Here is a 251307-nt window from a genome sequence, read left to right as displayed (position 1 = left end):
ACCGATGGTGAATGTATGATTTGCTCTTAGAAGATCAGATTTATCTGAATATTTTCAATGTGATGTTTTCTCTCTTTTAGCTCGTTTACGCGCCAATGCGATTACTCCAAAATGAATCTTCTTCTGTGAATGGAATTTAATAATGAGGAAACTGAATGAAATCTCATGCAGTACTTGAATAAGGCTGAATATACAAGCAGGAAACGCTGGGATGAATTTCTTTGCATAGAGATTCGTAGTAGCCTTTTTGAGTTTAAAAGATTTGACTTAAGTGCCCAAAGGGTTTACTTTGTCTTTTCTTTCTCTTTCTTTTAATACAGCTATTTTACTCGACATGAAAACGAATGCTCAAACATCTCACTGCAGTATATTTGAGCTATTCAGTATTAAGTCCGTATATTCTGTTGCTTATTTCTATGTATGTCTTCATCATTACTACACTGTAAAAAAATTATATGATCAACAACAAAGTAAAGTTCAGGGTGATTGGGACACTTTTTGCCATTGAGATGACTTGGAAAAAGTGTCCCAGTCAACCTGAATTCACCCTGTTTTTACATTGCTTTAACTCGTCAAAATAAGTTAAAGGAGAACTCCGGTCAATTTTAACATTGAGCTCATTTTTTTGTACATTTGGAGTGCTGTCAATACAGAGAACAACGACAAAAATCGGTGTTGCCTACACCGAGTTATTCTATTTTTAAAATTTGCACCCTGTTGACTTCAATGGGGCAAGTTTTAAACCTGCTTTTACCCTCAACATCCTTGATGTGTCATTACAAGTGCACAGAAAATGTGAGTGATTCCTTCAGAGTGAACACGAGTGAATCTGACTGCTGTAGATGTGAAAGATATGTATAAAAATGATGTTATTTAAGCCAGCGCCGAGTTCACGTGCATAGGTTTAGTTACCTATGATCACGCGCGTGAACTCGGCAATCGACTACTTTGGACTTCAACCGAAAACAGGATGTAAACACAGGTATTTGCCCTGGCTTAAAACTTGTCCCATTGAAGTCAACAGGGTGCAAATTTTAAAAATAGAATAACTCGGTGTAGGCAACACCGATTTTTGTCGTTGTTCTCTGTATTGACAGCACTCCAAATGTACAAAAAAATTAGCTCAATGTTAAAATTGACCGGAGTTCTCCTTTAAGCAATTTTCAACTTTTTTTTACAAGTTATACAAGATTCAACTCACTTTTTTATGTAATTTAAGTTGAAATGACTTAAAAATCTAAGTTGATTGTACTTAAAAATTTAAGGCAGCAACTTTTTTTCTTTTTTACAGTGTAGCTTTTCCATGTGGTGCAATTCACAAGGCTGCTTTAATCGTGTAGTCTCTGAGAGGAGAGGGCAGTGTTCATTTTTTAGATATTCTTGAATACCTGCCTTTAGCTGTCGGAAGAAAAGTGTTAAAGTTAGACTTAACTGTTTTTTCGCTACGTGTTTTGTCAAGTTCAGTCAAGAACTCGTTGCTAATAAGTCCTACAACAACCACATAATGTTTACATGATCTAGAAATATAACGTGCAAGGGTGTAGGCACATTGTACACATTATGACTTGGTGCTATGTCTTTTTGAACTCGTGGTGCTGTGGTTCAGAGGTTAACACACAAACTCACGCACAGTCCTCTGTCTTTAACTAAACTAGCTCCGTCGTGATTTCCGTTGTCAAGTTCTTCTGGTGAGTAGGGCCGCAAGCAATAAAACCTCTCTCACAGGGCAGGTCCTGTGCGCTCACTATCTTTCAGTATGGAAACCGTTAAAGGTGTTCACTAAGGATCGGCTTTGACATTTAGTATGTGCTTACGTTATCGCGCGAACGTTCGCTGTCACCATGAATAAAAACCTGCGTATTTAGAAGGGTTTATAAAGACGAACTTGCCAGTCTCGTGGAGGCAGCATATCAAATGTATAAACCATGAAATGTACCCACGGTATGATAGTAAATTTTTTCATTTAGCATGGAAATACCTGGCAACTCAAGCAGGTGGAGGTCATTTCTGTTTTATAGTGTTTTTCATGGACACGGTGGAGCGATGCATCCTCGAATAAAGCTGCCACGCTGATTTAAGATGCAGGTGCAGTGTCGCTGTATATCTGTGGATGGTGATTGACGGCATTTTATTCAGCTCCTCAGTGGTCTTTGTAGGGAGAACCCGACTGAAACGTTTCTCTTGTTGAATATGATAGCCTACTGTACAGGTAGACACGCCCCCTTTTTGCTTCTGTAAGAGGGCTCATTTGCAGGAAGTGTCACATCAACTCTTTGATTGCCTGTATTCAGTTTTGTGCTTACTTCTTATGGTGCTTCGTGAAACTTTATTTCCCTTTTTTTGTTTTTGATTGAACAGAACTAACCTTACATAATCAAGATATCTCACTCGTTCAGACCTGTCTGTCTCGTTTCAGATAATGTACATCTTTTTGTTCTTGATTCTTTTGCTGTTCATATTAACCAGCACTGAAAACTTAGAATGTAATACTGCATTATGCACTAATTTATGACTGTTTTAACATTAAACCTCATACTTAGAGCTTATTGGAAGCATATTTCAAATTGCATTTTTGTGCTTTTTAACTGCTTTTGAATTTGTGTTGTACATTGTTTAGAGATTATATTATCTGAATGATGTGTTCTGGGCAAACATGTTTTCCACCCCGATTACCCTACATGCAAATGTATAAGAGACTGTTCTTATGTTAAGAAAAAGATGATAAATTGACAGATTTATTTGATTGACTGATTCTTTTGTTAAGTAATCTCATTTATTTCAGGTATTATTCTTAAAACAGTATGGTGCTGTACCAAAGCCTTATGTACAATATTATTATGATGTATTGTTTGATTCTTCTGCCACTGCTAAGGAATTCTCCAACAAATTGCTACAACTCTGATTATAAAACAAGGTGCGGTGTGCCTCTATCTTCTCGTCTTTGATTAGTAGGCCTACTTCATGGTATTTTTCATGGGCATTCGGTGTCTCCACATACTCAGATGTTAAGATATGGTGCCTGGTGTGTCTTCATGCTGCTAGGAGTAAATGTTAAAGATGTTTCGTATCTGTACTACCAACTTCTGTAGTATGACATTGACCTCCACAATAACTCAGCTGGACACTTTGATTCAGAATCTTGATATTAAAAGGGAACAACCCTGCAGTAAGCAATGGCATTTTTAGAGAATAAAGGAAATCCCATTGTTATTTTTATTCTATTGTTTTAATTTTCTTTTCTTTTTTTTCTTCTTACATTTATTAATAAGTCTTGCTCTAGAATAAGACCCCAATCAAAAAGAATATGCTATCCTGACAAATGAATTGTCCTTCGAGAGTTACGTCAATAACAGATCTGGGAATGAAACGTATGGAGTGTTAAATATGTGTGTGTGTGAGTGTGCGCTTGTGCTGTCTTTAACAGCCCAACTGAAGTTATGTATTAGTGGAGCCGTTCAATTTGCATTGTTTACATCACCAGATGCCCAGATATGCACATTTTGGCCAGCTCTATTAGGTTGACATTTTTCAACGCTTTGGTCCATGTAATAACCCCGTAAAACTTTTTTGTATTTTGATATAATAAAAAAAAAATATAAGAGTGTGTTTTTATTTCTGCAAGAGTGATCTTTTGACTGTTAGTACCTGAAGTGACCACTAGAGGCCACTAATGCATAATGTTAAATCCGAATGGCTGATTTTAAAACTTATTCTACGTTAAGCAAAATCCCTTACAGGGAAGGTGTTTTTCTAAAGTCTGCCACAATGACTGATATTGCTGTCATATATAAAAATCATCCAGGTGTAAAGTCCTAAACCAGCTCAACTCCCTCTCACACACCTATTCATCTGAAGTGAGTGACTAACACATACACTGTGCCATGGCATAGGTCTCGTGGCCAACGCCTTGCCATTGGCCAGATGACTTAACAATTATCATGATGATGATGATGATTATGATTTCTCAAGAAGTTGTGACAGACTCTGCTCAGTTCTATTGTCTTGTGGCCATTTTTGCCTTAATGAACCAGTTCTGACCACATCTGACCATTCAGCATGTTATGTAGCTGGATAAAGTGTTTTTTAAATCTAAGAATCAAATTTGACCTGACATACAATATCTTTGTTTATATGATATTCCATGAAAAAAAGAAAATATTAAAGTGATAGTTCACCCAAAAATGAAAATCCAGTCATCATTTACTAATTTTCATTTTTGGGTGAACTATCCCTTTTAAGATTTAAAAAGACATGATGGCGAATAGATGTATGTAATTGTCTCTTAAAACACATGTCTAAAGTTGTATCCCAAAATTCTTTATTATTTATTTGAACTCAAATCACTATTTCATCAGTATTCAATGGGGGAGAAAATGATCATAATACACTTTAGGGCCAGAAAACAAAACATTTTTCCTAAGGGAAGACTTACTGTACCATATATTCATGAATTGCAGGTTTTACATGTTGTTCAAATCTCAGGTGGATGTTCTCAATACCGTGACAAACGGTTAAGTTTAGGTGAGTCCTAACTGATATCCACCTTGCTCATGGCCACGCCCCCAAACACGCGCACTCATTTTATCAGGTGGTGCGTGAGAAAGAACTTTTCATGTGTCCTTCCGAGCCCGAGCACATTCACTCACTCTCCCACAGATTCCACATTGATTCACACACGATGAAGGATGCTTTTGTTTGACCCCTTTTCACACGATTCACACTAAAGGATAGAGGGATTCAACTCTTGGATCTCATTTGGGGGAGTAACGCTGAAACAATCACAGACAGGTGAGTGACTCGAGTTGGTCTTTCCTCTTTGCTGGCGATTTAGGAAGCATCATCTGCACTTGTAAATATTATAAGACTAAGTATGTGTGTGTGTGTGTGTATATATATATATATATATATATATATATATATATATATATATATATATATATATATACACATACACATACATATACATTTTTGTGATATTGTATCCGTGCGTAAACATTGTGTCTAATATGCGCCGTGTTATATTCCTTAAAAACCTCCATTTTATTCACTTCCCCTGGTTGAGTACAAGCACCCTAAAACTGTTTAGTCCAGTGTTACGAAACATAGACACACACAACGAGCAAAGTCACATGATGTTGCCCATGACAACAGTGCGCAATTTATTACCAGCCAAAGCAATGTTTTAACCACTATACGGTCCATTTCCTCCTCAGCTCCTTAGTCACGTTAGAATAACACATACAGTACGTGCGCATATTATTTCCTGTCTGTAAACATTCCCCATCAGATATTCAGGATCCAAGACTGACCGATGCCTGAAGGATTTCAAGACAATCTGTCGCTTAGCAACCACATCAATGTACATCAGCTTTCACACAATCCCATGCTCAAGTTGTATTAAATCATGTTCAACTGCTCACTGAATTCTTGCTTCAAGCTAGTATTCAGTGAACAGTTGAATATGATTTGCTTCAGTTATATAATTTACACATGTTGCAATTTCACTTATATATAGCGTACATATTAGTGCTGTCAAATATAAAAGTTTGTGTTTATATAATATGTGTGTGTGTGGAAAAAAAATAAAAAATACATCAATAAATATAATAATATACACGTGAGGTTACACAAACGTTTATGTTTATATATTAGTGCTGTCAAATTGATTTAATCTACATGTATATATGTATATAGGCTATATGAAGAGTTCAGATGCAAAAGCCTCTAAGTGCCATCTGAAATTTTCTTATAGATGATCATTTTTATCAAGCTCGTTTAAGTTCAGTAATTTCACTTAAATGGCAATTAATAGGTAATTTTCATTGCCATTAAAGTGAAATGACTGAACTTAAATATATGAGCTTCATAAAAATGATCATTCTAGAAGAAAATTTCAGATGGCACTTAGAGGCTTTTGCATCTGAACTCTTCATATATATATATATATATATATATATATATATATATATATATATATATATATATATATATATATATATATATATATATATATATATATATATATATATATATATATATACTATAATTTAAAAATATTTTAGTATTTGGAATGTCACTCCTTTGCTTTTTAATATCCTAATATATTTATATAACCTAAAAATCGAATCTCTAGGCTAATAGATTTTAAATCTCAGATTTTTTAACGTAGTCTCGGACATTTGGACCCCTTTGTATTCTGTTGCATATCAAAGCAGATAGACCATAAAACACATACTCTAATAACCTAAGCTTACTGTTCAAAATAATGAAATAATCATTATTTGAGTGTCCATACAGGCAGTGTGAATGGGTTTGGATTAATCACCGTGTGCTACTGTGTGCTTATGAAGGTGAAGTTAACCCTCTCAGGTGCCTGCATACACATATGGAGCTGTCTTTCCTGTCAGGGAAGGTTCATTCTGCTGAGTTAACATATAGGCTCTCCCTGTCAGCACTTTTGACAGTAGGGCCTGAGTGTGAGAGGAATATTTTGTCGTTTTCTTATCTTGGTACTCTATCAGATCATAAATTATGTGCATGTCAGGAGGTTTCTCTCTTTGAAGTGGTTCAACTGTCACCGTGGGTGTGGCTCAATATCCCAGCATTCCTTTTGTTTACTTCACACTTGAATTATTGATGGAGTAGCGTATTGCAACCTTGCTTATATAAGTCTTGTGTGAATCCTATTCATCACGGTCATGCATCACTAAACATGGCACAAACAGTCCTTGTTATTGATTTTCTTTAGGTTCATTTAGATTCAAGGTCCACAGTCACCAACTGATTTTTGCTTGAACTCAAATTCAATTTAGTGCATTCATTATCTGTTTGACTATATAGACTATATATATATATATATATATATATATATATATATATATATATTTTAAAACCAGTTTACCTGGGAAATTTTTTAGAATGTCTATCAAAAATTAAACAGCAAAATACTATTGTTGTTATTGTAATGTTGTAAGAAGCCATCCATCCATCCATCCATCCAATAAATATATCCTTTCATGCATCCAATTAATATATCCATCCATCCATCCATCCATCCATCCATCCATCCATCCAATAAATATATCCTTTCATGCATCCATCCATCCATCCATCCATCCATCCATCCATCCATCCATCCATCCATCCATCCATCCAATAAATATATCCTTTCATGCATCCAATTAATATATCCATCCATCCATCCATCCATCCATCCATCCAATAAATATATCCTTTCATGCATCCATCGATCCATCCATCCATCCATCCATCCATCCATCCATCCAATAAATATATCCTTTCATGCATCCATCCATCCATCCATCCATCCATCCATCCATCCATCCATCCATCCATCCATCCATCCAATAAATATATCCTTTCATGCATCCAATTAATATATCCATCCATCGATCCATCCATCCACCCATCCAATAAATATATCCTTTCATGCATCCAATTAATATATCCATCCATCCATCCATCCATCCATCCATCCATCCATCCATCCATCCATCCATCCATCCATCCATCCATCCATCCATCCATCCATCCATCCATCCATCCATCCATCCATCCATCCATCCATCCATCCATCCATCCATCCATCCATCCATCCATCCATCCATCCATCCATCCATCCAATTAATATATCCATCCATCCATCCATCCATCCATCCAATTAATATATCCATCCATCCATCCATCCAATAAATATATCCATCCATCCATCCATCCATCCATCCATCCATCCATCCATCCATCCATCCATCCATCCATCCATCCATCCATCCATCCATCCATCCATCCATCCATCCATCCATCCATCCATCCATCCATCCATCCATCCATCCATCCATCCATCCATCCATCCATCCATCCATCCATCCATCCATCCATCCATCCATCCATCCATCCATCCATATATATCCTTTAATGCATCCATCCATCCATCCATCCATCTATGTATTTATTTATTTGTTTATTGCAATGAATATAGCCTTTGATGCTTGTATGGCATTACAAATTAAGTCAATAAATCCACAATGTACTTGCATGCAAAACACACGTGCATGCCACAGGCCTTCATCCATCCATCCATCCATCCATCTATGTATTTATTTATTTGTTTATTGCAATGAATATAGCCTTTGATGCTTGTATGGCAATACAAATTAAGTCAATAAATCCACAATGTACTTGCATGCAAAACACATGTGCATGCCACAGGCCTTCATCCTTTGCCAAGGTTGGAGGTTTGTCTTAAAGCGAAGTCCGGTCTGGTCCCTCCCCTCACAGACGGGCAGCTGTTGCAGTGACTCAGTATCATGGAGGCGTGCAGCGGGACTGCAGCAGTGACACACGGCAGAGCTCCAACACCTCTGAGAGACGCATGCAGTCATGATCCCTGTGAAGGGTGAGTAACAGCCTGCATACTTCTCCTCTCAGTCTACTTTGGCAGCTGCGGTGCTCGATTATGGTTAGTTATACCTCATAGCGTGCGTGTCTGTGTGTCTCTCTTGCAAGGTTAGATGAGGCATTTTCTTCACAACTGGCTGATTCTCTGCATAATCAGGTGCAGTGCATGTACTGGTTTTTGCACACACAGGCATTTTATGTGTCATGTGACTGGTCACCTTATTCTATTTCTGAGACAGCATATTTCAGCAGCACTGCATGCAGTAGATGTGAATTTGGCCCCTGAGGAGTAAATTACAGTGGTGATTTGTGTGCAACTGGTGCCCTACAGAGATGATAACAAGGACAGTCTTCAATGAACGTTTGTACTGTACCTCCCCAAGCAAGCAGGCATGGCTTAATGTTATAGTCAATGACGTGACGCTGCATTTACAGTATACTAACTATTCATTTAATTATCAGGGTGTTAACTGTTCTAATATCATGTAATAAAGTAAAAGTCTGATAAAATATAATTATTGAAAGGAATAACACATTAAGTACTACATTAAGTACTGTAGTTAATCTTTTTTTTTTTAAATAACAAACCTTATTATTTTAATTTATTTCTCCAAATACAACCAACATGTACAAAAAAAACTTAAAACAGGAAACTAAATAATAAACACTCTGCAGACCCTCATCAAATTTAAAAAGTCTTAAATGAAAAAAATACAAATAAGACGTGTACGCTTACATATATTAAAGTTTTTTTTTTTTTTTTTTTTTTTTTTTTTTTTACTTAATGGTATTACCACACGAGTCATGATTTTTTTTCCTTCAAAACCATAATAAATTATGAATACAAAGAACATGTCACAGGTGGTTTAAACTAGTTTTTAAAAAAGGGCTTTTCTTTATGAGTGTTAATTTTTGGCGAAAAATTATCAACATGCAATATTGTTGATGAAAAATATGTGACAATATGTATAAATATGATAATAACTAACAAAGGAACTTGACACAGGAACTAAGACTAAAAAAAACCTATAAAAAACATTCACTTCATTTTCTTTCTTGATTTCCATTAAAAATATCTAAAGATTCTTTAAATCAAGTTGAATTCACTTGAAGCAAAATTACATAAGATATTAATTCTTGTTTTCTGAATAAAATAAAATAAATCTAAATTGAGTTTGTACTTAAAACAAGAAAAAAAAAAAAAAAAAAAATCTGCCCGTATGGTAAGAAAAATAAACTTAATTCAAAGGGAAAACAAGATCATACTTTCATACTATTTTTCTTTAAACAAGACAGTATCTTGAGTCATTTTGCTTCTCAATCAAATGTATCTTGATTTAAGAATGTTTAGATATTTGTAGTGGAAAACAAGACAAAAATACTGAGTAATAAAATCACTGTTTGCAGTTTTGACCCATAATTTGTTATTTGAAACTCACTATCCTGCCATAATGTTGGACCTGTGACTTTAAAATGGCAGTAAACTTTTGCCTCTTTCTTCCATGAACGGGATCAGGCATTTATCATTCAATCTCACGATGGTCTAATCTGCAGGGGGAGTGTAGGATGTTCTGGAACAAAATCACTGACTCTGTCTTTTGTCTACTGAATGAATCGCCTAAACTCCAGGCTTTTATTCCCATTCTAAAGGCTTCCCAATCCTTAAAGCTGTTCCAGCTCACCTTTCCTTACCCCTGGAGTGCATCATATTTCAAGCCCTGTTCTTTGTTACTTAGGGTGGATTCATTTGTGACTGACTGATTGAAGCGATATCTTTGTGTGTTGTAAAACGTACAATAGTGTGCTTTTTTACCACCACTGATCTGATCTTCTATGCAGTCTCCTTGTTTCGACCCTCTTGGCCATGTTCTCAGCTGCAGGGTGAACTGGGTAATGCTCTGGAGATTATCCGAAATGGGTGGATCATTTCATGAAGAGTAGATGTGAAATGAAGAGTGAGATTTTATTTTTAGAAACAAGAAATGAATGAAACTTTGAGTATAATTCATCATGTTTGGCTTATAAACTGTTATTCTGTCACATAATAGGTTTGTACATAATCTGATTGATCACAAGAGTGGTTTAACTACTACACATCCCAAACAGCTTTACTAACGGTCTAAAGACATTATATAAGGTCCACGGTAATGGAACGTTGAAAACGCATTAGGACTGGCATGTTCTTGTTTAGCACCTTTACTCTTGTGTTATTGACACAGCTTGGCCTTGGTCAAATTGTAGCTGGTTGTTTGCTTATTTCCTCACTCAGAGGTCATGAGTTCAGTGTAATGAGCGGTGCCTCTCAACTTGGTTAGTTGATTGCCTGCATGTCCTGCTTGATTAGGCAGCCAAAACTGTGAGGAAAGGAACTGGGTCAGAGGGTATATATCCAACGGAGCTGTGGCTCAACTCTGCGCATGTTCGGGACATATAGGAGCTGCTGGCTTGTGGGGACCTGGGTTTAAGTCTACAAAAAGTTAAACTGCCCCTGTTATGCTTTTTCAAATATTTTACCTTTCATGCAGTGTGTAATATAGCTGTTTGTAAATGTAAAAGGTCTGCAAAGTGCACGATAAATGGAGTTTTTGTCTCCCAAAAGAAAGAAGCGATTCTGAACTACCTGAATTGAGTCACCAGTAATTCCAGTCTCACTTCCTCTTACAAATCTATGTAGGTTTGTAACAAATTTGCATAACTCCAGCCTTTACTCTTTATTGGCTGTCGGTGAACAGCGTCTACTTTTCCCCGCCCTCAAACACTGTAGTTGTAGCTGAGGCCTGGAAGAGTTTGGTTTGTGTTACTGACATGTTGAGAAGATGAAGATGCTGTTTTCTCTGATTGATACGGTACAACCGACGCCATTGTTATTGTTCTTCTCGCTGTGTATCAGGTGCTGAGGAAGCCTCCGGAGCTGAAATTCAGATATGGTAATGTTTAGTTTCTGACACACACTGTTAGTGGTAGACCAATGGAGGAGGGGTTTAGAGAGCCCAAATCTTTGAAGGAACCATTTTCAGACTCTGAGAAATGAGGTGATGTGCAATCAATGTATTATAAGAAAATTAAATGTTATTTGATCTTGGATACCTTGACATACTACATTATTGAATGTCACCTGACATAAGTTTGTCTTTTCATTGGAAGATTGGGTTGCATTTTCATTTAATGCTGAATTTAAAATCCTGTCATTTACTCACCCTCATGTTGTTGTCTTCTATCGAACACAAAAGATGTTGCCTACTTTTGCATTATAAGAAAAGTCAATATGATTTGTGAGTTATATTCCAATTCTTCTGAAGTCATACGATAGCTTTTTTTTGCTCTGACATATTGTGGTGCCAAGTTTAAATGAATGAGATTTGAATGAATGAGATTTGAAAATTATGGCAGGATTATAATTTTTCAACAAATAACGACTTAAGGCTGGAATATGCTACACAACTTTTAAAATCTAAACAGATTTTGTCTGAAGCAAAAAACTAGTTTGTTCCCATAATACACTAATTTTCTGTGAAATCGGTTAAGTCCGACTGCCCAAAATCTGCAGAATGCTACTTTCTGCAACTAGCGTTAAAACCCTCCAGGCTGCAAATCAGTGCAAAGGTTGTGTAGAGTATTCCAGCATGTAAGTTTTGGTCTGAAACTCATTCAAAGCTGTTGTGTGGATTCAGAAGACCTGGAATATAGTGTACCAGACATATCGATGGCTTTTAAGAAGATTTTTGGAGTTGACAACCTCTGATCACTGAATGATTTCATGGATTGGAAAAGAGCAGCATGAACATTTTACAAAACATCTTCTTTTGTTTTCTACAGAAGAGTAATAGAAATTTGAGTCGTTTTTGGGTGAACTATTCCTTTAAGACAATCCTAGTTCAGGAATTTCATTGGTGTTATTGCTTTGTGCCGAGTGATGCTATGCAGTGGTATGTATATGTATGTCGTAGCATAAGCTTATTTCAACATAGCCCTCTCTGATTCTCTTTTCTTTAAGGCCCCACCCAGAGGAGGATGAGGGGGAGGAAGATAGGAGCTTGCAGCCAGCAGAGACTGCAGGCTGGGAGGACGCCATTGCTGTTATGGTGCGTCTGTGTACTGGATTTCTGTATGTCATGCTTCCAGCATTTAGAGTGCTGTGTAATCGTCTGTTTGTGTGTTCGTATATGCAGGCACGAGGAGCGCCGATTGTCCATGAACTGCCTGCAGAGTCTTCTCTGCGCTCATGTGTCAGTACGGCCAGCATGAAGGTCAAGAACGTCAAAAAGTAGGTGTTTATATGTTAAAAGGAAGGTTTCTATAGAATCCATTTTCTGTTTCGTCTCCTTCAGACCTACGGAGAAGAATACTGATGAGATCTTTTTGTTTTGCAGACTGTCCCTCACCAAAGGCCATTTTCCCAGGCTGGCAGAATGTGCCCACTTCCACTATGAGATTGTTGACTTTGGCTCCGTGCAGGTGAGGGTTTTTATGGTAAATGCAGTCCTGTTGAAGGCCATGATCGCTCATGGTTGACGGGAATGTGTTAATTAGGCTCTGTGGTCTTGGTTTCACTGGTAGCTGATTATCCATCATGTTGAAATCAGGGCTGAGGTTTAAGTTACAAGCAGTCCACATTGGTCTCTGTCTGGTTATTTGCTATCCTACGCTGACTGGAAAACATCTTGGCTAGCTGTTTCAATTTCAACGTTATTGTTCCTGCCCAAATTGTTAAATATATACAAGTGTCCATTTCCTCAGATAATAGCAATATCTGTAAACAGATGACTCTCCTCAAGTGTGTGTGTGTGTGTGTGTGTGTGTGTGTGTGTGTGTGTGTGTGTGTGTGTGTGTGTGTGTGTGTGTGTGTGTGGAAATGCATCCTTGCTGAATAAAATGATTAATTTCTAAAAAAAAAAAAAAAAAGCCATTCTGATCCCAAACTTTTAAATGGAAAATGGAAATAAAATTTTTGTTTAAGCTTTAATTGGCCATATTGTACAATTTTATATATATCTCCATGTCAGGTGGAGCAGCCAATGTAAAACTAGGAAAATGCTATTTTATCATAAACTTCTTAATTGTATTCAACAATTATTTGTACAGATATATTTTGAACAGTCAAAAAATTCATTTAAACAAGTTTCAATTTTTAAATATCATTTCATTGTTCCTGACTTAAAAATATGCATTACATCAATTTTGAAAAGATTTTTATAAAATTCCTTTTTTTAAAGGGGTCATATAATGCCATTTTTGTACAAGTTATTATGATTCTTTAGGGACTAAATGAAAAGTTTGTAATATACTTTAATTAAAAATTCTCATTAGTATTGTAAGAAAACACTCATTTTACCTGGTCAAAAACAGCTCTGTTTTCAGCACACTATTTAAGTGCATGTGTCTTTAAATGATAATGAGCTTTGCTCACCCCGCCCCTCTGTTCTGTGGGGCGTTTTAGGAACATAAAAATGACTGCTGTGTTCGTTATTACACCCAAGAACAGAACATTACAATCACTTAGACACCATTCTGCTCCAGCGTATCAACAATGGCGGACTTTGATGACAGCTCGCTCAGGGCGGGTCTGTGTTGAAACGCTGCTGTCAATTAACAATCGTGGGAGGGGCGTCCGACCGTGTGACGTCACACAGTCAGACGGCTCGATTTGAGAGAGGGGAAAACATAAGGAGATAAAAAAAAAAAAAAAAACACTGGATGGATTTTTATCATTATATGATTGTTGTGTACAGGCACTGCCAACACACATTTCAGTACAATCAACTTGTAAAAGTGCATGTACCATTATATGACCCCTTTAAGCTTTATTTTATGTTCTTATGCAAATGTTCTGGTATCAGCACTTTATCAGGGCAGGCCAGGATGCTGCATATGCTGCGTATGTTAATGTGTTGATATGTAAATGTGGGCGGTCTAATGTTTTATATCTTCATATTCATTATAACTATGATGATTAATGACATTAATAGCTGTGGTGATCTTAAAATGGAGATTTCCATTAGTTATATTCACTTGGAAGCCATTTTGGTTACACCCTCAAGCCACTAAATCTTTTCAAATCACACTAAAAAAAATTTTTTTTAGCCTAGTCCAGTTATGTGCATTCTCGAGTAAACAAACTTTATCAGAAAAGGCACTTTTAACTAAAATATGTGATTTTCATTCCATATTTGCCACTGTATTCAATTTGTGGTCAGTCTGCTCCCCCTCTTCCCCCCATACTGTCTCTGCTAGAACATCAAACTAGGCTTCTCCATTTTTATTTCAACATTTCAGGCCCAAAACATGTTTTTGTCCAGCCAGATTTTGCTATGCTGATGGGTTCCAGTAGAGAGCAGCAGATATCATTTCCAGGAAATACCACAGAGTCCCTCCTCAGTCTTTTTACTGTATGTACAGTATACTGTTCTGAGAACTGAGGGTGTTGGTTTCGATGCATCATGAACAGCTTACGGTGCCATAGATGACGGACAGGAAGTTTGCCTTCATGTCTCACAGCTCTTTGCTCTTCGCCTCCATCATCTTGTGTGTTTCAGCTCTCAAGGTCACAGATTCACAGACTATGCTTTTAGATCGCATTCAATCTTTTGACTGCGTCACACTGACACACAGTGGCCGGTGGCTGGAGGAGTCCAGACTCATGCATGGACCAGAAAACAGACACTCTACTGTACTGAAAACAGTTAAATAAGAAATTTGATGTCTTTTTTGTTGCTTTCAAAGCTCATGGGCACATTTCAGCAGTTTAATAATGCTATATCAGTGAACACATATCAGATAGCAGCAATTTTAATGCCATGGCGCCTTTTGTATGGACTCTAGATAGAAACCTTTTTTGTGCTGATGACAACTGAACAAAACTAAAAGATCATAATAAATTAGCTGAAGGAGATGAATTTTGCACTTTTTAATATAGTTTTTCAATATTAATATCAATATTGTTTTTTTTTTGCCTTTTCTTTTCAGGGCAAAATCAATATTTCTTAAGATATCCTCATATCCACATGATGATTTGTATTTATTTATAAAGGTTTATGTTTAAAACCATAAAAAAATCCAAATTGGCACACATTTTTGTATATGCAAAACAATTTTTTTATTTTTTTTTAAGCTGCCTTATTTTATGTAAACAGAAACCCTGACCGCGTGCATTTTGCTCACGTATGTGAGAGATGAAATATGAGAGAGATGCACGTTTTGCCTTCAGGTCATTTGATCAGATATCACTACACAGAAACTATTATAGGTTTCACTATATGTATTTCAGTAAAAGCTTTTTTCTATTTTGTTGTGTAGTGAAACCTAAATCACTATCCTAAACAAAATACAGTGGCCCCAAAACTATTTCGCCACACTTAGTCATCATTTGTTTGCAGCTTACTCTGGTTTCATATTATATTGTCTAATACATTGACATTCATACATTTTTAAATGTAGTTTAAGCTTCCATAAACTTTTTTAGATCACTAGAGTAACCATGTCTGTGTTTAGTCCTAGAATAGGGTATTGAGTTAACATCCGTTCTGTGGCGTCTTCATGTTTATTGAGGAGCTTTCAGGATCCCTGCCTCTTCCTCACTAGTGCAGAGAGAGCTAGAGGAAGAACTGGGCAAAATTCAGTGATGCTGCAATGAGCTTTTACTGATCTCAGAACAGTCACCTTCATCTCCATATGAGCAGCTAGTTGGGACATTGATTAAGTCTCTGTGTTTTCGGCTATAAATCACCTCAGACGGAGGGAAGGGCCTCATGTGGCGCTGCAGCCCTCACTCACCACCATTTCATTAGAATGGACCCAAACCTGCAGGTTTCAGCAGGTTCCACAAACGGTGCTGCTGGCCTGTGGGAGAGGGTTTCCAGTAAGTGGATCTATCTTGAAATATTGATACTTCTGCTATCTGAGCTTAATCTGCTTGGCTGATAATACTACTGGGTGGGCAACATCAAGATTTTATAATGAAACAGCAATGCATCAAGTCAGTTTTACTGAAAACCCATGATCAAGAAGTCTCGTAGAATATGATATAGATGGATCCAGATCCAGGATGTACATTATAAAGTGGGTCAGTGCTGGATTATATGATTTATCATATTTTTGGAGTCTGATTAATTTCTGATCTTTATGACTCCCGGCACTCCTCTTTAGTGGAAGATGCATTACGTGATTGCATTGCTGACGATCCTTGTGTAAATGATGGCACTGTACTGTAGATGGGCTGTGGCTCCAGATGGAGAAAGGTCAACTCATGATCACTGGGTTACTTTTTCTAGCTTTTATGTAACTTAAGGAATTTTCTTTTGGATTATTGCTACCTCTGTTTGAAAAAGCTTTTGCTGCAATTTATTACTTGAGTGGAATTTTAATCCACGGATTGTGTGACGTAAACAATCAGTTCAGTCCCGGTGTGGCTGTTGACCTTTGGCGTCTGCTTTTTACCCTTTTTCTTCACAGTTTCTGCAAACTTAAATGCGTTAATGTCTTTTATTCAATGTTGCAAGTTTTGAGTTGATGCACATGATCTCAGGTTTTCATAGATCCAGCCAAATATTAAAAAAAAAAAATTGGCATGTTTTTATAAGAGGAATTTTCCAAACTAGTGGTTTAACAAGGGCCTGTCATGGAGAGATTGCAAAGACTCGACTGGAGATTTACACCACAGCATTCAGGTTTTTTAAAGAATTTTTTTAGGCCATTTCTATGTGAGTTTGACAACTCCTTCAATTTGTCAAAATAACATACACATTTAAAATGTTTAATCTTTCTCTTCTGGGAAAATGACCCAAAAATATCGATGACACACGGGAAGTTCCTACTTGCGAAATCATAATTACAATGTGCATTCAAGTGATTTTGGTCAGAACAACATTGACTCAATGGCAGTGGTGTAAAGTATTTGAGTAAATATAGTTACAGTAGTTACTGTACTGTACATTTTACATGGCACCTAACTTTTTCTGCAGCACTTTATTTCTGCCATAAAGAAGCGATATCGCCATCTACAGGGCATTACAGGTACTACATCTTGTGCGTTTTGCCCTTACTCACCCAAACTTGTCAACATGGCTATACTTTACACAAATGTGTGTGCATTAGTGTAGTTGCTGAATCACAGGTGTTTCATATGAGATGGGGCCGAAACCAGCACGTCCAGTGCAAGTAGGCTTTGACTATTTCATTTTACTCAACGTTATTTTATTTATCCATTGTATTAAATCGATCTTTTTGAAGGATATTGGTTTACTATGGCCTTTTTGAGCACTTGAGCTCAACTGAGACTTGAGTGTTTGTAGACGTTTTAGAGGCTGTTGTGTCGACCTTGATTTATTGCAATATTGAGGTGTTCAGTTTTATTTTAGAAAACAAACGTGATTTGCTCTCCTTACAAATCAACTGTTTCTTGTTTTTCACTGGCATCTCTCTTGCCAGTGCTGAGGACTAGTGCATCTTTGAGCCTACATTCACTATAAGTAAAATACTTAAGTATTGTTAAAATCAGATTCTCTAAGACTTTTACTCAAGTCGTATTGAAATTGGTGACTTGTACTTTTATTCAAGTATGGTTTTCAGATACTCTTTAAACCTCTGCTCAGTGGTCAGATTTCAGTTTATCATATCCAGACAAAGATTTTTATGTGTGTGTGTGTGTGTGTATGTATATGTATATATATGTGTGTATGTATATGTATATATATATATATATATATATATATATATATAGATATAGATATAGATATAGATAGATAGATACACTCCCAACACAAAAAGCAATTATGACTGTTGACTTTTAAAAAGGACAATTCCTCTCTTCATATGTCCCACCCCAATTTACTCTTTCAATATAGGAAACATGTCAATACAGAAAAGTGAAAATGGTGTCAATTAAACCATTTCATGTCATTGAAATATATTTTTGTTCTTGATAGGATTATCTTGCAGAATGTAGGCAGAAATTGGCAAAGACATTTCTCCTAAACAACAAAATCATCAAAAAGGGAGCCTATATAAAATTCTATGATCATTCTATGATACTTTTGAATAAAAATTTTTTTAAAAAATGTATAATTTATATTATATTATTTTATATTTAGATTTTTTTTAAAGTATAATTTTTTGTTAAATAAAATGTCACCACTGGATGTCTGATGTAAAATATTCATCCCAAAACATTGATGCATCTGTCCTGTTCTGAGCTCTGTATCTGAGAGCATAGCTCCTTTCTGCATGGATCCAGTGGGAGGGCCAACATTCAGCGCAGGGAGGGGCTAAGAAGGTGAAGGTGGTGGGGAAGGGGGGTGGTGCTCCATTTCTATATTTGTCCTTTTCCTCAGTTGTAATTAGACACAGCATCATGCACATCCCTCTACTGCAGGAGATGAAGATGGGAAAAGGTCCGTGTTTTCAGACAGGACGTGTTTTCACTGCAGCACACTGCTGATTTTCATTCCGCTCTGAATCCGGCCATTTGTTTTTGATGAGCTGGGCTGACTGAGCACAGGCGGCTGGTCTGTGGGGGTGTGTGTGACGGGTTACTGCGTCTGCGTGCAGCAGCCATGCAGAACATCAGCAGAGAGGCTGAATAAGGAAAGGCTCAGGTGTGAGACGGTAGGGAAATCTTGGGTTGGATCTGTCAGAATGGGCCTGAGCGTGCCGAATAAGGCAAGACAGTCGGCTTATCAGTGAGTATCCATCCGTTTCATTCAGAATAATTAGAACCACTATGAGGAAATTAAAATCCTTGCCGCCTTTGTCATGTGGTTTTACTATTGTTTATATATACAGTGTATATATATTACACTACACTGTTTATCATTTTTTGTGATGTTCTCTAGTTGCAGTATTTTTGCCTCTTCCCCTCATAGTACCACAGAAATTGTGAAAGAAAATATTAATATTTTTGTGTTGTTATTTTTTTTTACACCATTGGCAAATTTTGATTTACAAAAGTATGTAAGATTTAGATTTAAAACAATTATACATTTAATTAATTATTTAAAATAAGTCTTAAAATCTTGCATTTCAAGTAAATTTACTTTGGTAAAGCTTTATTTATTGATTGGATGGATGGACAGATAGATACTTTTATTGGTAGGACAAAAATCTGATTAGGATTTCTAGTGCTTTTGCGGGTTTTTTTTAACCAGTTTTGTTGATCCAAAACCTTCTAATTCAATTAGATGCATTAGGATGCAAAAATTCTACATTAATGTGCATTATTTTAATGAACTTATTTGTGCTTAGAGGGAAGATGGTGACGGATCTACTGTAAATCAAGTGCTTATCCTGCAGTTTGTATTACTTTACTGAACTGCAATTGCTAAGTAGGTCATTAAAGCTTGTGCAAGTTTCTGTTAGTTTTATATATAAATAATCAATGCTTTAATTTGTTTAATGCACCTTTGAAGTGGCTCAGTGTTGGATCGACATTTTCTATCAATTAAAGGGACGCAGTTCTTGTCTTTGGTGTGTGTGTGTGTATGTTGAATGATGCATGGGGAGTCTGCATTACTGAGATGATGCAGAGAAGTAAATTACAGCAGACACTACAAAGACAGCACTGCCTCTGTGTGGAGTTTACCAGACTAGATGCTTCATTTGCATATTGAAACCCCTGAATCACAGCAGCTTATGGAGTCAAGGGTCGAATCACATTTGCAGGGACAAGAAGATGTTGTGATGTTTTATAGAGGACTATAATACACATTGTACACATCTATAAAACATCACAACATCTTGGCTCAGCCAGCAGCTGTGGAAACTTCTGAGCAAAAGGCTTGATGAAGTTCCACTGGAACTGCCACGCTATTGTTTTGGGAATATTCCTTGATGTGTTGGCTTTCTGAAACCAGAAAGAATCAGGCACTATTAACGGGTGGTATACCTGCAGTCCCTTTTCTTTTTCTTTTTCCCTTTTATGTATTCGTAGATCTCTTGTTGTCTCTGTGTCACCGACTAATAAAAACTGTCTCCACAGCTGTCTTTACCTGAGGATCGGAACGACCTCTCACACAATGGCCTGGACTCAAAGGAGTTAGTGTATCTGGTCCAGATATGTTGCCAGGTAAGGAAAAAATCTGAAAAACGAAAACCTCTGTATCCATTACTGAAAAAATATCTTCCCAGGATCACTGATTTGTTATGGCAACAGAGCAAAAGCTAAGCCCGCTGCCATGCTAAGAAAAATGGTGAAGTTATAAAAAGACCTTTTAAGAGCTTCAGATCAAACAGGCAGGCCAACCGCATGCAGTTTGCTCAGCAATTTATCCATTTCATGGAATGCGTCCGGATTTAGGAAAAGACTGGATTTTCGAAGAGGATTTTGAGGCCAAGATGAAGACAAAGCTGTAAATGTAAATACTCTTGGTCCTGCATTTCTTTCCATTCCGAAACAATGGGGGAGTTTTTTGCTCTGGGAGGGTTTTTGTACTCATCCACAGAATTTCTAGAAATATGAATTCAGAGCCCATTTTTTTGTGCTGGTGAGTGTGAGAGCTGGAAGGATTTAGCAGAGTCCCGCTCTGCTGTTTCTAAACCACTGGAGCAAATCTCTATTGTTTTTACAGCTGTTTGAAGTCCATAAGCCACAGACACGGATCCTTCGGAAAACATTATATTATGCTGATTTGGTGCTACAAAACATTCCTTAATGTTATCAATGTTGACAACAGTTGTGCTGCTTTATATTTTTGTGGAAACCGTGAAACATTTTTTCTGAATTCTTTGATTCAATAGAAAGTTCAAAAGAACAACATTTATTTGAAATGTTTTGTAACATAAATGTCCTTACTGACCCTTTTGACCAATTTTATGCACCCTTGCTGAAAAAATTCGAATGATTCCCAAATTTTGAAAACTATGCTGTATGCCATAATTATGACTTTATTATTACTTTGGAAAATATTTTTTAAAAACACTTTTGTTTGATCATCATCCATTTTGAATGGTTTCTCAAGGAGATTTGAAGATCAGTCTAACTCTTTCTTTGTTCATAATTATTGTTCTTTCTTTATTCCCTCTCATTTCTGTTGATATGTCTTAGGGTCGTAAGTGGACAGTGAGGCGTACATATGAAGAGTTTCGTGTTCTTGACAAGCACCTCCACCTCTGCATCTATGATAGAAGATTCTCTCAGCTTCCTGAACTGCCCCGAATAGACACCCTGAAGGAAAAAGTCGAGGTAGCTTCACCTCACATTTATAGTTGCAGCTTATAAATTGAGTACAATGTCTGCTTGTATCCTTGGTGAAGACAATGCATTGCATTAAGTGTAGTGAAAATTCAAAATGTTGGACGAAAAATGGTAATGTTAATGTAATCCATTTAATATTGAAGTATTGATTAAAAATTGTTGTCTAATTAAAAACGACCATTTACTCAATAGAATGGTTAGAATAATCATTAATCAAATTAACTTCCCCTACCTCAATTCATCAATTCTATTCTCTGATGATGATTTACTGGTGTTGAGGGCGGGACAACTATTCAGCGATCCAAGAAATTTCCAGTGGACAAAATGAACTGTCAAAAAGATTTCTTTTTTCTTTTTTGAATAGCAGTTTCACTTGTATATTCGTCACAATAGGGAAAAAATGTGCAAATCTTGTTTCATGCCAACTTTAAAGCAAAAAAGTACTTGTTTTCGTTTTGCATATATATTTCGAATGTACATATCTTCAGGTATTTAAGTAGTTTAAATGAATAGTTCACTTTAAAATGAAAATTCTGTCATCATATACTCACCCTCATGTTGTTTCAAACCTGTATGATTTTCTTTCTTCTGCTGAACAGAAAGGAAGATATTTAGAAGAATGTCAGTAACCAGACAGTTTCTGGGTCCCACTGACTTCCATAGTATATTTTTTTTCCTACTATGGAAGTCAATGGGATCCAGAAACTGTCTGGTTACTGACATTCTTCTAAATATCTTCCTTTCTGTTCAGCAGAAGAAAGAAATTCATACAGGTTTGAAACAACATGAGGGTGAGTATATGATGACAGAATTTTCATTTTAAAGTGAACTATTCCTTTAAGAGTGATTCGATTACATTATTCACAGAGCTTCATAGCAGTGGACGGATGCTAAAGAGTTCTTTTGGCAGGATTTGCTTGTTTCAATTCTCTGATTGGTGGAGATTTCTCTGCAGAATCATTGGTAATGTAGTTTTTCACCAGGAATTCTGCTGTTGAACACAATTATTTAAAAAATAAGTTGAAATAATGCAGGATACAGGCTTCAACAAAGCATATACTATCAACTAACAACCTCATATCTCACAGCAGGCATGTCTTGGATGAAATGAATGGGATTTTTACTTCCAGAGCTTGCCTGCTGGACTCTATTGTGTAGTTAGCTTAGCGACATGCTAATGTTAAGCTCACTATGCTTCTTGTGCAGTGCTCTATTTATGTGTCACATAGTGTTGCTGCCTTTGTAGCACGTGTCAAATCATTCTTGTGAGGTTCATTTCAGTTAGAATGCTCCATTAGAAGGTACAATGTTTGCCTATATAGATAGCAGTCAACAAGGCCACTCACTAGGCTTTGGAACAGAGATATTGTGTTGGATCAGTGGATTATATCTCAAAGGGACCACAATGAGAGTGTTGAAACTTGTCTCTTTGTTTATGATCCCTTCTCTGTGTCTGTTTTTTCTTTTTCTCTGTAGACACTTTCCCAGATGATTACTGCGTACATTTCCCGTCTCTCAGCCATCGCTGATAACAAGATCAACTGCGGGCCAGCACTCACATGGATGGAGGTATAAATGTCACTCCTGTTTGTTTACCTACACTACATTACCTGTGGCTGCCTGCCCAAATCCTGTCTCTTAAATACAGACGCAATTGCCAGCAAATTGACTATAGTGTATTTAACAAAAGAGGTTCACACCTTTATTTTAACAACGGTAAATTCCTCACAATGTCTCATAAAACACAAACCCATTTTAGTACAGACTTCAGACCTTTGTGTATAATACAACAGTTCACACCCACTTTCTTATATCTAGTTAGTCATTAACAAGGATAGTAGACACCTGACTCAACTTGTCTCAATCCATAAGCTGTTTGCTTGCTCTTTCCCAGCGTCTTGTGTATTTTCCACACTGAAGTTGCACCTTTCAGGTCATCGTAAAAGGGAATATGAGATCACTACATAAGGTGATGTTTTATTGGTTAGTGATTATATGCATGTTCATATGTTTTGATGCATCTTTCTTCACTCTCTTAGATTGATAACAAAGGGAACCACCTGCTGGTTCATGATGAATCATCTATTAATGTTCCCGCTGTAGCTGCGGCCCATGTCATAAAGCGTTACATCGCCCAAGCAGCAGATGAGCTCTCTTTTGAGGTATGGTTATGGTATCATTATACAGTATATGGATTTGGTTTATAGTAAGTTTTTGGAGTAAAGTAACTGAAGTGTAATTTCTCTTCAAAAGGTTGGAGACATTGTATCAGTAATTGATATGCCTCCTAAAGAAGACACTGGCTGGTGGAGGGGCAAACATGGTTTTCAAGTGGGTATTTTTTTTTTATGTCTTTAAGTTGTAATAAAAAAAAATAAAAAAAAAAAATCTAACAAAATAATTGATGTGTTTTATATTGTAATATAAAAAAAAAAACACCATATATTCCTCCTACAGTGTGTAATGGCACTGCAGTTTATTCCACTGCATGTGTAATTTCATTAAAAAGCCCATAGGCCTATGTGTTGGAAAACTGTCATCACTTTAGAATTAGGTTTACTATACATTTGAGATGTTTTTGCAGCTTTTTTGTCACATCTGAGTCAAAACATTGACTAATTACAGTCAGCGTTTCTCTTAGCGGTGATAAACATGTTGTAAAGTAATTGCTACTGATACACAGGGCTATAAATAATGTATTCTTATTGTTCTGCAGCAAGATTGTAAATGTCATATACAGAGGGATTCACAGACTTATTCACAGCTGTGTCTTTAAGAGATTTCAGACTGTTTAAAGAGAGTAATTATGCCAATTTTGCCCTTGTTGAAATGAAGTGAGATATGAAGGATTTAGACTTATTTTGGATTCACATTGTTTTATCTTTCCATTCACAGGTGGGATTCTTTCCGTCTGAATGTGTGGAACTGATTAGTGAGAAAATCCCTTCAAACGTGACCAGCTCATTGGCCAAACCAGGTACTAACTTTTTGCCCAGAATATTGTAAAACAGAGATAGTTTGTTCTATTAGAGAGATGACGCTCATCAGCTGATCAGTATAATTAAATAAAAAGAATGTAACACATTACAAAATAATTATTGCTTTTATAATAAGGACCAACTAAGACCATTCATTTTGAAGGATTAAAAAAAATCTCCTCTATTAGTATTCTATTATTGGTGCATTACTTTTTATTCCATTTTGAATGAAATTTTATATCAGCCTTAGGATATGTAGAAGTGTTACAAGCTGGCAACATAGATTTGAAAGCTTTTTAAAATTTGTAATTTTCTGTAGTGTCTAAGAAGCATGGCAAGCTGATCACATTTCTGCGCACGTTCATGAAGTCGCGTCCCACCAAGCAGAAGCTGAAACAGCGAGGTATCCTGAAAGAGAGAGTGTTCGGCTGTGACCTTGGAGAACATTTGCTTAACTCGGGCCATGATGGTGAGAGGAGAGAGACATTTGAGGACGTGTATTGCATCTATATCTTTCATTGGAAGGTAATACTGTGTAAATCATATTAAAAGTGCAGATTTAATGTGTGTTGAACAGTTCCACAGGTCATCAGAAGCTGCACTGAGTTCATCGAGAGAAATGGAGTTGTGGACGGAATTTACCGCTTGTCTGGAATTTCCTCTAACATTCAGAAACTGAGGTGAGGTTTACAGTATGCTTTTAAAAATTCAATATACGTTCTAAAGTAGTTTTTCTGAAGTATATAAAAATGTGTACAGAATATACTAAAAGTTTGTTGTTGGGAAGGTTTTAAGTATTTTATGCTCACCAAGCCTTTATTTATTTGAACAAAAATACAGTGAAAACAGTAATATTATAAACAGTTTTATTTATTCCCATGATGGAAAAGTTGAATTTTCAGCATCATTACTCCAGTCTTCAGTGTCACATGATCCTTCAGAAATCATTCTAATATGCTGATTTGCTGCTCATTATTATTATCAATGTTGAAAACTGTTGTGCTGCCTAATATTTTTGTGTAGACCATGATCCTTCTACTTATTTTTAGGATTCTTGGATGATCAAAGTTTAAAAAATGATATAAAAGCAAAAGCATCAACTTCCTGTGTCTGCAGGCACGAGTTTGACTCGGAGCATGTTCCAGATCTCACAAGGGAAACCTACGTCCAGGACATTCATTCGGTGGGATCGCTGTGCAAACTTTACTTTCGGGAGCTTCCCAACCCACTGCTGACCTACCAGCTATATGAGAAATTTTCAGTAAGCTTCAAACTACCGCAGCTCTGATACATTGAGGTTTTGTGTGTAGTACCAATATTGGAACACAGAGGTGATGTTTTGGCATATTTTCCCAGGATGCTGTATCCGCAGCCACGGATGAGGAGAGGCTGGTCAAAGTCCATGACGTCATACAGCAGCTCCCTCCCCCACACTACAGGTTAGATGAGTGCACAGCATCCTCTGCTGATGAGAAGGAGAAGTGCAGTTTTCTCTTTATCAGATGATTACCTCTTTTTTTTGTGTGTGCTCATTAAGTGTTAGGTAAATATGTGATGCATAATAATAATAAAGAAATAAATGCATCTGTGTTTAAATATAAAGCAATATTTCACCCTAATATCTACTCATCCTTATGTTATTCCACACCTGTATGACTTTATTTTTTCTGTGTAACACAAAAGAACATCTTGTGCTTTTTTTTTTTCAGGACACTCGAGTTTCTCATGAGACATTTATCCCGTATGGGAACATACAGTGCCGTCACCAACATGCACTGCAAAAACCTTGCAATTGTCTGGGCTCCAAATCTTCTCAGGTGACTTCAATAGTGCTTTTGGGTAAAATTGCCTGTAAAGATGTTATTTGAGTCAAAAAAAAAAAAAAAAAAAATTGTTTAATTCATTCACTGTCCCTCAAATGTTGCAGGTCTAAACAGATTGAGTCAGCGTGTTTCAGCGGTACCTCTGCTTTCATGGAGGTGCGCGTTCAGTCGGTTGTTGTGGAGTTCATCCTTAATCACGTCGATGTTCTGTTCAGTTCCAAACTCAGCACCCTGATCCGCCACAGCACAGGTGGGAAATGAGCCTCGGCAATTCTCCTCCCACCAGTATTGATTTTTAGATTAAACTCTACTAATGAGGATCTTAAATGAGCTCATAACTCTAACCTGAATCCACAGGCCACAGTACTTTAGCTCGACCCAAGTCACTAATGGTGAGCTCTCCATCCACCAAGCTGCTTTCTCTGGAGGAAGCCCAGGCTCGGACTCAAGCCCAGCTCAACTCTCCCGTGTCTCCTGACAGCAAGTATATCGATGTGGGAGAGGGGCCTGCCGCCCTGCAGGGCAAGTTCCACACCGTCATTGACTTCCCTTCTGAGAGGTCTGTCAGTTTGTTCTGGTTTTAGTCTTATGGTATTTTCATTATTTAGCAAAAATGCAGATGTGGAGTAATAACTGGAAATTGTTGCTGGTAAATGTAGGAAGAAGGGCTCAACCAAGGCAAAGAAGTCTCCTGTGGGAAACTGGCTTTCCTTCTTTAATATGGGAAAGTCGTCTGCTACTGCCAAGCCCAAACTGCACCGCCATCCCAGTGAGCCTAATGAGATGAAAACCACACCCCTTCCAGGTGCAGCTTTGACTCTTTTTAATACAAACCTTTATCCGTTCCCAAGCCTAGTGAGCTGCCTAACCTACAGGGCATTTTTAGTCATCACTGTCACACTATATTCAGTACTCAAAAGCATTAAATGAAAATTGAAAGATATGTACACTACTGTTCAAAAGTTTGAGGTTGGTCATTTTTTTATGTTTTTGAAAGAAATCTCTTATCCTCACCAAGGCTTCATATATAAAAAAAAAATACAGTGAAATGGTAATATATTGCAAATATTATTACAAACTAAATTAACTGTTTTTACAGAAATTACAAAAAAATTACACATTTTTTTAATTTATTCCTGTGATGGCAAAACAGAATTTTCCTCAGTCTTCAGTGTCACATGATCCTTCAGAAATCATTTTAATATGCTAATTTGCTGCTCAAGAAACATTTCTTATAATTATCCATGTTGAAAACGGTTGTGATGCTTAATATTTTTTCCCGGAAATTCTTTGATGAATAGAAAGTTCAAAAGAACAGCATTTATTTGAAATGGATTTTTTTTTTTAACATTGTAAATGTCTTTACTGTCAATTTTAGCAATTTAATGCACCCTGAAAACATTTTTTTTAACTGACCCCATACTTTTGAATGGTAGTGTAGCAGGATAAAAAAACAATGAACTCTGGTTCATTTTTACAGGTGGAAGAGGAGACACTGGAACACTAAGATCTGCTAAAAGTGAAGAATCTCTGTCCTCTTCACATAACTTTGAGGGTAAAAATCACATATCACTTTTTCCATTTTAATACTTAAAGGTGCTTTAAGCTTTTTTTTATACCACTTATAAAATACTGAAACACATAAAACTGAAATATTCTTCTTGAGATATCACATCTGTCTCTGTCTTCGGTGTTTGCTGACATATCTTTGTATGGTGGTGTGGAGAAAGTCCCCTTTACAGAACCTTTAATACAGTTTTTTTCCAGTGACTTTTCACCTGTTTTACAGTTGTAACTGTATATTCATCCATAGGCTGATCTCTGTTGTTCTGTCTCAGGTGGATCAAAAATCTATCGCCCACGTAGACCGCTCTCCACCAGTGATGCTTTGTCAATCTCCTTTAATGAGGAACTGCTGGACAGCAGATTGACTGGAGACTCCCGGTCCAGTCTCAAAGACCACATAAAGGACACGGTTTCCTCTTCCTCTTGTGTGCCAGCTCTTATATCTCCACCCCACCCTGCAGCAGAAGCGGAGTTTATAAGCATGGCCTCCTTAGACATAGACCCGTTGGCCTTTCAGTCCACGCAGCTGGTTGATCCCACAGTGTCTGAAAGGGAGAAAAGAGGCAGTCGCAAGAAGGCGGGAGGCAGCCTCATTGAGTCAGAGCCTTTAGACAAAGTCACAAGTCCCTCTCAGCCACCTGATCTCATCCCACTGGACTCAGAAGATGCAAATCACAAGCTCTATGAAGTGCCGGCCACCTCCACTAACCTGGGGGTGGGCACCTCTAAGACCGGCAAAGAGGGCACAGCGAAGAGCTCAGCAGCAAAGAGTAGTACTGTGTCCTGTCCTTCTGACATTATGTCTCTTGTGAAAAAGCCCAGTGTGTCCACGAGAGGTGGGGAAGGCCATCAGCGCTCTGCGAGTTTTTGCAAAGCAGAAAATAAATCTGTAGATGTCAAGGAGCACAGAAGAGCAGACTCGGGTCAGTGGCAACCTTCCATTCCATATATATTCATAAAAAATGACAAATGTTCTGCTACAAGTGTCATCTCAGAAATTGCCGAACCCAACACTTACACTCATTATTTTGTTTACTTTCCCTAAAACAGTAACTGAATGTGTTAAGCTGTTAATTATGAAAATTAAAATTATTTATTTGATTAAAAACATTTCCAAGTACTTGGGAATGTTAGCAAGAAAACATAACAATATTAGCAAGACTAGCATTAAACTTGAAGGAATAGATAATAATAATGATGAGAAAGCTAACAATGTTAGCAAAACTAGCATTTGACCTAATGGAACATGTGGAATAGGATTTTTAGGACAGGATATTTGCAAGAGAAAGCCAGAAAGTTAACAAATCTGACATTTAACCTTCCTTTCAAATTGTATTTTGGCCCTGTGTTCCTCCATTTAAAAGTATTGGTTTGTTTTTTTCCTTCTAGGTGCAGTGACATTTGAATGTACGCCTGGTTTGGTGAGGTCTGTGTCTCTCATAACTCCCCAGCCTGCAGTAAAAAGTGCTGCCCGTATGCTAGCTCTAGAGCTAGCAGAATCCGCTCAGCTGGCCACTCGACTCAGCAAACGTGGAAGCTCTGAACCTCCCACACCTATTTCTCCAGTTAATCATCAGAACCCACTCTTCACACTCCAGTTTCCTCCTCCTCATCTACAGACATCCTCTGATAGAGAGGAACGGTATGTGTCTAGCAGGACTTTCCCAGATCCATCAAGCACCATGTCTACTGAAAGCCACACCGATGGAGGCAGCCTACGCAGCACCTGCGCCTGCCATGGAAGTGAGAGCGGACTCAGCTTCTCTGATGGTTGCGATGCACCAGCTGGTGGCCAGTGCACCCATGTGCCCTCTCAGGGTTACTCTCCTCACAGAGATGCAGAGATTCAGCTGGCTTCAGAGAGCCAGAAAACTATGAGAGATAACATCCGCCATGTTGGAGTTGGTACAGATAGAGGTGGATCAAGCCTTGCTGAGATGGAGGTTGGAAGTTTACAGCCAACGCTTTCAGAGAGGTTTTCTTCCTTGGATAGTCATTCAGCCATTGATGCTCTGCACAACAAGCAGGCTGCTAATGCCGCCAACTTCAGAGCCATATTGGCGGAAACAGCCATGCCTGCTTCAGTGCATGAAGTTCTTCCACAAGCTTCAAGCACTCCACCTAGTGTAGCGTTTCAGTACAAACCCAGAGACCAAAGGTCTGCTTACTCACAACGCTGGTCAAGTCCAGTTGGGCAAAGCACCCCTTATTATCAGCCTGACGATGGGCGTCCCCATCCCAGAGTTCTCTCAAGAAACTACTGCAATACCCTTGCACCACGATCCCTACACCAGTCCATTAAATATAAAGGTCAACGGGAAGACTACTCCTCGGTTGGTCTCTATAGACATGGAGGGCCAAGGTATCCGCCATTGGATGGAGCATCCGTCTACCCCACAATCCGCAGGGTACGTTCAGTGCATACTCCACCAGAGGACAAGTTTTTTTTCCTCCAGCATCAAGGGAGCCAGAGGAAACCTTACCAAAAACCACCGGCATCGGACATCCAGCAAGTGCGGCCTTACTTTGAAGATGGGAAGGTTCGGTATAGGTACAGCCCCTACTCAGAGGCTCGATACAGTCAATGCCGAGAGAACAGTCATGGATACACTCTCTCTTACACGCTCAACAAACTGCCTTCTCGTTCATCAAAGTTTATGGGCAGTACAGAGTACCAGAAGCCTCTACGCAACCTCCCGGTGAACAACAAGTCAGATTTCATGACCAGAGATGTCGGCCTCCAGCCAAGAATGAAGAACCCTTCTCTCTACGGGGCTCTTAATTCAGGCTTATCTGATCGACATTTTAGTCAGTCCATTAGGCATGAAAACGCAGCCAAGGAGAGGTTGTCGGGTCCAGTTTTGTCCCAGACCCGTCTTGTAAGAGGTGACCGTCAGTGCCAAGAAACAATGCACACTAGGAGCAGGTCAAACTCTGGGAAGGAGATGCTGATTTCAACTGAAGGGGCTGATGGGAAGTACAGGGTGACCATGGTGTCCCATTACTCCCCAGAGCACCCACTTTCTGAGCCTGATATGCCTGTGCCCTCGAAGTCAGACAGGCATGGCAATGGGCAGGGATCTAAATCGGCTCATTTAATGAAGCCGAGTCGATCAATGCACAACTATCCACAGCACAGGCTCGAGTCCACAGCACTGCCACGTAACCTGACCCTACATAAGGAGTACAGCTGCCCTGACTTCAAACACACTGGGTCCAGCAATAGCTACGGTGTAACACACTGCAACCACGACAGTCTGATGTATAACACTCTCAGCAACTCCAAAGAGGACTACCAGTACATTCGAGCAATGAGCAGGGACCCTCAGAGGTCTAAGAGATCGCATAGTGTAAAAACTCGCCATCCACCTAGTCAAGCGAAAATGACTCTGGAGCGGGACCACAGACTTTCGTTCTCATCCCAAAGTAAGACAAGAACTCGTAGCATGTTTGTGCCATCTGACTATTCTGCAAGTTATGTATCCGTACATCCGAAAGTCCCTAAGAACAGCCGGGCAAGCTCTGGTGTTTTCCCGAACTACGGCTGCATGCCGCTTCATAATAACAGACTGTATTCCACAGCTGTGGGCCATCCAGGTTTGCACCAGACTGAGCTCAGGCCTGAGATGCAGATTTATGCTGAATGATTGAGGAAAATAAAAATAAAAAACTATAATAAATGATCCAGAAATATACAACCTCTGCAGGGCAGTGGTTTTCTATTGTTAATAAGATTAAAATAATATTTAAAAAAGTTTAAAAATGCTTTAATTGTTCACTGAAGTGTGTCTTTCACTGTATACTCTATATATTACAGTTCAAATGGCTTAAGCAAACACTGCGTAAATTTGGGATATCACTCGTACATTATGGTAATGGGTTATAGTGGCTTTATTGCTACTTAAATTTGTTGAAGTGTGTTGTTAATTTGGTCCTTTTGTTACTAAAGGTCAGAGGTTGCAAAAAAGAATCAAAATGTGGTCTTTAATAAATAGAACAATTAACAAAGTTTGCCACAGGAGCAATATATAGGAGCCACTGCCTTGTGTTTTTGGGTGAAGAGTAGGTTTTTTTTTTTATGTGCCATCACTGTGGAATCAAACACAGTTATACTGTATGTCATCAACATATATGATCTGACTTTTAAAGATAATTATGAAAGGTCATAGTCCCCCACCCCCCAGATGTTGTTCCCTATATGAATTTTTATAACCATGCACTTTATAGTTGGTCTGTGTGTTATGTAACAACAGGCACTTTAGACATGAACCTTTTTCACTTTTTGGATTGTCTTCATTGAGTAAAAGATGTGAGTTTACATCTAAACCGTTAGCTCAGTTGAACGGTAGTAATCATTACATGGTTACATATGGAAATATATATGCTGTTCTGATCAACTGCTGTTTTAGTTTTTAACAAGTCTGTACTGTTCTCTTTTCTCGTGTTGATTTTATGATTTATTTTATGTGTTCACTTTGCTTTACTCTCATTAAAGTTATTTATTCAAAATCATGACATGTACCCTTGTTGCACCTAATGTAATCAGTGCTTAGATCATCAGGTTTTGTTTCTTTTGAATTATTACAGTTTGCCTTCTTAAATTGGAGAGACTTCTGTTGCTCTAAGCAGGTTTATTGGGCCGAGTTTTTAATACCAAGCACTGTCACCCTAAAGCATTTTAATCTGACTCTTCCAAGTCTTGAAGTTAAATTACTAACATACAGTCCTGTTATTGTTCAGTTTTAATGAATTTTTCATTATTCATTAATATTAATGACACTGGTTACTATATTTGATAGTCCCTGCAGGTGTTGAGCAGTGAACAGCAGAGGGCACTGCAGCACTAGAGGACATATCTAATGATGAAGCTTCCTCCATGTGCGCTAACGTGAGGGCACATCAAAGGTTCAGAGGCACTAGGTTTCTGATGCAATACAATTATTATTTCTGCAAGACGACGTTTATTGTACATTATCCCAGGCATTTTGATTTTAAGGTTTTGAAATGTCAGGATTTTGACATAAATGAAACAAAAGGTGGTGACTTGCAGAGTTGTGTGGCGGATGCTCTATTGGATGCTAAATGTTTTCACTTTTTTTGTCAGTCAGACAGAGTGAATTGAACAGAAACTGAGTTGCCTTGCCTTTTTGAGCTGTAAAATGCTCTAAAATAGCCATTTGCGTTTAATTCATATTTTGCTGCTTCATAGTTTCTAAAGTAATAGCTTTATATCAAACAAAAGCAATGGTCTACAGTGGAGTAAAACATTACATCCTGAGTGAAATGCTGCATGAGAAGCTCAAGATCTATTCTAAATTCAACATAGACTTCCATCCAGAAAATAGCTACCTGCAATTTTTGATGCTTCTGAAGGCTGAAGCCAAATAATTTATAGGTGTTCGGAATTGAAGAAAGCAGATCACTAGCAGTATGGTGAGGAACACATAGTGGACCATGTTGTGTAATGCAGAACTCATGTTGTGTTGGCAGAGTAAAACGTATATCATCTTGTTTTCATTCTGTCTGAAGAGTTTGAATTGGAACTCAAGTAAACCACAAAAAACTCTTACACTGTCTGTGATTTTCTGCCCCTGTTATTTTCAGCCTAAAGTAATGGTGTGGCATGGGCTAAAACACCATCAACATACTTCATTAAAATCATGTTACGTTGTTTGTGCGTCAAAGTGGTTAAGTTGTGTTAAAAAGACACTATTTAGGAGCAGGAATGTACTGTATAAAACTAAAGCATCACTATACTATACGAGTGCCACTAACAGCTGCAGAAATATGCTATGGGGATATTTAGAGCCAACAGCAGATGCCTAGACTAGAGAACCTGCTGACATACTCTCATACTCAGTGTGCAAGAGAGCTGTGTGCAGGCATACGCCTGGACAAACTGGGGCCACAACTAACACAAACGCAGTCTGGAAAGAAAATTATGCTAAACCGCAGATTAAAGGATGCGCTTAGGTTGAATAAAGAGTATTGTTGTTAAGTGGCATGCTTATGTTGGCTTATACAATAAATCGTTACAGTAGTCTATAGTCCAGAACAATGAAAGAGTCTCCACAAAAAATGCAGCACAATTTTCACCCAATTACATTTACTATTAAAACAACTACCTTAATGGAATTAAATATTTCAGGTTTATATGTTGCTTGCAAAAATGTATTTGATAGCTACTTTTCAATGACTGTCAATGATGACGATGCTCTTTGCCAGCATAAGCTGCGTTTCCACCGCAGGAACTTTCCCCTGTAACGGGACTTTGGGGTGGTATTCGGTGTGATTCGACCGCAGGGACAGAGTCTGCATCCGAAAACCGAGACAGCTGACTTGTTGCCTTGCTGCCCTGTCAGGCAATGACTTAGCAGGCAGCGTTTATGCATGAAGTTACCTCACCAAACTCATTTCAGACCGACTTCTGAGGCAGCGTAACAAAACAGAGAGCTTTGGTGACAACCAGTTGAATATTTACTGCTAACTTCTCACTAGAAATGTCATCAAAAGTGGGAAAAGTTGGTCAAAATGTACACTTTACACACAAACTGAACACCAACCTCAAATTTCAGACACCATCTTTATTTTTTAGCTCAACAGTCAGGGAATGGAACTCACAGGATTGTGGGATATCAAAGGCAGCGAAGGATCCATCTATGCTGCCTTCAAAAATCGATCAGATGAAGGTATCTCAGGAGACATGTTTCATGTTGTGGTCACATTACCACCTCAGGTGTGCATTATTTCTCTAGTAATTCAACGGCCCATCGTCAATTTTTTCTTACATATACAGTAAAAATAGGCCTATACAGTTGACCATTAGATGGTCAACAAGAGAATGGAAGGTAATGATGATCATGAAGAAAAGTCATCATGTAGCCTATCCCATGCTGATCACATGAGTCATGTGATCAGCATGGGATAGGCTACATGATGACTTTTCTTCGTGATCATCATTACCTTCCATTCTCTTGTTGACTCGGAATGACAAATTGTCCACCCTTACCGAAAGTCCTTTGAATAATAATGGTGATGAGATGCAAATTGGTCTTGGGAAAAGATGGCTAAAAAGTGCCCTGGTGTGGTTTATGTTGTAAGATGACAGCTGATGACTATAAATTGGCATAATTGAGCTGCAGAATCCCTGTAATGTTTTTATATCAACTTACAGTGCACAAAGACACAACACATCAGTCTATCCCGTAGATATCGTCTCCTTTTCAGGTTTTGGATTAAGTAAAATCATTAAATTCATTACATTATTATAATCCAAATAGTGAACTGGTGCATTAAATTCATCAAATTTAGTTGCTTGACAGACATTAAAGGTACACTGTGTAGTTTTTTAAGTATACTATTAGCTTTATTCATAAATATGTCCTCATTGGTGTAAAATTACCTCTGCTAATGATCTGACTTATCCTTGTAAGCGAAGAGTTTCTTATCTTTATTTACAATGGACAGGTAAGTCCAAGGAGGCTTCCATGTCGTTCCGCCATTTTGAAAAACTATAATAACAGAGAGGGACAAAAAACAGCTGAAACCAGCTGAAGCGGACAAGGAGATCAGTGAGAGGTGCTTGTCACTGCCCCAGCAAATTTGAAAGGCTGCACTGCACGGTACTTAATAATGCAGGATCATACTTATGCCGAGCCACAGGAGAAGGAATCCTCGTCGCCAAAAAAGCGAAATAACAAACCATCACTTCAAAGAAAACTCGATGAAGTGCTATTGGAAGACATGTTGTCATAGCTTTTTGGTACATAACGGCTACCGTAGTTGCAAAACGCATTGGAAAAAGCGAGGCGCTAGAGATCACTATTCATTTGAATGCAAAATACAATTACACCGCTAGATGGGAGAAATTCCTACACAGTGTACCTTTAAATAAAACATAAAACATGTACATAATATTATTTTAAAACCAGGCTACGCATACTATTTTTTTCTGTAATTCAGCGTGTGGGCAAATTTAATCTCATTACTTGATAAACCTGCATAGACACCACCAGAAACTGAATTTTAATTGTGTTTATATGTGATGAATGTCTTGACTGACCAAATTTACATGCATCTGATCGGAACCTTGTTTACTTTAATGTCAACTCGCCCTTCATTTTATATCATAAATTATCTCATTATGTATTCCTAATGATCAAAACATAAGAAAACTTGAAGATTTAGAAGTTGTTTTTCCTCTGCCAGCATCAGTTAGAGTAAATTAAGCACAGAGAAGTTTAAATGGGGGAAAATTGTCATATCAAGGACATGGGGAGAAAGTAGATCTTATGGGGAGAATGTATATCTTTGGTTTCCCATGTGTTGATGATTCTGTAATGCTTTAGGTCATGGTTAGCACAAATATGCTCTACTGGGAGATGGAGGTTGAGATGGCAGCAGGATTTGTGTATTCTGTGCTGGTTTCACGATGCTTGCTGAAGTTTACTTGGTAAATCTCCAAAAACTTGTATTTCATCTTCTTATCTGGCTAATTCTGTAGGCAAACAAAGGATCTTGTCTGCGCGACAAGACCAAATCTACCAAATCAACCTTTTTTTTTTTTGCACATATAAGAGAATCAAAGAAAGATAGGGAATCTCATAAAACTATTTCATTATATTTGAATTAAAATATGAATATATTAATAATTTAATTTCTTTAAAGAAAATAACGTTTTCTTTTGATTTTGGGCTGAACTGAGTCTTGAACAGTTCTTGCTTTGTAAGATTCACCCAGATGTATTTGACCGCAACGAGCCAGGTCAAGTTAGGACAGTGTGTGTTTTGAACTTTTAGAAGAAATCATGTAAATCATTTCAGTTTTATTCCTCACACTGATAAAAGAGCACTCAGAATGATTATCCATTTACCTGAAATAACAGTTATCAAAAAACTCACACCAAAGTTCAAATAGCCCTTTTATTAATGTGCCCTCAAGCGACCAAACCAATGCGGACAGACAGTTAAAAAGACAGAGTCCCACCTTTGCCCTTTGCTGCTGTGTTCTGTCATTAGTGTTAAACGCTGCTATTAGAGAATAGAGTCCGTCTGAAGGGAGCAGGGCTATTTGACCAACATCACTGATGCTCAAGAAAGGCACTAAAAACATGGCATGTAAAAAGCAAGTTCTAGCAGGGAAGTTCAGATATGCAGTACGGCAGTCTGCACTGCTCGGTTGCTGCTTGAGCGCACACACACACACGTTTCATCCTGATTATACATTTGAGATTGTACCTCTGGCTTTGGCATCTGCATGCTGATGGCTTGATTATCTATGACGAGCTGAGCTCTGATTCGCATTTTTACCCTTGGTGGAATAACTCAGCTGCAAATGCAGGGCTCTGATTTGCCTTGACACAGGAGTGAAAATCTATCAAGATCTATCAAAATGGATTTAAGTTAACAAACCTTTGAAAACCATCCATCTGCATTGTTTATGTAGTTTGTGATAATACAATAGGGTAAGAAAGAGTAGACCTGCATATTTATAACTCTGTGCTGCAGTCCATTTCGGCCATTTAGCCAGATGTCCACTGATGTCTCTGTATGCCAGGGTTGAGCGCTGCCTGCCAAAAGGTTGAGGGATAATGGATAAATTATGGCCGTTTTTACCAGAAATTGTATCTATGGCTAACATTTAGCCAGCACTTTCCATGAATCTGGTGCACTTTGGTGTTCCATTATTATTTCTCATAATAAATGTTAGATAAACTATATCTATTTATGACATGCAACTTTTTTTGATAAAAATGTACAAAGTTTAAATAATGATAGATAGTGATGGAGTTTGGTGAAAATCAACCAAAATTAAATGCATTTTTTAATGAAATTCTTGACCTTGGCTGTTGGTCTTCTGTGCACGGCTGCATACTTATAAGACTCTATTAGCGCTGCAGTTTACTCCATCTCATACAGAAAAAGCGCACAAGTAGTGAGAAATCAATATTAACAAAAACGCGACATGAAATTCACCCTATGTACCTTCTTCTTTTAGGAGAATATATCCGTTGTGTTCGGCACAACAAGAAGGTTTCTCATTTGCATCTGTCATTCTGACTGTTCAGTTTGTATAAATATTGTAGCGTTGATTGTTTTGTTTTTTCAACCCTGTTACTCAAGTTATTGTAAGAAAATTGCACAAATTGTATTTAAAGGGATAGTTCACTTTGAAATACAATTTTGGTATGTTTTAGCTTACCTCAAGGGCATCCAAGATATAGGTGTCTTTTTTTTTTCGCAGTAGTTTCAATTTTGATATTTTTAGGTCAAACCGTTCTTGTCTGTCAGTCTTATAATGCAGGTCTATGGTCACTGTCTCAAAGAGCATGCACAGAGTCCAAATTAAAACAATTCCCCATCGTAAGTACACATTGATGGCCTAAGACACGAAACGAGCGGTTTGTGTGAGAAAACGAACAGTATTTATATCGTTTTTAGCTCTTATACACAGCCACGTCCAAGTGATCTGAGGGCGCGCGCGCATCCTGGTGTGTGACGTGTACGCAGACTGGTGCATAGAAATAATAAACTAGATGTCGCCTTGTCTACGGTAGTTCATTGGAACGAATGTCTTTAAGGGGACATCTAGTGTATTATATCTATGCACCAGTCTGCGTACACGTCACACACCAGGATGCGCGAGCGCCCTCAGATCACTTGGACGTGGCTGTGTATAAGAGCTAAAAACGATATAAATACTGTTCGTTTTCTCACACAAACCGCTCGTTTCGTGTCTTAGGCCATCAATGTGTACTTACGATGGGGAATTGTTTAATTTGGACGATGGGGAATTGTTTTAGAGACCTCTTTGAGACAGTGACCATAGACCTGCATTATACGACTGACAGAAAAGAGCGGTTTGACCTAAAAATATCAAAATTGAAACTACTGCGTAAAAAAATACACCTACATCTTGGATGCCCTTGAGGTAAGCTAAAACATACCAAAATTTAATTTCAAAGTGAACTATCCCTTTAATCCATTTGGAATAACTATGCAAACCAAAATTTTCCCCACAAATACCAATCCTCTATTGAGTGATAGTTTCATTTAGACTTAATTCGCAACTTTGTTACCTATCTGGCATAGTTTTATGTAAATAAATAAATAAATAAATAGTTTTATGTACATTTATTTCAATAAACTTTATATTAATTTGAAATAACATTAGAAATCTTGTGTAATTTTTATTTCTAGAAAAAAAAATCAAACGTTGGAAACAGGGTTGCAAAATTAAAAAAAATAAGTGCTTCCTCTCTCCCTTATGGTGTCCATTGTTGCTGTTATAAATGACTCTAACCTTCAGAGTCTCAGAGGTCACAGTGCAATGAATCCAGTGATATTCTATGAGCACTACAAACCTCATGTGGTTGACATTTCAAAAAACAATCATCATACTGAAGTGGACACTCAATTTATGAGTCCCCAATCAGATATAAAAATAACTTGTCTGTTTGTCCAGACCCACTGTGGCTAACAGATCAAAAAAGATGTTGGATAGCATCTATCTAGGCAGACCTCTTGGGGATAAAGCGTTCTATATTTCTGTCCCGAGATCACCCTCAGGAAGAGGTGATGTGCAGTGAGAAATAAGATGGCCAAAGCGGTAATCACTGTGCACTCAGCTATAGAGAAGCAATAGATGTTGCAGAAACATCTGCTGGAGGAAGTGTTCACTGTGTGGAGCTCAGTCTTTGGTGTCACATCAAGGACAGTCACGTTTTTCACAGAGAGCTGCTCTGTCAAGATGGGTTGAGATAAACCAAAAGCTCTTGGGGGTAAGACACCAGTGCACTTGCAAATGGGTTACAATGTACAAGACCTAAATCCCGATTCCCTCATGATCATTGAATATCCTAAAGCACTTATTGTTAATTGGCAGAATGTCAGACCAGTCTATTAAATGTCAATTGCTTCAAGTATTTTTAAATCATTGTTTGACTGGTAGCAGATTTTCACATCACTGTTGACGCTAAAGAGTACTAGATTTCTTTGTTATGTTTCTTCTAAGTAGCTAATAAGACTAGATCAGACAAATGCCCTTCACTGGACTGAAATAGCTCTATCAGACAGATTCAAAAAATGAACAAATTAGCCGATTTGAAACCCTGCAGCAGTTTTGGTCTCCTTTTATATGGTTTAATACTTAGTTAAAGGGACAGTTCACCCAAAAATTAAAATTCTGCCATTATTTACTAACCTTCGTGTCATTCCAAACCTGTATGGAACGCCATGAGTGTGAGCAAATGATGGTCTGGAACGACATGAGGGTGTTAATTGTACTGAATGTGCACTTGTAGCATATACTTTAAATCTTATATTTAAAAAAAATGTACTTGCAGATAATATAATATTAATGTAATAAAGGGCCACTTAAGTGTACTTACACGTTCATTTGCCCTAAGTGTTCAAGTAGGCATAAAGACTGTAGAACTTTGGATTACTCGATGGGACACAGTTATAGTCTTGCAAAAAAAGTGTTTACAGAGCTTTTATTTATTATATTTTCAATACTTTGCATTTTTAAAATAAACTTCTACATGTCTGTTCAGTAGTCGCTATGTAACTAAGAGAAGAAACAAATTTAAAATTGTGGTGCTTCTGTGATAAAAACAGTTGCAAATGTTGTACAAAATAGGCCTACACATAACATACTCATCTTTGCACCAATAAAATGTGCAACACTTTATGTTTTTACAACCAAATTATATTTATCTAATTAATTTAAATTAGAGTAGAATGTTTTCCTCGACATCTTGCGATTTCGGGGCACATGAGTTCCCGAACATAATGCATGATGGGATACGCTTAAGGTGAGATAGTGTGGGTTTAGTGTGCATTAAGGGCACTGCACTTTGTCTTTTTTAAGATATGGGACAGTCTTGCGCACTTACTTCATGTCGTGTGCAAGTGTGGGTATTTGGACAAGGCACTTGTTCTAAACACACTTAAGTACACTTTTAAAAAGTGGTCTTTTAAATAATGTCAAATTAAAAGTTTTACCTTAATATACATTTTAAATCATCATTTTTTAATATTCATTTGTCATGCTTTAAAGAAGTGTTTTGATGTGTTGATTAACATACTAAAGCACATATAACATGTGTAAAGTACTTGATTAGAATTTTAACTGCAGTGTTATTCAATATTACATTTAAAGTTTATATATATTTAAAATGTACTAAATTACAATATGACAATAATAATGGCATTTAAATATATTAAATATATAACACCATATCATAAGACAATAGAATTATGAAATTGCATATAAAGATGTACTTAAGTCTTACTTGAGGATAAGCACTTTAAAGTTCAGCTGGATGCATTTAATATAAATTTAAACTATAATACATTTTCATTTAGTTGCAATTAGCATGCATTTAAGATAAAAAATACAGTATATTGTTTTTAAAGTATATTATTTTTGTAATAAGTAAAATAAATTGCAAATAGCTTAAAATTAAAATAAAAAATCTTTTATCATATCTTGAAATACACTTAATATACTTGAAATTGTTTCAAAACAATACATTTAATATGTATTTAGTACGCAATTTAAATATATTTCCTTTTCACCTGGGTAGTTTGAAGCTTGACAATCTATTTCAAAATAGCTTCCACAACACTGTTATCAAGTAAAAGCCATTAGGTGAAAAAAACAAGAGAAGAAACTGCATCGACTGCACAATGAAAATGTTTGACTACAGACTCCAACAATGCTGTCTTTATAGGTGGTAAACCCCAATCTTTGCCTATGTAGACAAGTATACTTCCTTTAAAACCTTAATTAATTTGAAAACCAATTAGACTTTGACAATACCAAATAAGATGGCTAAAAGATACGAGGTTAATACAAGTGCTGTGAGATTTGATTCTGCCGGTTAAACTTTCAGACAACAGTGCTCTCAGGAATAGTGGATGTGTCAATCTCAGATAACAGTGTCTGTGACTCAGCTCTTTTAGCAGGAGCTGTTTGTGTGTAGCGAGCGAGACATTGTAATGCCGCTTTCCGCTAGACCGAGTCGCATGCGGGGAAAGCTGTAGGTAGAGATCAGTTACGAGCTTTTCAATAAAATCAATTCCACATCCTATCGAAACTAGCGCTTTCTGAAGGGAACAGATCGCTGATAAACTGCACAGTCAAACATGACATTTACAGCTGAGAAATATTGCCTTGTATCTGAAACATAAAACATGCCTGGGGGGACATTGTCCGAGAGTGATGTATGAGACTAATGCTTGCATTGGTTAATGTCATGTTGGCCATTTATCAAGGATTATTTCTGGAACCGCAGCAATCTTTTGATGTGCCATTTGACATGTAACCGGTGTGGAGAAGTTTCCTGCTGTTGCGCTCCAAATGCGTTTCCCGTGGTTAATCTAAAGGCCGATGTGGTGCCGGCCCATGTAGCCTACGGATCATAACCCCAAGTGTCAATTATTGCCTTACAGTTTTTTGAGAAGTTTGCTTTCTTCTCTCCCAGATATTTTGTGGCTCACCACATACTGAGATGACTCAACGGCAAACGTCGTATTCCCAGTGAGCCGAGGCAGGCTGCCTCTCCCACTGACAGCAGCCATGGGAAAGATCAAGCTCTCACACACACAGCCAGTGACAGCGATGAAGATATTTATTTGCTGCCTGCTCCGTCTGAGAATGTGGGTCAGGGGCAAGGCAGTAGCACACCCTCAGCTAAGCTGCCTGCTGCGCTCCTCATGCACCTAAAAGTGACGTTAACCCTCTGTTGCCAAATCTGGTGAGACTTTTGAATCAGTCTTAAGGTGTGGTCATACTTACCGTTGCTTTCGTGGGCAAAATACAGTTATTTCAATAGGAAACCACGTGTTCTGGAATTTTGCATGAGGACGAGAGATTTTCCCACGGTCTGAAAGTGAGTTCTGTTCTGTGTGAGTTGTAGTTTATGGGTGCTTCTCAAACGGAAGGCTGCATCCTAGTGAGTCTGTGTCCTTCCTAGACCAGTCCTTCTGAGGCTTGTAGGCTAGACTCCCCCTCGGCATTAAACGCTAGAATGAGACTATGTCTATGTCACACGCTTCTGCCCCCATGGTCATGACACGAAAATACTATTAAAATTTTATTTTGGAAATATACTGGCTTTCAGTGAATGAGACCAGTCTGAGTTAAGTGATTAATTTACACCAAAATAAAAAATAACATGCCTTAATCTCCGAAAACATTATTTTTGATCATACATTTCATAATAAACTCAACTAGCTCAGTTCCGGCTCATTTTCCATCTGTTATTTTTTGTGAATTGGAATGTATGCAAAGGATTGTGGGTAATTGAAGGATGCGAAGGATACATTTGATGCATCCTTCACAATGAACTGAATCAAGGACGCGAAACGAAGGCTGCTTTCCAAGGATCCTTCATATTGAGACGGCCCTCTGTGGCGCAGGATGACGTGGCAGCCAAGATATGCAGCCTTATAGGAAGCAGCAACTGCACATTTAAACTAACTAAATATTTATGAGTAACGTGTCTTAAAGGTATAGTTCACCTAGAAATTTAAATTCTGTTCCCTCACCCTCATGTTGTTCCAAACCTGTATGACTTTCTTGTTTCTGCTGAAAGTCAATTGAGTCGCTTTTTGTTAGGATATAAAAAAAATGTCATTCTCAAATCAGTTCAAAACATTGATCAACACTAAGAATGAAATGGTTAACAGTTTGACAAACCAGAATAAAAATTCCTGATGATTAGTACTACTATTTCTGATTTTAATTACTATTAAAACCGCATTTGATTTCTGTGATTTGAAAAAAATGGTGGTAAATACTGTTCAGCATTAAAGCAAAGTTAACAACAGTCGCACGCAGGTGCAGCATGGTTTCGTTTTGTGTGAAAACATGGCGGAAGGCAGAGTGCTGAGAGAAATTATATGAAAGAATGTATGAATTAATGAATTCTAGGAATGTATAAGGGGGAACCGACTGTATTCAGAAAAGTTTCGATTGCCATTTTTCTTCCTTCTGTGTAATGCCTAATAAAGTAGGGTGTTTCTCAAAACCAAGAATGCAAAGAACGGACTTGTGTTCTTGGGGAGAACGCTCTTGCTAGTTGTTCTTGGAAGAATGAACTCACAAGGTGACGAGCACACAGAACGCTGCTGACAGTTTGAGACGATGTGTTCTTGCTGGTATTGCGCAATAATACCCCCGTACAGACGCCGTCTGCAGCCTACCCAAACATAACGAGAATCATTGACGATAACAGCCAGGCTTTATCGCCCAAGCCTACCCTCAGCTCAAGGGATTACTCTACAACTGTACACTACAATGGAATGTATATTCATAACAATAAAGCAACGCTTATGGAGATTCTCACTTCCGAAAACGTTTGAGCACATTTTCGATTCGCATTAATTTTCGTAAAAATGCCAATATTTGAAATCTACACAGTTGATTTCTCGCATCAAATGTTCTCAGAAGTGAATTTAGTGATGAAATAGCGTACGAAATTGTAGAAAAATTTCTTACTGTATTGACCTGCCTCTCCTTCCTCGAATGCCGAAATGAATGCTGGGATATTTCTGCCGTCAAGTTCACACAAGTTACCAACCGATGCATCCTCTGTAAAATGGGCGTGTCAAGAACACTTCCAGGATTTTTAACCGTTCTTGCCAAAATGCAAACTTGTGTATTGGGACAGTACTTGGGCAGCGACTGATGATGTTTCTTCACAAGTCAACAAGAACACAAGTACAGACAAGAACGCATATTTAGAAACGGCCGTAGTGTTTATCAGCGCAGCACTGCTTTGTTTACGGAGGTTACCAGTGAAACAGCTCTATTTCTGCTGTTAAGTGCCACCTACTGTCAGGGAGTGGATTTACATTTTCATTCAGCTTGTCTGCCATAGACAGATAGGGATCCAAATTAACAGTATTGGATCAGGGGAGGGAGTGGTGAGGTCACCGTCTCCCGAAGAGCTCGTTCCTCCATCCCTGGGTGGCCCGTCTCAGGGACGCTTGTGCTTGCGCTTGCCACCTGACCTTGTAGCGCCTGAGATGGGCTGGGCAGCCTGCCTGAGGCCGGCTCCACGCTGACGCCCTCGGGGACGAGTGCTTTGGCCTGGTGGACCTGCAGCAACGCCATGATTAGGGCGAACAAGGACAAAAACCATAACAATAAAAATATAGTTCGTAATATAAAATAATAGCAGTACACACCACAACCATAAAGCTAAAAGCACAGAGAAACAATATCATTGTAATCACTTTCAGAATGATTTTTTTTCCCAGCTGATGAAAGTTAAAGGGGTGGTTGATTATGATTTCACTTTTCTAACTTTAGTTAGTGTGTAATGTTGCTGTTTGAGCATAAACAACATCTGCAAAGTTACAATGCTCAAAGTTCAAAGCAAAGGAAGATATTTGCTTTTAAAGAAATCGTTTTTTAAGGACTACAACAAATAGCTGGTAGGGACTACACAAGCTTCCTCCCGGGTTAGTGACCTCACTATTCCTAAAATTTACATAAACGAAGATGGTTAACTCCACATCAGCTACATAAATTTAAACATAAACAAAAGTTCGAAGTTTTTGAAATTTTCAGGACACAAGCTGTTGTTGCTCCGCCCCCTGTGCCGGGAGCAGCAGCTCATTTGCATGTAAAGGAACAGACACAAAAAGGGTGCATTTTTGCTCACCCTCAAAAAGTGACAATTTTAACATGCTATATATAAAAATATCTGTGGGGTATTTTGAGCTAAAACTTCACATACACACACTGGGGACATCAAAGACTTATTTTACATCTTGTGAAAAGAGCATTATACCACCCCTTTAAGAAAAACACTGACAGCCAATCAGAAACCATCCTGCTTTAAAGAGCTTGAGCATTTAAAGCAGGAGACGACAAAACTGCAGCGCACGTTTAGAATAAACAATATCGTCCACTGGTGTGGACGCTAATACAGTTATCGTTATAGTTATCTTAATAGTTGAACTGAATAGTGAACAGGCCTTCACCATACATTGTTAAGGTGTGGCCACATTAGTGAAATTTCGACAAAATTTCACAGGCAATGTTAAGGCATGATTTATGAAGCACTGCTCACACAGACGTTGATTCTAGAAATCACCTCTGAGGCTCTTACAAATAATAAACAAGTGGTAGTAGCTCAACTATGAGGAAACTGTGTGGTTCTTCTATTAAGACCACATTTATTTCACCCAGGAGGATATTTACCACAGCACTGAAAGCATTAAAGTTATAACACTTGTATTTTGCGCTGACCTACCCTTTCTAAGAATTTATGACCAATCAATGAGCCTCTCAAGAGGAACTTCATGCATGAACTTACAGACAGCAACTGAGAAAACGTGTATAAATAACTCCAGTGCTTTTTCTCATGGGTGTTTTTGCCTTTTCATTAGCTTGAGATGTTCACAGTTATGATAATGAAATGCACTGGTAATTAATAAAGAGGTGTATGTAAAAATAATGCCACCAACACAAATGTATGCTTAGCAAGGAGTTGATGCAGATGTTATTCACAGAATACGTCAGGTTCAGTCATCTCTGTAAAGGCATTAAAACAGATGTAACACTTCAGTGTCAGTGTTACACGTTACAGTAATTCATATAATCACACATTATATTTGTAACTAAATTTTGACATTCTGAAGAAATGAAAGTAGTGTGAATGCTAGGAGGTTGCTAGGGTTTTCTGATTGGATAGTACAATATTTAAGGTTAGCGTTTTGTTCAAATCTTTAATGCTAAGAACGAGCAACATTAATAGTACTGCTTCCCTTAGCAAGCACTACTAATTATAATTGGATTAGGTGGATTAATACTTTCTTATTAGTCCTAAAGGTTCTTAGGGTCCAAAAATGGAACAAAAGTGCAAGTCATCTACTGTAGCACTTCCCCTCATTCCAATGCAACACGAGCTCAATTATACACTAACACGCTGCTGTTTCTGCTCAGGCTTTTTCTCATGTTTCCCTTTTTGTAATTAGGTTTGGCACAGAATTTCACAACATATGTTTCAGCATTGCCAAACCACGAATCACGATAAAATGTGCTATCAGGTAATTCATCCTCAGCATGAAAAATTGGACTATTTTAGTGATTATGCGAGGCAGAAATCGAATGTTTCTATATAAAGTGGTGTCTATAGCACGCCCATGAACAGTGCTAATTGGACACTTCATAAAGCAAATCTGTTTCAGGGAACATATAAAACACAATTCAACTGCTGTTTGAACATTAATACCTCTTTTTTTTATTAAGACAGTACTGCTCCATTTCTGTAAAAATGTATTTTCATGGTCAAATACAAAGTGTAATCCAGAACATGTAAATAATTACACAAGAATACAAACTACAGAGATGAGACAACATATCTGACATAAAACCTGTGAAAACAATTAAAGACAGCTCTGAATAGTACAGGTTGTCTAAAAATGGAAAATGCATTGTAGATTCATATCTTAGATTTATTTTCTTTAAATAAACCTATCATCTGCTGTGACCCAACTATACAAAGTAATATGAACATTTACACAGTGCACAGCATCTTAATGCAAATAAAACATGTCGAACATGTTTTTTTTCTGCGTGATTTTTCAATAATAATAATTTAAAGTCTTTTCTTTCAGATATGGGGCATCACTTTTGCATTCGACCTGAGATGCAAAAAATGAATTCATAGACAGACCTGAGACGGCAGAATCAAACCTACATTGAAGGTGTGTTTATGTGTGCATGTGTTTTTTTTTTCTTATTCTTCTTTAGGTTTGGGCAGTTTTAGATCATTTACCATTTAACTTGTGAATAATAAAATTCAAGTAAACAGCAAAAAGAAAGGAAAGGAGGGATTTGGCCGTAGATGTTGGTGGATCCGCTGTGGAAACTCTCACCATGTTATGACTGTTTGTAGCCCTCACTCCTTATTTGACATGTAAAATAGCATCATGCCATTACAATTACAGTATAATAATTGAGCAAAATGATATAGTATACATTTATGAATGATTTTTTTTTTCTTCACATGCATGGTGGTGCACAAAGTTAGCATTCTGTCATTGAATGTAGCAACAATTCAGAAGTTTGGAGTCGGCAAGATTTTTGATAACACCTTTTTTTAAAGCTCCACTAGATATTCTACTAATTATAAGTAACTTTGGAACTACAAGTCAACTAACTCTCATTAAAGTATTAGTAGACTGTCTACTTAATATCTGCTAACACTTCATTTTTATTGTACCCCCCCCAACAGACATATAAGTAACTCTGCAACTCTGTCAACTTATTCTATAACCTGAACTCTAACCTAGACCATTACTAATAGTCCAATGAGAGTTAGTTGACATGTAGTTGCAAAGTTACTTATAGTTAGTAGAGTAAAGTGGACCATTGAAATAAAGTGTTTCTAAATTTTTGAATGGTTTTCAAAGTATCTTATGCTCAGCAAGGCTGCATTTATTTGATCAAAAATACTGTAAAAACGGTAAATATTATTAAAATTTAGGTAAAGCTGGATTTGCTGATTTGGTGCTTAAGAACTATTTGTTATTATTATTGATGTTGAAAACAGTTGTGTTACTTAATAAAAAAAAAATGTTTTGTGGAAACATGGTAGGCTACATACTTTTCATATTTGAACAAATTGTTCAAAAGACCAGCATTTATTTGAAATATTTTTTGTTGTTGTAATTTTTGATGAATTTAATGAATCCTTGCTGAATAAAAGTATTCATTTCTTTAAAAAAATATCGTATTGACCCCAAATTTTAACTGTAGTGTATGTCATTTTTTTAGGGGGCATCATTTAACTTTCATTTACTTGATTCTCAATCAGTTTAGTGTTGTAGGCATTCGAAACATGATATGTTTAAATAAATCTACTGTCTGTATAAAACCACAAAATTCTGTACAACATACAATGACAATCAAAAGGAAAGTTTCCGTATAACCAAGTATAAAGATTGGCATTAGCTACAAGAGCCTCGCACAAATATACCATCATTTAATAGCGTTTTCAAATCTAAATAATGCTCACCTGCCAAATAATCTCAGGAGTAACACTAAGAAAAAAGATAACAAGCAAACGAACAAAAAAATAGCACTTAATAATACACAAATTCATGTAAACGCTATGACCAAACAATTTTGTCACAAGGACTTTACAATGTTGAACGTACTCTCAAAAATGCCCCCATGTAGTCAATCACAAACAATACGCATCTGTCCCATTGTCTAAAACACTGAACGCAGGGCCAAAGATATGAACAATGCCTGATATGAGTGTGATAAATCACCAATATATACTAACTCTACAATAACGTAATAATTTCACTCTCTATACATCTATAATGAGAGTGAAGAAACATTAGTGTCCCTGTGAAACTTCCCCAACACATACATCAAGTGAAAATAAATCACGTTTGATGAGATGAACACAACATTCAGGACTCGCTTTTAGAAACTATTGCATTATTGTAGAGTTATTACATTCAGTCTGGCATCTACACATGAGCTGGATTGAAGGAATCCAGAATAAGAGCTGCTAACCGAAACAAGAGGGCACAACTGTGAGTATGGCTTACAACATACAGGCTCCATCTATTTCATTATTACGAATATTTTTTTTTAATGTCACTATGAGAAGCGCACAGAAGCACTAACAATAGTTGGAGAAACTCACTGACCTCGACCTCATACTGAGCCTACTGAATGAGAACAGGCTAAAAATGAAAGCTATTTTACACTCTGATAGATATGTTTTGTTTCGTAGAAGGGGACATCTTTGTGACGGCCTTCCTGTACAGCTGAGTCAGGAGCCGTTCTGCTCTTCTTTGCTTTGGCATTTTCATTTTTAATGCTTGGGCATAATTACAATAAATTAGTCTGTGAGTGGAGCTGGTTTATGGATAATGCGATACAAGCCGGAATGAATATCAACACAAGCCGATTATAATCACACGCAATATATCTATGAAACAATTAGGGCTGTCAATCGTTTAAAAGTTTTAATAAAACCGACTACAACACATGCTGATGAATGAATCAGATTAATTCAAATGATGCTTTTATTTCCATATCTCTAAATATAAGTCTTATCATCCTGCAGTGTAATTGAGGTTGTCAATCTGACTTCTGATATTCTGTCTGTGATATTTTGTTGAAATATAAAATATCTTTGGCACGTTACACCATGAGTACCACATTTTATTGCGTCCATGTCCAGTAGTTGAACTTTGAAAATCAAATCTCAACAAATTTTTTTTTATTTTTTTTATTTTAATTTCGTTATTTTATTTCCGTCACAAATCATGAATTGATAAATACCATGTTTCTGCATGTTGATTGCATTGCATGACTTTTATTAAAAGTAAAGCAGAACCTTTTTTCTTAAAATAGAACCTTTTTTCTTAAAACAGAAACCTTTTTCTTAAAAAGATAATGCCTAATAATAATTTTTTTTTTATAAATTACTAGATAAAACTATATTTAAATATTGGTCAGGGGGCATTAACAACTTTGATTGCATTTTTCTTTTTTTAATCATATTGAAGTAATGTGTTCAATTGACAGCCCTAATACTAACACAAGCGATTATAATCATATACAGTATCTGATAAATAATGCAACAGCACAATAGTGCTGCTGAATGTTGTTGGTCACGACAAAAATGGTTTGTATCATCTCTAACTCGTTCTCTGAGGAACTAAGGAGAGCAACAGGCAATTTGCCAAATAAATTACTTGGAACCAATCCATGAAAACAACCCAAGCGATCGTTCTGTGACTGAATCTTGAATCGAAACTTTGTGTGTGGCTTTCTTTCAGACCTGCAGACAGAACAGCATGAGAGAGAGCTTTAAGATGTGCTGGCAATTAAAACCAAAATGAAACGAACAAAAACAAAAAACAAATATGGGTTTGGACCGTTCGAGAGACAGTAGCTTGTGGGTGTCCTGATTAAAGTGGGAACTTCAGTAAGAACAGAACAAGGCACAAAATTCTTAGCAAATGTTTAAACTGAACAAAACCGGCCCCAGCAGGAGGTGTTGGATGGTGAAGCGGTCTAAAATTGAGCTCTCCTAGTGCTCTGCCATCCCACACCCCGTCCGTCTGGATGGCAGCACCTTCTCCTCACCGTCTCTTCAGCTGCACAGGTGTGAATCCAGCCTGATTGAATCCCACAACCCCTTCCTCCCAACCCAGCAGTCCACAGTTTGCTGTTCAGCACAGGAAGCTAGCAGGTCTAGTCAGAGTTAAATGTAGTATTCCTTCTTGTCATCCGAATTGTTGTGTCCACCCTCTGCGTTGATGATGGCAGTGTCGGCGTCCGCGGCGTCGTCCGCTCCTTTGGCTTCGTGGGTAAAGTAGGTACCTTACAAAAAAGGAATATTTCTCATTTTCAAAACAAGCCAAAATCAAGCTAAATCCAGAGTCGCGTCTTTGATTTACCTTTGTGTCTCGCGAAATATCGTCCGAGAACAATCAGAAGACAAAGCATGGCGAACACAACCACCGCGACAACGCCGCCGATGACGGCGTGATCAATTTTCTGTGGCGCTCCATCTGCTCTTGAATCTATGTCAGAGAGAAACACAAACACAAAAAATGAAGGCACCCTGAGTTGTTGTCGGATTCAGTGTAAGATTCCCTGGAATAGGTGCTAAGTGATGTTGTTCTGTTTTAAATAAATTCATTAATGAGAGTTCATTAACAGTCGTCCTAATTCAAACCTAAAATGTGATTTTTAGACACCTCTCGGTATATGTGACAGATGCTTTCACATCTAAATTTCCTGTAAATGTGTAAATTGCATAACAGAATTAACACATACTCAAACAGACTTTGTTTGGTTTGATCCTGAAACCACAGCTGTCAGAGGCAACACTGACCCTTGGGAGATAAAGTTGCCAGCCTATTTGCATAAACTATAGACAGCATATATACGTTAAAATGTGTGGAAAAGAGAGAATGCAAAAAGTTGTACCTATAATGGCCAAACAATACGGAAAAACATTTTAAGGACTGTCAGTTTGACACATTAATTGATAAAAAAAAAAAAAAAGTGCAAAAAAAAAAAAAATGTAATTGATTAACAAGTCTAGCATTTACACTAAAGTTCAAAGCTTTGGGATTAGTTGATTCTTTTAATGTTTTTGAATCTCTTATGCTCACCAAGTCTGCATTTATTTGATAAAAAATTACAGTAAAAACAGTAACATTGTGATCACAATTTAATTGTAACAATATAACTGTTCCATGAAATTTCAGCATCATTACTCCAATCTAGAGTGTCATCCTTCAGAAATCATTCTAATAGAAACATCTCTTGTTATTATCAATTTTGAAAACAGTTACGCCGCATCCTTGCTGAATAAAGGTATTAATTTCTTCAAAAAGAAAAAGAAAAAAAAAGAGAAACAATATATATACCTATACCTATTGTTTAAGCTCATTTCCCCTATTTTTATACCTTTGCCATCATCTAATCTTAATTTATTCATCTTAAATTATTTATCTTTAAAAAACACTGATAATTTAATAGCACTAATGAATCAAAATGAATATCCATTTTTCTTACTGTACATGATGTCCAAATTCACTTAAGGCCATGTATAGTGACGGATTTTAGCTTTTAGTGTTTTATTTTTTTATTTATAAAAAAAAATTGAACAGAATTTAAATACTTGTGCAGTCCTATTTTTGTATAGCAAATTACCTTCACTGTAGCTTATGATTAAAAACATGCATTTACATCTTCGTAAGAGAACAGACAGAAAATAAACCCTGCACATATTCTAATTACACATTGAGTTTCCTGATGAAGTGCCTAGCAACCAAACCACAAGAAAGAATGTAGACCTGAAAGCAAGGACTGAAAGTGCCTCAACAGAACCCAGACTATATATTCCTTCAATATTACTCATTCAGTCTTGAAATCAATAGCCTTTCATCAGGCATAAGAGCGATTAAGGATGCCCTTTTCCATTTTCAGAATCAACACCAGCTAAAGCTTTAGTGACCAATCCCCCGTTTTTCCATCAAGCCTCATCTAACCTCCACCAGCATTTCTTTCAATTTAATAAGAACCTGTATTGTGCTCTAAATCTAATTAGCCAATACCTAGCACATTACATGTCTATGCCGATGACCGTGGGCAAACAAGATCTTTTGATAAACCCGTTTCTGCCCGCAGCAAACCATCAGATCCAACCCAGCAGGAAGACACAGCCTACTAAGATGCCGCTTTGATATGAGCCACAGAGGTTTCTGCATTGATATAGGACAGGGAAGCCCTGCATTGCATCATGTTGCACCAGAGGCACCTCTCCTGGCTCTGGCAGCCTGTTCCCAGGGCTAATTAGCATGAGACTAGGAATGAACACAGCGGAGAGGAGCACTGTCACATTCATTCTCTCTGCAGTGCCGCCCCCTCCCGCTCTCCGCCCCTCCTCCCACTCCTGCTTGACACCAGCAGATAAATTAGCTGTCCAGGGGCACGGATATCTTAGCCTTCGAGAGGACATTTTGGGTTGAATACAATTTTCGTTGACTATAAATCACACGTGTAACGGAAAGCTCATGTATGTTAGACGCTAAAGATGTTGATAGCAGCGCTCCACCTTTTCCTGACCGCCGTTTCGTAATGTTTATTCTGGATTTGGGAACCATGGAGTCAAACGTGCCTGCCTTAAACGGCAAGCAGCTCGCTTTACAAACCATTCTCGTGTTAAGCAGACAGTGGGATGTGATTGAGATCATATATGTTAGAGTTTAAGACGACGACGACAGCATTCCATCTTTTCATGACCTCCCAACCACCAATCAGCTGCCGTTTCATAATGTGTATTCTGGACTAGGGAACCACGGGGCCAAATGTGCCTGTGTTAAATGGCACGCAGCAGGCTTTACAAACCACACTCGTGTTAAGCAGGCAGTGGGATGCGATTGGGATCATATATGTTTGCGTTTCAGACATCGACAACAGCATTCCATCTTTTCATGAGCTCCTGACCACCAATCAGCTGCCGTTTCATAATGTGTATTCTGGACTTGGAATCCACGGCCCAAACGTACATGTGTTAAACGGCACGTGGCGGCCTCTACAAACCGTGCTCATGTTAAGCAGGCAGTGGGATGTGAGTGGGATTTATTGGGAAATAAAGAGGACTTTTGCCTGATTTACAGCGGGGTGAGGCAGGGGGAAGACTTGTGCACTGCTGCAGGGCCAGAGAGCTCATGTTTTATGAGTCTCATTCTGCATCTGTGCTGAAGTGACTAATTAAACTGCAGGCAACTGTCATTGCAGCAGCTGCGGACCAAAGTGAAACGGCCAAGCTACGGAAGTAAAATAAGGACTAATGTCTTTGAAACAAAAACGCATGTTGATTTAAACTTATTGGAAAAAAATGCATTGCATTAACAGGACCTGCATTGTATTTTCAGGGCTTGCACTTTTGGGCGCTGAAATTCAACAGGGTTGTATATTTAAAGGGACACTCCACCCATTTGCAATAAGCTTTGCATTGTTAGAAACCAAGTTATACTATTGAATGGTCGTGCAACACTCTCTCATTTTCCCCTGAGATGGGAGAAATCCGTTATTTACCTCTTACACTTCCTCCCACAATGACGCAAAAATCGTCATTTTGCGTCATTGTCGGAGGAAGTGTAAGAGGGGGGGATTTCTGTTGAGACTACAAGCATTAGTTCCTCATCTTTCCCAGGGGGCGGGACCCGCTCACGCTACAGACCTATTACAGATCAGTGGGTGGGACTTTACTCTCTGAAACTGAAAGCAATATCCTCCATCTTGTTTGAAGCTAAGCTAACAGGCGCTGTGGAGACAGATGTAAAGTTATGACAATAGCGGAGGAGAGTACTCAATATGATATAGAAGAAGATGATTTCGGAAGTCTGATGCTTGAATCAGGTGTTTGTGGCTACCTTTACAAGCCGCATTATAGCGAAGAGCAGCCGAGGCAGAAGACCTGCCTGCCGCGGACGAGGAGCCCGGACTGGCTCGAGTTAGGGCGGACTGGTGGCGCCGGTGATCTCACTATGCAACTACGAACCGCTACGAACACAGAGATAGAGTCCGTCTGCGGCAAAGAATTTCAACGATGACAATTTCTCCTGGACGAAATCTCTGAATCAGACGAGGACACGGACGTTTGTGTTGTGAACTATCCTAGTTTCGCACCGCATATGTTCTGACTGAACATCCCGGTACCATGCAATAATTCACCTTTTCGAAAGAAATACAAACGAGGAGAGATGCACTAATGAGTTCGCCAACTAACTAGACATTTTGTGTGAAATGAATTTCAAGCTCTGGTGGTAGCTAGCCTTGTAGACGGAAGAGTGATTTCTCTTATAGGCAGATATGCGCTGTTCTGGATTAGTGGGAGTGGCTTGCGGAGCTGTGCAATGTGGTGCATTGTGGGAGTTGTCTTTCATACAAATGCGTCCTGAAGTTATTTTTTGTGTTTCCTCGGTCACGAAGGCACCAAATTCAAAATTTATTTTACATTTCGACTACATATATGACCCACTTTCAATAAAAAACAATGTTCCTATGGGTGGAATGCCCCTTTAAGCAGTGAATATTTTAAATGAAAACATTTCATACACACTTTCATTCGTATTCACCTTCCGGACTTCAGTCTGTTTAAAAATACTACCTATAATATGCGACAGGCAATTTTCAGTCCATTTTATTTTGCTTTAAAAATTCACTTTGACAAATTCATTGGTTCAAATTCAGCAGAATATTCAATACTGCACATTCAGGAACTGTAGGAATAGCGGTAGAGTACCGATGCATTATTCCCATCTGCCGTTAATCACATAACCAGTAGGTGGTGCAAGCGGGTGATGACGAAGACCAAAACAAAAGGTAGATTTATTCATTCACAAAAACTGATTTACAGAAATGTAGCAAGCAGTAAGTATATGTTATGATTATCAGGGTCAGTATGTAAGAGAGAACCATTTTTTTCTCTCTCTTAGAGGCGAATATTTTGAGAGAACCACCGGCTGGATGTACATTATCCCGCTTATTACACGGCTACTTGCCACATAAGTAAATAATTAGACACGAAATATTGATCTGAGTTGAAATATTTTATTATGTGTTTAAACGCAAAGCTTCCACGGAGAGAGCAGTTTCAGCGGCAAGTTCAAATTAAACGGACATTTAAGAGATACGGTATACCGTCATTCATACCACTTATTACACAGCATTTCACCACATAAATAATTATGGGGATAAGATATTGATTTCAGATTAAACTGTTTGAAAATTGTACCTGTGTGTACAAAACAATAGTCACAAAATGGCAGCAGCTGCGTTTGTATGAAACAAGAGAGAGCGAGTCCACGATACTGGATGGCATAATTAAATAACTGCACACAAAATATTGATTCGACTGAGTTTTAATATTTTATTAGCTCACCAAATGCAAAACTTCCATTAAGAAAAACCGTTCCTAGCAGGCGTATGGCATCTCTTAACCCCTGTGTACATGTAAGCAACATTCTCAGCTGCAAAGGAGATATAATGTTATTCCCCCCGACGCTGATGTGCAGAACAAATATTACACCTACATTACTTTGTTTCCTGAACTTTATATCATGGCTTGTGTGGCGCTGTGCTGCAGTAGTGAGTTTGCCCTGATACATCATACACTCCAGGATTCCCCCCAGTTGTGTGATTCTAAAATGCTTAACGTGAAAACGCTGGCTTACTGGACTAACTGGACTAAGACAGGCAAGCCCTGAAAATACAATGCATTGACATGCAAGCACTGTTAATGCAATGCATTTTTTTCCAGTCAGTGCAATTTAACATGCTTTTTTGTTTCAAAGACATTAGTCATTATTATGCATCCATACCAAGTTCTCGTGAGGGAAGACATGAGAATATGAGGCTTACGCATGACCGGCCGATATAGAGTGGTAGTCTTATAGCCCTTCTGTCTATTTCTGGCATCTCCTGCTAAAAGGTACTTTAAAAAGTAATCAGGGAAATCTTCAGGAACAGAGCTCGCAAATCTGTTCGCTGGTCCGCTTTTATTGGATTTTTAAATCTAGATTCAAGTTTCCACACAAGTCATTCCCTGGAGTTTCAACTCAGGGTTTCGAGAGAAAGGCACATTGATGAAATGAAAACGGAAATTTCTTTTTAAACAAATCACAACTCACCCAAGGACACCTAGGCGAAACAATGTGGCTAAGAAACGTAAATCACACAGCATTTGACTGAGGCATTGAAAGAAAGATTTTCCACAAGCGAGAAGATTTAAAAAGAAAAAAACATTAAGGAGAGGTTGAACGTGAACTCATTCGGATTCGGGCGAGAAAGGGCCACAGTCCCGGGGTACAAAGAGAGACCTTTCCAAACAAAGATTGGACCCTGAGCATGTGGAGCCTTTGAAGCATGTTTTCCTGATAGACTCTCTAAATTGAGCTAGCAGGCCACAAGGGTGACAAAGACATTTTCTACTATCTGCGACTCTGTGAGCAAAATCACATTCACATAGCGAATGCAAAGCGCTGCCAAAAATATGCTCTAAAATCAGCCTGCTACATGCCACAAAGCATATGACTGGTGACATTTTTCCCCCGAATTGTGTAGATGGAATGATAAATATGCCAAAAGTCCAGAGCAGACATCTACAGTGTGTTGATGAGAGGCCTTTTCATATCAAACTCGAAGCCATTCAGCTTTTCTGGGTGACTTGCTGCACACAACTGACTTGGTTTGTAATCACAAGGAAACATTAGTCAACTTCAAATAATAAATCATTTCCTTTGCACCGCAATCAAAGCGGAAAACTCTCGATCGGAGAGAAAGACGCTTCCGTGCGTTCCCTTCCCTAAACCACTCATTGGGTCCTTTACGTCAGAAAGGGAAAAAAAAAACATAGGCTTTGAACCAGGGACACTGTAGAGGTGTCTTTTACTCCAAATGAAAAGAAGTGGCATCTTTGATAAAATCAGCGAGACTTATTTTGGCACCTCGCCGCCTACTGAGCTATCTTTGGCAATAGGACTAAAGAAGTGTTGAAGTTATATAGCGTTTCAACAAGTATTGGAGAACTTCGCACCTTCATTGTATCCTTCTGTTTCTGACTTTCATTTTGCATTATGCTGATGCATTATTACTGGGTGAAAATATTCTCTTTAGCACTGTTGACAGGTGAAAAGTCTCAAGCAAATAATCATTAGACCAGTTATAGACCACTTATAGAAACAGTCTTCAGTCTTAACATAGTGGTTGTGTTTATGCAACTGGCCCCTGATATCTTTCCAGAATTTGAAGACATGGGCCTCACAAACACTGACAAACCAAGAGACTAGTTCATGTTGTAATTGTAGCAGCCTGCAAATGCTTAAACATGCCTTTCATAGTGCACTGACACCTAAGCTGCGACATGCAAGACAGCAGAGTGTGAAAAATCCAGTTCATCATCTACAAATATCAAACTGCAAACATAGCAATCATCAAATTCATCATATCATGCTTGTACAAAATTTTTTTTTCAGAATACATGGCATGGATTCATTCTAGGTTTCATCTTGTTGTTTTATTTGCATCCTTTTTTGTAAAAAAGAAATCTGTGCAGTAAACAGAATGTCTTGTTGCTATGGTAAGCAAGTGTCAAACAAGGAAATGTAAGTGTGAATATCTACACAAAATACAATGCAGAAACAGTACACTTATCTAATTAGATTTGACAAATACATGCACAAATTGTGAAATAAATCCCAAGTAATGAATTCAGTGCTACTGGCATCACGATATGTGAAAACAGCTTCAAAAAGGAGAGTGGCATGATTGCCTTTGCGCGTACCCGAAAACAAAAACCACACAAGTTTTTGTACCGCATATAATATGCATAATTCATGATAGGGCTGTTAAGGAGGGCATGTGGGAGGTGTATTCCACATCTGGTTATGGCCTACATCATGACTGACACACAGCCTCAGATTACCCCACCTCAGATGAGTGTGTTATAACCAACATTCAATTCACTGCCTGACTGCTGAATGAGGGCAAGACGAGGATGGGAAAGTTCAGAGACTCAATGTAAAATGTCGACACGTTTTACTTTTTGAAACTCATTGTAATAAGTGCTAGAAATAAAGTTGAAGCCACAGGGATCATCTCAGTGAAGGAGAGTTTCGGCGCTCAGTATAACTAGAGGATCTTCATAGATAATGTAAGAGCTGCAGTGCTGTTAGATCGCTGATCAGTGTTGAAGAGGAACTAACTAAAAGTAGCAAGTTGAGTAAAGTTAACTTCATTTTTTTTTTTTTTTTTAAGAAGCGCCAAATACCCTCAAATCCTACACTGGCTTGGTCTTTGCTAGTTTAGGCTGAGTATAGCAAATTTACCAGTCTGTCCAGTTCAAAAGAGTCCAAAAACTACAACAAAATTAGAAAGTAGTTCATCTTGACAAAAAATCACACCCTCTATTATGTAGCATTAAGTTTGTTGTAGAAGTTCTTGCTGTCAGTTTATTTAAGTTCATCCTAATGAATCGATTCATCCTAAACTCTCTAATAGACCATTTGTGTTTTTGCCAACAGCGATGACGTGTTTTGCGGAGGCTCCCTGGTGGCACAAAATGACAGTTCTGCAGTAGCAGTCTATAGAAGCCAAGAAATAAAATGTCAAAAGAGGAAAAAGGCAATTTTCGAATTTATATCTCACACTTCTGAGAATATATCAGCATTACGAGATATAAACTCAATATTCTGCCTTTTTTCCTTTCAAATTTTCACAATTGTGATAAACTCGCAATTTTATGGAAGCTTGTTTCCGCCACAAAATAAAACATTTTAAAAGATAATTGAGACTTTTTATCTCAATAACTTTATTTATCAGAATTGCGAGATATAAAGTCAGAATTGCATGAAATAAAGTCGCAATTGCGTGTTATAAAGTCAGAATTGCGAGATATAAAGTCAGAATTGCGTGTTATAAAGTCAGAATTCTGACTTTTTTTCTCGCAATAGCGACTTTATATCACGCAATTCTGACTTAACACGCAATTGCGAGTTTATATCTCACAATTCTGACATGTTTTCTCAGAATTGTGAGATATAAAGTCAGAATTGTGAGATATAAAGTCCAATTCTAAGGAAAAAAAGACAGACTTGTTTTGTTTTTTTTACCTCAGAATAGTTTATATCTCACAATTCTGACTTTATAACACAATTGCGACTTTATATCGTGCAATTCTGACTTTATATCTCCCAATTGCGACTTTATTTCTCAGAATTGCGACTCTATATGTCACGGTTCATGAGTGCGCTGCTTCCTGCTTGTCTCGTGCATTTGTTATTGTTGTCTGTGTGCCATGTGCGTGTGTGTGTGGGTGTCACCGTATCAATTATCAGTCAATCATCTCATCTGTAATCAGCTCGGCGCCAGCTGCCACTCATCTCCAGTTCCTTTAAAGACTCACTGAATTCTTCTCTCATTGTCAGATCGTTGGTCGATGTTTGTGCTGTGTTTCCTGTTTCCCGTGAGTTGGTTTCTTCCTGGAGTCCTGTGCTGTGTGTTCTTCGTGTCTGGATCCTGTCTTCACCTTCACGCCGTTTCACCGCCGGATTCATCGCGACCATCTAGTCCCTGCGCCACCCTGCTTCAGCCGTCTGACCCTCACCATCTGCCTGCATCTGAACTTCTGTGTTTAAGTGTTTAATAAACATACATTCTTGAGATCGCCTGCATTTGCTTCCTTTTTCCAGTGCGTCTATATCTCGCAATTGCGACTTTATTTCTCAGAATTGCGACTTTATATCCCGCAAATGCGACTTTATATCTCGCAATTGCGACTTTATTTCTCAGAATTGCGACTTTATATCTCACAATTCTGACTTCATATCTCGCAATTCTGAGAAAAAAAGTCACAATTCTGACTTGATATATCACAATTGTGAGAAAAAGTCAGAACTGTGAGATGAAAAGTCGCAATTATTATTATTTATTTATTATTCAGTGGGGGAAACAAGCTTCCATACAATTGCGAGGTATGAAGAATTGTAAAATAATAACGTTATAGGTTTAAATTTTATTTATGGAAAATGTTATAGGTTTAAATATTATTTCATGCTGTTGCTGTCATATAAACTTCATATGTGAATATTATGTAGATCTATCAAATTCGTGCTTTAATTTGTAGGGTAATAATCACATCAGTACAGTCTGTCCATTTAATGGCTTGCAACCATAAACATCTGCGTTTAGCTTAAAATTGTGTCTTTGACCACAGAATTCAAAAAAAAAAAGAAAAAGAAAAAGACCACCATCTTTTTTTGCATTCCAATTCTGAAATTCAAAGGCACAACAAGACGACTTTTCTCTTATTCCGTTGTTTTTCGACCGCTTTCCTCCACTTGTTACCGCTGTTTTCCTGCCACCACAATGTGAGCTCAGCTGCAGTGACTTAACTGTGACGTCTGCTCCCAAATAATCATCCTAATGAATCAATTCATCCTAAACTCTGTCATATGTAGAACTAAACAGTCTGATTCATTTTAATGAACCAATTAACTTAATTCAATTAACTTAATTCAATATTTTTTGCACTCAGCTATATAAATTAGTTTCTGTATTTATTGTGATTTAATCTGTTTAAGTTGGATATGGTCACCATAATTAAAAGCATTCATGTATTCACTTGAATTTTTTGCTAGAAAGTAGTTTACATGTAAATTATTTAACTATAAAAATATATTATATATAACTATAAAAACTTTATACAATATATTACATAATGTAAAAATTCTTATTTCTATATACAGTATATAGATACTTTTTTGCTAACTTGTAGTGTGTAGTTACTACTGTTTCAAAAGAGTAGCTTGACTTTAGTTGAACCACTTTAAATTATAAATAGCTTGTAGTTTGACAAGCTGTAATTTCCAAGTTGCTTCTACAACACTGTTATTAATGTTATTATTGCAGGGAAACAAAACTGATCCACAGTAGTGCTCATGAACACAAGTGCATGTTATTTGGTTGTCATTATGCTGAAAAGATTAGTTTACAGTTTGCAATTGAGCTAAATTAAAAAGACAAAACTGAATGGGGGAATATTTTGGAATACAATGCAATTCTAATTATCTAAAACACTGAAGCACATGCAAAGACAGCAAACACCTGCTCAACTCAATTTGCTTTTGAAATCTCTCTCATGGGTTCATCTCATTAACACACAATTACCTCTCAAACAAAGCAAAACAATGGCACACAGCGAAGAGTTCAGCGCTCCTCTTCTTACATTCACAATGGAGGAAAATGCTTTGCATCGGCTCTGAATTCTGTCAGTTTTGCTATGATTTCAGATAACAGTTGATTCATCCCAGCTGCAGACTGCGGTGGTCTGTGCCGTAAAATAAAGTGTCATTTCTCATTGATGTGCCACGTGAGTAGTGTTTTATTATGGCAGAATTCTGACAGTAGAGTGATAGAAAGGGAACTAAACATTGACACTGACATTGTCACAGGAGAGCGATGAGTACATTCATCCTCCATTGATTCCTCTACAGTTGCGTTCCCTCTGGAGGCTATAGACACTTCTGCGGGAACCTCTTCAACAACAAGAAAAAACTTCACCAATAACTGATGAAATCCCTCTTCGCGCACACGGATGGTTCACAGCAACGTGCTATCTAAAACTGTAGAGTAAATGTCAAATAAAATATTGATGAAAACATTCAGATTCAATTAGCATGGCTTTTCATGTTGCATAGGCTGTTTTTTTTTCTTTTTCTGAAGCTGGTCGACCAAAGAACGTATTTCTAGTTAAATCCAACATAAAACCAAAATGTATCCAATTTACAGTATATTCCTGGTATTATTCTGAAAATCAGAGTGTCATATATTAGGATATCTTAGTATATCCTTGTGTGTGATGAACCAAGCAAAATTGAAAAATTGACAGCCATTGATCACAGTTAATTGAATAATGCTAATCAATAGACAAGTAGCGACAGGCATTTTTAGGATAGTACATTTGTGTGTGTGTATATGTATGTGCATGTGTATGCGTATGTGTATGTGTGTGTGTTGTTGAGGGTTGATTTGCGCACATATATATTAAAACGCGCATACCTATGGACTGAACACTTGATGTGTTGAGGGTTTTCTGTTAGAACGGTGTCGTGTTAGCGGCCCCTAAGTTAACAACTAACGATCTTCGCAACGGAAGTGAATCAATCAATCGAAACCAACTTTAGCTGGACAATAACTTGATTCTAGAGCTGCTGTAAAGCCAAAACACTCTGTAATTTCTTATTATCACTGTAAAGCTGTTTTGAAACAATTCATATTGTTAAAAGCGCTAAAAAACCAAGCAAAATTGCCAATGAACTTGACAGTCAGTGATACATTTTCATTATATGGAAAAACAAAAACAGATTTGGCATTTTCAGAATAACACTGTTTTTGTTCCATGTGAAAAAGTCATACTACCCATATCTACATAAAAATAATAAATATTATTTATCATAAAACTTCACTCACTTTGCAAAAGGCATTTTCACTAAAGTCTGACATTTAAATAGATATATAATGAATATATGATTAAAAAACAAAACTCCTTTTTGATCCTGCATTGGCAAATGAATCTTGTGTGTAAATAGCAAATATTTATTTATTTAGCTTTTCAGAAATGTCATTCTCTCAAATGTCAGTTTGAGTGGGCATCCCAACCTAGATTCTTCCAAATTGAATATCCTTTTGCGCTCTAAAATACGTCACATCACAGAAGTAAAACTGTGAAGGGGGTTTCATGTTGACTTTAAGAGCCTGCAGAGGACACCAGCATCCATCCAAACCACAACATTTACATGACTTTATCGTTCTGAGCAGATGCTTACTCACCAAGGTGACCTACGACAAACAATACGCCGCTAACGCGACAATATAATTCACACAGAAATTGGCGAGGTAAACACCAACCAAAATCTCCCTAGATCCATCTCCTCTTTTTTCTTGACAATTTAGAAGTCAATTCTTTGTGAAAGGCAACTCCATCAAACTATGTTTGCCATCTCAACTACTGCACTCCTAATACCTAAACCGCACAGACGGCAGAATTACTCTTGACGGAGAGCAAAGACCTAAATGAACACATAAACAAATAAGAAGTATACGAGGGGAATGCGAAGAGGGATCGGTGCGCTCTTGAGTCATGATGACATCTCATGGGAGATGATGGGAGCTGTAAGCTGTGCTGGCACTCAGGTGAACACTGCCAAACGGGACTAAATTACAATCCGGCCGCACTGACTTGACTCCGTGCCATGAATTACTCATCTTCCCTCCATTTGCACCCGGCACTCATTTTGCCCTCGTGCAGCATATGTGCTCCATGTCTGAGTGGCTCGCAGACGGTCGGCTTGCTGCTCCCCCTCGGCAGACAGGCGTAATTAAAACCGCACTGCTAAATGGGAGCTCAAATGGTTGCAACCTGTTTGTAACGGCGGAACAAGTTTTACTGAAAATTAATCACCTGAGAAAACGCCAAACTGTGCTATGATGAATCTGAAAGCGCTTCGGTTTAGCCGCAGTGACAGAAGGTAGTCGGCCATGTCTAATATCGTATGACTTTAAGGACAAAGAAGGCTATGAAATCAGCAATAGTTATGCTACTACCCAACCCTCTTGTGTTGATGGATAACTTGCAAATGGTCTCTTTGCTTTTTGTTTATTTTGGCATTTTATTTCAGACTCAAACCTGCATCTTCCACATGAGCACCATGGTTCAATGTCCACGACATCTTTTTGTTACTTTAAAGGGATAGTTCACCCAAAAATTAAAATGAGCCCTTGATTTACTCACCCTCAAGTCATCCTAGGTTTATATGACATTCTTCTTTCAGACGAATACAATCTGAGTTATTACAATCGTAGTAATTAAAAATAGGCATATGATTTACATGATTCATGTAATGTAATAATTAGGCCCAAAATTTGGATGATTCGTGTAATGGAATAATTAGTAACTGTCAACGTGAGGGGACAAAAAACATTAATGAACCCGTTTTCATTATATTAGGCATTAGATTAATAATGAATGTGTACATATTGTGAATTAACTGTCCTGGTAGCCTTCAGTAAATTAACAAGAAATATGAAAATGATCCATAAAAATATCAGTTGACCCTATGTTTACTTTCTTCACTGACACAGATGAAAATGAAAAGACTATTAGTCAGAGCTCATCTTTATGAGGGGAAGAGACAGGGCAAGATAAGAAAAGTGAGACTGAGAGAAAAAGAAAGAGTGATGGAGATGAGGAGAGAGCTGGAATTGACAAATAATCTACTGCCCACTGACATGGTTTTAAAGCTATTGTTATCCATTTTTGGGGGGAGGGGGACTTAGGGGAGCATGTCCCCGAACCCACCTAACTTGCATACGGTCCTGACATGATGCTGCGACTAAATTGCCCGTTCTGAGCTCTTTCTGTGACTGGACACTCTTCATGATTTCATTCTCTTTTTCAATCGGATGGGATGCCAGCAGTGCTTGAACCACCAACTGTTATTATTTTACCCAGAAAGCTGGCAAGAAGGTATAAATTCATAATGAAGGTGCATCAGGCAGCACAGGGAGAAATTTAGCTTTAGTTACAGTATTCAACGAAGGTCAAAATGAGTAATGAAAAACATTGTGAAAAAATACACACATTCACATCCGGATGGGATTAGATTTCTTGGTAACACTTTAGAATACCGTTCCGTCATTAATGAATAACTACAGGAACAAATGAGTAACATTCTAGTAACTACTATTAACTAACAAGAAACTCTTATTAACACATTAATGAATAATAGTGAATGAGGTTCACTATAAGCTAATAAATAACTACTATTTTATCATACCTCCCTGGGGACTACTAAGAACTAGTAGGTTCATAATTAATGTGAATAATGCATAATCAAAAATAAATTCTCTAAAGTGAAGACAATGGTAACCTACTAGCAATGACTCAACTGTTATTACATAATTCTAAAGGAATTAGTTAATTGTAGTTACTAGAATGTTAAAGGTAGGGTAGGCAATTTTCGAAGCGGCTAGCAATAGCAAGTTAGCTTTGAAAGCATAAGATCCCACCTCCCACTTCTTCAAAACACATTAACGCACACAGCAGAGTTTGCATAGCGTCGAGAGACGACGTTAAACTACCTCATGTCTCAAAGCAGATGACATTACAATAATAATGAACAAAAACAACTTAAAGTGCACTGACCTGTAACAATAATTTTGGCATTGATAGTGTTGCCATTGAAACGCATAAATTCGAGTCACGAACCGCTCTGAGTATAACATCACAGGTTTTCATCTCTTCCAAATTACAGTAGTTATGGTGTGATAGCAGCATAAGCTCGTTGTTTTGGTTCAGGACGAACTGTAAAAGGTGGCTGCTGTTTCGGTTGCTGTGTCTGCTGATGACATGTAGGGCTGTCACTTTACGTTCGAAAATCGATTGCACAATCGATTGGACCAACCAACGCAAGTTTCGAAAACGAAAATAGGGAATCGATTTTAACGGTCTTTTCTCGGAGCGCGTCCAGCTCGTCACGATACGCCCGCAGCGAACGCGTGTCACACAGCGACTGCAAGCTCTGACACACACACATAACAACAGATTATACTTCTGCATAATGCGTCTCTTTTTACTACAAAACTGTGAATTCTGCCGGTATGCAGACAGTTTAATGCATTCAGATACAGATTCGGGCTACGCGTCTACAATCGCCTACGTAGGCGAAATTGGTTTGACATTTCTAATTGTAAACACAGCCATGTTGAAGACTGAGGTAATGGTTTTCATTTATGCTATGGCAGTCCACTCTGCTTATTGTTTTTCGAGAATGTTGCACTCCTGTTTGTCATTGTGTACGAAACTTCACGCCAATAAATCATCAAAAATATTGCAGACTTGTGCGCGTCTCAAGCGCCGTCTTTACGTTCGTCCTAATGCCTGTTAGTTGTCCGTGGATTTGCCCATATTTAAAATGGAAACGTCTTTAGACATGGAAAATCGATTTTACAATCGATTCAATGAACACTTATGTCTCAAAAATCGAACAGGATTTATTCACAAAAGTGACAGCCCTAATGACATGTGATGTCTGTGTGAGCAGGGTGTGCGGAGGTATGAAATAAATACATATGTTGTCAGGCTGTTGACATTGCAATGATACAATGTCCTATGATACTATGCAAGGTGTGTCCAATCATTGCATTCCAGTGTTTCCCCAAGGATTTTTTTCAGGGGGGTGGTAGACCCCCCGAAACTACTAGTGTCGTAAAGCGGGCGTGTTACGGCTATGTGGTGTTGTCATAGCCTTCAGAAGTGGAGTAGTTAAGCTCTCTGCCAGACCTATTTTACACCATACAATTTTTAGTAATCAAAAAGCATGTCTATTTAATTTAAATCAATAGAATTATTAAACTTATACAACATTTAAAAAATTATTTCTATGAAATAGAAACTTTTTTACACACAAATTCGGTGTTTTGTTTTTCTGGTAATCAAATGAAGACATAAAACATAAATGTAATTTATTTTAATCATATGAAAGTAAACTTACTTTTTGTCAAACAACAAGCTGCATAATGAGCTTGACTGTTAAAATTAAAACATGAAAGAAAAATTGTGATTATTCCTTTAAATGATGATAATTTATTTGTATTAGTGTTAGTATTAGTATTACATTGATACGTATCTAAATTCTACAGTACAACAGCAGTACATTTCTGTCAAGTTAAACCGAACTTGTACTTACTTGTACATAAGCCTGCAGGAGGAGTGATCCAGCTCTCAGATTTCATCAAAAATATCTTAATTTGTGTTCCGAAGATGAACGAAAGTCTTACGGGGTTGGAACAACATGAGGGTGAGTAATTACTGACAGAGTTTTCATTTTTTGGGTGAACTAACCCTTTAACTAAAATTAAAATGAAAACTAATTCAAAATACTTTAAAAGTATACAAATGATACTAAAATAGGGTTAAAGATTAACAGGAAATATAATTTATCGTTGTCTTAAATTTAAATAATTACACTTCATTTACTAGACTGTAAATGAACCACTATATTTATGAATAGGCCTTACATATGCTTTGCAAATCCCTTTAACAATAATACATATGGATGATATCTTAATTTCTCCCAAGAGGACTCGCAAATCCCGTGACACATGTTAGCTTTCTGAGTGGAAACAAACCCTAGAGGCTTTTAAATCGTTACGAATGGATTAAAACAGTCTGCTGTTTAAAGACTGTATATATAATGCATTATTTAGATATACTTTGGAGATCCAGAACAATCTTCTGCTTTTTAATTGCCTGAAACACTTAATGAAATGCAAGACACCGAAACATCTGCTACCACAAACAGCTACCTGCATGCCAGCTAAACAACATTGAGAAGAAAAATAAACTGTGAATAAACTGAATTGGCATAGAAAATGCTGCTAATCAGATCCATGTGTCAGTATCAACTCACAATCTGGACTGAAATCAAAAGAAAATATAACTAAGAAAGGATCACATAGCAACTTCCTGAGTAAAATGAAAGATGTTTACCTCAGCCAAGGGTTCACCATTATCCATCATCAGTTTATCCAAAATTCACACCTTTCCTGTCTAGAAATTAGCTTCCGCCTCACCTGAGGGATCTAAATCCCTATCTGCAGGAAATCTGCTCGGACTAGATATAGTCATCCGAAGCAGAAGCTGTGAGTTGAGGTCCCAGAATTGGGTTTTATAAAAGCACTGGGGATTTGATCTATCTGTCTGGTTGAAGCTGGTGTCCTCAGAGCACAAGTGATTGGTCTCTCTGGGGAAAAAGAAGAAGAAGAAGAAGAAGAAGAAAAAAAACCTCCAAGTTTGTGTAAGTATTAAACACAGGACAAAAGCCTCAGAATCGAGTGCTCGTTGAGTCCTGGGGCTTTCCGGAAAATGAAATAAACAAATTGTAGAGGTAGGTATTGCAAAAGATGTTTGGTTCCTGAGATGTTTAAATTACTAAGTGTTCTTCACCGTGGCATTTGCTCCTCCTCCATAGAAAAACATATTTAGGCCTTGAACTGTTGCCTACTGCCTGTTGCTAGGCTACACAGTTAGGGATGGAAAATAAAACACTTATCAAAAAAAGAGAAAAGTGCACTTGGGGTGTGAAAGCATAAACTGTGAGAATGAAAGGCTAAATGTCTTGCATACCAGTGACAAAACTAAAAGGAAGATGTGCTGTTTGACACCGGTAAAAATAAACCTAAATTAAAACGGAGTATGCAGAGGCTTCATTGAATAGCATGTTTCACACACACAAAACATTACTGTGCTAGAATATCAGAGCAAAGAAATTGAAAATATTCATCTGTTTTATACATATCTCTGTGCTATATTGTTATATGAATAAATGTAATTGTCTTTTTTAAACAATTAAACATTCTTCTATAGATGAAAAATGGATATTATTATTATATTATTATTATATCTGGAAATGATATATACACTACACACATGTATAACATAACACATTTATCCTAGAACACGTTAAGTCTTTGAGCAAAACAGCATGCCAATTACAATTGTTACATTAATTATTACATCTGTCATGAAACTCTAGATGGCGCAGACTGATAGCTCAATCTGCTTGCAATCACATCATTCTCTATTGAGCTCAGCTGATTGGTTCCTGCTGTATCAGTAGCCAATGAGCTCTCTGCTCAACTTTATACTTGGTCAGCATATTCTGTTAGCAGTTGCAGCGCGCTTTCAGAAACCCTCCACCTTCCCCAGCTCCACCTGTATAGATCTGCTATGGGTAATTCATGTATGCTATATTGTACAGCAGCAGCATGTCTTACTTGCTCACAGCAGCGTTTCATGTATGTATTGGCAGTACTTGCTCTGCAGCAGCAACAGCATAGCTAAACTACTCCGCCAAGACCAAACATATCAACATTGTCATATCATGCCAAACCATGACAGAAACACATTTATGAACTCAAAAGTACTTAAATTCTGAATTTTCTCTACCACATTCAACATTGTTTCAATAATATTCAGATAATAATAAAATGCCTAAACTCACTGAAGCCTGTAAATTCTAAATGCAGCCTCCTACAGCTCGCCATAATGCATGAAGGGAAATTACAAGACACGTGATTATCACTTATCTTCCCCGTACACAACAAACTCAAAGTATTTCACGACACGATCATGCAAATGTATTCGAGGTGGCCTTTTTTCCCCCTAAGAACGCACTGAGCACTATCGTGAATAACGTCTTCTCATCAGCCCCCGATGGCAGTACGCTAACTCATTATTTCCCCCACTGAAAAAGTCAGCTTCCCGTAATGAATTGATTCGCGGGGCTTTCATCCCAGCATGTTTAAGCAAAGTGACATTCTCGCACATGTATGAGTGCAGCATGACAGTAGACTGTGATATTAATGTGGGCAATGAGAACGGACATGAAAGCGCAGGAGCAGCAGGAGCGCAGAGCCGGCTCAGATGTATGCGGGAGGGGTAGGGGTTCTGAGCGCGCTGGGCTGTCTGGACTCATGAGGAGGGCAGAGGAGGCAAGAGGCAGGTAGGAGGAAAAAGATGAGATGAAAATAAACAGGACAAACAAGAAGCACAGACTGGGCAAAGGCCACAGATGCAACGAAACAACAAACAACACGAGGCAGGCGCCTTCTCAAACAGCAGTGTATAAAGGTTTATGGTAGGGGGTTGGGGCGCGAAATGAGCTTGGTGGTCTGCTCGGCTGCGTGGACTTCTAGACCAATCTAGCAGCTCAATATGAACCTAGAAACACAGAAATGTTTGAAATCTAATTCTAACTTACTGCATGCTGTGCTATATAGTATGTGAAACAGTATGAATTATACAACAAAATATGTTTCAAGCAGTATAGTGCGGTACAGCATCACAACATCGACAACATAAAACACAAATGGAAACCTCCTTCCATAGTCTGAGTGAAAAAGGATGTGCAACCAAACAATTTTTTTTTCGAAGGACAATCTTTTATTCATCAGGAATTGATTGGATTTGTGTCAAACAACAAATCAAACAACAAATATTTGGATAGATAGATAGATAGATAGATAGATAGATAGATAGATAGATAGATAGATAGATAGATAGATAGATAGATTTTTTAAGTCTATTTTTAAGTCAGTGTAACATAATTTAAGTTGAAATGACTTAAACATCCAAGTTGATTATTATTAAAAATTTAAGGCAGCAACTTTTTTTTTTTTACAGTGTAAACTGATCAGCAAGGGGTGTCAAGATATCATCTCGTAAAATAAGTATGGTTATTTTGCATCTTTAAACGTACAGTATGGCATTTTTCGCCACTAGAGTCGCTAACCTATTTACAATAACAAAGGCGTAGGTTGATGACGCAACATTTGCTAAGAATTATGGATCTTGTCGTCAACGTCAAGCCGACCGATTTAATAATGTTTATGGATGACTGAATACATCGATGCTTTTATCATGACTGTGATATAAAGCAGTTCGGGATTGCTAAGAGACAGCTATCAGCTCCACACGCGACGCGAGTCCCGCGGATATAAAAGGAATATGGACATTTCATTCTACCGAACTACACACAGAATTACTACTCACAGGTCAGTTTATTAGACAAATTAAACTTGTGAGGTAACGCAGCGCTGTTTCACTTGGTCTAACATTACACTAGCACACTAAACTGCATTTGAATGTGTTGAAATGTAGGCTATGTGTTAGTTTGTCTGTATGAGACTAGCAGTAAACTAGATCAACATTAAAATAACATACAGATCATATTCTGACATTTTATCATTGTTGAACTATAAAACATTGATTCATTTTATATAAATGTGCTCACCTGTTTAATAAAGTACATGTAGGAGCGGTCGAAGTCTCGGACGTGGAGCTCTCGTTTATATACTGTCAATGGGAGCTCTCGGCATCTCGAAAACACCGCGCTGATATTGATTCTCGTTTTAGTTCTCCTTTTTTTATCCAAAGTCTGCTTGCTATGGTCCATAATGTTTGAACGAAACAACAACAGTGTGCAAATAGACATTGCGAACTACACAGTTGTCCGCGTCAGTCGCTTTGGTTACTATCTGACGGCTCTGGTTCATAGCTCTGGTTGCCATGGCAGCACGAGCGGAAACCAGGGACAACGCGGATATGACGCCATTGGTGGCGACAAAACGAAAATAAAGAAACGGGACGTTTCTTGAATTAAATTACAAATTTCTCCTGGTTTGAAAGTTGTTGGAAACAGTCGGGATAATGTAAGTACACAACTAAAAAAAATATATAACATAGATATAGTGATTTTTGCTATTTTTAAAGCAAAAAAGTTACATATTTTGCCTTTAACTAATTTATACAGTACATTTTGACAAACCGTAGATCATCTGGGTATGTATCATCTGGGTATGTATAAGATGTATATATTATGCTGCATATATATATATATAGGCCTACTGTAGAAACAGAAAGAGTAGTGTGTGGTAGTTTGCTATTTCATAGCCTACATTCTACATGTATAATCTACATGTATAATTTAATGAGAGCAGGAGGGTAAAATACAAACAAAGGGTTTTTAAACGTCACTCCACGTGCAGTAATCTCAGTGGATTCGGCACTGAAAGAGGCGGCACGGTTTGTGGCATTTTTCACATTTGATGCTGTTCTTTGTTCTCTAAAAATCAACAGAGGAAACTTCTCTGAGGAGCTCATATGGGGTGACCAAAGGCAACATCTGGCACACTGTTTTCACATCTGATTAGTACAACTGCATCTATGGGAATTCACAGTGATTTACTCTATGTGGGTACTGTGAAGCTTACTGTGTGACACCATGCTGTTACAATGAATGACGCCTGATAATGAGCCACCGCTGTGTATTTCTTTACAAAAAAAAAATATCCTTTAATAGACTCGGTCTTGTCTAAAGCCAAGTGCACACTGTGTGACTTTTTTCTATCCTTTGCGATTGTTGCTTGTCAGACTGTACGATATGAGCCTGGTGAGATCTTGGGTAGAAGCCAAAGCAGACCGTGCGACATCAACAGTCTTTTAAGTCAGACTTAGGACTTTGGTCACAATTGACAGGGTTGACTGGGCGTTTTACATCATCAACTGAGTCAAATTCTGACACTTCTCAAGCAAGCCATTGCGCTAATGTTGAAGTCTGTCAGTGCTTGATGAAATTCTTCAAAGAAACTCAAGGTACTTGTTATAATACAATCAGTGTTGAAGGGGTTGACAAATAAGACATTTAAATGAAATATCATATAGAGAAGCTACAAAAGCTCAACGTCTATTTCTCTCTCACACTCATTATCAATTGCTGTACTCCTATTGGTGCTTCATTACATGGCCAGGACTTCATAGTGTGCCAAGATTCATTGCAGGTAATCGCAATGCAATCCATTTATTAGTGCCTTTCCAGTGTAGTCCAGTTCATGTGCAAATGACTCTTTTAAGTGAATCAAAAACATATAGTGCAAGTGTAGTCGAATAAATAATTTATTGATTCCTTCAAAAAGACCCATGACCCTTCTGCATATAAGTTACTGTTTGAATAAGTCTAATAAATCTTTCAATGAGTTAACTCACTGAATCCATCAGAATGATAAGTAAATGAAAATCAAGTTATGGTTACTTTCAGTGCAGGAATATTTGAATAAAATGCATAATATTAATTTGAACTGTTGCAATTTAATGTTTACCTCCTAGAGTTCAACTGATTCTGAGTTCATTTGATTCTGCTTATTCTCATACCTGTTAAATTACAGCAATTAAACTGAATAGTTTGGGTTAGTTTTTAGAAAGTAATATTAATTAAAAGTTTAATTTCAATTAATTTAAAACATTAGCTGAAACCCTTTTTCATATGTAAGCAAAATAGATTAATTATATTTGATTATAACTGAAATATGCACATGATGAATCAGAATCTAATTGATCTCTGAATTGAGAGATTGTGAATCAGTTCAAAACATACAGCATGACCAGTGTAATCTCATTCACAAACAAACAAATACAATTTAATCAGAACAGAATCGAGAGCTTGTGAATCTAAAAATCTGGTGAAATGATTGATAGCCTGCCCTACAATGCATCAATTCAGGCATTCAGGCATTTATTTATCCATCGGTGAGGGTGTCACACTAAACTATTCAAGACGGTCTATTCTGCCATCTTTTTATGAAACCCGCAGTTTGTCTCAGACTCCAAAGTTGTGACCAAAACTGTAGTGTGCATTTGGGCGTAAAGGGATAGTCACCCAAAATAATTGGGTGACACAAAAGAAGATTTGAAAGAATGTTGGTAACCTTACAGTTGAGGTAGCCACTGACTTCCATAGTATTTTTTTTCTTTTTACTATGGAAGTCAATAGCTACCGTCAACTATCTGATTGCCAACATTCTTTAAAATATCTTCTTATGTGTTCAACAGAAGAAAGAAACTCATATTTGGAACAACTTGAGGGTGAGTAAGTGATGATACAATTTTCATTTTTAGGTGAACTATCCCTTTAAGTCAGCCAAGGAGCCAAAATCTTGCATTTTATAAATGTGCTGACAACAATGCTAGAAAACAAGACGTGTGCCTCAAGTCAACAAACAGTAAGAAAGGTCTAAAATTAGCCCACCCTGGCACTTTGTTGGTAAGGTGGGAAGGAACGCAGTACATTCCTGATGACAAATTAAATCACAGCCAAAGCTGTAGAGCTTGTTTTAAGACTAATGATACACAAAGTCTTCAGTGTGTTGTTTGGCCGGCAGCAACTCCATCATTCCCACGCAGAGCTGCATAAATGACGCTCAGCAGACAGATCCATGAGCCCAGCACCCTCCGCTTTACCTGCAGGCACACTGAGCTCAGCCAGGACATATTGGATAGGCCTTGAAAAATTTCTGAGGAGGAACTCATTATATAGGAAAACATTGCTGATGTCTACATACGGAGCAACGACACATCATCTTTTGTCTGTTCAAAGGGTTTTAAAGCAAATCTGGTAACCTTTAAATGTCTATGCAGTCCCACTGCAAAAAAAAAAAAACTAAAAAAACAAAGCTTCTAAAAGTGACTGAGTCAACAATCGGATGCGTCCGGCTGCCTGTCTCCACGTTGCAGTCTTAATTGGATTGTTTGGGAGATTCATGGAGGAGATTTCTAGGACAGGGGAAGTTTGAGGTGGCGATAATGGATAACGAGAGGAGAAAAACATCTACAGATGCTGATGTGTATGTGCATTCAGATCTAGCAGAAAAAAACATTCTCTACCTTGACACATCTTATAAAATATCGACCTGCCTTGCGGTGCACATGATCTAGAGCTCTGCTGTCCGCATTGTTTTATATTTCATCAATACCCAGCAGGGCATCCATATATCCAGTTGGATGGTACACTTTTTGCCCTTTCACGGAAACCAGCTTGGCACTCACTTGCACCTATCAATATTAATCACTGATCCATGGCAGATCCAATCCCCTCGAATCAAATAATGCTGAGCCGACCCCTCATACTCATAGACTAAACTTGCAGGCCTGGTCAGTGGTGCATTACAAATCTTGAGAGCCCCTCCCACAAAAAGTGATGTCATGAACAAGTGTAGGTGAAATAGAACCCCTCATGGTTATTTTGGGCAGTTTCAAACCTTTTATATTATATTTAAAAGCATAAAATGCTCATAATCAAAACTTTGGGGTCGATAACATAAAAAAAAAGATGATATTGATGGATATTGTGAAATATTATTACAATTTAAAATACCTGTTTTCTATTTGAATATATTTTAAAATGTAATTTATTCCTGTGATGACAAAGCTGAATTTTCAGCATCATTACTCCAGTCTTCAGTGTCACATGATCCTTCAGAAACCATATGCTGATTTGCTGCTCAAGAAACATTTCTTATTTTAATCAATGTTAAAAACAGCTGTGCTGCTTAATATTTTTGAGGAAAACAATAAATTTTTCTCTAGATATTTCAATGAATATAATTTAAAAAGAGCAAAACATTTTTTTAAACAAAAAACTTTTATAACATTAAAAATCTCTTTATTGTCACTTGATCAATTTAATGTCTCTTGCTGAATAAAATATGAATGTATTTTTATTAAACACACGTTTCAACTATACAAATATATTTAATAATATAAACACAAGATCTGTTATATTTCCAAATAATTATGTTTTATGAGATCAGGCTGCTCCATCACTTTCCAGCCTCTACTGTCCTATAAATAAAAGCTACAAAAGGCCCCAAAAATAAACCTGAGAAAACATATGCTGCATTTATGCAGTGTAAATGATATCATTACCTAATACATATAACACATGCAATGCTGATAACACAATGCTGTGAGGGTTTGTTCCATATGCATGCACTTTTTTGCCCTGCTTGGCACTTACATGCACCTATCAATATTAATCTCTGATCCACAGCAGCTCCAATCCCCCCGACCCGACCCCTCATGCCCACAGTCTAAACGCGCAGGACCCAGGGTCACGTTCCGTCATCCGTAGCCGTCCACGGGCCCTAAAGACCAGACCGAATATCAGATAAAACACTGTGACTGTTTCAGATGGCTAGCAGGTCCCTCGAGTTCTCCTGTTGTCAACGTGAGTGGATTACCCGTCGTGTCTGCTTGAAAGCAAGTTATGCTCGAACGGTAATCCGAGGTTAAGACGGTTACACCAATAAAATTCTTACATGCTTACTCTGCATGCGGAGAAGTTAGGCCTGGGAAGAAACACAAGAGAACGGCTCTTCCGAGAGAAAACCAGACAAGACTTAGTTCAGCCTGATGATCACAGAAAAGTCCTGAGCATAGATGATTCCTCTGAAAGGCAGTCGGCAGAAGTCTATCACGCTTCTACTCGCCGTGCATGATGATTTTACAAAAGAGGAGAAAGTGCAGCATCTGTTAAAGGTGCCACTATCGGTGCTTCCATTTAGCCATTTATTTTGTGTTATAAATGGCAATCATCTCTAAATGTCACCCCCTAAAGCTACTGAGCGTTTCAGCAAGACTTTATGGCTTAATTGATTTTTTTGATAGTAGTGCACCCTATCCTTTCTCACTCTTTGCTAGCTCATCAAAAATGTATTACATTTCGATATAGCACCAATTACCTGCCATTGATTTATTTGCTGGGATTTCTAGTCCAGAGCTTTCCTTTGCATGTTAATAAACATGGATTGGTTCATAAAGAATTTTAAAGCGCTCAAGAAAACCTCATTAAGATCAGAATAAAACAGCTATTGGAAAATTGATAATGACAACTGACAGCAACATTTATGAAAGAAAAAAAAAAAACATGATAAATCACTGTCAATATATGTGTCAAAATATATAATATTTTTGACACATATAATAATAACAACTATATAATAACTGTGGAATATTATTACAATTTTAAATAAATGTTTTCTATTTTAATATATACTGTATGTAATTTATTCCTGTGATGCAAAATTGAATTTTCAGCATCATTACTCCAGTCTTCAGTGTCACATGATCATTCAGAAATCATTCTAATATGCTGATTTTGCTGCTCAAGAAACATTTCTTATTATTATCAATGTTGAAAACAGTCGTGCTGTTTTACAAATCTTTCATAACAATATAAAAGTATTCACTGTCAAAATGATATTTCTATATACTGTAGCAATTATAATAAATGTTCTTTATTGGCATCTATGGTTCCATGAAGAACAGTTAAAATCCATGGAATCTTTCCATTCCACAAAAGATTCCTTAACAAACAGAAAATGGTTCTTTAAGAACGGTTCTTTGGAGAACCCAAAATGGTTCTTCTAGGCACTGCTGTGAAAACCTCCTATTGGAACCTTTACTTTTAAGAGTGTACCAGCTATTGATTTATTTGCTGGGATTTTCTGTGATTTCTTCTATAGTCCTGAGCTTCCCTTTGCATGTGAATGAACATGGATTGGTACATCAAGTATTTTAAGTGCTCAAAAAACCTCATCAAAACCGCTATTGGAAAATTGATAATGACAACTGACAACAACGTTTATGAAGTAAAAAAACATGATAAAACACTGTCGATATTTCCCATCAGAGCATTTCAAGGTTGTGTTGATTCTTATGGAAGGCCGAGTTTATTTGTAATCGTAATCTGAGGCACGGACACGGCAAGATCCTGATAAGATTTCCGCTCCAAAATGAATCTCTACGGTGAAAGATCAGGCGAGTGACAGAAAAGGATTTGACAAGCACAACCTGACAAGTGACAATGCCGGCGAGGCAGCGCAAGGCCACCGAGTCCACTATCTGCGTCGAAATCTTATTAGGGCGACCCACCCGCCTCCGCATGAGCCCCTGCACTTTACCCTCTTCCCGCTGTCTTTTTTAGCTCACGGATAGTAACATGCATCAGCAGCGTACTTAGACTCTCTCACACACACATACTGTACACGTGAATGCACACGCACAGCAGGACAGGGTGAGATGGAGTGAGAACCCTGCAGCTCAGATGGCATACTGTACCTTGGAAAGCGTTGATGGTGGTAGTGGTGGGTGGGGGGGTTGTGGTGAGAACATCTAGATGGAGAAAATGAAAACACACATAAGAGGTATTAAATGAAGGAGAGAAGTCACAAAAGCATTCATGGAAAGACTGCATGTTAGTATGATAGTGATATCTGAAAGAAAGAGAAACATCTCTTTACCAAGACCCCCTTTACACATGACAACGTTTTTGGTCATTCAATTTCAATCGGATACTACCAGAACACATTTAATAGACACAAATCTTTCCTTAAAGGCCCCCTGAAATCAAAATTTAAGTTTTTTTTAGCTTTTATATGAATATGTTAGCCTTTAGGTTATGAATAAGCTTGTGTGTTTCAAAACAATGACAACATTCACATTTAGGAGAAATGTACAGTCTCTAACAGGAGAAAATTTTTCGGAAAAATCTACGATTCCCTTTCAAGGGAACTCCCGTTGCGTCGAGAAATGACGCTATGGGGAACGCTTTGCGTGATGACGTCTTGAAGCACATGTAAAATCAGTCCAATGGTGTGGCGGAACGTCAGAGGCGGGTGACGTCACGTACCAGGAAGCTATAAAAGCCGGCCCGAAACAGAAAACGAAAGCTTTCTGAGTCTTCAGTTGCGCTCTGTGTTGAATCTGTCCGTTTATTTGGTGTTGTCTGTCTATATATATATATATTATTCAGTATGGCGAGCAAGCAGCAGTTTAGAGTGTGTGTCCATCCCTGCCCGCGTTATTTAACGGGAGGTGACACACACACTCTTTGTGTTGTTTGTTTGGGAGAGGAGCATGCCCAGTCAGCACTCGAGGGTGGTGACTGTGTGCATTGCTGTGCGCTTCCATTGCGGACGCTCCGATCCCGTTTGGCTCGGTTCAATCCCGACCACGTTCCCCAGGGCTCGGGTCCCGCCGCGGCTGAGGCTCGGCGGCGATCTCAGACCTGGGGTTCGCAAATGGATCTGTCAGTGGATGTTGAGACGGGCTCTGCCTTATCTCAGCCTCTTACTGACAGATCCAGTGCCTCTCATCAGGGTGTGGAAGCACGCGCTGCGGTTTCTTCCCCCCCGATGGAGGCACCAGTACTGCAACTATCCAGCTCTGAGGAGTTGGATGTTGTGAGTATTGATGCTGAGTCTGAGGATTCGCCACCTCAGTCTCATGCGTTTGAAGAATTGCTTGATGTTATTACTAGAGCTGTTGACAGACTTTCAATTGAGTGGCCAGAGGATAGGCAGGACGTTCGTTCGAAAAGTAAGCTCGACGAACGCTTCCTGCCATCTCGTGCGCAGCCCCAGCGCAGGAGTCTTCCGTTTTCCCCCGATCTCCACACCGAGGTGTCGAGATCGTGGGGGAAACCAGTTTCATATAGAGTTTTTACACCAAACACATCCCACTACTCTTCTATTCACAAATATAAAGAGCATGGTTATGGGGAGATGCCGAAGGTGGAAGAGACGCTTGCGAGCTATCTCTCTCCAGCAACGGCATCTTCCCTAAAGACTCCTACACTTCCTTCTAAACCAGTGAAAATGACATCTTCACTGGTTCATAAATCATATGCAGCCGCTGGTCAAGCAGCAGCGTGTCTGCATACGATGTCCATTATGCAGGCCTATCAGGCTGAATTGCTGGGTGATTTAGAGGAGGGCGGGGGAATTGGTCCAGATACGGTGGCTGAACTACGCAGAGCCACAGACCTGTCTCTCAGGGCCACCAAGGAGACCGCTAAATCAATCGGGCGGTCTATGGCAGCCCTGGTGGCCACTGAGAGGCATCTGTGGCTCAATCTGAGTGACATAAAGGATAAAGAAAAGCATGTTCTCTTAGATGCTCCGGTCTCCACTGTTGGTTTGTTTGGCGATGCTTTTAACAGTGCGGTTGCTAAATCTCAAGAAGCTTCTAAACAGGCAGTTGCGCTTCAAAAACTTCTCCCCCGCCGTTCATTCTTTGAGGCTGCTGAGCGGGAGCAGCCTCACTCCTCTAAAAAGAGCGCTGAACATCGTGCCACTCAAAAACAGAGCGTGTCCTCCCGTGCTCCCCCACAAAAATCACGGGGACACGGAGGGCGCGCTCAAACCCAGCAGTCTTCGAGGGGTAGGACGGATCTGCGGACCGTCATTACCGCCAAGAAGGCTGCTGGGAAAAAGTCCTGACGTCCGAGGGCTCAGGACAAATGAGGGTAGTCCCCCCCGAAGCAGAGCGGTTAACACCTCTTTTTACGGTGCCCGTCTCTCTTCGGTACCCTCAGGGGACCGTTCTGCCAACCCTGCCGCCTCCGGTGTTACAGGGCGCAGCGGTCTCCGGCGAGCATATATCTCAAGGACCACCCGGAAACGTAGTGGCCTCGGGATGCCCGCCCCCTCCGAGGAGGGTGTTAGAGCAGTCTGTTCGGTCGTTCCCTGCCGGTGCGCCGTTACAGGGCGACGAATTGACTACTCAACAACAACGAAATCCAGAAACCAGTCTCGAGAGGCTGGTACCTCTAGTAGAATCTTTGACAGCGTGGAAGCTACTGTCGAATGTTTCTCGTTGGGTCCTGCAGACCGTGGAAAAAGGGTATCAGATACAATTCAAAAAACGCCCACCTCAGTTTATGGGGGTCCTGCCCACAGTGGTGGGCCCCGAGCAGGTTCTGGTTATGGAACAGGAAGTAAACACTCTGTTAGAGAAAGGGGCCATAGAATATGTACCTCCCTCCAACAGGGAAACCGGATTTTACAGCCGGTATTTCATAGTTCCGAAAAAGGACGGGGGATTGCGTCCCATTTTAGATCTTCGAGTTCTGAACGAGTCATTCATGCAGCTCAAGTTCAAAATGTTAACATTGAGACAGATCGTGCCACAGATCAGGTCCGAGGACTGGTTTGTCACGATAGACCTCAAGGACGCATATTTCCATATTTCCATCCGTCCGTGTCATTGGAAGTTCCTGAGGTTTGCTTTCGGGGGCAAAGCATACCAATATCGTGTTCTTCCATTCGGCCTAGCTTTATCACCCCGCACTTTCACCAAATGCATGGATGCAGCTCTGGCGCCGCTGCGCCTCCAAGGTATTCGCATCATGAACTACATCGACGATTGGTTGATTTTAGCTCAGTCGCATCAGTTGGCGGTTCAACATCGAGATGTTGTTCTCGCCCACATGAAAGAGTTGGGGTTACGGCTGAACGCCAAGAAGAGTGTGCTTTCTCCACTCCAGAGGACCACTTTTTTAGGCGTAGTTTGGGATTCAGTGTCGATGCAGGCGCGCCTGTCACCGCCACGTATAGAGTCCATCCTTGCAGCTGTGAAAAGTGTAAAGCTAGGCCAGCTACTCACTGTCAAACAGTTCCAGAGACTGTTGGGTCTCATGGCAGCAGCGTCCAACGTGATACCTTTTGGACTGCTACACATGAGGCCCCTGCAGTGGTGGCTCAGGACCAGGGGGTTTTCCCCGAGGGGCAACCCATTTCGCACAATCAGGGTCACGCGGCGATGCTTACGTGCCCTGGTTATGTGGAAGAAACCTTGGTTCCTGTCCCAGGGCCCAGTGTTGGGAGCTCCTTGTCGTCGCAAACTGCTAACGACGGATGCTTCCCTCACGGGTTGGGGAGCGATCCTGGAGGGTCGCTCAGCTCAAGGTCTGTGGGAAGACCATCATCGTTCCTGGCATATCAATCGCCTAGAGATGTTAGCTGTCTTCCGAGCTCTGAGGAGCTTTATCACAGATCTCAGGGGACACCATGTGCTAGTACATACGGACAACACGTCGGTAGTCGCCTATATCAACCACCAAGGGGGTTTGCGCTCGCGCCCGTTATCCAACTTGGCACGCCATATCCTCTTGTGGTCCCAGGGGAAGTTACTGTCACTCAGGGCAGCTTACATCCCCGGGGTCCAGAATTTAGGAGCAGACACTCTGTCGAGGCAGGGGCCGAGGCCCGGGGAATGGAGGCTCCACCCCGAGGTGGTGGAGCTGATATGGAGGAAGTTCGGCCAAGCACAAGTAGATTTGTTTGCGTCTCGAGAGACTTCTCACTGTCCACTTTGGTTCTCCCTCACGCATCCAGCTCCTCTGGGACTGGATGCTATGGTTCAGACGTGGCCGAGGCTACGTCTGTACGCCTTTCCCCCAGTGGCTCTGCTCCCGGGAGTTCTGGAGAGAGTTCGCAGGGACCGGGTTTGCCTGCTTCTTATAGCCCCGCGCTGGCCGGGCAGAGTATGGTTTCCCGATCTGGTCTCCCTCCTCGACGGGCATCCTCTGGAGTTACCCGTCAGGAGAGACCTTCTGTCCCAGGCAGGGGGCTCAATATATCACCCCCGCCCAGAACTGTGGAACCTGTGGGCTTGGCCTCTGAGGGGGCCCAGCTCATAGAGTCAGGTCTCTCAACTGAGGTTGTTGAGACCATTCTACAGTCCAGAGCTCCCTCCACGAGGAAACTTTATGCCCTGAAGTGGAGAGTCTTCACTTCTTGGTGTAGTGACCGTCGGTTGGACCCAGTTAACTGCCCAATTGGTACAGTGCTGGAGTTCCTGCAAGACCGGTTCACGGCAGGTCTGACTCCGTCCACTTTAAAGGTTTATGTGGCGGCCATAGGTGCTTACCACATTCCTTTGGGTGGAATGTCTGTGGGGAAAGACCCTTTGATATCTCGTTTCCTTCGTGGCACTTGGAGGCTGAGGCCTGCAGTTCGCTCTAGGGTTCCGCCATGGGACCTGTCCATTGCATTACAAGGCTTGTCCCTGGCCCCCTTTGAGCCCATTGAGGAGGTTCCTGAGAAGTTTTTAACTCTGAAAGCTCTTTTTCTCCTTGCTATTTCTTCTCTCAAGAGAATAGGGGATCTTCAAGCATTGTCAGTTGCTCCGTCATGCTTAGAGTTTGCTCCGGGTATGGTTAAAGCGTTTCTTCATCCAAGACCGGGTTATATTCCCAAGGTCCCCACTAATGTGGTCAGACCTGTTGTTCTGCAGGCCTTCTGTCCTCCTCCCTTTCAAAATGCTGACCAGGAGGCTAATAATTTGCTTTGCCCTGTGCGGGCGTTAGACGCATATGTCCACAGAGCTGCCCTGTGGCGTAAAAGTGATCAATTATTTGTGTGCTTTGGGTCCCCTAACAAAGGAGGTCCAGTGTCTAAGCAAAGGATGAGCAAGTGGGTGGTCGAGGCTATCTCACTTGCTTATGAGGCGGCTGGGCAGCCTTCTCCTTTGGCTGTCCGGTCGCACTCGACGAGGAGTATGGCGGCCTCTAAGGCCCTTATTTCAGGAGTTTCTTTACAGGACGTCTGTGATGCGGCAGGCTGGTCCTCACCGCACACTTTCGTCAGGTTTTACTCTCTGGATCTAGACTCTGTTCCAGGGTCTCATGTTTTGTCTTCCTAGTGCTGCTCTCTAGATTTCACACAGGACAGACATTCGTAGCTATGGAGGCGTTGGTATAGACGTTCCCCATAGCGTCATTTCTCGACGCAACGGGAGTTCCCTTGAAAGGGAACGCCTCGGTTACGACTGTAACCTCGGTTCCCTGAAGAGGGAACGAGCGTTGCGTCGCCTTGCCATATCTCCTTCATGCCTGTCAGCTCGACTTCAGACTTTTACGAAGCTTTCGTTTTCTGTTTCGGGCCGGCTTTTATAGCTTCCTGGTACGTGACGTCACCCGCCTCTGACGTTCCGCCACACCATTGGACTGATTTTACATGTGCTTCAAGACGTCATCACGCAAAGCGTTCCCCATAGCGTCATTTCTCGACGCAACGCCCGTTCCCTCTTCAGGGAACCGAGGTTACAGTCGTAACCGAGGCGTTTTTATGACATCACCACGGACTTCAGCTTCTGTTCAATCAAATGCTCTCTAGAATCTAACGGATCATCAGCGCTCGGATTCGCTTCCATGGTGCTGTCAATTACGACTTGCAGTCTGTTAAGTAAATAAACGCTATTGGTTATTTGAAAAGGGGGAGGAGCCATTCAATATGTCCCGCCTTAGCTTCCTGCTTCAGTGGAAATTATGTCAATGCATCAAACAAAGCTGCACGTTTCAAGGCACTTCAGTGGGCCTTTAATCTGTATTTTTGTCTTGTTTTCCATCTATGTAAACTGTAGTCTACATAAAACAGATCAATATCTGTCATTTTGATTGAATGATTTGTACTTAACTTATCAGGTCTTGCGATCAGCTCAATTTAATAACAACAATATCCTGTTTCTCTTTCTAAATCCTAGCAGGGGCAATTAAAAAATGTATTGTCTCCCATTTTCCTCACTTCTAAGCCTTATTAGCATCCTTTGGCTGTGGGAATGTTTCTAAAGTAGAGAAATGCAATAGAGAGCAACAGTGCCTGCCCACTTATTAAGCCATCTTAGTTACGGAATACATTTTTTCCATTCATCCCCCCCCCCCCCATGGGGATTTCTTTTTTAAATCTTCATCACAGAGTTCAAAGATGTGAACCAAACCAACCAGCTTCAAGATGAATCACAACATTATAAACTTGAAGCTAATTTTGAAACAAAAATGTATTTGAAAATGGAAAGGCATAAGATTGTGTACTTAATGGCTTTAATTAGGGAATGAATTACAATCCAATTAAGCATTATGAATGATGTAATTTAATTAAAAATGAATTATATATATATATATATATATATATATATATATATATATATATATATATATATAATGTACAGTATATATGTTACCGGCAAAGTGTGTAATCCGGCATTATAGAATGCCTAGGTAATGTATAGAATTAGGTAATGTATTTTTGCCAAAAACCATCAGGCATTCTATACATTGCCTAGGCATTCTATACAATACCGGGATTTCACCCTTTGCCGGTAACATATACACTACCATTCAAATGTTTGGGGGCAGTAAGTGCTTTTAATGTTTTTGAAGTATCTTATGCTAAACAAGGCTGCATTTATTTGATCAAAAATACACTAAAAGCAGTATTACTGTGACATATTATTACAATTTAAAATATCACTTTCTATTTAAACATTTTTCTTTTTTAAATGTAATATATTCCTGTGATGGCAAAGCTGAATTTTTAGCATCATTACTCCAGTCTTCAGTGTCACATGTGATCAATCTATAGCATCATTGCAGAATCATTAATTCCTTAAAAAAATCTTACTGACACAACAATTTTTGAAAAGCAGTGTATATGTTTATATGTTATAAAAAGAAATTCCCCAATCGAGAAAATGGACAGGATTTTTACTTTTTGAACCCTGTCAAAATAACTAAATGTTTTAAACTATCCATTAGTGTCTTTAAAATTTGGTAAATGATGGAACATGTTTAGGTTGTGCAACTACTGATGTTTATGCGTTTTCCGTTTTGCACACTTGAAATTTATTGAAATAACGGCGATACTATATTCAAAGAGTATAACATCACATGGCTGAAGGTGTAAATGCAGACCACTAAAGAATATCCAAATACTATCCGGATGTAAAGGGGATGAGAGAGACAATAGCTCATAAATGTCCTTGATTGAAATGGAAATGGCCTGTCATTCTGATTTGATATGAAATTGTATGTCTTGACGGGGGAGCATTGTCCTACAAAACACTGTTATTGAAATAGCTGAAGGCAATTTGGCTAGCTATAGCTAGCTAATGTAAAAAAAATGACTTGAATTGAAATGATGGGCTTACTTCTTGTAACAATATAATAGGATTGCTTAAGTAATATAGAATTAGACGTTCAAGCAATGATACTGTATAAAATGGGCATGACACTGGCCAACACAAGCCGTGTGATTAAACAAAACACACTTTGCCAAAGGCTTTGTTCAGACAGGCAGCAAAAATCCGATGTTTTGGCATATATGACTCCAATCCGTTTAGTTGTTTTGTTTGTAGACAGAGCAGTGAAAAAAAAAAAAAAAAAAAAAAAAAACTCATGAAATCCGATGTTTACAAAGTGATCCCAACCACATCAAATCCGATTAAAATCAGACTTTTTTTTTTTTTTTTTTTTTGGAATGTGTTTGATCGTCATTTTCCGCCATTCAAGACACAGCGTGTATGTAACATCACACAAAATGCGCAGTATTGTTTCCAGCTGTGTCCGAATACACTGCACTATGAATGAGCGAATAAATCAGCAGTTTTGGATGCAGTATTTGCATGAATGTGCCTCGTGATTTGAGCACTGCGGTGAGATAACGTGATGAACGTGAGCAGAGGCAAAATTTCCAGTTTTTCATCCTCTCTTTCCGCGCTGACAGCTGCTCTCAGATGTTGTATGAGAAAGTCTCATGGCATCTTGCTGACGCTTACATCATTGCTGCAGCAACTGATGTAGACATACCAGATATTTCCTTACACGGCCCAAACAAACAGATCAGATTTCATTCCTTGCAAACCGACAGCCTAGAATGGTCAGTTCTAAAGTTTGCATCTGAAAGCAGGATTTACGTGCAGTGTGAACCAAAGCGGCCCAGCGGTTCAACACCCTGCTAAAAGCACTCAACATGATTCAAATCTTTCAGACAGATTTCCTATCATGCGGCGAGTATGGAAACGGGAGAAAGAGAAAATTACATTACGAGAATCATTTATTAATAAACACACAGTCATATTGGATACAGCCTTCGCACAATCAGCGGAATAATGGGCCGCTGGCAAATGTGTCCGAGCTATTGTACTGTGGCTGTGCAATGTGACTATCATTCCACTTTTTAACACAGATACTCAGGCGCCTTGCTGGGGAACAGTCGCAGCAGGCAAAATTGGCTGGCTGTCTCCATCACTTTATTGTCTGTGCTCCATCAAAAGATCTCAGTAGGAGCCCAAACACTTCCCAACTAATGATAAAACATCAAGGACAGGATAATGTCTCTGAATGTAGATGCTGGGAGACGCTTCGCCTGATGAAAATATTTCAGGGATTGTGCGCGCCGTGACCGATCGCAGACGGGTTTTGGAAATGTCATAGTCCCGTGGCTGAAATTGTGCATGCAGGGGATACCGCCAACACAAAGGTCTGAATAGGATGTGGCATGCATAATAGTCAAGCAAACAAGAATTTTCCATGGGCAATTTGCAGGCTGGGTGACTCCTGGCTCGCCGTTATGAGCGGCGAGATGCGAATGTGTTTGGACGTGCAATATTTCCATTTGTATGTGAAGGACAGAAATATGAAATTCCAATCACGCGGTGAGAAAATGGACGATACGAGTACTTATCGCGAACGGGATTGCCCTGACAACACTTTGCGAGATGTGTCCTCGTAAAACCCACTGGCTCTGTTCCATAGTCTCTTAGCAATGCTGAATGTGTTGAATCTCTGGGTAATGGTCCAGATTTGAGCTGAACCGGCATGAGTCAGAGAGACCTGCCTTTCTTTTTTGTTATTTATGGTGAAAAGATCACACCAAGATACCACTGCAATTATTGTGATACTTTTGATGACAATAACCTTTATTAATTGCATAAACAAGAACTGACACATCCCCAATAAATTACACGTGTGACTTTCAGCACCTACCTGATCTGGGACAGTATATACACACAACAGTTAGTTCTGGATCTCGAATCTAATTGGCTGAGAGACTTTTTCCAGCCATGCGATATTTTACTAATATCACACGGAAACCGTTTCACAATTTGTATCACTCCGCTTGTTTCTACCACACTTCACACAACCACATTTCACACAGCGAGCATCAATGGCGGAGGAGCAAACTTACAATAATTTTACAAATACTACTGTTATTGTCTTACGGAATGTAGTTTTAAGATTTTTTTATTTATTTTGTGGGCGAGAGTGTAGTTTTTTAGACCTCAAATATATGGTCTAATATATATAAATATAGCACCTATATAAATATTTGTTTGGAGGTTTTCGGAGATGAAAGCTCCAGGCCGTCAGATATTATTTTAAATATTTGATATTAAAGGGTTAGTTCACCCAAAAATGAAAATTATGTCATTAATGACTCACCCTCATGTCGTTCCAAGCCCGTAAGACCTTCGTTCATCTTCGGAACACAGTTTAAGATATTTTAGATTTTGTTCGAGAGCTTTCTGTTCCTCCATTGAAAGTCAATGGACGGCATACTGTTCACGTCCAGAAAGGCAATACAGACATCATCAAAGTAGTCCATGTGACATCAGTGGCTCAATCTTAAGTTTATCAAGCGACGAGAATACTTTTTGTGCGCAAAAAGTAAACAAAAATAACGACTTTATGCCACTATTCATTTCCTTCTCTCTGTGCCTCGAGTGAGTTTGCGTAGTGTTTCAGCGTAGCGCGTCTGTGTTGTACGTCACACGCATCACACATGACCAGCGTCGGCCAATAGTGAGCCTACGTGTGACGTACAACACAGATGCGCTACGCTGAAACACTACGCGAACTCACTTGAGGCACAGAGAGAAGGAAATGAATAGTGGTGTGAATGAATAATTGTGGTGGATTTTTAATAGATAAAATAGTAGACTGTATATTAAACTAACCATGTTTCTAACATCTAAACTTATTTCTCTTTTTAGGCCTAGCATGATAACACTTTAAAACACAATCAACTAAACGTTCTGTCCTGTGTTTTTGAATGTTGTGTGTTGTGTTGCCATTCCCCTTTTACTTTGGTTGTGTGATTGTAAAAATAACAAATATGGGAAATGAAACTAGACAGATGACTAGGTTAGAACCTTGTGATTAACAATGATGTAATCATTAAAACAAAGTGTGCTTTACTACAGAAGGGCTTGTCTAAAAAGAACCAATCAAATTCATATAATTTTGCCATACCTCCCTATTCTATAAAAAAAATTGTATTCGTGTTAGCTGGAGGGATTCTCAATGGAATTTGTCTGAGATCCTCCGGCCTTGCTTCTTCTTGGGGGAGATTCTCTGAGAACTGCTCGAGAGATCCTCCGGCCGTGATTAAAGCATTTAGAGGACATTTGCTGAAGTCTGTTTGTCGATTATTCCTGCGCAGGAAGTAAGCGAGTTAGGGGAACAGGTATTAGCACCCAGCCGACGTCGATGTGTAGACGCGCTGGGGTATAGGGTTAGACTCGGTCGACGCCGATGAGTAGACGCGCTAAATATTATAGGACAAAGTTAGGTTTAAGGAAAAATCTACCACACTGGACTCCACTGATTTTCATAATATGGAAAAAACAAACAAACAAAAACAACCTGGTTTGTGCTCTTCAGAAGTCATATAGGTTTGGGATGGCATGAGAATGAGTAAATGATGGCAGAATTTAGAAAGAGAGAAAAATACACTGATCATCGTTAAAAATCACTTTACAATTAATTTAAAAATCAAAACTATTACTATTATATGAAACGTTAAACAACTCTCCTTGTGGTCCCTGACCCAGGAAAATGAAAAACCTTAGAGTACATGATAAATTATCTATGCTAAAGTATGAAAAACCTTAAACATATACAAAATGGCTCCCTTTATGTGGTGTATCAGTGTTAATTGGCAATGTCAAATTTATTATACTGTCACTACAGAAATTAAAGAGGTTGAAATGCTGTCTAATATTGCCAAATATACAGTACACAGTTTTTATACTGCATATTAGCAGTCTTGACAGAAACTTTGGCTTTGTATCAAACATTACAGAGTATCTCTAGTCATTCAGAGTGAGAGACAGTCAAGGAAAAACAGATATGATTGTATGTGGCAAGCTGTGACTATGAGTCTATATTTGTGTTTTAACAAGAGTGGATGGTACATGGGTTTGGCAGAGCGAACATCTCCCAAAGGAGCCTGAATATGGAGGTTAATGCTGGACATGGTCTGTGTCGATACGTATTCTCTCTCAACAGGCCTTCGCACAGAACATCAAGTGACTAATTGAAACACACACAATTCCCACTGGGAGAGATGTTGGTTAAAAAGAGTGGTAAAAAACAGCACTGCCAACATAGATGTAGGTGGAAACACATAGGTTGCAGGTTTAAAGGTTTAAACACACATATTAGAGTCTGCCAGGTGTGTATTGAAAATGTTACAAAAATATACCATATACCAATAGCCTGAATTGTTATGTTATTATGAACATGAATAATGTAAACGATAAACGGTCATAAATGAGATTAAATGAATGCAATTAACAATGAATAAAACTAATAATATTAACACTAGAACTGCCAGGGGTCGTGGTATACCTAAAACTGCCAGAAGGTAAAATGTACCCATGCACATATCTACTGTTTTGATATGGCTAAAAAATGTATTGTGTCACTGTATTATGCCACAGTCTTCACAAAGTAATGTCTAGAGTTATGAAATGATTGTCCTGTTGTTTTATGTTATATTTTATGTTATATATTATGTTTATGTTAATAATATAATATAATATAATATAATATAATATAATATAATATAATATAATATAATATAATATAATATAATATAATATAATATAATATAATATAATATAATATAATACAATATAATATAATAATCAATGAATCACAGCCCCATGTCTTAAATAATAGGGCAGCGATTGGTTAATATTGATAAAGATGTTGATCGAGGAACATACCCTTCTGGTTTGAATCACATAAAGCATTTCTTATCATAATCCACTGACTGGCAATTCACAACAGGTGAACAGCACCATTTAAATCTAGAGACAGACTAAAAAGCAAACATGCAATTAGCTGGACTAGATTGATTAGCTTCAGCAACAAATTAAATGCACTGCCTGAACTACACCTGCAAGCAATATTCCACTGTGAATGCTATACTTAAAAAATGCAGACAGGGTGTTAATAGATACACGCTAATTAATCTGGATGCCATGATTAATGGGGGAAATCATTTCTCTTGTGAGCACCAACATACATGTATACTGAACAGTGTATATTTAGCTATTTTTTGTTGTATTTTAGCATGCTTTAGGTCAACATAAGATACATCAAATGTAATTAAAAGCTCATATTAACACATTCAAACCTCTATAGCTTTATAAATACTTTCACTTTGCATATTGTTTTCTGTTAATAAAGAGTAATGAGTCACTGTTGGATTTGCAAGATACAAACTACATTTATATCAAAGGCGAAATGCAACTCAGGGGACTCAAATATGGACAATGAAGCCAAACGTACAGTATACAGAATGATACAAAAGGATGGAGCATGAATTCAAAAGCAAGGCTGGAGACCTTGAGCATCCAATATGACGTGCCGATTCTTTCAGTGTCGTATATTCCCAACTGCCAAATCTCCAGATAATTTACACAACTTCATTATAATGATAAATGATAAACGCTGATAAACGTGCATGAATTGCATTAAAGAAGTACCTGATCAGCAGGTTTTGCTGAGTGGACCAATCCTGCGGGCAAAATCACCTACCTGGAAAATCATTACAACTAGCCTATCTTTCTGAAGGAAAAGGACCATGAAGTGAACCGAACATTTACTGGAGAAAGTACTTGCCATAGCTAGACAGAATAAGACTACTCAATGTCCTCTTCCAGTTAAAAGCTCATCCGAAAAAAAGAAGAAAAAAAACTTATGTGACCCAGTTTAAAGAAATGGGACAATTGACTTCTAGTGATAGTGTTTTAGGACTGGCAGAAGGTATTGCTAGGTCTCCGTAGAGGAATATTCAGCAATGTCCATAAAAGCTAATGTGCAGGGAATATTGCTTTAAGTTTCTTTCAACTTTCTTATTGTTTACTGTACGTAATATGCACACTTCTTTTCACTGTATATCTGTGCTCTTGTATCACAAAGAGAGATGCGGGGCAGTCAAAGGGTGAACCTGTAGAAAGGAGGTTAAGTGTCTTGCTCAAGGGCATAATAGCTAACAAAAATGGCTCTGGAAGGACTTAAGCCTTGGTCTTCCAATTCACAGTGCAGATGTTTCCGGACTGAGCCACCCACCACCATTTTATGAAGTGGAGTAGCGGAAAATAGAGAAATGTGATAATCAAGGTCATTTTTTCGAACATACAAAGATAATATCGTTAAATCAAACAAATCCTATACTGTGCATATGTTAGATTTTAGATATTAGATTAGTAATAGTAGATTTGTCAGAACATCTAAATTAACTGGTTTAACATGTTAAAAAATACTATTAAATATGACTTAATCAACCTGACTACATTAGGTTATACCAATGAAACTCATTTTTAAAAGGTCAGATCAGGTAGAAATAAAAGTGTGGAGATTCATTTTGTACAGTTTACATAGACTACCATTCAAAATTGTTTTGCATTTAAGAAAGTGTTTTCTAAAGTATTCAGTAAATCAATAAAATATATTTTTATTTCTTATCAGCCAAAAATAATACCCTGACTATTTTTATTATTATAATGCCTTTTGTTGTTTCCATCCAATTCCAATTTCATGTCTGAAAACAAATAAAGTGAATGTCTCAGTCTTTTTTTTCTAGCAAATTAACTGAGTCCTATACGTGCCAGAGGCTTTGGTAACACAGGGATGGGTTTTCACTCTCTGCATATATGCTACAAGCTTATCAAGTTGTGACATGTATCTATCTCTTTGTAAATTCATATTAGCCTTTAAAAACATTTGATACTACATCAAAACAGCCCCTTTTGTGAAGTGAAATGCAGTAATCGTGTAAATGGAGAAAACGTTACAATGCTGCCATTGTCTTGGCATGCACAGTGTTTCTCTAGTATTAGACTACACACTATCTGTGATTTTAGGAAATGAGCATATGCTACAACCTGTTCGGTGTTTCATGGGAAAAAAAAAAACCTGAATGACTAAAGGAAGCGAAAGACTTATGAGCTGTAAGCATTTGCTCAACACAAGTCATTGCTTTACTGTGGCAGTAAAATGAAATGCTCTGTAGCAAAAGCAAAGCTGCCATCCCCTCAGGAGAAGCATTAAAAGTAACTCTGACAGGCTGTAGAAGTATAGTGTGCCCAGGATTATCAAGCAACAAGAGGTCTTTCCACTTGTTGAAGTCCTCTGAGGTAGGGCATACTCGACAATTGCAGCGTAAATTGATTTAGAAATGCACTGCAAGACAATGATTTTATTTACTGCAAAGCATAAGCGATTTGGGCCGTACTAAAGAGAGAAAGCAACTCTCAGGGTAACACTACAAATGCATATAATTTCCATTATAATGTTGTTTTTTTTATGGCTGAACATAATTTGCAAAGTCCTTGCACACATATTACACAATACTTGGGAGATTATAACTTAAAACTGCCACTTATATGAAGCCAGACAGCAATAAATCTCTTATCAGAGACGCCTACGCGGCGCAAATAGAACCAAAATGCTGAAGCCTGTGAAGAGAGAGGAAGTGGTGTAATCAGCAGGTGGTGCTCGCTCAGCTAGAGGTGACAGACATCGAGCTGAGCTGGAAGTGGAACCGCTTCCAGGCATGAGATGCACGTAAACTCTCCTATCTGCAGATGGGACGCTGATGACATCATTCCCAAACACCTGCCTCTGATATCAGCATTATCAGAGACCAATAACTGCGGTGACAAACGCCTCAATGACGAGAAGCCCTCTTCCATCTCTTCAGGCTAATATCTTTAGCTCAACAGGACAGCCCGTAATAGCTGCAGCTGGCAGACTGTTAGCGCTCCTGAACACAACCTGCTTTAAACAATAACAACACTTCAATTCGTCTATAGCAAAGCAAAGCTTTGTTAAATCCCAGGCTTCAAGTGCCACTGTCATTGCAATTATTGCCTGGGCTTTGAAAAATCCAGCTGTCAGCCCTTGTTAAGGATTAAACAAGCGCTAAACACAATGCACTTCCTGTTTTAATAAGACTAGTAGCCTACTATGAAAAACTCTCAAGCGTATTAACCCTCTATTGCATGCGTTACGAAAACAATGTTGAAAAAGACATGTTTGATTCACTTGTCTAGCATAAAATGGACCTAATTAGTCAAATCAAACAAAAATTTTGAAAAATAATTTGGGATGGGACGGCTTCTTTTTAGGTATGCTTTGCAACACTTCAATGAAATTATTCAAAAGACAGGTTTTTACTCATTTAAATATTTTTGAATATTTCTGAGTGACTTTTTTTTTTTATGATGTCGCAGTCCTATTTTTTTTTTTTTAACTGTGAAGAACAAAACTATTAAATCATATTATTAAAATAATTTTTGGTCAGACTTTAGATTAGGGTCCAATTCTCACTATTAACTAACTATTAATTTGCCTCAATAACTACCAATTACTTCTTATTAATAGTTAGTAAGGTCGTTGTTAAGTTTAGGTTATTGGGTAGGATTAAGGGATGTAGAATATGGTCATATCCTAGTAATATGAGTGCTAATAAGCAACTAGTTAATAGTGAGAATTGGGCTCAAAAATTTTTGTGTGGAAAATTTCATTTAAATGCTAAAAAGGTTGATACTTCCATAAAACAAAAACACCCTAAAATAATAACTACAATACAGTGGATCCATAACCTCTACATTCATATCCATTCCACTGTCGCACAGTGTTGCTTCAGGGCAACAAACATATTCAAGCAATTCCTCAAAACATACAAATTATTTATATAGCTCTAAATGTTTTAAAATAAAGCCTACTCACTAAGAAATATTAATCATATTTTTGAAAAAATAATCAATAAAATGAAGGCAGTTTTCCAGAGCAAAAATGTGTCCTCTACATGGGTGCATTATGCCAGAAAAATATGTTGTGTGACCAAAAAAAATATATATATATATTTTTACTGGTTTATCCTAAATTGTCCATTCATTATTACCCATTTTATTGGCAACAAGTGAAGAAAACCCAGAGGCAACATTGTGCAATAAAGGGTTAAACGGTTCTGTCTTACAAAAACATCAAGCAACTGAATTAAATACAGAGCAGTAGCTTTGAAACATGAAATACTGTGTATGTGGAACTTAACTTGAAACACTTCAGATAAAACATAACATTACATGCAGACATCAAGGGCTGCTTGTCCAGACACAGATTAAGCCAAGACCTAGACCGATATTAAAAACTAACCATTAACAGTGTCATTTTGTCTAAGACTACAAATTGAACTGTCTGGGAAAACTCTTCTCTTATGGATCGTTGTTTACAGACGCAGATTAAGTTCAAGTACATACCATATACATAAAGAATGTAATCATCATAGGCTTCTCCCACTAAGTTAGACGCCACACAGCGATACGTTCCGTTGTAGGACTTGTTAAGGTTTTCGATGAAGAGATCAGAGCCAGTAATCACGGCGTGGGAGGGGAAATCATCATCCACTCTGAGCCAGTTAATTTGATGAGGCCTGTAAAACATCAGAGTAATCATTTAATGCTCAGTGTGAAAATGCTCAGACAGAGGCAGAGAGGATAATGCGTTTTATTCAGGACAACTTTAACACTGCTGTAAAATCACCACCTGTGCAAACAAATGCACATGATGCTGTCCATCCGTCCGTCCATCCATCCATCCATCCATCCTGGAAAAACATCCACCTAACCCTGGATATAAGCCAAAACTTGACACAAACATCTTTGTTGATCCCGGAACAACATACCAATCAACCAATCAGATTTGAGGGACAAGTTTACAGTTGTGTAAAGTTTAGGCTTATATCCAGGGTTGGCTGATTTTAGGGATAACTTATGGGTAAGGTTAGGTTTAGAGGTCGGGATAGTGTTAGGACTACATTTTCAGACAGGGATGTTTTTCCAGGATGGATGGATGGATGGATGGATGGATGGATGGATAGATGGATAGATAGACAGACAGACACACAGAAACTGATTTCCCCAAGTGCAACATGTACCTAGATAAACATCTTTGTTGATCCCGGAACAACATACCAATCAACCAATCAGATTTGAGGGACAAGTTTACAGTTTATCTAGGTACATGATGCACTTGGGAAAATCAGGTTCTGTGAGTCTGTCTGTTTGTCTGTCTGTCTGTCTGTCTATCTATCTATCTATCTATCCATCCATCCATCCATCCATCCATCCATCCATCCATCCATCTGTTTGTCTGTCAGAAAGACAGAAACAGGCTATTTTATAAATACAAAATAAGTATGACATATCACTACCAAACCACATACCTATTTACATACCTGCCTATATATCCAAGTTATTCTTGTTATCATCAATTCTTATCTGCATGATAAAGCAACCAAACAAATACATACGAAATGAGTAAAGTGGCCTGAGGGCCCTGTGTTGGACTCACTGCGGTTTTCCTTTAGCATTGCACGTCAGCTCAAGATTTTCTCCTTCTCTGGTCAAACCCTCTGGGAATTCCACTACAATCTTCACTTCTGGTTTATCTGTGCAATGAACATAAAGACACAAACACACTTATTTCCAGTTGCACTGCAGTACATTGATTCTGCTCGGTACCCTTGAAACTATTGTATCTATCTAATTATCATTCTATGGCCACATACCTGCCTCTCAGTCTGATTAGAAAACATCCCCGGCAGGTTTGGACATCATTTGCACACTCACATTTATACATTCATGTGTATTATGTATTCATGCTTAATACAAAGACCTGTATAATGAAGGCAGCAGATCTTAGCTGCTCTTCTAGGCTTCATTGTTCACGTTACACTATATTAAGTCAACTCATTGAGCCTAAAAGAGTGCGAACATGACAGTATGAAATTTTTAAAGCCTGGGTAAAGCGTGTGAGAAAAGATGACACTCCTATGAATTTAAACAGTCAATTTAACAGTACTGTAAAATGTTTTTTTTTTCCTTTTTCTCTTTTATCTATGTTAGTCAAAATGTCAAGCTGTTACAGTTGAGCTGATCCCTCCTGCCTTTTCTTCTCAAAGGTCACCCTGAGCAGTCAGCTATCTGAATAAATTAATATTCTGCCAAGATTACAAAAGGGTAGGTTAACCTTTCCAGGACTTCCCGTGCCACACACACACACACACACACACACACACACACACACACACACACACAAATTGTGCAGCAAACGCTCTTAATCAATGCATTATTTGGTGAACAGCATTTCATGTTTACGCATAACAAGACAGGGTCTGTTTTAATTAAAGCAAATGCCTAGACCTCGACCGGGTTAAAAGACACAGTTCACCCCAAAATCAAATTTCCATTATTATTGACTCAACTGATTTCTTTTTTTCCAAACCAATGTTACTTCATTTCTTCAGTGGAATATATAAAAAATGATCTTTTCCTTACAATTCATAGTGACCACAGCTAAAATTGACACATCAAATTTAAAAAAAGCACCATTAGAATAATCCATATGGTTCATGCACTATATTCAACTTCTGAATTCACATAATATCTTTAGGAGACATTTAATCTGTTATTCAAATAATCTTCCCCTCCAGTGAGCTGTAAACACAAACCAGATCACAGAGTCACTGAGATTCATGAACATATTGTTCAGTCTGCAAAAAAAAAAGAAAAAAGAAAACCTTTATAGAACAGAATCGACTCACTGAAAAATGATTTGTTCCTGATCTGAACTCAGTGATCAGGTTAAAGCTCACTAAAGACGAGGATTATCAGTTAATAATTACAAATTTCATCATCATTTTTGGAGCTGAGCGGATGTGAGGGCACTACGAATTGTGGAATTTATGGAAAAGAGCTGCTTGAAGATTTAAAAAAATATATTACTTTTTTGTTGCACAATTGCATGGCGGTGGAAAAATCATTGAACTATTCCTGTAAAACAAATAGGCTTCACTGTTAGTTTCCTTATAAATGGTCTAATTGTGTGACAAACGCTTCTTTTGTTCATTACAATGTCAGTCAAATTACTGCATGAAAATGCTTAAAAAGAAATTCCAAATGTGACATGAGGATGAATATTTAAATTGTCTGCCGTTCATTTCTTTATAAATGGTCTAATTATGTAACAAAAGTTCTTTAGTTCATTACAATGTCAGTTTAATTGACCACCGCATGCAGGTGAGAAGATTAAACCGAGGCTTTTTTACAGCTGAAAGTTTTCTCCTCATCTAGAGATGACTCACACTGCACTTCCAGGTATTTCTGGGCCTGGAAGTCCTTCACGGCTGGGTGGTCAATGATGCAGATGACGGCCACTCCATCGTCCTCCTTAGAGACGGTGAGCCTGAGCCGGCTGGTGACAGTGAACATCCTGTCGTATAACTCCTCGACAGTCGCCTCACCTGGGAACGGCCGCAAGAGTGACATGTCAGCCATAACAAGCGAGCTCTCTCCATCCCGGCCTGCTCATAATAACACTGTGTCACCGGGAGGAGGGTCATGAGGATTGATACCATCACCTCCAGACAAATTTCACATTCATATATTTATTCATGCTTAATACAGCGTGCATAGGGCACATTCTGAGCCACATGTGACGGCCAAACATCATGACAGGACATAAAACACAGGGTTGCATGACAGCTTTAGTTCACCATGTGAAAATGAAATGCTTTTTTATTCTGGGTTTGCCACTTTGATTGATTTATTGATGACATGAGCTATTCCACTGGTCTCCAAACTGGTGTTTAGCTTTAGAGAGGTTTAGCTTGCCGTCAAGCTGTTTTTTTAGGTGTTGTTTACACGGCACCGTTTTCAGCTAAAAACGTAAAACTTTTTATGCGTTTTGGCCATTCATTTACACGACAACGCCATTTTGGGTGCCTTAAAATGAAAACTTTGGAAAACGGGTTTTAAAGTGCACGTTTTTGAAAACGGTCTCCGTGTAAACAACAAATACGGGAATCTCTGAAGACGATGACGTCACGCAATCGAGTATTACGTGTTCAGTCTATAGTGTTTCATCGCCATCTATTGGCCTGGAAGCAGAATACAGCGCTTTCAGCCGTTTTCGTGGATCCGTGTGAATTGGGAAACTCAAAGGAAAAACTTCTTTGTTTTAAAAGTGTGCTAAATCAGCCAACACACCAGCCTGACTAGACTGGGAGACCAATTAAGACTATCAGCTTAGGCTGGCTTGAGATGTTTTTTCAAAAGGTGTTTGAATCCATGTCATCCACACTATCTGCACATATGCTAACTGCTAATTATGCCAAAAACATCAGTTAAGGTGCAGTCTCATGGCAATTTGTAACTATTTCACATTTTGCCGTATTGGTGGCTAATTTGTATCAATTCTCATTTGTACGTTTTCGTACTATCTGCTTATGCCTCAGTGTTAATTAAATGTTACACTAATTTCGCGAGTTTTATTTGCACGTTTAAAAAGTTAGATGACATATTTCAACTAGCTAGCTTGTATGTTGGCAAACTATTGTGATGTAAAGCGTTCTTTCGAGCTATGAACCGCGTACATGTGATGTCACATGGGGCGGGGCAATGCGAACCTCCAAACTCCATCTGAGTCCGTTTCACGCGATGCCTTTATGGCTGTTGCCTTTTAGTCCGAGTCCATTTCATCCGAAGCCTTTATGTCTGATGCCGTTTCGTCCAATGCCTTTTAGTCTGAGTCCGTTTCGTCCGATGCCTTTATGTCTGATGCCTTTTTGTCTGAGGCTGTTTCGGCTGATGCCTAATTGTACGAGACCTGACACCTGACATTGTTTTTCCTGAGACCTGAAGCTTTTCAGTCTAAGGCGCGATGCTGTTTTGTCCAATGACTGAAGCCTTTTAGTCTGAGGCATGATGCCTTGTCTTCATATGTCTGAGGTCTGAGGATGTCCTAAAATGTACACCGTACTATAGAGTATTAGTAGACTGTCTGCCTAATATATCTGTTAACACTTTATTTTGATGGTCCCTCAACAGACATTTTACTGATAAGTAACTTTGCAACTACATCAACTTATTCTACTTACCCGAACCCTAACCTAACAGTCTACTACAGTTTAATACTCTAATACTCTAGTTACCTATAGCTAGTAGAATGTGTAAAGTGGATCATCGAAATAAAGTGTAACCATAATGGGTAATCTGATACTTTAGAAAAAGTTATTTCGGTAGAACTTTATTTAACAGTCCTTTTTCACATGATCATCCAATGTACTTATTGTAGTAATTACACTAACTGGGTAATAACTAGGTACTAACCCTGAACCTACCCCTACCTTAACTTAACCAATGAAATTACCTGTAAAATAAAGTGCAACCGTTATTTACAGTCGAGTCTGTCTTATTTACATGACACAGTGCTAATTTCAATTCTCAAAATGTCCTTTTAAAAATGTCAGGGTAACTTCTGATACTATATGTGTTTTTGTCTACCTGTTTCAGTACTCTTTAGTTTGTTAAATGTCTTTATCTGCAGTATTGAGTCATTCACAAGCTCCACATGCAGCTGTTGAACTTAATAAAGAGCTTGTTCATCGCTGGCAAACAATAGGATGCATTTGCAGGTTTGGCTTCAACTGATTGTAAGTAAATATTCTGCTTCATCCAGCACTCTTTTTGTTCTCTGTGTTTTAAAAAAAATCCCTTTTACTGTTTTAATAAATGAGAAGTTTCTTCAAACAATTCAGTGTGTGAGAAAACTATCTGAAACATAACTTGATTGTTTGAAACATAACTTGATTGTTCAAATATTGATAGAGAAAATATAACAGTGCTACAGTACCTTGCAACTTCAAAATATAGCTTTGATACTGATAAGGAGAGATGATACCACCTTGCTACTGAGAAACGTATAGGTGAATCTGGTTCACAGAACCAGTCAAGTAGCACGGGTATATTTGTGGCAATAGCCAACAATATTGTATGGGTCAAAATTATCGATTTTTCTTTTATGCCAAAAATCATTAGGATATTAAATAAAGATCATGTTCCATGAAGATGTTTTGTAAATTTCCTACCGTAAATATATTTAAAAATTATTTTTGTGAGTGAATGCAGCAAAATCACGAACATAAATCGACAACTTTAAAGGCGATTTTCTCAATGTTTAGATTTTTTTGCACCCTCAGATTTCAGATTTTCATTTAATTTATCTCGGCTATTTTTAGAGCAGTGTTGTTACTGTATTGTTAAAATAACACTGTTAAAAATCCTTTTCAGTAACTGAAATAAAGCTAAAATAAAATAAAATATTAATATTAGATGAAAAACAAACTTGGCAAGTTATTCTAACTGAAATAAGTTTAAGTACTAAAATGACTAAAACTGAAATGAAAATTAATTATAACAATGGCAAAAGCACATAATTACGATGGATGATCAGGACATGTGACCATGATGAATTCATATGAAGGAGCCCAGAGGTCAGTAGCTGTCTGCGGGGTTACTGCACATCATGTTAGCCCTCATCCTAAGACAATTTCTAAACTCAAGGGCATTGAGCTAATTGCAGCCCAGAGTATGATGGTTTACTTGGACCTAATGAAGTGGGAAATAATTACAGCTCAGCACTGACCTATAGCTCATCTCCTTTCTCTTCTGTCAGCGCATACTAAGACACCGTTACAAAAAATACATGAGTTACTGTATGCCAAAGATGCTTTAAGGCCTATGACAATAAGTTTCTTTCAGTCGCTGAGTCCATGAAGACTCTTCGTTGAGGATCATGCTAATTTTGTAATTTATTAAATCTTTTTTTTTTCTTCATAGGAACCATAATTTCCCCATCATAGGAAATGATGTTCCCCTCATTATAGAGCTTGGTACAATGTTCCCTGTTGCAGTTTAATTGTACTGTACTGCAGTTACTGTGGTTACCATGGTAAATTCAGCACTGAAAGTGTGGAAGCTATGAGACATGATCCATGAATGTCCACTTACACTAATCAGTGGACCAATCAATAATTTATTATCATTTATAATAGTGTATAGCTATATATATATATATATATATATATATATATATATATATATATAGCTAAAATAGTATGATATATACCTCATACTATTTTAATAATTTGATTATTTAATTATTAATAAGGATTATCATCATTACATTGTTTGCATCAATATTTTTATTGTTAAATAAATCTAAAAACATTAAAGGAATAGTTCACCCAAAAATTTAAGTTCTGTCATTATTTTCCCATGAATTTCTTTCTTCTGCTGAACATATATATAAGTCAGTGGGGCCCATCAACTGTTTGGTTACCGACATTTTTTAAAATATCTTCCTTTGTTTTCAGCAGAAGAAAGAAATTCATACAGGTTTGGAACAACTTGAGGGTGAGTAAATGATGACAGAATTAAAATTTTCGTTGAACTATCGCTTTAAAAATAAAATGTTTTTCAATGCCCGTATTCTGATTAAGATTCTGATTCTGATTTTTTTTTTTTTTTTTTTTTTTTTTTTTTATAGTTATTATTTTTTGTATGCTTGTTTTCTTTTTTGTGGGGATGCCACCTGGATGGGGGTGGAGGGTGGGGGGTGGAGTTCACACAACTTTTGTAATAAATGCTGAACTTATGTCAATGTTTTGTTGAAAATCATAAATAAAGTTGCAAAAAAAAAAAAAAAAAATGTTTTTTGGCAATTGAAATATAGTTGAAAAAAAATAAAACTTAGAAATTAGAAATGTTGCATTGGCAACTAACTGAAATAAACATTTAAGTTAAAAATGGATAAAAAATTTAAATAAATTAAAGCTAAATATAAATATAAAACAAATGGTCCATATTGCTGCAGCTAGATATGATTTAAATTAGCATATGGGTAGGTAGGTAGTGGATGTAACGGCAAGCTGTTATTTAAATATTAAATATAACATTTATGGCAAACCATTCACATACTACATTATATGATAATTGGTATATGATAAATAAAATAATTTTAGTCTAAGATTAGTTCCAATTCTGCTCTATACTTAATAATAATATCCTCCAAAGCATTATAATCTATGGTGTTTCAAGCAATATGTATTGACACCAGAGTTTGTGTGGTTCAGATTAACAATTTTTAATTAGAAAATGATTAACCTTGTTTTTTTCTATGATCCTTACTACGTACTAGCTAGTATTTGACTCATTTAGCACATGAAATCTCTCGCCTTAGGCCACTGTCTGACTGCTTTTACTGCAGTTAATGAAGCTGTGATGTTTGTAATCCATAAACAGTTGACACATTAAACTTAGATTCTGTTCAAATGCGCCATATCATCTGCCATGTTTGCCTCTGTTTCCCCAGGTAGTCTATCTGAATGTTATTCAACAGTCCCACCCTGCTGTCTAATGGAGAAAAGCTGTTTATAAGCACATTAACCAGCCTGCACATTCACTCCTTTGTGTCAGCCTGCAATGCCTAAACCAGTGAGAACTAATATGTGGGCAGCATTTGCTGAGTGGGAGGTAGACAGTTGGAGTTCATTCAAAGCTACTTATTTAAGCTTGACTGAAAAGCACCATAAATCCCGCATGTTGAGCTCTTCTTGTCAATTCACTGGATACACCTTCTGAAGCCTTAATTGAGAGTCATTATGAAGTCAGAATCCTAAACCATGGTGTGTTGTGTGCAGATCAGAGACATCAGTAATCACAGCAAACTTATCAGCACAATCTTCCTTGGATTTAAGACAGACCTTGCAGTGGTTGGTCCCCTTTCATCCATTTGATGGTGGAAGCAGGTTTGCTGCCCATGGCGGTGCAGGTTATCTCGGTCTCATTCCCCTCACTCACGATTTCCTCGCGGGACTCTAAGATTGGGTTGCCTGGTGGAACTGGCAGAAGATCAACAGCAAGATTAGAGATGGTGCGACAGCTCTTCTGCGTTGGATCAATGTTTTTTTTTTTATCTGCGTTCTCGCTAAAGGACAAACTGTTATTTTACTAAGATCTGCTGATGACTATCGAGAACTTGAATCAGTAATAAAAAAGCAAAACAGTGCAAATATGGTGGAAAAGGTGTTGTTTTTGAGCCAATCTTGTTTTTTTCCGAATCATTCTATCTGAAAACTCCCTATAGTCTATGTTTTGGTTTGGATACTGGTCTCCAGCATGGATTGCTGGTGTGCTGGTGTCCCCACCAGGCTTTTTAACAAGCTCTATCAGCAAGACTTCCTTGGTTCCTCGCAAGGTTTCTACCTCATCCCACCTAACCATGTTAGGGGGTTGACACTGTCACCTGTGGCTTCCTCAGTGGGGTTTTGTATGACACTATTCTTTGCAAAGTTTCTTTGGAACAATATGTGTTGTAAAAAGTGCTACGCAGATATATAAAAATTATACATATATAATTAAATATACAAATACATATACCTGTAAATACATTATACATTACCTGTTTGGAATAATTAAGATTTGAAAACTTAATATATTTTTTTTTGCTGCTTAATATTTTTTGATAAACGTGACTAAAACATTATTTATACTTCATTCAAATGTTTTTTTCTGAAACATTTTAGTTGGCTGGTTTAAGCAGATTTTCAGCAGGGCAAAGAGCATATGATCAGCTTTATCTGCTAAGTTATGGCCGCATATACTCACAGCGAAGTTCTTTTTCATTCTTCGTTTAGAGATAAAAAGCATTCAAAATGCATTTGCAGTGATACACTGTTAGTGAACATCCTGTTTAGATGAATAAGTAAATATGGGCTTTATATAAGTAAATATAAGTAAATATGGTCTTTCCTCTCAATAACAAAATAAACACAACAAAAATGACAGTGGTGAGAAAACAGCCGTTAAGAAAGCATCTGGTAATAGCGATGTGATGTTTGCACGAGCTCTGCCATTCTCCACTCCAGTCAAGTAAAGTCACTTCATCATCATCACTTTATACAACAGAATGCTTTAAACCAAACAACTTTAGAGTGTTCAACATAAAACAACAGGGTTAGTGTTGCTTTCGATTAGAATTACAATTCAATTTCTACTATAAAGCAGCTCTCCAGTGTCTATGTTTTCTTTCCCAGACGTCTGACCTCGACCGACTCAACAGAGCAAATAAACCAGAGAAGATTTCCACGTCAAAGAGGGCGGAGCCCCAGAGCTCACCTCCCTATTACGTAATCGCCACGGACCAATGGTAGTTCGAAGGTGTTTACCAGCCGGAGGGAACATTTCTGGAAAATTAGCTTTGACAAGCTGTTTCAAACTCCCGAAACAAACTCCAAACAAATTCTGTTTTGGCTGGATTTTGTTCGAAATGACGGCACACCAGTTTGTTCTTCAATTTCGCTTGAAGTTTATCGGGGTCTTTAAGATGTAAACCAGCCATAAATCAGATTTTTTAAGCTATCCCTGCTTGAAAAAAGAGGTCTCCCAGCCTGGTCAAGCAGTTCTGTTGGCTGGTTTAAGACGTTGTTTGTGTACTTTGGGTTTTTGACTAGCTTCATTAGCTAATTTAAGATGATGAACAGCATGGCTAGATTAGCAACAACTCAACTTGTTTAAGCTATCTCTGAAACATTTAGAGCTACATACAGAAGCAATTCTATATGTTGATGGTCTCATTGTGTATTTAAACAGTGCCAGACCCACTCAACCAATTGACAAGCTGTTTTACTCATGTTTTAATTTTTCATAGCACATTAGCTCATATGGTGCTTTGCTGATGGCACTAAAGCGTCTGTCACTACAAGAGCTGCCATTTGAGGGCTCTTTTTCTAATATCTTGCCTCATGCTTTCATGTCCTGTGGTTAAGAGTCCATGCTGTGATGGAACGCATATCCTCATAAAACTCATGCTACTTTAGAGAGCACTCAATTCCATTCAGCTCTCCAGGATGTCCAAATATGCTGCATAATAAACCTCTAATGTTAGTGTCATTCAACGCAAAGCTAACTCCAGAATCGCTCGATGTAGCCTTTTCAACATCTAAGAGGAATTCAGTCAATACGCCTGCCAAAAGCGATCTACCAACGTCAATAGCGCAACATCTGTTCCTTTTTGTTTGGTTTGTGTTATTGGAAACGGCATGAGAGTAATTGGCTGATATTGTGTCATGGTGAGATTCAATTAGACAAGTTCAATTGAGTGAACGAATCAATGAAGTAAATCGATAATCAGGATTTTAGCATTCTATAGTAGATGTAAGGTAGATGTCATACCCAGCACTGTGATGTCTGCATAGGCTTCTTGTGGAGGATCCGTGTAGAGCTGGCACACGTACCGGCCCTCGTCCGAGAGTGACACGTTGGACAACGATACCAACAACTCGTTGTCCGAGAAGTTAACCAGCTGAAACCGACTGTCCTTCAAGGCTGAGACACAAACAACATAAAGAGTGAGGATTACAGATTCGGATGAGTAGGAAGTAGACAAATCAATTGTGAGTATGATATTGCAGTTTTCCAAAATTTCAAAAAGTAAGAAGTTAATATCGAGTAATGTTTCAGATGAAATTTGGCCAGTTTTATACACCACTAAAATAGTCCCTAATGAAATCAAAACGTCAAGCTTTTTCCACTCTTTTGAAGTTGTAAATAAAACAGATTATAAGGGGAAGTTGTACAAGAAAATACTATTTCTGTCTTTCCCCCTCAATATTTCACATTTAATTCCATGTGTTACTTGCTGTTATTTGTGAAATTTACAAGCAATTTATAGAGTGAAAATTGTTTCAACACTGTAAAAAAAACTGAATTTAAAAAACTTAATTTTTTAAGTGCACCTTATAAAAAACTTATTAGAAAAAATAACTTTGCTGTAAAAAGTTGTAAATTGCAATGTAAAAACACGTTTTCATTACTTATTGATCATATACAGTGAAAGTAAATCCTGCATAATTATTTTTTTCAGTGTAGCGAAAGGGCCAAGATCTAGAGACACACTTCAACTATTTTTAAAATATATATATATATATATATTTTTAAGAATTTTTAGAGCAGCTCGTCTTGACAGAAACATGAAAAATGGAAAACTGTGTTCTGTGTGAACTTCCTCAAAGACTGTACTGTATATAAGAACTCTTGGAATGCCGCTCAGCCAATCAGATTCGAGGACCATAAATAATGCTATATCATGAACTTATGGGGAGTTTCATTAAATGAGCGAACTCAAAAATCATGCTTGAAGTTCAAGAAGTCAAAGCTCTAATTGAGCAACTCCATAAGAAGTTTAAGACCTTTGATGGTGCATTTTAAGAACCCCCTCTTAATCCAAACCCTGAACCTGGGTAGCATTTGGAAGTCCTCTCTAAGAATAATGATGAGGTCAGCTTGTTTTGAGCAAAAAGATGGTGGGTGGGAAATGAAAGGGCTGATTTTCTTAGTGCTCGGACTGAATTGCAATTGAAATGGGGAGCTAATGCACTATGCATCAAACAGATCTATGATTTCAGACTTAAGGTAATGCCGGAGGACTGTAATTTCTCCACATCAGTACAGTGAAATGGTAGAAGTGCAGCAGAAGTCTCGCAGAATATGAAGGATATAAATCTCTGAAAGGCAAACCTGCACATGAACTGGGCTCATTAGAGGGCATTTTAAATTCTAAAGCATCAGAGTCCGTAAGAGGTTGACAGTGAGTGAATCTGATTGTTCTGTGTCCCAGCTGGCTTGAGATGCTCTTCAGCTGTCCTAGCCAACTATCTCAAATTGACACACAGATTGGAGAATGAAACGAGAAGGGGCACAGGAAATTACATGTAGCATGTCAGATGAATCAAATACAAATTGGATTGTCTTACAAAACAGCATATATCTTCTTATGTTGAAAGAAATATAATGAGCAGAACACATTTTCTGTAGTAAGGATACAGTATATGGCCACATTTTAACCCTTCCATTATTTTTGAGCCGTTCTTGACCTATTTTTGGCAACGAATGCACTTTAAATTGTTTCCACTTTTTTGACTGTGACATTGTCAAAAATATCGGATTTTTTTTGTCATGACAACTCTTGAGTGTTTGGCATGGTGATGAATATCCTATTCAATTTAATTCACATTTATTTGTATAGAGCTTTTCACAATACACATAGCTTCAAAGCAGCTTTACAGAAAATGCACGTGTCTACATTACAATTTTATAGTGATCTGTTGTCAGAGGTGACTTTGTCCAAGTTATGTATTTCAGAAATGTACATATACAAATCGCGTAGTTAGCTAACAATGTATTCATTTAAACAATGTATTCATTTAAGGCAGAAAACAGTGATCTCATTGAAGTAATGAATACATGTTATTAACAAATGATTAGGGTATATAGAAAATTTAGCATTGGTGCATGTTGATTCAGAGTTTGCTTCAACGGAGGTCCTCACAGAAGTTGTCTTTTCAGAGTCGTTGGGAGTCCTCTCGAGTCATCTCTTCACAGGTCGATGACGATGTTTGGTATTGGCAGAATAGATCTTATATGCTGCTGCTGTTTCTGTTATTGTCACTGCTGTTGATTATTGCTGCTGCACACGACACGCTGCTAGGAGTATGTAAAACATGCTGCTGCACAATATAGCATCCATGAATTACCCGTAGCAGATCTGTACAGGTGGAGCTGGGGGAGGTGGAGAGCTTCTCATTGCAAACTGCTAAAGCAAACACCAACCAAGTAGTTGAAAGTTGAGCAGCGAGCTCATTGGCTGCTGATGCAATCAGCTGTGCCCTGTAGAGAACTATGTTTGAGTTGAGGACCTATTAGCTATCTAGAGTTTCATGGCAGAACTTTGTATTAACGCAATTAAATCTACAAAAACCTCTAAAGGGACATGGTGATGGGAAAATGAGATGCGAGAAAAAAAGAATTTCAATGCTTTTGTTTTGCAAAACTTTTGTATTACCCTGCAGAGAAACTTTGCGTTTGCAGTTAAATGCCATTTTTTAAGCACCAAACAAAAACTAATACTACAGCACTTTTCCCAAACACCTGTAGGACTGCAACAAAAAGCTTGGCATAAGTGGGGGTGACTAAATGTTTATGTGACCTACTTGCAAAATGGACCTATATTAGCTGTCATATATTGTCACAATAGAGCTTTACAGTATTTTGGAAGTTTAAATGAACTAGAATGGTAGATGTAAGATCAATATATTCCATTTACTAACAGCAGAATAATACAGAAATTGTTATAAAATATATGAAATATTATAACGTCCCAAAAGTGTTAGAATGAAGTAAATTAGAAAGGGGAAAAAGTTATTTTTTTCGTATTTACATAGTTTCCTGTAGGTGAGACCTGTTGTACCCTAATGATGAAGTCATGAATTTTTAATGATTCGCAATGTAGGTCAAATTTTACCCAAAGATCCCAAGTCAATGAAGTTTGTACTGTACAGTAGATGCTATAAAATGACACTGAAACAGTCATCATCCTCTTGGCATTAATAGTATTATAATTTAGCTAACTTCAGTGTACTAAAAGGGAAGTTCACTAAAAAAGTGCCAAAAATCTCTTTGAGCTGTAAAATGTAATTTTTTGTGAATATCATTATCGTCTTGAGAAAATGAAAATGACAGTTTCTCCAACCGTCACTGTTAAATTCTAAGTTGCTCTTAAAAGGCTTATAGAGCAGCTCTAGCATAAGTGACAGGAAATGAGAATAGCAGTCTGAATGTAATGTGATAAAACTTTAGCCAATGCTTCACAGCGGAAACAATAAACCACCGCTGAATCATATTGCTAATATATAACGAAGCACACCGTGCAATATATCATCGGCCGGCATCCACAGGTGCATGCTATATACGCTAAGACACATTCACATTCTTGTGTCATTTTGAATGCACAGTGCCAGCCATCTGTGCTGAAGGGATAAAACTATGAATTGTTCAAGTGGTCATACTTTTCACAAACAGAGCTGGCAGCCCAGTAAACATTAGACAGAATAATACATTACAGCATTAAAGAGATTGAAGGCTGAGCATCCCTCCAGTCACATCCATAGAAATAATGTCAGAGCTTGCGGCAAGAGTGCTCTCTCGCTCGCTCTCTCTCTTTCTGTCTATCTTCCTTCTCCTAAACCCCAACCCATATCCTGCCTTTCCCTCTCTCATAGTATTCACAGATCGGAAAGCTTATGTCGGGTGTAATTGGCACTACAATATGCCCACTAGGAGAATTTGGTACCACCAACACTTTAATTAAATTAGATAAAGTCATGACAAAATTCCAACCTGACCTTTCATCAATGTGCTCTTTTTTTGAGTGAGCAAGCAGAATTATAACATTACGTAAATGTGTTTCTAACTCCAATATTCAATCACTGTTTCTTTGAAGAAAGGGGCTGTAAAAATGACCTAATTTTCCCTAAAGCTATGAAATATTGTCCGAAAGGTCGGATAGAAGAACTTTTAAAAAAAGTGTAACAGACACATGGCCATGCATAAATAAAGAACATACATTAATCCCAATAACAAAATGTCTTTAAAATGTCTGTTGCCACAATGTATGTTATCAGAGTATTACTTCAACATTTACTTGTCAAGAGGAACAAGATGTCTACAAATACTTCAAACGCCCTTGAATATTTACTCAAACCGCAGGATACGGGATCCCGCGGAGAGATAGGCCAGCTGCACATGTAAATTGCATTTGAAATGTCGTGAAACACCTCTCAAAACCGTCAATGTGTTATCATCTGCTCATCTTAAATTACCATAGGAGCGATTCGTATGGAGAACGCTTCATAGGAGGGAATGAGGAGGTTATTCCCACACATTAGCTAAACTAGGTTCGGATCACGGGTCAGACCGTCACTTAGCAGCTCATCAAGGTCCTTATTTAGCAGAGAAGGCAAGATTATACACTTTGCATGCAGAGCGCCTTTGAGCATCCAAACAATCTCAAGGCTGGAATCTAAACGGTCCGCTCAGAGGACTCTAATCAGCCTGACACAATTACACTCTGTCACTCAATTATTGAAAAGGACCTTGTCAACAATGCAATGCCTTGCTGCTCTTTTAAACGATAGGAGGTTGTGACGAGCAGCCAAATTATGAATTTGTATGGGGTTGCAGGGCCATTTTGGTGCGTAAAATTGGAATTTTCTGCGAAAAACAATGCAGGCTTTGGGTGGATTATGACATTTTCTGCCTTGAACTGAAGTGAGCATGAAAAAGAAGTCAGTACTGCTTACGTCTAACGTCTCTGAAGTAGATGGTCTGTCGGTTGGGGTTGAGCAGTTGGATGACGGAGTCGTCGTTGTTTTTCACCCGGCAGCTGATGATAGCCATCTCGCCCTCGACCACTGAGACATTATTCGTCACCAGGTTCTGACCCTGCACTGTAACCCAGAGAGAACAGATACAAGCCTTACAATAGAGCGCAGCAGAAATACAAATTCAAAACTCAAAACTACTGCTATATTTGCTTGAACTATTTGACTATTAATCAATTGAATTGTTTGACTATTAATACAGTAATCAGCAAATATATTGTATTATATAGTATTGTAATTTCACTTAAATGACAATACATAGGTAATATGCATTGCCATTTAAGTGAAATTATTGAACTTAAATATACAAGCTTCATAAAAATGATCATTCTAGAAGAAAATTTCAGATGGCACTTAGAGGCTTTTCTGAACTCTTCATATATAATATTAATTGAATCTATGTAATAGTATAATTAATTATATGTAATATTCGAATAATCTTCTAAAAATGGACTTGATTACATAATTTGCAATGGCAATGGTTTATGGGATGAATAGTTTGTTCCCTCATCAAAAACTTTTACCTTCAAATCTAAGTTTGCCATGTGATTCATCTCAGAAGTGACTGCTTTGGTTCATTGCTTTCTATTGCAGAAATCTTTGAATCCTTTTGGAGAAAGTGAATAGAAAAAAACACTTTGGAAGCCAAGTCCGCTAAAAAAAACTGAGCATCACTGCAATACCTGAATAAGGTTATTACATTTGCCATGTCTTATCACAATCTGGATTGTAATTACAATGCATCCACTGAACAGTTTTTCTCATTTGGCTGTTGCCTTGCTATTCAGTCAGAGAGGCAATCATGACACTCTTTCTTTAAGCAAAAAAACCCCAAAAATACTATTACAATTCAGATCCTGTTTCATTCTGCTCTTGTATCATGAAATTGTAAAAGTTGAGGCTGAAACTGAATAGATGACAGCAATGATAATGCAAATCCTCACGAGGAGTCCTTTGAATACTGATGTTTTTGCATAACACGTGCATACATTTTAGAGCGGCGTAAAAGAAACTGAGAGTGACACACAGATAAATGTAACAAGCAACAATGTTTCGCTCCGCGTAGATGTCAGAGCATGCATGCAAGGTTAAGATGTACCGGCTGGGTTCTCGGTTTGGACGTATTGATTTTACAGCATTGTGTGTTTCTAGTGTGTGTGGAACACCCTGGCTACAAGACTGCAGCACTCAGCAGCCGAGAGGGGAAGGCTGGTAATTGCTGCTCACGGCAGAACTTTATCAAACCTCTCCATCTAAACACAAGCTGATGGAAGCTGGCAATCAACAGCGGCTCTCAACAGCATAATACCCGGACCTGAACAGCAAGCTCTGCAAACACAGAGGAAAGTATCTGATACACTTCACTGCGAGCCAGTAACAGCTGATAATTAGAGGCTGCATCACTCCCTTATGGTTTACATTCAAAATGGGGATCCATTTATTCCTTGCAAGTGAAGACAACAGAAAAGCAAATGTCACCTTGCTCTATATTTATACCCACAGAGCTGAGAGGCATGAAAAATGACCAAAGAATGCTTTTAAACACTTTATCCTCGCACGCAGAGTAAAACACTACTTTTAGCACAACCGTAAGACAAACATTTGTGTGGCTGAGCAATCAGATGCCTTCAGGCACTTATGACATTTACAGTGACTAAAAACAAAATATCTTAATATCTCTACTATACGACTGTGCCCAGCTCAGCCCTGCATGTCCAAGTCAAAGAACAACAAATCGGTGTGGAAGAACAACACATTTAGCCTGTCCTCCAGGGTTGTGAACGTTAGGGATGATAAAGCATCGTCCACTCCATGAAGGAGTATTAGCAGACAGGCATGCTGGGAGTGTTTGTGAGACCACAGAGGTGCTATGCCACTACAATCTGCGACCATGCCCAACGTTAAACATCCGTGAAGCCAGGTTTCACGCTGTCGCAATCATGCCAAACAAAAAGAAGGAAGAAGGGAAAAAAACTCTAGCTGGAAGGGTTGTAAAAACTGAAAAAGCTCATAAGAAAGAGTTTCAGCGCATACTTCTAGAAACTATGTTTAGACATCATGAAGTCATAAGTGATATTAGGATAAAAATTCAGTTTTTTTTTAAAGAAATTTTACAGAAACTGTCCTCTTTACCTTCAAAAGAGGACAGTTTGCCCAAAAATGAACATTCCGTCATCACTCTCAGAAAAAAAGGTACGAAAGCTGTCACTGGGGCTGTACCTTTTTAAAAGGTACATTTTTGTACCTAAAGGGTGCATATTGGTACCTTAATGGTACATATTAGTACCTAAAAATGACAAATACCTAAAAGAAACAAATTAGTACCTAAAAGGAACAAAAGTATACCTTTTGAAAAGGTACAGCCCCAGTGACAGCTTTCGTACTTTTTCTTCTGAGAGTGATCGCTTACTCGTATTTATATAATTTTAAACGTTCATCCTAAAGCTCACTAGGTTTTGCCATACAGCCTCATCTACAATTTCACCTCAAGCAAGCCAAAATGTGATTGGCCGAAAGACTGATTGTGATTTAACTCATTCATTTAGCATTCAAGGCCATGACAGTCTTGTTCAGTTCTGCTCCATAACCTCACCAAGGTGTCCATCCCTCACATTTACAACAAGCTCCATCTCTAACCTCTCCAAATAACAATCACTGATAGTTACAATACAATTCACCTCAACACCACTCATCATTATTCCTAAAAACCTAGTGCGCTGTCATTTTTACCATCTAGGTAGGCAGCTTACTAGGTTTTGCAACATAAATTGAAAGTAAATGTATTTTACTGTGAATGCGGGGTGTTCTACTGGTTGAGTCACATGACTCTGAAATGTAATTAATGCATGTGAAGTTTCATGATAATAGCATATCTTTCACTCTCAAAGCCTTTTTAAGAACAGATCCCACGGGTAATATACACATTTCCTGAAGCGAGAACTTTTCAAGGTTGATACACATTAAAAGGTACTCTGGGAATGTGTTTTATTAACTTTATATTATATTAGTATTATTAATTATTATACATGCCTTTTAACGCAAGAGTTGGCTTAATAATTGATTTAAAGAAGTCATTTTTTTGAGGGTTATTAAAGGCTTCTTCACTTCAAAAAATTTTCCCAATCCCAAGTCATGGCTGCACGCCAACAGGTTGACTAAGAAACATAACATAATGTAACATAACATAGGTAAACATAAACCTGTCCAACAGCTGTTTGGACAGCATCCTTTCCAGTGTCAGTGAGTGGAAATGAAAAGCAACTGGGAATAGAGTCTATTCTTTTGAATGTACAACTTTAACATCTTAATGTACCTAATCACACACATGCAGCAAGTTTGAACAATGCCAATTAAAGAAAGGCAGAATGGCATAGGCACTTAAGAATTACTGATTCATTGACTGCAGAGTGTGAAGGTGTGCACGCGCGGTAATGCACGCCAATGCATTGTGAAGTCATTTGAAATAGATTACAAGTGTGAATTTAAACCCATTTGCATGATTCAAATTCTGTATGCCTTTTTTCTTTACACACACAAAAAATATATATTTTCCTCAAAGTAAATGGCTTTTGTTTTTCCAGGTTTTTCTTCATTGGGTGAACTTCACAAAAGCCTGTCAAGAAAAAAAAAAAAAAAACCTTTTGAAAAGAAAATAAAGGCTTCATTTAAGACTATTCAGATTTAATTTTTCTTCTAAATTGTGGTATTATTTTCAGGACAAGTAAGAACATTTTACCACCACAATCCTCATTACCATAATCTGGACTGATTTTTACAGGTACACCATGTAACTATCTTTTGTTCAAAATTAACAAAATAAATAATGAGAATAATGAATAATACATCATCAAACCTTCTTTAAAAATGTGTTTTGTCTCTTACCCTGATTCACTAAGGTAAGCCTATTATAAAAGTTTATATTTTAAACCTGTCAGGATGGTTTTTGTGGGAAATTGCATACATACGTCACTCGCCCGTTGGGTCTCATCATATCCGTAAATAGAGAAAAGTTGCTCCGAATAATTTGGCGCGTGTATGGTGTGGGAGTGGCATAGGTCAGTTGTTATAACAAGCGAGAAAGGTTGACATGGAACAACTAAATCTCAAACCTACGGGGAATCACCCATTTAAAACAAACAGAGGAGAGCCAAAATAGGAGAGTCTTGTGGCAACAAGAGAATGCGACAGAGCTCCTACTAAAACGAGAATAAATATTGACTTGGCTTTTCAGAGATGGTGAGAACTGAGAGATTAAAAGAGCATTTTATTACTGAACAGGTGAGTAAGGTATTATATTGAACAGATAAATTGCCATATGCAGCTCTCTAACAGAATTCATTGTAAAGTATTATCTATTGTTAAGGCTCATTTCATTTAGGTTGTTGTAGCGCTGTGCTGGAATTTATTTTCAAGGAAGTTCCGTGTCTGTTACTGGGTAAAGCTACAGTAACGTCTTCAGCTAGTCAGCTTGAGATTCTGTCCATCTAAACTGGTTATAAGTCTAGTAGTGAATGTTTTATGAGCAGTAGGACAACCAGATTCATATGCACAGTCACACAGAGCCGAAGCACAACTGTTCTTCCGCAAAATGCATGCAGTTATGTTTTTTTAACTGCTAGAGGGCCAAAAGTTACATACCTATAGATTTTATTATTCCTATTATTTTCAATGATAATTTTCTTTATAAAATACAGTAATTTTTAACAGTCAATAGTCAGTATTACCAGTCAAAACAATACTGTTATAAAATTATTTAAAAAAAGCAGCAGAACAAATATAATGTATTTTGGGTAACACTTTAGAATACTCTTCCTTCATTAATGAGCTACACAGGAACAAATGAGTTACACACTATTAACATTCTAGTCACTACTATTAACCAACAAGAAACTCTGATTAATGAATTGGTAAGTAGTTGCGCTCATTTGAATGTGGTAGTTCACTATAGCTAATCAGTAATACCATTTTTCATATCTCACTGATGACTACTAAGAACTATACAGGTTCATAATACATTTTAATAATGTATAATGCATGGGTAATGGTAACCCATTTGTAATGAATCAAGTGTTACTACATCTTTCTAAGTGTTACTACATCTTTCTAATTAGTACGCCTACTAATTATTTGGATCAGTATTCTAAAGTGAAGATCATGGGAACACACTAGTAATGACTAAAGTGTTAACAAAGTGTTAAAACTTTTCAAAATCTTACAAAATTCTCAAAAGCTTACAATGACTTAAGGCAATATTAGGTGGTTTCACTTTAGAATACTGATACAAATAATTAGTAGTTCCTTTATAAGGATGTAGTAACAATTGAGTCATTACTAGCGGGTTACCATTATCTTTTATTATGAATTATGCATTTGTCACGTACTGCTCAGAGACACAAAGTAGGAGATCCAAATGCAGCTTTATTGGCTGGGGCAATCCAGAGGCGTAATCCAACATACAGGCTAGGGTCATACACAGGCAGGTAGTCAAAACAAAGAAACAAACAAAACAAACAAAACAGGCAGGGAAGAGAGTAATCCAGGGACCAGAGGCAAGAGAGTAATCCAGGGACCAGAGGCAAGAGAGTAATCCAGGGAACAGGGCAAGATATCAAAAAACCAAGAAACAAGAAAACCAGGGAAACGCTCAGAAATGCAGTGTAACACTTAACAAGACTTCGCGGTGAGTGAATGAATAAACAAGGTATATATAGACAGACTAACAGGATGATGAGACAGGTGAATGCAATCAGTGAATGAGGTACAGGTGAATGTGATCAGTGATAAGTGATGATGAGTCCGGGCAGTGAGTTATGGGAAATGTAGTTAGTGAGTGAATATGATAGTCTGATGTGGACTGCCCTCAGGTGGCTCACAAGGGCAGCTCTAGCTGGTGATCGTTACATAGCCCCTCCCCAAAGAGCGGCTTCCAGACGCTCCAAAACTGTCCAGGTGGGAGGTGGCCCGGAGGCGGATCCGGGGGCGGGATGGAGGGCCAGGTCCGTGGAGCGGAAGAGGACCTTGAGACTGTGGTAATACGGGAGGCCAGGACGGAGCAGGCAGTCCATCGGGCGGCCAGGGCGGAGACGACCCTCCATCGGGCGGCCAGGGCGGAGACGACCGTCCATCGGGCGGCCAGGGCGGAGACGACCCCTCGGCGACCAGGGCGGAGACGACCCCTCGGGCGGCCAGGGCGGAGACGACCCCTCGGGCGACCAGGGCGGAGACGACCCCTCGGGCGGCCAGGGCGGAGACGACCCCTCGGGCGGCCAGGGCGGAGACGACCCCTCGGGCGGCTAGGGCACTGGAACAGACACTGGCTCAGGAACAGGAACAGACGCAGGCACCGGCTCAGGAACAGACGCTGGCTCCGGCTCAGGAACAGACGCTGGCTCCGGCTCAGGAACAGACGCTGGCTCCGGCTCAGGAACAGACGCTGGCTCCGGCTCAGGAACAGACGCTGGCTCCGGCTCAGGAACAGACGCTGGCTCCGGCTCAGGAACAGACGCTTCAGCGGCCATCTTGTCCATAGAAACTGGCTCGGTGGAGACCATCTCGTCCTGAGACACTGGTTCGGTGGCGGAGGTCATCGTGTCCGGAGACACAGGCGTGGAGTCGGCCATCTTGTCCGAAGACACAGGCGTGGAGTCGGCCATCTTGTCCGAAGACACAGGCGTGGAGTCGGCCATCTTGTCCGAAGACACAGGCGTGGAGTCGGCCATCTTGTCCGAAGACACAGGCGTGGAGTCGGCCATCTTGTCCGAAGACACAGGCGTGGAGTCGGCCATCTTGTCCGAAGACACAGGCGTGGAGTCGGCCATCTTGTCCGAAGACACAGGCGTGGAGTCGGCCATCTTGTCCGAAGACACAGGCGTGGAGTCGGCCATCTTGTCCGAAGACACAGGCGTAGAAAGAGGAAGAGAAACAGATTCAAGCTCAGTATCCAGATCAGTTTCAGGCTCAGGAAGAGATTCAGTCTCGGCGGGACGAGACACTGGACGGGCGGACGTGACGTGAAGCTCAGTCTCTGGATCGGCAGAAGTGACGTGAACAGTCTCTGGATCAGCAGAAGTGACGTGAAGCTCACTCTCTGGATCGGCAGAAGTGACGTGAACAGTCTCTGGATCAGCTGAAGCGACGTGAACAGTCTCTGGATCAGCAGAAGCGCACTCTGAGCTTGACGGGACCAGCGGCGGCGAGGGCTTTGAGCTGGGTAGGACCAGCGGCGAAGAGGACTCTGAGCTGGTTAGGACTAGCGATGAAGAAGGCTTTGAGCTGGACAGAGCCAGCGGCGAAGAGGGCTCTGAGCTGGACGGGACCAGCGGCGAAGAGGGCTCTGAGCTGGGCGGGACCAGCGGCGAAGAGGGCTCTGAGCTGGGCGGGACCAGCAGTGAAGGCTCTGTGCTGGACGGGACCAGCAGTGAAGGCTCTGTGCTGGACGGAACCAGCGGTGAAGAGGGCTCTGTGCTGGACGGGACCAGCGGTGAAGAGGGCTCTGTGCTGGACGGGACCAGCGGTGAAGAGGGCTCTGTGCTGAACGGGACCAGCGGTGAAGAGGGCTCTGGGCTGGCGTGAAGTGCAGGCTTAGCTGGACTGGCGTGAAGTTCCGGCTCGGCTGGACTGGGGTGCCACGGAAGGAAGCTCTCCAGACATCTGGAGAGTGCCTCTCTCCAATCCAGACCAGAGAGATCGGGGAGCTCCCTCGGGTCGACCTCCTTAGCCCCCAGCCGGTAACATAACTTAATAGCCTCATCACCCAGAGAGCAAGAGGCAGCGAGAGGAAAAAAACCCCAGGTGTACTGGAACAGATCGAGGCTATCCAGGGCTAAGGCCGCGATCTGTCCAGCGAACTCCCGGCTCATACTGGGAAGATCAGGTGAGATCCCTACTGTTGTATTACAGGAGGTCATAGCTGTTGGATCTGAAGTGTGGCGAAGTCTTCTGTCACGTACTGCTCAGAGACACAAAGTAGGAGATCCAAATGCAGCTTTATTGGCTGGGGCAATCCAGAGGCGTAATCCAACATACAGGCTAGGGTCATACACAGGCAGGTAGTCAAAACAAAGAAACAAACAAAACAAACAAAACAGGCAGGGAAGAGAGTAATCCAGGGAACAGGGCAAGATATCAAAAAACCAAGAAATAAGAAAACCAGGGAAACGCTCAGAAATGCAGTGTAACACTTAACAAGACTTCGCGGTGAGTGAATGAATAAACAAGGTATATATAGACAGACTAACAGGATGATGAGACAGGTGAATGCAATCAGTGAATGAGGTACAGGTGAATGTGATCAGTGATAAGTGATGATGAGTCCGGGCAGTGAGTTATGGGAAATGTAGTTAGTGAGTGAATATGATAGTCTGATGTGGACTGCCCTCAGGTGGCTCACAAGGGCAGCTCTAGCTGGTGATCGTTACAGCATTATTCATGTTAATTATGAAACTGTATATAGGGAGGTATGAAAAATAGTAGTTACTGATTAGCTAATAGTGAACTACCACATTCAACTGAGCACTATAACTTACTAATTCATTAATCAGAGACTCTTGTTACAGTACTTAATAGTAGTTACTAGAATGTTAATAGTGCGTTACTCATTTGTTCCTGTGTAGTTATTCATTAATGAAGGAACAGTATTCTACAGTGTTACCGTATTTTGAAATTTAAGTAAACATTATTTTTCACACTATGGTAAAGTGAATATCATAAAGAGGATCTTTTATTGCATTATGGTAAAGAGAATTGAGAAAGAAATGTCATGAAAATAATGTCACAGTGCAAAAAAGGAAAAGAGCATTCATTTGTCTATTTAGAAAAATTTGTCTAAAAGCTCGTTTTGGACTGGATTGTTAAACTGTGGATCGTGGATGGATGGTTAAAACAAAAGTCTCTTTTGATATCACAGACCCTTTGTCACATAATCTTTGTATTTATTATAACATATTTGTATGTTAAATATAGCTAAATCCGTTACCTTAAAATGCATTGATATCTAACTTCAAAGTCAGCATGAAAAAGAAATTGCGATAGTCTTTTCTTCCCTATTGTGACATATACTATAAGGACAAATGTATTGGGACACACCTCTAACTTTGTGGGAAGAGATTGAGGAAGGCCATATTCTAGTCCAGCATGACTGTGCCCCAGTGCACAAAGCAAGGTGTGAAATAACTTGACTTCATCGAGCACCTTTGGGATGAATTGGAACAGAGATCGTGAGCCAGGCCTTCTCATCCAACATCAGTGCCTGACCTCACAAATGTTCTACTGGTTCAATGGGCAAAAAGTTTCCCACAGAAACCCTCCACAATCTTGTGGAAAGCCTTCCCAGAAGTGTGGAAACTGTTATATAGCTGCAAAGGGGGGATCAACTCCATATTAATTTCCATGGATCTGTTATGCAATGTCATCACAGTCCCTGTTGTTGTAATGGCGAGGTGTCCCAATACTTTGGTCCAGTTAGTGTATATCCAAGAGAAAGTCTTCTGGAATAAAAAAAAAAAAAAAAAAAAAAACGGAACGTCCTTCGGGAATTGATTGGATTCTATGAAGTTGGGCGTTGCTTAATAAATTATTGCAGATCTGAATTCCAGTTTGCAATCAACTACAGAGGATATTTAGTCCCACCCAATGTTTTTGATTAAAGATTATGAGTCCACATGAATCTTTTAAAAACTAGTGATTTGAATGGTTAAATCATTTGTAATAAACACAGCAACATTCTGTAAAAATAGAATTGCCAATTTAGATTTCATGGTGACTTTAAGGTTCATACAAAAAGCATTTGCCAAATTTTGTAAATAAAGAATGCATAGATGTGCACTTCCAGAATCATACCATCCTGATCTAGCCTTTGAAATAAATTAAACTGTGGTGAGTAGAAAAGTTGTAATTGAGTACAAGTTAAAATACTCAGTCTCAAAAGTACTTAGGTAAAGTAAAAATAGCACAGTACAATTACTCTTTACACACCTGGCTTAGAGTAACAGTTCCCAAAATCTGTGAAGACCTTGCACAGGAACTCATGTACAGTAGGAAGAGAGTTTAAAGGTTCAGAAAGATCTTGTGTGTATCAACCACAAGATCAATCCAAACTTATCTTAATCTGAAATGAACCTGATCGTGGCTGTTGCAGCATAAACTGTAGCAGTTTGATAAGACACTTCTAAAATGTCAATAACGGAAAGATTGGGGGGGGGGAAGCAGACAAGGTAAGGTAGATTCTTAAGATCAGAACAAAGAAAAAACATGCAGGCTGCCTCAAAGGCCAGATATCAAACCATGCAAACTGGAAAACAACGTGCAAAGAAAGAAAAAGGAGTTGGAAGACACTGAGAGGTGATCCAGATGGAAGAGGAAGAGCAGTACCTGATATGGTCTGAGCGGCTCCTGAGCAAGCGTGAAGAGAAACAGGACAGATATAATAGTGTTAAAGCAGAAAACTTTCACTTTTCACGTCATCAGATACTTCGCATGCATCAAATTTAATTCAGGTCTGGATTTTAATCTTTCCGTAGCATATGTTAGATGACATGACACTACGATCTCACAGTTCTTTCTTTCCTGCATTAGCATTTCCTTCAAGTGGTGAGTTACACTGTCCTTTTTTTTTATGGCAAACTGCCATCCCTGTCAAAGTCAAGGAGACTGTTGTAGAAGAAAGAGAGCTATAAAGTTTCTATTGATGGACATCACAGGCAGAGCAGAAAGACAAGAGAGGTATTGGCTGAAAAGGCAAGGTGATCTCATTTATATTCACAGGGATCTGTATGTAAAGTGTGCACGTACGGTTTTTGTACAGTTGGATAGGCATGGAAACATTCAGCATCATATGGACACTTTCTAATGTAAATGTACAACTTTTGAGAACCTTAATGTGGTACTGCTGCTGGTGATCGAGTTCAATAATTCAACACAATTCAACAGGGAGGTCAAGCAGGTTTGCCAAGGCTAATTTCATTGCTAGCATTTTTATGTATCCTAAATACAATTAAACATACACTTTCTATTGCTTGTTTAATTTGATCAAATGTGACGGATATGACACACAATAAAATATTTTCGTTTACCTGTTTTGTTTTCCTAGCCTGGTTCTACCAGACTCTCGTACATTTCATTTGTACAGAGAGTCTGGCCTCTCTCCATTGACAAGCGTTAACTTCCTTGTAGGCGGGTACTCTGTTGAAGTTTAAAACTATTGGATCTGCCCAGAGTCACTCTGGATCTGCCATAACCAATCGCTAACCTTTGGTCGTGACGTAACCCTACAACTCAAACTAGCGCACAACCTCAACGTCATCGTTCTCAGCCACTCCCTCTGTTCGCTGATTGGACCGCAAAAAAAATAATCGGAGAAAACCAAAGAATACACCACAATCCCAGACGTAGTACTGAAGGGAAATAAAATTGAGCGGAAGTACGCAGGAGGGCGGAGCCAGGCTAGTGTTTTCCTTGATTTCTTCACAGACATGATGCCATATATAATATCATAATTAAAGATATCTAAAATATGGGGAAAGTTGTCCAAGATCTCCAAATCCAGGTTACAAGTTCACAGACGTTTGAAGATTTTAAGCAGATCATTTAATATGGATACAGTGTATGATAAACAGCATGAGGCTAATGAGGCCTGTAAAAAGTCTTCTAGATTTATCCAGGCACTCACAGCAGACATACAACACTATAAATAGAGGATCCTCATGTCAATAAGCTCCTCAGCCTGACGTGTATCAGACGGGAGTTATGGCATGTCAGTAGGGCAGTGATTAGATGTCACTGCTGTCAGTCTTCTTACAAGATATTGATGGTCAGATTTCAGCAGAAGCCCATTTGATGCCATCTGAGTGTAGACAGCTGTGCAAGCAAGGCATCCTTCAAAAAGGACGATTTTGAAAGCTGATTCTTCTCAAACGGCAGTTGTGCAATATGTTACCACTACAAAACCAATAAATATTACGATTTAAGGAAAGGGCAAGATCCCTTTGCTCTTTGTTGGTAACCCATGAAAAATTATATTTTGTCATCGATTATTCACCCTCGTGCCATTGCAAAACTGTACGAACTTCTTTAGTGGAACACAAAAGATTTTTTTCACACTGGAACTTCTAAATTCGCCCCCGATTCAATTTCAATATACTGAAAAGAGTGGTCAAAATATTCTTCAAAAATGATTTCAATCTCACATTTGGAATGACATGGGAGTGTGTGTGAATACACTAATGTTCAAAAGTCTGGGGTCAGTAGGATAAAAAAAAAAACAAAAAAACAAGAAATTAAAAAAGAATGATTTAAATGTATCAAAAGGGAACGTAAAGACATTTATAACGGTACAAAATATTTCCATTCCAAATAAATGCTGTTCTTTTGAACTTCCGATTCATCAAAGAATGCTAAAAACATGGATAATAGTAAGAAATGTTTTTTGAGCACCAAATTAGAATATTAGAATGATTTTGGAAGGATCATGTGACTCTGAATACTGGAGTAATGCTGTTGAAAATTTAGCTTTGCCATTACAGAAATAAATTGCATTTTTAACTTTACAGATTCATGCAAAGTATTGATGTCCTACGTAAGGATTTTCAACTCAACGACTCGCAACAATACAGCTGAAGAGGAAGACCATTAGTAAGTAACTGTAAGCTATTGTATGGTTTCAAACGAGTTGAGTCATACAGGCCACTTTTATGATACTTCTTATAGTTCCAAACACCATTTATTGTAATTGCCTGGAAAACAGAAAGCAGAACATTCTTTAAAATGTCTCTGAAAATAAGACATACGGTTGTGAAACAACATGAGCATGAGTAAATGAAAACATTTCACGATTCCTTTAAGTAGCCAAAATCAAGCAAATGTTTTTGACTATTTATATAGGCTATTATTTCTGCATTAGTAAAGCACATTAGCAGCTAAAGTTGACCTCTGAATTGTGCCCTGCAGATATTCAGCCCCATTTCCCCTTTAATTTCACAGTTATATTTGTAGTTACCCCGCTGAGCAGCCATATTTGTGTATTCCGACCATGAGCACAATTCTATGTGCTTCTGTCCGTTACTGTGGTGTGACTTTGAGCTTTTATGTGACCCGCTGTGCTTTCATTTAATTAAAAGGGTAGGGGTGGAGATTCAAAGCGTACCTTAACGGGGATCTGATGGAAAAATCTGTGCATGCCATGTGCGCCCAAGGACACACTATTAGGTCCTGCGACCACCACAAAGCTCTCGGTTTGGAAAACTATGTCATTCTTTCCTTGACCATTTGTGAAAGTGATTCTGTGCTTTGATGGTGTCTTATAAAACTTTATTTGATGCTAAAAATTTTATTTCAAACCAAACCTTTATTACAAGGTGATAATAATAATAATAATAATAACAATAAAATGCTACAGCTAAAGCATTAAAGGAATAGTTCATCACCATTTACTCATCCTTATGTGAGAACAACGTGTATGCTGTTACTTTATCTGTGAAGTATGAAGGAAAAGAACTGAATCGTCACAATATATCGATTTTTTTACCCCTTTTGGTGAAACCTGATTTCACCAAGTGCCACATTTTCCTGGATCAACATCTTTGTTGATCCTGGAACAACATTCCAATCAACCAATCAGATTTGAGGGTCAAGTTTGCAGTTTATGTCAAGTTTAATCTTACAACCAGGGTTAGGTGCTTCTATATCATTGTTATTCACCTTTATTTCCCTTATGATTTTAGGGGTAAGCTATGGGTAGGGTTAGGTTTAGGGTTAGGGTTAAGACAAATTTTTGGACCGAAATGTTGATTCAGGGACATGTCTTACTTAGGAAAATTCACTGTGATTGTTATGGAATAGCACCATGATCTTTCGTGTATTGTCTCATGTTTCACAGTCCTGTTCGCCATAAGTGTCAAGTGTGTTTTTAAAGCCCAGTGAGCATAAAATATAATTAAACTGTGAGAAACCAATGAAAGCACCATTCAGGCTGCCAGTAAGTCACTACGCAAAAGAAACATTTGTATTGACTTTCCATGAGATCAAGCAGAAAGAGCTTTTCTCACCAGACTGCATATGTACTGATACCAGCCTCTTGGATATGTGTGAATAGTTAACAGAGTGTGAAAAGAACCTATTCTTGCTCTGTTGCTGGCCATTTCCCAGTGGATACAAGATAATATTTATTCCAACTTAAGTCTTAAAGCTTAACCCGCACTGATGAAATGCTTATTTTACGCAACGTCATCAATTAGATTATATTCCTCATTTTTTCCCATAATGCACTATTTCTTTATATAATCATCTCTGGTGGAGGGTTGTGTGCTCCTGTCCCTGAGTCTGTCATTTGGAGCATGTGGACAGGAGGTGGATAATGAGAACATAAGGGGTGAGAGGAGCTGACAGGGACATCATCCTCCCACTACGACCGACAGAACACAGGTCACAGAACAGTCACTAAACCTGCTCTCACCCACCTGGACTTCACATTAAAAAAGGTTGTCTTTCTCGAAAATCTAAGAAAAAGCAATCGGTGGCACTGACCATCTCCAAAATCACAAGATACATTTTTTTTATGTAATGATTTAGGTAGAAGATTCTCACTCAAAATGCAAATATTTAATTGCAACAACCCTATTTGTAACCAACCCTTTCGTTGTTGTATCTAGGTTCTGTTACCAGTTTACGCAAGCACATTTTTACAGACTGAACAACATCACTACTGAATCTACATGGTAAAACAGACAACGCAGTAGTTTCAGAAATAATGACTCTTATCAGTCAGTTCTGTGAATCAAGCACATAAAGTGCAACAAGTTTATTCCCAAACGAATGACACCACTGATTCGGTTCTTTTTAGTGAATCAAACCCATACAACATAAACCCATGAAACACTGTTTAAAGAAGTTGCTGCCTTAAATTTTTAATTACAATAAACTTGGATGTTTAAGTTATTTCAACTTAAAATGACATTAAACTGACTTAAAAAAATTTTGTTGAATCTTATGTAACATAAAAAAGTTGAAAATCCCTTAAATCATTTTGGAAAGTTTAAGCACTGTAAAAACATGTTGTAATAACTTATAAATCATAAAAACAAATTTACAGTGTAGTGCAACATTCTCGAATATATGACTCTTATGAGCTAGTTCATTTTAGTGAATCAAACACACACAACGCAACTGGTGTAGTGTGATTCCCGAACAAATGACTTTTACAGTATGAGTCGGTTCTGCTTAGTGAATCATACACAGCATACAAAAATGTTATATACTGTAAACTGCCTTATGTTCAATTCCAATATTTGTATATAACTCATATACAATGTTGGTTATATATATATATATATATATATATATATATATATATATATATATATATATATATATATATATATATATATATATATATATATATATATATATAATAAATAGCAATTGAATCTAATGTTTTGGACTACTGGTGTTAATTTCAACCTTTAATATTCTAGTAATATGCAACAGAGTATAGTACAGCATTAGTTGAGAGATTGTATTCCTCAAGAAAAACCGGCACGTACTGTATTTTTATCATAAACAATTTTGGTACGGTTGTGTTTATTCGATGTCAAATCTGTGTCCTGAAAGGAAACCAGTTGAGGGCCACTGATTTAGGTTCCTCCAATTTGCAAGGGAGGCTGCGCATATGTTCCATTCATTATGGATATTATGATTCGATCCTAAGTGTCGTACTAAGGGAAATCATCTATCCATTTAAAAGGTTAAACCAATTACACTGCCATAGTGAACCGCTCTAGATACACTTCAGAAGACCACGATTTAAGCAAGGACGCTCAGCGCAACAGATACACAAACTGTTCTCCCCAAAACACCTGTGCTATTCAGTCCCTGTGTCCCGCCAATCAGATCCCTGGGTAATAGCATCCATCAGACCCAACTCCATTTACCATGAGAGGCACAAAAATGCATCAATTTGTTTGCTTTTTTAATGTATTTTGTAGCACGCAATCAGACACCTGTCAAAAACACCTGCTGCCTATTTGTTGGGCAACAAAATGGAAAGGTGGCCCCTTTGTCTCGCCTAAGAGTTTATAATCAACGCTGTGTTTCCACACTGCAAAAAGCATTTTTCAATTTTCCCTTCTCCTTTTCTTAATAAAATCACAGCAATCAATCAGCTGTGGGTGGGGGGAATGAATGATGAAGCAAACATCTCGGCTAACCAAGCCTTCATTTGTCTAGTATCAGAGGAAATGTGCACCGCGAGGAGTGCTAATAATTACTTTTATTCCACTTTTAGCAGGTCAAGGTCCCTCTCTGGCTGACTTTCCTTTTGAGACCCAATATTTACAGCATATCAGATGATTCCGCACATGATTGTCCTGGTTTCTTCTTATTATTGATCTTTTTTTGCAATTTTAATAAATATTTAAGCATGAGTGCTGAAATGTAATACGAGTGTTATATTGCTTTTAAATGATATTTTATTACATTTCAGATGAAATTTGGCCAAGACATGTTTATAATATTTGTAAAATGTTCAGGTATTAGCTATACTAAATATTACAACACTAACTGCTAATATATAATGACATCACCTTCACATTATTCTAGACTATTGCTTTGTAGCCTGATGTTTGGACTCTATTTGATTCAAAGGACCAAAACTATTTATCGTCTCAGGGATTAGGAAGCGCTCACAGTACGATAAAACAAGCAAACAGAATTTTTGCAGATCACAAACAAAACGAAAGCAGCAGGAAAATAATTTTCCAGTGTGTTGGTTTGACAGTGAATAATATCATTTTACTGGATAATATCCTTCATGAAAGCGGCTGAGCTAAGCATTTCTGCAGTATATGGGGTTGTCATAACCCAATGAAGCTAATATAACATTTATTGTTAGTATTTGTTATAGTTAAGTAAACATGAATCCTAGTAGAAAAAAAACCCTTACCTTTCCACCTACAATTTATACAGTATTTGCTTTGACACTTTTCTTCTTTTAATTTCCTTATCTTTCTATTTTTCAAAATGAAGTCTCACCCCTGAGGAGATTCAAAATAAAGTGTTTGATTACTTGATGTTATTCACAGGCGACTTGAGATTTCTCCCTGTGTGTCTGCACCGGTACTGGCCAGGATAAAAAAAAATAAAACATAAAAATTACTTATTACAAGAAAAAAAAAATTCTGATTGTACTAACTCTATATATTATTCAATCGTTGCCTAAATCATCCGTGTAGAATAAAAAAGAAGAATAAAACTGTAGAATATACATATAATTGTATGTGTGTGTGTGTATGTGAGAGAGAGAGAGAGAGAGAGTAAATCATTTATTATATTATATTAAAGATTGCTTTTTTATTCTTTATCAAAGGTGACCTATCTATCTATCCCTCCATCCAATCATCCATCTATCCATATATATATATATATATATATATATATATATATATATATATATATATATATATATATATATAAACCAGCCAATTACAGGCCTTCTGCTGTCATGCTCCTGAAAGAAACTGGTAAAATGACAAGAAAATGATGGGGCACTAGACTTTTAATTATAATGTGTTGTGACCAATGTGTCTCATAAAGATGCTTTAGCGTGTTTCAGATGACCTGAGAATAATGTGGGCTCTTATGGACTCACATCTGACATCACACATGAAACTGTGCAGTCAGCATACAATAGGATCCATTAAGCAATAAACAGTTTTCATATTTCCAAAACATTTCATGTTTCCTCATCAAGGGCATTAATTGACTAAGTTGCATTCTCCTCCCACAAGCAGACCATAACTGTTATTTTACACCTGAGCCCATGTCTCAAAGGCTTATGGTTTGGACGCATATGAATATTAAACAGCGGCACGCTGCATTGTGTCCGAATTATAATCACTCTGAATTATGACTAAATGATGTGTGTACACTCAGTATTCCGGTGCTCCCCCACTTGTAACGAATGGAAGGAAATGTTATGCTATATTAAAAGAAAAAAATGACACTCAGTCACTTAACGTTTCCAGAGTGCAAGCGAGCTCCATTCTCCATGCATCATAGAGGACCTGATGACGCCAACAAGTTGCCTGACAAACTGCATGTCAGCTTAATGATTCACCTTGTGCTGTGGAGACCTCATGCTGAGGATATATCATTCATATTTTAGGGACTATAATCAATATCATTACCTTAAAATAGGGATGCACCGATCCGATACTCAGTATCGGCTCCGATAGTGCCATTTTTGGCGAATCGGGTATCGGTCAGACGAGGCCGATCCAAATCCGATATTGTGCATATACTATTCAGTGTTATTGTTAAGCCCCACAAAAGGCACACAAACATTATAAAGCACCATAAGTTTTCGTGCACAATATTATAAGTGTTCTGAAGCCATTATATAGTATAATGTGAGATATAAATTAATATTTAAGTCGTTAAATTCAAGATCACGTAAACGTTTCCCTCAGCTGCGCCTGTCAATCATTCTTCATTCAGCATTCAAACAGCGCGTCGCGTTCGGTTACGACAGTTAACACGATGAAACTCTCTCCAAGATGATTCAATGTTACTATTATTATACTTGATCTGTAGATAAAGGTCTATGGTTTCGCATAAAACAACTTTATCTTGCTGGACTTTATTGCTGTATACCTTAATCATGTTACTTTCTACCCCGGATATCTGTTAGATCTCAACACTGGAGTAAAGTCAGAGCACTATTTGTTCTTCACGCGCACAGTAACTGAAATTTAAAACTGTTAAAAGAAAATGCTGAATAGACTATTGCATAGATAGATACTGTATAATACACTACGCATCAATATGTATTTTCTTTGCGCGCTGTGACTCATGTTGCTTCAAGCGCATCATTCTGTGCTCGGGATGCGCATAAGCGCTCTGTGCCGCACTGTATTGGAGCCTTTCATATCATAATACAGTGACGCAATGAAAGATTATCAATAGCCGTTCTTGTTCTGTCCTATCTATTATGTTGCTACCTCATTAAACAGCTGTGCTATACATTTAAAGAATGTCTAAATTTTATAGTAGGATATAAAATAATTGCTATTTTTGATTTTTATCTTGTTTTTCATGAATGTATTTTACAACAAAACAAAGAGCAATGTGTAAAGTTTTACAAGATTTAGTGTTACACTTATTGTCTCTAATTTGTTCCCCACTAAACATTTTTTTTTTCACAAAATGTTCAGATTTTATACAATTATTGTGCACTCGTGATTTTTCTAGACTAAATTTTACTGCTGAATTATCCACTAATCTATTTTATAATAGCATTTATGTCAGATTATGATCATATATTTTTTGTTGTTGTTTTTCTTTTTTCAGTTCTTATTATCAGTTCAACACAGTGTTATAGAAATTCTACTTGATTAAAAAAAAAACTGCGCTGGTATCGGTACGGATCGGTATCGGCCGATACTCAGAATTTTTGGTATCGGATCAGATCGGTTCTGAAAAAATGGTATCGTTGCATCCCTACCTTAAAATAGTTATGGTTTTAAAACTAGTTTGCAAATACTAAATTGAATAATCACATACAACATTTGACATTTTCACTGTAATCATTTCCTCACCCAAATGTCGTTGCAAACCCGTATGAGTAGCTTTCTTTTGTGGAACACAAAATTAGAAATAAAAAAAAGTACCATAAAAGTGTCATTATGACTTCTTAAGAGATTTTTTGAGAGATAATGTCACAATGACTCATTCATGAACAAATTATCATCTTTTCAATGATTTGTTCATAATTTAGACTGGTCAAGACTTATTGATGCAGCCACAGTGGTTAACAGCTCATTGGAGGAGACTAAAATTTCTTACATTTATACACTGGATGTATGTTTGTATGCACGTTCAAACGTTTATGGTCAGTAAGATGTTTTAGGGCCCTATCATACACCTGGCGCAATGCAGTGCCAGACGCGACCAAGTGTTTTTTGCTAGTTTCAGCCCGACGCAGTTATCATTTTCACGTCCTGCGCCTCATTGTTCAAATAGCAAATACATTTGCGCCCATGGGTGTGCTGGTCTGAAAACGAGGTGTGTTCAGGCGCATTGTTGGTGTGTTGCTATTTTGAGGCAACTGAAATAGATTGAAACCTGGTCTCAAGTCAATGGCGCAATATTTTTTTGTTATTTAAAGAGCGTGTTAGTAATGTGCGCCTATAGGCGGGTCCACAAAGCGTGCACAATTTGTCCCGTAGATGGTCCGCTCGCGTAGCCTGGTTCTACCAGACTCTCGTACATTTCATTTGTACAGAGAGTCTGGCCTCGCTCCATTGAGAAACGTTTACTTACTTGAAGGCGGGTTCTCTGTTAAAGTTCAAAACTATTGGATCTGCCCAGAGTCACTCAGGATCTGCCATAGCCAATCGCTAACGTGTGGTCGTCCGAATGATCAGAGGATTATGTTTAGAATAAGATGTCTGTCTTTTATAAAGTTTATAAAGCGACGAGAATACTTTTTGTGCGCAAAAAACAAAACAAAAAAACAAACGACTTTATTCCACTATTCATTTCCTTCTCTCTGTTCCTCGAGTCTTGATAAAGCAGCGCGTCTGTGTGTTGTACGTCACACGTAGGCTCACTATTGGCCGACGCTAGTCATGTGTGTAATCACATCAACGTCATCGTTCTCAGCCACTCCCTCTATTCGCTGATTGGTCCTACAAAAAATTTGTTTCTGGAAACCTAAGAATATACAGCAGTCCCAGACGTAGTACTGAAGGAAAATGAAATTGAGCGGAAGTACGTAGGAGGGCGGAGCCAGGCTACCGCTCGCGTGCTTTAATCTCGCACACAAGCAGATCCGTTTCCTCGCTAGAGAAGCGTTCCATTTTTCCGCTTGCAATTTCCACCATGTAAATAGCAAATCTGCCATGGCGCGAACGCAACTGGCTTTTAAAGGGAATGGGAGATGAGACTCTGATTGGTTTATTGCATGTTATGCCCAAAACACACCCATTACTCATTAAGAGAATAGGGTCAACCCTTTTAGACCATGCGCCGGGTGCGCAGACAATTTTCCCATCGTTAAACTAGCAAAAGTGGATTCTGGAACTGTGGAACTGTTTTTTATTAATGTAGGTTAATATGTAATTTATTTATGTGATGGCAAAGCTGAATTTTCTGCATCAATAATCCAGTCTTTAGTGTCACATGATCCTTCACAAATCATTTCTAATATGCTGATTTGGTGATCGAGAAACATTTAAACAACATAGACCCGCATATGCGGACAAAAAAATAAAAAAAAATAAAATCTTGGCCACAAATTAAAATTTAGAATTCGTTCACTCATTTTAGTAAATCATGGCCATGTTGAACTAATTTGTTCCCTTGTTTTGATTTAACAAAAGAAAAAGGGAACTTTCACATTTGGCTGTGGTGCTGAGCGCACGACGAAGGAATATCCAAAATAAAACACGCTTTATTAACAAACAGACTAGGAACACGCAAGAGATTGCAGGAATAATACCAATTGTAGATAAACAACCAGATGACAAGGAACAATGCCCAGACAGAACTAAGGGTTTAAATACACAGGGAGAGTAATCATGGTAAAACAGAACAGGTGCAGGAACTAATTAACAACCAGGGAAACTAACGATGACAGAGAACTCAGGCAAAACGGAACACAGCACTGATTAAAAAAGAAACCAAAACACAATATACACATTACATAAATTAATTAGTACAACATGGCCATGATTTAGGTGTCACGGTGTGGTGCAGGCAGAAGAAGACGAGGGAGAATCAAAAGTTCCAATGCAAACTTTTACTAACAATATAATTCAAACAGGTACAGACAGGCAGAAGGTTCACACACACTTAGTAGGACGGAGATCGGACAAAGACTGACTGAACAGAATGAAACATTAACACTGATTAACAGGACACAGGCGACACAGATGAACTGATAATGACTGAAGACTACACGTGATGTGATGACAGGCAAACAAGTCCAATGAAAACAAACTTAAACCAAACACAACTGTGACATTAATAAATAGAGGGAAGGAAGTATATTGTGTGCACCATTTACTTAAAACAAGGGAATGAATTAGTAAAATGTGCTGACGTATAAGTCTAGGGTGCTAAAAAAAAAATTTTTAAGATTATTTGATGAATAGCAAGTTCAAAAGACCAGCAATTATTTGAAATATAACACTTTTGTAACATTATAAATGCCTTTACCATACGTTTTGATCAATTTAATTCATCCTTGCTGAATAAAATGATTAATTTAATTTCTTTAAAAAAAACGTACTGACCACAAACATTTGAGCAGTAATGTAAACACACACACACACACACACACACACACACACACACACACACACACACACACACACACACACACACACACACACATATATATATATAGAGAGAGAGAGAGAGAGAGAGAGAGAAATTAATTAAATGAATTTCTTCTTTTGTGTTCTACAGTGTTCCTTTAGGTCTGTCATATGTTAAAAATCAACAATTTTAGAAGTATTTCAAATTGTGCAGCCATAACAGTCATTCTGCCTTATGGAGAAAACTTAAATCAATATGAATTAATTCCAGTTTGCTATTTATTCACCATTTTACCTGCTGCCAGTGTAAAGTATGTCTTATTGATTGACTGTGTAATTACCCAACTCGCTTGCTTAATTTGTTGTTAATTTGCCACTGATGGCAATCACATTTGACTGGCGAAAAGCCTGGTGCTCAGCAGCTAGTGTTTATCCTCCATCTGGCTTCTACGTCGCCGTGTGTGTGTGTGTGAGAGTGTGTATGACTGAGAAATATGTCTAAGCAAAAGCCATGGCACTAAAATAAGGTTTTAAAGCGTGGTCCATAAAGTCAGTAGCGTCTGCCAGAATTCATTGCCTCGGTTGGACGATCACTGAAGTGCTGCAGAACGCTGGGTGACGGCATCGCAAATGGGGCACGTTTAAGATAAAAAACTGTGTTATCCGTGGTTTGTCATTTAAGTTCTGACATGCAGGAAGTGTGATATACATCTGTGCTGCTTCAGAGCACACGGCAATTTACACACACGCACTTTCTTTTATTGGCTTTCAGCATCAGAGGTAGCACCGTTACCTTAATACACATCGATTTAGTCCATATGTATGTGTACTTGTATTCTATTATGGTTGCATTTCATTCCCATGTAAATATATGTCTATGGTATGTATTATAACCATTTTTCATGGTTTTTTTTTTCCTGCTTGGCGATTATCCAGTCATGTTTTTCACATGCTAATCAAACATTTTAGAAAAGAAATGAGTCTCATTTAGGTATATAACCACCTTCTGTGTGTAAGAGTTTTGTCACGACAAAAGAGAGAAATTTCTCAGCAGAGGCGTAAAACATTTATTCCACAGATTAAACTCCCTCTTAAAGGGATGTGCTGGCTATTTAAAAAAAAATATATGTTTCACATACTGTGATTTATCTTTCGTTTTTTCCTTGAAAATTGTCATTTTGTATGATATCCGATATGTTTGTAGAGATGTAAGAATCAACGAAAGAGAGTAAGAATCAAAGGATGAATAAATTACAGGAAAGGATATTGAAATTACAATTTTACAGATATTAATTAACATACAAATATTACACACACACACACACACACACACACACACACACACACACACACACACACACACACACACACACACACACACACACACACACACACACACACACACACACACACACACATTATATCTATCTATCTATCTATCTATCTGAAAAAAAAAAAAAACCTAAAACAAAACAAAATCCTCACATCCTTTTACCCCTTTCCTAAATGTACATCTATGCACTGAAGACCTTGGGCAATCAGTGAGAGAAAAGTGCAAGCGATGATAGTGCTTATGCCTGCTCCCCGGTACGGTGGCATCGCTATTCAGCACTTAAACCTCAGAAAAAGGTCTAAAGTGAGGAAGCCATATGAGCTCTCAGTGAAAGGCATGAAACCAGGTCTTTGATCGTCACCTGGCACAACAGTGCCTTCTGCCCAGGGGGCCACCCATCGCCTGTATACACACATCTGACAGGTGGGGAGAGGCTCCATACCCTCACTGTGCGAGGCTCTGTTCAGGCAACAACAAACCCGGCAGCACACAGTGCACTTTTATTAGGGGTGTTCAGCTTTGAGTAATGTATTCCACACTCGGTATGTGGTATGAGGTTACAGGTGAAATATGAAATGAAGCTGCATCACTGATGCATGTGTGTAACATGACTGCCAACTCATTATCAGAGCATTAAAGTTGCATCTGATGTGGCGATTTGCATGGAAACAACTAACTGCGCTCGTCATGCATCATGCTGTCTGTTCCAGAAAGGCAAGAAAGAATGAAAAACAGAGCCAGTTCTATCACGGCTCTCTCAATATTGACTTATTAATTTTAGCATATTCAGGACTGAATTTCATTTCAAATAAGAATAGGTCCCTGTGTTCACGATGGTGCTGATGAAAACAAGGTTGAGGGATTTCCTCTGGGGGTGTTTGCCTTTCATATCTCTCACTGCTTTCTGAGTGGATCAGATTGCTAAGCCAAAGACATAAGCACTATTCTGAGGGGAATGGTTTTTCAAGGTGACGTCTATAAAATAATATTTGCATGGTCAAGAGCTCAACAATGGATTATTTCCTACTGTTGGGCCAAAAGATCACATTTTTGGTCTGCCCATATTTTTAACCTGGCCCCACCACAAACAAAAATTGTATATTACATTTTCTTGGCTGATTCCAATTTCCGATTTTTTTTGTAAGCGTGACATGCCATGATGCAAGTACCGATTTTTGTAATCAGTAATCAGATGTAAATTAACACTGGATAGTCTTCATTGTAAAAATTAAATGCAGATTATTGTTTACAAAAGTTATTCAGTCAAGAGCAGAGAGTGATTTTCTTTGTCTTTAAAAAAAAAAATATATATTAACATGACAGACAGCAGCATAAATATTGGACCACTGTCACCTTAAGAGTTTATGCACGGATCCAATATACAGTTACACAACTTGCGTTATCTTTCTCTAATTAGGTTCCAAAACTGACTGTGTAACTGAATACTCACCAAGAAGGGCATTTTGACATAATTTTGTGTGCATTTGACCCAATTTAGCATTTTGTGTGCATTTTTTTTTCTGTCACCAGAAGAAGTTTGGGTTCCTTGCCACTTTCGCCTTTGGCTTGCTTAGTTGGGGTTAGATATTTGGTAATATCATCGATATGACAGCACTGACATTATCGAATATGATTCACAATTGGTGAATTTCGCAACATTGGAAATCTGTATTGTATAAATCGTTATATAAATAATACAAAGAATTAAATGCTAATTCTGAAGCATTCCAGTAGCTCAGACAGTACAGAACGGTGCTAGGCTAGCAATGGTAAAACCATGGGTTAAAGCATCTGCCAAAAATCATACATGTAAATAAATGCACCTGCAGAAGTGCACTGAAAAAAATGATTTGTTGAATTTAATAAAAAAATGTACAGTATGGTAAGTGGTTGTGCAACACACAATTGATTTTAGCTACATTTAAACAAATGCATTAATTTGAACTAAAATTGATTAAGTTCAACTTAATTGATTTTAGCTACATTTAAACAAATGCATTGTGTGCAACCACTTACCATAACATTTTTTATTAAATTCAATGAATCAATTTTTTCAGTGTGTCAAATAGCAGCCCAAAAGTGCTTAAAACTGGTAAAAAAAGAGATTTTAAAATGATAACTGTCATTTATAGGCATCATTTACAGTGGGGACGGTACTTTTGTGTCGTTTCTGAAGCTTTAAGGCTCCTGTCCGCAACAAGCACAGCGAGTACATTCTTCAAGAATCTTTTCCTGTTCCGTGAAAGAAAGTCATACGCTCTTAGAAGAAAGGGTTCTATATAGAACCTTAAAGGGTTCTGTCAGGTGCTCATTCATTTTGTTTTAATATGTTAATTAAATTTTATGAATTAAACAGCTCGTAAATATACTTTAACAATAGAAAATGAAATAACCCATTAAACAGACATTTCTACTTAGAACCCTATTGAACCATTTTTTTTCTAAGAGTTTAGGTTTAAAACAATTAAGGTAAGAAAATGAATTCTAATTTCTAGGTGTGTTTATTTGTGTAAAACAAAGCTGACACCCATGGAGAGAGAGCAGTGTTACTCTGCCAGAAAAGCCAGCGTTCAGTTTGAACATTGATGTTAGTTAAGTGAGGGCAGCCGTGGCATGACTAACAGCTCAATCTCTCTGACTCAAGGTGCAGAGCATTTCCGTACCAGAGATCTTTCACAGACGTGATGGAAGTGCAGACAGCTCTGAGATACTATCAAGCCTCCATCATCTGAGGGAGATGAGCTGCTCAAACGGCCTTTGAAATGACAAACATTCAGCCGTTCTCCTCAAACACCTCATCTGAGCATGTGTTACCTTACCAAAATATAAGCTGTTAACAGCCAGCAGTTGTTTTGTTACCACATCAAGATTAGTGGTCCTCATCACCCACAGCGTTTCCAACAATATGACCAGTCTACCAGTTAAAAATGGAAATCAAATCATTCTGGCAGCCATTACGGTGCAACCTATGAGGTTCACAGATGCTAATGTGAAGCGAAGTGGAGTTAGTAAGTGGTGTTTATCACTTTAAAATATTGCCCTGTCCCTTCACTGCATGAGCGGTGCAATTACCGGCTCAGTGGGGTGTTGTGCGGAAGAAGGAGCGCCCGGGCGCTGTAATATACAGTGACACTGATGCAGACTCGGATTCTTGGCTAAAAGGGATTTCAGTGACAAGATAGCTTCTGCAAATCATAAGAAAAGGCCAAGTAGACCATCAAGTAAAAGAAAGATAGGTGATTTGATTTATTGCCTTAAGAGAGGAGACATTACTGCTGTCTGTGAGCATTGTAGTCGAAGCTCTCCATATTCCCAAAAAGGCTTTAAACAACCAGTTCATTTTCACTAACAAAACATGCCATGGTAATATCACGTTTTGGATATTTATTATGTTAATGCAATTAGTGGTCGAACCAATATTGATTTTTTTTTATGGTCGATGCAGATGCCAATATCTTAGAGAATAGGATGGCAAATGGCCGATATAAAAGCGATAGGCCTATATTTTCTTTATTTAATTTTTCTTTATTTTACTTAAACGCACAGTATGTAATTTTTTTCGCCGCTAGGGGTCGCTAACCTCTTACAATAACAAAGGCGTAGTTTGATGACGCAACATTTGCTAAGAATTATGGATCTTGTCGTCAACGTCAAGCCGAGCGATCTAATAATGTTTATGGATGAGTGAATACATCGATGTTTTTATCATGACTGTGATATGAAGCAGGTCGTGATTGCTAAGAGACAGCTATCAGCTCCACACGCGACGCGAGTCCCGCGAATATAAAGGAATATGGACATTTCATTCTACCGAACTACACACAGAATTACTACTCACAGGTCAGTTTATTAGACAAATTAAACTTGTGAGGTAACGCAGCGCTGTTTCACTTGGTCTAACATTACACTATCACACTCTGGTTCTGAGGGGGCTCTGGTTACTATCGCAGTATGAGCGGAAACCAGGGACAACGCGGATATGACGCCACTGACGGCGACAAAACGGAAATAAAGAAACGGTACGTGTCTTCGAATTAAATTACAAATTTCTCCTGGTTTGAAAGTTGTTGGAAACAGTCGGGATAATGTAAGTACACAACAAAAAAAAAATATAACATAGATATAGTGATTTTTGCTATTTTTAAAGCAAAAAAGTTACATATTGTACCTTTAATATTGAATACATTTAAAAAATTAAAAAAATTATCTGACTTGACTTGAAAGAATAAAAAGTATGTAACACTAATTTTACATACAGTGCAGTGAAAATGACATAATATGACATAGTGGGCTTGAAGTTTGTCGACCTGCATTCAATTCACAAGGACCGACCGTCAGAGCAGCATTGAGAGTAGCTTTTGAAAGTGAACACGTTTTTATGCAGTCTACAAATGCACACTTCAGGAGGTCTCAAAACTGTATTTCACCAAGGGCCAGCTTTACTAAACAGGGCAAATAGCGATATCCCATAAAAGCGCAGATGGGAGTGGAAAGTTCTGCACGTGATCTACTGACGACGCGCAAAATTAAAGAACAGAGACGCAGCCGGATCATTTCCATAATGGCCAGCACAGTCTACCAAGAGCAGTTCAAATCAGCGTCTGGTTTAAGACCTTGCGTGATTCATTTAAATACTCTCCACCCATAATTTTGCGTTTGAAAGGGAAACTCCTACAAATGCATATGCAATAAGGTCAGCTGCAAAAATATCATTGTCCACACCTTTTCAGCACTAATTTTTCACTGCGTGTCTTAAGTAAATCCTGACAGCAGTTTTTTTAACGCCAAAAGAGGGTTTGCGCTGGCCTAAATCTGCAAAGTTAGTGAAATGAAAATGTTTATTAAATATTCAAAGATTTGTTTAAATGATTTAAAGTGGGTTTGCTGAATGCTGACGATAAATGAAAAAGTATTATATCGTTTGCCTTTTTATTACTAATAATATAAAAACTGTTAAACAGAGACCGTAAACTTATGAAGAGAATGGCCACAGCCACTGGCTGAACATCAAAATAAAAGTGCATTCAAAATAAAAGTCCAGATTCCGACACATCACCAAACAGAAAAACATATCGGAACAGAAAAACACATATATTAACATTTTAATTTATACTTATATATATTTAATATGGACCATAGCATGAATAATTAAAATCTTATCGGTACTGTCCAGAATTCTAAGCCAGAGTTTGACTGGTAATAAATAGTAAAAATAAACCACCAAGTAATGTTTCAATTAAGCAGCAAAATATTGCAGCACTGATGCTAATTAAAACATTTTTCTTTTCTCAGTTGTCATTAGAAAGGCATGCTTAGGTAATGAAGATGAGAAGTTGCCAGCCTATATCTCCAAAGTCTGTGGCCAATTAATGAGCAAATAATTATGAGCAAAGCTGTGGGAAAGACAGTCATTCTCCACAGACGCCACACCGAGATCAGCAGAATCACAGAGTATTTAAAGACTCACCGCCTTCAGTTCAACAGGTCCACCGACAGAGCCCATTCCTACTGCTAACCCAAGGAGTTGCCTTGGCAACAAAACAATTCCATTTACTTCATGGAAATTTGCATTTGTGTTGTGCTAATATTACGTGTTGGGTTACACGTGTGCTTAAAAAGTGCAAAAAGAGAGAAGTCATTTAAATCTGATGGACTTTTAAACAAAGCCTCATAATAGTATTTTCTCTCTCCCGCTCTATCTTTTAAAGAAATTACTATTTCATTTTGGAAGGATGCATTAAATTGTCCAAAATTGGTGCTAAAGGCATTTATATTTATAATGTTACAAAAGATTTCCATTTCAAATAAACGTTGTTATCCAAATAACCTTGTGTAATATTAATAATGAAAAACACATTTAATACAAAGCTCAACTGTCATTGCTGATGTAACGTGATGAAGTGTCTAGCAGTGAGATTGGACAGTGACGCTTCCGTTGGCGTAGGTGTGGAAGTTTTCACGCGTTGGCTTGCTCACACCTGACACTTTGAAGCAGAAGCGTCACCATCCCATCTCAGTGTCTAGCACCACGAAAGCACAGGACAAAGAGATCAGTAAAAAACAGAAGAGACACAGGACACTTTCCATGACCTCTGGTCACTGCTGCCACGGTAAAATCCCATGCTTAACAATAAGATCCAAACCACCCAGGTCACAGTCTGTTCACCCCACAAGGTCTGGCAGAAGATCCCACAGAGAAGGACTGCAAGCCACAGTGATGATTTATACATGTCCTGCAGCAAACCAACCACTGAAATACACAACTGCCTATTTTCTGACCGTCAGATCTGGCAAACCGTCCATCCCTCTGTTACAGTTTAACAGAATGTTATAGTGTGTTGTTTAGAATGTACATACTGTATTTCACATTTTACTGTAATATGTTGTTTTAGGTCACATTAGCTGTTTTACATCACATTTTGAACATTTGCATTCAGCGCTATTTTAGTTTTATTTATATATTTATAATACACTCTTAAAAATAAAGGCTTTTTATTGGCATCGATGGTTCCATGAATAATCTTTAATCATGGATTATTCTTTAGGTTCTTTACAGTGAAAAGGGCTCTTTAGATTATTAAAATATTCTTAGAAAAAAAAGAGGTTATTTTAAGAACTGTTCACTGAAAGGTTCTTTGGGGAATCAAAAAATTGTTCTTCTATGGCATCACTGCAAAAATATATTTCTAAGAGTGTATATACTATTATTTACTAATATTCTGAATTAGCTTATAGTTTTAATTTTAGTTAAAATTTTAGTTTAGTTTAGTTAAATTTTTAGTCATTTTATTAGTCTTTGTTTTTTATATTTCTATTTAGCTTTAATTTATTTTATTTCAGTTTTAGTTTGTGATTTTACTTACATTTATTTCAGTTACAGTAGTTTTCATCTACTGTTTATATTTTTATTTCAGTTTATTTCAGTTACCTAAAATTATTTTATAATAGTTTTAATAAGAGCACTGTTGTAATCAAGTAAAGTACGTGTGAAGAACTAGGAGTCCCACTTAAAAATAAAATAAAGAATTAAATTATGAACATATTAATAATTACAATTTTTTTTAATGATTTAAAAATGTAGTAAGAATAAATATTGAATGAATAAATAAATTAATTGCAAGTATTCACAAATTGCTTTTATTTTGCCAATCAAGGTAAAAATGTCATTGGATAGTTCAGCCAACGAACGTAACCCATTTTATAAATAAAGGCAGCTGAAATAAGAAAAGCGATTGGCCAGTGCTTTCAAAAGATGCTATGCAATTTTTTTTTTACGGCGCAAGGCAACAGCATAAAACACTGCTGCTAAAAATATCAAATATCAAATATCTAATGTAATGGAATAGTTTGTTGTTAGATGACTATCTAAATGCTGGTACTTCACGATAAGCCTAACAACACTTTTCAGTGGGTTAATTGAAAAGCTGCCTTTATTGAATCTTGCGAATCTTTATTTACAGGTATAAGAAAGAACATCACAAATGAGGTGACAAGGATGAAGAAAGTCGTATTTGCAGTGTTTTGTTCGACAATAAAACAAAACAAGAGCCATTAAAACAGCGAGTGCACGGTTTTACAATCACAGTCTATTGTGGAGGGCAATAATCATTCAGACAGGAACCTGATGGTGCTTGTGTACCACAACAATACTAGATGAAAGCTTGATTCATTTGGCTTATTAAGTAAGCAATTCAATTAGGCGGTTTCATCCTAGGCCATCAGACGGTCAGATCCTTTGGATTGCTGGCTAGAGAATTTGGCGGTGTGGCGTCACAGGAACTATTGTCCACTTCAAAAAAAAAATTTTTTTGAAAAAAGACGTTCTCAGTCTCTTTTTAGGACAGCTGTTCTTTCATTTCCAAATTACTAGCAGATTGCACAGACAGATGACACAAGTGCAAATGCAGAGTGGCTAAAGAAGAATGACAAATTAGCTGTAACACTGTTGCCTCTCAGCGCAACTTCTTTTGAAACTAAAGGCGAAAGGGGAGGAAATTACCCCGCTAATTGCTGAAAATTACAGCTGCTCCATTTATGCAGTTTCATGAGCTTTCTCGCGCCAAATCGCATGACTCTTTAAAAACTGACATTTTAAAACGCGCAACAGGCTGCATGTTATTATTCAGCTTGAAACTGGCAACAGGCTACAGAAATAACATCAGTGATTTATAGTCTTTAAATAGTTCAACGATAAACTAGACTGTCTATCAAACCGTCACAATGAGCGTTAGATTAATGTGGCAGATCATATGTAAGATTGGCTAAACAAAAGCTAAGCAGCAGCACATAGATGCAGATCTGGAGTTCAGTCCTTTGTCTTTCGATTCAGCTGGCATCTTTTAAAGCACTTCCACACGATCAATTATTAAAATCAGCCTTAAATGGCTCCCTTTGTCAACAATTTTCGAAAATCTGATTTATTCTGTGGTTTAAGACTTTTGAGAGGTAATTTGTCATTTAAATGGCCTTTAGCATTTCTTATTAAAATACATTATTGCTCTTGTAGATTTATTTATTCAATGTGATAGATCATTAGTCAGATTAATGTAATGTGCGTTCTTTCCATTAGAACTGGTGGCTTTGCGGTGCGCGCTTCCACAAATTTCCTCCTGCACTGCTGAACGAGGCAAGAAGGATCCAGCTCGACTGAATTTAAATACATATGCGATCCTATATTCTATTTAATATGACTAACATTGCTTTTATACCATTTGCAACACAAGATATTGGTAACGCTTTGGAATAAGGTCCCAATACATTTGTTACATTATTTAATAATCTTTGTTAATGTTAGTAAACTGTTCGTTGTTCAGTGCAAAGGTTCATTAAATAATATTTACAGATACAACTTTTGAACTTTGGGTTGTGAATTGAGAAATCAAATTTTCCTTGATCTTCAACGACAAATTAAGGTCGTTGTACTATAAAAAAAAAAATCATGTAAGTTTCAGAGCTCAAAACTTCCACATTAGTCCAAAAACAGCTTTTATTGAAACCAAGCTCAGAAAACGACTTGATTCGGAATGTGTAACATTATGACGTCATAGTGCGACAAAAGACGGCCTCTGCAGAAGATCAACGCCTACTTCTACATCATTGCTTCTTTAGCCCCGCCCACTGATTTGCACGTCATGTAGTAGTAAATAGGAGACAGACGCAAACAGCAACAAAACAAAGTCTTTGCATTGCCATCCTTGTGATCCTAACATTAAAGGGGTAGTTCACCCAAAAATTTAAATATGTCGTTCCAAACCCGTAAGACCTTCGTTCATCTTCGAAACACAAATGAAGATATTTCTGATGAAATCCGAGAGCTTTCTGAACCAGCCATTGACTGCAACGTTATTACCACTTTCAAGGCCCAGAAAGGTAGTAAAGACATCGTTAAAATAGTACATGTAAATGTTATGAAGCAATGAGAATACTTTTTGTGTGCAAAAAAATTGTTCTTTGTTGAACAATTTCTTCTCTTCAGTGTCAGTCTGCTACGCTGTTCACGTGAGTACCACGACATGTGCGTGATGCTGACGCAAGAGCCGGCCAATACTGAGCCGGCGTTCTGATTCGGGTTTGGAACGGCATTAGGGTGAGTAATTAATGACAGAAATTTTATTTTTGGGTGAACTAACCCTTTAAGAAAGAGTGGATGAACTTTATTTCTAATGAAGCTCCAGTCAGATCGAGTCAGTAAGACACTGTTAGTTTGTTCGATTCATTTTACTGATTCGTTTTTAAACAAGACACAGTCGACGCAGGCTTTTCAGAGAGACTGAAAATAAAAGATGAAGCCGTGCCAACTACATTGGATCCGGCAGTAATGTCGCAACACAAAAGGGTGACTTTACCATGGTCCATGTGTCCCTATAGCTTTGTCTGATACAGATCATTTGAGTATTTATTCTGTAACGCCACAGTCAAACTAAATAATAGTAATTTGCTGTTCTTTCCTTTGCTTCGGCATTTAAGGGGTAAATGCGTTGGATTACCGTATACTGAAGAAAGCAGGTATGGGAACACTGCTTTTGTTATTGTTTTGATTACAGCCATTCACTGTAATCCTGAATAAAAGTTTCAGTGAGCATACATCTTCTGTTTTGTCATCCATTAGACATTTTATTTTATTTAAAGCACGACACTGCAAATTATAATTTATACTTTTTCATTTTATTGAAAGGGATGAATTATGAATAGCCTAAAGAACAACAAACGATTGTACATTTATTCATAATTCCGTTCACAAGAAACACAGTAAATCATCCTACGTCAACTATAACTGAGTAACTCCAACTTACTTATTTTAACTGTTTTAAACTTATTTTGACTAACAAAACTGTTACCCAATCATAGCAGTGGGCGTTTACTTATTGATAACATTACAAGTGGACCTCTCAGAATATATATATATAAAAAAAGATGCAGTTCATGACCCTTAGGGTTACCAGATTTCTCATGGTGGAATATGGGACGGGATGGACAGGCACCCCCCACCTCCACTTCACATATTTCATGATATGAGAAATTTTATTTCATGATAACGATACATATCATATAGTTATTTATTTTTGTTATATATGAAAATAACAAAGCCACAATTTTTTAGGTACAATATGTTTACTTAACATGAATACATTTATTTAACATCTTTAGTTGTTTGATTAACATTACTGACACAGAAAGGTACTTTAGGCTGCTGTCACTTTAAGACAGAATGCTAGGATCTAATATACTGACACGCATCTGGTTTTCACCGGGCTGTTTACGTTCATTTAAGCCACAACCAACCGTTTTTACGTAATGGACATTTTGACAACTGTGTCTATATTTGACCATTCAGGCACAAAGATAACTAAATTCGGGGTCTGAGAGAGTGCTTCTGGTGTGTGTCATTCAGCCTAATACAACATTTAGTTCTCTTTTTCACAATTTACTGCGCATTAATAACTAAATAGTTCATTAATAGTTCATGTTAACTAATGTTGTTAACCAATGAAACCTTATTGTTAAGTGTTACCAATATATTTGTATTTCATCACACTAGGCTACACTATAAAACGTGATTTTTCTAAGTAGTAAATAAAACAAAGATTATTAGAGTTCATTGTACTATACTATTTCAGTCTTTCAATTTCTAAGTGAAAATGGTTTCAAAAAAGTCTTCTTTTTTTTTCTTCAGTGTAGATAACCTTGATGTAAGTACTGCTAACTCTTTATTTCACCTCATCTTCCAAACAAAAGGGCAAGCTAAATTCCACAGGTACATCAAGCGTATTACTCATGAAAACTCAGTCGGATAAATACTCCCTTCTGAGACCCTCACTGACATTGTGCATTACCTCGCTCCTGCTAACCCAGACCACTTTCCTGATATCTAAAGAAACGGTGGGTTTAGTCCCCACTCGCCTTTCTTTCTGCTTCAGTATGCCGTGCTCTTCAAACAGCCAGACTGTCAAGGATCCAGCAGCCTCCACTAGAGAGAATTAATCACTCTTCATTTCCATTCAATTCCGAGCCCTCCGTGAACATAGACTGCTGAAAACCAGCGCTGCCTCCTCGAAATGAGCTCCTCAATCCACTGATTATCCAAGCTGAACTTTCAACCTCCAGAGAGCCTCCATCCCTGCACTCCAGCACCGAGACCAGGGCAGAAGGGCATCTCTCTCTTGTTAAAAAAACCCGGTGGTAGTTAACACACCGACCCGCCTCTGACATTACGTGCGAGCGATCGAGAACACAGAGTGACAAATGCGTTTCATTTCGTTTCATTCCTGTAAATGTCGGGAAAACGGCAATAGAATGCCGTCAAATGACCATCAGCAGGAGGTGTTTCAGTACTACAAACAAGGTGGTTGCAAATGGTTGGGCGGAACATTTTTTTCCGCTTATATCGGCAAAGGGCCAGCTAACATGGCTCATTTCTCACTGTCTCGTATCCTTACATGTCGTGGCCCCCAGCGCAACCTCCTGTCACCTCGTTGTTTGTGTTGTCCAAACCGTCCTCCCGTGCACCGCCTGCGGCCCATTCATTTTTCCGTCCAAATCGATGCCGTGCTCGGACAGCATGTTCAATCAGAGGCCCGAGAGCGGCACTTTTCTGCTGCAAGAACAGGTGGCCTTTAGGGCCGAGTTTAGAAAATCTTCTCCCTGTGATTATGCCTGCAGCACTGACAGCTCCGTTTTTACCCTGGCCCTGATATGCCACCCTCGCAAATTAACACAGGCACGACGTAGCAGGCAGCACCCAGCCAAGGTGGCCCCTCGAGGGCCTTATACCTTGTCCTGACACTTTTAAACTGTTTAATTTAGATTCCATTCCCTGGAGAGCTGCCATTGAGAGAGCAGGTGTCTCCAACCACGGCGAGCTAGATTTCCTATCATAACGCCCTTTCTGACAGGAAAATCAATTTCCCCCTCCCCAGGTGTCAGCCCACCCTTTCGTGGCAGTTATGAAATGAGCCCTCGGACGACTGAGTTTCAGATGTGAAAGTAATTAGAGGTCTCGGACGTAACAGGACAGAAGCTAGCAAAAGTTCACGCGGATCTGCGCTAATTGCTCACATCCTGGTTGGCATTGGATTCTGAAAATAAAATAAAAAGACGATGACTTTGGTACAGGGAAGTACTTACAAGGTAAGATGGATTCATTGCTTTGAGACACTTATATTCAGACAAAGAAAATGTGGAGAAAAATAGCCAGATTCACTTTGAATACAGTTTGAAATCAGGGTATTTAGAAAAGATTGTTTTAAAAATAGATTTCGGTAATAGAGTCATTTTATTCATTATGGATGCATTAAATTGATCAAAAGTGACAGTGAAAACATTTATAATGTTCCAAAAGATTTCTGTTTGAAATAAATGCTGAATGTTTTCAATTCATCAGAGTCCTGAAAAAAAAAATTGTTTCCACAAAAATATTAAGTTGCACAACTGTTTTAAACATTTATAATAATAAGAAATGTTTCTTGAATATCAAATCAGCATATTAGAATGATTTCTGAAGGATCATGTGACACTGAAGACTGGAGTAATGATGCTGAAAATTCAGCTTTGCCATTACAGGAATAAATTACATTTTAAAATCTATAAAAATAGAGGAGTTATTTTAAATTATAATAATATTTCACAATATTACTGTTGTTACTGTATTTTTGATCAAATAAATGCAGCCTTGCATTCTTTTAGAAACATTTAAAAAAAATGTACCAACCCCAAACTTTACGCTATTCTATTTATTATTTTATATTTTATTTTATATTATTTCAATTTATGTGAAGGTGACCCCCTAACTTTTAATAGTATTTTACAGTAAAACACTGTATATGGTCATTTACAATTTACTAGTAAACAGGTTTTTTATTTAAATGAAAAAATACATATATATATATATATATAGTTTATATATATATATATTAAATATTATACAAATATAAATATTTATATAAACGTTTAGCATAATTGTGTAAACAGAGATTTAAAATTGCCAGCTATAAGGTTAGGAAAGGATAGTGAAAAAAAAAAAAAGAGTCTACTCAAGCCAACTAATTCCCATCCCAACCTCCAACTATTTAACAGTAAGAGAGTGAAATAAATGAGGACCAGCACACATCGGGGAGCAAAGAGAAGCTGGATATGCAACATTACAAATGCAGCCGCATGCTCCATCCTGTCAGGCAGGGACATCCAGATGGGATTACTCAAGATGTGAAGCACCATATCCAGCCCTCAGACTGGAAGGCACAATTAAGAGAGAACTTCTGAACTGCATGGCAAATTGCAATGAGACTCAAAACATTTTATTTTCTGTATAATATTAACGATTTCTGATTAATAATTCATTAGGAGCATGCCTTTCTAGATGGAGACTTCGTTTTCACTGGCAGGTTGCAGTTGAAGCTAGGAGAGGATGCTTGAGATGTACGAGAGATCACTTTCAGAGGTTCATGAAGTAATCTACAATTTCAACCTGTTAGCAAGATATGATGGCACTTGAGGCTGTCAGAGATTTTTCTTGTTAACGCAAAGCTGCACTCCACGGTTTCTCAGAGAGTTGGGAGGAGAAAAAAGCAGAAATGGACAGAGCAGGCTTGAAGTATTGATACTTTTGATAATAGCGTTGCACAAAGAAGTTGACTCTCAGATAAAAATATGTGGTTCAGCCATTTACAGAATGCGAGAAAAATAAATAAATAAGAGTGATGACTATTAGAACATGTGAGTTCACAAAACTGCCACATTTGAAATCATTTGAATTGTTTCACAGCTTTGAGTTTTATGAACTTGTTTCTTTTAATTTAGACAAACTTAAATTTAACTGAAAATGTGCTGGGATTTCGATTTCCCAGCATGTTTTGCCATGGCACTCTAAAGGGAGAATAAATGCTAAAATTAAGTGTTATATAATTTTTTTTTTTTTTTTCTCAAGATGAATGTTAAGTGGGAGATTTGGTAGTGTTTGATGTTTTGCTATGCTAATTTAGTGGATCGTGGTGATGAGTGGAGCATGAGCTTGATTTGAGAACAGATATATTTAATATTCTATATTTCCGTATTCAGCAATTACTATGCTAAGTGTTACCAATTAACAAGTTAGCATTTACTGAAATAGCTAGTTAAAGCTGGCTAAGTTTTCTACTTAAAACAATTAAGTTGAGATTATATGATCATTTTATGTTAAATGAATGAATTCCCTTGCTCAAATATTTCAAGTTAAGAACAATTAAACTGTAGGAGTACCGAATAAAGTTCTGCCAGTTCTGCTTTCTTAAAGGAGAACTCCGGTCAATTTTAACATTGAGCTCATTTTTTTGTACATTTGGAGTGCTGTCAATACAGAGAACAACGACAAAAATCGGTGTTGCCTACACCGAGTTATTCTATTTTTAAAATTTGCACCCTGTTGTCTTCAATGGGGCAAGTACTAAACCTGCTTTTAGCCTCTTAACATCCTTGATGTGTCATTACAAGTGCACAGAAAATGTGAGTGATTCCTTCAGAGTGAACACGAGTGAATCTGACTGCAGTAGATGTGAAAGATATGTATAAAAATGATGTTATTGAAGCCAGCGCAAATACCTGTGTTTACATCCTGTTTTCGGTGGAAGTCCAAAGTAGTCGATTGCCGAGTTCACGCGCGTGATCATAGGTAACTAAACCTATGCGCGTGAACTCGACAATCGATTACTTAAAACATGTAACTTATTACCTTTTTTTTTTTTTGCCAACTTATTCGGGTTTACAATGTAGCTTAATGGAATAAAAATAAAATTAAAAAAAACTTTAACTAAACTAAATGACCATTTTTGACCACTGGTGCAGTAATTTGCTTGTATTGTTGGTCTCCTTCTCTTTAGCAGCAGCATATTTTCCTTAATTGTATGTTCTGAGCATTTAGCAGAAACAAGTTGTACTTGCTCTGCAGCAACAGCAGCATAGTAGATCTAGTCTGCCAAAACCAAACCTATGTATATTTTATTTACATTAATAAAATGTTTTAGAACTATCCCAAGAGTTGTCAAGACTGAAATGCACTACAAATGGACATGTTTTTTTGAGACTGAGAAGTGAGTGTTTTAGAGCACATTTGCCAATTTCCTTTTATACATATTTGCATTTCAAAAAAGCACAGAGACAGTCCCTCAGGCATGCCACCAGGAAGGCATTTTCATAACTGCGTCCAATGTATAAACCTGCATATTCTTCCCTTAAGCATCAAATTTTCATCCCTGACCTTTGGCCACACAGATTCAAATGTCTTCCAGCAACGATCCAGAGTCACAGCTTTGATAAGTTAAATGACATGCAATGAAGATTCCCCACAAACAAAGCTTCATGCCCAGGGCAAGATCTCGGCCTTGGATTGCTAACGTGTTGTAATATACACAGTGCAACCGAGAAAGTTCCTCACTGCATTTTTATTTCAAACCAAAATCTAGTTGAAATTCATCCTATGTGATGTTCAGTGAAAATAACTGCGAGTTCTGGGACGGTTGCTGAAAATTCCTGCTATTGCTCTTTGTAGAGAATGAAAATAATGTTTTTTTTTAAAGAATAAAAAAGAAGAAGAAGTAACTTAAAGGAATACTACGGGTTCAGTAGAAGTTAAGCTCAATTGACCGCATTTGTGGCGTAATGTTGATTACCACCAAAAGTAATGTCCCCCTGTACATCATTTTCTTAAAAAAAGGCAAAAATTGGTGTGAAAAAATGCTAGTGAATGGAGCCAGTTTGTTCAATGTAAAATACTCTACTGTTTTAATAGTAAAGACACAAGACGTAAACAACATGAGTGTAAAAATTGCTTTTAGGTGCACAAAAATATAAAATTTTACAATTTTGTTGCCATGACAATGCTAAAACTTTAAAATCACTGTTAAAATATTTGAACAATGTAAGTGCTTTTATAAAACATAAAATTTTTACATTTCTGAAAAAAATGGCCCATTCACTTCTATTTCAAGTGCCTCACCAAGTGTTATCATAGTATTAATTATATGCAATTATAATTGTTAATATTAAAATAAAATTAATTAGAATTTTCTTTGGTTCTTTTCCGAATCAATATTTCATATTTTGTTGTGGTAAAGTAATTAACATTTTGCCACAAAATGCAGTGAAATCAGTGTAACCTGTACTGAATCTGGAATATTCCTTTTATGGTCCATGTGGGAAACTTTACTTGTGCACCCCCCCCCCCCCCAACCCCCCACAACCCCCGTCTGCCTTAAAATCTCACCTTCTTATCAAACCTGTCACAGGTTTTTGACGACCATGTGCATCTGACCAACGAAGAGTCGGATCAGCAGATTGTGGCGTGAAAGATTTTGATAAGGCAGCCCATTCATGTAGAAAACTGAGACTTACTGGCAGATTTCTGAGGAGACCATCTATGCATCAAGGTCAAATGGAAGCCGCAAGAGAAGCATCTGTGAACGGCTAGTTGGCATAGTGCATCTTGCTAAACAGTGTGTTTTGGACATTCATTGATGTGTTACGGCTGGTGCCGTTTTGTGTTGTTTGTTTGTTCCCCTCCCCTTTCTGTTTGCTTTTACTTTCACTTTCTTCACTTTCTTAGTTCTGCGCCATTGGTGCTGCTCCCTGCCAATCACATTTGGAGCCAATGACGTTGCCTCCGCTTTCTTCCAATTAGCGGACACCAGGATCCATAAAATGAAGAAGCCGACACGGATTGGGAGAAAAATGCTTTGTTCATTGTTTGTTGCTATTCTATGGGGGATTGTGATTAATACTGTGTGATGTGGGTTACCATTTTGAGTTGTATGTTCACGTGTCTTGTGTGCTACCTAAACGACTCTTTTCCACCTCCCTTCATGTTGAAACCATTTGTTTGGATGGCTTTGTGAATACAATGGGGAGGGAAGGAGAGGAAAGGTAAAGATATCATGTGATCTACATTGAGCATCCCTCAGTGAGTTATTGTGTTAGACACATTAGGTCAGAGGCGTGCATCACCTGCTGTATTTTTGTTTGGATTTAGTGTAGATCATATATGGGTATCTTCGGATACTAAAGATTTTCTTTTCTTCTTTTTCTTTTTAGTTAGTTTAGTACTGGTTTATGAGTTAGAGGGTTATGTTTTGATAATTTCTTTTATTTGATTGCTGCCCAATTCCCTTCTCTTTTTCCCTGCCTGGGTATCTTTTTGTTCTTTTCTTTTGTGTAAATATTATTGCAAGTTGTTGTGGTTTATGAATTTTCCCACAGTATATTGTAAATAAACACTTACTGATTGCCTTTATTGCTTTGATCTCATTTGCTTGCATTGACATTGGTCCGAAGTCAAACTCCGACAGTTGTCGAATGTTATTCCATATACCCCTTATATCGTAACATCAAGTGGGGGCTCGTCCGGGATATTTCTATAACTTTCCCGAGATGTCGAGGTTTGACTCCGTATTGATGCCTGATATGTAAGCTGGTGTAGTATTGGTCTAGTTTATCAATCTAACGAAAGAGTTGATCCAGCGTGCTGGGGTGTGTGTAGTGTTATTGATATTTTTAGTGGGCATGGCTTCTTTTGATCTGCAAGCATTCCTTTGTCATCCTAGTAGTGCTCAGTTGGAAAAATGTAGGAAGGATGACTTATCACTTCTGTATCCCTATTAGGAAGCAGTGAATTATTTGGTGGGAATGAAAGTGTTTTTAGAAACCGGTGTTGAAAGTGATTCTCTAGGTGCTGGTATGCAAACGCCTCATGTGCGAGAGGAGCGAGCGCAGAATGGGATTGCGGCTGGTGCTATTGCCGAGGTCGAGGCGGGGGCCGGAGCCAAGGCTGGCTTGTCGACCGTTTGATCCCTGCTCACCCATCTCTCCCGAGATTTCGGGAGGGGCACGGCTTAAGGTTCGATTGGCCCGTTTACAATTAGAGGCGCAGGATAAAACGCAAGCACACCAGGCAGAGTTGGATCTGCGGTTGAAAATCCGCAGGTTAGAGATTGAGGCGGAGAAACAGGTTAAGCTGCAACAGCTTGAGCTGGAGACCATGAAGGTGACCGCCAGCTCAGCAGCGCAGCCAAACCCTGGTAAACTCCGGAATGCCTCTTCCCCACCCGAAACACCTGTTGTCAGTTTTGACATTAGTAAATATATCGCTTTAGTGCCTCATTATAGGGAGACAGAACATGCCACTGTGTTGGCTGATGAATTTGTGTTGACGCACAAGGAACACGTTGACGCGTTTTCACCATGCACAGAGTCAGTTTTATTCACTTCGGCGCCTCCATCCCAACCTTCGCTATCACGAGGTAAGAACAACCCGACACCAACGAAAGTTGATTGCGAGTGCTTTTATTGTCATAAAATTGGCCATGTGATCGCTGACTGTTTGGTATTAAAACGAAAGCAGCATCAGACACTAAAACACCTGCTGGGTGTGTGTGTGCAAGCGTTGACAGTATCGGTTCGTTGCAGACCAAAGAGATGATTGATTGTAGTTTTAAGCCCTTCTTAATGAAAGGCTTAATTTCGCTTACTGGTAAACCCGAAGATCATGACTATGTGAAGAGACCGTTTGTATTTTGATCCATTGTTGGAGTCGACACACGTTCCCCCCTGATGCCCATAACTCGTTCGTTATCCACCGAGCTGCCGCCATAAAGAATGTAGAGCGAGCGATTGTGAACAGACTCTTCCTAGATTGACCTGTCAATCCAGTCAGTTCCCTGACATATCAGCACCCCGGCTAAAAAAGCACGAAGTTAACCGCTCGATGCATCCCGTCCCAACTGAAAAGTTATCAAGCGCACCTTGGAAAAGTGGCACTATGTCCTTCAAACGCCAGGCATGATCAATGGGCCCAATGACCTGTGCGGCCAAACATACCGTGTCGTTTCAAATACGGTAATGTCACGGAAGACCAATCGCTACCCGCGGATGCTTTCTCATCTGCCTGAAGTATCACCCTTTCAGCCAAGAGTTTGTGTGAGATGTTTTATACACAATCCCCGTCCATCTGACAAGCCATCAAGAATGCCACACACACATATTCGCCTATATCCCACAGTACATTAGTGGAGTTTAATATGAATAAGGGCATAATGTGCATTCATTAATTATTTACCTACTGCCACCCTAGACTGATATGGAACATTCTGGAGTCTGTCATTACTGCGCTGTCATACATCTGCTGACAGGAAACCAGAGATTTTGGAATCCATCTGTGCCAACAAATCAAGCCTTTCCCAATAATCACAATTGCCTGCAATCCTGCGCAAATTTGCTGGCCAACAAAGAGATTTATCAGTTTTGTCAAATAATCCTGATGGCAAGCTGCTGAACTTGTGAGTGTGTCACTCACTACCAGCGGTGGCTGGAGCTTTTCACTTATCAAAGGCAAATTTTGTAGGCACTTTGATCTGTAATTTTATTATTATTAATTGGGTGTTGGCAATGCTGCTCCTAAAAGCTGCTTCTCAAAAATTAATAAACAATTAAATTAATCAATAAAATAATTAAGCTCAGAACTATTTTTACAATATTTAAAATAGCCTTGGTCTGGACATAACAAACCTCCTACTCCAGCGGGCAATAGAGTTAACTTCAAAGGACCAGTGGTGGTATATGTGCCTCAGTTTGAGAACGACTAAACTAAACAAAGAGAGATGAACATAATGTTCATAATGTGAAATTGATCTATATTCATTTTGTCAGAGTTGATTTATGTTCATTTTGGCATCTCTCTCTCTCTCTCTGCTTAAATCATCTCTCGCTCTCATACACAAATAAGTTTTTTCTATTTCATTTTAGAGGATAGTTGTTCTTTCCTGTACAGTCTTCAAGCAATCGCCACTGCTTACTACAGTGATTCTCAATTCCTTTGCAGAATTAAAATGTTTATTCTGATTACACCTCCTTTGGAGTGGAAAAACAAGACAGCACCATTCGAGGAGGAGGGATCCCACTAAGCGCAAAGGCATTCTCACAGGTTTTGTGTGACCAATGAAAGCCTCACTGTAGTCATCCCACAGCACTCCACGCACCCATGCGGGCCTGCGTGTCTGGCTCTCGGCAGCTCTTCATTAGCCACCTGCCTGTGATCAGACTTCCACTGTACCTGCAGTCTGCTCTGCCAGCCTTTCACATGCCAGGATACGGTGGCAAGAAAGACCTACTTACCTCTCATCATTATATCTAGCTACCTCCGAGATTTCTTTATGCCGTTTAAACGAAAGGAAGCCCGTTACATAATTGGCCAAGCGACTGAGTCTGAGGTCTGTGTATCCAGATGACATTGAAAAAGAAAGCGCTTTGCATAAAACAAGAAAACATCTCGCTTTGCATCTCAGAGAGATTCCTCCGAGTATTTATAGGTCATTATCCAAACAGATATGTACATATTTGTGTTGACATGGTACCCATTTAGCATACAATTATCGCATAACCAATGTTCCATAAATACATTAGTGCTAATGATTCCTGATGAAATTTGATTAAATACTTCAACACCATTGTGGCAGCCTTATGACTTTTTCACATTCTGACATACAGAGAGGATTTTAATATAAACATAATAACTCCCACACGATTACATAACCCAAACGTACTGCACAAGATGAATAGTCATGACACATGTTTATCTTAAACAAAAAAATAAGCGGAATTCTATGCTGATAATGCTAACTCACATTAAACATGACTTACATTACCTCTTAAATGCAGATGGATGGAAATCCCTACTGCAAACAGTGACATCCTGTCTGGGCCTGACAAACCTTGTCAACCCCTCTGAAAAGGGCTGTCAGAGAAAATAATGGTCTATGCTAGAGGAGACCTTAAAGCTGAAGTGTGTCAGACTGGCTTCTAAACACTCATCTTCCATTGGTCGGATGGCAGATTCACACCTTTTGTTGAACCAATGTTGCCTTGGCTGGTCGGTAAAGGTCAATGAAAAATTACTGTAAAGGCCTGTTTACACCGAGGACGATAACTAAAACGCTAAAAATATAGTTCTAAAAATTGTTCTAAATATAAAAGAACTGCATGTCCACGACACAATTATAATGATATTGGCACAGAGGAAAGATATTACTGGAAACACTTATAGAATGATTTTTTCCAGCTGATGAACTATAAAAACAGTGACAGCCAATCAGAATCCCGCCGACTTTGAAGAGCTCAAGCATTTAAAGCGGCAGACAACTAAACTACAGCGCGCTTATCATAAACAGAACGTTATTGTGTGTTGGTGTGGACACAAATATTGTTATCTTTATAATATAAATTTTGAAAAACATTTGTAACTTTTGAATTTTCAACAAACGTTTAACTTCATTATGTTTTGGGAAGTCCCATCACACAACATTGTAAACCCGAACTAGCCTTGCCTTGACATAAAAAGGAAATTTTTCATGGGATGTAGGTCGCACCACTCAATTTGATTTGTTATACAAAAATATTTTACAAATATATTTAATATAAATATAATATATAAGCTTCACTGCAGTTTACTAATACTAATGAGGACAGCTATCAACAGTGCTGGGGAAAGTTACTTTTGAAAGTAATGCTTTACAATATTGTGTTACTCCCAAAAAAGTAACTAATTGCATTACTTTTTATGGAAAGTTATGTTACATTACTTTTGCGTTACTTATTCTCACATGGGCTGGACTTGCTTGTTTGTTTATTAAAAAAACAAAACAAAACAACAACTCTATTTTGTAAATGTCCTTTCACACCAAAAGTAAAATGAATAAACCTCAGGCTGAAAGAAATGCATATTCACGCCTGTATAGTAAAGAAAATATAAAATATACATTAGAGAAAAAAATATAAAACATTTTAACATTTTCAACTTTAATGACTAAAATGCCATGTGGTAAAATCAAATAAAAGGTAACAATTTTTTTTTTAATGTTCTGGAAAATAATGATTAAACTGTGTATGCTGTATTCAAAATGTACATAACATTTAGGTAAAGTGTTTTTACAAATATTACTTAGAATTATTCATAATATTATTCATATTAAATTACATCACAGCATATGTCTACTGTAGGGGGTGCCTAATACAGTACGTTATGTTCAGCAAGAACAACGAGGGACATTGGAAGATGTGCAGATGAAAAAACAGGTAAATTTAGTGCAAGAAAAAAAAGGACCATCAGTCTCCTGAGCAAAGTCAGTGTAGGAAAAGACAGAGCACATGGCCGTCCATCATTCTGGGCCAGTTCACAGTTGTATAAAGTAAGCAGTGATGCATAATTCATCTCTCACGTTGACCTTTGCCTGCTGACCTGGCAACACACAAGAACCACGCCCATGATGGATGCTTGGTTAAGTCATCTATTGGCGCAATTTTGCCAGAGATAAACTCTGTAATTAATGTCTTAATTTTGTAATTTCTCATTCATTTCCACAGCATAGAGGTGACTCTTGCTGCGGATGGAGAACAATGGGCATCTGCGGAGACGGGCTTTTGGCAGAAAAGCATGCAGGAGAAATGCTGAATATCAATACCATCATCCATCATAACATGCTGAGAGTTACTAGACTACAATCAGCCAATGGTGGACCTCCTGGGATGAGAGCAGAACCCGAAATACGAAAACTTCTCACAGCCCTGCAAACTTTACTCTCCAAGAGCACAGAGGAACATTCATCGGTGTAAATCATATGTGCCTGCTGTTAGAATACGGCTGATGACCAGTTCCCAAGAAGAACATTCCCAGCAGAGAAGTCGAGTACTAGCCTTGCACAGACAACATATAAGAACATACAGTAAGAACGTGTAAAGTGACAAAATAGTCTGCTTTTTAGGATAATTTTTCTAATTTAGCTTTTTCTAATTATTTCAAATCTTTGTTTTTGTTTGACAAAATCTGTTTAACACTGTATTATGTTGTTTTGCACGTGTTTCCTTCAGTTGCAGCACATTGAGATTTGTGCTATTTGCAGCGCGTTTCTATATTTGGTTGCGCTGTGAACTTTTGCAGCTTGTTTCTGTATTTGGTTGCGTTGTGAGTATTTGCAGCACATGTGTTGTCAAACTGATTTCTGTCATGACAACTCTCGGAGTGTTTGGCATGGTAATGGATATGACAATGTGGATATGTTTGGTCTTGGCAGAATAGATCTGCTTCGCTGCTGCTGCTGTAGAGCAAGTACAGTACTTGCTACTGCCAATACATAGATAACACACTGCTGTGAGCAAGACAAGCTGCTGCTGTGCAATATAGCACACATGAATTACCCGTAGCAGATCTATACAGGTGGAGCTGGGGAAGGTGGAGGGTTTCTGAAAGCACGCTGCACTGCTAAGGCAAATGCTACCCAAGTATATGAAGGTTGAGCAGCAAGCTCATTGGCTACTGATACAGCAGGAACCAATCAGCTGCGCCCTACAGAGAATGATGTGGTTACAAGCAGATTGAGTTAAGGACCTATATCAGCCTGAACCATCTAGAGTTTCATGACAGAACTTTGTATGAAGAAGGTTTCTCAATTTGCTGGTGTTTTTTTCTATTTGCATGCATTTCCTTCAGTTGCAGCGTGTCTCTGCCACCGTACAGTATAGTTCGTTTATTTATTCATCTTGAAGTTTGCGAATAAAACAACAAAATGTCACAAGTTTGGAGTCTGAATTGAATGTGATGAGATAAAAAGATGTTTAATTGAATGAACTCATTGAATTTTGTAGAAAACACATCAATGTACAATATGCATCAGGAGGGATTAAATTATGTTCTTTAAAAAAATACATACACTGAGATTGTTTTTTTTAATGAATCTTTAAGTGTTACTGGAGCTTAAACTTACAAGGCCTCCAAACTTACAATCTCCAAAACATCTAAATATTGATTTAATAAAAATGACTCCTTCAACCAACAAAACCGACCCAGAATGCCCACCTCTAATTAATATGCACCTCCTTCGGTTCTCACAAAACAAGGACGTGTTCACAGTGTGTCCTGTGAATTTGTTTCTGCACTTAATCTTTTTTCAATTTACAGGTAAGTTAACAGAGCCATCAAGCAGAAGCTACGCGGGTTAAGAAAGTGATAGCCATGCTCGGGAATGGCCAAATGCAATCACTGACTGCAGCGCAATACAACAATGAATCTGACAGAGGGCAGGAACCTTGACAGTGGATGGAGATGGAGATCAATGAGAATTCTAAATGGGCAATGTGCAACACTGAGCACCAACAACTGCATGCACCAAAACACCTAGAGTTCAGACAGAGGCAAGAGGGCCACGGGAGCCAATCCATCTAATCAGAGAGATCAGCTGCTTGGAGATGTTGGGCGCAGTTCAAAAAGGTTCCATTAAAGCTAAATGGCTATACATTCTGATTGAAGCATTGTACAGCAATCACACACAACGTCTTAAAGAATGTTTAATGAGGGTTGGTATTAAACCGAAACATAATATTCTGTGATGGAGATGATATTGTTCATGTTTGACATGGTGTACTGAAAAGTACAGGGTGAAAAAAATGTATGTAGATGTTGTGTCCATTTAATTGTAGCAATACACTGTAGCACTCACATTTACCACCATTTTTTTAGAAGCCAATTTCATACAGGATTTTTTTTAAACCAATAAATATGCCATTAATAAAAAACAACCAGCTCTGAAATTAAACATAAAAAAACATTGATTTAAAGCTATATATATATATATATATATATATATATATATATATATATATATATATATATATATAAAAATGAAAATAAATAAATATATATATATATATATATATATATAAATGAAAATAAATAAATAAAAAGACAAAGGTTAAATATTGTGTAACTATTAACTACTCACATCATGATTATTTTTACCTTGTACAAATTTAAATGTAAATATACACTAACATTCAAAAGCTTGCGATTTCATAATATTTTTTTCAGTGTTTTTTAAAATAAGTCTCTCACACCAAGGCTGAATTTATTTGATTAAAAACCTTAACATTTTTTATTTAAAATAATTGTTTTTATTTTAATATATTTTAAAATGTAATTTATTCCTGTCATGGCAAAACTGAATTCTCAGAAACCACTGCTCTAGTCTTCATTGTCAAATAATCCTTCAGACTATTTTTTTCAGGAACCTTCTATTTTAGGGCCTGTAATGGCCCGTTCACACCAAGCACGATAACTATAAAGATAACGATAAAGATAACTATATATGCGTCCACACCAGCGACCGATAACGGTCTTTTTATTCTAAGCACGCGCGCACCTGGATGATCCTGATCCATATTAAATGTGCGAGACCTTTAAATTAGAATGGATTCTGATTGGCTGTCAGTGTTTTATCATTCGACAGCTGGAAAAAAATCGTTCTGAAAGTGATCCCAACGATATCGTTCCTCATATCTTTATCGTTATAGTTGTGGTGTGAACTCTGTTATTCTTTAATATGGAGAACGATTTTTAGAATTATATCTTTATCGTTATGTTTATAGTTATCGTCCTTGGTGTGAACGGGCCTTAAGACTTTTATTTAAATAACTTAATACTTTTATTCAGCAAAGAATAAGAAATAAATACTTCAATATATTTTTGTTGCCTTATAGCTTATATCTTTCTTAAAAGATTTACATCACCAAAAATAACAGAGAAAATAAATGAGATTTTACTTCTAGAACCTGACCATTGCACCTCATTTCATTAAATTGTATGTTATCACATATGTACTGTATATTGGCATTATGTCAGATATTAGTCACCCTACTACATCAGTCACTGAAAAGTCTTAATTGACTGCTACTGGAGACAGTTGTACCTGGTCAATTTAAGTCTAACATTTAGTAGATTGGAGACTTCAATGCCTGTCCAGTGAAATTAAATTTATTCAAGGCATGACTCAAGCAAGGTCACTGATCACACCAATTATTGCATATCAGAAAGCGAGGAATATCAAAATTCCTATATTCACAAGTTCTAGTCCTATTAACGCAGCCCTTGTACTTATAAAGCAAAGCAAATTCAGGCTGTGTAATAATGCTTGTCCCTAGGCTCTTTTGACTTTTTCCACCACCTAAGCAAACACTGGCCCCTGTTCATTAAAAGACTGAGAACTATCATAACGCCCTTGGTTTGCACTGCTACATTTGTGAAGGTTTCATTGTGGGCTTGTCTCCTCCTGTTGATCTAACCTTTACTGAGCCTTTATTAATTCAGAGTCCAATTCTGCTGTATTAGATTGTTATGAGAAGGTGAAATTAAAAGGTGAACATAGCAGAGACTAATGCCTTGAGCCCGGCTCACGCTGGGATCACACCGGCCTGTGAGTAATTACTTCAGATTGGAAAGCTTTAAAGCAGAGGTTCTGCTCTGGAAATCTCATTTTGACGTCAGCTTCATTGGTCTGTAGTTTGTATTTGATATCCTGAGGTCATTATAGAAAATTAAAACAAGTAATAACTGACTATTGCAAAGCGTAATACTAAAAGGGTTAGTTCACCCAAAAATGAAATATTTTACTCACCCTCAAGCCATCCTAGATGTATATGACTTTCTTCTTTCAGCCAAACACAATGAGAGTTACAGTATATTAAAAAATATCCTGGCTCTTGAATATAATGAATGACTTTATGAACTATTAAGACATAATATATTTAATGTTGGGGATACTTAATTTGATTAATCGATTCAACAGTGCTATTGATCTGCATTACCAAACGTGGATGTTTTACACCAGAAACATACACTGATGTACTATTTTATTTAATACTGTGAAGCTGCTTTGATACAATCTGTATTGTGAAAAGCGCTATATAAATAAAGTTGACTTGACTTGACTTGACTTAATACATTTTTAACGTGAACAAAATATTGTAACAATATTAATAGATTTATTCAGCAAGGAATAAGAAGAAATGTTTCAAATCAGCATATTAGAATGATTTCTGAAGGATCATGTGACACAGAAGACTGGAGTAATGATGCAGAAAATTCAGGTTTGCAGTCACAGGTATAAATTACATTTTATTATATATTTTATCAATATATTAAAATAGAAAACAGTAATTGTGTCATCTATCGATCCACACATACATTGCGGAATACCGTTTCCATTAGTTTCACCTCTGGTTGTGTCGTATGCTAAATTGACCAAAAATTACCCACATTTTCCCTACGCAAAAGGATAGCCTACCTTGTACATGTAAAAATTAAATTGTTCTCTATTCCAAAAAAAAAAACACAAATGGATTTGGAAAATACTGCATGAGCTTGAAAAACTTCTTCGGAAAAGAGGTTAACGGCAAGAATTCCAAAGGATTGATATGTTCTGAGCTGAACAGAAAATATGACGGATAGTAACCAGGAGGGAATCAATGGGTAAGTTTGGAAAGCAGAACAGAAGTCTCATTAAATTTCTAAATAACACTATGGAATCTCGGCTCAAACTGACCTACTCAAAACTTCTCTCGCCTCTCAAGCTCTCAAACGTAGAGATAGTCCACAAGACACCGAAGGCTTGATCAAAGCCATGAGCAGACGAGACATGTGCTAGCATGTTGGGTGTGGAGTGTGAATGGAAGATGCACCCTTGTGCAGGAGGCCAGATCAATGTTCTCGCCTTAATGAAATCTCATTAGAGGATAGAGCAATGTGTGGTTAACTGTAATCACTGCCTGCCTACAATCACAAACCTGAGTGTTGGACAGGGCCTGAGATAAAATTATAACTGCGGGCCCTGTATTCATACAGACAAACAAGAAAAAGACAGAAATGTTCTGACAAAAAAATGAAGCCAATAAATACATGATGTCTATGTTTTCACGCAGACTTGGTTGATTGTATAACAGTGAAGTACTATATTGATGAGGAGAATAGGTTTAGCCTTTTGCATTGTAAAGTTACAAACAATAATTTTTTGGATCAGAATCCATGTAAGATCAGAAAAAGAAGTTGATTCATACAAACGCTGGTATTTAGAAGACAAATACATTGTTTCATGCAATAAATTGCCATGTGTACATTTAGTGTTCTATGCTAAGCTAACGCTACAAATACCTTACATGTTCCTGCTAGCTCACGTTTAAATCGTTTAAACTGGGTATTTTCAAACTTGCAAGGGGTTGCTAGAGAGTCCATGGTTTCAGAGAAAAATAACCAAAATGTATTGTTAAAAGTCCAAACAAGATGATTTTTCCTCAAGATGATTTAAAATAATTTAAAATAAGACAAAACAAGCTTTAAAATAAAGTAAAACTTTAAAAATGAAATCCCTCAACATCTGTTTTTTTTTTTTTCGTTTCTTTGAAGAACCAGGATTCCAACATTCTTGGAAAACCCGGATACGCGGGGTAGCGTATAATGCCCCATCTTGGAAGTTAACACACACAAAAAAAAATGTCCTGGACAACAATTAATCGCGATTAATCGCATCCAAAATAAAAGTTTGTGTTTACATAATATATGTGTGTGTATATGTATAATTATTTTGTATATATAAATACACACACACATGTATGTATATTTAAGAAAAACATGTTATTTATATATAAAATATTTATTTTTATACATAATATAAAATATGTATAAATATATATACAGTATATACATGCAAACATTTATTTAATATATACATGCATGTATTTATATATACTAAATAATTACAAAAAAAACAGTACACACACATATCATGTAAACGAACTTTTATGTTGGACGCAAAGCACTAAAAAAATACACAGTTTGGCGGGCGATTTCAGGTTTTGACAACCAGATTGGCACACATGACAGCTGGCCCACCGGGAAAAGTCCCAGTCGCTCTCTAGGGCCTGTCCATCCTTGACTGGATGTTGTAGGTTGGTTTTGACTCTTTCAGGATTCAAATGCCAAGCAATACCAATTCACAATAAAGATTCCCTGTGAAGAAATGTCTTCCCGAGTCTGTACAAATCCTCACAGACAGCCAAGTCTGATAAGCCAAGTTTGAGCGTTTGGTATGCCAGGATGTCTCCAGATCAATCCAAGTCCATAAATTTACTGTGTGAAACAGTATATATGCCAACTGTGTATTTAACGGCGTAATTGCCAACACGCGATCCTGGTTATATCAAGAACAAGCAAAGGCAGGCATTCAAGTTTCAGCCAGATCACAATGTTGCATCTTTTTCCCTTTGTAAAACAGTGATACTATAGTGAATCTCAGTCGCCGCCATCTGTTCCAAAAGCAGATGGTGTGTAATGTCAGGTTTACTCACTCATTTCACACCCAGCCTATTACTCCTTCAATTGTTTATCTTACCCCCATCTAAAGGTCACGGTTGCCATTTGGAAATCACCACGGGTCTGGAACATTCATGTGCCCTTTCTCTGACATGATCTACAAGGGGCACGATCTCTGCTCGCCTCCTCTGACTGGACAGCTAATATGGCGAGTACAGACAGGCTTCTGGAAATGCTCTGATGCTTGACTGTACCATTGAGCTTTTAAAATATTCCCTGTCAAGCGTAGAGTTTATCAGTAACATGATTAAACGGCGCCTCTCCTGAAACCTCTTAAGATTGACAAATTAGAACCACTGCTGGTTACAAAACATCCTTAGGTCTTCATATTAATAAGTACAGAAATAACTTTTTATAACACTGTGCGCTTCCTCTCTATTCTAAGCCTATTTAATATTTCAAAGAGTTGAGAAAGTAGAGTGCGGAGTTAAGCATACTATCCAGTGGCTCCAGCAAAACTGAGTGAAAAAGTTATTACATCACTACACTCGATGCCTACTTCCCAGCTCTTAAGGCCTGGAAGTTATGTTATGTACATAACTTTTCCCCACATAAAGCAATCTTGTGGAATAATGCTTATATTACTGTTAACCAGAAATCTCTTTATTTACAGAGATAAAGGAATTTACTTTTTAATCTGACCTTTTAGACCAGTCAGCTCAGTTTCTTTTTTATGAAAATTTCATGAATAAGTGGGCATTTCCTATTAAATATAGGCTAGAGAGTATTATTCTGTGATAAAAGCCATTCCCACAGGTCTAATGATGTTAATGAGAAGCCATATGTTGTCCCTTAACATTTGTAGAACTTAACACGTACTTTATTTAAATAGGGTGGACATTAACAGTAAAAAGTGCACCAATAAATTTATTAGATATCTATTTTATAAAAATAGATCTTTTCAGCCTAGAGGGAAATATTTGCTTCCCAGAGATTATCTGGAAAAAAAGCTTGGTTGCTTCCTTTTCGGTTTTGTATATCTAATAAACATTGGGAAATACATTTGAAAGTACTTCATAATATTTATGTTAGTAACTATACTTTATCAAAATGTATGGATATTGATGAAAATTGTTCATTTTGTTCTGATCAACCTTCTACATCTTTTCTTTGAATGTTATCATTCCAAAGAATTCTGTGAAGATCTATTTACTGTATACGTTTAACAGAAATCTGGTTATAACAGTGAATTAACATCCAAAGATGTTATCATATATTTAGATTCAAAAACTGCATCTGTCAATTTTATGATGAATCTTATGATTTTATTTGGTAATTTCATTCTAAACCTTGTTTCAGGGCCGGCCCGAGGCATAAGCGAACTAAGCGGCTGCTTGGGGCCCCGTCGCCACCAGGGGGCCCCCAAGCGATTATTATTATTTTATTTTTTTTTACATATTAATTAAATTAAACAAGTGACATAAATGAATGAATGGATTAATAATTCAAGACAAGAAAATTCTGATTTCATGATCAATATACCTGCCTACAACTGCTGCGGTGTCTGCCAGTGTTTGAGTGATGCGCATAACCTCGCGTGCATAGACCATTCGTGCGCAAAGTCACGGTAATGTTAAGCCATGTCACAAAAATTTGATTTGATCAATGATTTATCCTTTAAATTTAATGATATTCAGAACAGAACAAGAATAAAAAATAACTAAAAACAAGCCAAAACGAAATAATTTAAAGCGAAAGTGAAAGCGGCGTTGGGCTCACGTATCTCTCTCATTAGAATCAAAATGTTTTAACATTCGCGATGGATTTGGATGGTAAACTATTCTTTATTATAGGCTTCTTTGTACTTCACCCACGTTCCAATATCGAGGGGGGAAAAATCATTCTCTTCACATGCACAAAAATGTGCTTGAAATCCAATATCGAGGGGAAAAAAAATCATTCTCTTCACATGCGCAAAAATGTGCTTGGAAACATCACAGTGGAGCGGTGCTTAGGCTACGCAGCGCTGAAAACGAATTGTAGGCTTATTTAAACAGAGCAGTGCAATTTTTATATGTTAGGTTGACTATTTTATTACTATATTTTATTACGGCTATAACGAACATGCTGCGATGATTGCAATGCTTGAATATGTTGTGTGTGTGTGTGTGTGTGTGTGTGTGTGTGTGTGTGTGTGTGTGTGTGTGTGTGTGTGTTTGTGTGTGTGTGTGTGAGGCGCGGGCACGATCGAACAGTGGAAACATAAAAACATACTCCGTCATGTTCATACAAGACATCATTCAAACTGCAAAGTGTTGCAAAACGTTGGAGGATATTTTTCAAATAAGTTTTTTTAATATGTTTTGTGACAATTTGTTTTCAGAAGTTTCAAAGAGTTAGTAAAAGAGTAAAGAAAAAGTTAAAACATTTTTAAGTATCTATTTTTTATTAAGTATTTATTTTGTATTAATAAATAACCTCATTGTATTAATTTATAATGTAACATTATAGAGTGACATTGTGTCAATAATCGTCAAGCACAGGTGACTCCGCGTGGTGGGAGGGGGCCCCCAAACCAAATTCTGCTTAGGGCCCCCAAAAGGCTCGGGCCGGCACTGCCTTGTTTGAAGGTATTTTTGGCTGATTTTCAGTTGTATATTGAGTCTCTCCAATGTATCGATAACAAAAAATGTAGTGATACAATTTTATATGCTAAAGGGTTGAAGTTAATTGAAAATTGAACTAGTATATGATGTTTTATTTAACTACCAATATTTGGTTTTCTAATTTTCTCTTAAACCACTATTATTATACATAACAGATAGCCCTTAAAAATCCTCTCCTTTTATTGTAAGAACAATTCCTTTTGATTGTTATCTTTTTGGATGTCGTGTTATAGTTGTAAATGTTGTATGTTGTGTCTAATGTCTTATACATTTTTTTTTTTACAAATATGCTTACTTCCCAACTATAGCTGGATTCAGCTGATACAATGTGACGTGATGTTTCACTCATAATAACCGCAGACATAAAACAAAAGAATGACAGGCATCATTAGCAATACTTGAAATGGCTCCGCGATTTCCAGCAGAAGAAGTACTGTATGCAGTGTCAGCAATCTAAATATCGATTTTAAACACGTTGAAAATTATAGATTTGTGAATATGGTTGAGATGACGAATTTGAGGCAGATGCTGAAAGTACTGGAGAAATGAGCTCTGATGATGACAGTTTATGATGGTAAAAAGCATCTGCTCAAGTTGAACACATCCAAGTTCCAAAAGGTAGCGAAATATGCTTTATTTTATTCTTGAAATTTTTTTTTTTTATATATATATCAGGAGAGTTTTATACTATTGCAGCAGTTAGAGGTCCACCGTGTTATACATAGATCCGGGTAATAATAACTGGCACACTAAATACATGGATGAAAACAGGCATTCATTTAGTAGAAGTGCAGTTGACTCTTTTTTGCCCTGTCCAACTCAATATATCACAACTGAAACAGTTGGCAAAAATCCAATATTTTAACTGACCTGACCCATGTTTCAAGTTAATTCGACTATTGAAATCGTGGTTAGCATGCGTCATACAGCGCAACTGTCAGAGTTCGATTCCCAGCTCAAGGTCCTTTGCCGATCCTGTTCCCCTCTCTCTCTACCCCACGCTTTCCTGGCAAAATCTCTACTGGCCAATCCAGTAAAGGCCAAAAACATAACTTAAAAAAATTTAAAAAAAAAGGAGGATTAAATCAGTGAATTAATAAAATGATATATGGTGCAATATAGATAAAAGATCTTTGAAGTGGCTTTTCATTCTGCCTTCTTTCAGCTGTCAACGAGCCGGTTTAAGACCTCTAAGAAAAGTCAGTGAAAGCAACAGTACCACACCTTCCATTTTAGACGTTGGAATGTTGAAAGCTTGACATAAACTGTTGTGACAAGTGCAGATACGGTGAAAATAACTCAAAATTCTTTCAAAGATGCCACACTATCTCTTTTTTTGTGTATCACTTCAAATGCATGCTTGACCTAGTTCTGTAAACAAAGAGAGTTGAAGGTTTTTATGCACTGGAGGTTCTGAATGAGAGAAAATTTGTTGCATAACCAATTAGTTGAATAAAAGCTATGCGGAGGAACTATTAAGAGGAAACAAATTAAACCCTTTAGCCACACAGTTTCATCTCTGGCATGCTGGAATTGACGAGAACATTTCAAGAGGGTTAAACTCTTAAATTACACTGATTCAAAAATAAAATCTAATAAAAGAAGAAGAAAAAAACACGTTTTAGGTATAATCCAAGCGGAATTCATAGACACTGTATTACGCTGATAAAACAGCCTTAGATAGGCTTTTACTGTCTAATATAATAAATGAATCTGTACTCCCCTACCATTATATTCCAATTTATCGTACAGAAAGGCCATAACGGCCCAATAACTTCACTGCAACGAGAATGAAATACACTCAGCGTCCAAATGAATGGATGTCTTGCTCATTTGTTCATTTGTACTGTCAGAGATATAACTGCTATTAAGAGAAGGTGCTTTATAAAACCATTTACATGTTTTACAATTGGTTTTTGATGCATTCTAATATCAATAAAAGTAGACTTTTGATGTTCTCTCATTGAAATTTCATTATGATCCTGATCCATCACACCATGAGGTTTCATTCCTCCTTATTCCTCAACTAGCGCTAGTGAAAACAAAACCCAACCATATTAAAATGGGAAAAATCATTTGTCTGGTGAATCAAAAGAACTTTATGGCACAGATTTACTTATGGCACAGATACCTAATTAGTTTCCATAAGTGGGCAATAACAAGAACATGGCATGTGGACAAATGCACCTCCTGCATTCACAGCCATCTGTTTCAGCCACAACTTTTGGACTAGTTGCAGAATGGATAATGATGTGGATACTATTTGACAGTGTTCGTCATAGGAAGCATATTCTAGATCTTTAAGATTCAGAGACAGATGGAGAATTTTGTCTGGTGCACTCAGATAAATACAGATTCATAGAAATGAAAACAAATGGAACACCTGTGTATTGTTCAGAAAAAACAACAGAAGCTCAATATGTTCACCAAATTAGCTCATTATGATGGCAGATAAAGTTGTAGGACATTACTGTCACAATACCAACATTTCAGATACCAATACCAGTGATTTTTTCAGATTCTCGATACAAAAATTATAATAACGATACAAAAACTATAATAACTTTTATTCTCCTGTATAAAAGTTATTATATAAAAGCAACACATTACACATTTTATTTGCTTAAGTAAATTACATATATATATATATATATATATATATATATATACACACACACATATATATACATATACATGTATACATATATATACATATTTATATATATACATATACATATATACACACACACACACACACACACACACACACACACACACACACACACACATATATATATAAATAAAATTCTAATTTTATATATTGAAGATTTTTTTGAAACAAGTCCTTATGTTCACCAAGCCTGCATTTATGTGACCAAATACTGTTTATACAATTACAGTTAAAACAGTAATATTGTGAAATATATTTTTATACTGTTTTCTATTTTAATATACTTTAAAATGTAATTTTTTCATGTGCTGAAAATTAATATGCTGAATTGATGCTCAAGAAATATTTATTATCAGTGCTGTCGTGCTACTTATTATTTGTAATATAAGAATCTGGTCCCACTTTATATTAAGGTGGCGTTAAGTACTATGTACTTACATCAAAAAATAAGTACAATGTACTTGTGTTCATGTTGTATTGTAAAACACTTTTGCTGCTATTGAGGTGTGATACGGGTAAGGTTGGGGACAGGTGTGGTGGATTGGGTAGGTTTAATGTGTAAGGGAAGGGTCAACTGTGTAATTACAAATGTAATTACATAAATTAATTACAGCTGTAATTACATGCAGGAATTTTTAAAATGTAAGTACAATGTAAAAACATGTAGTTACACAATAAGTACATTGTATCAAATATTTAATTTCAATGTAAGTACATAGTACTTAAAGCCACTTAATATAAAGTGGGACCAAGAATCTTTTGTAATATTAATCAAACTGAATCAAAAGCCACTTTTCCACCGTCGGGTCAAACCGTTCCCATTGCTTAACCACTCCATTCCATGCCGATCCGGGCTGGCCGTTACGGATACAGTTTTATTTTCCACTGCTGGGCTGATAAAAGTGCTCGTTGGAATGCAATACAAATGTATCAAATGTGCAAGAGGTAAATAGTGACCGCATTATGGAGGATGATCAGATATTTATTTTAATTTTATTATTATTTGTGTTTACTTCGCTCCAATGGCGTGCTTAGCCAGCTACAGAGAAACAGGTAGCCAGGCTACAGACTAGTGACCAATTGTGAGTGGCGACATCACTACACACATTCTACCATCATCATTTATAAACTCACACTGGGTGATGAAAGAAATGCCTATTGAGGTCGTATGTGCCTTAATGCTAAAACAAACCAAGTATATTCCCAAAGGAAGCAGTAGCCATTTTCATAATGAAAGACCGTTCATCTTAAAGCTAACCAGCTTTAAGTTTCATAAGGGCTCTGAATGAGTCAGTGGTCAGCTCTTGATGGGTGGCGATACCTCATACATGCTGGCCTGCAGAGTCAGCACCTGCTAGCATGTGTACACATCTATCCAGAGTGCATTAGGTCTTCAGTGCTGCAATACGTCGCCTTAATCAGTCTTGCTTCCCTTCATTGGCACCAATCAACTGTAACCACTGTTAACAAAATGAGAAGTGCTTGCCAAGTGGAAAAGAGAAGGAAAAGAGCATTAAATCATCTCTGAATCTACACGTTGTAGGCATTCGTAGAGTTGAGCATTCCGGTTCTGGTATTGATACAGAGTCATTGAAAATCTGGTTACGCTGTATGTGCTTGATTCACTCAAAAGAACTGATTCATAAGATTAATTTGTTCTTAATTGAACTACAGTGGTCTTGTTCTCTTCAAATTATATAGATTGTTTTATGTTTTTTAAAAGATGTCTCTTATGCTCACCAAGGCTGCTGAATTTCAGATCAAAGTGTTTATATCTTGCAATTCTGACATATTTTCTCAGAATTGTGAGATATAAAGTCCAATTCTAAGAAAAAAAAAAGACTTATAATACGCAATAATACTTTATAATACGCAATTGGGAGATATAAAGTCAGAATTGCGTGAAATAAAGTCGCAATTGCGAGAAAAAAAGTCAGAATTCTGACTTTATAACACGCAATTGCGACTTTATTTCACACAATTCTGACTTTATATCTCGCAATTCTGACTTTATAAGACGCAATTTCGACTTTATTTCACGAAATTCTGACTTTATATCTCGCAATTCTGACTTTATAACACGCAATTGCGACTTTATTTCACGCAATTCTGACTTTATATCTCGAAATTCTGAGATATTAAGTCAGAATTGCGTGAAATAAAGTTGCAATTGCGTGTTATAAAGTCAGAATTGCTAGCTATAAAGTCGCAATTGCGTGTTATAAAGTCAGAATTCTGACTTTTTTTCTCACAATTGCGACTTTATATCACGCAATTCTGACTTTATAACACGCAATTGCAACTTTATTTCACGCAATTCTGACTTTATATATGCAATTCTACTCTTTACATAGAGTAGATATAAACTCACAATTGTCCAATTCTAAGGGGGAAAAAAAAGATGGACTTTTTTATTTTTTTACCTCAGAATAGTTTATCTCACCCTTCTGACTTTATAACACGCAATAGCGACTTTATATCATGCAATTCTGACTTTATATCTCCCAATTGCGCATTATAAAGTCAGAATTGCGTGATATAAAGTCGCAATTGTGAGAAAAAAAGTCAGAATTCTGACTTTATAAGACGCAATTGTGACTTTATTTCACGCAATTCTGACTTTATATCTCGAAATTCTGAGAAATAAAGTCAGAATTGCGAGATGTTAACTCACAATTGTGAGATAAAAAGTCGCAATTATCTGTTAAAATATTTTATTCTGTGGCGGAAACCAGTACTGATTACCAGGGCCTATATATATTTCCATAAATATAGAAATATATTCTATTTTACCTATATATTTTAATTTTCTAATTAAATGTCATAACGAATGTCAGATGAAATGTAAAGTTAGTGCATTGGCTGAATAACTTGGTTGATTGACTACATTTTGTAAACAAAAAAGTGAAGACTACCTAAGGTCTCACGGTCCCACCCCTTGCTAATGCGCCAAATGGTTTAGTCCATCTGCACGCATTTTGTTTATGTTAGTTAGCTGAGCATCTGGTGGAGCGCAAACTTCTGCTGTAGAAATGTCTTTCTCAAAGAAAGCCAAATCAGGTCACCAAAAAAGAAAGACAGGAGAAGCAAAGAAAACAAAATGAGGGGAAACAATTGGTAATTGACTTCTTTTCAAAGAAAGGTGAGCACAAACTAGAACACGAAATCTATAGTGCTAAACTGTTTGAATATCTTCGCGATCATTAGCGCTAAAAATTAACTGAGACAACCCATTGAAAGAGTAAAACATACACTTTCAGATGATAATCTGGTTATACAGTGTACATGCAATCTGAGGTAAAGGCTAAATAAATCAACTGTACACTAACGATGCTGTTTGCATACAACACACCATTATAATAGCCTAATTTAAAACATGTTTAATTTTAAATTAATAGGCTATAACATCTAACTATATCTATATCTGTTGAGGAACATGGGTCCTATGCATAGGGTCCGGGATCTTGTGCCTATGCATTGACCCTGTTTAAACGTAACCTAAACTGAACGTGGCGCAACTCACCTCAAAGTTGGCAAATACATGTCCATTTTTGTCACCTGCTATGGAGAGATGGGGTTCAAAAGTAACCTGCGCACTTGGAAAAGGCACAAAAAAACAGTCGCTTTCATAGCATGTTACAACCTTAAGGGTTGCCACTAAAGGTTTTAAGTGAGCACCCATTTGCTGTACCCTGCAATCAAGAGACAACACAATGGAAAACACAGACCGTTCTCCTCAACATACCTATGGATAATAGACTTCATACTGTTTTAGTAGCCAGAAAAAAATTGCTCCTTGGAAAAGACACCTCTCATTTAGCTGAAAGATAAAAAAAAGTACAGGCAAGTGCTCCATTTGAGCTAAACTAACTGTGAGAGACATTCTGACTGGCTAACAGAGTATCGAGAAAAGAAAATAGTCATTCTAAAAGAGTCAGCTAAGTGGATGCCTGAAGAGGACTTCGCATCCGAACCGCCAAGCTCTTACATCCTTTCCTGCCATTTTATTAGGGAAAACTTTACAAACAAAAAAACACAACTACAAATACTGTATGTGAGACAAATATGTTTTGATGGATCTGTCTGGTTTTTTTTTTTTCAGAGCTTTTTGTCCAAGAAGGCAAAAGGAATATTTCTCAAAATTTGGATGAGAAAATAAATAATGAAAACAATAATGAAATATGAGAAGTTTTAAACTATACAAATAGTGGTTAAAGTGACTAATGCTTGATTAGTGATCCAAACAAATTTTATGAAATATGCTCTAAATAATAAAAAATGTGCTGGTTTATTTATTTATTTAGCTTGTAGTAACAAAATAATCAAACAAACAAAAATGTTAGTGATCCAAAAAGATTATTTAATATACATTCCAGGTATAATACTAATAGTAATAATAATAATAACTTTACACAGTGTATGTTTATTTACTAATTAATTAAGTAATTTATTTATTTATTTATATGGATTAATATAAAATTACAATAACAGACAATTGTATAGATTTATATTTGTCACAACTAGCTGTTGTTTGCAATAAATGAATGAACATTAAACAGTATGGTATATACATATACATATACATATATAAATATATAATATATGAAGGGTTCAGATGCAAAAGCCTCTAAGTGCCATCTGAAATTTTCTTCTAGAATGATAATTTTTATCAAGCTTGTATTTAAGTTCGATAATTTCACTTAAATAACAATTCATAGGTAATTTTCATTGCCATTTAAGTGAAATTACTGAACTTAAATATACGAGCTTGACAAAAATTATCAAGTCAAATCAAGTCAAGTCAAGTGTATTTGTATAGCGCTTTTCCCAATACAGATTGTATCAAAGCAGCTTCACAGTATTAAATTAAAATAATACAACAAGGTTTGTTTCTAATGGAATTTATTGATTGATAAAATTAAAATTAAAAATCCCCAAAATATCCCCAAAATATCCCCAACTGAGCAAGCCAAAGGCAATCATTCTAGAAGAAAATTTCAGATGGCACTTAGAGGCTTTTGCATCTGAACTCTTCATATATATATATATATATATATATATATATATATATATATATATATATATATATATATATATATATATATATATATATATAATAAACAAAAACAAATAAACACCATGCACTGAATGAGTGACACTGGTCTATCTGGGGATTTGAATGAATAAATAATGTGTTAACAAACATACAAAAATATTGTTTTCTTGTTGATACAGTGAGATAATAGTTTCAAATGCCTTTAACCCATAAACCATTGCATGAATTTACAATGGACAACAAAAACCCAAATCCAGAGAGGCGACTTAGCCTCCTCATTTCAGAAGAGCCACTGCTTCACACACAACAATCACACACGCATCGAATGACTTGAGTACTGGAATCAGATGGTAAATTGCTATTGTTTTCCCGCATCCATTATTGGCAAGCCGACCATTTTAAGACAGCTTAATTAAGTGCCCCAACTCCACATGGACACCAAGTTCATTATGTATATTGATGTATCTATCTCAGCTCTCCGGTGAATATTTCGGAGTAGGCCACGGCTTCCAGCTGCAAAGGACTCTCTCTGGAGCCATTCAGAGCACACATGCTCCGTGGATCTGCCTCTCAATGGCCAACAGCAACGGCCAAAGCACATCTGAGGCAGTACTTATGTTAATAAAATCTCGTATGAAGGATTTCTATGTACGCTCTCACGCCAACTAAATCAACAGCACGGTAATGATCACTGCTTAGCTAGAAACTCAGTCCTGAGGCTGCAATAAAGAAGGTCGAGTAAACCCGCAAGATGCGAAACAACTTGGTGATGCCAAAGACATCTAACAAGGGTAAATTAAGGTGAAAATGACTTTATGTGAATGTTACATAAAAGTCTCATCAGATGTGTGGATTTAATTGATTCATTCTTTAATTTGTCCATTCATCTATTGCAAACAACACCAAGTAGAGCCAAATAAAAAAATCCACAAAATTATATTTTTACTGTGTTTTCGCAATCGTTATTCTCAAAGCCATGTAAACAACATACATCCATATACATAAATACTATTTGATGGCATGTGAGATTTAAACAGTACTTACAATTTTAAGAGATATGAATAGAGGTGAATAAAATCATAGTTAAGGTGACCAAAGCTTGATTGGTGATCAAAAATGCAATAATAATAATAATTTTACAAAATGTTACATAAAGGTCTCTTCAACTGTCAATCAAGTATGTGAATTTATTTATTTAACATTTAATTACAATAATATATTTGTCATTTCTAGCTGCTGTTTGATAGATAAATAATTATGAAATAAGTAAACAAACAAACTGGATGATTGACATGTTTTTATGGATTACATTAAATAAATAAAGTGTTGCCAGGAATACAAAGCGTATGTACTAATGTACAGTGCTTCTGTTAAGAAAGCCTTTCTATGTACACTCTCACGCCAACAAAGTCAACAGCGCGGTAATGATCCCTGCTCGGCTGGAACGGTCCTGAGGCTGCTATAAGGAAGGTCAGGTAAACCCGTAAGCCGTGAGACATTGAGAACAGCCACGCCGAAGATGTCTTCCAAAAGCAGCTGGGTAAATATTAAGGTGAGAGGAAAAAAATGGAAATAAGACCCTTAAGACTGAACAGCAGCGCTCAGGGGGCAGTGTCGGTGGTAAATGAGGAAAGGTCAAGCGATGGGAAGGGGGCCGTGAGAAGTGACGCAGACTCCGTCCGTTCGCATTCACACTCAGTCACGACTGCAAGCCGTTTAATTAAAAGCAGCTGAGCTGTGACAAGAAAGAGAGGGGACCTCAGTTCTGCAGCGCCCACAGCCTCAAACACAATCCACTCGTTACAATCGATACGCAGCCTTTCCAAAAGCTGCTCCTTAGCCACGCGCGCACGCCGCCGCTCTGTAGCGTATTCTTAGCATGTTGACGTAGGCTGGCTTTTCATGTCAGGGTTTACTTGCTGGAAAAACATTCCCCCTGCGTCTCCGCAGGGACAGGTCTCGACTGAACGCAGATGGCTTTAAGTGTGCTCAAAGAGAACCCACTAATTTAGGGACTGCTATATGATGCATGTCTTGTCTACAACACTAGTTATTATAAAGAAATGGAAAAGCAGAAAGGGAAAGCGTTTGCCATCGAGCGATGCAGACGGTTCAGGCAGGAAGTGATCGCAAGACGACTTGTTTGCACTTTCCTTTTCCCCCCAGCATTATGCAAATAGCTGTCACCCCATTGCCTCTCAATCTTCTGTCTGCGTTGAGCTGAGAGCTCTCTCTCATCAGGGGACGGCTCACTTGGGCACAATCGGGATACGAGAGACACAGCATCACTGAAAAATACTAAACAGAGTCTGATCACACAAGATGGTGGATGAGGAATTTGGCACAATTCGCTTGGCACTGTTCGTCCAGTGCTATTCTAAACAACTATCAAGTGTATTCTCTAAAAACAACATTGTCTTTTCAGATTTTATTGCTCTCAGGATCTGAGCCTCACAGAGATAAAAAGCCACCAAAAAAAAGACAGCTTGTTTACCCAAATCTGTCTCATTTGCGTCATGTCTATGACACTATGACACTAACAATGTCATATGACACTTCTATGACACTATGACACTAACAATCCATATTGTTAAAAGCGCTATATAAATGAAGGTGACTTGACTTGACTTGACACTATCTCGTAATCAAACATATGCACCAAGTTTGAATATGCAGACTATGAATGAGATCTGGGAGATGACAGAAAGGAAGATTTTACGCAAAATAACAAAATTTGCTCTTATCATAGATATTTATACATTTTCAAACATCACACAAGACTTTTTGGGACTTTAGAGCCCACGGTCAATATTTTATGGAAAAGAGCAGTGCAAACATTTTTCAAAAATTCTCCGTTTGTGTTTCAATATATATTGTATCCACATACACTATTGTTCAAAAGTTTGGGGTTGGGAAAGTCTCTTATGCTCACCAAAGCTGCATGTATTTAATCAAAAAACAGTAAACAGTAATATTGTGAAATATTATTACAATGTAATATAAAGCTGAATTTTCGGCATCATTACTCCAGTGTTCGGTGTCAAATGATCCTTCAGAAATCACTAATATGCTGATTTGCTGCTCATGAAACATTTCTTATTATTATCAATGTTGAAAACCGCTGTGCTGCATTACCCTGGTAATCCAGAGTTCTCGCGAGAGCACAAGTTGAATTTGCTCAGCGAGTTACTCTGGTGTCGAGTAATGATGCTCATTAAATATGCCCCTCGATCTGAGCTGCTCCAATCACATCCGGTTATCTGATATAGGCGGGCCAGAGGCGAGCTAAACAGATGAGGACAGCGCTGTGACGTCAAAGTCATTAGTAAACATTGCAAGATGGCTATGGATGAACACCATTGGTTTGAAACGGCTTTGTCCGCTACAATGAAAGATTTAGACTTGCCTTTTTCTCTAAAAGAGGAACAGAAGACGGCGTTCGAATCGTTCCTTTGCAAGAAGGGCGTTTTTGCTGTTACGGTAAGAGTCTAATCTACCAGTTAGCTCCGCTGGTAGCTAAGCGTATGGGGTTTATTGTTGTGATTGGTCGTAGTGTTATCCAATCGCGTGCAATGAGATTTTCAAATGCATGCTTGGTGCCGCCCCTCGAGCTGGCCGATTTTCATTACTCGACGCCAGACCATTAATCTTTTAGATTTAGGTCTGGATTTCCAGGCTAGTGCTGCATAATACTGTTGTGGGAACCACAACACATTTCTTTATTATTTGCTGAATAAAAGTATTCATTTCTTTCAAAATAATACAGCAAATCTTACTGACACCAAACTTTTGAACAGTAGTGTACACACATCTCTGATCATTTATTGCGAAGCTGTGCACATGCAGTTTGTGACACTGTTGAAATGTTTTCTGAAACTCTAGATGATCTGAGAATGCAATCTGAGAATCAGAAGACTTAAACTGTTTGCTCTCCATTTAATATTGTAGCTGTCTAGGAGAAACAATTAAAGAGATAGATTAGAGAATTAAAGAAATTAGTGACATTAAAGCCAAGATGTTTACGTGTTGTAAAGAGCTATGCTTCGATATCATGCTTTGCATGAATATTATTCAGAGCCTAACTTGCTCAAATTTTAGCACATTTATTTATTTGTTCAGTATGTGTGTGTTTAGTTAGCTAATACCCAAAGCGGGTGATGTTTTATTAGTTTCACTATGTCTGTCAGCCAAGAAGCCCGGGCACATGCTCTTCCTGAAATCTCTCTCTAATCATGCAAAATGTGCATTTGTTGCATAACGATGATGGGCATTTTTAAAGGGGCAGTTCACCCAAAATCACAATTTTGACATCCTTTACTCACCCTCATGTCGGATGAACCATGACTTAAAAAGAGAAGTGAAGTGGAATGTCCTTGCCGCTCTTTTTATACACAAAATTGGATAATGACTTACAACGTCAAGCTCTGAAAAGGTGAAAAAAAATCATAAAAGTCTATTCCTTAACAAGATTTATATTCTCACTTAAATGTCCTTTGTCATATTTTTTAACAACAATGGAGAATCCTGCTAATCATCTTTAGCAGTTACAGACAGAAAGGGAGTTTGAAACTAAAAAGATAAGATGTTTATGTACAAGGTATTGCCATCAGGGCACTCAAGAACAGTATCTTATCAATTCATCATGAGCATAAAGCTAATAGAGCTTCAGAACTCCATTAATGATCACCGACAGGCTCTGTAGAGTAGATGAAAGGTGTAACATAACAGGCTGGGCTCATAAAGGAGGACGCCATGCAGCTAATGAGGATTTAGACTGTCTTACAGAAGGGCAGGCAGAGAGCCAGAAGGCCATGGCTTTCAAGGGTTTCGATATGGGCTTGCCACTAATTACACATGTACTAATGGCATAGATTTTCATTAGAGATAATTTAAGTCCGCTCATCCGAAATACTATCTGGACAAGGCTGTGCTGCATGTACAGTGCCAAATGACTGGCTTGCTGTTTCAAATTCCCACAAACTCATTCTGAAGGTTTGCTGGCTGGTAATGATCTTCACCCGGCCGACAGGATATATTATTTATCAAACAGGATTGTTAATCCAATTATCATATATTATTGATCAAAAGTGTAGCTGCTACTTTGTTAATTGCTAGATACTCATATTAGAGATATAGTAACTATAGTTTAAAAGTGTCTTCTCATTTCAGTGGTTAAATCAATGTTGTTACAATTTATATTTAACAAATGATGACCATAAAATTTTTTAAATAAAAATAAATAAGAAACTATAACCGCAAATGGCATAGGTCCAATCATGTAAGCCATAGAATTGTTTTGTAAGAGGCAAAAATTTTATAATAATAATACAAATTAATAAATAAATAAACTTAATTTAAAAACTGTATTAAATTTATAATAACTATTGTAAGAATTTAATAATCTGCTTGCAATCATATTATTCTCCATAGGGGACATCTGACTGGTTCCCTCTGTATCAGTAGCCAATGTGCTCAACCTTCAAAGGCTGGTCAGCCTCCACCTTCCCCAGCTCCACCTGTATAGATCAGCTACGGGCAATTCATGTATGCTATATTGTACAGCAGCAGCTTGTCTTGCTCACAGCAGCATGTCGTGTGTGTATTGGCAGCAACAAGTTCTGTACTTGCTGTGCAGCAGCAGCTGATGAAATAGACCCCTTTTGCACCGACGTCACAGTTACGTCACGGCGCTAGCTGGAGGCAAAACAGAGTGAAAACTGGAGGCGGCCAATACAAACCAGCACAGATTCGACTACATAATAAGGAGCTTAAATTACTATTATTATTGTTAAATGTCATCTTGTTGTGTTGTTGGGTTCTAGAATCGACGGAGTACAGGCTCCAATTTTACATTTTATCGCATAATGTCTTCTAAATGATTGTGATTATTTGTGACTCATCTATGATTGTTGTTTTGATTGATTGGGACTAGACTTTTTGAAGAACCTGGTAAGAAAGGGTAATCAAATACATAGTAAAAAAATGAATATGCTGTATCTGAAATTTTTATGTCAAGAAAATATTCACATAATAACAAATGCACCGTAATGTCACTCTTTACATTGTCGTCTTCTGTCTGGCCTTGGTGCTGGCTAGGCATAACTGCGGATCGTACCACACGTCTTGTACGTGACCATTCAGCACATAGTTATAGGCATCTAAAGATGTATATGCCATCAGTTTCTCTTTACACTCCGTTTCTCTATCGGGTAGATGTAGAGCAGGCTTCTCAACTGGAGGTAGCGTTGACGTTAATCCTGTCAGATCGTCCATCCATTAACTGAGTGTACGGGTCGGCCAATCTGGTTCCGTCCGTTAAAATTAACTTTTGCAAATAACAATCGCGGCCCTGGACAGCGAGTGACCTTGCGCATTAAGATAAAATTGGATTTTCTCCAGTCATTGTTAAAAAACAAGCTAACAAAACTGGCAAACTAACGTTAGTGAAACGGCCAGAGGGATCTTTCTGCCTCCAGCTAAGCCCCGCCCACACAAATACGTCACCATGTTTACCAACTGTAAAAGGGTCTATAGCAGATCTATTCCACCAATGACAAACATATCAACATTGTCATGTCTATTACCATGCCAAACATTCTGAAAGCTGTCATGACAGAGATATATATTCTTTTGTGTTACACAGAAAAAAGAATTAAGGGTGAGTAAAAGATAACAAAACTTTTATTTTTTGGGTAAACTATCCCTTTAAGAGCATGAATAACATTGGAGACCAAGACAAAAAACAAACAGATTGCCATTAATCTTTTCCAAATGGCAATTACTTTAGCAAGTTTGATTAGTAGGATGTTACGTAAAGACCATATCTAATATTCTCTAGACCTCTGAGCCTGCACAGCCAGACGAGCACCTTCTGTGCAAAGCGTATAGCTTAGTAATTAGCTTTTGTTCATATTGATTTCAGTGGCAAAGGAAATGTATGCTAATACAAGGTGGACTTAGCTTAGCTTAGGAGTGCTGCCAGCTGCCAGACTGGATTACAGACATCCCAGAAACATGTCAAAAACTGAGCTGTCTCCCCAAGGGCTCTGCGCGCTCCGTGCCAGCTCTGTTAGTGCATTTTGTTTCATTGTCATAGCAGCAGAATAGTGAAGCCTTGAAGGATTATCCAGGAACACACGACTGGTAAGACTTACTTCCATGAGACTTGTAATTTCACATATAGAGGTGGATATAGACCTGTCAGCTACAGACAGAAACAGGACATACACCTGTTCAGTGCAAAAGTAAAGACATGTTTTATGGTTAGAGGCTTGAAATCAGCTGATGGAACCTGTGTTTCTGTAATGCTGCTTATGAACAGCAGGGCGTACTGTCAAAATCGTTAAGCCATGTGATCTAACGATTACATCTGAGAAAGCCCAATGGTGCAACAATAAATGTAATGTGACTTTCCACCTAAAATTAAAACTGTCATCGTTTATTCGCCCCTTGTGAAAAAGAAATACACTTTAGCATACAGTACTTTTAAAAAGAGTACTTATTACAGAAATAATTTATTTATATTTTCGAACACTTAACTGCATATCAACTGCAATTAAATCAAAATGTATTATAGTTTAAAAATTTTATTAAATGCATTTACTGCAGATGCACTTAAGACTGACCCACTTAAAGTAGGACTTAAGTACATTTTATTTGCAATTTCACAATTACTTCTATTGAAATATGTACTACCAAATGCACAAGAAGCAAACAATCATTTATGGTAAACTTAAATATAGTTTAAAGTAATTGAATGTAATTTCTATTGGAACTTGTATGTCATGTTTAAATATATTTGTAATTTCACATTTACAATGATGAAGTTGCAATTTAGTAGCCTACATTTAAAATATTGTAACGTCTGAAGAACGACATGGGGAGGCTCCGTTTCTGAATTTTTAATCGGAACTCAAGAACAACTGTACACAAACACACCAGCCTAACTCGCTCGCTCGTTTCTTCTACCCAGCCTTTTCCGAACCGCGTTAACCCTTTAACTGCCGGTGCAAAATAAAACAGCAATTTCACAACAATTATAAAGAGTCTGTATACTAACTTTAAATGTAATAATGAATAACACACTACAGATAAAATAATATAATAAAAATTAGCATGTGCTTTAGTGTGTTAGTCAACACATCAAATTTTTTCCTCCCCCTCAAACCATCCTAGGTGTGTATGACTTTCTTCTTTCAGACAAACACAATCAGGGTTAATAATAAAAATATCCTGCCTCTTCCAAGCTTTATAATGGAAGTGAATAGTAACTGAGAATTTGAAGCCCCAAAAAGTGCATCCATCCATCATAAAAGTAACCCATACTCGTATGGCTCCAGGGGGTTAATAAAGGCCTTCTGAAGAGAAGCTATGCATTTTTGTAAGAAAAGATATCCATATTTACAACTTTATAAACTATAATCACTGGCTTCCATAACGGCCGTACGCAAGTCTAGTTCTGGCCGAAGAGTGAACTCTGACCTGACACATGACATACTGAGGAACATGTAAGCGCAAAGGATAGAGCAAAACAAAACACTGGTCAAGAATTAGAAGTCTAAAATGAGAATTTTTAAAGAGAAATGTCAAAGGAGCTTGAGTTTGTTGCCTAGCCCTATTAGTTTGAACCATGAGAGGCGTCTAAGCTCACGCTACTCCTACATTCTACGTCATGCATCGGGTCAGAGGTCACTCTTCCGCTTGAACTCGACTCGCTTATGGCCGTTACCAGAAGCCAGTGATTCTAGTTTATAAAGCTATAAATATGGATATTTTTCTAACAAGAATGCATTGCTTCACTTCAGAAGGCCTTTATTCACACCCTGGAGCTGTATGAATTACTTTTATCATGGGTGGATGCACTTGGGTGAGTAAATTATGGGATAATTTAAAATTTTTGGTGAACTAACCCTTTAAGTACACTTAAGTGGCCTTTTACTTCATTAATATTATATAATCTGCAAGTACAGTTTTTTTTAAATATAATTTTCAGATTTAAAGCGCAATACAAGTGCACATTCAGTACTATTACGTAGATTTCTTTTTCACAACGGCCCTCATATTGTTACATATTCGTATGACTTTTTTGCCTATGAGAAACAATGTTCACTGCCCTTTTCCGTAAAATGAACGGTGAGTGTTTTAACTTCACAAAAACACAGCACCTTTCATTTGAATGGATTGTAATTAAAAATGAGAGAGTGACTGATTGTCCTGCGTGAAACCATGTTAACGGAACCAAAAATAACAGCAGCACACAACAGGGTCAATTATCTCTGAAATTGTGTAATGAAAATTAGGTTTGCTAAAGGGAAAATCATTAGAATTGTTAAAAAACGACCCCCTGAACAAAGTGTTTTATGAGCAACCCTCCTGCCAAACACACATGCAAAGCCGCCCCAGTTTCCCTGGCACATATCAATTGAGTTAATACAAGCTAATGGTAATAATTTGTCAAGCTTACAATCTTGTCTGTGCAGTTTTAATAATGAGTGAAGCTGGTCTGGTCTGGCCCTACTGCAGTTATTACTTGGTGTAATTTGGGCCACCCTAGAGAATTTTTAGATTTAATTTAAGCTTTTGGGGATGATGCTTAGCTGTGACAATAGCGATCCATCTTTTTTAACACTCCTAATCTTCACGGAGGATCCAAACCTTAGTTGGAGCCTTTGATGGATAACCCCTCCTCCTTTTCATATCTCTCGGTCTCTCTATCTATCTATCTCTCCTCCTCTGCCTCCTGCAGAAATACTATTATCAAGGATAGAGAACCGAGACTGGAGTGTGGCTACATTGTCCAATGCAGTTAGTGGGTGGATGTCATACTGTATCAGCAGCCTGTGTTAAGAGGCATGAGTTTCTGAACAAAAGTCCACTCTCGTTAACGACTCTCAAACTGTATATACGATTCATCTAAAAGTTCAAATCCCTACTCAGAGCTTCAAGAGTTCAAGCCAGGATGAGTGCTAAATCACACGTATAGCAGAAAACCTGTAGATTCATCCACACTGTTATGAAAAACAGATCAAAATGGGAGGCAATTCGAAGTATAAACCCAAAATTCACCGTATTTATTTTCTCAATAGCATTCTTAGTCTTAGAACAATTCATCAGTACACGTTGACAAAGAAAGCAATCTGGTGCGATTGCTCTGTTAGTGCGGTTTATTTGAATAAGTGTGAAAGCTATGATCTAAACCTTTGTGCGCTGCAAGCAAACCAAGAGCAAACCCTGCACGAACCCTGGGCTAATACAGGTTAAAATTTGTTTATTTCTTGAACTATTGAATTGTTTAATAGTTTACATGACATAGTTCAGAATTATTCAAGATTCATTATTACTGGAGCTGCCAGTTTCAATTTAGTTTCAAATGATTATTAAACAGCAAGCAAAAGCGGCAGCACTCAGTGTCCGAATTCACTCACATGTTTTCATTCACTCCTTCAAGTGAACTATATTAGAGGACAAGTGTAGGAAATAGTGAATGAGGGTATAGGGGGCATTTCGAAAACAGCCCTAGAGTATAAACAAACCAAAAACAGGACGTGATGTCACAAGATGCAACCCTAAACAGGACAGAATGCTCAAGCATACCTGTTTTTTCTCGTCATAGTCGCGAAACAGTTCGGTACAGGCGGTGGAAATGGACAGCATTGCTTGAGCATTCTGTACTTGCAGTAGATCTTTGTTTGTGTGTGACGGAGGGATTTTTTTCCTGCTTTTTTGACTCTTTTAACACATTTTATAAGCTCATCATGAGTTCTCGGCTTGTAAAAATACAATCAATATGTGGGCTACGCATATACATCGAGTGCATTTAGTCCAGGACACAGCATGTTCGGGATTGGTTTGGAATGTTGGGAAGGTCTGTAACAAAACAGAACTTTTGTTTTTTTTTATCTTTAGGTTGAGTCTTAAAAATGACAGCGCAAATGCTTAGCGAACCAGGAATAAATGTATCATTTTCTTTTTTAAACCGGACGAGCAGAACCAAGAGGACCAAACTACAAGTGTGAACACACCCTTTGTAATAATATCATAATGTAGTGACTTGCTTGCTTGACTTCTAAAATAGCTATCCTTTTTGAATGACATCACCACATCCTTTTGTGTTTCAACCAATGAGTGCTTTTGGGAGGGTAGTAATTCTCCACAATCAATAACCAACACTTTCGTTTCATAACCAAATACATTTCTACAATTAAAGGGATGGTCAAACCTGTATGAGTTTCTTTCTTCTGCTGAGCACAAAATAAGACATTTTCAAGAATGTCAGTAACCAGCAATGTCAATAAATTATTTACAGTATGTCTATTTTCTACTTTTCTTTTAAAGCTGTTAATATTAAGCCAGCTAAATGCTTACTTTCACCTATTGTTGACAAGCAGCAAAAGGAGGCAGAGGCCAAAAATATTGTGTTACTCAGTAAATTGAGTGGTCTGTCCGTTTTATCTTTGTGAAAGTAATTAATATAAGATTACCATCTTTAAAGACTCGCTAGAAAATGACTGGATCCAGTATTCATTAGAGATCATTATGAAAAACATAATTAAACATTGTGGGGCTTAACTATGCTTGCAAAGGTGTATATCACTATTATTATAGCTCATTTTTATTATTAATCTTCAATGTGCAACTTGTCCCACATTTGTTTGTGTCCCACACAAGTTTTGTTAAGGAAAGTTTCTCTAGTGATTTTCTTAATCTGGTTTAATGATGAATGATAAATTGGTCGAAAACTCCCAGAAACTTTTTTTATTGTATGAAATTTTATGAAAAGAAAAATAAAGATTGTAAATATGTACTGTAGCTGCATATTTGTGGTGGTTCTTTCTTGCTATATTGAGACATGCAAACTAATGGATACAGGAACTATCCAATCATACTGATGGATGATTGACAGGAGTCAATCCCTGATCACTCTCCATTAGTGACTTCCATATACAAATACTGTGACATTATATGAAAATATGCCTCTGTAAAAAGCATTTTGTCTTTGCATTATGGAAGGTGAATATAAAAGTATAAAATTATGAGTGCATGAAATTCATAATTGTGCTACTGCTTTTAAATACCTATAAAGTGATGTCATTATTTAGTATGTATGTTAATATGATGTTTTATTCAATATAAACAGAAAGAGTTCCCGAGATAGATAACATATTCTGTAAATTACCATTTATCATTTACGCTGCTTACCAATTATGGAATTACAGCGAGCTTCTGATGGCATAAATAAATAAATGACGGAGTGCAGTTATCCATCACAAATCATCTAAGACCTCCTGTCATCTCACCCAGCATGTTCCCTTTCCTCAGCTTTAATTAACTTATTTTGGAAGTGCTGACAAAAAAAATAAATATATAAGAGTTTAAAGGGAGAGGAGCAGTGTGGGGAGTTGTCATGGAGACCTGAAGCATCTGGCAGAGTCCCAAGAGTTTAGCAGTCTCTCTCTCTCTCTCTCTCTCTCTCTCTCTCTCTCTCTCTCTCTCTCTCTCTCTCTCTCTCTCTCTCTCTCTCTCTCTCTCTCTCTCTCTCTCTCTCTCTCTCTCTCTCTCTCTCTCTCTCTCTCTCTCTCTCTCTCTCTCTCTCTCTCTCTCTCTCTTCACTCACTTTCATTCTCATTGGAGCATGAACATCTGTCATGCCCAACACAACATTACCTATAACCGCACACCACAATCAATCTACTCACTGCACAGGCCCCTGCAATAACACTACAATACTAGCAAAATACACTGATAAAACTGCTCATCATCACTGTAGATCCCTTATCATATTTAATTCAATAGATCACATTAAGACCAGAGATCCTACACAGAAATTTAATGGGGACGTATAGAAATTATTGTTTCCTTGCTCCTTTGAATTACAGTATATTCCTTTAAAATTCCCATTGGAAAGATCCATCCTCAGTCTGCTCAGATCAACCATGTAAACTAAGCAGCAAAAACAGAACTTTGTAAAAAAAAAAAATGGATGAACGATAACGTGAGCTACATAATTTGTTCACCCAAAGTAGTTAGCTAGTTATAACAAAGATCATTTACAGAGAAGTCTTAAAGGTACAGTACCATTTAATGAAACTCAACATGATATCAAATTCACATTATACTGCTCACCAATCACCGATACCTTTTATCGACTGATATGATACAGATTATTTTTGGGGTTTATGTGGGGTTTAAATAAAAAAAGAAAAAAAAATTATCAATTTACTTCTGTATATAACTCAAGGATAGGTGTACAACAAAAATATAAACATAATATTTATTATGAATATAATCTATTATTATTATTATTATTAATATTACTGTCATGGTATTTTTCGGAATATTAGTAAAAAAATGTATCATCTGAAATGTGTTTTCAGATTATTTGACTTTTAAAGCGACAAATAATTAATGCAATAAATAACTTTAAATTTATGTTTGTTTTATACTTTTTCATCCCTGTTCTGTTCTAGATACCATTACATTTGAAAGATTTGTTGTGGAGTGAAGGGAACTAAAATAAGTTTATAGTGTTATATTTGTAAACTATTAATTTTATTTAAAGTGAAGTGAAGTGAAAGTGGCTTGTAGCCAAGTATGGTGTTCCATACTTGGAATTTGTGCTCTGCATTTCACCCATCACACACAGCAGTGAGTATTGAAACCACACACACACTGTGAACACACACGTTTTTTTTTTTGCTACGGCGCCCGGGGAGCGATTGTGGGTTAGGTGTCTTGCTCAGGGACACCTCCGTTATGAGTAATGAGAGTGGAAGAGAGCGCTGTTCATTCACTCCACCCACCTACATTTTCTGCCGGTACAGAGACTCGAACCCGTGACCTTCGGGTTACAACAAGTCTGACTCTCTAACCATTAGGCCTTATTTCTTATAATAATAAAATATGACTGATACTAGAGCTGCACGATTAATCGCAATTAACATGAAATCATGCTTAAACTGATTTGGCTTATTGCGATTACGAAATCTCAAAGGCTGCGATTATTTTTTATGCGCAGCTCGTCAATGAAGCACTGTTCTGTGATCAGTAGTAAATGCTGCTCCATCTGAAAGCACTGCGAGTTTGAGTCACTTATAATGTGCATTTGAAAAAGCAACACATCTTTCCAAACATGAGAAGCATTTATGAACCTCTTGTCCAATAAAAGACAAAATTTAATAACATGGTTTTACTCCAAACTCACTTCATAATGACAACTGAGCATTCTTCTGTGAGATGATGTGGATTCTTACACAGAGTAAGGCACACAACATATTATTTCATAGTATTCTACAGTGATAAAGGCTATGTCGATTAGCATTGAAGTATAAATATACTTTATTGTCATGAAAATACCGAAAAAGGCTTGAAGAACTCAGATAAACCATATATTATCGTACTCATGTTTATTAATCATGTTTAAGTATACAGTGCATTAGTTAATTACCCTGTGAATACCATTTTTTGGATGTTATTTAAAATATGCTGAAAAATATTTGTCAGGCCAATTATCTTTATATTTTACATCAGATTATTGGATTAAAATGGGTTGCAAACAACATTTCACATTTATCTGCTTACAAATATTAGACTTTAGGAGCAAAAAAAGCTCCAAAAGAACACATGACCAATTTCCAATGTTTTCATTTTTCATGTTCAAGGTGTTATGCCATTGTATGTAAAACCACAGTCATAAATATATATCAGAGAAACAATCTCCAGGATATGGGAACCATTGTTGCACATTGTTTCCATGCAGTGTTTTTCTGTGAAAAAAAAAAAAACACAATTTATCTATTTAACTCCAGCTGTCAATGTCAGGGCATATGTTGAGTTCTCCCTTGATACCAATTAACTGGCTCTTTTCTATATTACAAAAGCTAAAGAACGCATTCACATTAGCTCTGTTTAACACAATAGCGTGATTTGCTAAAGAGATGCTAGCGAGGCTCTCTGTCTGAGGTAAATACATTAATGAAGACAGCAATTACCGCAAAAGCTATAAGAAATATAAACGAGCACTCTCATGAACGGGAGGCAGATAAAGAACCACACAGACCGGTTCCGCCAGGTGCAAAAGAAACCGGCTTAGAGCGGCATCTCTTTATCTGAGCATTTAAGCAGAAAGAAAACCTTTAGGTGCGAGATTGTCATTGTTGGGCGCTGTCTCGTCCCCATTTTTTATTTATTTATTTATTTCATGAGGGAAGAGAAAACAATGTGAGCTTCCATTACAGTGGCATCATTTTCAAGAGGATGTGTTATTATGGCCCTTATTCACACAATGCTTCCATTCATTTCACATTCAAGATTCTACTTGAGAAGTGAGGCAGATGTTGCAGCGAACCGCAAGCTGGACGATGGAGTACAGGGAAGGAAAAGTCGGATGCGAATCAAAGCCACCTTTTGTCTTCAGCGCTCTCATTTAAGAAATTAACAAGGGACTGTGAGCGAGGTGTACAATACGGAGACAAAGGAGCCTAGTTGGCAGCGGCAATTTAGCTTTTCTCGCTGACTTTCAGAAAGTAGCAAAAAATGGACCATCTGTTTGAATTACTAAGGTAACACTGTAAGGAAGTAAGGAAGAATGCATACTTTCAAATGCCCAAAATTCAGGGTGCTGCACAGCAGGAGCGATTCTAGGATTTCAGGTCCCTTATCTAAGCATGAGCTGATTTGGCTCAGATTAATATTTCTTGTCTTAAACAGATAGTTCACATACAAATGAACATTCTGTCATCATTTACTCACCCTCATGTCATTCCAAACCTTTATGAATTTTTTTATAATTTAATGTTTTATCAATGTCGTGACACTTTCCAAATTTAGGGAGGGAGGGAGGGAGGGAGGGAGAGAGAGAGAGAGAGAGAGAGAGACTTTCCAAATTTATATATTTATTTATGAATTAGTAATTCATGATATATGTCAAAACAAATGATGTTTTATTAACAAAGTTTGGGAGGAGCATGTTCAGATCATCTACCCAGTCAGCACGAGAGGAGGCTTATATATAGAGCCGACTTCCCAGACTGTTCCATGACAGTTTTTCCAGCATCCTTCCTCCACCCCAACTCCTCACTCTCGATTATTACTATCCCAGCAAGGGATGGGGGGAGTGCTCTGGGTTCTGTCCAAATCCCTCTCCTTGGACTACATGCCAAATACACATATCTTATACTATATCTGATTATATGTAAGAAATATTTTTTGCTTCGAAAAATGCATTTAATTTTGTTTAATTAATGATTAAGATGTGCATACTCACATGTACTCAAGGTGTAAGAATGTTAGAGAGTCATTCCATTTAAATTTTTGTTGAAAAAATTAAAAAAAAACATAAGAAACCAACATGCAATGAGCCAAAACACTATGACCACATGCCTAATATGCTGGTGGTCCTCCGTGTGCATGCTGCCAAAACAGTGCTAACCCGCCGAGACATGGACACTTCAAGAACCCTGGTGCCCTGTATTATCTGGTATGTTAGACATTAGCAGCAGATCCTTCAAATCCTGTAGGTTGCGAGGTGGTGCCGCCATGGATCGAATTTGTTGGCCCAGCACATCTCATAGATGCTCAATTGGATTGAGATCTGGGGAATTTGGAGGCCAGGGCAAGACCTTGAACTCTTCATCATGTTCCATACTATTCCTGAACAATGTGTGCAGTGTGGCCAGGTGTGTTATCTTGCTGAAAGAGGCCACTTCCACCAGGGAACACCGTTGTCATGAAGGGGTGTACCTGGTCTGCAACAATAGCCGGTTTCCGACCAAGTAGTTCAAGGAACTTAGTTCTAGGAACTGTCCACTTCTAAACAGTTCTAAGAACTACTCTCCCCCAAACTCGGTTTTGCTGTTTGCGTTCGCACTGGCCAAGTGGCCATAGGAACTGGTAGGAGGGGTAAGGGAGTGACGCAAGCACGGTGACTTTTATTTTGACGGCGCGACGGACCTTTATTTTGGCGGCGCTGAGAACGCCAGAGCAAACAATGCTCACATTCTCTGTGTTTATTAGTTAGCGATCTGTCTAACAGTACTGTTTAATATCTTATTAGATAGAACTGTTATAGAAAGTAGACAGTATATGAAAAAGGTTATTAGCCTACATAATCATGTTTGGCTTGGTCCCCTCAAAGTTGCGTTGGATTTTCTCTTCAGCATTTAAGGTTTAGAGACCCATCTATCACTGTTTTCCATGTTTGTATAGTTAGTTTATGGAGTAAATATATAGGCTATAATCTGTGTGTTTACATTCTAGCTGTTTTAAAAATGGCGGGTGCTGGTGTTCCGCGTGCGTTCGGTCAATCAGCGTACACTAACAACACGGATAGTTCCTATAGTGCTGGTTTAGACCCTACTCTGAAGTAGGACCTAAATTAGTTCCTACAAATGGAGTTCCTAGAACTAAAATCGTTCCTAGTTCCTGCGGTGCGAACACGCCGACATCCGGGTACTATAGCCAATAGTTCTAGGAACTGTGAAAAGGTTCCTCCGGTCGGAAAGCGGCAATTGTTTAGGTAGGTCGGTGGCACATATCAAATTTACATTCACATGAATGAATGGATCCAGGGTTTCCAGCAGAATATGTCCACAGCATCACAGTATCACCCCCGGCTTGTCGTCGTCCCACATACTGGTGCCATCACTTTACTAGGTAAATGGCGCACATGTACAAGGCCATCCACGTAAAAGAAAATGGGACTCAGCGGACCAGGCGACATTCTTCCACTGTTCCAAGGTCCAGTTTCGACCCTCATGTGCCTACTACAGGCTCTTTTGACGGAGGACAACCTTCTGTTGCTCGGACCAGACTGGATAGCCTTCGTTGCCCTCGTGCACCTATGAGCCTTGGCCGCCCAACACCCAGCCGGTGGTTTGTGGTTAATCCCTCCTCGGACCACTATTGGTAAATTCTCAACACTGTTGACAAGCCTTATTCTTATTCTACCAACGATATTCGCTTCACCTGTCACTGGTCATAATGTTTTAGCTCATCTGGATGGATGTATGGATGGATGGATGGATGGACATTTAACAGTGGGCGTGTTAAATCAAATAAGCTTGTCAAAGAGGCAAGACATGTTGAAATACTCTTTGAAGATTCACTGTTCAGCTAAGGTAAATGAACAGTGGCACGAGAAACATCAAGGTCATGGGTGAATGTCAGGTGATTTGGATAAAAGCGTTTACCAAATGCATAAATGTAAAATTGTTTCTGCTTGAGGCTACATAATAGTATTTTCATACATAAAATGCATTCATTTCAAGAGCTTTTATTAAGCCAGCTAGAAATTTAAGATAAAACCAGTCACTGAACAAGGACCGCAGTTTTTTCCCACTTTTTTTCCAAATGCAGCGGAGCTTGTTAGTGTGAATTTAATATCTAATAGAGTGGAGAGGTTTGTTTTGATGTTTGCATGGGTGACTAATTTGCCCACTTCTCATTAATAACCCAAGAGCAAAGGAGTCCATGGAAATAATGTGAGCTTTGAATGCAGTTGATGTGGTATCAGCATCACAACTTACAACACGCAGACACAATTTGTCGGATATGATACTGAATCAGCATGTCTTGAACGCTATGTTGTTGGTGTCAGTGAGACTGTCTAATGGCTCGTAATATATTCAGTGTGACTGTTGTGTCCTACAGGAGCTGTTGCGAGACCGAATGTGCTCCCTTCAAAAACAGCATGATGTCTACCATTAAAATCAGATTCATCAGAACATTGCCTGAAAAATGTACCACATTAGCACTCACTGCCCACTCCAACTGCTTAGGAACAGAATGCTATCAGCACAGCACAATGTCTCTCCCACATACATTACGGCTCTTTCACCTATGCAATTCTATCCAAAGACTCAAATAGAATGTCGAACTAGCAACATATGACAAAATGGATATGGGTACTTTCCATTTAAAACCAATCCCACATATTGTATGCTCCAGGCTATGCAGTGCCGGCCCGAGCCTTTTGGGGGCCCTAAGCAGAATTTGATTTGGGGGCCCCCTCCCACCACGCAGAGTCACCTGTGCTTGACGATTATTGACACAAATGTCATGCTATAATGTTACATTATAAATTAATACAATGAGGTTATGTATTAATACAAAATAGATACTTAAATAAAAAAGTTTTAACTTTTTCTTTACTCTTTTACTAACTCTTTGAAACTTCTGAAAACAAACTGTCACAAAACATATTAAATAAATTATTTGCAAAATATCCTCCAACGTTTTGCAACACTTTGCAGTTTGAATGATGTCTTGTATGAACATGACGGAGTATGTTTTTATGTTTCCACGGTTCGATCGCGCCCGCGCCTCACACACACACACACACACACACACAAAACATATCCCAGCATTGTAATCTTGACATTGCAGCCTGTTCATTATAGCCGTAATAAAATATAATAATAAAATAGTCAACCTAACATATAAAAATTACACTGCTCTGTTTAAGTAATACAATTCATACCATTAAGCGTATGCACCGCTCCACTGTGATGTTTCCAAGCACATTTTTGCACATGTGAAGAGGATGATTTTTTTCCGTCGATATGGGAACGTGAGTGAAGTACAAAGCCTATAATAAAGAAGAGTTTACCATCCAAATACATCGCGAATGTTGAAACATTTTGATTCTAAGAGAGATACGTGAGCCCAACGCCGCTTACTTTCACTTTCGCTTTAAATTATTTCATTTTGGCTTGTTAATAGTTATTTTTTATTCTTGTTCTGTTCTGAATATTATTACATTTAAAGGATATATCATTGATTTAAATGTCAATCATTGATCAAATCAAATTTTTGTGACATGGCTTAAAGGCACAATATGTAACTTTTTTGCTTTAAAAATAGCACAAATCACTATATCTAATCTATGTTATATATTTTTTTTAGTTGTGTACTTACATTATCCCGACTGTTTCCAACAACTTTCAAACCAGGAGAAATTTGTAATTTAATTCGAGAAACGTCCCGTTTCTTCATTTCCGTTTTGTCGCCGCCAATGGCGTCATATCCGCGTTGTCCCTGGTTTCCGCTCGTGCTGCCATGGCAACCAGAGCTATGAACCAGAGCCGTTTGATAGTAACCAAACCAAATGTCTATTTGCAAGCTGTTGTTGTTTCGTTCAAACATTATGGACCATGGCAAGCAGACTTTGAATAAAAAAAGGAGAACTAAAACGAGAATCAATATCAGCGCGGTGTTTTCGAGATGCCGGGAGCTCACATAGACAGTAGGCTATATAAACGAGAGCTCCACATCCGAGACTTCGATCGCTCCTACATGTACTTTATTAAACAGGTGAGCACATTTACATAAAACTAATCAATGTTTTATAGTTCAACAATGATAAAATGTCAGAATATGATCTGTATGTTATTCTAATGTTGATCTAGTTTACTGCTAGTCTCATACAGACAAACTAACACATACATTTCAACACATTCAAATGCAGTTTAGTGTGCTAGTGTAATGTTAGACCAAGTGAAACAGCGCTGCGTTACCTCACAAGTTTAATTTGTCGAATAAACTGACCTGTGAGTAGTAATTCTGTGTGTAGTTCGGTAGAATGAAATGTCCATATTCCTTTTATATCCGCGGGACTCGCATCGCGTGAGGAGCTGATAGCTGTCTCTTAGCAATCCCGAACTGCTTCATATCACAGTCATGATAAAAGCATCGATGTATTCAGTCATCCATAAACATTATTAGATCGGTCGGCTTGACATTGATGACAAGATCCATAATTCTTAGCAAATGTTGCGTCATCAATCTACGCCTTTGTTATTGTAAATAGGTTAGCGACCCCTAGTGGCTAAAAATGCCATACTGTACGTTTAACATTACCGTGACTTTGCGCACGAATTTTCTATGCACGCAAGATTATGCGCATGACTCAAACACTGTCAGACACAGCAGCAGTTGTAGGCAGGTATATTGATCATGAAATCAGAATTTTCTTGTCTTGAATTATGTCACTTGTTTAAGTTAATTAATATGTAAAAAAAACTTGATTGGGGGATTGGCCCCAAGCAGCCGCTTAGTTCGCTTATGCCTCGGGCCGGCTCTGAGGCTATGTTTGAAGCAGACATGACTTGGTGCATACTATAGAATAACTACTGTATAGAGAATAAGAATATCTAACTATAGAATAAGAAATATATAGACGTATTTAAAAAAATAATAATAATAAAAATGCAAAATCACACAGCACTAAACTTTAACTAAAAATAAAATGGAGACAAAAAAAAACAATAAAAATAATAAAATAAATATAATGATTAAAACAACATATTAATAAAAACTAAAATAGTATATTAATGATACTGAAATAAGCAGTATGATGTATCCTGTATTAAGTATACCAAGTTTTTTATAGTTTTATACTTTTTAAGTTTATAAAAGGCAAAATTGTGAATTTTTATCGCAGAATTTCACTGTAGGACCACTTTAATTTATATAAATTGAAAATAAGTCTTTTTATTTGACAATTTATTTTATACAAGTTTTTAATAAGTTAATTAAGTAAATAGTTTTTAGCATAAATCTAGCAACAATTTTGTGTGAAGTTTAATAAAAAGAAATGCATTATTAAATGGCACTTAGTTCTGAAAATACACTTATATCAAGATATTTGCATCTCAGTCAAATTGATATTGTTTTAAGATATTTTTACTGGAAAACAACACAAAAATACTAATTAAGATAATGCTGTGCACATGATGACTGTAATGATGTGACTTTTTAAAAAGCCCTCGCTCATATACACACACTCACACACACAAACAACAATCCCATGTACAGTACAGAAGGAGCGAACAACAAAAGGCTCTTTCTATTTCCCTCGAATGAGAGCAATCACACTTGAGAGGGGGCAGCTGCTGTATCTCCTTTTGTGCAGGCATTTTAGACAGCTCTTCATGGGCCACAACACAAAAGGAGTCAAATGTATTTTCTGACCACAAGGTGAGACAGGCCCGCCATCAGCGGCCATCTTCCTCACAATGTCTACGAGAGCGCAATCATCCAGCGCGCAGCCCACTGATGGATGAACCGAGAGACCCAACCTCCCTCCAGCGCTCATTCAACGCATGCTGCTACGAGACAAAATAGAGCACAGCTCAATTATAAATAGATTGACAGTCACATTATGCCATAACAACAACCCAGTCACTCAGGGCAGGGATGAACTGAAGAGCAGCTCAACCCCACATCACCGAGATGTCGATGACGGATTGATGCTCGCAAGATCAGGGAGAGTGTACAGACAAGGCCGATTGAAAGGGGTGAGATGTGCTATCAGCTGAGAGGAAATGGGAACCTGACGGGATCTGACCTTTACCGACCCCAGTCGGTCTTCGCAACGCTGTGTTAGGGTGCCAAGCTCATGCAAATCTCGACGAATTACGCCGCTCACGTCTCTCCTGGTGAAATCATGAAAAGCGGCAGATTCTGTTTGAAGACATTTACCATCAAAAGCTCAAAGGTTAACAAATGTCTTACATTATCCAAATCAAGTTTAAATTCAACATGAAATGAGATACACAGCCCATTTTACTTCCATAATCTGATGCATTTCTGAAATTTGATTAAAAATAAAAATAAAATACTGTAGGACTGGACTTATTTTTATTTGTAGTGCAGACTAAACTTTTATTTATTTATTTTACATTAAAATTTTGAATTAACATGAACATATATTGTGATTTCACTGGATTGTGATAAGCGGGTGTACCAGAATCGACCCAGATCTTAATGAAGGATAGCTAAAATAATTGGCTAACATTATCCAATGGTAGTCTGTGACATAAGAGGAAAAGTCTGAGGTGGAGCAGAATTATTTTTTGCTTGAAATAATGTGCACTGATGAATCATTCCCATTAAGCGTTCTAAGTAAGTGTATTTTTATGCTTAAAACAACTGGAAAACAAGACAAAAATACTGAGTAAGAAAATCAGGGACTTTATCAAACATAAAGAATGCCTTGGACAAAACAAGACAAATAAAGTTCAAGCCTAAGTCTATCCTTGGAGATTAAGTGTTGTTTGTTTTTCTTACAGTAAATAAATCGTAAAAGTAGATCATTAAATGGAGGAATAAGATCAGGACATGATATATGCATGATTCGAACCTGCATTTCCCATTCGAGCACCATTTGGCTCAAGAATGTGCCACTGCTTGCAGGCTGATTTATTTTGATGCTCTTTCATTTTCCACAGTTGTTTCAACGAGAGCAGCAGAGGACGGGTCACTATGGATGAGGAGGCTCACTTATGTGCCAAAGACTAACATTGAGGAATTAACTGTGTGTCTCTATTTCCCCTGGCCTTCTGCTAAAAGCCCATTAATAAAGAACATGACAGAGTAAGGAGGCTGATGCCTCCGGCCACCAGCAGGACCTAGTTTGACCTAATACACTATCCAAGAGATGCAGTCTGCGTACAACTCCTCACAATAGCATACAAGAAAAATAATAAAGACAGTAAGGACACCAGAATTGCCATTTTGTCATTCCTTGTCATTACCGGAGTTGTTATGCAAATCCGCTCAGTATATTTTCCAGATGATATACTTTCAATAAGATCATTTTCAGTGGGAAGTGAGGTAGAAATTTCATTGTGAAAACGAGGCGATCATTTTATCTATAACCCAGCTCGAGAAACACAACACATTACAAATTAGGTGATTAATTTGCTGTCATATTGAGGAAACTTGTGAAAAGTGAAAAGCTTGGGGCACTGCCATCGTGTTATATCACGTTACAAGATTCAGATCAATATTCTCCTGGCTCTCACACAGTGTCACATGCTATATTTCCTGCAGGAGTTTCTCATTGAAGAAAATACGGCCTATTAATACCGATCCCCAAAACATTGTTTTTATACAACAGCACCAATGTTGCATGTACAGTTATTGGTCATCAAGAGAGGAGTGCCACAAGATGTTATGCGTCTACATTAGAGTTTGCTTTGTGAAGCACAGACACATAGCAGATAAAGCCGTGCTCTGGGCTCCTTTGATCAATATCCTGCATCTCTGCCGGTGATGAAACAGGGAAAGCGAGTAAAATTACTCTGACATATGAAAGGCCACTACATCTAGTTCATTTCCTATCCTTTGGCAATGAAGTGGCCATAAATGTAGTGTAAATACACAGCCTCATTACACAAAAAGTCTCACATTTTCTGAAATTATCACCCATCTCTTTTTTTTTTCACCCTCAGTGTGAAAAGTATTTCTCAGAAAGGTGTCTTGGTTGATTTTTCCACTCAGCGCGTTTCTGTACGCCAACATTTTAGAGGGATGGTTCATCCATAAATGAAACTTCTGTCATTATTTACTCACCCTCATGTTGTTCCAAACCATGTTGTAGGAATAAAAAAGTACACTTTTTTAAAGACTTTTTAAGAAACTCTTGTCATACAGTGACAGATCATAGCAACACTATCAAACTCTATCAAAGATAGATAGATAGATAGATAGATAGATAGATAGATAGATAGATAGATAGATAGATAGATAGATAGATAGATAGATAGATAGATAGATAGATAGATAGATAGATAGATAGATAGATAGATAGATAGATAGATAGATAGATAGATAGATAGATAGATAGATAGATAGATAGATAGATATAGATAAAGGGTTGAAGATAGATAGATAGATAGATAGATAGATAGATAGATAGATAGATAGATAGATAGATAGATAGATAGATAGATAGATAGATAGATAGATAGATAGATAGATAGATAGATAGATAGATAGATAGATAGATAGATAGATAGATAGATAGATAGATAGATAGATAGATAGATAGATAGAAATATATAAATAGATTTTTTTACATTCACCAAATGTCATATTACTACATTCTGCTTAAAAAAAAGAAGACAAATTATTAACTTACTTATTTTTTACATTTACTAAATGTCATAATAACATTACTATTTAATTCTGCTTCAAAAAGTAAATTAAATAAATACAAACATGATTATTATATTGATTTTGTTGCATTCCCCAAATGTCATAATATTGCTTCAAAATAATAATTTTTGCACTGCATATAGTTTTGCGGAGAGACTAAAAGTATTGATCTCAGATTTGCTGTCAAATTAACAGGTAATACATATTTAAATAGTTTGCTTTATTAAGGACAACATAAAAGTATTTAATTTTAGGAACAATTATGTTTTTATGTAATAATATTATAATTCTCACACCATATAAATGGGTTGTTAAAAAGTCTTTAAAAAAAGTGTACTTGTGGCACTCCTCTCTTATACATTTAGATGCTTTTATGTTTTATGAATGGGGTCCCTCAACAAGGGGATCATCATATTTGTGGGTCCTCGGCATCAAACAGAGCTAATATAATGTGTGCACATATACCGATCCTTAATATTCCATGATGCCAAGAGTGTGTGTCCTAGATCATAAGCATGTCCTTTGATCAGAGTTCTGAGGATGCTGGAAAACTCTGGGAAACTACATTGAGGGCACTGATTTATGACCCATTTTAGCACAGATATATTTGGGAGCAACAGGAGTTGAACAATGAACGGTATAAGTGTGTATCTGTGTTGAAGAGACCCAGTTTGATTCGGCGGGGGCCGTCGATTTCCGGACTGGATTACCGCATGGAGTGCAACAAAGAGCTAGACACAGCAGTCGGCATGGCTCGCTATTAAAAGCAATAAAATACAGGTGAAGAGGGGTGAATGCAATTTAAAAATTCAGCTTTTGGTTAATATGTCACTTTTCGGGCTTCTGAACGTCATCAGCATTTTTGAAAGCAACTAAAAAGCTTCGTGCTGCTCTAATACGAGCAAAGGTTATCCCAGAAATGGATACGCTAGGGCTGCGATAATGTGCTATATATGAACTATTTGAGTGACTGACATGTCATTTAACACAGGCAATCTGGGTACAGGTGTCTATTCAACCATCTCATTTTTGGAAAGTGCCACTCTGAATAATTTACATCTAACATTTTTATTCGACCCACTTAAGTTACAGAACTGCATTGAGGTGGAGAAGCAATGAGATGAGAGTTACTGGCCGTAAAAACTCCCTCCAGAGATGGAAAATAACACAGGTGGCGGAGACGGTAGGGGATGTCCAAATCTCCATTTCCAGAGTGAAGCCCGTCGGCAGTGGGAGAATAAAGGGGGATGAACGCAATATGGTGTGTTTTTCCCTTGGCCTAACAGTTTGACCTCCTTGTATGAGTCAAGTACCAGGAGAGCTTGAAAATAATTAAGGATCAAAAGTGACTTATAAATCCCTAACCTTCCATACTGGCTTTAAGCAGACCTATGAGGCTGCTTCACATCACATTATATCTCAGATCAAGGTGCAAAAACAAAAGAAATACAAATAATCAAGTACTACAAATTAAGGCTACACAATTTGGAAAGGGGGGGGGTGTCTGCAACAACAACACAAATCCAGGTAGGTTGTAGTAGGGCTGCACAATTTGGCCAATATTTTGTGAATAATTTGTAGTAATTATTATAGTTATTAATAATTAATATAGTTATTATTATTAAGTACAAAAAATAGATACTGAATAAAATCAAACTAAGAAATATTATTATTGTAATGTTTCATTGTAAAATAAAAAATAAGAAAAGTATTTTGGCTGTCTTGATTTCTCCATTTTCAAATGTCTTGCCATCAAACTTTTGTTTTGACGGAAAACAGCTGAGAGCCCTTAAAGTATGGGGTTAGATTTCAGTCAGAATTCTGCGTGTGCACGATCACATTTTGAGCGTGCAAAATGGCATTTCGCACGCGCGTGAACTGAGTTTTGCGGAGAAATGTTCGTCTCGCAGATAAGAAAATATTGCGAGCGAACGAAAATCAATTTTGCATTTAAAATAAGTATTTGGATGTGCGCGGACGTTCTCTTTCGCGTGTGCAAAGTTTCACTTTCTTGCTCCTTTCATACCAGCCGTGAGCGCTCTCTAAGCGCAGACAGCTCGCTTGCTCAACACAACCCAGCGTTACAATATGCCATAATTCCAGCCAATCAGAGATAAGACTGCTAAATTCTGATTGGCTGGCTTGAAAACCAATCACAAGACTCCCTGCATTACCGACTGCGGAAGAGAACTAGTGCAGTTGAGTTTATTATTTATGAAAAATATTCAAAAACTTCACTGTAATTCACTGTATTGTTGGCAATTTCAGTTCACACATCACCGCTGTCCTGATGGTTATACTACAAGACTTATTTTGTATAAATATTGTTTTGCGTATTTTTTATGATTATTATTTATGAAAAATATTTAAAAAAACGTCAATGTAATTCGCTGTATTGTTGGCAAATTCAGTTGACACATCACTGATGTCCTGATGGTTATACTACAACACTTATTTTGGGAAAAATATATATTTTAAATTATATATACAATTGTAAATGTATAATTATTATGATTTTTATGAAAAATATTCAATAACATAACTGTAATTCACTGTATTGTTGCCAAATTCAGTTCACACATCACTGCTGTCCTGATAGTTATACTACAAGACTTATTTTGGGGAAAATATATTTTAAGTTGTATATACAATTGTACATTTATGATTTTTTATGATTTTTATGAAAAATATTCTAATTTACTGTATTGTTGCCAAATTCAGTTCACATATCACTGCTGTCCTGATGGTTATACTACAACACTTATAGGCAAAATATATATTCTAAATTGTATATACAATTGTAAATGTAGAATTATTATGATTTTTATGAAACATATTCAATAACTTCACTGTAATTCGCTGTATTGTTGCCAAATTCAGTTCACACATCGCTGCTGTCCTGATGGTTATACAACACTTATTTTAGGGAAAAATATATATTTTAATTTGTATATACAATTGTAAATGTATAATTATGATTTTTATGAAAAATATTCAATAACATAACTGTAATTCACTGTATTGTTGCCAAATTAAGTTCACACATCACTGATGTCCAAAGTTATTGAATATTTTCATAAAAATCATTAAAAAAAATCATAAATTTACAATTGTATTTACAACTTAATTTTTTTTTTTTTTTCAAAATGTGTTGTAGTATAACCATCAGGACATCAGTGATGTGTGAACTGAATTTGGCAACAATACAGTGAATTACAGTAAAGTTATTGAATATTTTTCATAAAAATCATAAAAATTATACATTTAGAGTACAATTATATACAATTTAAAATATATATTTTATCAAAATAAGTGTTGTTGTATAACCTTCAGGACAGCAGTGATGTGTGAACTGAATTTGCCAGTGAATTACAGTGAAGTTTTTGAATATTTTTCATAAATAATAATCGTAAAAAATACGCAAAACGATATTTATACAAAATAAGTCTTGTAGTATAACCATCAGGACAGCGGTGATGTGTGAACTGAATTTGCCAACAATACATTGAATTACACTGAAGTTTTTGAATATTTTTCATAAATAATAAACTCAACTGCACTAGTTCTCTTCCGCAGTCGGTGATGCAGGGAGTCTTGTGATTGGTTTTCAAGCCAGCCAATCAGAATTTAGCAGTCTTATCTCTGATTGGCTGGAATTATGGCATATTGTAACGCTGGGTTGTGTTGAGCAAGCGAGCTGTCTGCGCTTAGAGAGCGCTCACGGCTGGTATGAAAGGAGCAAGAAAGTGAAACTTTGCACACGCGAAAGAGAACGTCCGCGCACATCCAAATACTTATTTTAAATGCAAAATTGATTTTCGTTCGCTCGCAATATTTTCTTATCTGCGAGACGAACATTTCTCCGCAAAACTCAGTTCACGCGCGTGCGAAATGCCCTTTTGCGCGCTCAAAATGTGATCTTGCGCGCGCAGAATTGTTACCGAAATCTCACCCCATATTAAAGCATCATTTTTGTCTATAGTGCTTCTTGCCTCATGTTGTGTTCCCGATTCATGTTAAATCATGACATGAATTTTATTGTATTATTTTAATATGTTTCTTAAGGTTCACTTATAATGTTAATTCTTTTTTTTCCTTTTTTTTGCACAGAAAAATATATATATATTATATATTATAATATGACTGAATGCCAGTGGGTGGGGCCTATGGTGCAATGATGCATAACTATTCATCTAAGTCTTGCTCTGGAAACTGTCATACGCAAATGCATTTGCTTGTGTGACGTCACAGACCCCGCAATATCATAACAAGCCGTTTTGGGAGCTTGATTAAATAAATGCTTTGTTTATAGGAGGATCTTTTAAGCTATGAAACTTGCAGGAAGTTCCAATAGTACAAAGACCTCTTAGGGCTCGTCCACACAGAATGCATAGAAAATTCACATAGAAAAACAATGGGAAAAAGTAGCGCATTCGAATGGAAAAAAATGCATGCTGTGTCAAAAGATCGAGGCAAATTTGATTTCTCATGTCATGACACCTTTAAAGCGACCCAGACTCAGAGCAGATGAAAGGATGGAGCAGCATTTAGTGCGTTTGGAGCGGATAATGAGCTGTTCACATATAAGACAATGAAACACGCAGCGCATATATTTATTTGATTAAATCAAATCCTTTGGAATTTGATAATCGCATTAAGCCATATTACGATACCGGGTTTATTTCACTTATTCATGCAGCCCTACTAGAAATGTCCATCTGTGTTGGTGTGGCAATAAAGCCTCACTGAAAAAGAGTTTGAATCGTTGTCGGTGTAGTGGTGCTGAACCATGACTAATGTTGCTGCCCATGTAGGCCGGCGCTCCGGCACCTCCTGCCTCATAGATCTCAGGCTCAGGGGCCTGGAATCTGTGTCGCCGCTCCATCTGCTGACCCTCCTCCTCCAAGAATGCATCCCACCCCCCCATACGGTCACCGAGCGGGACTCACCTCCAGCTGGAGGTGAAATCAGAGGTCTCTCTTAATAAGTCCAGTGCCAACATGAGGCCCAACACACACCGCAGAACTGAACCTCTACGGCGGTGACGCAAAACCAACGGAGACTCCATTTATCCATCTGTCTGTCCGGCTGACAAGACCAGCATGAATCTACAAGCTGGTTTATGCTGTTTATCGGCAGAAAATGCTATAGGCAACTAGCACAGTGTTTCTGCTGAAGCTGGTTGAGCTTGTTAAAAAGACTGGTGGTGAAACCAGCATCCCAAACACAATATACACAGGCTTTCAACAAAGCAGCAATCAGATTTATTAGTGTGTTATTAAAGCTGCACTGACAAACACAAAAAATTACTGCTGTCAATTTAACATGTTTATTTAGAGTGAATAATTATCAAGAAAATAATGCAATAAAAAATGAATGCAATTAAATCATCGCCCTAGGTGGTATGCAAAATCCATATTAAGTATTTCTGTAGAGAAAAAGGCTCAAATGATTTGGTATGAAGTCTTTTATGCTCACCGAGGCTGTTTTCTTAATGAAAAACACATAAAAAACATTAATAGTGTAAATTATTTTTATAATTTAGTGTGTGTGTGTGTGCACGTGAGTGTGTGCAAATATCTTCAGTGTCACACGATCCTTCAGAAATCATTCTATTTGTTGAATAAAATACAGTCCTGGTCAAAATTATTGGCACCCTTGGTAAATATGAATAAAGAAGCCTTTGAAAATAAATCTGCATTGTTTATCCTTTTAAACTTTTAAAAGTAAAACGATTGAAAATGTGAGGAAAATCCCATTATCAAAAAAAAAAAATTCTCCAAAACAGAGTTGGCACACCTAGAAATTCCTATAAGTAAAATATCTCTGAAATCTATTCCCATTAATTTGTTCATTTATAGCACACCAGGGTAACTAGGAACATGAAATTATCCAGCCATGACTTCTTGTTTCACAAGAATATAAATATGAGGAAACACAAAGACCAAATTCCCTTAATCATCCATCACAATGGGTAAAACCAAAGGATATAGTTCTGATGTGCAGCAAAAGATTGAAACTTCCCATTTTCACCATAAGGGTAATAATTAAGAAGTTCCAATCAACTGGAGAGGTTACGAATCTGCCTGGAAGAGGACATGTGTCTATATCGTCATAATGCACGGTGACCATGAGGAGAGTTCGAGTGGCCAAAGACTTTCCAAAGATCACAGCTGGAGAACTAAATTATTTAAGTCTTGGGTTCAGAAAGACCAAAACAATATAATTAAACAGCACCCACATCACAACAAGTAGTTTTGAAGGGTTTCAAGAAAAAATCCCCTGCTCTTGTCCAAAAACAAACTTCATTTATACCAACAGATAAAAAAATCAGGACCTGACGGCCTCTGCTAGAAATCCTATAATGGGCCTGGATCTTCCATCAGGAAAATCCAAATCAACACAAAAATGGGTTACTGAGCACAAAATTAAGTTTCTGCCATGACATCCCAGACACCCCCCCAACACACACACACACACACACACATTGAAACGGTTTTGTATGTGCACAGTGAAAAGTAGTAATATACAAAGAAATATAAAAAATTGTATTACACTGAATCATTTTGAATAATGATAGTTTGAAAACCCCTTGACAGTTCAATTATTTATTTGTCTGCAACAATAATGGGAGCTTTACTGATATGCGATTAACTTCAATTAATTAATCAGCATGAGCACATCATGTAATAAATTTGATTACATTTTTAATGAATTGAAAGCGCTACTAAAAATATAACCGATAACCAGAGCTTTTGTCTTCTGACCTTGTTTTTCATATTCAGTAACTGACAAAAAATGATATTATAAAACAATGAAAATGGGTTGTTTGGCTGACTGACATGAAAGACAAAGTTCAAAGGGATAGCATATTACAATGAATTGCATCATATGAGACACTAGAGATTCAGTTCCTGAGGAATATGACTCTCAGATATGAATAGAGGACCATGAAAACCTTCTTGATCACGGTTTGTTTAATCCAGTCTGACGCGAGTTAGATGACAAACAATGCAAGAGAAAGGGAGAAGGAGAGGGACTACGGAATATTTATGCACAAACAAACAATCTTCTCATTGCAACGTAAACATAAACAAAAGTTATTGTTCAAATGATAGCAACAAATGAAAAACAATCCGTTTAGCTCCGAGGCCGGTTGTTTACCCATACATTTCAGTCAGAGGAGTCGATATAGCATAAGTTTGAATAGATTTTCACGGTCTGACCATGACAGTCTAAATTGAGCTTTATTTCAAAACGAAAAACCACAAGAACGCACCCCTCTGATCACCACAGAGCCGCAACACCAGGCTAAACACAGGGCGTTTCCCTCTGGCAGGGACATAATAATACCCTTCTATTTTGGTACCAGCAGATGGGAGGTTATTATAAGTTACGCTCCAATTTTCCTCCCTTCATTTTCAAACTGACTGTAGAATTGAATTTTGTAGGGACGCTACATTTATTCGAGCTCAGGTGTCATTACAAGGTCTCTTAACTTTTAAAATGAGCCCAGTATCGAGCCAATCGCATGCTGTGCCTGAAACATTACCATATAGCAGAATGTGCACAAGTGCTCAATATATTAGCTATCTGGCCAAAATATCAAATGCCATACATATATTTCACATATATTTACATTACCGTTCAAATTTTTCATCATGAACTTTCTATTCATCAAAGAATCCTGAAAAAAGTAGCATGGTTTTCACAAAAAATATTAAGCAGCACAACTGTTTTATAGACAATATGTGAGTTTTATATCAAAATATCCAAAAACCACTTGCACAGTGTTATATATTCCTTTCAATTGTGTATTTCCATTATCCTAAATGTTCCCAAGAATTTGTAAATTCAGAGAAATTCACAATTTTAAAAAGTGCCCGTCCCTGTTCACTGTCAATGACGTAATATCCACGTTATCCCTGGTTTCCGCTTGTATTGCCATAGTAACCATGGCGACAGACGTGGACAACTGCGTAGTGCTTAGCCGCATGCTGTTGTTCGTTCAAACATTATGGACCATGGCAAGCAGACTTTGGGACAAAAGGAGAACTAAAACGAGGATCAGTATCAGAGTGGCGTTTTCGAGATGCCGAGAGCTTCATGTCCGCGACTAACGTGAACTTGACAGAGCTTCACGAGTCACAACTTGACAGAGGCTCTAGCATGTACTTTATTAGACAGATGAGCAAATGTACATATACCAAATCAATGTTATATAGCTCAACATGATGAAATGTTAGAATATGATCAGTATATCATTATAATGTTGATCTAGCTTACTGCTTGTCTTATATAGCAAACAAAGTAACACATAGAATAACATTATAACTTTCAACACACTCAAATGCAGTTCAGTGTGCAATAATGACATCTTAAATGTCATTATTCCTTTATATCCACAGGACTCGCGTGTGACGCTGATATCTGTCTCTTATTAGCAATCTAGTCCTGCCTCATACCACAGTCATGTTAAAAACATCATTGTTTTCACACATCCATAAACATTATTAGATCCATCAGCATGAACAAGTCCCATCATTCCACTTATCACTGCGTCATCAACCTACGCCTTTGTTATTTTAAGAGGTTAGCGACCCCTAGCGGTGATTTTTTTTTACATATTGTAGCTTTAAGCATTGATTATAATAATAAATGTTTGTTAAGCAGCAAACCGGCATATTAGAATGATTTCTGAAGGATCATGTGACTGAAGACTGGAGTAATGATGCTGAAAATAGAACACAGTTATTTTAAATGCAAAAATATTTAAATATTATCATTTTATTACTGTATTTTTGATCATATAAATGCAGCATTGTTGAGCATGAGACACCACAAACTGTGTAAATTTACATTTAATCCTTGAAATATCAAAATATACTTACACGTTTTCAATATTTGGTTAAATGCAAAAAAATATGTTGTACAATAAAAATATATTGTAAATAATACGTTGTGCGTATATTTAAAATATATAAAAAATTACCTAATTCTCTATTAACTAATTCAAATATACATTTATGTAAAAAAATATCAGGCCATTTTTGAAAAACACTTAAATATATGTATGAAAATATATGATCTGTATTGAAATGTACATTCAAAATTTGACCTTTATTAGCAGATATTTTTGGGAGGGGAGTGGAGAATTAAAAAAGCTTGATGCACCTTCAGATTTAAAGAAATATTGGTGTTTTCCACAGATAATGAAAGAGAAAGAATAAAAACTTAAAGCCCTTACTCTACCAGATCAATACTGCAGGAGCACTTTAAAAACCCCTATTTGATTGATGCATGACGGCCATTTCTGCGACACCTTTTCCTAATTACTTATTTTCCGTCTAACATGAATAAACTAATTAAGCCATGCTGCCATCTTAACTAAACAGCCTAAAACTAGAGAAGCCCCCCTGGAGTTCAATGCTGGTAAACAGATGTGATCCAGCCTGTTATTAGTCCTCCCAGTAGCAGAGGTGTGAGCCTCGGCGGTGGCGACCCACTCTGTAAGCGGATAGGAGGCAGTCTCTGCAAGACCAAAGCAGACTGCTACAGCAGACCACAAATGCTGACAGATGGCTCCTCAACCTTTTCACTGGCAGCCTTTGTGGTAACAAGGGAACTCGGCGAGAAAACCACCCATTTGGAAGTATTTTTGGAGTTATTTTTCCTGTTTCTAAGGGTGAAATTTTTTCAGCATCAGCTTTAAAAAGAGGATGCTGCGCACGGAACGGTTTGGGAACTTTATGTTGGGTACGCATGCAGAGGAATGGCACATTTGTCAAACTGTACGTATCTATTAGAGATCGTCGTATCTAATGTGACTCGACACTTCTTAATTAAAATCGCACAGTCGCAGCACTAAACACCACAGGAACCAGTGGCTTTCATCCATGGCTTTCACTTTTATTCGTTTACGCATTGTTTTCAACCACTAAATGTGTTTTTGTTTTCGTCATAATCTGATTACACTGTATTTTAGTTTTTTCCTGTTTTTAATATTGTTCATTTTAGCCAGCAAAAATTTAAATAATTTTTGTCAATTAGAACCGCTTTAATATACAGTACTCTAACATTCAAAAGTTTGGGGTAATTAGGTTAAATTGATCAAGAGACGGTAAAGACATTTATAAAGTTACAAAATATTTCAATTTCAAATAAATGCTGTTCTTATACTTTTAATTCATCAAAGAATCCTGAAAAAATGTATCACGGTTTCCTAAAAAACATTAAGCAGCACAATTGTTTTCAACATTAATAATAATAACTTTCTTTTTCAGCAAATCAGCATTTAGAATGATTTCTGAAGGATCATGTGACTTTGGAAAAATGATGCTGAAAATTCAGCTTTGCATCACAGAAATAAATTACAATTTAAAATATATTCAAACAGAATTACAGTTATTTTACATTGAAATAATATTTCTCAATATTACTGTTTTTACTGCACTTTTGATCAAATAGATGCAGCCTATGTGATCAAAAAATACTTAAAAAAAAGAAGAAATAAATTAAATACTGACCCCACATTTTGACCAGTAATGTAATTAAACATTTATATATATATATATATATATATATATATATATATATATATATATATAAAAAATTTTTTTTTTTTTTTTTTTTTTAGTTATTTCTATTAAATATTTTGATTAAAATTGTGAGAGAACCATATAATCCATAAATATACATATAATCCCACATCCCACCAATAATGTTGCAAAAATATATATAAGCTGCATCTTGCACTTGTTTCAGTGGTTCATGTTTCATTTCTCCCCCACCCCATCTTCTGCCTTTCTTTCCATACTAAGATCCTGAGGGGACAATTTGTTTAGAGTTCCAAGCTCAAGCATTGTCTATTGTGGACAGAAAGCCAAATACGTGGGAGTTTCTTCAACTTCGGGCACTTTTTAATGTCCCAAGGGTTGCTTTTTATTAAAACTACCAGACTTCAGCGGTTTTCGTTTTGTTATTGTCTTGGAAGGTCTGGGAAACGTTTTACCATGTCTACATCAAGATTTTCAATCTAAAAATATATGAATAATCTAAACAAATAGTAAAAAAATGTTTTGTATTTTGCACAATTTGTACTTGTTTACCAAGGAAAAAGTAATGCAAGAGTTTGAGAGAAAAAAACTAAAATAAAAACTAATAAAATATAAAAGATCAAATATTTTTGATAGTGTCTCGTATTTATTGCCAACCATTTGCAATTTATATATATATATATATATATATTTCAGAAAATGTGTATAAGTATGTGTATTCAGAACACATACAATGACATTTGACCACAGGAAGACCATTAGGAGCCTGGGGATCTGGGACATTTCCCTCGCCCCACGGTTTAAACAGGAAGCCAATGTTAGTAAAATGAAATACTCAAGAAGACATAAGTCTCATTAAGTCTCATAAAGGACATCCCTAATAAGATCCTTGGCCTGACATTAAGGAGCTCTCTAGTGATGGCTGATTAATTGCAGGTGCAAATGAAAGCTTTGGAGAGAGCTAAGGTTCTGTGGATGTAATTTATCCTTCTATGTCCTTGCAGATAGGAAATATCTGGCCGAGCTACAGTGGGTTCACCTGGGGAGATGCGCTCCCACCTTAAAGGACAGCTCCATCGTTTTAGCTCATAATGGGCCATTGCCGCAAAAGGAAGCCAGGCTGGGGTTTATTTGAGAATCCATAAAGCCAAGAGTCAAACGATCTTTAAGAGGCAGAGGGACGCTTGAACAACAAAGCTCTGTAAAATAAGATGTTTGTGAAATATATGTACATTCCACTAGTGAATATTTCACACAGCCCTCTGAGAGTTCAGAGAACAGTTTTTCACAGCTTCATGAATGATTCTGTTTATTTGAAACACTAGCAAACATGGCAGGGTAAAGAAAGCCAAAACACTTGAAAAAAAGTTATTCATTATGAGCCACCCAGGATTTTGAAAGTGATTTTAGCAGTTTTTATCTGTCTTTCTGTGCCCGAGAGCTGTCGGAGAAACAACACGGCTAAAGACGAAGGGGTCACAGAGAAAGGCTGGCATTGAATAATTTGTGTGGGACTCACAAGAGTTGGCCCGAAAAGGTCGACCTGAAAACACAAAGCACGCATGAAAGGAGAGATCAAGCATCATTATGCAGTTCCATGAATCTGGAAAACACGTCCCCTCAAAGGAACACAGAGAATTACAACAATAAGCATCTCATCGTGTTTCTTTGGTGTAGAAATGTAGGGGAAAAAGGGGCAAGATGAGTCACCCCTTAATTTAGCGAAATGATTCACATTTTTTATAACATGGTGGCAGGTAACAGCAAAAACAAGTTAATAATGATTTACAGATTTTTATTGAATAGTTTTAGCGATGCAAATTTTTTAGGACTAAAAATAACAACTACATACACAATATGCAATATACAATCAGAGGTTTGCAAGGTTTTTTTAAAAGTCTCTTATGATCACCAAGGCTGCATTATTTGTTAAAAAAATACAATAAAAACATAGTAACATTGTGAAATAATATTACATTTTGAAATAACTGTTTTCTATAGTAATATATTTTCAAATGCCATTTAATAATGTGATGTTAAAGCTGAATTTTCAGCATCATTACAACACATGATCCTTTAGAAATCATTCTAATATGCTAAACTGGAGCTAAATAAGCATTTTTTATTATTATAAATGATATATATTTAAAATTAGAAGTAATATTTTCCTAATACATCTTTTTTACACTTTTATATTATTACAAATTCTACAAAATGTTTAAAATGGTCTGATTGCATTAAAATATTCTGAATATTAAACCATTTTCTATTGGTTTATGAAAATGTGAATAATATGCAGCAAAATAAGTATGGCATTATACAAAAGTAAATTTTGTTACCCATCACTGATGTTCATATTTATACTTGAAATGTTCATATATTCCCCAATAATGTCCCTCAACATGACACAGCTTACCCAACAAATCTCATGGAAATTCATAATTATTGGTGGCTAATTTTTCATAGGTTTAGACGTGGGTTTAGGAGAGGACTTTCCTGCTTATTTGCTTTTTTTTTTAAAAAAATCTTACATTTCATACAAAATCGCCACCTCGTCAAATTGTTGCGTTATCCTGTGAGATTGGGTTGGCTTACCCCTAACAAATATCTATGGCCCCGGCCCAGACATATTTGTTTAACTAACTACTAAGTTCATCAAAAAATTGGCACAACTTACCCCACTCGGCAGATTCAAAGTCACTCTGAAGGTTCTAGGTGCGGTGGGCTTTTGTATACATTATACGTCATGTGAACTAACCAGCGGGACTGATAATGATTTAAAAGGCTCGGGACGACAAGCCCCTCTAAAAGGGTTGTGACAGCCCGCCGGCAAGCGGCTCGGTTCTGACAGGATGTTTACATCATAGAGCAATACATCCTGATGTCACCTTCAAATAGGCTGTGCTTGACTGAAAGCCTGATAGCTCCCATAAATTCTGCCTCTAATTATATCTGCGAAAGAACACAAGCCCTCTCGCAAGCCTTTTCGGACAACTATTAAAAGAAACAATGAACGGCGCCGTCACACCGCTTTGCATACGGTGACAAGCTGATATGTCACTGTGATGGCTTAATGCACCATAATTAGACCACTGTAAAACTCTGATAGCACCCGAACGGCGACGAACGAAGCGATCAAAAGGACAGAGATGTTTCGCTGAGAGAGATTGAATTGATGTCAGTTAAGAGAGATAATGAATAATGGAAGGTGACTGACTCGTACAAGAGGAGACAAAAACAAACATACATTTTGTCTGCAGCTGATGTCCCCATGTGTCTCTGGAAACATCATGCATAATTATACTTAATCACTGAACAAGGAATACCTTGCACCACACAAATCCCACGCCACCTAAAACATGTCATTCATCATAATAATAGCTATACTAACTAACCAATTTAGGCCGATAAATAATGAGGCAAAGGTCTGCCGTGTGCATTAAACTTAAAGTGGAAGATCATTCGGATGACAATTACAGGAACCTTTTATACAAATTAAATGTTATTACTGTGAAAAAAATACCTACTGGATTATTATTTTTTTTTTTCATATTGATCATATTCCATGCTCATATCAACTTCATTTGAATCCAACTCAAAACCCTAAAAATCAAAACTCTCTACAGCCACATTGAAAATTTTTCATTCAGGACAATTATAAAAAACAGGTGCACATCCCACACTGCTATCACCTTTAAAATATATGGCTATTTTGACATTGCATATTTTCTACAGAGATAGCATACTTTTTTATCACGACACAGGATTTAGTATAGTGAACGTAAAATAACAAGCACCAATTAAGGGGCCAAACACACACAAACAAAAGGTATAATAAGGAGATATGCAAGCTAGCATCAGACCAACTGCAACAATGAGTAATAAAATATATGTTTAGATCATAAATATAATAACTAGTAATTGCTAATCACTTTTGATTTCATTATAAATTTTGACCACAAGGAAGCACTGTTCAGAAACTTTTTGAGTACCTTGAGGGCATGGTGCCGATGGCCCATACAGAGTTTCGTAATGATATGCTAAAGTGTTTGTAAAATTCAGGATTTTTGGACAAAATTCTAAAATGGCTGATATGGGAAACCTGGATATCTTTCGACTCTGCACTGAATCAAAAAAGAACCAGTTTTTGGGCAAACCGTTCAGAAGTTATAAGCAACTTTTCATATCTCCTGAACAGCAGGTGGCACACTGCCGAAACGCTGCAATTAACCTCAAATCATGCTTCTAATGACACGTACCAAGATTCACCCCATTATGCTAAAGCGTTGCAGAGATATAGCCTCACGTCCATTTTGATGTGCTCTTTGTCGATTTCATTCGTGTGTTTTGCGAGAATATTTTGGTTTATCAAAAAGTTGTGAAAACCTTTTTGCCAGCACTGTCTGAAGATGATGTGAGCCAATTTTTGTGAAAACTAGACGAACCATCTAGGAATAGTCCGATTCTGCAAGTCTTTCTGCAAATTCAAAAAGGTGGAAAAACTTTCATGATGGAAAATGCAATCGAATCATCTTGAGCCAATCACAGGAAATAGGCATTTTGTTTAGCACTTACGGTTCAAAAGTTATAAATGTAAATATGAGTGCAACTTTGGACAGTCGGTGACGAAGGGATTGAGTTAGAGACTCCAAATTTGCTGTGGTTTCTGTCCTCTATCTCTATCAATGACTATAGGTGCCTAAGCACCTTCGAGGCTTGTCCCCTAAAAATAAAATAAAATAAAAAATAATGGCTATTCCTTAAAACTAAAAACAAATCTAAAAACAGGGCACTTAAACTAGTTCAGGTGGGAGCAAATAGCTGTCAGAAGGATATTATGATGTTAATACTAGACTAGAGACATCTAAATATCAGATCTAAAATTCACCCGATGAATTATCTATGTCAAATCTCTTGTCCGACCATGAATAAACAAATACGCTTTAGCTGTGACGGCCGACAAATCTCATCAAATGATTTAATTACCAGTTATTGGATGACCATGTGCGTTGAACTTTAATTATTTAACACTTCATGGACAGACGGTTGCAATTTTTGGTTTGCAGAAAAGATAGATGTTCTTCTTGCAAGATGAGCAAAGATAGATGAGGAGCTGTTGAGAACTACATGTTTAAAATAAAGGTCATTAGAAAATGTCAAGGATTTACTTTCTATCAAATCAAGCAATGATCATAAGAAACATATGAACAACACTTGAATCAATAAATCAAATAAAGAAAATTCTATTTATAAAAAAAAAAAAACAGACTTCCAGTACTTTCAATGTCCTAATTCATCTGCTTTTTTAAAAAAGGTGGAACTTTTTATGGAACTGTTTCTTCCACTGATTGTTTTTCTTTTTACTTTTCTTTTTTTCTTTTCTGTGGATAGCTGTGTTATGTGCTCTTTTGGGGATATTGATATTTAAAAAGCCCCATTTTGAGATGTATAAGTATAATTGAGTTATGTGTGGGGCAATTAGTCTTTTTTAGACCTAATCAAACTAATTGAAATCACATGGTGGCTCAGTTGATTGTAAGGCCTATATATATCCCTTCATCAAATGTGTCCACCATTTGCCTGAAGAAGACCCAGCAGGGTCGAAACGTTGCCTTTATATTAAATATGGGAGTTTAAAGCAGTGTTGCGGACATTATTTTTTTCACTTTACTAATTCACCTTCCCCTTTTGAGTAACTTTTCTTCTGTCTGTGCCACACAACTGATAAAATGTGAGGTTCTGAATGAGGTTTTTACAAATAATCCAACTTCCATGGCAGCAAACCAATTACTGAGGCTGAGATAACCTCTTCCCTGTCAGGAGGAATTAACATTGTTTCACAAGGCCAGTCAGGGCTCTTGAGCATCTGCGTCACACTTGTTGCCCATGTAACGTTAATGTGGCATGAATCATTCGTAATTCTCAATGCAACACACTTAGTTATTACTTATTTTGGATGAAATACCAAATGGATCAATGTTGTCCCTTACTTGCAGAGAGTGCTTAATACTTTCTCACAATGTTGCACTTTTATGTACTTTATTCATCTCAAGCATCATCCTCAGGAGGTTTATATGTTGAATCTCTATTCTAATTCAGACCTGTATGCCTTATTTCTAAATCATTAAACATCAACAATTCATAATGTAGCACTCTTTGCTTAATTGAAATTAATTGTTTAAAAATACTTCTACAAGCATCTGTGCTTCATATGTAAGGAATAATTGATGATGGACCTCTGAATAATTGAAAATTTACTGCTCACTCAAAATGGTAATGCATAACTGCCCACAGATAATTATTCCACTAATGCCACATTACCCTAAAATACATATTTATATTTTAGGAATTTTCAGGTTTATATTACCATATTCCATCAATTAAGTATCTTGCTCAGAAACAGCCCCAGCCAATACTTTTGCCCAGGTGCTGAAATTCCCATGCTTTATTAAAATAATTTTGAATTAATTAATAATCAATACTATAAAACCCTATCCCCTAAAGCTACCCATCACAGAAAACTTTCTGCATTTTTACATTTTAATAAAACATTGTTTGGTATGTTTTTTTAAAGCCATTTTAATTACATGGACCACTTTTCGTTGTAATACCAGTGTAATACCCATGTCATTATACAAATTTGTGTCCTCATAAATCATATAAACGTGCGTGTGCACACACACACACACACACACACTCGGTTTCACTATCTTTGTTGGTACTCTGCATAAGCGTAATAATTTTTATACTGTACAAACTGTGTATTAAATCCCCTTACACTAACCCTACCCATCACAGAAAACTTTCTGCATTTTCATATTTTCAAAAAACATCACTTAGTATGATTTATAAACTGTTCTCCAAATGGGGACCAAAAGGTGTCCCCGCAAGGACAAGGATTTCAGATATCACATCTTTGTGGGGACATTTTGTCCCCATAAAGTAGGGTTTGCTAGGCCACACACACACACACAATACCAATATACAGTATATAAAGGTATATATGCTCCATAAATGTGCAACACACAGAAAAAAGTGCTTCACAGCGCTCTTTCCATCAATCCTACCAAGTGGATTCAGTATCTTAGATGTTCTTAAGGTTGCACTTTCCCAGATTGAGATATTGAGTTTTCCTGGTGTCTGTTAAAACCATTTTCCAGCACAAGTGCCAAGAGCCCATATCAGCAGTGGATCTACTTTGGCTCTGGCTTGTCGCGTTCTCTCTACCTTCTCCTTTAGTTCCTGATTTTTCTCAAGCTTGTCATCCGGTTACCACATCTATTACTACAGCTCCATGTTCAACTAAAATCAAGCTAAGTTATACGTTTCTATGAAAATGTTGCAATAAAAAGAACATCCAGCGCTGCAAACCAAACTAAAAATGAACTCAAACTGTGCTGTTGCTGAAAGCCTCCTTTCACTGTATAACATCCCTGTCCTTGTATTACACAAATATATCACACAAATCAACGGGCTTGCTAAGATCAAATTAAATGCTGCTATTGTGTGGAGTGCTCAAAGCTCCAGATGAGAAAATAACTTGTCAGCTGATGTGTAAAGGAGAGAGAGATCACATTCCTGTTGTATAGAAGTAAACTACTATGAACACACAACAAAAGAAAAAAGAGATTTTGAGCCTAAGCATGATGGCTCAGATCCTGATGTTTATCTTTTTAATCCCATCTGAGTCTCTGAATCCATCACAGACATCCAAAGGGAAAAAATTAAGGTATCCCTGATTTATTTAAGTGACAGCATCATATTTTTTGTTATTATTATCATCATCAAATGAGGGATAGGCTTCACCTCTGTGGTCTACAACAATGGTCCTGAACTAATGAGTTTTTAAGTCTATTCTGAAGGTATCAGGGAAAAACACAATAAAAATAATGCTTTTGTTGACATCAAACTGTGCTTTTATTCAAAATGAAGGTAAATTTTCCAATTCACAAAATGTCATGGTAATCATCATTTATGAAGGCAATTTAATTATCATTTTAATTCATTTCATTGTATGGTTCAAGAGCATTTATGTATAATGAAACAATTTTACTGCACTGAATCCCTTGTAAAATGCAAAAATCTGGGTTATGAAGTGAAACCATCTGAGAAGCATTGATCGACAACACCTTCCAGTGCTTATTATCCGAGCGGTTCTCTTGCATTAACCCGTCTCTGTGAAAAGAGCTGGAATATTGTTCAGAGACCTTCACGGAGACATGCTACATCATGTTAACATCTGTTTAAATGGATGAAAAAGGCTCTCACCTCATATACGAGCTTTAATAGCAACCGCAAGCGTGAGGTTTTAGCTTTGCTCTTAATGCTTTGAGGTGACATTAATAACATGTCGTGCCTAACAAACGAAAACCTGAGGGAAGGAAAGAAAAAAAACTCCCATCATGCTATTCTGAGGACATATATAAGGTGATTTAATCTGAAAGATTTGATGCTGTGCCTTTCCTCAATCAACCACAAAGGGGGCTTCATTACACGGACACATTTCTCCCACTGGACCAGCGATCAATAGATGGTTGATTCGGCTGAATTAATATGATAGCTCGGGGTGCATTGTCCTGATTCAACAGTGACAAATGATAAATTAAAGTCCTATTGTACAACAGTAATTAAGATAGTGTGTCTCAAAAGGATAAAGAAAGCGCAGAGCTTTTCGAGCAAAGTTAAACCTTTTAAAACCTTTGTTTTTATGCACCACTGAGGAATCTTGGCAAAAACTGTGCAATTAATTTTAGAAGCTCAGGTTTTTAAAACAAAGATTTAAATGTTGGTACATGTCTACATTAATAAAGAAAGTTTTCATGTTTAGTTTAATTTTGCACTTTCTCATCAACCCAAATGTAATTTTAGCCAAACGAAATTGGATGTCTTTTAGATAGTTAAACTGACTAAAAGTGTATCAGTAACATAATATAAATATTGGCCTGTTTCACACAGAAGCAGAATATACATAATATGGTTACGTTCGCACTCAGTACGGTTATTTACAGGAGTGACAAACACATTCTATAACCGAACTCACACCTGTAAACTTTCAGGACTCACGACCGCATTCTCGGAAAACCCGGAACCAGACTGGACACGTCATACGGTATGAGAGCTGCTCTGCTCTGCACAAACGGGTGTCTACCGTGTGTTGCGTTTTTTGTATGATAACTTACAGCAATGGAGATATGTGTCATCTGAAGGCTTTAGATCACTGCTCCTGTCAGATATAAACCCAGATATAGTAGCTGCTGTCGGTTAATGAAGATTTGATGGATGAACTCGATTGGACTCTTGTCGTGTCAAACTTTTCAGTTTTATGGACATTGCCATCTTTGATATTACTTTGGTCACTGTCACTATGGTTACAGTTAAGAGAGTACAGGCTTGACTCCCGTTGCACGTTCATACACACAGTTTGAGATGCTACTGTAAGTTGCTGTGTGAACGGGACATTTGATACTCACACCTGTAAGTAAATTAGGGATGCACGATATATCGGCCACAGTATCAGTATTGGCTGATATAAGTTTATTTTAATGTTATCGTAATAAGACAATTTGGCTGCTTTATTAAAGGAGAACTCCGGTAAATTTTAACATTGAGCTCATTTTTTTGTAAATTTGGAGTGCTGTCAATACAGAGAACAACGACAAAAATCGGTGTTGTCTACACCGTGTTATCCTGTTTTTAAAATTTGCGCCCTGTTGACTTCAATGGGGCAAGTTTTAAACCTGCTTTTAGCCTCTTAACATCCTTGATGTGTCATTACAAGTGCACAGCCAATGTGAGCGATTCCTTTAGAGTTAACACGGGTGAATCTGACTGCAGTAGATGTGAAGGATATGAATAAAAATAAAGTTAATTCGGCCAGCGCTCATACCTGTATTTACATCCTGTTTTCGGTAGAAGTCCAAAGTAGTCGATTGTCGAGTTCACGCGCATATGTTTAGTTACCTATTATCACGCGTGTGAACTCGACAATCGACTACTTTGGACTTCTACCGAAAACAGGATGTAAATACAGGTATGAGCGCTGGCCGAATTAACTTCATTTTTATTCATATTTTTCACATCTACTGCAGTCAGATTCACCCGTGTTAACTCTAAAGGAATCGCTCACATTTTCTGTGCACTTGTAATGACACATCAAGGATGTTAAGAGGGTAAAAGCAGGTTTAAAACTTGCCCCATTGAAGTCAACAGGGCGCACATTTTAAAAAGAGGATAACACGGTGTAGGCAACACCGATTTTTGTCGTTGTTCTCTGTATTGACAGCACTCCAAATTGACAAAAAAATGAGCTCAATGTTAAAATTGACCGGAGTTCTCCTTTAAACCCGATAAATAATGGATTATTTCCTTCACTGTTCATCATGATGGTTTTGAATTGCTTGTATTGGAATCACTTAAAAAAAAGTCAACTAAAACTAAAGTAAAACTTAAACTGAAATAAAAATATTTTTAAATAATATTTTAGAAAAGCACCTTACAAAATTACTAAAAACTAGTAAACTATAAGTAAACATATAATAATAATAATTGAATAAAAAATAAAAGCAATTCAAAATATTAATACAATTTAAATTTTAATATATGAAAATATTATTACTACTATTAAAAAAACTGTAAAATCTATAGTATATAAATGATACTCAAATAACACTGCTAGCAACAACAAACAGAATTGCAAAAGCAATTCCTGCTGCAATTAGACAGCATAAAGCCCTCTAACTCACACCATTGGTTGAGCCACTGTTGCAGTGTCAGGATACTTAAACAAACTAAGCAATATTCAGAAAGCACTAGAGCCACAGTGTTGGAATTTATCAGGAGGGGGTTAACGTAAATGGCTCACTTGTAGTTGTCTGTGTATTAAACTGGAATATTTCGATTTTACCACCAAAAGAAATGTGCAAAATCAATGCCGCTCATTCTCCAGCAATGATCCCAAATAAAGCACAAGCGGATGTAAGCATGACTGTGCAGACAGATGTTGCTGTCCCAGAACCTCGTTTTGCTCGAGGTGATGAGATCAACCACTGTGAGTATCCAGCGTCCTGACATTCTTAAGTATTTAGCAGCTCAATTGAATAGCACCTCCCCTCTGAGCCGCCATCTGTACGTTCTATTGATTGGTCACTCTCTCTTACTCAGACAGCTGGAGTCCCACTCTACGTCTCAACTGATCGATGGTGAAGCGATCAGCAGTCGAGACTGCATTGGCGATGTCACTGTGGTTTCTTACTAGCTCGCTGGTTTAAATATTAAAAACCCTGGAACTGCGATAAATTTTTGGAGGAAGAAAAATAAAGGAAGAGAAGCCATATCCTCTAGCGTTCATAAGACCAACACAAAAACAGGGACTGCATAAACGCAGGGGTCCCTGGAGATGATGCTGAGACCTTATAGGTTCCATCAGCCGCTCTGCTTGTAAGTGGGTCACATCTTGTTGAGCTTTGGGGGCATGTCACCATTCGTATGTTTCTGAACATTTTTCATGACAACTCTCTTAGCATGGTGAGACGAAGTAGGTCATCACAACAACTCACGTATAAAAATATGTTTCACGAGTCTAATGCAAGCACACAAGCTGTAAACAGATTCTAAACACCCATCGGTGCACTATAGGAAGAAACTGTAAGTGTAAAGTAAGTGTTTTTATGGGGTTTCGGGAACAATGAGTGCAAGGATGAATAGTACTCAGTTATTATTTGAGGATAACATGAATCGCAACCTATTTTGCTTCCATAATGAAACATATTTCCAAACAAGATATTTAATGAGAAAAAGAAAACTGTGAATTGGCATGATTTTATCTATCATGGATTGTTAGGATAATAAACAGTGATTGAAAAATTACTATGCTATATTTTTTCTTGAATGATCAACTATAGGACAGGAACAGGAGTAGATTTGTTTTAACTGAATTTATTATTAATTATATTTGAAACATATCACACAATGGGGTGAAACGATGCTGTATATAATGTATATATAAAGTATAATAAATTATTTTAATAACACAATTTGTATTATTCATTAATAATTTAATTATTATTAATGTTAAGTAAACTAATAATTGTAATACCTATATAGAAATATTAATTATATTATAGAAATATTATATTATATTATACAGGAAACAAAACCCTGACGCATTTGAAGGGTGGCATCATTCAAAATCTCTCCAAATATGACAAGCACAGTTTAAAACCTGTCAATTGTGTCAGCAGCGTTGCAATGCTACAGAGCTTTCAGCAGCTCTTCAGCGGATGGTAAACCAAGCAAGCGGTGCACTTTGTGCCCTGAAAAACAACATAATTTGATTTTTTTTTTTTTCATGGTCTGTGCCAAAACAATTCTTCCAACTAGGACAGACAATGAGCTCACTCCATGAAAGACAGGGCAGAATGAGAACAATGACAATATTTATCACAGAAGACAGGAGCCCCCTCCCCTCATCATATTCCCCTCTCATTACTCCAGCAGTGTCATGAATGAAGCATTCTCTCTCCACTGGGGCTTCCTTCAATCTGTTACCACTAATTGACTGTGTGCTGCTGCATAGCGCTCAACTGGTATCTGTCCTACAGAAACGATAGTCTATCGGTTTCAAGCATCATTTTGCTCACCGTCTAGTGCCGACAAGAGGATACTTCAGCTCTGATGTTTAGTAATACGGAGGTATAAACAGAAAACTAAGACGGGAAAGGTCTTCGAAGTGCTTCACATCATCCCCTGTACTTGTGTGTTGACTCACTAGAGAGGCTTCTGTTGTGAAGTTACATAAGCGGATGAGCAATGTGCAATAACCCCAATGGAGTCAACTAACAGATTGCGGACTCATATTCAAATACGATCCGTATATTTGCTGAAATACACAAACACAAAATGAAGCAGAATTGTTGAGCTTTCAAAATTACATAACTGTAAAGCCTTCTTTGAACTTCATCGTAAAAAGACTCCTTTGATGCAAGATGCGGTTATTCTGATTCAAGTTCCTTAATGACATGGCAAAAAAAAAAAAAAAATCATAATTGTGCTAGGCAACATCATTTTCACAAGGCACATCATCATATTCGCTTCTACGGAAAGTTATCTCACATTTCCATCTCTGCAACTTTAGCATCTGGTAGGAGCATAATGTAGCGCTGTGCATTATTTAGCAATCAGCACAAGGCTTATTAAGCAGGGATAATGTAAATCTAATGAGCTATAAATTCTTCGCTTTAAATAGAAAAGAAAATTATTCCAACAAACGATCTCAGAAACTTAATGCACCAAGGGAAAGCATTTTAATTCACTGCCAATCGACAGTTTGTTGGGATTTGGGCCATTTTGAGGAAACAAATAAGCAACAATGTGACAATCTCAGCAGAGGAGTGCAGAAATTTCCTCACAAATGGTTTTAAATGCAGTTCCCCTGCCACATATGAGCATGTGTGTTATATATAAACTTTTTTTTTCTTTTCTCTGCGGGTATGTTTTACAAGGTTTCTCGTTTGATTTTTTGAGGGTTTTAAATTAGTGCTGATTGTTGTGGGGAGTGTCAGGACATTCATCTTCCATAACATTCATCACAGGGCATCGTGAATTATGCAAAAGCTGCAGTGTGTTTCTAATATTTACAACTCGAGCCCCTCGCACTGATGGAAACTCTACCTGTGAGTCACGCAGACTGAAAATTACCCTTGACATGAGGCAATTTACATGAATATCCCATCTCATTACAAAAGTATTGTTTGCCAGTGAGAATTGTCCCATTTCAGAATTATTATTATCTCTATTATTTCTTCTAAGGGAATATATATTCCCTCTCAAGGTAATGCAGTTCTCCTGTCAGCTCACGCTGTTAACTGCGGTCTGCCTGTTGAACGAAGATGACTAGCTGCTTTCTAGCATTTATGTATGGGTGTCTGATGCAGAACAAGACCAAGATTTCTTTTTAAATGTTTATATCAGGATTAAAAATTATGCAAAAGAGAAGCTGTATATTTTAGGTTCAAAAGTAAAAATTCTACATTTAAAAATGTCATGTCACTCAATGAATACAAGGTCATAAGTACGAACAAACATGCTGTAGATCGAATGTATCATGTTATATAGCAGGACACATGAATGAAATCCATTCCCAGTAAATAGCATGTCCTTGCATTACACAATATTCTAGGTGGTTATATGAGGATTCAAGAGCACTTACAGGAAGAAAATGTGGCTTTGAAGCCTCCTAAAGGAAAACCTATATCTCTGGCCTCAGACAAAAGCATCTTTCACACACCGAAAAGCCCCTGTTAATACAGGCATCAGCGTCTACAAACTAACGTCCATTACAAGGGTTTTTTAGCAGTGAATAAATTGGGTAACACACAAAAGAATCACTCTAAAATGTCAGGAATATAAAGAAACTTCAGTTTTTAACAGAATATTTCAATCTCATTCCCAGAACAGAATAAAAAGCCAATATCTTGCGGAAAACCTGTTGATGGATGGGAGGCAGAAAGAGCTATTGTGGCAAGCCATTTGAATCTTTATTCCTTAAAGCTAACTTGTGTATTTTTTTAGTAACAAGTATAGTATACTAGTATAAAATAGAATATTCTATTATTACTAGCAAGCAATACAATAGTGACAATACCTTTCTTAATTTCACTTATTCTACTGTCGCGAATCACTTTCCCAATAGTGACGTTTTTCACGAGTATTTACAATTTTGACCAGTTTAACAACTAACTATTCATTGGGCACTTTCACATATGTATTAGTCACTTTAACTATTCAAATAGCTACAATTTTGTACTCCAGTTTTCCTAGTCAAACAATTAATGGACACTACTACCTACTTATTAGACTAAATTGTGTATTTCAGACTAGTAACATTTTGATTGAATAAAACACTGTGACCAGTCCTCACAATTGACAAGTAAAAGGGCAATTATAACTAGATAAGAATTGTTAGTATCTAAATGCATACTAGTAAAGCTAGAATATATGCTAGAATCTATTTGGATAGCTACAGACCAGTAGCCTGGCTAACGTCAGACCAAGTCTCATTTGAGACTTGGTCTGGGAACCACGTGTTCATTTTCTCGTATTTGAGGCGTGGTTTACGAATGCCCAGAGCCGTTTATTGGGCGCTATGAATGTCTATCAAATGCGCCTGTATGTAGCTCATAACCAATCGCTTCAATTATACCAGATGACGTATGTAGAGTGACAGAAATTCGACGAGGAAAAAGACGATGGGTCAAACATTTATTTGTACACGATGGCGTTTAGCGAATATTACCATTTGTGCAAGATAAACATGAGGGTAGAAGGTAACGTCGAGTCTGATGCCATGTTGGATCCATAGATATAAACAAACTGCTTCGGTGTCGTCATCGTCTTGCTGCTCCCTCCCCGTTCTGTGATTGGTTCCCTTTTTCAGGGGAAAATTTGGTCCATGGTGTCCAGACTGCCTAGCAGCGTGAATAAAATCGCGCTGCGAGCAAGGCAGTATGGGGAAACCCAGGCTAACAGACCAGTAAGCTTAGTAAGAAATATAGTACGCAATGAATAGTTAACAGTAAAACTGGAACAAGCACCAATACTAACAAAACCTAGTGAGAAGTGAATTGATATCTGAATGAAAGGCATTTATACAGTGCTTTGCTATGTATTACAAGCACCAAAGCACTTTACAATCATATCAGGGGTCTCTCCTCACCCATCCACTAGGATGATGCGACGGCAGCCACCGAACAACAGCGCCAGTGCGCTCACCACACACCAGCTACAGCTGGAGAGAAGAGAGAGAGAGTGATAGAGCCAAATCAAAGGATGGGGATTATTAGGAGGCCATGATTGATAAAGGCAAAAGGCCAATTTGGACAGGAAACTGTGGTTTCACCTCTAGTATTTTTAATGACCACAGGAAAGTCAGAACCTCGGTTTAACGTCTCATCCAAAGGACTATACTGTGCTTGTTGTATAGTGTCCCTGTTACTATACTGGGGCATTAGGACCCACACAGACCACAAGGTGAGCACTCCCTGCAGGCCTCACTATCACCAGCAGCAACCTGGTTTTCCCTGGAGTACTCCAATCCAGGTACCAACCCCCTTTTTAAGGCAAGTGTATTCACGTAGGGGTTTTCATGGGCCAATGTGAAAAAATCTCGATTTAAATTTAAAGAGACAAGATAGTCTATTTATGACCTGACATTTAATTCTTATTCTTATTCAAAACAAGGCAATGTGAGCATTATGGAGTCTGTTTCATTCAAACTTTAAGCTGGAAGCAGAAAGTCCAAAACAGACTTATAGAAGTATTAACTTATGACGTTCCAGGAAATCCCTTATATGGACAAAGGCATCCAGCTATCACTAAGCTGAATAAAAAACAGTTTTGACTGATGAAATGGAAAGACAATAAATACACGATCACGACAATATGGTTTATGTGTGTTTTTCAAGTTATTTCTGGGTATTTTCATAATAATAAAGTAGATGAATTATGCAGTATTAATTGACATAGCCTTTATTACAGCAAAAAATTATAAAATATATTTTCTGCCTTGTTCTGTCATAAAAAGCCTCATCAAGTGTTAGTGTGGCTTTAATTTTTTTTTTTAACATTGTCTAAAATCTATAATGACTTAATCCAAAAGTGCTCGTAGGTCTCCATAAACCAATTCTAAAATTGTCATTAAGAAAATATAGCAAAAATATTACAGAACTTTAAAATGGTTGTTTTTCAGAGGTGCAATTAAAAGCAAGAAATAAAAAATCAAAAAAAATCTTTCAATTAGATAAAGGTCAGAATAAACTGGTATTACACATTTTTCTGTCCCCCACTTCTAAAATGATAGCTACGGCCCTGTAGCCTGACTACTTCAGACTTCTTACTTCCGCTCAATTTCAGTTCGCTTCTGTACTCAGTCTGAGATAGCGACCGTTTTCCCCGTTTTCCTCCGGCCTCAAAACAGCCGGCCAATCAACGAACAGAGGGCGGGCTGAGAGCCGTGACGTAGACGCTGATTGTACCGTGGATGCGTAGATTTACTTCACATAATCTGCAAAAGTCATTCACAGCCATGTTCACTCCGGTATTTCGCTGGATGGTTTTGTTTTCGCATCATACATGTGTTTACAGTGGAAGTTAGATGCGGCTGAGCATGCGCATAACACACGCCATAACCAAACGTTATGTGATTGGCTTACGGGTAACCAATTATTTTAAACTTCAGACAAGCTGTCTACGAAGCAAAGCGAAGTAGCAGAGTTTGGTATTACCAGGCTAACGGCCCTGATAGTATCCAATGAATAGTTGTGCCAATAAAATAAAGATAGTAGTCACTATTGGATTAGCAGTAAATCAAAAATAAGTAGCCATTCTAGTTACATGAAAGTGGGAGATAGCTAGTATACAGTATAAAGTGATAAATGTTAATACAGCTTGCCATAAGCGAACCTCACAGCGTGCTCCATCTAACGGAGGAGCGTTTCCATTGTAAAACTACTTTAAGCTGAAAACAGTCTTTTCAACAACACCAATGCAACAATAGCTGACTAGGTAATATGGCAATGCACGAACTGTACGTAGCCTATAAGTTCACACAAAGAACAGAAGATGACCGGTATGTTTAGAGAAGCAGACAAGTGCGCGCAATGCCGCTGTCACTCTAAAGTCAATGCAAGTGTGCGTTATTCTGCACTGCGCGTTACTCGTTTAAAATCTATATTAAAAAATGTGCATTAAATACAGAAGGACATCCAATACTCGTTTTCAGATCACCAGCATGTAATTCTGACATCTGAGCTGTGTGATGCGGACTTGCGTCCCTCTCATCACTAACTGTAGGCTACAGCATCTGACAATACTTTTCTCTAGCTAAACAAACAAAAACACAATTCAGAACATTCAAACGTGCTAAAGAACACTTCATATGAAAGCTTTTTCCATGCAGAATATCGCAGGAAAACTATGAGCGCTTTGCACAGCATTAGGGACGTGCGCAAGTGTTACATGTTGTTTACACACTGCTCTCGCTTCGATACTAAACACAAGCTTTCATTCACGCTTCGCTTGTCTTACCTTTATGCAGAAACGTTGCTAAAATCACGCCGAAAAAGAGTGAAATAGAGTGAGATCCGAGTCCCGAGATCGCCATGTTGAACACCTGCTTCGGACTGGCGGCGCTAAATCACCTAGAGGCGCTCACAGGATCATGAGATGCGGAGAATTGGGAGGGAGTAAACACGCGCGCGCGCGCCCGCGCACGCACACACACCCCAAAAACAAATGAGCGTGACCAGACAAAGTATCTGTCAATTAGCCTACAGAAAGTGTCAGTTTTATTCAAATTTCGGGGAATTAAATTATCCCATTAAAATGCTTAATACATTAACGTAAAGGTGTAGGCTACAGTCAGTCGGTAATTCGGCTAAAACCAAACAAACCCTGACACGTTTTTCCTTTCTTTCTTTCTTTCTTTCTTTCTTTCTTTCTTTCTTTCTTTCTTTCTTTCTTTCTTTCTTTCTTTCTTTCTTTCTTTCTTTCTATCTATCTTAAAAAATAACACTTTTGGTGCCCATCATAATCTCCAAGGTGAGTAAAGCACATAAAAAAATAATTTTCATAGAAAGGATTTACAATATTTTAATTTTTGTGCTTTTTTTTTTTTACAAAATGAATAAATTGGTCAAATGTTTTTTTGTGAATCAAGCCTGTCTCTAGCGCAAGCAGAATTTCAGTGTTTGACACACAAACAGCGCCCCCTGTGTTCATAATAAAGAGAGAGCAGCCTCAACCAAACCCAATATCAGATGAGACTAGGATTTAAACTATTTTTCATTACCTCCTCACCAATATGTCTTACATACGACATGTTCAGACAAAAACGTATTTGAAATAATAGACCCAGACACAATAAAAACAGAAACCTTTTTAAAAGAAGAATAATAACCAACATATAGAGGCCTAAGTGACACAGCAAAATATAGCGGTGTCATTGCAGTTGTCCAGCTGCCCACCCATAAATCACACCGAATACTCATCCATCTGTGCATGAGTATTTGTAGTGATTTATGAGTGCAATCATTTTGTTGCATTCTACTGCATTAACCCGTCAGTCATCTTAAGGTAGCAAAATGCAAATAAACTTCTGAGCATCCTGCTTTTCACATCCTTTGCTAGAGCTGACCTTTGGTCTACTTAAATGTCTTTTTCTTTTTTACAATTTTGTAACAGTTTTGTAAAATTATAACATTACCCTACAGGGCTCACAAAATAATTAATACAAATATTATTGTAAAAAGAAAACCTACTGAACCACCGGCTGTCAGTATTTATAACTAGAAGCAAACTGTAAACAAAACCCAAACCAGTTTTTTAAGCCTCTAACTTGTAACATGGTTATGGTTGGATGGTAATATCCTATGGTAAATAGTAGTATTCCTTGATATACTTTGGAGTACCATGTAAATAGCACGGTATACTATGTGCATATGTTAATCATTCAGAATCATGACAACTAGAAGAAAATTTTGATCAGATACGGTCATTACAATGTAACTGGTCCTACTCAACCTGCTCCGAGAGGGACTCGAACCGGGGTCTCTAGCGTGGGAGGCTGGCACACCAACAAGAACCCTAAACACAGCGTACAGCCTCTAGAGCACCTCTTGAGGCCAGGGGAGTGAGGTTTACACATAGAGCTCTCCGTTACATTCACCCCCCCACACGTCACTCCCATCCGGGCACCAAACGTAATCGGTCCAACTCAACCCACTCCGACGTGCACTAACAAGGAAGCTAAACACTGCTGCGTCTAGCGTCAGTCGCTAGTGCGCATCTTGAGGCCAGGGGAGTGAGGTTTACATGCACTGCTCTTACTGGCTTACGTCTGTTACAATCGCAGTGCCTATAATAGACACCAGAGGGCACTTCTTCCGTCTTTGTTATCTCATCATGGACTGCATTTCCCATTACCCATTGCCCGGACTCATTATGCCTGATTACTTTCATAAATTTCTCATTACCCTTAACTCTGCCTATATAAGCCCTGTGAATTCACTCATTCATCGTGAAGTCTTGTTTGTGTCACACTGCAATTCTAGGCATTCTTGCTTTGTTTTCTCGTGTTATGGTTTTGAACATCTACCCGTTTGGTTTTTTAATTTGCCTGCGATTTGGTTTGGATTGTTTGCCCTGTGGTTTGATCTCTTGCCTGTTATTTGAATTATGATTTTGGATTACCCTAATAAAACTGCACTTGGATCCTCAACCCGTGTTTCAGAGCATGTGACAATTATGGTACAGTTTTGAAGAGGACAGGGAAACACTTTTGTTAAAACTCCAAAACTTTGCAAGTTGTTTTAGTGATTTTGTAGCTCTATTCCAGTCAAAATGTTTTTGTTCCACATCCAGTTCTAAACAAGCAATTGAATCAATCGTAGCTCAAGTTTGCAACAAAAACAATCTCTTTTTCTTTTTTTCACCCAGCAGTCACTATCAAGAATTATGAAAAGGCGGACTCATCAATTACATTGACAAATACACATTTTTCTCTGCAACACCAAAGAGAGGCGAAGCTATCCATATCAATAGCTCTATTCATAGTGGACCAGAGAGACCAAAGCCTAGACTTCTCTGTTTAAATGTTGAGTGTAATTGAATTCTTAACTAAAGAATAGCAGCATATAACTGTGTGCTTGTGGCGTTGTTAAAAAAAAAGGAAACTGGGGAAAAATAAACAGAAAATTACAGCAGAGAAGTGCAGGGATTGGAACAGTGCATTATCTGCCCTGTCTGTATTGCCATGGCAGTACCAGTAACCGAGCAGACAGAATGCCATCTAATTGCTCAATCTATTTGCATCTTTTTTCTGAGTCTTTCGTGTCAATCCTCATTCTAAGGCAGCCACAGATAGCATTTAGAACCTAATTTTAATCTCCCAGCCAGTTTTCTTTGCAACGATTGATTTCCACGCATCAAAATCACTTTTGATATCATTATCCATGGCAGGCTGCCAACTTTACCGTTCTTAAAGGTACTGTAGCGAATTCTGCAATGAGATATTGTATAACAGCATGATAACAAGCTTTGGGTAATATCTGTCCGGGCTGTTGTATGTAACACAGTGTTTCTGCATCCCCAGGCTTCATTTTTAATAAATAATATCCGTTTCTGACACTGTTAAAGGCTTGCTGAGGATCTGACTGTCTAGTTTATGAAGTGGATAGTTCAGATTCTGGATTCTATATGTGTAGAGTTGCTATGCTCTTTATTTTAAAGGCATCAGAACATTGTAATGTACAGTATGAAAATTAGATGATGGCAACGGTGCGTTGTATAAAAATGTTTTAAATGTGTACCAAAAGAAAATCTAAATGCTACAGTAGCCTGTTAATTGTTTAAGTGTTACCTATGGTGAAAAATTGTAAATGGTTGAACATTGCATTATGTATTTTATTGCAAAATACTATCAAAGTTATTATTTTTGCAAGTAAAAAGTGCAAATTACCATATTATTTAGTGTAAAACAATAAAAGGACAATCTCAGAAGTCTCTGTGCATAATTTTATTCAAACAATTTCTTTTTTATCAGTAATGTACATTATAGGATGTTTTGTGTTATATTAGTCATTATGTTAGTTAGTTATTTTATGTTAGTTAGTATTCATTGCATTATTTCAGTGCGTGTGTTTCCCTGCTGATGTTTAGTCTTTGTGTGTATGACACTGGCACTGTCTATATATGACTACTGGACAAGTTTTATGAACAGGCCACTCGCGGTGAACTCGATTCATCCCGTAGATTTTGGTAGTTAACATTACATCACTTGATTATAATACAGTTATAAGTTGTAAAATATACAGGAAAGCAATATACCATCCTGTAATACTGGAAACATTGTCACGATATTTCTTATGTTGAATATCTGCCAACCACAGCAAGTTTCTTTGTTAAAAATGTTTTATAATTAAATATCTATGGAGCTTTGCAAAGGAAAAAAATATATACAGACGTTTGCTATAGCGCACGAGAAACTTTTCAAGTGCACATGGGAATTTTTTGCGAGCTAACATGTTGCAATTTCCAGTTTAAATATATAATGTATTTCTTTGTGTGCCACTGCCATTTTACTATGAAGAAAACGAGAGTAGCGATGCGCATGAATTAATAAAGATCTATTTGCTCAAAATTATTTGGCTTTCGTTAGGGTGATATAGGCTATCTGTACACTGTAAAAAATGATGTGATCAATAAGTTATAACAATATGTTTTTACATTGCTTTTACTCATCGAAATAAGTTAAGCAATTTTTTCATTTTTCAAGTCAATTCAACTTTTTTTGTCATACAAGATTAAACATTTTTTAAGTCAGTTTAATATAATTTAAAGCTGAAGTCCATAGTTTTTCCTCTTTGTCGCCACCTCTGTTTGAAATCTGCAATTGCAGTTATTTGTGGTATAATCAACTTTACGTGGGTTGTGCTTCGGCACGGCACAACGCGGATGAATCCAATGTTTTGAGGAGAATGTACGGCTGTCAGTCGCCGCGCCCGTGTGGATACTGTCATTCGCAATCACAGATCCTACTTTTTGGAAGTATGACCAACATAAGAACTTTCACCAGAGAATGTCATCTGAACAAGTAAGTAAAATTCACTTTTGTTCTGACCAACTAAGGGGAAAAAAGCATTGCAGTAAATCGCACTGATTAAATCTAACGATCGCTTATCATATCACGTCAAACAGTGCAAATTATTCTTTGTTCTCAAAACATTTAATGTGTATTAGGGCTACCTGTAGCTCAGTTTCCATTTCTGTGCAGTCTAATTTCTAATTGTCATACCAACAAATTAATGTTCCTTAGAACTGGTTCTCTTTGAAATACAAACACACGTATCTGTAATCAGATGCATATATAATCCAAGTTGATTGTACTTAAAAATTTAAGGCAGCAACTTTTTTTTAAAGTTTAATGTCACTTCCTTATGTCCGCTTGTCTTGAGCGCATCCTGACGGCCAAGAAAGAAATGGACTGGTGGCGCAATACGGCTGTGTGCATTGTAGAATTTGCCAAGTTCAAGGGTTCATAAAAAAGACTGATACAGTAAAAAGTGCACAAAATCTTGCTTTCATTAGGGCAGTACGGTACATTTGATACTGATAAATTACAACAAAAAGAAAATTCTAATATTGGTTGATAAACGATATGGTACCACTATATTGCGCATCCCTAACTCTTCAGGTACTCTGACATGTCCTGAGATTTCTTTAAGAAAAGAGTCCATTCAGACAGTTGGTTTTCTAAGGATTTTTCCATCCTTCTAGGTCCAACATAAATCATACAAAACAAGAAAATGTGAGAGATGGTATATTGGATGATTGAAGCTTTCCTGTAGTGCAGGCTGGTCACAGCTCAGCCTGATCCCTGTAGCACATAAGAGCACTGAACCGCAAATCCTATCCACTGGTGAGACTGTGTATGCGTGTGTGTTTGTGTGCGCAGGTTGACCGCTGTGTGCCATTGAACTCTCCGGGGAACCACAGGAGGAACAGAGAGCCAAGACAGTTGAATTCCCTTTGTTTTGCCTTGAGGCTATGGCCGTAATGAATGCTGACAAAACTCATAAATTCCTCATACTGGGGTGCCACACATTTCCTCTAGACCAATGGTATCAGTGCAATGGCAGTGGCAGATTTAAAAGGCATTAAGCAATTTATCAGGCCTCCACGATAGATGTGGAGGCATGCATAAAAGAATCACAAAGCATTCTGGACCGTTTCAAATCACCGCTTCAGATCATCCTTGCTTATAGTTCTCTATCAAAAATATCGCTATGTAGAAAGAACAGTTCAATCCGTCTGGGGACCTCTCTGTTCAGATACTCTGTCGGCAAGCCTGATTAAATGTGATTCTGCGGTGCATATAAACAGGTTTTTCAGAAAAGTTGCATCAAGGTCATGGGTTCGCATCCCAGGGAATATGAAAACGGAAGGGAAAAAATGCTTTGAATACACTTACAAGTTCCTTTGGATAATAGCATATGTTAAATGCACAAATGTAAAACACACATAAGATCACTTATAGATCACTTGAAAGGCTTTTCCAAAAGGTAGGTGAGTGGTTTAATTCAATATTATTTGGTATAACTCAAATCAAATGCCTTGTGTTGTGGAAAACTACTAGAACTCAAGTGGAGTCGGAAATATTCTAATTAAGAGTTAGGCCTAAGAGCACATGAAACACAAAGCAAAGTTGTATTTACAAGTGGGAAACTTGTAATTAAAAGTGTAATGAAAAGTGTTTAATGCACAGACTATGCACAGGATTATCCCTTACATACCAATATAGATCAGTGAACAGAAAAGCAACCCAGCTAACAAAAATATGTTCTTAGAATGTTTTGCTAACATTCCCATTAAGTTATGAAAACGTTATTTCAGTTTTTTGTGTTTTTTTAAACATTGAAAATGTCCAGGTCTTTTAACGTTAAAGGTGTGGTTCAGGATTTTTGACATCGGACCTCATTTTTAAGTCAGCCTGGTTGTTATTCATCAGTGGAGACATTTTTAAAAAAAAATTATCCAGTCCTTATATTTGGATAGTTAGCCGATGCTAGGCTAGCACGAGTCAATAGGTATATGTTAGCCAGCCATTAAAAACCGTTTTACCCACTCCACAGTGCACCAAACGCAAATCAATTATAACCGTTGAGAGAATAATGTTAGAAATCAAACATTACCTTTCATCTCAATGATCCCAAAGGAACTAGTTTCTCAGCAGCTGCGGAATTTTACTATGCTACAGTTAGTAATGCGGCAAAAAGTAAACACACAGTGTGCCTGCGGCAGGTAAATGCCGGTACTCTTGCATCATGTGTGTACCGGCTCACTCGGTTGCCTAGGTAATCAATATCACTCCGCTGCTGCTGTAGACAAAGGCTCATGATTACAGGGAACAAATTATAACTAATGCAATGTGATGAAAGGTAAGTTTGATTTCTAACATTATTCTCTCAACGGACATATACATCGATAGTCTAGTGTTATAATTGATTTGCGTTTGGTGCACTGTGGAGTGGGTAAAACGGTTTTTAATGGCTGGCTAACATATACCTATTGACTCGCGCTAGCCTAGCATCGGCTAACTATCCAAATATAAGGACTGGATATTTTTTTTTTTTAAAATGTCTCCACTGATGAATAACAACCAGGCTGACTTAAAAATGAGGTCCGATGTCAAAAATCCCGAACCACCCCTTTAAAGGTTTTCTTGGTTAAGGTGAACGTTAGAAGAACATTCAATTTCTATCATTTTGAAAATGTTATGAAAACGATATTTCTAAACGTTAAAAACATCAGTTTTTTAAAACATATTAAGAAATGTTTTGGTTAATGTGACCGTTAGAGGAACATTCCCATTCTAAGATTTTGGAAATGTCTCTGAACGTTCAAAACACCCTGAACGGATGGCCAGTCCATCACCGGGCTCACACACAGACACTTGAGTATCGCTTATCTACCTATGCTGCATGTCTGTGAACTGTGGTGGAAACTGGAGTAGGCCTACCTGGAGGAAACCCACACTGACACACGGAGAACCTGCTAACTCCTGGCTCAGCCGGGGCTCGAACCGGGAATCGTCTTGCGGCCACAGGTACTGTATGGATTTCAAGGTAACATCATTTTTAAGTAGGCTAACGTTACCAAAAACTGTGTTAAAGTCCCCCTATGGTGAAAAGCAACTTTTTAATGTTGTTTATTTGGCTATGCTTTAAGACAAACCATGTGCACATTTATAAGTCAACACCATTGCTGAGTATTTTCTCTTTAAAACTGCAGTGACACAAAGAACAAATCAATGGTGTTTCTGACGTCCCGAACTACCTTGTAAGTTAACCAATCACGTCAATGTGTGATATGTGTGTCAATGGGCTTTAGCATATCATTAACAGAGAACTAGCATTCTCTTGGTCGGCGTTACGTCACAAATCATGTGACCTGCGTAGCAACAAGCTGCCGCCATGTTTGAAGGGTAAAACAAACCGAAGGCAAAGCCCGAGGCAAATCAAAAAGGTGTCTATTCACGGAAGTTTTGCTGTGGATTATGTCAATTATGGATACTAACGGACTACTTTGTATTAATGATGAATGATATCTGTGTATGCGAATGTATGTCGGTGGTGAGAAGTGAATGTAATAAAACACTCATGTAAAGCGCTTTGTGACTAGCTAACGTTACATGTCTGTGAAAGGCGCTATATGAATACAGATCTTCTTCTATTACAGAATGTCTTATCAGTAGACAGTCTCCTAGCGTCTGTAAAAAAAAATATATATATTGCATCACATTAAGTGTATTTTGATTGTCAAAACATTTTAGTAACTAAACTGAATTTTATTAGGTTTAGTGACAACATGTTACAATGTTTACATGGTACAATTTCTGGTAAGCTAACGTTAGGCCTACGCTTTTTTATTATTTCAATTCAATTATTGGGATTTGATTTAATATTGACTCATTTGGATAAATATTAGGTAGGCTACGCAAGATAGGCATTAATTTTTCTCAAGAAAAAAAAACAACTCACCTAATACTGAAAACATACAGAGCATACATTTCAGCTGGCAGTATTATTTATATTTAGCAAAATACTTCCTATAGCTCTTTTTTTCTAGCCAACTACGTGCTTTAGCCTATATTATGGTCATCAAATGGATTTCCTGAGGTAAATGTAATGTGACATAATTGTTCTCCAGCTGTTTTATTGACCCCTTTGTTTAATTGATTGGTCGATATTATGTATGAGGAATATAAATTTCGGTAAGTTGTACTGTATCTTTCAACATTGTTCATTCGTGTTTATTTACTGTTAGCTAGTAGATAAGATCAGTTCACGTGCCGCTAAGGATCTGTCGCGTCACATTTACAAGCGCCAAAACGCTATTTATTGTCTGAATTTAGTAATAAAAGTGACAGAATCTGAGAGCTGAGTTTGTTGTTGGTGCAACCAACAACACAACAGTTTTTCGGCATGAGTTGCAACCAAAGGAAAAGAGTAAGGCGCTCGTTTGTCTTCCGCTTCGTGTGTTGCTTAATGGCAGGCGCTTGTTTGTTTTACCCTTCGCCGCGGTTGCTATGCGTGCGCAGTGCATTATGGGAGCAGAAGTCCCGGACGTCCGACCTCGAGAATGGGAGTCTCGGGAGAAGCCAGGATATTTTTCTGTTGATATGAAGCAATATAGTGGGTGTATGATGAACTATATGCCTTTCTGTATGCCTATATGCCTTTCTCCACTGACGTTCTGAGTTGTTCAAAGCGTCTCTGACTCTGAGAAGGCGAACGGGAGCATGGTTTGAGTAACATTAACAACATTATTAGTTGGATAATAACACAGTCAAGCAAAAGGCTAATCATATTAATTACCTTTATGTGTTCGTCGTTGTAAAGAGCGAGACCATTATGCAGCATTACCTCAGTAAGTTCAGTTGGCCGAGTAAATCTCTGAGCTGCCGTGCGTGTGAGTGAGTGGGGGCGGGGCTAATTAGCATATTCAGGAATTCGCTTATACCAAATTAAGCAAGGATGTAGTTACATTCTTATTTTTTGGTGATCAAAGATGAGTTTTAATGATCAAACAAGTAGTAAGTTTAAAAAAAAAATTTTAACATCCAACCATTCCAAAAAGCATTTAGCAAATATTAATAACGTCATAGACGTTCCGAGAATGCTGTTCTAAGAACGTTTTCTCTCAATGTTATGAGAATGATCATCAAGTAAAAATAACATCACAAGGACGTTTCAACAATGTTGTTTTAAGAATGTTTCCTCTTAACGGTTTTTTAACTATGAAAACATTAGCCTATAAGACTGTTCCAGAAACATTATTTCAAGTACATTTTCTACATTTACATAACTTTTGCATAACATTAGTGAAAGTTATGGGAACGTTCCCTGTTCCCTTTTTATTTTTTATTTATTTATTTTTTATCCACGCCAAATGGCGGAACAAAGAAATGGTAAAAATACAAGAATTTCACATTTAATTGCTAATTTTTTTTTGCTTATTCGAAGACTAAGGTGCATTCACGCCATGTCATAATTATCGTAATTACGACTTGTAAAAAGTGTTCACATCCTCGTACAACTCATAATTACAACTTGTAAACTGGAAATTTTCTGAGAGCTATGACTGTACTGTACCACGTGACCGTTGTACCTGACCTCTGCAGATTCAGTTTGGCCTGGTTTGGCATTGATATTGTTGCCATAGAAATACATACTTTTTTTTTTTTTTTTTTGTCAGTTCAAATACAAAAACATTTCAGAAATACATATACTTCTGAGTCTGAGGACGTGCTCAGAGAAAATAACGTCATGTTGTCATCTCATAATTACAGTCATCACAACATAGCCTGAACACAGTGTTATTCTGTTAATTTATAGCAACAAGCTAACATCATACTCTTCTACTGAAATAAATTGTGAGTCCAAATTGTGGTTTGGACTCACATTGAGGTTCACTTATGAGTTTCCATGGTTCAAAGATTTCTTAGAAGGAATAACTACATTTTAGAAGACAGTATGATTTCATTAGGTGTAGTGTGACAATTGTACTTGTCATTGTATGTCATTTCCTGTAAGTCACATTGGTGAAAAAGTATTTTCTTTTTTGTACAACTATGACATACAGAACAGAACAAATGTGTATGTGTGTGTTCTAGGAATGCATTTGCTTCAGTCATGATGACAGTCTCAATGATAAACTACACCATCTATTCATTGCCTAGTGACGCACAACAATTTACCCATGTTTTTTTTTCCCCTGCTAACTGCAGTGTTGTATTAAAGCGCAGCACTCTGGTAGATACAGTGAGTCATTGTCTGTTGGAATAAAATAAACCTCCGTGCCTGATCGTGATGATCCTTTATGATCCTGTCAGCTTCTCTTTCAAGATTGACTGAATGTAATATCTGTTATATATTTTAAGAAATCTGTCAACATCAAAGGCATCGTGGTATTTATTGCCTTTATTTGTGTTTCCTTGCTGTACAAGACTGTTATATTTGAGCATAGCCCTGGCAGTTATACATGTGCAAATGGAAAGCAGTTGTCCAACTCGTGTAGATATAAAACAGCACAGTTTTATAACATAATACATAATGCATTTTATTTACTGCTTTGCTAATTAGCTTTTGTTTAATTTATATGATACTTCTAAATGGGTTTCGCCATAGGGGTATTTTTATGGATGTGCGAAGAATGATCTATTGAATGCTGGTGCTGCAGTCTTCTCTGTGCTGAAGAGGCAAGCACAAGAAATACGCAAATGTTCTTGCTGTGAGTATTGATTTAATGGCGCTCTGTTAATATTAAAAAAAAATCTCAAAATACACACTGAAGGATAACCCTTTCCTTTCAAATGACCAGCTTCAAAACTTAAATTTTATTCTGATAGCAGAATAAAAAGGTTTAATTATTTGTAGGAAGGAAAAGAATGAGCGGCCAATCAAACTCTACACAAAAACCTTATCCTCAAAAAAGAATTAACTAAACTACACAAGGTAAACAACATTATGATCCAGTGACATTATGAAAAAGGAATTATTCACGATTCTGAAAAATAAAAGTAAAAATTGCAACAAAATTGTGAGATTTGCAATTATTACAATAATTGGATATCTCACGGTAACACTTTACAACAAGTTTCCATTTGCTAACATTATCTAACTACATTATAGTTAACATGAACTAACAATGAAAAATACTTCAAAAGCATTTAATAATTTGTTAATTCCAACTTTTACTAATTTCTGTCAGGACCACTATCGTCAAATACGATTGACGATTGGCATACAGTTTGGATTGATGGTATGGTTCCGTTCTCGGCGAGAACTCCCTGCGCATCCATGCAGCCCAGCATGGATAAGAGCAGGGAGAGCAGCAAGAACCCCCCTTATCATAAAATACATAATATATTAAAGCGTCTTTGGTGTTTCCATGTTTTATGAGAATAAAACGAAAATCAAGGTTAACACAGGTATGATGTCATTGATAGGCGTGGTCCGTGTCCGGGTTAAAATTGCTTATTTCTCTGGATTTAAACATTTTTGGAAACATTTGGAATAATATAAGTACACAAGTCAACATACAACATTATTCTAGTGGTTTTTGGATATTTGAATCCAAAAATCTTAGTGTGCCTTCAACTAACAATTATTAACATTAATGAGCAACACATTTTTTACAGTATTTATTCATATTTGTTATCATTAGTTATTAAAAATACATCTTTTTATTGTTAGTTCATGTTAGCTCAGGTCCATTAAGTAATATTATCAGATAGAACATTTGATTTTAATAATTAAGCGTAGCATCAGTTCTGGCAGGTCACGTTAGTCAAGCTCGCATCAGCTGACTCTCAACTGATCCACTTCTATAGGAATACGACGCCTATCACTGTATACATATATAAGCTCCTTCACTATTATCAGCAGCTATCGTGTTTCTCCGGAGCGCATTACCCTCCTCCATCCCCAGCTCCTCCTCTCGTCACTCAGGTTTTGGCATTATGATTCCCCTTGAATCAGAATAAATTCTCGAATTATGTTGTACTTTAAAATCTTGAATTGATGATATCTGCAATACAAGGTGAGCAACTGATTGGATACATTCAGAAAACTAACCGTTCTTAAATAGCTCAACACAATTAGTCTTATTGTTTAAATCTCGTTTACTTGATTTACCGCGGGTATCATGTTTTACCATACCTAATATCGATCTAGCTCACTGCAGTGTGTAACAAGTGTCTCATAGTAGCGAACTCACAGAGTAGCATTATAACATCTTTCAACACACTCAAATGTATCAAAATTGTTACCCCACATATATGACAAAGCGGAAGAAGTCGTCCGGGCATAATAAAAGCTCCACTGTTCCTAATCATCAAGCTACGCCTTTGTTTTGAATAAGCGACGTCTAGCGGTGAAAAATTACATAGTGTCCCTTTAAAGCCCGTTCACACCAAGAACGATAACTATAACAATAACTATATTAGTTATTAAATATAATAATATAAAATATAATAATAACTATATTAAACCACACCAGCTTACGATATCATTCTGGGCTGTGTTTCCCAAAAGCATTAAGTGTATCGTATTGGTGGCAATTGTTCTACGATCAACTTAGGCGTACAATGCTTTTGGGAAACACAGCCCTGCTTATTCTAAGTGTGTGCCGTTTTGTCGTCTGCAGCTTTAAATACTCAAGCTCTGATTGGATTCTGAATGTTTTTATTGTTCATCAGCTGAAAAAAAAAATTGTTCTAAAAGTGATTCCATATTGATTCTCTGTGCCATTATCATTATAGTGGTTATTGTGGGGTGGACTCTGAGTGGGCTATGTGTATAGAACCACATCTTTATTGTTATTGTTTTCCTTGGTGTGAACGGGCCTTTAATGTTAGTTAATGCATTAACTAAGGGGAACTTATTGTAAAGTTTTACCAAACTCAAAATTACAAAAAATAAAGTCTCAATTACCTCTTTTTACTGTTTTTACTCTGAGGCTTCCCTACAAATAAAAAAAAAAACAACTTTTGAATGATAAATCATTTTGGTTCCACCGTGTAAAACTTTTAGTCCAAAAGTAAAACCAGCTGACCTGTTCATGTCAAAAGTTAGATAACCTAAACGAACTTGATTGAAATCAATATCCATAAGTGACATCTGCAATCGGCGATAACAAACAAACATTTTTAGCTTGTGATTTTGGTCTTTTTTATGCTGGACTGATGAGTGTACTAATTATATTTGTATTTTTGAACTGTGACTGGGGTGGACCGAAGTGTTGGTTGTACTTGAGAGTTTTTTTTTTATTATTTTTTTAACTGATGACCAAGTAACAATGTACACTGGTTGAAGGGCTTTCGAGGTAATCATGAACAGGATATTTCAGAGTCAGGCAGCGGAAGAAGAGGGTTCACAGAGCACACTTAGTGTTTCCCTTGATACATATATAACCATAGTTGCATTTTCAGTATCTACTGCGAGTTTCATAAAGCCTAGTTTCATAAAGTAAGATTCAAAAGAGTGTGCCATGGCAGCATTGCAATAAAATCTTTCAAGCTTTTTTTTTTTTTTTCACTGTACTGCCAATTCCAAACTCTAAGTTACTGTTTCGGAGTTCATTAACTAATTTTAGGAGTGAAGTATTGAGTATTCATATTCAAATTAAAGAGTGAGATTGTAAGGAAGGTTAGGTATTTTTAATTGGATTAATTTGCATAAGGAAATTAGTTTTATGTATCTTCAAACATCATAATCCATAATTACTTTACCATTCTTTCCAATGCCATATGTACTCTTGTATTTGCATAATATTAATTAGAGAAGTGTTCTGTCACAAAGGGTCATTTTAAATGAACATTGTTGAGCTTCTTGTCATTTGAATAGTAGGATAATTACCTATTGCTCAATGGTCAATGACTATTTTTAAGAAAAAAAAAAACAATATTATGATCTGAAAACTAGACCTGTGGCAAAAGGTTCTACACACATTATGAAGTTTGCCACTGTTTTTTTAGGCCAGTAGTGACAGTGATGAGTAAATAAAGAAGTTTAGCGCAACGATACTCCATTCTCGGTTCATTGAAAGTAAAGTCAGTAAATGCCCTGGCTTGTCAGTAGTGGAGATTGTACCTGAATAAACCGTTATATATATAAAATAGATCTTTTTGATTCGAGTCAAGATTCTGCTTCAAAACGAGACTGCAATAGCAAAAATTTTGTGGGACAAGGAACAATGGTTCTGAGGAATTGAAAGTGCACTTTCCAGTCTGCTCAACAGATTTGGTCAAAGCAGATAACATTCAGAGAGTGGACCCATCAATCCAATGTCCATCAAAAGGTGTGTCTACCATCAAAGAGAGCACAACAGGGTTTGAAATGCATTCCCTGGGCAGCAATGCAGCCTGAAATCATAGTTTTTAAAAAATCCTCTTTGCTACATCAGTATTTTGTCATATTTCCTTGTAAAAAAAATATAAGCATCTTAAAACAAGAGGTTTCCGATTAAAAAAAGAAACATTATTTGTCAATGTGGGGATGATATATTCTCAGAAAATGTAATATCAAGACTAAATACTTATTAATCTAATTGTTCCTGTTTTCGGTCGAAGTCCATAGTAATCGATTGTCGAGTTCATGCGCGTGATCATAGGTAACTAAACCTATGCGTGTGAACTCGACAATCGATTACTATGGACTTCGACTGAAAACAGGATGTAAATACAGGTGTGTGTGCTGGCTGAAATAACATCATTTTTATTAATATCTTTCACATCTACTGCAGTCAGATTCACCCGTGATCACTCTGAAGGAATCACTCACATTGGCTGTGCACTTGTAATGACACATCAAGGATGTTAAGAGGCTAAAAGCAGGTTTAGTACTTGCCCCATTTAAGTCAACAGGGTGCAAATTTTAAAAAGAGGATAACACGGTGTAGGCAACACCGATTTTTGTCGTTGTTCTCTGTATTGACAGCACTCCAAATTTACAAAAAAATTAGCTCAATGTTAAAATTGACCGGAGTTCTCCTTTAAGGTCTGTGATGAAGTCAAATATCTTGGTCATGTGATCACTGACCGTCTGTCTGATGATGAGGACATTTATCATCGTATGTTATATGCACAAGCTAATGTACTCCTTCGGAAATTTGGTTATTGTTCTGATGAAGTTAAATTAACTTTATTCAAAGCATATTGTACTTCACTGTACACATCTCTAGTGGAACTACAAAAAAGCCAGCCTTCAGAAACTATAAGTGGCTTATAATGATGCACTAAGACTTTTGTTAAAAAAGCCGAGATGGACTAGTGCCAGTGACTTGATTGTGTCTGCTCGAGTTAACACATTGAAGGCTGTTTTGAGAAACACAATGTATAATTTCATTTGTCGACTTAATGAGTCTGGAAATAGTGTCATCATGATACTGACTAACACTGAATATAGCGCCATACGCTATACACATCTAAACTTTGGAGAAAGGATAGCATCATTTTTTTATTTTTTTATAATATGTATTTAATGTGATGTGTTTTAATTTTGTATCTATCTATCTATAGTATGTATACTACAAACTACTTTCTTAATGCAATTTTACTAAAACTACAGTACTTACTAGCCTACTATTAAGAAAATATGTTTAAGAAAAAATATTTTTTGTAGTACAAGAGCCTAAAAAGTCTACAAAAAGTTAGTGAACACGCAACACAGACTGGCTGATTCCCCTGCCAATTTGATTATGCCCATCTATTATGTTTAATATAATGTTCTGCAAATTATCCTGAATGGGTATCGACCAAATCAAAACAAACTTGAAATTATCTGTGAATTTTAATGTATAAAAATGCTTTTGACTTGTATGACAAGAACATCTCTTTCCATTCCATTACTAATTCTAAGACAATTTATAGAGCATGTAAAATACTCAAATTAAACGCTATTTTTTTACTATCAAATCAGATTACTAAGGTTCAAGTCTCTGGGGCATTTCAATGCTGTGTGGCTCATTACACTGTGCTGACTGTGTCTGGCCCAGAGATAAACATTAGCTTCATGGCTCACAAAGCAGAACTGCAGTCCTCTGGCAATTTGGATGTAACAAGTTCCTCTTCATACCCTCGAGACCATTTTAACTGGGTTTTTCTACACCAACCTGCCAATCATATACTGCAGAGGGAACTGTGGATAGGTCTACTATTAATCTATTTGCAGCAGAATCTATCCAATAATCAGGCAGAAATGTGCGAGTCATTCATGGACTGCACCTTTATAAGAGCTTTGAAAGGAAGATATTAGGCTGGTATCAGGGTGAGAGTATCCAGCTTTCCAAAAAGTGTAAGGAAACTGTTTTTCAGCCATATAGGCCTATATATATAGGCCACTCCAAAGAAATTTTATAGAGCAGCTGGATCCTAATAGAGACTCAATGTCTAACTCCTAACAAAACATTCAAACCTAATGGCATTGACAGTTAAAGAGAGTCAAGCCTTATAAATGTCATGATAAAACCAATACCACATACAGTATTTTCTATTTGGTGTTTGTCAGCAAGGCCATATAGTGGATTAAAAAATACCTGAAATGTGTTTTTTCACAAAGAATTTAAAAAAATGTTGCTCAGATAAAGATCACAGTTGCGGCACAGAACAAACAGAAGAGAGAAAGTTCAAATATTACAAAGAAAATATATCTCACCATTAGGTGTAGGCGTGCCGTTGCCTGTCACCTTTTTTAAAATCTAAGCCATGAAAGAATAAAGACTTTTTATATTTTTCTAAAAAACTAATTACAAGGCACTAATAGTGCCTTGGATTGTTTTTTCTTATAAAGATCACACAGTGTAACAATGCACTGCAAAATATTGAGCATGGAGCTCTTCAAACATTAATAGGAAAGGATTATTGGATATGGCACATTTAAAGGATACACTCCAGTAATCAGTGGGGAGCATCTGTGTGAATGCCTCGTTAGAGGTGAAGATGTTGTTTATTGTTATTTCATTGTGTAGTTGGGGCATGTTTATGCATTTGCTAATAATTAAAGGAATACAAAATTAAAAAGTACACATTTTATCATTCTTGTATTATCCTTAAGTTTATCATCCTGACATCCTTAGGAATAACAGATGACGGGCCCACCTCGGCTGTGCATTATTTTCTAATAATTCAACGGACCGGAGTCAATTATTTTGTTTATACTATGATTACCACGCCTCAAGACATTGTTCAGATGTTGTATTTCAAGTTTTCTTGTCAGGTTTTTGTCCTTAAAACACTCTTGTCTGTATACTAATTTCTTGCGCATCTCATCCCACGCCTCCATATTGCAAAACATAATTTTAGAGCTAGTAACTTATGGAAGCATATGGGTAGCAATTTTCAATTTGAAATGTAATATGCAAAATGACAATGCAATATGTAAAATGACAATGCATTTCTGTATTTAAATGTACATTTTCCATTACATTTGTGCAACGTTGGTGCATAATGAAAATGAAAAATCAATTATTTGCCATTTCATAGTTTTAATGTAAATTGTAAATTGAATACATTTTTAACGCTTTATAAGTTGCAAAATTAAAAATGTATTACAGAAATTATTAGATATTTTTACTTGTTCAAGCAAAAACTGTAGGAAAATGATCATTTAGATGTTATTTTCTTAATTGCATTTATACTCACAGTTAAGACACTTGCGATTGCATTTTCATTAAATGACCCACAATGAATGTAGCAAAATTCAATGTGCAAATTGAGAATGCATTCCGAGCCGAACACGTGTTTCACTTACCTGAGTCTGCTCATCTTTCAACAGTTTTCAGCAGCAGTGTCTCTAACAGCGAAACTGTAAGTTTATCTGCTTCAAGAACAGCACCGATTTTACCTCGCTAGGGAGAAATGTCATGTAGCTTTCAAGCTGCTAAACTACTGATAAACTACTGATAAAAACTGCTGACTACTACTGATAAAATTGTCAGAGCAGCGCTGACAACACGTTTATGTGCGAATGTGTGTACGTACTGTAGCCCTGTGTATGTGCGTTTGAGTGGGAGAGAGAGCGGGAGAAAGAGTATATCCTTTCCGTACATGATAAAAATTAAATTTTGTGGCAAAAAACATGGAAATAATTAGTTGTTTTTATCTTATTGTTTATTTATTTGCTTGGACAGTGTTGTTTCGGATTTTGGTTCTTTTGCTGTTAAGGCCTGTTCACACCGGGACGAATTTCGCGCGCGATATTCGCCGACGTTTAACGCCTCGTGACTAAACAAAGGGCGCCAACGTGAGCGTGCACACCGACGCGAAAAACGCCACGCGTAAAAGCGTCATTTTTTAAAAACCGCCTCGGGTTCGTTTTTTTGGTTTGACGCGCCGTGTCAAAAACTATCCGACCAATGAGATTGGCGCTTTTGCTCACGTGTCTGGAGTTTATGAAGTTACAGTAAAACACAACTTGGGGGCGCTCAAACACAAAATGGTCTTGCCGAGCACTCATACGTAATGGCGAAGAAGATATACGCCAAGTAGCGTCTACACTGCTGGGAAGAAATAAGACGAGGAAGATGCAAGGCAAGATGAATGTAGAGCTGCTGGTCTCGTTGGTGTCGGAACATAAAGAACTATATGACAAACGCGACACTGGGGTATTTCTGTTTTACATTAAGCGCCATCTAATGTCAGGGAATGAATTTGCATGTTCACTCGGCTCATCGTCAGCGAAAATCGCTTGGGTGTGAACACAAAAAACGTGTTGAAAAACGCTGGCGAATAACTCGCGCCGATATTCGGAGATGGTCCTCAATGCAGAGCATAAAATCCAGGGGGAGGAGTTGGATAAAATCCAACTCCTCCCACCTTACATATACCTAAACCTACCCGTCTCCACCCCCTGATCCCTAAACCCACCCCTAAACCTACCGATCTCCACCCCTAAACCTACCAATCTCCACCCCTTATATAAGATCCGACTCCTCCCCTCGGATCTTGTGTACTGCATTGAGGTGCTACTGGATATTCGTCCCGGTGTGTATGGCCCTTTAGGCTGCGGACCTTTGAAATAACTGAAATGTTTGGCAAAGTGATATGGACACGTAATGTGGTCAAGACCTGCCTGGAACAACTTTAGCCGTGTGCTTCCCTTGAAAATAATTACACACCTTAGAATGTTCATCAAACAATCAGATTCAAGCATTCAACAGCCCTGTAGTATAACCTTAATTATGAAATCATTTGACTTTCGTTCTTGTGTTGAGCACTAAAGAAGATATTTAGTGGAATGTCCTTGTTTCTATTTTCCATTCCATGAAAGTGTACTTTCTGATTACATTTATGTTCTATGCATTAACAAAAGTCAGTGAGAAAGTGAATAAAGTTTACTAGAAGACAAATGGGTCAATGACTATGCAAAAGAAAAGGCACACACACACACACACACACACACACACACAAAAGATTTTTTATGTATTTTTTATGTATTTCTGAATAAAGTAATAGATCCAGACAAAATAATGAATATCATGTTATTGACTCAAGTTCTTTTTAGCATTAAAACTAAGTCTGATATAAAGGAGTAATTTAAAAGCTGTCATTACCCTTGGTTCAAAATGCCACTGAATGACAAAAGCCAGGGTGTTACTAGAGAAGATGAATGCATAAGTACAGCAAAATATTAAGTCACTGTTGGAGCACAGCGTGCTTAAAGTAACATAGTGTCTTCCCTGTGGATTATTCATAATGCAGTATTGAACCAGAGGGCTTTATTAACAGTGACCTTAATTATTCTAATCCTCTAATAACAATTTGTGCATTTGCCTAATTTAAGTCAAAAGGTAGAGTGTTACGTCTTCACAAATATTGTCCTAAACATATTATTGTATATCATTTTTGCACTAAAGCAAGATGGCAAAGATAAAGTAAATTAATTGTACCAGCCGGGGCTAGTCTGTAAGGGTAGATAAATATGAATCCAAAAACATAGATGTTTGTATAAACTGAATCGTACATAATAATAAATTGTACATGTGCTCAGCATTCTGTAACAAATATTTTCGGATTAAAGTGAGCAGGATATTAAAATTTTGTCGAAAGGCATAGCGGGTGTCTGAGTCCTCCTCACCTCTACAGCGCCCCACAATTTTCCAATGTAAATCTGTGGTGGAAATTGAAATGCATGCTCTAATTGAGAGCCATTGGGGAAGCTTCAGACTGCCCCGCTTATTTTCAAGTTTGGCTATCTTATGTAAACCTCGCTCCAGAACAAGACGATATCAATCTGCTTCAATGTGTATATTAGTCTGCATCAGGTCAGTTACAAGTTGGCACGTCTGTTTTTCGTATCAAATAAATGAAAGTTTAATAGCCTTTATAGTTCTGTTTTGTTTGTTCTAAGAATAGAAATGACTTTCTTTTCCGCACCGGAATATCTCTTTAAACCAACTTTTAACCTAAAACAACATTCGGAGGCAATAAATAGGCTACTACATTAAAGCAATGCTAAGATAGTAATCTATGCGTGCCTGTCAATCAACATTATCGCGCCACCCCCAGGCTAGATAACGCAAGGACATTAGACCTCTGCCAAAAGTGTCTCTGCATGTGTTCAGCGATTAGAATGTTTATCATTTACTAGTGCTATAAGACCCAGAATCTGCCCTAGTAGCTCTACCTATACAGTCAGAAGCTGCTACTGAATAGTAGTGATTCTTATAATAGTACATAATCCTCAAAACACTCTTGTTGAATTTTACTGAAGGTCGTTGAAGGAAAGAAAACATGCCTGCAAATGTTGAAAGAAATGTTTAAAATGGTTCTTATTCAGTGCTCAAGGCAATCAAAACATGCTGGACAAAAGGTAAGAGCACACAGTGGGCTAGATCACGCTTCTGCTTCGCTCTACAAGTCAAATGCTCTGGGTTAGGCTATTTTAAACAAGTGAAGACAAGTAGACAGAAAGAGTTTTCCTTTCGTCTCCACCAGGATACTTGTGGTTTTAAAATTCACTGGGGGAATCTCAGCCCCGCTGTCATTTTCAATTTGGTACAATGTTGAGCATTAGGGGACTGCATGACAGATCAGCAAATGTTCGAATAGGCCGTGTGAGGCTGCCATGCTTAATGCGCCCAAGCACAGAATTTAATTTTCTCTTGGTAATGATCAAATTTGTCACATTTTGTAATTATCTAAGAGCTGTCAAACTTTATGAAATGGGCAACCATGACATTTTGTGAGAAATTGCATAATTAGACCGCAATGTACAAGTTCTCTTCTGTGCAAACAGGTTTCTAAGGCATCTGAATGGTTTTGGTATTTGGATGGGTGGGCGCACTATGTTCAGAAGTGAATTTCAATGGAGGTGGAATTTAATTATGCACTAATATGGCTTACTTCTGTCATTTGTACATAATATTTGCACTCGTAGCTATTTGTAGATCAGCGCTGCTTTTCTCAAAAGCATTGTGAGCTAAGTTGATCGGATAGAGACCATTGGTGTTAATGGCTCTATCATACTATTGCTGTGTTCACACCAGTGTTGGGTAAGTTACTCTAAAAACAGAATTAATTACTAGCTACTAATTACAGTGTCAACAATATAATTAGATAACTGCTGATAGCAATTACTCTCTCTAAATAGTATTGTATTACTAATACATTCTAAATTCCATATCAACTGTCAATACAAGTCAAGTCAAGTCACCTTGCTGTATGTTTCAAAGCAGCTTTACAGTGATAACAGGAAAATAATGCAACAAAGTTTGTTTCGCCTGTACAGCAGATCAAGAAGAAAATAGCATCCAGCTTAAGTATGTTCAGTGATGGTTCATTTTTGTTGTAAAAAAGTTGTTCATTTAGTTCATTTATATAGCTATGGAGAAAACATTGCTGTCATCGTCCAGCTCAGTTCAGTTCTTATATAATGGTGTCAATGCAGGCATATCAATAATATTGTTGAATATTAAGTGTCCCCAACTAAGCAAGCCAAAAGCCAAAGGCGACAGTGGCAAGGAACCAAAACAAGGACATGAAACTGCTTTTTAAGGCTTTTAAATAAATAATATAAAATTATAAAATCATTCTTGAAATTATTCTTCTCCCTA

The 251307-nt window shown here is 37.5% G+C and overlaps 2 protein-coding genes across 2 annotated transcripts; one reads left to right on the top strand and one right to left on the bottom strand.

The window, feature by feature from the left end:
* Positions 1-8327: 8327 nt before the first annotated feature.
* Positions 8328-32473, top strand: arhgap32a (Rho GTPase activating protein 32a; the record flags this gene model as incomplete). The annotated part of the gene is made up of 21 exons (XM_081369895.1): positions 8328-8416; positions 12413-12500; positions 12588-12682; positions 12789-12873; positions 20387-20473; positions 21452-21589; positions 23078-23170; positions 23641-23763; positions 23855-23932; positions 24497-24578; positions 24899-25048; positions 25157-25259; positions 25696-25840; positions 25936-26018; positions 26289-26396; positions 26507-26652; positions 26760-26961; positions 27062-27207; positions 27883-27957; positions 28241-28891; positions 29358-32473. The coding sequence occupies 21 exons, from the start codon at positions 8328-8330 to the stop codon at positions 31613-31615; spliced, it is 5025 nt and encodes a 1674-aa protein (XP_081226021.1). The 3' UTR covers positions 31616-32473.
* A 17810-nt stretch (positions 32474-50283) lies between these two features.
* cadm1b (cell adhesion molecule 1b) lies at positions 50284-228851 on the bottom strand. Its single transcript, XM_081370186.1, has 10 exons — positions 228724-228851; positions 111393-111539; positions 106429-106581; positions 103959-104096; positions 98499-98657; positions 96707-96803; positions 95614-95786; positions 78556-78609; positions 51422-51547; positions 50284-51344 (listed from the first exon to the last, which is right to left on the bottom strand). Exons 1-10 carry the CDS (start codon positions 228797-228799, stop codon positions 51226-51228), a joined length of 1242 nt encoding a protein of 413 aa, XP_081226312.1. The 5' UTR covers positions 228800-228851; the 3' UTR covers positions 50284-51225.
* Between the last annotated feature and the right edge of the window lie 22456 nt (positions 228852-251307).

The sequence above is a fragment of the Scardinius erythrophthalmus genome (genome assembly GCF_964197995.2).
Source record: "Scardinius erythrophthalmus genome assembly, chromosome: 7".
Taxonomy (NCBI): Eukaryota; Metazoa; Chordata; class Actinopteri; order Cypriniformes; family Leuciscidae; genus Scardinius; species Scardinius erythrophthalmus.
This window is presented reverse-complemented; position numbering and strand designations above follow the sequence as displayed.

Excerpts from the sequence above, each read along its gene's own strand:
- cadm1b (XM_081370186.1), bottom strand. The coding sequence starts at position 228,799 with ATGGCGATCTCGGGACTCGGATCTCACTCTATTTCACTCTTTTTCGGC. Across the intron at positions 96,804-98,498 it reads GAAATACCTGGAAGTGCAGT|ATAAACCAGAAGTGAAGATT; the intron begins GTGAGTCATCTC and ends TTCATTGCACAG. Across the intron at positions 51,345-51,421 it reads ATATTTCGCGAGACACAAAG|GTACCTACTTTACCCACGAA; the intron begins GTAAATCAAAGA and ends CTTTTTTGTAAG.